This window comes from Passer domesticus, chromosome 5 (assembly GCF_036417665.1).
Source record: "Passer domesticus isolate bPasDom1 chromosome 5, bPasDom1.hap1, whole genome shotgun sequence".
In the NCBI taxonomy this organism is placed as follows: Eukaryota; Metazoa; Chordata; class Aves; order Passeriformes; family Passeridae; genus Passer; species Passer domesticus.
The window spans coordinates 20,385,934-20,629,726 of NC_087478.1; the positions used below are offsets into that span (position 1 = coordinate 20,385,934).

Sequence of the window (243,793 nt, forward strand, 5' to 3'; positions counted from 1 at the left end):
GCCTTCAGGGTTCTCACCTGACAGGGAGGGATCTGGTTCTAAATGTTTTACTTGTAGCTTCAGAAGACTCTTTTGCCCTACCTTTCTCAGGACAAACACCCAGGCAGGGCACCAACTGATGGCTTACGGAACTTGAGCCTTCTTCCTGCCCACCTAGGAGTCAGAAGAGGTACCTATGTCACAGCATCCAGAGTTTCTCATAGATGTGTTCCTCTCATGCCTGGAGGTCACATCTTCAATGTGTTCTTGGTGACTGACAAAAGAAGATCAAACACTTCCCTGCTGTGGCCCTGAGGGCATTGGCGGCCTTTGTGTCCCTCCCTCCAGCCCACATTCCAGGAGCCCCAGTTGGATCCAGCCTGGGGCTGTGGGTCCCCACCCCAGAGATGTTGCAGACATGCCAGCCTCCACCCTGTCTCTGTGTGGATGCCTTGGACCCAAGCTATCAGCTGAACAAATACACATGTCCCAGAGTAGCACCCTTATCCCCCTCAGCCTGGCTTCAGGGAGTCAGGCTGCAGCACAGGAGAGCAACATTCAGTAAAAATTCTACTATATAACAGTCTGGCTGCCTCCAGGAAATCAAAGGTGTAACAAAACTCAAGTCATTCCTACTATTCTGCATATTATTCCAGTCAGGGTCCTGAATTCAGACCAAATACCTTCCCAACTGTATTAGAGCCTTTACTGGTTTCCAAGCCTGAAACTACAGTACTAGGCTGCTGAATAAAATGGAATAGAGTTGGAGTTTATCAGCATCATCTGGTTCCCCCTCAGAGGTTCAGAAGTGTGTTGTAAGGACACTTAGCAAATCGCTCACTGCTGGTCACATAGTTGAGAATCCCAGAGAATGGCACCAAATCATTAATGTGAAATAGGTCTCCAGGTAGCCAGATGGCCAGAGGGTGAAGTGGTGATGAGACATTGCTAGGATGTCCACTGTCTCAGCAAAGGCTGTGTTGAAGGAATGTAACAGTCTAGAGTGCTAGAAAGTACCTGAGCCGAAGATTTTAGGGCTTTGGTAACATCTACAGACTAAGAATCTTGGTTCATTGTGGTTGCTACCATTCTGCCTTTATTAGCAATCACAGCAAAACAAACCATCTTGGTGAATGTTCTCATATGTTAGGACAGAGACATTTCTTTCATAAACATGAATTTATGCAGGCAAAACCCCAGTGCAAGCGGTTTTAAAAAGACTTGGTGATGATCTACTTGTCTATATACAATATATTATAAGTATTGTGTTCTGTGCCAGGTATCTCCCTAGGGTTGGCAGATGTGACACAGGGTGCACAGGAGTTTCATATCCATCTGGGACAGCAGCTGAAGGCCAGGTGAGGTATACCTGAATCCCACCCTTCACTTAGGAATGACCCAGCTCAGACAGTAGCAGGCTTAAACCAAAATAAGGAAATTCATACAGAGGTTTTTTACCTGGTTCTGATGAGGTCTGCTGCTTTCAAGGCTTTGCAGGAGAGAGCTACCAGAACTGTCTGTTCCCAGGCTACCTTACCTTTATACTGGCTGGCAGACATTCAGTTCTTCCAGTCCTTCCCTAAGTGGCACGGAGTGAAGTTTGTGGCACACCACTTATGCCCACATTCACTTGTTACAGCATGTACTCTTTGGCACAGTAAACAAAGCAACCCCAACCTCCTCCCAGCATTTGAGATCAGGAGGGGTGAGGGCCCTTGGAATGCAGACGGAAGCATTTGGTGCTTTGTAAAAACTGAAGTCCCTGATCATAGATATGAAGAGAATGAAAACCAGCCATTGGAAAACCTGCAAGCTCCTGAAACGGCACAAGTCAGAAATGTGACAGACAGGTGGAGGCTTGAAGTGAGCGTGTTTGTGCTTTTGACTGACTCCTCCTGACCTGGTGCTCCTCAGTGGAGCTGGCCATAACCCACTGACAGGCAGTGCTGCACAGCAGGGGCTGTGGGGGCTCGGGCAGCCCCAGCACATTTATGAAACCTCTGCCCATTAGACAGACCCAGGAAGTCTGAAGGGCAGAGCTGCCAAGGAGTTGTACAAATTCTGCTTCTCATGAGGAGGAACAAAACAAGGGGGTGCCCACCTCTGCCAGGGCACGCAGGCTGCATTTCTGATTCCCTCTCCCTGTGTGGCCCAGCTAATCACACAGGGGAGTTTGGTTTGTTGGCCCTGTTGCTGTGCTGCTTCCCCAGCTGCGTGGGCTCCTGTCTGGAGCACCATGGCACAGGAAGGGACGCGGAACTGTTCAGAAAGCAGAGCCTTGGAAGCCAGCGAGGGACACAGAGTTACCAAGGCAAACTGAGTTGCAAAACATCTGCGGTTTTTTGAGTTGTCCTGGAAGAAGATTTGGACTGCACTGTGCAAAAATACTCAATAAAGAATGTTAGAATAAGAAAAGGCAATGTCACTCTTATATTTCAATCAGCAGACAAATTCACCTTATTTTGGAAGCAGTCCATTCCCAGGAAATTTGAGATAATATGGATAAGTCATATTTGTCCATTTATACACCATCAAATCTTCCACTGAGGAATGAGAAGATTAAAAAAATCATCATGTTTTTCCCAACAATGAGTTGATCAGTGCTACAAAGTCTGTTTGAGAAACCAGGTAATCACATTCCTCTAGGTAGATTTCAGTAGATGTGAGACTCTAGTCATAACATTTTTCTGTATTTTTCCAATTAATATTTTAATGAGCAAGTTTTATTCAGCAAGCCTCTTGAGGAAACATCAAATTTTATTTGAAAGGAGAAAAAATTTCTAAACAAATACATATTACATCTTTCTCCATTAACATTTGCCTAGAATACTGATTGAAAGAATTTGGTTGATCTGGTCAGAAAGATTGAGTGCCTCAGAAAGCACAATAAATTTTTGGGTAAGTAACTTATGCCTAAAAATGACAGAACATTAAAAAATTAAAGACTTCAATGTAAAATTCAGGTACTGCATTCTATTCAATAAATAGGTAAACCATGTAAGTAAGGGTAGTCTGCTACAACTAAATCAAATTTTTATTTCATGGGTTTTATGACAACATAAAGAAATACCTTTTCATGCACTGTAGTTCCATTACGCTGAATTATGTATCTGCAATAAGGTTTTAAACAAGGAGACAAGACAGTTCTCACAGTGCTTGTATGTCTATAGGTCGGGGATTACACGGTGACCTAAACAGACCCAACCAGGCACCACCAGCCAGGGAGGTTCCTGTCTCTCCTGCAGCGCTGCGCTCCCGAAGGTGTGTGCCCAGGGAGGCTTTGTTGCTGCTCCAGGGACAGCCTGTGACAGTGCCACAGGGTACCGGAGCTGATCACAGATATCTCAGACACACTTTTCAGTTGATTTGAGTTCCTCCCTGCTTTCTAGGTCTTGAGCCTGAGGGCAATTTTTTGAGGCTTGCGTCAGCAGTCTCAGGAGTTAGTACTTTAGGACTTTTTTATTCAGCAGCTGAAAGTGGGAGCAGGCTGATGGGAGAGCTGGGAATGGTGCTGTGAACTAGACAAACTAGGTGTGAGTTTGAGTGGGACTGAGTATTTTAAAACCCTTTTGTGGCATTTTCATTCAAAAGCAAAGGGCCTTTGCTTGAGTTGCTTTAAGTCATTGTAAGAGTATATGGAGGAAGGGTGTGTCAAACCTACTTTTAACAGCTAGGAAGCATTCAAGAAAGGATATGATGTAGTTTAGTAAAGCAGGTGAGACAGATAAACTGCTTATAGCCTCACTTGGCAAACTGTGGAAACCCCTGCTAATTGCAATTCATGGTTTTAGTTCTTTTTATGCAAGTCTGTGATTCCTTTATTTTGAATGAATGAATGAAGGCACACAGTATAAATGAACCATATGTCATTTCTGGTACCACTGCTCCCATTTAGCTTCTTTTGCTGAGAACAAATGGGATCAGGAGTGCAACGGTGCCATAACTGCTCTTACAAAGTCTCTGCTAGTGTACAGGCACTGAAACAAGTTGGAAGGACCCCAGGGGAAACATTGCAGACATCTGAGGTGAAGAGCATACTTTCCTATTTCAGAGATTGATTGTGTTTCCATTTTATTTTACTTTATTTAATTTTTAAATAAAGCAGTATATTTTTATTAATTTTGGAAGCTAATACTGAAAGGTGAAATTCATCTAAGCTTTCTCAAAGAGAAGACCCAGTGACTCTAGCTTCTTCCAGCAGCAGCTGAAGTCTTTCTGAATAAAGAAAATGAGAGAAAAATGAATGCCTTGTGTTACTGACCATGCCCAGAGGAATTTCATATCCTCATGAAGGACCATGTTTCCTTTGGACCCTCCCTGTGCTCTTCTTGGTGGTGGTTGTCTGCTTTTGCAGAATGTGTGGTTGCAGTGGTTTGTGGTAAGGCGAGACCCTGCTCATCCTTTGGATTTGGGGATAGCCTGTTCATCTGGGGTCTGAGGGGTCTCACCCTGTTCATGGCTCAGCCATCAGCAAAACTGTATCTTTGGACTACAGTTTGACCATATGTAAAATGGATGTTTAGGGATTTGTAAAGCATTTCAAGATTCATGGCTGGACATGCTATAAAAGAGCAGGTATTTACTGGGAACGTTATGTGAGTGACTTAAATCCACCAACTATTACAAACAGTAGGCATTAAAGTATTTTTGATGTTTGGCTTTATGAGTTTTCAGTCCTTTCTTTATACCACATAGGTCACACAGTATGCCTTGATCAGTGGTCCAGCACCTTTGGGAAGTGTTGGAATCTGGGGCAGAAGTTTTAGAGCTGATCTACAGAGAAAATCTACTGTGTCTGAGACACTGGATCTGCAGCATGATGAGAATGTCATGCCATTTTTTGAAAATTTCATATTCAGTGCTCAGATATCACTTATCTGATCTCATCTGTAGCCATGAACATCAAAAGAAATGCCAGACTAAACTTTCAGTCAGAAAAAAATGGGCATGCTTGGAGAAATCCATCTACAAGCTAATCCCAGCCAAATGTGTTCCTTCATAAATGAAAATTATTATTTCTTCTGTACTCTATTTTTAGCCAGACAGCACTGGAAGAAATCCTCCAGGTATTGAAAAGCAATAGTAAGTGTGTAGGAGTTAGCAAAGCTGGTTGCCAATTCAGCAGGCAAGGAGCTTACTGATGGCAACCACAAGTAGCCCAGCAAGTCACATTCCAGTGGTTCTGCAGAGCAGCAGGTCACATCCCCCGGAGGTCACATCTCCCACTCCCTTCCCCACTGCTGCAGGCTCTGCTCGGCGCTCTGCCTGGACGCGGTTCAGGCTCATGACACGGCCAAGCCTTCCCCTGCCCGCAGCTCCCTGGCAGGGAAGGGGCAGGCTGGGTGCAGCAGGGCTGCCAGCACACCCTGCCTGCAGTGCTGCACCCAGGCTGGCTGCACTGAGACCCCACTGCCCTCGCTGCTCTGCCTCCACTTCCACCACCGAGTACAGTCCTGGTGCTACAAAGCTGCCAAGTGAAATTATTTCTCTCCAGCTCTGTTTGCCAAGATTGCACAGGACCAGCCATGCTGATTGTTCATTATAAAGCCCTAATATATGTTTAATGACACCAATTTATTTTTTGCAATGCCAGCTGGTATTTTAATAGCCTTAATAATAGCACGTATTAGTAGCAGCATTACTTGTTTGTGTAACGCTCCACCTTCACTGTGCTATGCCAGCAGTAACTAATGAATGTGTTCTAGGAAATTGATCCACCTGAAGCAGATTTCTCTGAATAGAGCTTTAACTTCAGGGAAATAGGTTGTGAGCTTGGTGCGGGAGTGGATACGAGAGAGATTTAAAGCTCTTTTTGGATTTATAGAATAGCTTCCAATTCCTGCTGATGCAGAAATCAGTTAAAAATAGATAATTCCACCTGGGCCATTTGTGTGCCTGCTGCTCCAGACGCAGCCAAGAGTGGCAGAGCTTCTGTGTAAGCCAAGCTGCCGAGAGGTAGGAATCCAAGATGGGAGGATTGCCAGTGTGGCATCTCTCAAACAGTCTCTTCCATCCATCCTCCATATGACTAAAAAAATAATTAGTAAGTCTAGATGAAATAGACCATATTACTGGACTACAAAATCAGGGGTGTCTGATGAAAGCAGCTTGATCAGCAGCCTCAGACATGCAGACACTGAAAAAAAGAAAATCAAGCCTAAGATTATTTTAGGTCTTCTGCTTGGCCTTGAATATTCTGCTTTACTCAAAATACCTTGCAGCCCTCGATTAATGTATGAAGTTGGCAAGATAAAATACTAGGCATATAGACAGCAGAAGCAAGAAGGAAGCTAAATTTTACAGCTTGCTGCTGAGATCTGGCCCAGCCCTGGGCCATGCTATAGCTGTAAATGATGGCAATGCTATAAATGTATTGAAGCTGCTACCCAAAAGATGGTAGTCAGCACCTCCAGAAGGAGTCAGAACTTGGGTCGTTCAGTGGGAGCCTCAGGGGGAGCAGATGTCAGCCTGACTTGTGCTGAGCTCTTGTTCAGGTTGGGTATTTGACTTTTGCTATTTGTTGTATACTTGGTTCACACCAATGCTTTGACATCCTACATGGATCATCTTTTACTGGCACTGCCCTTCTGCCTATTTAGGAATCTGGTTAGCATCAGAGAGCTGGTGCTAATTTTAGGCACAGTTATGCTAAACAGGTCCTCTTTGGACATCACAAGAGGCCATAGCAGCTACTTTGAGGAGAACCTGTAATTGCTGCCTGGGCAGCCACTGAAAAAATTGAGGCAAATTTCTTTGTCGAAATTCCACCAGAAAAGCCAAGAACTAAACTGGCAGTTCAACACTATTTTTCATATACCAACTGAAAGGTTTTCTATTTTATTAGCAATTAGCCAGTTCTGAAAGATTCAGGATCAGACTCACAACTGGTATAAGTCAGAGAAATCCCACTGAAGTCTCTGATTCTTTTTTGAAATAGTAAAAAATTCAGCAGGAGCTTTAAACTCCATCCAACAGCTGGCTAAATTTCAGAAAGATAGCACATTTTCTGTAATGCTCTTTGACATTAAGTATTCCTTATGGGCCAGATATAATCAATACAAGAGAAAAAGTGAAAATTCAGGGTTTAAAAAAAAAAGGCAGAAACAAAGAAAGCATGGATCTGATAAATGTAAGTTTTAGGAATAAAAGTCAAAATGCAGAATCAAATTTTACATTTTTACAGATGTGTGTTTGTTATCATAATGAACCACAACTAAGTTTTAACAGTTCTTCTGTCTCTTGGATGGAAGTTGGCACTCCTGTCAAAGTGACTGGAAGGATTTTGCTAGCTCTTGGTGGGGGTGAGCTGCATCCCTTGTGAAGCCCAATTCCCTAACAGGTGTGGATATTGCCTGTGTGCACAGCACAGATGTTGTATTTTGTTTCCTTTCTCTTTTCAGTTCTGCTTCTCAAAACATTCAACTCTCGCTGTTCCAGACAAATGTTCTAATGAAACTGAAGGCCCAGGAGCTGAACAGCCTTGGGAGAATTATAGTGGCAGAGGAAGATGGTGAAAGCTCCAGAATCCAGCCTTTTCTCCTGTAACAGACAAAGACTTTGTCTTAGGAGATAAACAAACATTGCCTGAACTTGCTTCATATTTTCTGGGAAGTCTAATAGCAGGTCTGTCTCTAACATCCATATATATTAGAAAACTTTTGTAAACTTGGTAATGCTGAGGGCACTTCTTCCTATATTTTCTTCAGCTGCCTCACAAAACAGAACTGGTTTGGGGCTGCTGCTCTTCAGTTACAGATCTTATTTCTGGACATAAGTTAGGCCATGCTGTTTTCTCTGTCTGCTTCACATTGTTGGGCAAGCATGTCACTGCTAGTGAAGCCTATAGCATATCAAGATAAGACAATTATATATGTGATAGTGAGTGGTGATATTTCATTTTACAGGCCAGAAACTCTAATAATCATTTAGATAAACGCAAGACCAGAATGTAAATTACCTATTTTCTTTAATCCTCTATTTATTTAAATCATAACCAAAACCATTTCTGACTTTAATAGACTCAGATACTTTTTAATATTTACTACACAGTAAAACACAATGCAGAATATAAAGCAATATAAGAAAAAGAGCCTTATTAAAATAAAAACACTATACTCAAGATGTGGAGAAAATAATTTTACCACCAATGGGAACACCCCCTTCTTCCTTCTTAGGAGTTACTTGTAAACCTTTTGTGCTTATGTTGCCATAAGTGAATGATATTAAAATCTATGCTGTGTTCCAATAAAGAGTGATTTTCTTGGTAGCAGAGGCATATATTACTCTTTATTTCAGAAATGCAGTCATTTAAACTAAAGACTTTTTCCCTAAATGCTCAGCTGCCGTCCTTCCTCCCACTTTCTGGGAGAAAATCGCCATTGTCCTATTTATTTAACATAGTTTGTGTAACTCTGACAGACACTAGGAAAGCTAGGAAAGCCTTTGCCTTCAGTACTGAGGCCATTTCAATGACCTGTGCCTGAAGATTTGGAAAAGCGTGGGCTTAACTTAGCAAATTCCATGTGCAGCAGGAAACTGCAGAGCTGCTCCAGCTCTAAACAAATCTACAGGGAATAAATGCTCAAGCCTTCACCAGCCACATCCAGTGAGGGTTAAAAAAAGAGCCACAGTTTTCACACTTCTAAATACTGAGAAAGTCCCATTTAGTTGAGACTTCATTTTTCTGTGGGGAGTTTGTAATTTTGCAGGGAGACTGTGAAAACTGATCTGAGTAAGCAGCCTCATTGGATAAGTTAGAAAATCCTGCATTAAATTTGGAGCCTAGTAGAAAATTCAGGCACCAATTCAGCAGGTTAGGATTCAAGATATATTAAAATTTAGATGTAATTCTGTAATTTTCAGAATGTGGAATTCCTCAGTCTTCTACCAGTAGAGCACAAGGTGGAAGTATGTGTAAAAAGATATGAGACATAATTTGTTCCACTATTCTCAGTACAATGACACTGGTGTTTAAATTGTTCAATGTAAGCATAAAATAATCTGTCATGGTTTAGGGTATGAGGACTCAGATTGGTAGTTACTTTTTAATCCACTCTACATAAAAATGGGAATAATAGAAACACGCTCCTCACTATTAATCTGACTCATTAGGTGTACTAAGGAGCCCTATTCCCATCAATTTCAATGTAGAACCCAATTAAAAATGAATGTGAGATGCAATCTTACAGAGTTTAAAGTGCTGTATTTATTAGTGTTATTGCTGAGTTTAAGCATCATTTCAGAGAGTTAAGCACCTGAATTATGCCAAGGCAAATCTACTTTGCACTTGACTGTCAAACTGATTTGCAGCAAAGCCCCAGCCTGGGATTAAGATCAACATCCAGACATCTGGAACTGGTTGAGTGATAAAGAAAAATCCTGACTGTAATATCAAGCAGCACAAATGGGCAAGAAGGTGCAGCATTACCCTCCAGCTGCCTTGAGGCTAATGGGAGAAAAATAATTTAATACTGAATAAGGCAGGATGGTTGGGGTGAGGGCTGCCTACACTGGATCAGAATTGCTGATTTAATTTGTAACACTGACTGAACCTTGCTGTCACATGGATCTGTGCCTCCTAAGTGGCTGAACAGACAGACATGGGGTTTGCCTGATTAGATCTACGTGAAGAAACAAGGCCATGAATTTTACAGTGACTTCATGGCATAACAGCAACCAGGTGCCAGTGTCAAACATCTGTCCTTTTCTGGGATGAGAGGAAACAGAAAAGAAACAAGAAGATGTCTTTGTTATCAAAAGCTGATGGGATATGTGGTACACAGTGCCAGAGAATTACTAAAAGTGAATGTTCAAAATAACCTGAAATTCAGGTTATTAGTATCAGATTTCCCATTTCAAAGTGGCTCATAGAAAAGCATGGGAGGGTGATCAGCAGGTAATTATGTCAGAGAAGCTTTTCTTCTGTCCTGTTCTTATTCCCATCCACAAAACCATTTCAATAGCCTTGTTTGCCTCTGCTAAAAGATTCAATGTGCTGAGAACTGTACATGGTTTCAATTATTAGTGAGATACTAGCAGATTTGTACCTGCTTGTTAATTTTTTGTTAGGCCAAAAAACATTTAAGGTTATTCTCATACCTTATACCAAAAAGTATTGTTAAAATTCAAATCACATAGGATATTTATTTGTTACCTAAATGCTCAGTAGCTTATCAAAATCTTTACCAACTTGGGTAACAAGCACTTTTAGATATTTCTGTGTTTAGGTGTCTATACATACTTCTTTAAAGCATGTTTTCCTTGCAATGCACGCCTTCTGATTTATTTTAGGAATGTTCTAACATGGAAGAGACACCTATCAAGATCACAAGACCCTTGTGGTGTAACTCCCTGGGAGGCACCCCAGCCTGCTGAAACCAAGGGAGCTTACCACTGGCTTCCCATGGCTTTGGGTCAGACCATCAAAAGCAGTGAGAGGGCCCTGTGCTTATCATCTGCCCCCTGGCTTGTATTTTCATGCATTATTTCCACTTGATATTGCTAAGAAGTGTTAAGTCTCATAAACATGAAAGAAAGAATCACAGTTTATATTGTAATAGGAGAAAGTATGTTTATTATATTTAAAAGCATCCATTCTTGTGGATATACAGAGATTACTTAATTTTATCACTACCACTCAGTAGGTATAATAACTTCCATCAACTGCAGGAAAAAAAGTGTACAGCTAGAATAGTTTTTTTCCACTGTCAATTTTATTACAACACATTGCATTATGTTCCACATCCCACATTGCAACAGTTTTAACCATGCAGCTGCTGAGAGCTCAGATGCAGATTTTCAGGCCTGCCTGAAAATCTACCCGAGGTGTCTACCTCTTACTATAAAATAATGTAAGTCACTGTAATGGTCGTTTTTGGTATGTCTAAATCTTAAGGATATAGGCACCGAGAGAAACTCCTGGTGTGAAGTTTAAGGCACCTGATTCTTCACAGGGTGCTCTATGATGGTTTGATCCCAGGAGAGAAATGTGCAAATGCCAGCACATCAGTTAAAGATAGAAAAATGTAGCCAACAGGAAACACAAAGAGAAGAAAACAGAAGTCCAAAATGTTATAAAATTAGAAATCAGAAGTGCTCTTCACAGAAGAACAGGAGAGAGAGGATTTGATCTCAGAAGTGCAGCTGATACAAATGTATGCAAACATATCTCCCATAGCCACATCCAGCCTCAAAGAGAGAGGGATGCTAGCAGAGGAGTCAGAAGGAGCACCTGGGTCACCTTTCCCCATGAGAACAGACCATGTCCCTGGGGTTTGGGAAGCATCTCTTCACTGTGACACCCTGCTCATCTTCTCACACTGCAGATCCCAGCTTCCTGACCCTCACAAAATCATCTGCCCTGCCAAGACTGTTGAAATATAAACCAGCTAAAGCCCGCTGGAGGTGCCCTCCCAGCTAAAAGGTGCACTTCCAGTTTAGCTGCCCCATTCCAGTGGATATATTCAGATACTGGGAAAAATCTGGGCCTGCATACCTGGATACCTGGATAGACATTTATACAGGATGCACTAAGGTATTAGAGACAGTTGCAAATTTACCATACTTACAGAAGATTTTATAAAATACTGTTTCACTCCCCTATTGTTCAGTATCTGTGAGTGGGACTATCTTTCTGTAAGATGTGACCTTAATGGAGACAGCAAGAAAGTCAAACTAACATCTAATTCAATGCCACTCAGAAAATGTTGAAATATTTTTTTTCCTACTAACATGTACTTCAGCCCTGCAGCACAAGCAAAATGTCAAATGAGTCATTTTTACACCGTTACTTTGAAAAATCCACCACAATCATATTCTGATTTTTAAATAATGTATTTCTGTGAGAAAGCCATTCCACAAATTTTTTTTTTTAATTCTCTAGTTTTCTTCACTATAAAGATATTCTTCAGAAAAATTTTGGTAGATATCCTTCATTTACTTTTTGAAAATAAATAGCCTGAATTAAGGGGTTTTTTTTTTCTTTTAAAGAAGGATCATTGTAAAGTTGATTAATTTCTTATTGATTGGCTGTGGTTTAATCACAGTCTCTCCTAACCTAAGTGGAATCTTAAATATTTCTCTCTACAATGGAATCCTGTTAAAAAAATAATGAAAGTTCTTCTCACTTGCCTTCAAGAGCTCTATTAACATAATGTTTGTTCAATGCACAATTGCTTTTCTAGCATAGTTATTACAGCAATAACTCACAGAGGATATATGAGGGTAATAACCTATGTTTAAAGAAGGAGAAGCTGCTAGGAGGTGCAAATTCACAAAGGCCAAAGCCTGATGGGATCTTTAAGGTTCTGAAACAAAAAGAAATCATAGGAGCAGGTGGGAGTTGGATTTTATGTTGCAAATGTTTGCCTGGATCAAATAGAAGAAAAAGCAGGGAGCTCAGCGCAGGTCTTACTGATCCCTGTTTTTCCTGTATCTGTTTGTGTATTTTTTATCCAGCTACACATATGCTAATATAAAGTTGTATATAATACTCCTGCCTCTAGCACTACTTATTAATTTTATTTTAAATAGTCATAGCTTTAAAAAAAACACAGTGAGACAATTTGTTTTGGACTAGAATATATGCATTCTTCTCTCAGTATATGTACTAACATACTAATACTTTTTCTTTCTCAGCTCCTGACTGTTTCATTCCTTTTCATCTTGAGGAGGGCTCAAAGCAAGAACACCTTTATCACACTGAAAAAGGAAAACATGAACTTGAATTGACTCAAATGGAAAAGAAACTAGGAATCTCCCTTCATCATTCATTTTCTGGGAGGATGGTATATCCAGTATGACCTCCAGTATGGCATGGGTAAACTCTTCCTTTCTTTACCAAGGAGAAAAGTGACCTCGTGCTGTTTTATTCAGAAGCAGCAGTTTTCTGCTGTCCTGGTGGTGGCTGTCAGCTGAGCAGAGCCAGGCCTCAAGACTGCTGAACAGCCCAATCTCAGACCATGGGGGCGAGGGCCACACAGGCTCCTGAGGTCTGTGCATCTGTGACTCAGCCTGCCAGGGGCTCCACTCTCTCCCTGTGCTTTATGGGCATTAAACCCAGGGCACAGCTGCAGGGTTTGGATTTTCTTTGGGACAACAACATGTTCAGCCCCCAGCTGCAGAGTATGTGAAACGATTCCTTGGATCCACTCTACCTTTCCTCTTGACTGACTGAAGCCAGCCCTTCGACTGAGCAGTACTTAGAGAAGGTAACTGCAAATCTGGGGAAGGCAGAGTCTACAGAGCTCCCTGGATGGTCCTCAACAACTTTAACTTCAGCACAGTCAGCTCCTTCATAGCCCTGACACAGCAGCAGACAATGTCTCTGCAATTATTTCCAGATCTTCACTTGATCTTTCTCCTCTCACAATAAATCCTGGATTCTCCAAAGCCCAGGAGAATATTTAAAAAATATTAGGCCCAAAAATTTAAATGTAGATATGTTGAGGCTCTTAAAATTCCAAGATCTGGAAGGTCTTAAAATTTAAGTGTAGATACGCTGAGGCTCTCCAGGTTCTTTGCACATATGATATATTGTCCTGACAAAGATGCCTCCTTCACACCTCAGCTGCTGCTGTGATGTTGATAACATAGGGCTCAAATTCAGAATCAACACATTTTTGCACTTCTCTGCAGTTGTTCTGATAATGGTACAAATTTTGGCTAATATGAGACTACCCACTTTATTTTTTCCTTTTGCATTCTAAAAAATATGCAATATTTAAGGAGCCTAAATTAATTAATTCATCCGGGTTAACATAAATTTCACTAATTTAAAGGATTGTTATGAATTTTTATACTGAAAATACAATCCTGTTGAGGAGCAAATAACTTCAGCAACTTGCATTCCCCAGGAAACACCAGTGTGTAGATCTTTGAAGCCATGATATATGCTAGAAAAGCAGGTGATAGCATGGCTGTGTGGCAAGACTGTGGGTGTCTGGAGCTGATGGAGAAGCTCCAGAAGCTTGCTTTTGTCACTTGACTGGGGTAGAAGGAAATTAATATTGATTCTGACAGAGACCACATCCAAATGTTTAAAAAACTGGCTGAAGTAATTGAATTTTCTGGGGACAACTGAACACTTATTTTCAGCCATTCATTCTCATGCTGGCTGGGTTTTCTATACTATCTGTCAGGAGAAAAAAAAGCCCAGAACACCCATTTCACACAACTTTAAGGCAAAAGTCTTTTTCTGTGACAAAGTTTGATGTGTAGCTTCCTGAAAACTCTGGGACATGGCAAAGTCTCAAAAATCAATGTTTGATTTTAACGTGGCTAGGTCTGATATGTATTGCAAAAGCTCTCCATCTGATCTTAACAGCCTGCTTTATTTTTCTTGCCCACACACAAGGACAATTCTTATAACCTGGCAAATTGCTGAGCACCACCACTAGACCTTGTCTGGTGTGCTAATCGTGCTCTAGATAATTTCCTAGTGTTTTACCCAGCTGGAAGGGAATTTGACCAGGATGATAACTACTGAGGGACAGTCTTCCAAACTGCCTGGTATTCGCCATTGGCTTCCTACTGCTGGCTGCCTCACAAGAGGCTTGTTTGGCCAGGAAGAACTGACCACATTCCATGTTGTCCTGGCTGGAGGACAGCAAAGACTGGTTAAGAACTCAGCTCTACTGGTGCCAAGTACTCAGGACTAGTGCAGTCAGATACTCTTTATTAACAGGGTAAAATGGGGATCTTGCACAAGGCATTTGAGCCAGGCTAAGGTTTACCTCTAAAGAAGTTAAACTCATATCCCACCAAATAACAACACCTGCAGTTCCCAGGGTATTCTCTCCAATAGTGTTAAAAAGATCTTGCTACAGTGAAAAGAGTAAAGATATCACTGTCAGGTTAATTCAGCATCTCACAGCCTTTCTAAAGTAATCCAGCAGTATGTTATGAGGCTGTCTCCCAGACTAGGGCTTCATTCTGGTCCCTATGAACTATATTTTATTATGGCTAAAGGTTTGCTTACCTTTGCTAAAGGTCTAGATTACAGTGAGTATTAAACTGAAGTTGCAAACTTAGGTACTCCTGAGATGTTGGTAATAAGGAAGTGAATAAATTACTTAGGGAGGAAAAAATACATTTAATCCACTTTGATGCAAAAAATTAATCACAGTTATTTGATAACTCATAAATTACTAGAAGCAATCTAAATCCTTTCATTAAAGTGGGATTTTTCACACAAGAATTTCCCAAAACATTTCCTCAGTTTTCTTTTTGTTGATAAGGGGAAGGAGAGAGCCATTTTGCTATGTCAATCAGTTGTTTTCCAGTCCCTCTCCAGTTTGAAAGCTGTGATTCCAAAGGCATGCATTGTTCTTGCTCCCTAGGAGCTCACTCAGATTCTTATAAAAACCTAGAAAAAGCAACTGTAAATAGGCCCACACTACAGAAGGGAAATACCAGCATTGTGCAACCTTAAATGAAAAACAAAGTGCAACAATTGGCAAATTTTAAGAATTTCAGTTACAATATTCTTTCAAATTTACATCCTGTCTCATTTTGTTCCAAGGAGATGTCTTTCATTGTCCTGCTCATAGAGCAGGCTCTAAGGAGAATGGACTTATCTCAAAAATACTGTCACGTGTGTGTTTGTATGTGCTCAGCTGATGTGAGCAGTACTCCTCTGTTCTGGGGCCTGGACCAACATAGGTATTACGGAACTAAATTATACGTTTTTTAGGTGGAGGCATGCAGAAAGACTGTTGGTTCCAAATTTCCATTCTTATGTCAGAACAAGTTGTTAACATTTCTGCCTCAGTTTCCCTTCTAAAAAAAGGGCAGGTGTCTGGGGATTAGTGATTGCATACCTGAATAGAAGAAAGTACATGAGGGAGGAATAATGTATTAACAGCCTCCTATGTACTACATCAAATTTCTGAACTCCTTTTAATCTATTCAAATGCTTGCTTGAGTACAGCCTAGTTAGGAATTAAAGCAAACAAAAGAGGAAAAAAAGTATATTCAATGCTGTGTTTTTTCTTCAGAACATTGCGCTCTTTAAAGCATGTGGATAATTAGCATGAACCATCAGAGCTGGCCCAAGTAGGAGGTTTTCCATCCTGATGCACCATCTGCAAGAATGGTTAAAGGATAAATGCAGCCTACATTGTTCCAGCAAAATCTTCCAGTAGAGAGAAATAATAAAGACTCCTCTCTATGGCCTAGTCAGATATACATAAATACAGAACAAGCATAATATTGGGATGCCATGGAGGAAATCCCTATGGATTCATTCAACCTAAACTGAGAAAAGTACAAAATGTTTTTGGCTGTTTCCAAGGGGTTTCTAAATGTCAATGGAAAGATACAGAGCTGAAAAGCTATCTCAGAGACAGGAAAATTCATTGTTCCTCAAAACTTCACTCTTTGGGCAGGAGCCAGTGTAGTTCTGATCATGGAAACTGTAATTTTGACAGTCAGGGTATAAGTAGCATTCCCACAGGCCCTTTGGTTTGCTTTCCATTCCTAAAGCAATTGTTTCCTTCATAAAAGTTGTTGCACTTTCTTCAAAGGAAATTGATAACATTCAACATCATTTGTTGAAATATCCCTTTTCAGTTATGAATTTCCTGGACTTTCCTCTCTAGACATCCTTTACACCACACTCATTTGCAGGCCCACTGAGGTCTCCAGTGTGTGCAATCTGTGACAGCTACCCCAGTGAACACCTCAGCTGGGATCTAATAGTTAATGCCATGTCTTTTTTCTCTGGATGGGTTTGAACACTGAAGTTTTAGGGTATGGCACCATTAACATGGATTACCTGCGATGTGCCTGCCCTCTTGCCTTAGCTAGGGGCCTTCAAACCATATAGAAGATTTTCGGGTTCAGTACATCGTCCCTCAGGACAAACAGTTCTGTCAGGCATTCCAGGAGCCTTGAAAGGCTTTCTCTCCCTAACTAGTGGTCAGGCTGATTTCAAAGTGAGAGAAGTCCAGATGAATGTTTTGTGCAGCCATGCCAGGGGCTGAAACGTGAACAATGGAACTGTGTCCTATTTCCAGGAAGTACTTTTGCAACTTAAGGGATGACATTGGGCAGATCTCCCAGTCTGTCTGTAAAATATAACAGAAGAGCTATTAGTATTTATTCCATATATAGATATATGAATTGATATTGGTCAATTCTAAGGCATCTATTGTGCTAACACTGAAGAAACAAGGTGAGCACAATCTAACCCAAACAAAGGGGGAAATTCCCAGCCAAAGTAAATTGGTGTAAGTCTGTAACCAGCATACCACAGTTACTTTTCTCATCAATTCACCGAGGGTGTTCCATCACTTCAGTGGGCCCCAGGATATCTTAGTGGCTGTGGCTGTAGCAACGTCAAGTCTCATGAAGACATGGTTTCCTTATCATTCAAGCTTTCTCAATAACAACCACAGTGACTCTGAAAACAAACCTTGGCTTTTATCACCACCTTCACAATTTCATGAGCATCCCTGGCCTGTCTATGCAATGCCAGCCAGAGATACTCCAAATAGCTCTAAACAAGCACATATATTTCATTGTCACTGTGCAGTACCATAAAGGGATCCAAGTTCAAACCCTTGATAGCAATAAAGCAGATACATGAACACTTGTCCTGAGCTATTTATTAGCCTGCCTCCACTATAATGTGCAGCTAGTATCTTTCAGACAATGTCTGATATCTCTGCACAGCACTGCAGATGCAATGTGGACTTTGTAGCTAAGGCCTGTGCCACTACCATGGGCAGCATCATTAATCACAAGGTCCCTACAGCAAAACCTATATATGTATGTGGAAGAGAGAGAGAGTTGTATAATTTTCCAGCTCCAAGATCTCCCCTGCATTCAAAACCCTGGGAAAATCCCACACACCTATACAATCAACCATCACAGATTTGTATTTGAGCTCTATTGTTGTACTTCTTTCTCAGTCCTAGCTTACTTTTTTATCTCTCCTGGGATTGTGACCTACTAGAGATGAGGATCACGGGTGGGATATGGGCAGCCAGGCAGTTACATATGTACTGCTGGGAATAGTGTAGCTATGCTACCCTTTCTGTCTCTCAAAACAGAAATATTGAGGGATATCTATGCACCTGAGGTGCATTTATGGGCCTCCCCAGTCCCCTGTTTTTCTGCTATTTTAGGGTAAGCCTAGCATAACTTAATTTCATCGAAACCATCAACATCCAAGGTAACCAACCTAGGTATTTTTAATAAGCCTTTGATGCTCTCAGGGTATAATCTTCTGACAGTCTGAGGCACAGATTTTTTTACAGCATACAAGGTGTGCCTGTTCCTCCTGCTGACCAGGCAGCCCTGGAGCAGGAGCAGTGCAGGATGGGGCAGACGCTGCAGAACTCAATGTTTTGTCAGAGACTCTCACCCCATGAGACTCACAGCACATAGCAAACCTGGGTTTTCAAACTCAAAAAAATTCATCCCACATAGCCACAGCAGCATTACTGAGCCTTTTAGAAAATGCTGTTAAAGAAAATTAGCCTGATTATCTCTCAGAAAGCATATACTAGAACTCAAACTTGGCAAAGACACTCAGGGCTTGTCAGCATTAGAGGGAGGCCAAACTGAATTTCTCACCAAAAAGCTGCACAGCCAAAACTGGAAGATGATTATCAGTTTGCTCTTTTGAGGAGACAATCAACAAAAGCACTACCTTCAAAGAGTCAGGCTGCCCCATAGCTGCAGAGAGATGGAGAAGAGGGACAGGGACCTCCTGCCAGCCCAGCAGCCCTGCTCCTTGCACCATGCCTGGGATCAACATGTCCTTCTGGCTTTCCAGGAGGGTTCCATGGAGGCTGCAGCACTGCTGGTCAGCAGCTTTGGCAAAAAAACAGATGGAAAATGCAGACCTTGCTGTGCTGGGCACTATTGCTGAGCATTGCACTTGTAGTTCACACAAAAACTGAGCTGTAAAAAAATCCTGCCAGAGGGCAGCAAATCCCTACAATTGCTTGTTTTTCACATTGTGATTCTAAACTGCAGCGAGTTTCCCTGTGCTACCACCCTGTGCTTCCTCGTTTGTAGCAGACTGGCCCAGGGAGGTGTCTCCATCTGTGCTGAGCACATCCTCAGGTGAGTTCCATGATTCCAGGGAGCACTTCCCACGCAGGACCTCTGTCACTTGGTGTGACAGAGTGGTGTGCCCTGGCAGGCAGCCATGCCCTAGGCCACCAAAACCCAGTGGGCTCACCAGAGGCTGCCCTTCCTGGGATCTGCCTACCAGTGGGAAGCAGGGAGGCTCAGCTCTCCCACTCTGTGGGTTCACACATCTCCCCTCAGGCAGGACTGGGGTGCAATTAGCCCTAGGCTTTACTTCATGCTGAATATACAGATTTGCTGCTCCAAAGCCCTCTGAGCTGGCATATGGCAAAGTATCAGCAAGCTGAAGAAAATAATAACAATAAAATAGCAGCAGCAACAACAATATAACAACCACAATATCATTATGGGTTACTGAAGACTGCAAAGTGGCAGACCACCTTGACCCCTGAGAGAAACCTTTCTGGGTAACTCAGCACAGAAGGATATTTGCAGGAGCTCTATTGTTAAGGAGGAAATGGCTGCACTTTTTTATTCAGTGTCATGGTAAATCATTGACTTCTGACTTCTAATATATTCCATTTGATACATTTAGCCACAACGCACACACATACTCCATCTGAGAACAGTCTCTTGTTTGCAACATGCAGAAAGGATGTGCCTAAGCTCTGCTCAATATCCTTCCCTTTCCCCAGACTTTTCAAAGTTGTTTCCAGTTGTGCAGGATTGCTAAAAAATTATCCTCTTCTTTTTGCTTGGTATTTCTTTCACTTGTATCTATCATGAACATACCCTTTCTGCTAACTAGATTTTCCTTTGCCAAGGGGAGGCAGCCCATCTTGGCATCCAGCTGACAGAGAAAATGAAGCACGAACAGCAATTTCCAAAGCAGAGAAAGTAGAAACTGTGTTACTTTACTAGGCAGCAAACAGCTCTAGCTAAGACTAAGCAAAGTCAGCTTTAAAAAGGCAGTTCTGAAGTGAAGACACATAGAGAGAAATACTTGAACCAAAACAAAAGATACTGCTGAAAAAAATAGCTGACAAAATGATAAGAAAATGACTAAGCATTCATCAGTTTATATAAACCCTGTATCTCTCTCCCCAGATTAATCTAGAACACAGGAATTAATATTCAACCTTTGTCATCTGTCTTGTAACAGAAAACCTACTCCAGTGATGTTACACTATTCATATCAAGAGATTACAAAAATTAATAATAAAGACAATGATATTTTCTCCTTTCTACAACAATATGGCATTGAAAAAGCACAGCCTTGATGGGCTTCAACGAGGCTGTCTCAACAGGCAAGCCAGTTGCCAAATACTCTTATCAAAGACAGGAATGTTTTTTAAAAGAAGAATTTTCACACCCACAGAGATCCAATAAAATCCCTGGATTTTAACAAAATAATCCTTTTGTTGACTTTTTATCAGCAAAGCTAAGGTTGATACACTCAGAAGTCTGATGATGGAATGAGCTTTTTTCCAGTGGAAGTCATGCTGTCAGCAGTGAATTTTGCTGTCTGTGCTGGACCCAGATTTGGTGGCAATGTGCTTGGGGGGTGTTGGCAAAGGAAATGAGCCCCAGGGCCTGCAGCAGCCTCAGGCAGGGGAGCATGGCAGGATGCATTCCTGCTGCCTCTGCCTTTCCTCACATGGGTGGGGGCTTACTGCATCAAGGCAACCTTGAGAGATTTGCCTCACTGATATTCTGCAGAGTATCTCTCTCATTTTAGTAAATGAAGGGGATGGAATATGCAAGAAAATGGATAATAAAAATGGAGAACACAATAATAATAATAAAAATTAATAAATTATAATAAAATAGATCTCATTGCACAATTATCTGCCTGACCCAGTGACACTGATGGCTGATTATAGCCACGATTCATTCTCTTTTAGTACAGTCCTTCACTGATCCCGATGAAGGTGCTAGAAAACCTGAGCAGCATTAACTGAGGGACATTTCAAAACTGGGGCAGGGCCTCCTCAAAATGCTACAAAGTAAAGTATGAATCAGATACAATAGAGCTATTTCCCTAGCACTGTAAGGAATGAGTTGAAAAATTAATTAAAAGTTAAAATGCTGAATTACTGGAAGGTAATTTTGTAGAGAGATCACATTTAGCAGACAAATTACAACTGTGTGTTGGGCTCATCGGGACAATCATTTGGCCTCTGTCATCTCAGCTCCTTTTGTTACTGTAGCAATTTTTTCTTATTTACATGAGAATACATGAATTCTGGTGGCCTACTAGATAGCTGGACTTATGAACCCAAAAATGTCCCCCACTTCCTGCTGCATAAATGTCTCTTGTCTGCAGACAATTAGACCTGACAGCAGTCCAGCCTGGGAGATTAGACTCATGCTTAGTCCTAGCAAAAGGCAGGTGGTTTGATGGATTGATTTAACGGCCCACAGAAACACCCATAGCAGCAGTCCTTGTGCTTAGCTTGTGCTTTCCTCCTGCTCTTGGCACCAGTGACTGCATACACTGAAATAATCACAAAGCCTCTTTGGCCCATGTCCAGCCTTACAAGATCCTCAGTGGTCAATAGCACAGTTATACACCTGTTTTGAGCCCAGAGGTTTTCCAGAACTGCCTTTTCCAAAGATGGCAGCCTTTACACTGGGGGCTATGTTTTGCATGCTTACACTATAGAGTCAGCACAGTGGCCTGAGTTCTAGAACAGCTGAGTGGGCTGCATTGCTACTCAGTTGTCTTCAGGAGGTATAGCATATTAAAAAATTTATGGATTACAGCATGTACACAGCAAGAGTTTTGCATTCTTTGAGGGTATTTCTCTAGTACTGTAAGGAATGAGTTGTAAGGAATCAGCCTTACGACACAAAAACTGAGTTCAGGAGTGGGCTTCAGCTGGCTGCCAGGACACCCAGGTTTCCTGCCACACTGCTCATTTACCTGTCATCCAAAATACCCAACTGCAAAGAGTGGGAGATGGGGCATGTGCCCAGACCACAATCCAGCATAGCCAGCCTCCTGCCTTCAGGCTGTGTTAGGAAAAATGTCCATTTAAAAGTATCAGAACTGCTTGGGCTCTCCCTCTGCCTCTCTTCACCTCATAGCATTTTAAATTGTGCTGAATTGGTTCTTTTGAGGGGCAGCTTTCCTCTCTGCCCTCTTTCCTGATGCAATTGTAAGGCAAATCCTAAATGAAAACTGAACCAGTGATGCTTAATGTTCCAAGCATGTTCTTCTCATGGAAATGAAACAGAAGGTTAGCCCTGTGTAACAGAAAGGAGCTGACTCTCCTCCCACCACCCTTCCTGGGGTTCAGCAGAGTTATTGTGTATTTGAAGTAGGGTAAGATCAGCCCCCAAAGTGAGCAGAACAAGCACCCACACGCACAGTGGAGTGATTACAGCTTGCACCCAGCGCCAGCAGATATGGGTGACATTCCTCTCTTCCTACTCATACAGAATAGCTGTAACACAACAACAATAATGACAAAAAGGTTGATTTTTTTAATCCCCACCAGCTGAGCATTCGATTAGAGCTAAATGTTAGTGTTGCAGAAAATGCAACAATTGAGTGTTGTCAGTCTAAGGGATTATTGCAATTATTCTAAGCCAAGGGGTCATGTAAACCTGGGTAAGCCTCATGTATGGATGGAGACTTTGAACAAACCTAATGAGCCTCTCTCAGTGGCCATGCCCCTGTAGTGCCTTTTCATCTAGCTCTCAGCTGTCACAGGACCTGCTGGCTCGCTGCAAGGAGCACAGAGGGGATATTTCGAGGAACTGCTACTTACAGTCCTTACAGCAGCTGGTGGGTGCTGGGAACTAAAGGACTAACACCCGTCTAAAAGGAAAATTCCAAGGATGAACAAAGCAAACATGAATATTTTATGCCCTGCTTTTCAGCTACTCCAAGTCTATGATGATAAACTGTCTTACAGCAGATAAGGTTATGCCCCTTTAGGAGTGGAGAATGCAAAACCAAATTAAAATAGGAGATTTTTTTTTTTTCTGGTGAGGTTCATGTGAAAAGTGAAGTATCTCTACCACTCAAATTAGCATCTTCAGTGAGATCAGCTTGGCTTATTATTGGTTTTTAATCCAGGTATGCTCTGACCTGTGAATGGCTGCTGAGATATGAATACAGCAGTGGTGCTTACACATCATTGCCCTTTCTAAATCAAAGTGTATTGGTACCTGAATTCCTGTAGAGGCCCAGGAAGAATTTGTCTCATTCCTCCCTACTTCTAGCTTTAGAAAAAATGCCCACACCATGAAGTTTGATGCTGACACTTAAGAAAACAATACTTGTCCAAGGAGCAGTCCAAAGCTTCCAAAGGACTTCAGTTCATGCTTGTTACTTTATCCCATGCAAAGAGCATCACTGTCCATTGTAGGTACTCGAGGTCTCTGTGGGATCTTTGAGCCTGACTCAGTTTTACAAAGCTTGAGGCAGCACCTTTGATAGAGCAGTGAGTGGCCTGCACTGGCCCTGCCTCTGTCCTGTCCCTACCAAAGCCAGCTTGCATCTTGCCTGGGAGAAGTGTTCCCCCATCCCTGGGTCACACTGGAGGAAGATCAGAATCATCACCAGGGCCTTTGGTCTCCCATTAGGGAAATCCTGTGTCAAACTGCCCTGCCAGTGCTTTGGGTATTCCCTGTACCCACAGAGCTAAGACAGCCCAGCAAGGGAGAGGCAATAGCTGGCATTTTAACACTCCCACTGGGAGCCACGTGCAGAAATGGAGAGGCAGAATCCCTGGGCATTAAAATGCTCACTTCTCCTCAGGGTGGGGACAGCCAAGCACAGCCACACATGGAGGGAAAGGGTAGCAGCACAAGGTGAGTGCAAGTGTCAGCTGAAAACCCAGCTGTCCTCTGTGTGCACGAGCCACTGGCCATATTGCTGTCCAGGAGGGAGGCGTGAGCCCTGCAGGGTTTCCACAGCTGTGGGACACAAAGCCAAGGCAAGGAGCACCTTCAGCAGAGGGAAAAACTAAATGCTTTTAGTTCTACCATGCAAACTCAGCTTGGAAGGAGCAATACAATAAATGCTCTTAATAATCTGCTGTCTAATTGACTGAGAAGGTTATTACTACCATGAAAACAAACATAATTTTTCCAAAAACTGCCCACAAATATGAGACTTTTTAACTGTCTGAGGAAAACAAAAACAGGACTGATGATATAGGCTGCTTTGTTTTCATAGACATTAGAGAGCACCTTAAATAAAAGCTAGGAAAGTTTTTGCTGTAATGGGAAAATGACAAAGGAGCTCTGACTTAGTCTCTGAGAAAACAGACTGCCAGTGTGTTAAAATATCACCCTGGTCAAAAAATCAATAAAACTTTTGAAGAGGCCAGATTTAATGTTGAAACAGAAGCAGCCACATAAGTGAAGTTTAAAATACTGTTGTTTGAAATTATAGAAGTCTGCTTATTTTTAGCTGGTTAGATGCTGTTATCTTCCTGTATCAAAGGGGTTACATAATAGACATAATCCAAGCAGCAGCACAGGCCATGCATGCCAGGCTATAAGGTTATGCAACTGCTCCAAGCCTGCTCCTGCCAGGCAGAAAACAAAGCCTCACACCCCTCAGAACTGTTGTACTGCTTCTGAGTCAAACTCACAGACACATCCAGTACAGAATGAACATGCCTAGTCTCATTTACATGTGCGTGTAGATATCTATGGATATCAAAACATATTCACATATCCGCTTGTTTTCTTGTTACAGCTTAAACAAGGTATTCCTTGAATCAGAATAATGCTGCCGTGGAATTACTCTGTTGACATTCAACAAGGGATAATCTGATATGTTGTGAGTGTTAAAAGCAGCAAAGTTAACTCTCAAAGTTAAATCAAACGTAATTTGGGAAGCCACGGAAGGAATTCTCCCCTTTTTCCTAATGGGACCTCTAGCTGCTCCTTACTGCCTCATGCTATGGTATTTGGAAGGCACACGGTGCCATTGCTGAGTGAGAACATCTCAGGGGCTTTAAATTCATTAAGCAATATGCCACAGCATTGTTTTTCCTTAGGCTTTTAGAAGAATAGAACTTTTGTATCTGAGAAGCTGCACTGTTCCCAGCCAGTACAGTTCTTCAAAGTGTACAGAACTATCATTTCCTACTTGTTTTAACCTGTGTTTGCAAACACTCCCACCCTCTGAGTCCAGCACAGATTGACAGGAAATTAGTTTTCCTGAAAGGTAAAGAAAAGAGAAGTTGTGTCTGCCACGGCATCTTAAGCATCAAATTTTCTTTGGCAAAAAACTTTCATATGTACCCTTATTGTGCATGATTTAATTAATTATCTACAACAAACGGTTTCAGTGCAAAACCGATATAATTTTTAATTCAAGCAACATTTTTTTAATCTTAGCAAGGAGTTTTAAGAGAAGATTTGTATACAAAAATGTGTTTATGTGCAGCACTACAAGTCCCAACTGGTTTCAGATTTCCTTCTGTTAGTTTCATTGGTGAGAGCTGTTAGCTCCTTTCTAAACTTTTCTATCATTCCCATTTTCACAAAGCCACTACCCTAGCTGAGAGCACTGCATTTGGAAGAAGCTGATGAAACACAAAAAAGCTATGTGAACACAGCCAGGAAGCCTTTCTCATCTTTTTTCAACCTTAAAACTCAGTGGCAAAAGGGTACTTCAGAAAACGCATTAAATATCCATGTTCCTGAGTTGGGCCATGCCAGGAGAGTTTTACTTATGCTGACTTTGGCATCTTGTGAGGCACAAAGGTCTGGGCTGATCACTGCAAGGAGCCCTCAGTCCTGGGGGATCCAGCAGGTGCCCTGACACGGCAGTGTCCCCATCCATGGAGGCAGTGTCCCCATCCAAGGAGGAAGGGCAGAGGTGCCAGGCACTGCCCTTCCCCTGCCACACACACCCTGGGCTGAGCTGGGTGAGCCATGGCAGATGCTGCCAACTGCATACCAAGGCTGCTTACTCACAGTTTATTGTCTTGGGTGACAATACTCAGCTTATGGCTTTGTTACCACTTCATTGTGGGTTTTGTCTGCTTCCCTAGCCCTGGCTCAACATTATGGGCAGAGCCATGCGAGTCAGATGGAGGAATTCGTGCAAGTTTCAGAAAAAAAAAAGCATTGTGGGAAAGCACCTGTATTTTAACAAGGGAACATTTGACCTGGTGGGTTTCCCAATCCAGATCAGGTCAAGGGTCCCTGAGCAGCTGTGGGAGTGGGAGGAAAGTTTGGGACTGGAAAGAAGATGCCAGTGGCACCTAAAGCTGGTCAAGTTGGAACCACAATCCCACACAAGTCAGACTGACGTGGAACAAAATGAGTCCCAGACTTTCTATATTTTATGAGTCGCTCAAAATATGAATTTTATTAAGTTCAACACCCAGCAGTGGTGAGAGGGAAATAGGAAACTACCATAATGCTTCCCCAAATTTCAAAGTTTTTGAGTGCTAAATCAGAAAACGTGATAAAAGCTGAAAGCCTGTCAGTGTGTTGGTATTGCTTATCCTCAGCTAATTAGAGGAGTCTACAGCTCAGCATTTGGGAAGAACTGGGGTCTGGGTCCACGATCATCTTGAAGCAGAAGTGGTCCAGATAAAATAAATCAAACTCCTATTTCTGTTGTCTCTGGAAATCAATATCTATTTCCCAGGATCAACTATGGTTTAAGAACTGGTTCCAGCTAAGAACATAATGGTAAGTGTTCTCTGCTGCTTCAAACTCTCCCTTCTCCGACAGTTGTACTGCAGATACAAGCTGGATCATGTCTCTCCAAAGACTGAACTGTACAACCTGTATTAAGAAAACCTATTCGTTCATCGTTTAATTGTAAGAGTAGTATTAACTTAAGAGTAACTGAAGGAAAAAAAAAATTGCTTGTTATCAAGGTTTTCAGTGTATTTTGTGTTTCTCCATGTGGTGCATGCTCTGTGGTCCTGTCTAGCATCAGTTTCCAACCAACCTGGCATGATCCCACCCTGGATTCTCCCTGGTAAAGGGCACTAATGCAGCACCACAGAGTGGCCCTGTCCCAGAAGGTGGCCCATTTGTGGAGCTAAGGAATCAAATACATCCTTACTTTGGTACTGGTTGGTGTAGTTGGTGGTCCACATGGGAGCACTCAAGACATGAGATAGCTGACATTCAAATGTGCAACTTCTACCTGTCCTCAGTCAGCAGCAGAGCTACCTCCAACTCCACCTTTTCCAGGGATATTGTTGTGTGGTAAATGTTGTTTTCTTCACAAAAGAAAGGGCTCTAACTTGGTGAAATAGAAAATAAGTTGTAAAAGTACATTCACTTAGATACTTGATTCCTTTAATAGTTATTAAGAAGCGTAGGACAAATTCTGGTTTTGATCTTCTACCTAAGACAACCTTGTGATGCAGATGCAGAACTGGGCTCCCAGCTCTTCACAGTAATATATGACCTAAATTCAAAAGCCTTTGTATCCAGATAGCTGCACTACCACAGACACTCTCCTGTATGAAATTGTACCCTAGGCTACAGAAGAACCACTGGACAAATTCAGACCTGACATAAAGTGACAGAGCCTTATGTACTTGTACAGGTCTCTACCAGCATTTCCTCATACAGGATATCACCACAGACTGAATCATGAACATGGACATTTCGCCCACAGCATTTGCTTAGTTTGTATAAATTTCCCACAAATTATCATAACTTTAGCTGATGAAGACCTTATGTCATTTTAATTGAATTTTTACTACCCAAATAAATCTTCTATTTAAATCTCAACATCATTTATTCTAATAAGCACACAGAAATAATGAAAACACATTATGAAGTGACAGAGAACATTTTATAACGATATTTCACTGGCATAGTGCATAAGCATTACATTTTCACTTCAGCTGTATGAGGCAGCATTACACAAACCTGGAGCATCCAGTATAAATACAGACTGACATTGGTGACAGCTATTTAGCAAAACTGGCTAACAGTTTCTATGCTTTCAAGATACTAAAGTAGGTGCAAATTCCCTAGAAGCTTAACAAAATCTGAACTGAATAAAGGAGCTAAAGTAGAATATAGATAGAAATATTTTATAAGGTAAACACAATTACTTCCATTTAAAGGCTTAGCTCTTAATAACTGTTAGTTTTTCTAGACTTCAGTTTTAATCTTTCCTCTCCCCCACCAAAACAAGGACGTTTTTTACCTTTACTTTTGCTGCCATCCATTGCTGTTACACATTACAAAGCCAAAGGTCAGTGGCAAAGCTCTCCTGGAGCTTCTCAGCACATGACATTACAATGTCTCAAGTGAAGCCTGTTCAGTTTCAGTGTCTAGGTTTAAAGGCAGGTTTAGCATCCACTGCAGGTCTGTAATGAGCTGGAACTTTGGTTCAAGTGAATCTGAGCATCACCTTTCACACCAGCTGTGAATCAGTCTGGGCAAAGCAAAGACAGTTTTTGCTGTGTGGGGTTACCATGAAGAAATGTTCAGAGATAAGGAGATTACAGAGAATAAAGCAGATTATAATTCATAGAGACACGATTCAGACCTCCTTACACAGCTGAGTATCTTCTCATAGCCCTGCTGATCTTAATCAAACTGATACAGGAATGGGCGCCGTGTAATGTGAGCAATGTACTCAGACCACAGATGATCAATACAGACACTTGTAAGGGCAAAAAAGAAGTCTTAGACCCACATGTGGGTTTCTTATTAATGTTTGTGTCCATGATCTTGAACAATATTCTGTCCAATGCATCATACAAAAATCTCAAATAAAATTATTTTATTGAGTCAGAGTGGTGTAGGAAATTTCTTGGGCTTGTCTTCAATTCAGTGAAGGCATCCATTGTTTGTTACATTGAAAGGCTATGTGGAAGACAGACAGGTCTTTGATGGCATGAACGTGAATCAATGAATAACTGCAAATGGACATGGCACAGCCCGACAGAACAGCGTGTTATGGACGCTAAATTAACCAGTAATCAGTAGTTCATTAAGCTATACTACCTTCAGAGAGGTCCCCATCTGAAGCCAAAGGCTGCAAGCCAAACTATTTCAATGAATAGAGTTCTTCATTTTCTCCTGACCTGCTGAGGGAAATGCACACTGACAGTAGGATCTGTCAGCCTGTTCTCATTTCCCACTCACTGACCAGCCAGCAGAAACAAAGACCTGCAGCTGCTCCAAAGGCAGCAAGGATGCCTCCTTCCCAAGGGGTTGGGGTGAGCAAAGAAGTGCTTCCCTACTCCCTGCCCAGGCAGAAGCGCTGCTGGGTGCCAGCTGCCAGCGCTGCTCTCAGAGCCCAGAACCCCTCACCTAAAAGCAATTCCAGAGATGTTCAGTCAGACAGAGTCTTTTAAACTGATGGCAGAACACTAGCACTGGAAATACCGATACCTCTGGAAGTAACACAAATCAAATTAGGCCTCAGAATACTGAAATATAAATTTTTAAAAGTGTGTGCTGATGTCTAACTCTATGCTCTTCACATTGCTTATTCAGAAGCAGTAGAATCAATGGATGTGGCTCTGGGCACAGTGCAGCTGCTCACACAATGTACCACTTGAATTCAGCAAGAGTGCAGAGAACAGTTCCCAATCCCTCGTCCACAACACTCTCCTCATCACCATGTTAAATCACCCACCCTCAAACAAAGAGGTTCTGTGTTCTTCTTTTAATCTTCTACATGGCTGAATCATTGTACAAGTTCATTCAACTTTTTTGCTCAGGTAAAATTTCCACTGCAACAACAGAATTTTTATCTGTCAAACACATGAGTGAAACACAAGGTAGGTGTAAAGGAGCATGTAAAAAAATGCTTTCAAAAATTTTAATGTCTAAAAAAGTTCCAGGAGTAGAAAATTACTAAAACAGAATAAAATCATTTAATCAAGAATGCCTTTTCCCTTTACAATATTTTTTTTAAGAAACAGGACTCTTAGAGGCGCCATTTTTATTCCCTTGCACTGCCTTAGAAGACCTTAATGTGCAGAACAAAGCAGAAGAAGCTGCATGGCTCCTAAGAGGAAGATAAAAAGACTTTGTTTTCTCGATCTGCTAAACACCACACGAACCCAGTGTTCCAATAGCCTTTGGTCAGGCAATTCACAAAATATTCCTGTCCAGCCCTGGTAACACTGACAAATAAACCTCTGCTTCATAGCTTCAATACTCTCCAGGCTGGGTTTACCAGTCACCTGGAACCTGGGGCCCCTCTCTGAGTGACGGTCGTGGATCTTAAAATCAGTGGGAGACAAATGGAGGTAGGCAGAGGAGTCGCTGTTCTTGCGGATGCATCTGCCGTTCTTCTTGCACAGGACTTTGCTGCAGAGCTTGGCTGCTGAGGTCACATTAATGACGTAATGTCCCAAAGGTCCATCAATGTACCGCTTCACCGTTAAGCAGCTCTCCTGTGAAAAATAAACAACCACAACACACTTCTAGTATCTAGCACTATGTCCATGTTTATGATGTCTAGAAAGATGCTATTACTAAATTGTTCCTATCTAAAGTAATCCATTGAGATAAATCTTGTTGGACTTACATACTCCAGAGATCTATTTGGTTTAAATGAGTTTATTTCCATGTGTGAGATTAGAAAAGTATTGACCTCTACTATAGTTTCTATTTGAGTGCCTGGTAGGAACATATAGTGTGAGACTAGGGAGGAGTTGCAGGAAGCAGGAAGAGAGGTCATATGGTTCACATCTGAGACTAACTGGTTGCTTAAGTAGAGATTTCTGGTAACTGCTGACTAGGAGAAGTGCATGTTTTAACAGGTTTTAAAGCACAAATTAAGTCATCACTCTGGCCCTGATCGCTCGAATACCTTCAGTTTACCAAGAGCCGCATAATATTGATAAACCAGCACAGAAGTTGCTGCAATTGCAATTAGAAAGTTCCAGTTCAGATTTCCTGGTTCCTCTGACCAAGTTAGTGGTACTTTGCCAGAGACTTCAGGAGTAGGACAGTAGACTGTATGACTACCTGGGCACCAAAGGCCAGGTTTAGGAATGCGGGCTATTCTGCCATGCCTCTGGGGAAACTCCAGTCCTGCCTCCCATCTCTTCAAGAAGATTTATTTATGCAAGTCTGAAGAACCTGGGAGAAGTAACTAGGGCTTGTCTTCTGACATTATTTTCCATGTAACGTTTCAACATTAGCAACTGGAGAAAATACCTCACCTCCAGGCTCAGTTCCTTCACAGTCAATCTGGACAACTGCTGTAGTTACAAAGTAGAACACTGTAAAAAACAAGCTGTGCTTATATTTATATGGCATTGCTTTGAAACATGTCTATCTCGTCACCTGGACTCACTATTCCACTGAGCTACAAATGACCTGCCCGAAGCAGTGTGCTCTGGAGCAACAGGACTTGTCAGCCAACAGAATTAATGAGACCTGAAATTATTACTGAGCCATCATCCTCAGCTGTTGGCTGATGGCACTGATAAAGATAGATATGGAGGGTGTGGTTCCAGACAGGAGGTACTGAGGTGATTCCTAAGAATTGGCAAACTGATCTGACCGACCTTTGAGCTGGCGTACTGCATACTGCCCCAGAGAACAACTCCAGCTGCTCCCAAAGCCGCGCTTTCCCCGATGGTACTGACCAGATCCCTCTGAAAAAGAAAGTCAAATCCACACATGAGAATAACAAATATAAAATGTTAAAGTAAAAAAGCACTGGGATATGGGCATCGGTTCTTTTTTTTTTCCCCAGAGGGAACATTGGTCCTGTGGCATATTCTTCTCAATAAAATCACTGTTTAGTTTAGAAAGCTCTTCTGTATCTCTGCAAAGGTTGGCATAGGTGGCATTCATCAGTGTGCCTCTTAAATAATGAAATCTTTGTCATTTATTTGCAAGGGTTCCTCCAACCAAGCCAGTGGAGTAAGAATTTAGTGATCTGTTTTATGTACTAGTCCTTGAGTGATTACCAAACCTACTTAGGTAACATTTTTGGCAGGTGATGGTCAGTCTGATCACACATCAGTGGATCACCCTTACAGTGTCTAGCTGCAGCTGATGGCTTTAGGCAGGGTCTAACTCGTGCTGGTTTAGCCATGTTACAGACAGGGCTGATGTTTCTACCAGCATGAGTGCCATTAGTCCAAGAAAGATATCTTTGAAAAATGAACCTTTCTCCCTGCTAAAAGTGCCAAGTAGGGGGAAAAAAACCAAATGCACACACCTGCATATTTAACCATGTCCACTTTTAGAACTGAACCAATAAGCAGCTGAGTTATAGCAATAGTAATAATACAACTCTACCAGAGCAATCTGAGTGTGCAACAGGAGTCACCAGTGCTTTGCCAACCACATGACAATGTATCTTGCAAGTGTCTTAAAGCCATTCTCTGAGATTATGAATATTGTGTCTAGAAAAATGCAATTAAATTTTCAAAAATATGTAGGAAGGAAATTCTTCCCCCACATTTCAAGGCATACTCATTTACATCAAAAACCATTTCTGTCTTCAATAATTGATTAAAAAGTAATTCCTGATCAGTATTTGTAATGACAGACATTACAATATTTCTCAATTTGACAAAGAGAAAATTCCTTTTAAAATATACTTATGGTCTTTTATACAGTCTTTGCAACTCTTTAACTAGAGAATAATCAAAATACCAGCCAAATTATCTCAGTACAGTGCTGGCAAATTTAGAAAAGCAAAATTACAGAATGGAAGAACTGTGTTATTATTAATTACTACTAAATAACATATTCCTCTATGGGGGAAGTGTAAGTGGGCCTGCATTGATTTATCAATGCATAGTTACGGAATTTCCATTCCTGAAACATTTGTGGCCTGAGAGATACAAAAAAAAGCACAAATAAATATCATGGGAAAGGAAGAAGCCACTGAAGGGTTGAAGACAATTAGAGGGAATTCAGAGTGAGGAGTGGCTTTGACCCTCAACTAAAGGTTGGACAAAAAAGTGCAGAAGAACCTGAAAAAGCCTGGAAGAGTAGAGCTTGCCTGCTGGTTCTCAGTGCAGAGTTCAGAGTGATTTAAGGTGTAAGTGGTCTTGCCTGAAAGCTCCTGTTGCTGCTGATCACCCAAAGAGTCTTTTAGAGACTCTTAAAAGCACACAGACCAGTAGTACTTTTTAAAGGATAGTGGTGTGGACTGCAGGTGTTGTTTTCAGTGGGGTTAAGGAGGACAGGTATTTCCTATGGGAATTAAATAATTAATCAGTTTTTTAAAAACAAATGTATATGTTAATTAAAGATCAAAATACCAAGCGTTAAAAGAATGTGAAATTCAGACTGTTTTGTTGGTAATGAGGGTTCCCAGGCCTTCATCATCTGCAAAACATTGTATGAAGTTTACCCAGATGCAAAGACTGGACTGTGATTCTACATTACTCGCATGACAGTTGAGTGATTTTGCACTAACACATTTCATACCTCATTGAAAAATGAATTAAAACTTATCAGACCTCCAGAACAAATAATAAATAAATATTTAGGATTGCTGGATGAACTAGGACCCGAGAAAACCCTGAAATAAATTTTTTTGTAAATTATTGCTCTGGGAATTAGAGTGCTTGACCGAAGTCAGTAAATCTAGTTTTTATAACTCCATATTCCATATCTTTCTTTTGTTAGTTTTATCAGATCCACAAAAATATTACAGCACTTCATGTCCAGTTCATATGGATATAAAATTGACAAAACTAATCCTTAAAGTTCATCCGGGCCTCTAGATGTGTGAAGTTCAATGGTACTGATAATTTCACACCTAAGTCCCTGAGGCACCTGCTCTTCCACTTCCCTGCAATCTAGAATTGCCACCTTGACAACACTGAGAAATTCAGCACTTATCTCTGGCTAAGGCCAAAATTTGGCATTTTATTGGAAGGTATGTTTTCCTAGGGATTCTTAAAGGACTCTTACAGCACTTGCTTGGGTGCTAGATGTTGGTGAAAACAGCAGTTCACCACAAAAATATTGTATAGTGGGACTTCATTTAAATTCTTTCCTTACACCTTACATTTTTTGTATTCTTTGGAACAAAGATCAGGTGCTAAGAGTCCTTCCCAGAAAGAGAAATAGAAATAGCTGGTCTGATACATAATCTCCAGATAACCCTGTGGAGAGGGTTACATTCATCATGAGGTTTCAGATGACATCTCTGTCTGATACCATTTCACTTTGCACCAACTCAATGAATGCTCAAAGGAGAGAAAGATAAATAAGTGGGAACCCAACGACAGCTTATGATAAATTTGTGTCAATAATGAAGAACTGAGTGAGGCACATGAACTCCCTCAGCAGCCTCAGACACAGCAGTCCTGGCTTTGGGACTGAACCATGTGCCCCTTCTCACACAGCACAGCTTGGCATTGGTGGGGGCTCACTGGAATGGCTCTTCTTTGAGAGTATAATAAAAGCCTCATATGGAAGAAAACATGCAATTTAAAAAAATAGATATTTTAAATATTAATGTCTTATCATTTGTCTAGCTGGGGAATCCTAATTTGTTTCTTGTATCAGACTTTGGCAACTGGTATTTGTCCAAGTGATTAACAAGTCAACAAGCTTCTTCCCTTGTGATGCTCATTTTTGTTCAAGCTTTTGGGAGCAGTGTGTAACTCCTTAAGACTAGGCTGGGCTGCCCCCAAATGGACACCTCATTCATCAGGGAGGAGGAAGCTCTATTGTCTGTCAATGTTTCTTTGTATTTAGATCACCCAAGTCACTGCAATGGACCTTAAAAGACTAGGAAGTGAACTAAACCATTAGTTTTGGAGCTCAAGATTAATGTGAAACAAGACAGTCAATTTTAGTTACATGTTGAGGAAAGAAAAATATGTGCAATCTTGAAGAGCCTTAGTTACAGATGAGAGTTTTCTGTATCAGCAATAGTAGTTCAAGCCTGGCATGGTTGCAGGGGTTGGTCTCTATACACATGCACACCTGGTCATCAAAGACTATCTGTAGGGGAACAACAGGATTGCTATCCATTATTAATAATTCGCCAGTTGTCATCTTGCTTTATTAATGATTTCAGCCATCTAGTCAGGAAGCACAGATGCTACTGCGCAACTTCCCTCCCCCACATGCTTAGTAGTGAATTGTCTCAGCAGAAAGTTTCTAAATACCCTACAGATGGCAAACTGCTTATACACATTTACAGCAAATACAAAAACCTTTCATAATGATTTGGATCCCAATTCAGAATTTATAAATGGTTTCCAAGACAAAAAGCAGGATTAATTTCTCAGACACCTTATGCACAACTCACCAGATTTCCAGATGCAGTCAGGCTGAAAGGTACAGCACACACAGCTACAGCATCTGTCTGGGACCTGGGCCTTTCTTTCTGAAGGTTTGATAGACCTGTGTCTCCCCCTCAGTGACTCTGACTCACAACCACTTTTTCTGACTCCACTGTGCAATTTCACATAAACCCTTTGTACAGAAGGGCTTTCACACAAGTCTTGAATGTCAGTAGTGTTTCTGTTGGAATAGAAAGCACAGCTCTTGCACAGCTCGATGGTTCAAGGCTGTGGTTGTCCTGACCCAGTCCCTGCCAGAGGTCAGGTAACTATCCCATCTGCCCACTGTCCTGATTTTTATGTAGTCATTTAGCCTGGATGTCATTGTCCTGGTACCTCTCCTTGTCACCTTCATGCACATTGTTTCACTGGAGCTCAGAGGTTTCATGGCTTGTTTGCAACTGTGAGCATCACTTAGGAGCTTGGCATGGGTCAAATGAGAAGCTCCAACCTAGTCTAAAACCTAAACATACAAAACCACATTTAAGTCATCCTGGTGGCTCTAGGGCTATGAAAGAGTACAAGAACATTTTTTTTTTATTATTTCTATGTTTTTAAATACAAGCCTGAATGTTCCTGTCAGACCCCAAGCTGTTCTCACAGATTATGTGTGAAGTCTGGCCACATTAAGCCCTGTCCCATGAGTACCCTGCTCATGCTGTCCTTATTAGAAAATATGTAGTGGAGCATAACCCAAATATGTTTCTCTGGCTGTGTAAAGGTATTTTTAAAATTGTAAAGCAATCTTTCAAGTATCCAAAAGTTAGTGGCTACATGCAACTGGAAAGCAGGCTGGGGAGTTAAAGAATGTAACCTGAGAGAAGCATCACTCCAAAGTATTACTGCACTGTTCAGAAAACATCTTAAGGTAAAAGAGTAACTATGTACCACCACAGATTTTGAACTCACATATAACAGCATGCTAGTCTTCATAGCTTCCAGCAACATTCATGGTGTTTTTATATTGATCAAGGGACTAATTAATTTTATAAAAATGTATTATTACAGACTGCATTTGAAGAATTCTTATGTATTTCCTAGCCTGAGCTCTTCAGTGTAGGTGTTCTGGGTGACATCCTGCCTGTGCTGACCCCAGTGACTCCTTGCCTTCAGGACTAGGCTGGCCTATCTGCCCATAATTTCTGAGTCAGCTAACACCTGTGATTTCCACAGAGAAAACAGCTCCAGAGAGTTCCTGGTTGCTGAAAATGAATGAGACCAAAATCCTAATTACTTCTATGTGCTATTTGCTTCTCAGGGGTAGCCTGAAAGTATAATTTTCTTCCTGGGGTCAGCTTGAAACATTTCTCAGGCGCTCAGGGATCTGCTGCACCTCCTCAGCTCCAGCCCCAGGCTGAAGCCCTCCATAGCCTGTGGCTCACTGGACTGAACTTTGCCTTTTTCCTTGCCAATTCTCTCCCTTTTTCTGTTCTAGTTTGAGTCAGGAACTTGTCTCTGGCACCATTAGAAGGAATGTCTCACACAGGTCTCCATAAAATAAAGGGAGGGAGAACCCCCAGATGCCCTTTGTCATCAAGGGGTTATTTCCATGAGTTCCCAGTCCCAGATCTTCTCCTTTCTCATGGAATTGATAGAAACCAAAGAAAAGCTTTTGGCACTTGAAGCAACTATTAGAGAAATGAATAAGTGTCTGTGCATCTCTATTATGTGGATAAACAAAATTGGAGCAATAATCATCATTACATATCCAGAAAGTCTGAAATTTTCACATATATAATTTACCATCAGTGTTGTGGCCACTACATATTTATTGCACTTGAACACTGGTTAATGGAACATTGCATGACTCAAAAACTGGGTTTCTTTGATAAAAGGACTCCACAGTTTAGCATTAAAAGTTAGACGTGAACATGTTGTACTTCTGAAAAGCGAAATAGATGGCCAATGCTCATCATGCAGGAGTTAGGAACTCCAGGACAGATTGCTTTACTTGAACTAGTTTATTTCTATATTGAATGAATTTACATTTGCATAAAGAAACAAAAAAACCCTGAGGATCCTTTCTCATGAAACTTTATCTTTCCATTGCACTAATTAATTTTAAATGTCACAATATCTGTCAAGCTCATTTCACAAGCTGCCCTGAAAAATAAAAATATCAGAATGAATTACTTCCTTAAGGAATATGTTTCTTTGTACTTTATCTCTAAATTACCTTCATTAAAAATATACAATGTTATCTCACAGAGGTAGACCAAACCACTGCAAGATTAACTCTTGAAAGGCATAGAGTTTTGTACTGTGAGTACAGTACTTCCTCTCAGGAGCTGCCTTAAATGTGAAAAACAAATGTGTAAGTGCTTTTAGAACATATCTTTTGTAAGAGGCTATTTCTAATTCCTACATTTTGAAAGAAGTCTGTCTGCTTACCTCTGTTAAAACATGAAAAGTATAGGCATAAAATGGTCTGGAGTAAACAAATACAGGCAAAACATAGTCATTTCTAGCAATTGAGGCAATACGTATTGCCTCTTTAACCCGATAGTGAACAAATTTTAGTGCATTTGGACTTGACTTCAGAATATAATCCAGGTATATAGAAGGGTAGAGAGCAGTGCTTTCCTTCCACAGCCAAAGCAGGAGGTCGTTGCGGAAAGACTCGATGGGTGGGCATTTCCCTGTGTATGTTTGGGGGTGTTCTTTGTAATCGTAATTGTAGCAGTCTGGGTAAAGATAGTAACCCCACAAACCGTCTGGTCTCATATGCTCAGCCAGAAGGATGGTGTTATTCATAAAACTCCTGCCAGCGTTTTCAAATTCCTCTTTAGCCACTTTCCTAATTTTGTCCTCTGACCACCGAGGATGCCGTCTCCTAACAATCTCCAGAGATTTATTTCTATAAATGCTTTTATTGCCCCAGTTCCTATCCCACTGGGGCCTCCAGTTTTCCCAATCAATGACTGCAAGTCCCTGAAATTTCTTCATGGGTATGCAATAGTCAATGTCAGACTTTGCTTTGCTAAGGTGTTTGATAAGACTTTCGTTCTGGGGCACCCCTCCATTAACGGGATCTCCATTATCTGAGTAGTAGGGGTAGTGTCCCAAATGGGTGTGATAGAAGATTGTCACATTGGATCCACTCAGAGTCTCATTGATGTTGGATGCAATGTCAAAAACACCGAGATCCAGGTCCACCCTGTAGCGCAGCCGGCACTGCTCGGTGGGCGCGTTCCAAACAACCACGAAGGGCTTGTGCAGAACCGGAGGGGCCCGTGCCGGCTTCGGCAGCGCGGCGTCGGCCAGAGCGAGCAGTGCCACCGCTGCCAACGCTGTCACCCGAGCATCCATGGCTTGGGCTTTCCTGGGAAATTGCTAGGATGTGCCCTTGAAAACAAAAACCAAGATGAGGTGTTAGAAGGGCGGCATGGAGGCAAATTTGATGGTAAGGGTATGTCATTTGGTTTGATGTGCTTTTGATAACATTGAACTCAGCCCAAAGAGAGAAAAGTGCAAAACTGATCTTGTAAAATTAACACTAATTTCAAATGCTTTGAAAAACATTTTGATGGACTACACTGTCTGAAAACTGCACTTCCTTTTCACCCAGACTCCTCACACAGTTGTTTTAGACCTTTCCATGACATTTATTTGCTCCCTCATGTCTACAAAACTAGATAATAAAGCAATAACCTAAAATGACAATATAAAAAAAGAATGTGCACTCATTCAAAATTTCAGCTTCCAAACAAGCTCTGCTATGGTCAGCCTGACTTGCCAAGAAATTATCACAGCAAGGCTACAGCCTTTACTATCTGTATATTCAAATGGTCACAATAGGAAAAGTAACTTAGACAAAAGGCAGACACTTTACCTCATATGGATTAAAGAAGACAACTCAGAAACTCTGCAATTTTCAGGATATGAAAATACTGTTATCTACCTCTAAATTTCATTTTCATTTTCTAAATGAATAGAGGCAAGAGTGATAATCAATCTCCAGTCTAGGAGAGGGATACTATTAATGACTTAGTGGTCTAAGCTACTTATTCCAAAGACAAATTAAATATCTGTATGTTAAAGATAAATTCCATTAAACAGATCTGAACTAGCTGAAAGAACGTGCTGTATCTTTGAAATATATATGTTTTTAGAAATGAGGGGTATTCATATTAATTTTTCCTTTCAAGGTCTGATGTTTTCCCTGATGGTCGCATGGCTTGGGGCTGCAGTACTCTGGGAGCTGCCAGAGCTGCAAGGCTGGGACCCCCGACACACCCCTGCTTTGTACCCCATGTCCACAACTGGCTGCTCCAGAATTTGCCTCTGCTCCAGAATCTGTCTCTGCTCCAGTCTCATCACCAAGAAGCACAATTCAGCTCTGTCCTGGGTTTGTTATTCAGATTTCTTTGCTGATCTTTTTATGCTACAGAGATGATTAAAAAGGTTTCTCTACTAATATGCATAGTTTATCATCTCAGTTGTTATTTTCTATTATTCACCATTTTAGGCACATGTTAAATTACTGCAATCGTGTGCATTGCAGGTTCGATTCATGCACCAGATATGTGAATTTTAAATGTCGTGAAACTGGATGTTTCCCTATTTTTACATCCATTTGAGTGATTTCTTTCCTTGCCTGTAAAGTCTAGCTTTACTTGTCCCTGGTATTTCCTCAGTTAACATCAGTTAATCAATGATTAGAAGAGCTTTCCCCTGTTTGAAAATATGTTTGCTCTAATAAGTTATATAATCCAGGATTTCTTCCTCTTTCATTTGTCCTTCCATGCCACTCTTCCATCCTCTGGGTTTGGTGGATCTTTTCCCATCTGACACTGTTCTCCTACTTTTCTGCCTTTCCCTTAAACTCTACTTTATGTCCTTATGTCTCCTACAGAACAGTCCTCTGTCCTCAGTTTTGTAGTTTTCTATCCTCAGTCCCAGAAAAGCACTGAGTTCCCTCACCTGTGGTCTGATTTGAGAGCAGCTTCCCAAGATGAGAAGGAAACAATTTGCAGGAACTGTGGCTGGGGTGGGGAGTGAAAGATGGGACAGCAAGAAGCCAAGATGCAGGATTTCCCAGGAGCAAGCCCTCACTACCAAGCTGGAGAGTTATGCTCTGTGGTTTCCTCACCCACTATCTGAATGCTTGTTCTGTAGACCTAAATACAGATTTAGCACCCAAGTTTTAAAATGTTGTTCATAGTCCTCTAGATCCTATTAAGGACAACATCCTTGAGTGAAATGGGCCATTGCCACCAAGCCAACACTATTTAAAAGCCTGCCTGCTCAAAAAGGACAGAAGGTTATTTTCACTGCACTGTTGGAAGTAAGTCTTATGCTTGAAACTGGTATATTTTTCTCCATTTTCCTGCAGTTTTGCATAATTATCTAAGTAAAGCCATGGCCTAAGAAAAACAAACAAACAAAAAAGCCACAAAACCTGCCTTTCCCTTCCCATTTTCAACAAACTGAGGAACACACCACAGTACTCTGCATTTCTTGTTTGATGTAGCAAATGATCTTTCTACATCGATAAGTGTTTTTGCATGATTTGGACTGGATTGCTTTGCAGTACACATGAACAAATCTATAAGATAAACACCAATTTTCTCAAAAAATGGTAGCTCAGATGGAATGGGAAGAGCATCAGGAAAAAGGAAAAGACCTTTAGTGAATTTCTGTGTAAGAAAAGATCTGGGAAAAGATCCCAGCTTCCTGTTCCCACAATCCAAATGCTGGATTGTTCAGCCTTGTGTTATTATGTGCATATAATTTGATCAGCTTTTCAGATATCAGTGACTAACACAGTACAGTTCTTGTCTGGATCTGAGACCCCATGACATTAGAATATTGCAGATAATAAATCATAACAGAGCTAGGTCATGAGATAATATTGCAGGGTAATTTTAAGTTATGTATTTTTCATTCTTGGGCAATTCTTGTTGCCTGACAAGATTTTAAAGCCCCTGACAAGACTTTAAATAACGGAGCAGTTGAAGCTGGAAGGGACATCTGGAGGTCACGTGGCTCACCCTCAGAGTTGTTCATTCAGGATAAAACATCACAAGTGACAAAATGAAAACATTTATCTCAGGAAATGTCGAATAGTTCTCAAGATTTGAATTGACCAAATCCTTGAAATTGTGAAGAAGGCTCGACATGTTGCTCATCTCTAGAATGCAGATTTCTGCACCTACAAGATGAATCCCAAAAAAAAAAAAAAAAAGGGTGGAAATCTGTCTAACCCTGCTCAAGCTGTTTAGAAGCTAGGATGTGATCAAGGGCAGTCATTCAGGATCCTCTAGTGAATACTTGATACCTCCAAAAGGTGCTGTAAATTCCTTATTTAAAGATACATATCAGCTATCCAGTGATCTCTATTAATCTAAATAAGATGATAAGTGCATAGATAACATGCCTAGCTTTCAAATGGCTAAAGCATCTCACTGAAATTAAAGCACTGCATTTCATTGCAAAGCATCTCACTTTGCATGATACTTTTCATTCCACACAGGAGACATTACCATATACACAGATCCTTAAAGGGGAGATAATTAGAAGAAAAAGATCATAATTTGAAAAAGTTCCAATATAGTTTCATTAATCTGCAATTAATTCTAATGTTATTTGCAGATGGGAATTTAATTACAGACACTTTTTCTCTAAAAAGTCTTCTGAAGGCAAGGGAAACAAATTTTCAAAGAAGCAGACAAGCCTATAGTTCTGAATGACAAGAAAATAAATTATCTGTTTTTCCACAATGCATGAAGGAACCTCTAAACAAGAACAAAACATCTTTTATTACAATTTCCATTGCTCTGTCTCTGGACTTCGTCCTTTTTACTCTCATCCATGGCCACTAATTGGAGTGCTTTAATCCCTGTTTTTAATGAGCACAGACACTAACGATTCTTTCCTAAAGCTCATTATCAACTTTGGTTCAAATTCTCCTTTTTTTTTTTGATTCAAAGACACATTATCATGGTCAGTTTAACTTCTCAAACATGCAGATAGCTTTCTGTGGCACTACAGTGTTTTCAGAGCAGAATATGCTCTCAGAGTTTCTGCTCTATATTTTAAAAACAAAAATGAGTTCTTCATAAGTGAATGAAATGGGGTCTGATCACAAATCTTGCGAAGCTGATGAGGGTTTTTTATTGTATTCAGGAAATTCTCAATCATGTTTTTACTGCACAAAATAACATGTAGTTTTCTATTTGCCTCAGTTTCTGGACTTCAATATATGCTTTAGTAAGTTTGAATTTTGCCATTTCTTGAATTTCTTGAAAGATCAGTTCATTTCTGCATATTCCTCTCATGATTTTTGTAAAAATTGAAAACATTTACTTTTCCCAAGCAACTGCTTAGTCCAGCCTGTACCCAACTGTGTTTATTAGTCAGAATTCCACTCTATTTTGATTTTCAAATAGTCAAAACCAACTGAACTAAACATCTTAATTGCACACTTTGACTACAAAATATACCACTTAAAATTCATAAAAATATAGTTTCTCATGCTAAAGAAACCTATTTGCACAGCATGTGTTCCAATACAGATCAATGGTATTCTGTAGATGGACAATTCTTCTCTAATGGTTTTATTGATTATCCCAGCATTTTTTGCACTGCGACACATGACATTACAGCTGCTGCTCATTACAATTTTTATGTTTGTCATATAAGCAGACAACACAACTCCATAACAGCCAGCAAAGTTATCCTTTCATTTTACACTCATTTATGTGCTGACTTGAAGTATGGTCCATACAATTATCTATAACACAATTGATTTAATCTGTGAAGTATGCATTATACTGCACAATTGTCATTGGACTCAATAATTACTTCAAAATTCAGAAACAAACTTAAACAAAAAATCTGTAGTTCCTATGGTAACAACCACTTACAATTCCTTCATAAGCAATATCTGATTAACATAATTTAAAATCCAGAATAGGAAAGAGTACAGTTAACTCACAGAAGAAAGGCTATTTTTTTCCAACAAAAGAGTAATGTTTTGTGATCTAAACCAGATTTACAACCTTTCTCCAAATTTGTTTTCAGCCTCTCATATGTGCAATTGACTTCTGTCTTGCAACTGCTGAGCATACTTCACACTTTGTTTCATGGCAAACGTATTCATTTTAGCTAGTATTTCTCATATTCATAGGAAGTTATTTTTCTAGATAATGAAATAACTGCCAGCTAGAAGTGTCCTTTTTTGAATGTAGGCTGACCTCATTTGGTGTAGAAGTTAAGTTATTATTATGGCTAAGAAATACATACATTTCTACTGTATTTAAGAGTTTTGGGGGGTTTTGCCACACAATCACAAAGTTGCTTGCACATAATTTTAAAAAATCTTGTGCATGGATACATTATTCCCTATGAGGTATAGTTTATATGCATATCATATGTATTTACAATGTGTTTATCTACGTGTTTGTATATTTCTCTGTCTTAGGAAATACAGGCATGACAAAATCTGTCCATTTTGTCTCTGTCTTGGTCTGACCCTGTTGTTATTTTTCTGTTTGAAAACTATGCAAAAATTCTTGTTTTTTTCTGTTTTTATTGAATAATGGTTTTAATGAGTAAGCTGGAAAAATTGATAGAGAACACTGTCTTAACAGCAGTATTCTGTCTTGCAACCTTCTGTGGACAAAAATGTAAAACTGCATTAGAGACAAATTAAGCATCCACTGTATCCTCACAACTCCCAGTTTTCAGTATCTTGACTCACATATCTTTTTCACTCTCCAGTTATATTTCTCAGATTAGATCCCAAGTTAAAAAGCGGACAGAAGGACAAGAACGTCCTGAGGAGAAGGACTTGGTGTGTTGGATGATGAGAAGCTCATGACCCTGTGTTTGCAGGCCAGCAAGCCAACCACACCCAGGCTGCATGAAGGGAATCATGACCTGCAGTCCAGGGGAGCTGATTCTGCCCCTCTACTCTGCCCCCCTGACAGCCCACCTGGAATGCTGTATCCAGCTCCAGGACCCCCAATGTAAGAAGGACGTGGATTTGTTCCAGTGTGTCCAGAAGGGGGTGGTGAAGATGCTCAGATGCTCAGAGCACCTCTCCTATAAAGACAAGCTGAGAGAGTTGGGGTTGCTAAGCCCGGAGAACAGAAGGCTCTGGGGAGACCCGAGAGCAGCCTTCTGGTACCCCGTGGGGGCCTAAAGGAGAGATGGAGAAGGACTTTTTACAGGGGCATGTAGTGAAAGGACAAGGGGGAATGGTTTCAAACAGAAAGACAGGAAGTTTAGATTAGATGCAGGGAACAAATTCTTCGCTATGAGGGTGGTGAGGCTCTGGCACAGGTTAGCCAGAGAAGCTGTGGCTGCCCCATCCCTGGAAATGTTCAAGGCCAGGTTGGATGTGGCTTTGAGCAACCTGATCTAGTGGGTGGCATCCCTGCCCATGACAGGGGGCTTGGGACTGAATGATATTTAAAGTCTTTTCCAACCCAAACCATTCTACAATTCTGATTTTATGTTTGTAATCTCTCTTAAAGATCAAAGATCAGAAATGAACATATGATTGACATATTACAGTTCACTTCCATTAGGTGGGCATAAATACTGGCTGCAAAGCATGGAGTAGCATCTCTTTATTTTTGTAAAAAAAATATGTGAAAAGAAATTCAAAGACCAATGAAATGGAGACCCAGGCACATGCTATCATTATGTTTTTGTGAACTGTGGATTATTCATGTAAAAGCAAATGGAAAATGCCAGAGGACATTCTTTGGTGTGTATGAAAGATTTACAGTAAATTTTTGGGGCAGAATTTTGCTCAGGCAATTCCTGTTTAGTTTTATTCTTTCTGTTATGTGCAGCTTGTGTCATGCCTCAAACTGAGAGAAAAGACTGCAAGGAAGCATGGAAATGAAAGGGAAAAAAACCTGGTATTGACAAGATATTTTTCCCATGGAGCCTGAAATGATTCTATTAAAAATAACCATTGTAGTACTTCCTATGTCCTGGCCTATCCTCCTCTACCTGTAATGCATCTGTCTCTAGTTATTAGAGGCCAGACTGATACATGTTCACACATGTTGTTTCTTATGCCAAGTCCTTTCACGAGCACCAGCAGGATTGAGGGCTACTCAGCACAATGACAGAGGGAAAATAAAGATACAGATCAGGAGTCCCAGCTTTATACTAGTTAAAAGATTGTGCTGTCATTTTAAATCACTGCAGATTATTGATGACACTTTGAATACCAGGGGAAGATAAAGTAATATGGTTTAAATCTGTCTGTGCAGTAGAGGGAGATTGAGTACATAGGTGCCACAAACAATTTTTCAATTACTGAAGGATTGAGTAAAAGAAGTATTTTGTGTGTGGAGAAAACATCTGGAGTATTATACCATTTTTTATATCAAATACATGAATTTAACTTGCATCTAATACATTAATCACTGATCTAATTTTTTTATGTAGAAGCCTGATGCATTGTTATTTTCAATTCCAGTCCATCTGCTTCTATTGCATTATAAACTGAAGACAAAGGTATTCTAGGAAAAGATATTCAAATATTTAAAGTTGCAAAATTTATGTCAAAAGTTCAGATTTTATATGCAATTTAATATCTATTTCTTCTCCATATGTGAAGAATAAAGGAGAAAAATAAATTGGTGGGTTATACCTTTTAAAGGAGCCATATTGATTATCTTAGCTGTTAAAGCCTTAATTCCCTGAATAATTAAGACTAATATCCTCAGCATTGTTCAGTAGCCTCTTCTGGCTCTGACCTTCAATGGGTAAAAATTAAAGTGCCAGCCACCAGCATTCTGTAAAGTTCTCACTTTTTAATAGATTTTCCTTCTAATTTTACCACTAAATATACTTAACTGAAGACCATGAACATTAATTGACACTAATAGAATACATCCTACCTTCTGGCATGGAATTTTAATAGCTTATAAGAATGCATGAATTGGTAATACTGTACAATAAATAATACATGAGTTTACATTGTTGCAAAGCATTTAAAATGGTTTAGCTTCTTTCACACCATCTGCTAAATTCACACATTCATTTTCTGAAAGGTTTATTGTTATTAGAGGCACTTGTAAGAGAGAAAATTAAGTCAAATTGATAACAGAGAGAATGGCTACAATCAGGCCTTGGCTTATTCTTGAGAAAATGCTCTAAGCTAAATTAACTTTAGCTCACACAAAGATAAATTATGCTTTCAGATAGTGTAATTCAAGAAAATTCAATTGAAATTAATTGAGGGGTATAAATCTGGAAATATTCCAGTTGAATTCATGGAGGTATTAAGCATTTATAATCTTGTGAGAGGAAAAATGTATCCTTTAGTCAGCTAAAAAATCCTAATATGTTGGCAAACTCTTAAAACATTGGTGCATTTCCACTGTAAATCTCTGCTTGCAGTACATAATTACTCTTCTTTGGATAGAACAAAAGGGAATATTACACTTTGGTGACAGAAACTCAAAACAAATTGGAAAATACGTGTAAAGCATTTGAGGTGAAATTAGCTTTTCACTTTATTTGTATTCCAATACACAGCTTAGATTGTTGTCTACATTGTTTCAATTAAATGAATTTTATTCATTTATTTTGTAGAGCTAATACCTTTAGCTCTACAAAAACCAAGCACAATACATTGACACCAATCATTAATGAATAGAACTCATTTTCAAACAGCGAACTGCATCTTCTTTTGGACTCCTCTTGAGATTACTTTAAAATGCACTGTTCATAGGTGTGACTGCCTTTTGGAAAAAAAATCCCCTGATTGTTTTGCTTCTAATGAAAGAAGTATATTTTTATTATTCATATGGGAATAAATACCCAAACTGCATGCAATTAGCTGCCCTCTGGGTGAGCAGTGCTGTTTAAATACTAAATTGATAAATCAAATTCTGAAATATCCTTTAAGTCAAAATATTACTCTTTTTTAAAAAATGTGAATCTTATTCCTGAACAGCATCCGTATCAGTTTTCTAAATTAAATTTCTGTTACACATTGGAGTATTAAGCACCAAATAGCTATTTGACAGATAAAAATACAGACCAAGAAATAAAATATAGTCCAGAATTGACATGATACAGAAAACAACAGAGAAATCCTTCCTAACTGGTAGACTACAAGCAGAAGTGAAAACTTTGTCTTTAATGATTGTTAACTGAGTAAATAACATGGCACTTACCTCTATAAAACCAATGAATAGCAGAAAACTTTGCTGACAATTTACAACAGCTGATGTGTTTGTCCCAGGAATGTGCTCCTCCTAATGAGTGGGCTTTTAACTAATGAGAAACTGAGGGCATTTGAAGATGAGAGCAGAATTTTACCTCAACACTCATCATGTAATTGTAAAATAAGTAAATAAATTCATTTAAAAGGTAGATGTTCTACTTGTAAGCATCTGAGCTCTTTCTGTAATAATTTTGTATCGCCTGCTTTTATGACCTGATATGGGATGGACCAGACTGGTGTTTGAGGGGAATTGTGTTTTGAGAGTTGCACTCACTGGACTCAGCAGCGACAGGCATTAGCAGAAGGGACATCTAGGTCATTGCAGCACGGGGAGAAGCACGGATGCTGGCAGAACCAGCCAGAGTAGTTCAGGAAGAGTTATTTCAAAAACTGGCTGGGTGGCTGAGATTTGGTGGTGAATGGACTCAAATCCAGTTGGCAGCTAGTGACTATTGGTGCTCCCCAGGGATGATCTTTTCCAGATTCATTCCATGATTCTATCCTTTGTTCATAAGCCTCCCTAAAACTAAATATGAAGTGCTCAGTCTTTGTTATTCCTTGAACCCGATGCAAGTGGACCCCAGGGACCACTGTTCCCTGATCCAGTGTCTGCATGCCATGGGATGGTGCAAGTGACCAAAGAAGGGCAGAAGGGACCAGCAATATCACAGTTCCCTAAGGAGGCTTTTAAAGTGGGTCAGCATGACAACAGCTTCAACAGCTACATGCCACCTCCATGACCAGTCAATCCCCCATCAGATGTACAGGGATGGATAGAAAGAGTCCCTACGTACTGATGGTCATGGGCATTTGTGTATCCTAACAGTGCAGACTAACAGGTCAAAAACATCCATATCCTCATGCAGGAATTGTGAAGCGTAAAAAAAGGAAACCTTGGGTTTCCTCATCTTGTCAAGCATGACTGTTGCTTGCCATTTAAGTATTAAATTTGAAACAAATACAGGAAACAAGTACATAAAATTATTGGAACAACTACAGACACTTTTGTTATTATTCTTGCCACGTTTGTCTCCGATTCTTCAAAGCTATTTGGATTAAATAGGAAACAGGTAGCTCCCTGAGCCTTGGAAATAATAAAGGCAAGTTTCCTATGGGCCTGTGTCTCATCCTTGACTGAGCTCCAAATTAAGGTTTCCCAAGGCTGAGGCATGTACAGAATATCTCTGGAACTGGTTCTCCAGCTTGCATCATGATTCCCTTTTTTCTTGCTTTTTACTCAGCAGGTTGTTTCCACCAGTGAGTTGGTTTCTGAGATGGTATCTGATACCTGAACCACTCTGAGTCTGGCTAATATTTGCTGCCAGGGAGGGGCATGCTTGCATGGACAAACAAACAGGGTTTTGCTTGTATCTGTATGGTCTGCGAGGGCCTGAAGATCACTCAGCACTGACTGCTCTTCCTGAGCACCTGCCTGATCTCAGCACACCTCATTCAAAACTAATGGCCATCTCTTTGCCTAAAATTGATTATAGGACAAAGGGTAAAATTAAACTGACAGCTTTTCATGTTCGGCCTTACATCCATCTCTTTTTTAAGCCAAATTATCTCATGCTGTAGGCTTGGGAGTGGAGGCCAATCTGACACAGGTTTGAGATGCCTCTTTCTCCATGTGTTTCTAGATGAATTTCTCCTTTGGAGGGTGGCTGCTGTTGCAGGTACTGCCCACCTCCTCCTTAATACTTACCCTTTTTGCAAGGGTTGACATCCCCTTGGACCCTCAGCTCTGTGCAGCTCAGCCTTGACAGATCTGTACTTATATACCCTCTCTTTTACTCTCACTATTCTTCTAGGTCTCATTCCCCTTCACTTAAACATTTCTTTTTTTCTTATCTGCACTCAGAATATGAAGCAGAGGCATAATTTGTGTGGAATTTTTTCCCATTAATCTCTTTGTTCTCTCTGTTCAAAAATGCCATGCAAAGAATAACTTCCCAATTAAATATTAATAAAATATCAGTATGCACAACTAAAGTATGTACATGCTGTTCACATGTATTTGGGTTATATACATTTGTAGGTAAAATCTCTGCTATAGTCAAAAAAATAGAGTTCAACACATTTAAAATAGAGTGGAAGAATGGAAGAAACAACTTAGATAAACCAGTAGAAAATACTCCATTTCCCCAACTAAAGTGGTAAAGAACAACAAATTTGAAATATTGCTTGTTTTAATTGATATTGTAGTTCATCTTGATATTTGGGAAATGGAGATCATGGGAGAGATGCAACAGTTGCCATGAGTCAGCAGCTATTGATTCCCACCATCTGACAAAGGATGCCTCTGTGTGTATATATAATTCTGATGGAGAGAATGACACCAGGATTTGCAGTCTAGCTCCTGCCAATCTCCTCCTGTGCCATACGAAACTTCTGCTAAAAATAAAAGCCCCGAGCAGCCTTGCTCTGTCACCTTGAACTCAGGGGGTGGGCATCTACATCAAGAGCCTTCCCAGGTCCTACTTCTTCTTGGCAGCCATGCAGAAATGTTCTGGGGGACAGAAGGAATGATGGGCTGAATCAGACGAGGGGGAACTATAAGGAGACACATTTGGATAAATAATTCAGAGAGACACTTATGCTTTGGTTTTATTTGAATTAGAAATGAAACCACTTTCTTTGTAGTGGAAAGAATTTGAGAGTACTATATTTTATGTAAAGCAGCATATATTTAGAGGTTGGGAGAAAGCTCAGCTGTCTCCAGCTTCTTATTATGTATCTAAGAAAAATATATTTATTTTCAATTTTATTCCTGATAAATGTAATTCAGCATCCAATACATCAAGAAAGAAATGCCTCAGGAAATTCCAATACCTGTGTAGGTTGTCACTTGAATAAAATGTAATATGTTCTCAAATATAGAACTGATCTGATTTGTTTGTTTTTTTTTTTCAAACAATTGACAAAATAATTAGAATACATGTTTTCCAATTACTTATCAAGTAGTTATTAACATTAGCATTTAAAGACTTTAAGAAAAAGACCAAGCCCTTATATATATTAAAACCCAGGTTTTGTGCCATGTCACCAATGCATTTGGAAGAATAAAGGCTTCTAAAAAACTCACATGCAATTTAACAACTGGAGTAGCATAACAATTTTACCCAGAATATGCATTTAATAACAAATTATTTTTAATAGTTTTAGGAAAAAAAATCAACACTGCCTATAGTATAACTTCTTTTGCTTCATAGCTAGGGAAAAAGGGTGAGAAGAGCATGGGAAAAATTTAGTATTAGTCTGACTTTTAATAACCATTTTTTAAATAAGTGTCAGGTTTATTACACCTGTGGACTGTGGGTTTCATTTCAAGATTATACATGTATCTAGAACTGATTTTTGCTCCTGAATCCACTTTATTTAAAGTTCATGTGAAGTAAGAGGGCTTATCAGATTTCCAAGTCACATAATTGCCTAAAAATGCAAACAGGCACTTGTTGATGCTGTTAAAAGCAGTTGAACTGATTGGACCTCATAGGACTAAGGGTACATATCTGCAAAAATATTCCAATATTTAATTTTTATTTATTGCCAATTTCAGTGCAGGGAGACATCTAGTTATCATTGGGCATAAGACTGATGGCACTGAACCAGGTTTGCTACTTTGGAAAGTATTAGATGGTAACTGCACTTTAAGCCCTTATGTACTTTTATAAATCTATCCCTTCAAGGGTAAAGGATTAGGTCCCTCTCTTGCTTTTCTGAACATGGTTAATCACAAATAATAGACGTTTGATTTTATGGTTAGATAAACTACAACTAAAACACACCCTGAACCTATCTAGCTAACCATGAGACAGAATAAGCTGCCTCTCCCAGTTTTCTGTTTGGACAGGGACAAGTTTGGGGTGCCGGTACCAATTGTTAGCCACCTTTTTGTCAACACTTAGCACCAACACCTTTTTGAGAACCTGTTGTGACAGGCTTTTGGTGAAGTGTGGCTGAAGCTACAGATGCTCAGGACACCTCTGCCAGAAAAGTGCTTGGTCCTTGTTGCCAGTACCCAGCCTCCAACCCAGAGTCAACCTGCAGGACCAAATCCAACAGCTGACAACAAAATCCTCAGATGCCAAAGCACACATACATACAAATATATATATATACACACAAACTCTTTCACGTAGGAGTGTCTCTGAAAAACATATGTACAAGCTACGTGTCAGTGGCACTTCTGCCACACAGGAAAGGAGAGTGGGCATGCATAGCTTTAGGGTGAAAAAAAGGTCAGACCTGTGTATACCAGGGCAGTTACAAATCAGTCAACACCAATGTCAAGTTTGGGTTAGCAGTCTGACTTGATCAGGCATCTAACAGTGTTACATGGAAATTTTGCTGTATGGTTAGACGTCCTGCCCAAGGAACATTTGATGCTTACTCTTAGTCTAATACTAATAATGAGAAATTCAAGACAACCCATGTTCACTTTCCTTATGTTTTCTAAAGAACAAAAAAATTCAATGGCTCTGCATTTCCACAAATGTTTAATTTCATAGGTAAATGGAAAAGCCTGTCCTTCAGTAACATTCTCTGGATCTACACAGTGGTTTGGCAATCTTAGTTTTCAGGTATTCTTGCAAGGAGCTCCTGAGAACACATTTGGCATGATGGGCCTTTGCACTCAGGAATCTTATGCTGCCAATGGTCCTTTACAATAAAAAGATAGATGTGTTTAAACTTCAAAACCTGCAAACATTTATAAGCTTATCACTCTCAGAACACAGTTTTGGAGAAATTAATGCATTATTAAAAACTCTCACAAAATCAGATCTATGGGAAACGTGGGGTCTGAAGATACAAGTTACCAGGCCTGAGACATTGATGTCTGAAGAACTTTTCCTAATTTTTTTTTTCTGTGATATTGCCATTATTTTGGCACTGGTTTAGAAAAAGATGTGTGTATTCACTTTTTTATGAGCACAGAATAATTTTCCTTGTCACACCAAAGGGAGTTGGTAACCCAATCGCACAGGAAGAGAATAAATAACAGACCTTGCAGAACAGAGGAACGAAGCTATATTTAAAGTGCAAGGAGGAAGAAATGGAATTTATTGTTCAGCTTCATGCAGAGAAGTGGCTGACTCACAGGCCTGTGCGACTGACGGTACTTTCAAGCAACAGCAGGAGATAAATTAATAAGGAGGAAAAAAAAAGTTATATTGACTAAAGAGGAAGCTAAAGAACAGCCATGACTACCCACATACTTCTGCATGAAAACTTCCTTCTGTTTCTACTGTATAGCCAGAACGCAGAAGCTGAGGCCTGTGGCTAAGTCACATCTCATAAATTTTCATGTATTTTCTCACATGATGAGGAAGCAAGCAGGATCATTAAAAAACCTCACAAGATCAAGTTATTTCTTCATATTGAAACAGAAGATTTTTATCTGCAACAACAAGTACTTTTGAATGCTAATAGAAAATAAGACAGCAGTGGAGAAAAAACTTTTTTGTATAGAATAAGTTTGCTTTTCTGTTCATACAGGAGTGACAGTCAGAAACACACTGTGCACAAAACACACCTCACACTTCAGACTCATTTTCTAAAGTCTGTGCTGTTAACTAAAACACGGGTAATTAGGGAGGGTAACAATAAGCTACTGATAAAATCAAGAAATTTTTTAAAATTATTTCATTCTTTTCTTTGTTGAACATTCACGTTCATGAAATCTTGTAAAAAACTTGTTTTCTAGCTAGTAGAAATATCATAAATATAGATATTTGCAGAAGTGTTCACTTCGGTCCTGCCCCCTGACCTTTCAAAAATTCTCTGGGTAGGAGAACTGAAAGACGAAGGATTGTAGAAAGTGCTGAAGATGAAACAGGGATGGAGGAACAGAGAACCAGCAGCCAGGCCCACTGGCACTGCACACCTTTGTTGGAGCACCCTGGAACAGAGAGCACACAGGTGATGTTCCTGGCAGCCTGGGGGTGCTGGCTGTGCGCAGTGCAGGGCTCTGCTCCAAAGAGGCAGCAGCAATCAGTGGTGGGGGAAATGCCACTTCAAGCCTCTGACACAAGCCTTTCTAACAACCATCCTTCTAATGTATGAGTTTCCAGCTTATTTTCCTTCTTTGTAGTACTTTTTTTCCAATCCTTTCTCCTTTTTGTCTGACTGTGATTCTAGCTTCACCAGGCAGATCATCTTAACCCTGCTACATTTAGCTTAGTAGAGCAAGATAAAAACTTCTCCCAAACAATTGAGATTACGAAAGAAAAAAAAGTTTTCCATGAACCGTAGAGAGGAAAATAAAAGTAAAAATGCAAATGTGTTTCCTGGTTTGAAGTTTGGATCATGTGCTCTTAAAGCTATCCAGATACAGAAACTATATTTTCCTATATATAGGAAAGGCTATGCCTTCCTCATTTCCCTTCCTAACAGAGGGCTTTATTTTGATTTACAAGAAAGTATTATTCAATTTTAACTGTGAAATACAAAAGAAAATGTCTCAAACTAATACACTTTTTTTTCACAGGAGAAGCATTAATTATGACTGTAAAGAATACTGAGAGAGGTTATTTCCTCTAAAATATGGTATCATATAAAAATATGATATAATATAAAAATATGATATAAAAATATGGTATTATAATATGGAACTATTTAGAAATATTGTGTACTGAGGTTTTTAATAAGCTTTAACTCAAATTAAACTCAATTAAACATTCCTTTAAAAATCTTTATTTCAAAGCTTTTTCTGTTTTCTTTCTCCCTTCCCTCTATTTACCTTCCCTTTGTTGCCATTTTAGTAAAAAACTAAATGCCATTTTACTTCTTACATAACTAGTAAAATCCAAGGGTCTTGCAACATAAGATCAGCTCCAGATTTCAAGGAAGTAGTACAGTCATTTCCATGAAATGTCATGTCTCCTCCTTAACATAATTTTGGGTTTTTAAGCATAGGCAGCATATGCATGTGGGGAACTCCCATAAGGAACAGGAGAAACAACCTGCATGACATAGGCTGGGACACATCCTTGGGTTTGCAGCTTGCCTAAACAAATGAGGTACGGAGTCATCAGGCTGCTGTGAGTCACTCAGAATCCCACACTTATGCAATCTGAATTGCAGGATCTCTCCTGACACCCACTGGGATGCTCACATGCCCCGGGTGGTGAATAACTCGTGAGTAGGTGACACTGCATCACCTGGCCAGGGTGCGAGTGCAGAACCACCTTGGGACAATGACTCGCTTCCTGGCTCCGAGCTGCACTCATGCTTTGTCACCGGGCTGCCTATGTCAGGGTTTCTACATTTCAGGAGAGTTTGTTGGGCAATAAAAATGCTGAAAGCATTTCAGTTATTCACACTGCTGTTCCTATCCGTGTGAAGGGAAGCAGGTTTGGGTTACACTCTCAAATAAGTCTCACCAGTCTGCCTGAGGGATGTAGGAGGCTATGTGTTTTGACTTTCAGTAGGAATCACTCACGCAATTCAGTTGAATGAAAGGTTGATTTTTCCACCTTAATTACAGACTAGGATTTCCATGATAAAACACATTACACCTCTATTCTTAGTAAAGTAAACCATAGTCTCATCACGTGTTGTACTAGTAATGATGCACGTGGTCAAGTTTGTCCAACATTTTTGTATCATTACACCCTACTTTTGGGGCACTTGAAGCCCAAGTGAAAGCAGGGAGACGCTCCATGCTCTTCCGCTCCCCTGTACTGACTTGGGATGACCACAGAGGAAGCAGCTACTAAATGGGTGTGAGGGGAAGGAGACAGGGCAAACAACCAGGGAAGCAGGCAGAAGATTCCTGGGGAAGGTCAGGGCAAAGCCGGGCCTCCAGAGGGACCAGTGGGGATGAGCAAAGTGGAGCCAAGCATGGGGACAGAGGGCTGCCAAGGGAGTGCTTCTTTTGCCATTTCCTCCTCTTTCAGCCTCTAAGATTATTTTATAGACAAAGTGCTGCACAAACCATAGGTTTTTTTGTTTTTTTTCTTTCTCTTTCGGGTTTTCACTTACATAAGGTGAAAAGAATAAAAAACCACGAATAGTGTCCCAAAAGGTCTTCCTCTGAAATGGCTCTGAAAACAAAATTGTGAATGGGTCAGATGGGTTCTCAGCCACACACTGGCAGCCACACTCTTCTTAAATTTCAGTTGTGTCTGCGCAGGTCACCAGTCTTCAGTACACTTCCTCACACATAAAGCTTTGAAATTTTCTAAATAATTGGTTTTGTGGTACACAGAAAGAAACAGAAACCCACTCAGACGGAGCACCATGACTTGCTGAAGAGCTGGCAGTGACCATATGCAGTAAAAGGCTACTTCTGTCACACAAATTAGCAAATATGTCCTTGAATTCAGGCAGGATGTATCCTATTCTTTTGAAGAGGGCCAACACAAGAACCATATGTCATTTAAATGCCATTTAAATGGTATTTTAAAGGCACTAGTAGGACTCCTCTGCTCCTTCACTCTTTCCATTGGGATTAATTTGGTAAATGTCATTTTTCTACCGTTTTCAAAGGCAAATTGTACTTTAAATTGAGGAAGTGGCACCATCTTGTGGCTGAAAATGAAAGCGTCTTTTCTTTAGCAAACGATGTTGTTTTTCACTTTTCTTTCATTTCCCCCTTTTTTTTTTTTTTTTGTTTAAGGTTCTCATAATTCTACAGAGCAGCCCTTTGAGTCTAAAAACTAACCATTGTTTCAGAAGACTTCTGCACAAAGCTGAGATCTATTATGCAAAAAATGCACAATATTATGAATACCTACCTTGCCACACAGATTTCTGACACATTGGCTAATGTCATAGAAAGATTTTTGAAAAATTCTTTTAAGGTCAGCTTCATAAAATTAGAAAAAAGGTTACTAAAACGTTCATCAAGAAAAGAATGCCTATTTGCAGTGGCAATGTCCTACTCCAAGAAGTGAGTGAAAATTCTTCAAATCTACATGCAGAAGATTTGTTTATATATTTAAGCCTATAATTTAAGCCTTAGTTAAACTATCCAAACTAGATTTAAGCATAATGTGTGGGTTTGTCTTTACTCATGAGTTTTCAGGACCATTAGTAAAGTTCCTGCAAATTTAAAGCTAATAATATAGCTATGTAGCAATTTTTTTAAAAACTGATACCCCTGCCTTCACTCTTAGAACTTACAAATTGCAGATTTTTTTTTTAATAACTAAATTTCTTCTTTTAAAGGACTAGTCAGACTTGTCAGCAATCTAGAGGATATTGTGGAAGCTGAGTATTACCAGATTGCTTCAGATGCAAACAGCTGTACAGCTAAGAGTAAATGTGTAGAGCTCAAGCTTGTTTAAAGGCTGGCTCATAATTACTGGCAGTCAACTCGGCAAGACTCACCTCTCTTTAGCTATCACCAGTGCCATTGTCTATACCTGAACTGGTCACCAAAGCTCGTTTTGAAGTCTCTAGGGAGTAAGAGCTGCTTTTAAGGTGCAGTTCATCTAATCCTGTACCAGATATCAGAAGTTGATAAGCTGACTCATTTCTCTTCTTTGGTTATAAAAAGAAAATTATGTGATTAGCATAGGTGTAGAAAACTCCTGCAGTGATCTGTGCACAGTCAAACAAATCCTACTGTTTGTGCCTCACAGAAATAACATTATCAAGATCTTTTGAGCCCTGTAGATGATATTCAATTCAGAACTCCAAATGACTTTAAAAAGAGAATCTTAAATACATATTTCAAGAACAGCCTCTAAAAATAAAAAATAAGAGCTATTAAAATAGCTTAATATGGACTACACATGCTGGGTCAGGAGGTTGGCATTATCCTTTGTGGTGAACCTACGAGGGGAACTGTATATTATAGCAGCAGTTGCTTTTTATGTAGAGGTACTTTCTGTTCATTTTGCCATTGCTAAGTATATGTAGAAAGTGGCATTAACAAAAATTAATGTGAGAAGTAACAATAAATGCTGTTTTTAATCACCGAAATACAATGGCACCACTTAAAAATGAGGTAGGAAAGGAATATAAAGATATATACATATAGATATACAGATATACATATATATATGTATAAAGTTGTAAAGGCAAATCACAAGAAAATGCTTCCACAAAAACTTATTTAACAAGACCATAATTACCTAGAACGTAGGCAGCACAGATTAAAAGTGTTTATTGCAAACCAGCTCAATTATTCAACCGATGAGAAAAGATACCAGAACTGCGCAATAAACGTAATTTAGGATGCTAAACTGTGGGATTACATATCCAGTGTTTAAGGAAATGACAATTCCTAGCCCAGTACAAAGCCCTCTAAGACTTAAGGAGTTTGCCTAGGCTCCCTGACTCCATGTTTGTATGGAAGCAATTGCACAGACCAAAAGTATTATGGAAATACTGCCTTAGGCAAGGCACGGATCTGGTTGACCCTTTAGCCAATTATTGAACTGAAACTCTTTTGATGTTGGAAGCAGTCTGGCTCATCTAAATGCCAGCCACTCCACCCACCTTTTTATCTCCTGCTGTGCTCCTTCGGTAGAAAATGTCACCAAGATTAGAAACTGTTCCTGCACTATCCAGGGCCTGACAGCAAGTGTGATGCATTTCCCCACATCTCTGCACCTGCCATTTGCATCCCATCCTCACGGAATTAAGACAAGGGCATAAGTTCAGTGGAAAATCCTCTGAACATTAAACTTTGCCTCATCAGTTTGAACAGAATTTTGAGAGAGCCTGAGAGAACCCAGAGCCAGGTTTGTAACTGCAGAAAGCATTGCCACCATCAGTTGGTACACTGATTGCCATGCTAATTGTCATGTTCTCTGCACTTCCTTGATGTGCCTGTGTTAGAATGAACAACACTTATTATAGTTTCCCTTTTTCAGTGTTTTTGGTGGGGCAAAGTGAGAGATCACTAGAAACACTGGAAACAAACATAACATTATTAAACAAAAGCTGTAAGAAAAATTATCAAGATTTATTTTTATCAATATTTATCAATCAATAAAGATTTTGTTAACATTCTGACAAAGATATGGCACAAAGCAGAATAACTGGAAATTTCTTCATTTAATAATCATACATTTAACAAATCTTAATACTGATGATCCAGTCTCTGTACCTTTACTGTTTGTAACTAAACTCAAGAGAGGCATAAGCCTTCTTGCTAACAAACCAAAAAGAGATTTCATAGAATAATTTAGAATTTTAAGTCAGCAGTAGCTGGAAGGAGACTACAAAAGAGTTGCATACTGAGCTATGGCTGTTTTCAGGTCTGGAAAAATTCCCACACCTTTTCTTAGTAAAAACATAATCTACCTCACTTCAGGTAAGACTACACACTGGAGAACCAGTCATGTTTGCAGTGCATTTGAAGTCTCATACATCTGTTGAACTCAATGTGCATCCACTACAGATCTCTTTGATTCATTGTAAATGTTTACCACAGAAAGAGATTTGCATTTATAGGGAAACTGCTTAATAACTTGTAAATGTATCAGGACTTTGAGAATGGGAGGTTTTCCACATGACTTTGGCTTCAAATTATCCTGCATGACCAGCATTGATTTAAAAAATCCACGTGAAGAAACAGAGCTATTCAAAGCTTTCCAACAAAATGCATCTTGGAAATCCTGCCTGTCCTGAGGCCCTGTGCTATAAAACCTCATTCAGACAAGAAAGCCACATTAAAAGTCCAGTTACAGCCTCAGAAGTTGCAGTATAAAAGGCATTGGAAAGGCCAAAGACAAATGATGCTCTACAAGATTGTTGAAAGTAAATGGTTCTTCTCTCATCACAGTTTACCTTTACTCAAGTGGACAGGATGCATCCCTGTTGGAATAGAAGTGCAGGACACAAAAACCAGTGATTATAATATATTTACAATACATCCATATACACATAAACTACATGCACATATATACACATGCACGAATGCTCCCATCTCTGCAATACAAGGCAATTTTAATGAAACCAACTGTAAATAGCTGTGCTGCTCTCTGGATTGTGGGCGGGCATGAGCCATGGAGTGATACAGACTTGTAAAGTGCCTGTTTTGCTGGAGGGAGAGAGGTTAGGGCTGGTGGGAAATTACTGCAAATCTTAGGGAGTATATTATGGCTGATTAATTTTATGGAGTACATTGGTTAATGGATTGTTTTGTTTCCAAATACTTTAAATCTCTGATTGCTGGCTCAGAAGAATGTGTAGAAACAAACTCACTTGTGTAGATTCTTTACTGGGCTCTGTTCATTTGCTTGTTCAAACATTTGGCATAACTTTAGCTATTCAGTTTTACCAAGAGAAAAACACATGTACAGCAAAGCACAAACTTTGATCCTTTATTACTAGCTGGTTTTGAGTGAGAAGAGAAAGTTAGAGCAGCTGATCACTAGTGGTAAACAATTTACTTTAAGAAACAAGAAATAACATGTAGAAGTGGATGTTGACAAAAATTATTGCTACAAGACAGAAAATGTTAATAGTAACACCCTTGAACAGAGGCAGGGCCTCATTGCGTTTCTCTTTTGGCACCCCTGCATTCTGAGAAGCACAGTGCGGATCTGCACGGGGCTTGTGTCCACACACGTAGCTTGCAATCACCTTGCAATGCCCTTCCCCAGGAAGTTACTACCAGTGCAGATCTTAAGCAATCTAGAGGTGGTGATAGCAAATAACTTGCACAGCACCATGTGTCTGACCTGATGTCAAAAGGGATTATATTAGGAGTGGTGGTTTTTAAGCTCATGTAGCTGTGTAGACTTTGAGAACTGCTTCGAGAATTGCCACCACCAAGAAGTATCCATGTCCAAAAACTTCACCCTGAGCCCAGCCCAGCAACCAGGGTCAGCATCACAGAATTGTGGCCACACACTGGCATTTATGAGTGCCCAGATTCAATCACAACAGGGATGTTACACATTCCCAAAACAGCTGCTTTGTTGTTCCAGAAAGCTGTCCAGCATCTTCACATGTCCTCTTCTCAGCATTCTTCCTGTGCATCATTACAATATCATCTGTGATCTCTCCAGTTTTCTCCTTCATGTGTATGCTCAGCATCCCAAGTGAGTTGACTGGCATTATGTTTGCCAATTGTTTTAAATATGGGAAACTATCATTTCCCCTATGCATTATTTTGTGTGTGTGTGTGACAGGAGTCGTGTTGGAAATTTTTAATAATTTTGCACACATTTAGATTTTTCACTTATAGGCAACCCAGAGTTCAGAGGGGAAAACTCAAAATTAAGCCAAACTGATAGTTATGGGAGACAAAGTTGATGAAAATATAAAATAAGCTTAGAGGACTTTTTTTTTCTAAATTTTGTACATTCAAAATACAAGCCAGGAAGTATTGTGATAGCTATTTTCATTTTACTGAAAAACTTGTTTGAAGTGATGTTTGCAAGAGCAATACCCAGCTCTGATGTGATATTGAAAGAAATCCAACCATTTTTTATTTATGTGGCTGTTGCTTTATTCCTGTGGGCAAAGACTATTTAGATAATTGCTGCTGGCTGATGGGCTCTGTACCATTAGATATCCTGTCCTCCTGATGGGTGTTCCAGCCAGGCAGATCCCACTCTTCTGGCTTCTCACAGCTACATAAACTCTCCGCAGGTCATTCTCTCAGATACAGCACCTTAGTGCCCCCGCACCCAGTGAAAGGAATTTATCCCTCAGCTTTTATAGAAGTGTATTGTTTAATAAGGTTGCATTTAAATTTCTATAAAGGTTGTCAATCCGATGCTTATGACTCACAATGGAAAATTCCTGCCAGAGACTTTATTTAACCACTGACTACTAGATTCAGAGAATGAGCAGTATACTGCAAAGAGAGATAATAAACTTTCCTTTCTTTTAAATTAACCAACAATCAGTTCTGGCTTCAGAAGTTGTATTACTTTTTATTAAATGCAGTGGAGATTGTCTGTTATTGGAAAATGCGAAACAGAATGAAAAAGCTTTTTGACAAGACCCATTACCCATGTTTTATCATGTATTTTCTATTCAAAGCGATTTCAGTGCTGTAGACTAAACAGAGACTTAAATTAATATTTGACAGATTTGTTTGGAAACTACTGTTCTTCAAAAGACCCCCAAATCATTATTAGTTTTAGACAACTTCAGACAGAAGGATTTTAAATTCCTTCCATAGCAGTGATTTGGTTTATTATTACTTTTTAGATGGCAAGATACATAAAAGACAAAGATGAACAGAAAAACTAAAGGGATTTTCTGAATTGAGTCCTGTTCTTTGGTGTTAAAAGCAACACTGTATAGAATCACTTTGTCTTGAGCTCCAGCTTTAAAGCAGTAAAATCTTTTTGTCCCCACTTAATTCTGCTGGAGACACATTACAGACTGTCTTCAGAATTAGGAATCTGTACATTTCTCTAGAAATGTATCTGGAACTAACATCATCTTTTACTTAAAAAAATATATTTCCTCCCTATTGCTCACGAAGTCCCTCACCACCTGAAAAATGACTCTGTTGATTGTTAAGAAATTACATGTAGGAACAGAAATTATATCAAGTCAACAGAAAATATACCTATTAATTGATCAGGAAGTATATATTTTTTTTTCTTCTGTCATTTTGTTTTGCCATGATGCCTCATCTCCTCTTTCCTATTTTCCCAGACATGCTATCTGTCCTCTGAACCTGTTCCAATCTAAATTCACTTCTAGAAAATGGACAGAGAGAATCATATACATTATCCCTGATAAGGTGCTTTAGGGCCTTGCACAGTAGCACTAATGCCTCCCTGGCTTTAGTGGGAATCTCTTACCAGAAGCACCAGGGACCTGCATTCATCTTTCTAAGTCCACATTGCCAGGGCAACTCCCAACCACTCCTGGATCTCCCCTTCAGTCATTCTCAATCCAGATACTTAAGCAGTGCTGTTTCTACTACTCAGTTTCATCTCATTTCTGCAACTCATCCTCAAAACCACATACTATTTCTGTGTAATATTCTGATCCTCTTCATATTTAAGCACAATAAATAATGGATAAAACATCTCATACTGTAAAATTAAGCAGAACGCAGTTATGGGTTGCATCATATTTGAAATAAACCACACATGGTCATAGAATCTGGCAAATATCCTGTATATTCAAGAATATTAAGAATTGAGTTATTATTTCATTTCTTAAAAACCCAACAGTGCAAATATGAACTGATTTTTGTCTTATCTTTTGAATGTTTAGAGTTTGTGCATTTATTTTAGTCCATCTGCTTTATACCATTTCTTAGGCAAACACTGGGTTACTTCAGTGTGAAGGAAGTCTCTGCATGACACAGGCCTGGGTAATATTCTCTTTTCAGCCTTGACCTTGCACATGAAGAGGGCCAGAGAAAGGGGAAGTATAGATTCAGAGCAGCAGTTGAATACACCTAAACCTGCTTTAGAGATTGGAACTATGATTGAGTTATACCTGAGCAGAGATTCTGGGTTACAGAACACCATAAAATTTAGAAGACCATTCATATTCCCACAGACTTACGTAACAACAGACAGAACCAGAGGACACAGTCTTAAGCTGCACCAAGGGAAATATAGGTTGGATAATAGGAAAAAGATTTTTACAGAAAGGGTGATAAAGTTGGAATGGTTTGCCTGGGGAGGTGGTGGAGTCACCATCTCTGGATGTGTTTAAAAAAGACTGGATGTGGCACTTGGTGCTATGGTTTAGTTGAGGTGTTAGGGCATGGGCTGGACTCAATGATCTTGAAGGTCTCTTCCAACCTAGCGATTCTGCAATTCTGTGATTTATAATAAGCGACCTAGAAATGCAAGGTCATTTATTTCCTGTTACATGTTGGCAATCTAGATGACATTCAGAAGAAGGAGAACATAATAACTAAAGGCTGCCTCTTCTGCCTCTAAATGTTTCTCATGTTTTCTTGTTCTGATCACTCTAACTAGTAGAAATAAAATCACCTATCAAAAATAACTGTCATAATGTGTCTTCATGGGAATAACCTTATATTGCCTATACAATAAGTACACCTCAACCTACTGCAATGTGTAGGCAGAGTTAAAATAGCACAAAAATCTTATGGAGCCTTATTCCACTTGAATTGAACAAATTGCTTTCCACCACAGTTAAAAATGGCTTAGCTTTTAGGAAGTTTAGTGAAAAATTAAACCCCCCACCTTAGGCAAACACTGCAGGCTATGCTTATGGAAAATTATCCTCTTGTTAATCAGCTGTACATGCTGACAAACTTGTTCTTTTCAGGTTGCCTAGCTGTCTACCAACCTCCTCTGGCTCCCCGCCATGACCTCTGTGAAAGAGCTGCTATAGCAGCAGCAAGTATGTTCTCAGAAAGCCTTATTAGCTGCGCTGTAGGTTTCTAGTTATTGAACAGCAACTCGTTGTACTTTAATTGTTGTGACAGTACATTAAATAAAAATGCTGGGTTTCATCTTTTAAACAGACACGAGAAAATTCAAGGTCAAGAAAGCTAACCCAACAAAACAGGTCAGTGTTAAATGTTATGCTGTTGCAGCAAACACTACAAAACCAAATCTACATTTCAAAATGGTAGGTCTAAAGCTGTCATTTGTATACACACACACACACACATATATATATATATATACACACATACACAAATATATATATCTATGAATAAAAAAGTTACACATCTTCCAAAATTTATTTGTCACAAAGTATAGAAACTGAACTAAATTTCACTACTTCAGTCTGTAGCACACAGAATCAGTATTTATTAATGGCTGGTTAGTTTTATGAGGGGGACTGCTGTGGATGTTCTCCCAGTTTAACAGTTTCTCCCCAGATCAGCCACTGGGTTCCTAGATGTGCTTAAAAGGCAGCTGGGCACCAAAACTATCCAGGGCTTCAGGTAATGCTATGCTACACATATACCAGCATTTTAGTTATAAAAATTCAGGTAGGTATGTTCTTATTGGACAACTACTCCTTCAGGTAGAGTTGGTGAGCATGAGCAAAGTAGATATCCACATAAAGCAGTGACATAATTTGTATATGCCATTCTAACATACCATAGGATGAGTCCTTAATTGAAAGTAATGATAGAGTAGCCAGGAATGTACCAATTAAAATAACTTGTCTGTCAGTGCTAAATTCCAGATATTCCTAAGGTCTCAAGGAAATTTAACTGCCTTTACTTATTAGAATGCAATCAAAAACAAATAATTACTTTTAGACTTAATTCTCTCAGAGATGAAGCAACTACAGATTTTCTTACTGATGGTTCATATGCACTAAGCAACATAATTGTTTTGAAAAAAAAATTAAATTTATACTTTTCATCCATCTTCTCAAGCCAGTTTGAAGCATGATCAATTTTGGTTTGTTTATATATATTAAAACTCCTACAGCATACATTAAGCTTTTAGATTTTTAAAGCATATTCTCTTTTGCCTAAAAAAAATATAATTCACTGTACCAGTTGCTCTAGTTGGCCTGCAGCTTACGTAAGTGACCTCACCAAACACAAAAATCAGGCTGATCAAGATATGCATGATCTCAATCTTGCTTTATGAGGTGGAGCCATACACCTGCAAGAACAATGATGCATAAAGACTGCTCTGTGTTTTCCCCCTCCCTCCCAAATATTTGCATCAACTGGCAAAACCTACACAGAAGCAAAACAATTAAAGAAGTACCAAAGACAGTACAATGCAACAGAGAAGCCCCAGGTCTGGACCCAAATCTGCCCTTTGACAGGGTCTCAGCCTGGAGAGCAGCAGCAGCAGAGCAGGACTGCCAGGTCATGGCCAGCCCTGACGCACCAGAGGCATACAGTAAGGATCTGCTCAGCACAACCTCAGTGAAGAACAAAGGTGTAGTTCATGCCAAACCATTAAGGTTATTATGTGTCAGATAGAGAATGAAAGAAAAAGAAAATTAAAATAAAAAGGAAAAAAATAAAAAGTATGTAAAAGCTATTAAGTCATCCATCAAAAGGATCAAAAAAGTAATTGTTGCTGAGTTGCATTACATATTTCCCAGTTGCTCACTGACCTGTTGGGAGTAAACTATTGACCTCAAGGCAGATTTTAGAGGGCAAGTGTGTACTTTGTTTTTAGCACTAACAGTAAAAAGGGTGCATTTTGAATGCACTTGCCTGTGCTTCCCTCCTCTCAGTAATGATGAGGCTTCCTGGTCAGAACCATGCTGATCGGGGTGGGAGGTCAGTCACGCTGCAAATAAGAACTGACGTTTCAAAGCCAGAGCAAGATTTTTGTTGTTAAGGAAATGTGCTCTAACAACAGATTTGCAGATCACAGTAAGGAACAAACATGTTTCTCTTTTGCTTTTTTTAACTGGTGAAGTTCTTGAGCTCCATGGTGGCTGACTAATGGCTGAAGGGGGATGTTATTACATTGAATTAAAAAATTGTCAGGAAACTTACAGGAAGGAATAAATATTTCCTGTAACACCTGCAAATAAAACATGATTAACTTATTTACTCCACTCATGGTTATTGTTGAGTGTAAAATTCAAGAAGTCATATCTTTGCTGAGCTATAAACCAAGCAAAGAGAATAAAAAGAGTGTTTCAAAAAACCCTGTGCCATACAATTTTGAAGATGAGCTCTAATGCAAGACTAGATGCTACCTGGGCTGGGGAAAGAAAAATGTTTTCCTCTAATTTGCAGAGCACCTACAGAACTGTTGCACAGATGCTGCAGGCAATGATTAATAAACAAGAGGAGAGAGAGGACACCTCAAATTCCAGTATGTTTTTGGTCCATCTTCCCCACAGTATTGAAAAGGAGAGCAATACAGTCTGATGCTTCAGCCCACAAAGGAATTGCTGAGGAGCTCTTGAAAAGAGCTAGATATCCCCATAACTGGAAAGTACAATTCTATATCCAAAGCAAAATCAATCTTATTCCTAGTTGAGTAAACTGGAAGAGCACAAATTTCTTTTCTTCAAGTAAGTAGTCTGATGTCAAAAATGAGGGCTAGAAAAGATACAAACAAATGATATATACAATGGGCACTACAGGAAGAGAAAAGTTCTAGCTGGCATCTAAGACAGGATTCGTGCAAGAAATGAAAGAACTTATTGTACCACAGCACTGGTTCTCAGGCTGCAGCCTGCTCACTCTTGCGGCAAGGACACTCTGCTGCACAGCCTGCCCACCCAGGGGGAGGCTGCTTCCTACTGACACACTTCCACATCCACATGGAATCAGCAGAGGCTTTACTGACCAATTAAATTAAAACCTAACCGTCATCTCTGGCAACTTTTGTTGCTAAAACATGTCGTTCTGTTATTGAAACCTACAGCATACAAATTCAATATAGAGCAAATAAAACACCATAGGTTTGATCCTATGACTATTCCTCACCTGAAACAGATAATGCAAAATTTCTGAGAAAGGAAATACAGTGACTGAATCCAAAATGAACCCTAACTTAATAGATGACTCAGTTACCTCTGAGGGGTACCTCTCAGGGCTGCAACTCCTCAACTTCAAAGGCTCAGAACACAGAGAGCAGAAGGGAATGAGGCTATTATCAGTAAAATAACCAACATGTTATTTGACATCAATTCAGTAACAGCACAAACCCAATCCTCTTCAACGGGGTGTCTGTTGAGAAAAACATGACTTACTCAAAAAAGAGAACTTGTGTCTTCACAGCTGCAAACCCACTTCCAATCACAAAGACAGTTCCTCATTTCCAGTTACCACAAGTGGTTTTGCAGTGAGCAGACTGGTGTTTTCTACAGGCCCAGCCAAAAAGGGCATTGAGGGAAAGGCAGCTTGCTTCACTTCTGTTCATTCCCAGGCTGCCCTGTTGATATACCCTCCTGCATGGTCACAGGAATCATATGTTCTCACTCCTGATCCCCCCAGCCCTGCTCCTGCGGTCGCTGCAGTGAGGTTTGCACTTGTCCCAGACCACTCCACTTGTCACTGCAAATGACATGAAATGGAAGAGATGGTAGCGTTTTTTTTCCCCATGGAAAAGTATATTCCCTGTTACCCTTGCTTGTTCTTTGATGTAATCAGCTCTCTCTTCATTTTATGGAAAACCAGGAAACCAAACCATGACAAGATCAAGACTTGGGAAATGCAGTGATGCTACCAACAAAATAATAAATCCTTGGATAACTTCTTTTTTTACTTATATACTTCGATCATTAATAAAATCTTTAAGTTATTATTCATAGCACCAGAAAAATTAAGTTTAGGTAGCAAGTTTTCCTCACATGCTTACTCCATCTTTAATTGCAGAATGTTACTTCTGAAATTGTGAATACTCAAACTGTAAAACTCAAAGTATGAACTATTACTGTAGAGGTTCACTTTTAAAGACAAAATTCAATTTTCTGTCAAAGGTAACTCTGATAAGGATAATAAAATCTATTTATTAAATAAGTATTTATAATATACATATTTAATCTATATTATAAATATAGATTTATATTTAATCAAGATGCTTATTTATAAGGATACACATCATGCAATTTCCAATGTATTTCAGTACCTTGGTGCTATGAGTTGGTATCCTGAAATGAAAAATATGGAAAAAGAGCAGCTTCCTAAGAAGCTCATAGGCATCAGCAATGGGTAACACAATTTGAACCCTAAGGAGTGCAATGAGAAATTCAGAGGACAGCCTCCAATAAACAGCAATTGCCCTAAATCAGCAAAAGCACTCCTACATCTTCAAAACACACAGAGGTAACTCTACTTGGTGGCTTTCCTTGAGAGAACTTTTGGCAAATTGTATGCTTTATGCAGAAACAGCAGGTTTTTGCTGAAATTACTGCAAACATATATATCAAAGGCAAAAATCTATTTTTCAGTGGATCCCATGGATGTATTGACAGACATTGGTATTTTCCCTTCCCTTCAGGACTTGCTGCTTAACCATGATATGAAAACAGAAATAGCTTTTGAATAATTAATGAAACACAGGGACTGAAAATAGACCTCTTTCCTTCCCTTTCCTGCCTCCCCTTATTAAAAAAGCAAACAAAATCCTAACAATAGAGCCTGAAGGTTAAAAGGCCCTTAAGAATATCTACCAGCCAGCTGGTCTGAAAAGAACAGTGTGAAGCAAAATTCATCACCTGTAACACCCAGGCAGTATGGCAAGATCTACACAGGAGCAAACATCAAAAGTTTTTAGATAGAAAAAAAAATACCAAAGAATACAGGTGATAGAAGATTAGGACAATAACAGCATATACCCAATGAAGGTGTACTGTATTTGTAATTTATACCACCAGCAAGGGAGGCACGTAAATTTCCCCAAAATGGCTTCACCTAGACAATAACTGTTTTGTTTATGAAATAAAAAACCCCAAAGAAACAAACCTTAAAAAAAATAAAACCCATAAAAAATCCCACAAAATACTATCTTGTAAAGTGCTTCCAAGTGTTTTATCTTTTTACATACATTTGCAATGAAAGAAATGCTGCCAATACTTTATAGCTTAAGCATTTCCCACTAAAATACACACATACTTACACAGCGTGTACTTTACACAAAGTATGTAAAACTGAAGAACCTAGGATTGCTGAGTACTTTAGAAGCACTTGGTTCCTACTGGTTTTCCTTTACAGTAAGATTCAAGTCACTTCCAAAAGACCTGCATATTGAGGAGTCCTGTATATGCATGCATTTCAAACTATTTTTATGGTGTAAAATCAGGATTTTCTTCCATATTCTCCCTTCTTTTGGGCATAATTACAAGCTCTTAAGTACAGGAAAAAGGGCCTGTAAGTGGAGCAGGAGGGGCTGCCACCGTGTCCCCACCTGATCTTTTGGAACGTACAAAGTCAGTACAGCATCATGTAAAGACTTGTGTTCCCAGGCTTTTCTCCTGTCTTTCCTGGTTTGTTTCCTCTTGTACTTCTTCAGCTCTTCTCTAAAATGTAATTACAATGGGGGACCTTCCCCTTTCACCTAGCACCTTCCACACAGACAATCAGAAGATGAGACACACTCTTCACCCAAAACCACAGAAAACTAGCAAGTTGCTCACTTTGACATCTGTTTTTCACCTTTGCACGTGAGAAACGTGAGCATTTCTTTTGTGCAGCTGAAAGCTGAGTATAAGCAGCAGTGCTTTGGGTCTTTGGGTTTTGAAATGTCTTCAGCCTTCATCGCAGCTGGTTACGGCTGTCACATGGAGAGAAGCAGGAGGAAATCTGGCTGACAAAGGCTGCTGAGTGTGTACGTGATTTCTCCTCAGCAGCTGGCCCCTGGAGAGCGCGGAACACCTACTATTCACCCCAGACTGCGGCAGGCAGCGTTTGCCCGGGGCTGGCTGACACCCCCGCCCGGCCTCCCCGCCGGCTGGGCTTCCTTTCTGCCACAAAACGGGACAAGACTTTTGGGTTACAAACTGCACCGGGTTCCAGGGACAGCCGAAGGGCTCCCAGCACCCGCTGGTTCCCGCAGCCCCGCGGGCGGCCCGGATACCCCTCGCTCAGGGGACGCCGTCGGGGCCCTTCGCGCTCCGGGCGATTCCCCCGCGGGCCCCGGCACTGCCCCTCACGGCGCCCCGGCGGTTCCCACGGCTCCGGGACGGCGGCCGCGTGCCTACGGCGGCGACCGCTCCTCCTCCATCATCTTCTTGTCTTTCTTTCTTCTTCTTCTTCTTCTTCTTCTTCTTGGTGCTCTGACGCCCCTCTCCTCCCGCTCTCGCCCCCGCCGGCCGCCCAAGCCCGGCCCCGCCCGGCCCGGCAGGTACCGAGGGGGCGGGCGCGGAAGGCGACGCCCTCCCCTCCCCCCGCACGGCGCATGGTCGCGGCGGCCGCGCGCTCGCCGGGCTCCCCCTTGGCTGCCGCGCGCCGTGGTCTCGCCCGCCCCCGCTGCCATGTTGGATCGCGCGGCCGCCGGGGCCGGGCCGGAGTTGGAAGTTTAGGGGCGGGAGCGATCGGGATCGGCCCCGGCGCGGAGCGGCTCCGGCGCGGCGGCACCGCTGCCCGGCACCCCCTTGCCCGACCGCCCCCCTCCCCGGCACCCTCCCCGCCGCCCCTCTACTCCTCCCTCCTTCCCCGGCCCCGCGAAGAGGCTCCGCGATGCGGCTGCTGTGAGGCCCCGGCGGCGGCGGCGGAGGAAGGGGAGGAAGGGGCCGCGGGCGCCATCGGTCGCAGGGCGGCGAGAGCAGCGCCGGGCCGGCCCCGGCCATGAGCGGCGCCCCGCAGCAGCAGCCCCCGCGGCGGGTCACTAACGTGGGCTCGCTGCTGCTCACCCCGCAGGAGAACGAGAGCCTTTTCGGCTTCCTCGGCAAGAAATGCGTGGTAAGTGCCGACCGAGGGGGCGAGGGCGCTGGGGCACCCCCAGCCGCCCCACCAGGGCGCGGCGGGTCGGGCCCCGGGGCGGGCGGGGGCGTGTGAGGACAGCCCGGCCGGGCGCTGGGAAGTTGAGGCTGCGGAAGTTTCATCCCGCTCCGCTGCCCCGTCCCGGGCCGGGAGGGGGGCGGCCCTCGCAGGCCTCGCTGCCCGCCCGGCTCGCCCGCAGCGGCAGCGGCCCCTCGGCCGGCCCGCTCCGGCGGGGCTGCCGGCCCTGAGCGCCGGGCCCGGCCTCGCTCCCTTCGAGAGCGCCTGGGCACCGCTGTGGGCGCCGTCCTTCCGCGCCCGCTGGCCATCCAGCTCCATATGGAGCTCCCGGGGCCGGGAGCCTCCGCTGCCCTGCAGCCCACCCGTGCGCTGCCGGGGAAGCCGGCCGCAAAGGAGCAGCCCCGGGGCTCCGGGGGCGTGAAAGTTCCATTGCTCGACCGGGCTGGGACGGACCCCAGGTGCACCAGCGGCACAACAAAGCAGTGTTGGACGAAGTTGTAGGAAGGCTCGTATCAGTGCTAGGCCTGCCTTGGGTTTAGTCTGTACTTTTCTTAGTGTAAACAACAAGTTCGTGTACTTAAATACTGCATATTTTTCTATTTCTATATCAGTAAGTTCGGTTTCAGAATACCTTCTTGCATGTAATGTAAAACTGTACTAAAACTACTTATCTGTATTAAAGAACTATTTGAAAGCTTCAAAAAAGAACTGCTTTCACTGGAAAAGAAGCTGCTTTTAAAAAAACATATTTTCCAAAACATTGTGCGTTGTGTTCCGTACCTAAAATACAGCTAGACACTTGCTGTAAAGCTATGGAGGGTGTTTGATGAACTTAAAACTGTGACTTAAAGCAGGATATCCGTGTAGTGATATTGATTCCACATAACTTTCTGGACTTTGAAATGGTATTGTTGATCAATCTGAGTGCTGCAAGGAAAACATAAGATGCAGCAACGGAACAGGAAGTAGAGAATATTTACATTGGGGTGGGTTAGAAAAGATGCTGTCACACTAGCTAAGCTGTGTGTCAAAAAGTATGACCCTACAGTGTATGTTTTACATGTAGTATAGAATTGTAGAAATGCCTCAGTTAATTTCAGGCAACGTTTCATATCTTCAGCTTCTTTGCCAAGAAAGAAAAAAACCAGTATCAACTTTTCCCTAAATATGAAAAAATAGTGCATGAATGTGTGTGTAAATTGATTTTTAGTTTGTTTTTCTATAACAGCTTTTTTCTTGTCAGGTAAATGCACTTTTAATTTCTGTTATACTCAGCTGTAAGACTCACCTAGTTAAACTCCCAAATTTTCTGCATAAGTAATACGTTGAAAGCAGATAGAGGTAAATATCTTCACAGGATCTGGGTGTGATGGGATTGACGGCTTGCTTGAAGTTACACATTCTTCTGATTTACACAGAATATTGGATGACTTTCCAGTTGAGGTTCTTAAAATTGTGGTCTGTTGTTTCCTCTTTTCCCCAGCCCTTTGTGCTCTAGAAGTTAATCGTAGGCTTATTTTAGTACATTTGAGGTTCTCTGCACAATCCTGAGGGCTTGAGCATTGAAGATCTAGAGGTATTTAACCAGGCTTTTTTGGCTTACTGTGTGGCATGAGCCAGAAATTCAGAAACAAGTGAACAGATTGAATATTCTGCCCCTTGGAGGGCACTGTCTTAAGCAGAGAAGTGGAATGGGTGCCTGGAGATGGTAACAGCCTCAGCTGTCCAACTTGAAACCACAGTATCTGTTGGAGCCCCATAGGACTCTTGGTACTCTTGACCTTCTAGGTTGACTCAACGTGCTGTGCTGATAAGTGCCTTTTTGCTATAATGTTCATGGGATTTGGTCTCATAATATCCATGTTGGAATTATTCATTAGAGAAATTTCGGACTGTAAGTGCTGCTTTTTAAGAAAGGAAAATTTTATGAATTCTGTAGGATGCTAAATGCTTGCTCTTGCAATCACCTGAAAAATCTGGGCTGTCTTGCTGCTGCAGGTGATGTTTCTGTCACTCTAGGACATGTCACTCTGGCTATTGGATGTGATATATATCAGCCACATTGACATAATTTTAGGTTTTCTTTGACTAGACCTCATGTTTAGATCACTACTGCAATGTACACCAAAGTTGAGACATTAAACTATGCTCCTAAGATACTCTTTGTAGTAATAATTTATAGAGTTCTTAATGGATGCCACAGTGCTGCTATCAGTCCTGAAGGGCTTAGTTAATAAAGCACGTTGTGCTCTGAATCTGATTTATTTCAGTCTTTCCTTTGTTTCTGACTGGTAGCAAGGCAGCTATTTTGAAATAACATTGAGGATTCAACTATCTGACTTTTGTTCTATGGAAAAGCAAAGGAATATGTCAAGTAGTATAACTTTGTTTGAGTACTCACAGTCTGTGAACTTGGAAATGGACATAGTTCCAATGGCATCTTAAGTAATGATCCCTGATAGAAAAATTTCCTGTGAGTGGGAGAAATGGTGAAGAGTTGTCACTTTCTGTGTTGCTGAGGTTGATACCATTCTGCAGACTTGATACTTTGAGAAAATCACTAGGAGGCAAGTGTACATACAGAGGGTAATTGATTTTTTTTCTCTACTCTTTTTTTTTTTTCCCCTCCACTTGCTGAGCTGTAAAATGTTTATCTGAATCTACAAGCAATTAAAATACCTTTGCCCATGACAGATCAGGCTTTCAAAACCAAGCCACTGGCTAATAGTTAAAGCTGTATCTCTAGTTAATTTGGCTGAAATATGAATCCAGATGTAGAACTATTTACAGAATATATCCAGCATAAAGCCCTTTAGGACTTCCATTGTTTAGGCATGTAACTAATTTTCATTCAGGTTTGTGACCTTTGTTATCTAGGTCAGGTGTAAAATTTGCTATGTGTAAAAAGTTTTCAATACCTTTCTAATAATAATGTGGAAATAAAATTTTATGTACACTTATACTAGGTGGAGCCATGAGATTAGTTTTGTGCATATTAATGATTTTTGTGGTTATGCCCAGCTTAAAAGTTTTTTTACATAAGTTCTGGTTAGTTATTAATCATTACTTTAAATTTGCATGATTAATATTGGTCAGAGATGTCAGTAATGAAAAACTAGTTTATTCTGTAGAAATAATTTTTGTGAAAGGAACCATGAGAAGTATGTACTTGGTAGCATTAGAAGTAGGTAGAATTGAGAATGGATATTTTATGCTGCTTAGAAGTGCAGCTCAACACTTGAATAAGGTGTAATGAATGAGGCTGGGAATTTGTTGTTCTGTGTAAGACCTTGCCATGGTTGATATGGTAAACAGGAACTGGTGGAGGATGCAGAAAGAGGAGTGACACAGCAGTAAGCTAAGAAAACTGTTTTGGCTGCTTTTAAAAGTGCATGTGACCAGAATAAGTTTGTATATCAGAGCCAAAGAACAAATTGCAGTAATAGTTGAGATAACACAAAATAAAAACTTGAATGGCAGTTATAGCTCTTAATTGATAAGAATTAAATGTTTTATCAGGAAGGGACTTGTAAGATTACTTGTGCTTACGAAAACAGTATGAACTAGGACTTGAAGGTAGACTCCAGGTCTCAGTAGTGGACAACTTCACATGTCTGATAAGTGTTGGGACTCCTCAGTTTGAATTTAGGCTGTAGTCTGTACATCCAAGAAAGGTTGACATTGCAGTTTAAAAAAGACTTATCCCCTGTACAAGTAGGGAGAACTGAGTCATTAATTCAGTGGTGATTCTCATCTTTGCATTTGTTTTTAAATGAGATGTGGAGGGAAAAGATAAAGTGTAAAGGATGGGGTCTTGTGGAACAGGAGAGTATTGAGAATTACACCTGGATTTCTTTGAGATTTGCCCTGTTCCACAAAAGACATGTGGCATCTTTAGACACCTCACTAGTATCCACTAGAGTGAGTTCTCTGAACAACTAATCAGTGGTAATCCTCCATTGTAGAGAGAGTGACAGTGGGGTTTTGATAGTTCTTTTGAACCAAACCTGTGCCTACAAAACTGATTTTCACAGTAATGGATCATATCAGACTCTGTAGAGCAAGTGATACAACCACTGTCCTTAGCACAGTGTGTTTCTCGTGCTCACAGCTTGCTATTAATGTCTTTACAGCATAGTTCACTGCCTTAACTTACTTACCCATGGATGACAAACATTTTGAGACTGCTTGGGAACAGTCTAGAAGGCACTGCATCTCATAGCTGTATGTATTTGAGACAAAGCATCAATTCACAAAGTGTGGGATATGGCTAAGGGGAAAAAGGCAGAAATTTAGGTGTTAAAATCTCATAATTGTCAATAAACCTCACTGTCAGTTATCTAAATCTCTTATTCAACTGACTTTAAGATAGAAACTCAGCCAACAGAAGTTTTTCTCTTCAGTGACTGTAGTGGTTATATCTCCTGGCTGTTCTTGTACCTCATGTGGTAGACAAATTGTGTCTTGATATGGGGACTGAGTCCTGCTACAAGTTTCAGTCACTGTGTGTCTGTTGTGAAGCAGTGTGTATTGCTGAATGAAGGGTGATCTACTGGGACAGACCTGCAACCTGTACCTCACTCTGTTAAGGCTTCAGCATTAAGCTCTTCTGAGCATCTTTGTAGATACATTTTATCTGTTTTGGAGGCAGTTAAGTGCTGAAAGTGTCTCAGCATCTCTGTGGTTAATCAGATGGTCAAGTGTGCCACTCATGCTCCTGATAAGTGCTCTGGAATCCTATGGTATACATACACAACAGGATGAAAACAATTTGTAGTCACAAGCTGTTGTGTTGTAACTTACTGTTTTTTCACAGCCAAGAATCATATTAAAGAATTTAGAAGAGGGCAGAGTTTTAATTTAGGATTCAGATGAACAGTCAATTTTTGACTGCAAATTTTTCACCAAGATGTTCAGGTAGCCCTTGCTTAGGAGAACACCCAAGGAAGAGGTAGGTTCTTGTTAGAAGATAAGGACTGAGTTTGCTATTTCATGCAAATTTTTAAATGTAAAGACTACTTCGTTCTTCCTTTAATGGAAAATTGATGTGATTTCTTGGCATTATCTGCTTGTAAATATTGTTTTGAAATTTTTGTCACTAGAATGTTTTTCTCTCTGCTTATTTCTTTTGGGGTTTTGAAAGATGTAGTGCTAACCAAATTTTTTGCAAGTGAAGAGTGTAAGATCTATCTTATAAGAACCATGCAGTTTCAGGCTAAAAACATGAAAATGGGGAATGCTCTAATTTTAGATCCTGAATATCTTTTTTTGAAAGAGTTCTGGTACTGCTGCCTGAAAAAAACTCACCTGTCTTTTCTTTAGAACTTCCTATGACCCTTACTACTCTACTTTGTGCCAGCATTAAGAACTTGTCTACTGCTTTCATTGATAGTGGCTGCAGGTACCAGCAGTGGCAGCAATTGCCACTGGCAGCTTCTAGCTTAGTGCTGGAATGGATGGAGTGAAGCATTGAAGATATTTGTATGTGATAAGTGAGTACCTCCTAGGAACTTTGTACTAGTTCATTAACCAGCGTGAAAAAAAGCCCTTTCCTGTCACTGATTTTTTATAGGCAGAACTGTCTGTACCTGAGGTTTGTGAAGCTCTACATGCTCAGTTTGCTGAGAAAGTTTGCTGTTGACTTGGAGCTGTGTGGTAAGATTTATAGTGTCCTCTCCTCCAGTGAGTGTGTTTCATAGGCTTGTCTCTTGAGGAATCTTTGTAGTACAGAAATAAAACTTAGTATACAGGAGACTTCTGGTTTCATTACCTAATACCTGGATAATAAAATACAGGAAGTAATGAAAATGTGTCACAGGCACTTAGACAGAGTTGCTTATTGGTAGGTTAGGGTACAGTTTCTTGAAGAAAGGCTGACATTGTGTTACTTAGCACAGAGGGATTTTTTTATTGGCTAGTTTGTTTTCCTTGTAACAGTAAATCTTGCAGAGTGGATTTAGTAGAACTAGAAGTGTGTCTTCAGGGGTGGTTTTAAATGGTCCACTCTACTGGGACGTGGCTCAGGTGCTATACAAGATAGTTTAGTTTCTCAGGGTATTTGCTTGGGTACACTGCCACAGTGTCTTTTGTGGCTTCCAGACATGTTGTTGGTACCTGGATATCCTATAAAATGGGAACAGTAGGTTTGACCTTCAGGTCAATTGTAGTTAAATTTGAAGATCCTGAAGTCTACTGTGATCGTCACATGACAGGAGCAGTGTTCTCAAAGGTCCAAATAGAAGAAGAAAAGATGCAGTTCAAACAATCATAGGGACACTTTCTTAGAAAGCTGCTCACTTGCTTAATCCTTAAAATTTAGTAGTGTTTTCTCAGACACTTCTAAGTTAAAGGTAGACAGTTTTGCTGACACCTCTTTGTGCAGTAAGTGACACTTTAGGTATCTCAAATTAGAATGTCTGTGTTAAGAATATATGATTCTGGAATAAGTTCATTAAATGAATTACTCAATTCCTGTAGACATAATGTTCTGTGGAGATGATCATTGCTGGCAAGGAAACTGTTGCTGGCTGCAGAGCTCCACAACACATTTGCAGATTGCTTCTCACTTCAGGCACTTGCTTTCATACATGCATCTTCACCTTGGTGGGGCTGTTTTCCCTCTGCTGTTTATTTAGCTGTCCTTAAAATCCTCACTCTTAAGGCAGCATTTTCTTTTTAGGTTTTCTGAGACACAGTGTTAATACATTTTTCAGTTCTCCAGTGTGTCTAGTTTAAAGCTGAAAGATTACGCTAAGGTTGTGTTTCCGTTTCTGTAAGGCAGTTTCACACATCATTTTCCCCTGCAAAACATCTTGTAATTCAGAATTTCCCTGCATTCATCTCCTTTACCTTCAATGCAAATTTGTTATTTTGCCTTTTTCTCCACTTGTTCATTAGCCACTGTGCAGCATCAGGGTGGTTTATTTAGTGAGCACAGATATGCTCCCATATAAGCACATTTTGTATGTGAAGGTATTGTGCCTGCAATTTGAGAAACACCAACCTAGCTAAAGATAGTGTGATTTTTGCCTTTTTGAACAGCTTAGAAAACTGTTTTTCATTATTTGAACTCTTGATTATGCAAATGTACCTCTTTCTTCTGGGATTGCAAATACTTTTAAAAAACACGTTTACTTCAGGTATTATTGATGATAATGGCTTTCCCAAAAGTTAGCCAGCACTTGCTGAGATTAAGTAACAAGCCCTAGTACTTGCTGTCTAGGCTGAAGAACAAGAATATTTGGAAGTGGGAATTTGGCAGTAAATTTTAAATGTTTTCTCCCCTCTCAAGGTCACAGCCAACTTACCTGTGTGTGGTTTGTGGATAAGAAATTAGTATTAATTTGTTGTATTAATATTTTTCTGTGTTGGGGATAAAGAAAAGTGACAAATTTTTTTACAACCTTCCTAGTACATTTTGTAACAGAAGCAGTAATTTATTGACTTGAAAAGAATTTTCTATTTTAGGAATCAATTTAACCACTATTTCTTTTGTAAGCCCCATCCTGCTGATGCACCTTGAAGTCCTGCATGATGACCTCTGCCCTCCAAATCTTGTGTCTCTGCTTTCATCATGTTCTCCTTGCACTCCTAATACATGCTTTTTTATGTTTTCAGTAAGTTTTTCTGTCCTGTCCCAGTAACAGGGTTTTCTCCTTTTCTGTTTTTCTCTTGAACCTCAAGTGCTTCCAGAATTTTCCTTTCTCCCTTCAGCTCCTGCATCCATAATCTGTGCAAAGATCTGCAGGTAGGATTGCCTCTCTTCCTCACCGTGTTCTCCCCTCCACTCCCTTATTGCCCTCCTCAGTTCCTCAGCTCCTTTGTTCTTAAGGATGAACAAGGAAGGATCTGATTTGTGTCTGGTCAGGTGTGTAGTCCTACCCATACGCAGTGCTGGGATAGACATGGCAGGTATTGTAGCTCAGGAGAGCACTGGACAAGGAAAGTCATGAGGAGAGGAGGCAATGTCCATGCCAGGCAGCTTTTGCTGCTGCAAACGTGGAGTGCACTGGAGCCTGAGACCTGGCCATTACATATTTCTCACCTGTATTTGTCTTCACTGGCCAAAGTCTTTGTTAATGTTGTTATAGGGAAGAGAACTTTCAGTGGATATGAGAAGGGTACACAGAAACAGGTATGATATTCCTCAGGCTTCTTGTACTGTTCCACCCTTCACTGCTGCTTTTCCAGGCAGGACTGGACTCTCCAGTTTGTAAGCTGCTATAGTAAGAAACTGTATACTGGAAGATACAGCTTCAGCAACTCTACAGGCTCAGATTTTAAACCACAGAATTGCTTAGTCTTGCTTTGACTGAACTGTAAGTTATTTCCTGCTCCTCTAACCATGTGACAGCTCTCTCTGAGCACAGCTAAGATGTGGTCATTCTTTCTAAGTAGACATTTTTTCCCTTTACTCCCCCTCAGTTAGCCAAAGTAAACAGAAACATCACTTGGCTTATGACACTAAATATACACAAAGGCATCCAAATAAGCTCCTCTCTCTAAAACTGCTCTTGATTTTTGTGGTTAACTGAAAAGAGGAAGAAAACTATGAACATCCTGTAGTGGTGTGTGTTCTGTGCGATACCACAGGCAAAAGCTTCCCCTTGCATTTGCAGAGAAGGAAGCAGTAGTTTCTAACAAATTAAATGCAGGGCTATTTTTTCCTTTATTTGCTTTAGGTTTTAGTTTAGAGTGTCTCAGGTGTGAAATTAATTTTATAACTGGATATGCATTTATTAGCATTTATATTTTTATCAACCTGATAATTAAGTTTTTAAAAATTCAAGGTTTGGGCTTAATTTTGTTTGCTATTATGTGAGCCAATATCTTTTAGCCATACAACAGTGTTGTAATTTTGACCTTTCTTAAATAATGTTGGCCTCTTTGTGTTACGCTGTACAGTTAGCACTGTGGTCAGTTTGTGCAGCTGGAACTTTAAAACCTTTTATAGCTTTAAATTTCAAGTGTGATTGTGACAGAAAGTGCTGGTTGCATGTGGTGTCTAGAACTCAGTGATTCAATACACCATTTCTTTATTTTAAAAAACAGTTTTGTCTTTGAAAGATTTGTCCATATATTCAGGTGCCAGTATTTCTATACCTGAGAGACTTATAATACAGCTGTTGCCTCTGCTCGGGTCATGACCTTCCTTGCCTTAATTCAAGCATCTAGATGCAAAATACCTATAGTTGTGTTAAAAGTTACAAAACTGTTATAGTTTTTTTTTGATAGGATGCATGGAGATGGATTTGGTGCTAAATGTTTTGCTGGGATATGTAGATCTCACTCCATGTCATGGTTTTTAACTTCATCTTTTTATGTAATTTAGAAGGTCTTGCTTTGAATGCTTCAGTTCATCATTGAGGCTTTTCCTTAACAGCCTCTTTGAACACCTCTGGTCTTCTCTGCCTGTAAATGACAGAAAAATATCCTGTTTCTCTGTCCTCTTTTCATATTGCTTATGGAAATTTGTTTATCAAAAAAGTTTCATACTGCTGCTCCTGTGTTAACTGTGTTAACAAGGAGTCCATCTTTCACACTGACCATACCTTTATGTTGCTGATAACATTTAAGCTTGGTGGCAGAAGGATGCATCTTGTCTTTTTTCTCACTTGTGGTCTGTCAGCCAGCTGTGCTAACAAACCTGAGTGGGGCAGTAGCATGAACTCGGGCACTGTTCCGTGACCGTCCATGCTGTTGAGTTTGTTGGCACACTTCCTGGCACAGTTTTGAGTGCCACCCTAGTAGTTGCTCAGATTAGTATGAGTGTGGTTTTGAGATTAGAATGGTGTAAACAGTTCCTGGTACATCATATGGGGTAGGGCCATCCTTACCCGGTTTGTGTTGTGTTGGGAAGACAGTTTGTTCCTCTATTCATTCTTCACCATTTCCCATCATATCCAGAAAGTGGTCCAGTAACTCATATCTGTACAACCAGGGAAATCTGCAAGGAGACAAAAGCAGTTCTGGGCATGGGGAGATGTGAACTGTGTTCTAGCATTGTCAGTAGCATGTAGGTCACAGAATAAGTGTCAGCTCTGCTGCTGTGCACATTACTGTCTGCTTTGACATTAAGTTCAAGTCAAACCTGTTTTTCCTGCCAGCAGCAAAATTCAATATTTTCTTTCTGCTCCTAGAAATTGCTTTTGGAAACCAGAGAAAATGTAGGTGCTTAGAAATTTACAGCAGATGAAAGTGTGCCTGTGCACGTAATCACCTGCTGCAGTGGACAAATTATCAAGTCTATTTGATACTGATACTGTGAACATAGGCTCATAAGGTTTCTGATCTCTGATTCCAGCAGGGAAAAAAAGATTTTGCCTACTGGTAAGGAGATGCAGCTGACTTGTAGCTGTGCTTCTACAGAGTGCATGAGGTACAGCAAGGATGACCTTAAAGGATGCTGCATTTCTTTTGTTTCACTTCTTGTTTGTAGAGCAATGGCCTAAGAAAATTTATCCCTTCTGAGGGTTTCTTTTCTGATGAGTAGTTTGTAAGTAATTTTAGAAAAGTTCTGTGCATTTTCAGAGCCTCCAAAGTTATGCTTCGTTCTCTTAGAATCTTAACTGCGTTTTGGAGTGTTGTAGCAGTTTCCCATCAGCTCAGATGCAGTAATTTGTTTCCTGATTGACTTCCAGAGACCATTCTAGGGTGTCAAATAGTGTAATTAGTGATAGTTTAATCATCACATACTCTGTCTGTGCTGGTATCTCACCTTAGTCGTTGGTTCTGTCTGGGGTATAAAGGTATGAGCTCAGGAAACTTTTCAGTTTGTTCTGTCTTCCATGTCCACAAAATCTGCTAGATAGTGTTTGCATGCCTCAGTTCTGTAAATTCTCCTCTCAAGGTTCTATTTTATCATTTTTTCCTCTTGGTTAGTCCCTCTCTCCCTTCAGGCCGTATTTTTTCCCAATGTCACTTTTATAATCAGCACTGGCAGGAACTGGTCCCCTGGTGAGGCTTGGTGCTGTGCAAGCAGTTTTGTCCTATAACAGGTAGCATTTGGTTCAGAGCAGATGAGTGTTTTTAGGCTTTATTTCAGGATGGTGACTTGCATGTCAATTCTGGCTGCAGTAATTATTTTAGCAATGAGATGATGCAGTACCAATATCCATTTGACTGGAAATAAGGACATTTGACTTCTCCAAGGACACCACATACAAAAAAATATCACTATGATGCAAGTCTGAACTAGCAACACGTGTTACATAGTTGGCTTAGTCCAGATAAACAAATCAGCCTTGAATACGGATGTCTGCCATGCATCATCAAGGCTTTTTTTCAATTCGGGTGCTCTGGGCACTTTAAGCACAGTGTGGTGCCTGCTTTGTGAGTAACCTAGTCCTGGAATGGGCTGACTGACATGTTACTTCTTGGAGTCTGGAATTCTGCAGAGGACTGTTGCATGTGTTGCAGAACCGAAGCTTCTGTGTAGGGATTGGCAGATTTAGAGGTGTTAGTTCCACATAATCTAGTAAAAAAACTCTCAAGCTGCGTATAATATTGCACCTAGTGGATGGCAATGGCATTCTGAAGGATGCACTTTTGAGTAACAGATGTTCAATGGGATACTTCCATTGCTGAAGCTGACTAGCTTTCAATGTGTTCTGTAAATCTGCTCTGTGTGCCCAGGAATGGATACTAGACTATCAGGAAATCAAGATTTTTTTTGTTTACCCCAAACCCCTCATCCCCCTGCAAGGCTTTCTCAAGATCCTGCTTGTTACTGGCACTCTCCATTACCATCTTCCTATAGGAAGTGTTTGTACCACAGTCTTAAAGCTTCTGGCCATTTATCTCCTAGGTCTTTTGAGGACCCAGTTATACAGACTTAAATCTGATACATATCAACCATACAATCAACCACACCGAACTTCTAGCAATGTGTTGCTATTATGTAGGTCTCACACCTGTAATAATTTCTTTCAGGAGACTGGGAGAGGTATCCTATTTCTATACTCATGTAAAGTCTCCTGAGGAGGGTGTAATTTTCCTTGAATTCTGTCTTAGTGAGGTAACCAGCTTGTTTTTTGTCTAAACTGTATACTCATGGGAGTAGTATTATCTTTCATACACTCAACATCAAGAGTTTTCTGTTTCTGTATTAACAGATTGAGGCTGTTCAGGTGCTCAGAGCAACTGAAGTAGTTAGTTGATCACAAAGGAAGGGAATATCCACACAGAAACTGGAAATCCAAAGTCTGCTTTGACAAGGGGTGCCTTCTTTCAGTCATTGGGATTTAAGGTGCATCATTGCCCTTACAGAGGAATATCTTCTTTCCAAAATTGTTACACATCTGAAAAAAATAATCATTATGTTACAAATAACTTTTATCTGTTCAATGATTGTAACTAGCATAACATTTATTATGTAGATTTTTATGTTAGTATAGTGCAGCAATTTACCTGCTGGTTTTATACTGTCATAAAAGCACTGTAATTTATTGCATGAGTGGAGGTTTTCAGAATAGTGACAAACACTTGACCTGACAAGAAAGCAGTTGCCAGTTCTCCCAAGCAGCAGGAACCAGTAATGTTGAGCACATTAGCCTCTTTCAGCTCCACGACAGTCTTGGAGACTTGCAGAAAAGTAGTTCAGAAACAGGCATGCAATGCTTCAAATCTGATGCTTGATTAGGGTAATAATACTGATTAATTGGACTTCAGTGCAATACAGATTGGTAGTTGTCAGTGTTACTGTGATCACAGGCAAAGCTATCTTAAGATCTTTTTAAGTTAATATTTTGCCTCAACTTGCTGTATTTTATTAATTCAGACAATACTCACTAAAAAGCTCAAAGGTCAGTTTCAGACCAGATGTTTCTTTTAGCTGTTCTTTAAAACAAATGTTTTCTGTCCTAAGAGTTGTTAAAATATCTTTACTCTGTCCATGTTAATTATATTGGTGTGACTTTGTGGATTCTCAAATCTTATATTGGTCTAATAAATATTGATTTACTGTATTGTAAGCTTTGTTTCTCACATGTGTCTAGTACTACTAGTACTGTTGTAAATAGAGTAAAATAATTTTTATATTACTTGTAAATTCAGGTGGGTACACGTAACTTCTCGTGTAGCATATGTGTTACTGCTGTTGAACAATGTTCACAAGTTACAAACAGGAGCACAGCAGTTACGGGGAGCTAACCATCTTCAAATGAAGATGAGGATGATTTTGTTCTGATCATCCAGACATTAATATTTAAGAATTAAGATTGAGAACAGTATCACGGTATCTTTTCCTCCCTTTTGCTATGTGAACTTGTACTACCAGCTCTGCACTGAAAGAGAAAATAAATATTGCATGATGTTTTAATTTTTTTCTTAAACTGGAAACTGATGACTGGATATGGACACTGAAGTGTTAAGTGCAGTGGAAAAATAACATCCTGCTGCCCTCTTTCTACAACATTTTACTTTTATAAATACACACTTTTTCATTAACTTTAAATAGTAGAATCTTTACAGTTTTCACTCTTCTAGGTATGTTCAGTAAAGCAGGCATCTTCATTATGAGAAATATTCTGGCAACATAAGGAGTTACAGAAGAATTTTGGCTTCGGGGAAGGAGTTTTCCTATTCAGCATCCATCTGCATTTATTTTCAGATAGTGGGTAGTAAGTTCGGAAAGGAAATCGTCAACTCCAATTTTAATATCTGAATTTCAAAATAATTCTTAATCTGAACTTTTTATTAAGTCCTAGCTTGGCAGAGCTCAGTTGTATTTCTTTTTTTCACCCTGTAAATTGGATATTGCAAACTCAGCAATTCCTTCCCCAAGGCTGGGTGTTTTTCCCCTTCGATAAAACACACTAGATTACCTTTGTACTACACATTTAGACAGTCAAGGGGGAGAGTGTAACAAAAACACAAATTATTTTTTGGTGCGGGCTTTTCTTTTGTAGTAGAAATTGAAGGTTTATAATAGCTGACCTGAGAGTTTAAACACAAATCTTGAGCTGCAGAGGCTGTGCTACAGTGGTGTTTTCAGCTCCTTGGGGAGTTTAGGGGACCAAGTACCAATGCCAAAAGCTAAAGTAAGCTCTCCCTAGCATTTTTCAGTGTAGCCTGAATCCTTTGTAAATGAACCTAGATATATGGGGATGATGAGATTGCCCTTATTGAAGGGCTGTGTTAGAACATAGTCTAGAGTGCCTTGTTTTCAAAACTGCTTTTTTTTGGGTGCATTGTCTTACATTTTTTTCAATGCCTCCATACTGAGACCTCATGGATTATTATTGCTCAGGGTTTTTCATGGAATAGAACACTGAGATGTTCCAGGTACCTGGGAAGTTTGAGTCATATGCATTGTACTCTTTAATCTTCCATCATAAGAATCACAAGTTAAGTATACTGTGTAAAAAAGTGTGATGATGACTTACAGAAGCATTAGTAATTTTGTTGCAAAGAATTTGCAGCCATGGTTGGTCTAGAATAGAAATAGGTGATTTAAATTGTAAGCCTGAGATCTGTGTACGTTCGGCCATCTAAGACCACCATTCTGTGACACTGCTTCCAAATGAAAGTTTCTTTACAGACTAGTGAATTTAAGTGGCTTTTGGCCTCCACAGCACGTTGGTAAATGTAGTGCTGGTACCTGCAAAGAAGGAGCTCCTTTGGGCCGTGATAATTGAAGCTGTTAGCTGTAAACTATCACTAGACTAAGGGGCATCCCCTGCCCCGGTGAAAGAATATCTCCATTTCCTTACCTGAAACAGCTGTGGAAATTAACCTGTCTTAACTTTTGCTATTAGCAGAGACAATCATGTTGACACATATCCTACACCCTCCAAAAATAATTTCTGTCTGTGACAGCATAATATTTCTTCATCAGTAGTTCTCAAAGCACTTTACAGTGATAGAGGTCAGTGTCTCCCTTACGTGGTACAGATGAGGAAGCTGAGGCACAGGGCACAAACAAACACTAGCATTCAACTTATTACCAGAATGAAATGAAAACCAGGAGTCTCCTGGGTATTCAGCTGGGCTCTAATGTTTTATCCTGCAGTAAACTTGGAATATAGCAAGGGATTATAGAACTAACCCATCTTCATGCCTTTCTTTTCACTTTTTAAGACTTGTCACCAGGACTAACTATTCATAGCAAATTCATTTGCTGGTATATATATATATATTTTTAAAGTCTTACATGCAGTAATGTTTTCTTGTATGTGACTTGAATTGCTGTAACTATTCTGTTTAAGTGTGAACTTCTCAAGGAGGAATTAATACATGTTGAATTAATACATGTTGAATTGTGGCACAGGGAAAGTGTGAGGGGGGGTTGCATCTCTAAGTACCTTTATGTAAGTGGATTGAGTCTGCTTTACAGGACAGGGCACAAGTTGTATACACAATTGCGAGACCAGTTGCTGGCTATTATTATAAAAGAGGTTTTACTTTTAATAGCCTTTTCTCATATTTCTTAATATTTTGAAGGGAGTTCTTTGTTTTATGTTGGCATGTAATTAATGCACTCTTTTATAAAAGAGTTCTTTTAAAACTATTGAAGCTGCTTTATTTCAATCTTCCCTAAGAATCTAAAGTCAAAATTCCATGTTCTTTTCTGTCTTCAGGTGTAAAGATCATAAGTGAAGTTCACCTAAATATCATGTCTGCAAAGCAAATAGTTGGTTTTTTTTAATCTGTTTTTTAAATCTGGGCCTGGGAGTACCAAGTGGATGCTGAATATTATTTTCAACGGCTCATTAATGAGTGTTCCAGAGCTGAGATAATTAATGAATTCCTGAGGTTTATGCTTTGCATCCTTTCCTTACTCAATTTACTGTTGTTCTGCAGATTTTTACTTCCAAACTTCATGATACCTATATCGCTGAGTGGATTATAAGGAACTGCATGGATCTAACTTTAAAAAAATGGGCCTGAATTCTGATATTTTTTCTCAAAGCACTCTCATATCTTCAAAGTGGTTATGAGGATTTCCTTATAAGCATCTGCATTTAATATGCAACTATTATGTAGCATCTACAAAAGAGTTTCTGTGCAGAGAATGGAATGGTTGAAGGCTGAAAGAAGAGGACCTTAGTGCATGAAGGCAGTGAGTTGCTGTGGAAGAGAAGGGGATGTTGAGGGTAAGAGGCTGGGTTTTCTTATAGCTGCATAGGCAGTGAAATAGGACAAAACAGAGGAGAGCTCAAATTTTATCCTGTGTGTTGCATGAAACTTGTGATTCTTGACTTGAATCTGCAATTTCTGTGTATGACCATGAAACATAGTTTTGTGAACTGGTTAATCTATGTGTCTGTACAATCTCTTACATGGTTCATCCTAGTCTTGGGAGTCTTGATAAATTTAAAATGGATCAAAATTGAAAGGTAGACTTCAGCATTTCATCTGAAAATTCCCTGAGCTTTGGCAAGAACAGTCTTACATTCTTTGAATCTGAGTGTTTCTTAGGAGGCTGGAGAGGGAGTGGAACTGCAAGACAAAATGTCATCTTTAGTGAGAATTTCTGTTCCATGGCAGTAGACAGTGAGAAATTTATGGAAAGCCTGTATGCAGCACATTATCTATTTCTGAAAGTAACTATATAAACAGCTTCAACTCCAGAGCACAGGTAACTGTTTTGCTGTGTGCTGTTTTGTGGCCAGCCAGGGTTTCAGCAGCATTAAGCAGAGAGGTGCAGCTCAGTGAGTGATGCTGTGCAGGTAAACAGGAAGTGACGCTGTTCAGTTTGCTCATCAGTGGAAACCACAGCTTGTGTATGTCAGCTGGTAAATGATCTGCTAGACTCAGATAGCTGGGAGTATTATAATCTGCAGCATGCTTGTGGTTATGGTTATGTCATATCTCAGGAAGGCTGAAATCTTCCATGTGCTGTCCTGAATGGAGGGTGTAGGATTTAAAAATATCTTCATGCTGTATCTGGTAAAAGAATGTCTCTCTTGATCATGTGCTGTTTGATTAGGTTTTATATGCTGTGCTGTTTGCCCACACCTTAATTGTTGGTTTTCTGTGATCCACCGTTGAGCAATGTTTTGAAAAGGAGTTGGCCAGCTCTAACTGAACTGGGGGGTTGTGGGAGGTACTGGAAAGGCAAATGAAGACACTGATTAAAATGTGAGCTGTCTGTAACTGGCTGACTGAGGATTTGGATTGAAGGATCTCTTTACTGGACAACAGCAGAGTTAAATTCAGACAAGCACTTTTATGGCTTACATTTGTCAAACAGCAGTTCCTTGTTTCATCCCTGTTTTGTTCTAACATCACTTAGTGATCACTGGTACCTTCTTCACATCAATAAAATATCTTCAGTGACAATATTGCAGCTGACTTGTCTGATTGTCAGGGCACAGGCAAGACAGGGAATCTGTTATTACATGTTAAATTTTTGGTCTCTTAATTCCGTAAATGTTTCCACATAACATTATGCGTTATGTGGAGTTGTCTTCTCATGTTTCAGAAGTGATAGGAAATACCTGGTTTTGTTATTTCTGAAAAAATTTCTTTCTTCCTTCTGCCTTCAAATAAGAAAAAGCATCTCTTAACATGGTAGCTTTATTTCAAATAGTCTAACTTTTTGTATAGTTGGAAAAAAATTACTATTTTCTTGGCGTCTGTATATGTGGCATTTTTTAATCAGTGGGTAATCATGGGAAATTAATTAAATGAAAAGCGAGCTTTAAGCTGAAAATTAAACACTTGGTAATTGTAGCAAATGATTTCACAAGCTGTAGAACTGGTGAGGCCTCAGTGTTTTCAGCTGAGTAATTTCTCGATTTGCACAAAATAAAGTTTTACTCATGTGGCTGGATATTTACAAAAGGCTTTCTTTTGTCAGTTCTGTCAAATAATGCTAAGTCTTGTTTTAGTGTTCCTGTCTTTGGAGCAATCATTTGGTCTTTGGAAAACAATGTCCTGTAAAGGGCATAAAAATTACAAGATTGTTTCTAGCTGCTTAACTTAATAAAAGTTGCCAGCAAACTTCTGAAGTTCTGTATGTGTTCTTTCTATGGGAAACTAGTTTAAAATCATGTCGGTAACATCTGAAGCTAGCTTTTTTGCAATACACAATTATCTTTAAAGAAGAGATTCTTAAGAATTTGCTAAATATATCTTCAGATACTGTAATAGCTTTAAAAATTGAAGTAATCGCAGTTTGTCCAAATTAAAAATAAAGTAGTAGTCAAATCCCCACTGGCTGAATGCTGTCGCATTTAGACTTAGTTGTGAAGATTCTGGAGGCAACCTGGTGCGAAAACAAATTATAAACCAGTCTGTGAGTTGCAAAATCTGACTGACGAAAATCTATTTTTGTAGTAAAAATATTGTGGAGTCCTTGAAGAGTATTTTAAGCACGTGTGTGTGTGTCCATGCTATCAAGACAGCATCATCACACTTCCTATACAAGATGCAGTAACCATCATAGCCTGATACACTGTTTTTATAGGGGGAAAGCCTAAAAAGACAGTTAGATGGGTCTGTTGTGCTTATTCTGTCATCTGGGGCCCTAATCCTTGCAGTCCTTCAGATAAAGGTGTCACCAGTAAGCAAGAGTAGTCTGCCTTCAGCACCATCAGTCCGTTCTCTCTCCAATTTCTTCCCATCTCAGTCCTTTCCCATCTGTAACTGAAAAGTAATTAAAAGTTGACACTTGTGAATACTTCCCGATACTTTTAAAATTTGGTTGTGATGTTAATTTGTGTTCATATTTCTCACTGTTAGGCCTGAATTGCACCTATACCATCATACTAGACACCCATGCTTAAGGAAATTGGCTTACCTACTCTTCAGGGCCTATAAATATTGCAGGATTCTGAACCTAATTAAACTCTTCTAGGTTTCTGTGAAAGTGCTAGGAAGTCTTTTTGTCTACTCTAGCAAATGCCTCTGCTACTTGAAATGTTGTAGTTGTTAGGGAAGCATACTTGCATGTTTTTTATGTGGCTTAATTACTTAGGGGTCATTTCAATAGTGGCAGGCTTAGTTTATCTGTTTAAAATTACTATTCGTAGAGGTTGCAGTGCATGCCTTCTGTAGGAGTGCATGGTGGAGAGAATGTTCCCCCTGGAAGTGGGTTATCAGCTCTTCCTAGCAGGAAAGGAACATACTGTTCCCACATGACAGGAGACTCCTCAATGCCAAGAAAAAAAGCTACATTTTTTTTCTTGAAACAGGTCCACTGTGCAGAAGGAAAATTAAACTGCCAGAAAGAGCAAATAGAGCTTGCTTGTGTAGGGCACCAAAATATTCCCTTGAGAAAGGGATGGAAGTTCTGGTGCCTTGTCCCTACAGCAGGTTTTATGTTTCTGTATTGAATGATGAGATAAAATGCATAGCTGTATTGAGCACTACAAAAATATTTTTGGAAGTTCTGTGTATTTATGACACCGAAGATAAGGCAATTGCAAAACAACATTATCACCATTTAATTACAATTGCATTTGCATTGAATTACATGAAGTAATTTAAGTACCAACATTTAAAAGTGTAATTGCTAAAACCTAAGCTTTTTTTAGAAGAACACCTAAGATTTTAAATACTGTCTCTGCTTGATTAGTCAGTGCTATATTTTGGTTGTTTTTTTCCTTCAGAATATTTGTCATCTGCAGAAAAAAATGTCAGCCACTGAATTCTGTCTAATTGCAGATTTTTCTGTGAATGAAGGTCAATTTTGTTTAGAGCCTGCCTCACTTCTGCTTCTTGTTTGTCTCATTCACAAGTCTTAATGATATTGTTTCTGTATGTTCTTTCCTGACTCAGCTAATGCTAGGCTATTAGAGATTGCTTTGGTACTGAAGCTTCCTGCTGTTCTTGTGGTCAAGATTAAAGTTAGGCCTTACTAAGCATTTCTAACGTGAAATGGTACTTGATAGCATGCCTGTGTTCCTGAACCCTGCTCTCTGAGGAAAACTATTACAGCTGTCGTAGTGTCAGAGAAAGCAACAGCTCTTCATTCTTGAACAGTCACCCTAGAAGCAAACTGCAGGTTGTCTTGCTGGTCTTGTATCAAAGAAGAAATGTGTTACCCAGGAGCACCCAGCATCATCTGTCAGGCTGCAACATGTTGGCTTAGCTATAATGAAGAGTTCCATCATGCATGTCTTGAAAATACCTGCCCTAGATATCTTCTCACCTAGTATTCTTCTCAGCTAGTAATACTAGCTGAGAAGTGGTATTGATTAGGATGTTTCCAGATGCATGCTTTATGGAAAAGAAAAGAGAAATACTGATTTATATTCTTAGAGGGTTTGGATTGCACACAACTATTCACGGTAGCTTGCTTTTTTCCCACAGAAATGTAAAAGTAGCTAATTGAGCTGAAAGTCCTCAGACTGACTTGGTGAAGAAGCTACAGCCATTGTATAGGCATGTGTTTTTTCAAGAGGTTACTCTGCTTGAAAGCAACTGCTACTACTTGCATTCTTGCATTACAGGACAAATTACTCTCTTTTTATTACATGTTTTTTCCTGGTTTTGTTTGTAAGAGGCTTTCAGGGTGTGGGAAGGATAACTTGAGAAAAGCCAGTCTGTCATGTAATTAAGTTCTGTGTGTATGCATGGTTCTGCCCCTTTATGGGAAAAAATCCATCACTCTTAAAATTAGGAAAAGGTTGAATGTTAGTGCTGGTATGTTTTCAGCAGTACTGTCATATGTAACACATAACAATACTGAACCACTAGAGAAATACGTTAAACCTAGATGCATTTGTACCAGCACCAAAATGGGAGTTAAGTACAGAGGTGATTTTGTAGCCCTTAAACTTAACTGGACAGAACTGAGCAAATAAACACTAGGCTTTTAACGCTAGGCTTCTGCTCACAAAAAAGGTATTTTGTGAGCAGAAGCTTGGCCTGGAAGACTTTGAGAGGTCACATCCAACCAAAATCATTTTATGAGCCTTTGATCTTTGCACCACAACCTGTTGTCAGCTGTATGTAAACACTGGGAAAAAACATTCAAATGGGTCTTGCTTTCTGTTCTACTGTATACTGAGGTGGCTGAATGTCTTGCAGCTTTAATCTTGCTGCCATTCTTTGTTGTGACTTTTGGCCCACTATATTTTAATGTCTGTCAGCCATAAGCCATGCATTGTCATGATTCTTTTTTGCAGTGAGATGTACCACTGTCTGGGTTGGCTTGCTTTGCTGTTTTTTGAGAAACACTTGAGTTACAGCAAGTCAAACTTGACAGGCTGCTGCAGCAAATGTTCACACCAGAAGCCGATCAAAGTACGCATCTTTCTGCTGCCCGGTCGGAAACTGTCAGTGGCTGTTGTGATCGCGTTCTGCAGATGTGTGATGATGACTGGTTGTGGCTGTGTCTTGCAGGCAGAAGGCGTTTTCGTGAGGCTTTTGTTGATACCACATATCCTGCAGTATGGGTGCAAGGGTAGGACCAGCTCTTCCAGTGAGACAGCCAGTGTACAGCTCACCACACAGGCTTGCTGCCTCGTAGCTCATCAGCTTGAGGGGTGTGACAGGTTCCTGGAATCAATGGTATGTCCTCCCGCTGGAGGTTGACTGTGGAAAAAATAGAGGGAGCTGAGCAGAGTTGGTTTTCACTTCCACGGCCCATCAGTTTTTTGGTGGACTATCTTATTTCCCCTAGGCACCTTTTCTAGAAATACAGCTATATAGAAAGGACACAGTCCTCACCAAAGCTCTTAAAAAAAGCAGTAGTGACAACTTCAAAATCCTTTCTGAAAATGAAGTAGCTACATGTCAGAAAGAAATACAATCATTATTTTGAATCAGTGGTCTGACCTACTCTGAAGAAATCTTTACATATAAAAGAACCCATACTTTTAAAAGCTGGATTCTCTTCAAGAATGCTGTGAGAAATTGAAACAATTAACTACATGAATAGGCTTCAGAATAGACAGTAAATACTCCGTAAATGCAGTAGAAATATTCAAATATGATATTTGTGTAAATGTTCTCAGATGCTGCAATTATGCAATTAAATTTGAACTTTTTAAATTTAATGGCTAGGATTCATATTGAATAGCAGTAGATGAAGTTTTATTTTCTCAAGTTTTAAATTTTGCCATAAGTCTGTGCAAATTTCAGAATGGTATGGATCATTACTTTTACCATCTTTGTTCCAGAAGCTGAATAGCAGAAAGCTTGGCACCACTGCTCTACATAATGAAAATGAACAGGGGATGAAGTAAAAGGAGTTGGATTTGATTGTCCTCCTCCCCCTGCCCCCCAAAATATACTTTGTATTTTTTTTCCTTTATTGCCCTTTTAATAAAAAAAACCTGAGTGGTATGAGAGCAAAATTTGTAACTTTATATTCTAATATGCAAAAGCCTCATTGCAGCTTGTCAACACTAGGAATTTGTACTATGCTAATGCATAAGTTAAAATGCAATTGAACTCTAAACTTGGTAGACCTCAAAACAAACCCTACTTTAGATTCAGTGAAATTGTTTTCTATCTTCTAAATCAAGCTCTACTCACAGAGTAACCAAGTATATACTAAATATGATTATGCACAATGCAGACACACTCTGTGTAATATTCTTCTTTGTACTCATGAGGTAGGCGTTGGTTCAAGGTTTTATAAGCAGTTGTCAAGTTACAGCAGTTACTGGTTTACCCAGATACTCCAGTTGGAGCTTTTGCTGTTAGATATGATAATAAGCAATATATGAGGAGCCATGTCTTGACAGAAGTCACTGTCTCCTGTGCCTTGAATTTAAGTTGTGTAATTCCTACCAAGACCACCCATTTCTGTGAGAAGTCGTGTTGGGTTAGTGAAACTGGACTTGTCTTGGAGTATTGAGCAGGTTTCTTGCAGGGGTGGAGAGATAGTTGCTCTGCTTAAATGTGAACTGTAGAATGGCCCATTTTGCTCCAGTGTGTTGTCTTGTGTCTGTCACAAGGTTATCAATTTAGCAAGTAGACAATATTGGAGAAATGAGTAGGAGAGGCTGTTAGAGAAGCAAAGATTTTGAACAAAATCTGCCTGGCTGTGTCCAAAATTAGGTCATTGCCTGTTTACAGCGTAGAGGGGAAAATGGCATCTCTTAGATGACATGAAGTTGCAGATGTAACTGTTTTGTTGTGGTGGTATGGGTAATTCTTAGGTCCCTTTCTACTTATCTGACAAGTGCAGTTATGGTTAAATTACATGTATTACTCTGCAGATTATAGGGACAGAAGTTTTACTCCACACTTCATTGTAGAGCATTTGAAGAAGCAGCTCCAAAGCACTCTTTTCATCAATCATGCTTTAACTTCTTCTGTAGGTTACCAGTAAGATTAGTAGTCAGTCTGATAACTTCTGATGAGGTGACTGCAAAAAGAATCAGAAATACATCTTGGCTTGTGAAAGTTAGCATCACAGTGCTTGGGCAAGGGTTATATAGCTTCCCTAAGGTGTAGCCATCAAGTCTGACTATATTATGTTGACTCTCTTTTAACAAAATTGAAGGGTTTTTTAATTAAAAAAAATCCAGTGAAACTTAGGTTATTCTTTTGGGGTTTTAAGCCATTTGAAAAGTATGACCATGGTGACACCAACATTTAGTAGATAATTTTATAATGCAAGAAGGCATGCCTGCATTCTAGGTATCTGCTGTTTTGGCAAGTAATCAGTGTCAATGAAGGCAAAGTAATCCTTGTGGAGCAGGTGGGGAAAGCCTAATACAGAGCCCATTATTCAGATAAGGTATAAGTCATCCAGAAAGGTCTTGAAACTGTAACAGATCTAAAACATCTGCTTAATATTTCAGATGGTATTAGTGATAAAGGAAATGGAGCTTTTTGACTGATAGTGAAATAAGTAGAGAACAAAGCAGAAAACTATTATTGTGACCCTATGTTCAAAGGGCTAACAAACTGGATTCATACAGCATAAGTCTCATCCCTATGCTAAGAAGGGCTGAGTAGGACTAGTTAATATCCATGTAAAAGTGACAAGGGTAACATTTAGTATGATTTATTTTTTTCTTGGTACAAGAGTGACATAAAACTAGTGCTGCTTCCTAAACTTCCTAAAGAGAACATAGAGGCCAAAGAAATGTGGCAAATATCTATAAAAGGATGTGCAGCATAAAGGGGCAACTGTGAAGCCATCAACACCATCTCTTAGTGTGAGAGTGAGGAGGGACAATCAACTGAAACTAGCAGGTGGCAAATGTCTAGATAAAAGGAGCTAATTATTCACACAGTTCATAAGAAAACTGTGAAACACAATCCTCTGCAGTGTTGTCATGCTCAGAATTTCACATGGGTCTGAGTGAACAGACAAATTCACAAAGGAACAATGCAGTATGTGCTGCTGACCTGGGGAGCTTTGAGCTCCAACCTACCAGTTCCTGGGGATATGCTTCCATAGTATTCTATGTATTCTTATTGCTTCTTGTATTCTTACCTTCTTCTGGCATCTGGTGCTGCTGGAGCATAGGTCCTAGGCTAGATAACCTCTGGTTTGGCCTATGACAGATCATTTAAGCTTTGTGTCCTTACGACTTGGATGTTAAATATTCTTTGAGGGCTTCCATTTTCCTTCCCTTATGGGACTCTTAAGACACATATATAATAGAAAATATGCTCAAGAATATTCTAGTGACTGAAGAAATCTGGTTTGGAATAATCTTCATCCCTTATTAAAATCTCTCCATTTGAAAACAGGACAATTTCTGGTTGCCAGCTGGGAATGAGCCTAGCTCATGTGAATTCTCAAACTGTGCCCAGGAATTTTTGGAGTTTGCTAGTTGGCATAGGTTAAAATTGTGCCAGAGACCACTTAAACAATTAAGCAATGTCTTCCAGTTGCATTCCAGTACCCAGGAGTGTGTCCAGGAACTGTGCAATTTACAGTTTCATCTTGAGTATTGTGTTTGTAGTCAGTTTGAAGTACTAAACAGACATTTCATTGAGCAGTAGGGCTACTCTGTGTGACCACCATAGTTACTGATCTGCTTCTTACTTGAAAAAATTTCTTTGCTGTTTTTCATGAAAAAGAATGATAAGTTCATTTGGGTTCTTAAGATGTCTCAATCTTGCATAGAAGTGAAAATCTAAAGCACAGGAGTGATTTGGAGTCATTTGAACCTTATGGTGTTAACTTCCTGGGAAATCAGCAAAGTTGCTGCCTAGAAGAAGGAACAAAACTAAGAGATGCTTTGGGAAAGGATCAATTATAGAATTTATGATTTTTTTCCATAAAAGTAATGGCTACCTTTTCTTTTTAGACGATGTCTTCAGCAGTTGTTCAGATATACGCAGCAGATCGCAATGCCATGTGGTCAAAGAAGTGCTGTGGTGTAGCTTGCCTTGTAAAGGACAATCCACAGAGGTCATATTTTATCAGAATATTTGACATTAAGGTAAGCATCTTTTTTTTTTTTTCCAGAGCCTTTGAGTTTGGTTGTGTTCATTCTCCACTTTGAATTCAATGAGTATAGGTTGCAGCTATGTATTCATAGAAATTCTCAAGTGGTTGTGCTTTAAGCTGTGCAATTGCAGTTGTTATCAATAGGTAATAATTACAACTTTTTCAGGTACTCTAAATTTAAACAATTTCATATATGTCATCTTTAATGGATGAAATAAATATCAATTATTCTTGCAATTCTTAGAAGCTGTCCTCTACAGATCTGATGATTCACATTAGTGGAAATTAGTATAGTGTCACTGATATGGGTAGCTGTCAAAATTCTAGCAGGTGTCACTACTTTGGATGGGTTAAAGAAATAGATCCTGTCTTACGTATGAGTGGAAACAATCCTTTTGGTCAGTGTAGTGCGTGTGAAAACTGCAGGATAAACAAGTTGTGTGTTTTGACTTTCTTGGGGGGGTGTGGTGTGGGTGGCTTTTTCTTTCATTCCCCCTCCACAAAAAATAGAGTCATACTGAAGATCTTTGTCCTATTACAATATGCCAATCAAGAGAGTGGGAACTGAGAGACAAAGTGTCCAAGATGTGTTTTCCTAACAAAAATGATGCTGCGAAACCTAAGTCCTACTGACTGTGCTGAGACTTTGGAAAGCTTCCCATTATCTCTGCAGCCAGGAAACAGCTCCTTATCTGTCAGCATTCAGTGCTTGAAGTTTCTCAGATTTGTTCAGGATTGCCAGTTAGCACTTGCATTTGACTTTGTGATTTGGTCACTTGATTGTTAAGACTCTGTCAGAAACTTCTTCCTTGGGTGCTGAACTGTAATATCATTTAAATACATGAGACTTTTTAAAAATATGAGATTTTCGTTCTCTTTAGTCAACTGTTTTCAAGTCAAGCCTGAGATAAGAGTAGGAGACTGGAAGTCTCCTTTATTGCAGTTGCTGTTTTGTCACTGTATTCTTGTGACTGGTCACTATTACTGCTCTCAGTATCACTGTTGGCAGGGTTATAGAACTTGAAAGGAGGTTTTGGAAATATCCAGGAATTTTAACAGAACCCATTGGATAGGCTTTCACAGCTCTTCCACAAGCTCTGGTGTACTTTGATTTTGATTGAGCTTGTCTATTGGCTTAATATAAGCAAGGCAGATGTTTAGCGCTATGCTGTGTCCAATTCTTAATAGGTTCTATTGTAAAAGAAGTTAAACTCTGCAATTTCATCTGAAGTTTTATAGTCTTTTCCTTTATTTGCTTTCTTCTTTTCAGGATGGAAAATTATTGTGGGAGCAGGAGCTGTACAATAACTTTGTATATAATAGTCCTAGAGGATATTTTCATACCTTTGCTGGAGATGTGAGTCTTAATGTCTTTGAATACATATTTTAAAATGCCTTTGGTTTTGAAGAGTACTTCTTTTAATATAGCTGTGGTTATTAATTCTATGAATTATTTGTAAAAGCTTATTTATTAAAGGAATTTTCATGGTATCTCAACTAGAAAATTTAATATATAGTGCGGATGCATAAAATGTGGTTTTTTATTTTCAACTTTCTTTAACGAAATTACATTTTGACTTGCAGATGATATTTATGACATATCATGTATTCTTAAAGCACAAATTTTCCTTTCCCCTCCCCTCTGATTTGAAGCTACAGGATTTTGCTCATATCTGTTAGCCGTGATCTTTAGAAACTTGTTTAGTAGACAGATGTTCCTAAGATAAAATGTTTCACTAAGACTTGGTTCCTAATTTGCAGTGATTTTTTTAGTTATACCTTTAGAAAGGTGTAAGACAATATTTAAGAAAGTCTTTAAAACATTTTCTTAGTCATGGGGGGGAAATATTAATGTTTTTCAGACATGTCAAGTTGGTCTTAATTTTGCTAATGAAGAAGAAGCTAAACTATTCCGCAAAACAGTAACAGATTTACTTGGACGACGGCAGAGAAAATCTGGTAAATATTCAAATTAATCTTAAATTCAGGCTTGTTTATGTTATTTTGGGGGGGAGGCAGGAAGCTACTGCTATGTCTGAAAGCCACTGGAGGCACTACTGCCATATTTATTTTGAAGTAATTATGCTATTAAACCGTGCTGCTTTCTCTAGTATGCAAAAGCTAGTACTTTCCTGAAACAACTCACCTTGGTGTTCTTTTCTGTAAGTGTAAGCTGAGACTCCAAGGTTGTGATTTGAAAATACAGATTGGGGGAAACAAAAATTGTAAGCTGTCATTGGGAAAACTAGAAATCTTTCTCTTAAGTTGTTTTCATATTTGAATAAACCCTCTTTTAGCCCTGGGCTGTTTATAACTGATTTGTTAAATTCAGCCCAAGTGGATTGTAACAAAAATGTTACCATCTGGTATGTCCAGTAGTTCATGAATTTTTGGCATTGATCCAGCAGTTAATAGAGAAATATCTTTTATTCAGAACTAGTGATCTTGGCTCAGGCCAAGAACAGAAGACATAATGTGCCTATACTATCCCTAGGAGCACAGGACAGCCAGTGAAGCACAGCATGCTTTTTGCCAGCTGCAAGATGCCTTGGGAATGTGCTTAGTGCTTTAAAGGCAGCTCAAGCTTCCTACAGATCTTGTCTTGGTCATTTTCCAGGGAGCCCATAAACAACTTTCCTGTCTTGACAGCCATATGTCCATGAAGGACAAAGTGATACAAAATACAGGCTTGGAACCAATAGATGTGTTCAGGCTTGCTGTAAGAGGTAGGGTGGGGTTGTGTGCGAGCTACAAGATGCGTTTTTGTAATCCATTCTGGAATTGCACTAGCAGTGCAGGGTAGGCTCCTGTAGAAGGAGGAGGCCTTCATCCTGGAGAGCTGCCCTTGCAAGTGCTCTTGCAAATGTGCATTGTCTGTATGTATTCACTTGGATTTCACCAAGGCATGGTGACTCAGGAGCAGAGCACTTGTTCCAGGAGCTTAAATGGCTTCTATAAGATTACCTCAGCTCAGAATAAGTTTGTAAAGTTTCATGAGAAGAAGGGGGAACATTAAGAAGTGGCAATTATAGTTTCTCATGCTCACATTGCAAAAGTAATTTTGCATCTACTGTTGAAGTTTTAATCTATTACGTGTGAAACGCAATGCTATAATGCACAGACATGATGTGGGAAGAAGTATATTTGCATTATTTGCCATAGCAAACTTTGTTTGAAAATAGTGGTTCAGTCAAACGTCTGTTCAGTTTTCTTCCATGTAGTGATTTTTTTCTCAGAACCAGATTAAGTTTTTCTTGTTTACTCTCTGAGCTAATACCTTTGTTTGTATGCTAAAGCTCATGTTACTTTGTGTATTGTTTTAACAAACAACTCCACCTCCCCAGACACCTGCAACTTCAAGACAGCTTTTGTTTAAAAAAGAAAATGAAATGAAAACAAAACAATAACCTTCAAAACAAAACACTTCAGGTTTTTCCTTCCTAAGAGTTGCAAACCAAGATTTTAAAACAGTTACGAGATTCCTTAGTCAAGCCACCAGATGGAGTTCTGTATTTGGCCTTGTTACTGTTTAATTGTGCTTCTAAAATAACAGGCTTTGCACTGTTCAAATCAAAGCTGATTTTCTGTTGGTGTTTATGTTTTTATTTATTTATAAATGCTTATATGAAACATATATTAATTTACATATAGATTTATATATTTATATACAAATTATACCAGAGTTGTAGATCTATAATATTAATACATCGTAATTTCTTAATCACAGAGATAATAGTCTGATAATTTTGTTGCTTTTCTGCTTTAACGGGATTTTTACTTTCATGCCTTTAAAACTACGTTTAATTTCATAGCAGTGCCACTTGAGATGCTTTAAACTCAACTAAGTACTCAATGTGATCATTTAGCTGTCTGTTGTGCCATTCAGGGCTTGCTAGACTTCTCCAGGAATCTTATGGAAAACTTATGTTGTTGAAAGGTAGCAGTAATAGCAGTTCTGGCTCACAATGCTATGGCTTGGTGCTGAGGTTAGTACACAAAATACGGTCTGACAGCTAAGAGAAGACACAACAGGGCTCTGCTCTTCCTCACTCAGCATGAAATGCACTCCAGTATACAGACAACCCCTGAGTAAGTGCATCTGGAGTTCCAGAGAGGTGAAAGTTTGGCTCCAAACAGAGAATGTACAAAAGCTTGCAAATGTACAAAATATCAAGTAGAGTGAAGGACAAAGAATATCAAGAATGAGGGACAAACTTAGAGAAGGAATTCTTGATCTGTTATCTAAATCTTTATAATAGTGCAGGGTTTCATCTAACTAAACTCTGCTTTGGGTTAGCCTTTTCATTTTGAGGGTTTTGGGTTTTTGGTTTGGGTCGTTTTGGTTTTTTTTAGTCAATTAAATTCTTAACCTTAGATTAGAAAAAAAATGCTATAATTCATTAATTTGTCTGTAGATTTACTTAAATAATCTCTTAATTTACTTCTTAAACCAACCCCAAATAGTTCCCCCAGTAAACAGGGTGAACACAGTTGTGTCTCTTCTCAGTGCTTGTCGCTGTATTACACTCTCACTTTGGGTATTGCACATAGATACCATTACTTCTTATTTCTATTATCTCGCCTCAGAAATGGTAATGTGTGTACATACACAAGTGCCTTCTCCACATGCTGAGCACTCATCCCTAAAAGGGAAACAGACACTTGTTCTTAACTGCAAGTAGTTCTTTCTGAAATAGGAGACTTCTTGACTCATTTTTATGTACTGCTTGTAGCTCATGGGTGGGATCTCTATTGACCTTCCATGAAAGTGCTTTTTTCCTTCACAAGCTTTTAGCTCCTGAGTACCTTCCTAATGGACTTCATAAGTTTCAAGGTAGATATTTCATATGGTGAGGGATTTTTTTTATTTGCTTTGGGTTTTTTTCTTTCATCTTTGGTCACAACTTTTGTTTTTGCTGCCTGGACAACAAGGACATCTCTAACCTGCTCAGCTTGCATTGAATTCAAGACTTGGCAGAGATTATTCTCATTTCCAGGAATGCTCATTGAAGGGAGCTGTGTTTTTTGTATATAGGCAGCTGCTGATACTCATCTGTTTTAGATCAGTAGGCATGTTCATCTTCAAAAACCGGAAAATCTGCCACTCTCGTCAGTTCATGTGCGCTTCAGGGACAAAAGTTCGTGCTTTCTTGTCAGCAGTGGTAACCACAGAAAAACAGAGCTAGTCTCTTTGGGCCACAAATTAATCGAGCCAGTAAAAATTACAGGAAGTGTATATAATATTTTGGGTTGTTTCCCACTATTTTTTCTCTTAAACTATTTATTATAATGAAAACTGTAAAGGATTACCATGATTTGACTCAAGGACACCTAACACTTCTATGAGTGCTTCCTGCTTTTGCCATCTTCCCATCCTCTGACAGGTGATTTGAAACCAGTCCTGCACTCTCCTTTGCTGTCTCTGAGTTGCTGACTAGAACTCTGATTATGGTCCAAAGGTTGAGTTGGGGGTTGATTTTTTTTTTTAATTTCTTTCTAGGGGACAGTACAAGGTACGGTTTTTTAAACTGAATCTTGTGGGAAGAGGGAGCATGGTACTTAGTCAAAGAGCCTCTTTTCTTTTTCTCACCTCAGACCTGATACCTTATGCTGAGGCACCCTTGCAGAGGTTTTCCACCTCTATGCCTGAAACTAACCTGCTGTGTCCTAACAATCAACAGTCTTTGGAAGGCTTGTTCATCAAAAGTTGACTCTCAATGGGTTTTGGTCACCTTCCCATGAAGGTTTGATCTTGACAGATTCCTTTATTCCTACCTGGAGATCAGCAGACTGACATGAGGCTGACTTGCCTTGCATACTTAGGATTGTATATTTTTGGGGTTTTAAGTATTCCTAGGACAAGGTCAGCACTATCTGTGGAGACACTCTCTCCCATCTTATGTTTGTGAGTCTGGAAAAATATAACAAGTTAACATATTTTCTGGGCCTTGCTGGAAAGTGAAGTGCCTGTGTACAAATTCTTATTCCACAACTCTTGGGAGCCCCTGTTAGAATATAGATACTCCAGATCCTTAGAGAGCTGTGGCTTTTGCTGTAGTGAGATGATAAACTGCTTGGCTTTATGGGTGGTGCTAAATCCAAATTTCTTAAGAGTGTGTCTATAGATGTACTGTGTATAAATATATGTACTGGGGGTGGATAGGAATTAATAGTAAGTGAGGGGAATCTCCTTTAAAGGGGAACTTACTATTATAGGCTGAGAATATTGTGGTGTAAAAATTTTACATTTTAAATCATCAAGCCAGATTCTTTATAGTCTGTGAAACACTGTGGTGCTGTGAACAGAATATCATCTTAATATCAAAGAGATTTTAGTTCTTTCCATATAGTTATCTGTTCTCACCTGTGTTATCTGTTGGATAACACAGGTGAAGTGTCTTACCCCTGTGTGTCCTATTTTTTAGGCATAAAGCAAAAATTATTTAAATTTTAGATTCTATGAGGGAACAATACTCTATAAAAGTGCTAATTACATTTCAGATAAAAATGAAAGAACAGTTTCATTCAGTGGGCATCAGAAAGCATAATGCTTCAGAAATCTTACTTTGACAGGTTGTATTTAAAACAGATTATTTTTGAATATTTCACTCTACTTCATAGTTGAAATGCCTGAAACCAAGTCAGTAGCTATTGCCTTATATGCTCCTGCTCAGTTTGTACACTTGAAATCAGTGCTTGTTATCTAAGATTGGGGGTTTTTTTGTTCTGTAATACTTTTTTTCAACTGCACAAGTAGACTTTAAGGAATTTTAATAGATTCCTAAGTTTGAGGTCAAGGTCATTGAAAGCTTCACTAGACACTAAACTTTAGAATTAATTTTTCCTGTGATACCTGTGATTAAATGGCTCTTTTTCTTTTTCAACAGAAAAAAGACGAGACCCACCAAATGGTAAGCTTTTTGCATGAATCACTGCATTTTATTTTTTCCTTCTGCTGTCATTTACTGTTTATGTATATCTTTGTTTCAGATTTGTTCAGGATAGTCATGTAGTGACAAAAAGCAGTAAACTGGAAGTTACAGTATTCTTTTTGTTTCTGTTCTTTGGCATTTGTTGTGGCTTAGCTGGCATTTCTAAAGAATGTTTCTGGAGAAGCATGTTTTGTTGCAAGTAGGAGAGAGGGCTCTTCAGCTTAAACTGAGAAAACTTTGTGGCATACATGTGCTGCTTGATCTTCAGAATATGCATGTATAGGATCACAGAACAAAGTTAGTCCATTTGCCTTAATGGCAGGTATAATAATGGATTTAATAGCATGTAATATTTCAATTTCAGTATATCTAGCTAACCATGTAACATAGTCTTGCAGGTTTATGTCATATGTTCATCAATATTAAACTCCTTTTGAATGAAGAATTATTTGAATCTCCTTGCCTCTCAAGAACTTACTAGAATGAAGATACAGGTGCCTCAGGAGATTCTCTTATTAAATTGATGGAAGAAATCAAACTATGTATTGATTTGGTACAGAACTTTTTTATCATCCATTCTGAAATCATTAAAAAGGCACATCAATGAATATCAAGTCTGGTACTCTGATTTCTGAATTCACACTGAAGTTAAAAAGGGATTTCTTTTGTTGTATTTCTTCTGTCAATGATTCAGATCATATAAGTCACAGCATATATCTGTGAGTTTGCTGTTTGAGCAATGGTAGAGTTAACTGATCTTCTGAAATCTGCTTGTGGTTTGAGGTGGTAGCCTTAAAATTTGTTCTAACCAAGTCATCCAAGCATTTCTCTGTAGGTCACCAAAACAGGTAATTCATAACTAAGCTGAATTATGGGAACTAATGATTCCTTTCATATACCCAGATAAAACCTCCCTCATATGGATTACTTCTCAAAAAATTGCTTTTTCTTTTTTTAAACATTGCATTTTGAGGAAATTCAGGCAATCATCAGTTTAGGTCAGGCATTTTTAGTGTAGATAAAACTTTGGGCTGTTAAATTTTGAAACACTCACAGTAATACCATGCATGATAGTCTTGCCAGCTTTTCTGAGCTTTCAAAAGGTTTTAACTGCTCTGCTTACCTAAAGAGCACATCCCTGATAGCAATGTCTGCAGAGCAGATGGGAATTAGAGCAGCAGTGGTGATCATGTAGTAACACCTCCCACAAAAAAAATGTAGCCTTTATCTCTCTTATAACACAAACAATTTATTGGTCTAGTTTGCTGTCCTTTAATAGAACAAGATTTAAGAAAACTAAGCCTGCAAAAGATTTTGTGCTTAAAATACTCTCCATAACTTATGCTGTAAGACTTTGGGAGCAATATTTTTCTGAGAAAAATTCTCTCATACTAAACTTGCAGTCATTATCCCTGTGCTGAATTTATCCTGTGTTCTGTGGAAGACATAGTTTTATGCTCAGTGTTTCAGATTTATAATCACTTAACATTACATACAGGTATAAGCATCTGTTTTTTAATAAACTGTTTCCTTGGGACATCCACATACTCTTTCAAAACCTATTAAAACCTTTTCTTTTTCTGATTTTATCAAATTCCATAATGCCTGGCTTCTCTGCTGGTGAGAAGTTGTGTGGCCATGTCCTCAGCAGTCACAGATTAAGATGTGGTCAGGGCATGGATTATAGCCTCAGGTTGTTACACTCTGCGCAGATTTTTCACTTCAGTATTTGGAATTAAGACTAGAGCAGATACATACTATCAGCATGTAACTGGACAAAACACCCCATACCTATTGTAGTAACAGCTGCTTTCTATTTTGCTGTCTATATGCAGTTGTTTCTCCGAAATTCTGATGGGAGGGAAAGACGCAACACCTGCTTTTTTTTGTGCTGGGTATTAATGCATTATTAGCTCTAAAACTGAAAAATGAAAACAGTCACATTTCTGTATTCATATGACCCATGGTTGAAATACTGTGAGAATTTTGTTTTACTGGGCTTGTTAGTCTGGATTTTCTGCATACATTGAAGGTTCATGGAAAAAAGCACTTGGTCTTTTGTATGACGTTTTCAATGATAGGGATTTAAGGTTTTTTTGTTTTTGTAGAATTGCAGGATTAAACTCAAATTGGCATTAACAGTTATGTAAAATGTATTAGTCTGTAATTTCCTGGGATTTGTGTTCTACTCATTTGTAATTGCTAGGTCCCTTTATGCAAATAAAGAAGAGTTAGTGTGGTTGAACTGACCTCGTAGTGGAGTACTGGATGAAAGGAGGATTTGTCAGAGTATTAGGTTTTGAGGGAATCTTGAGGAATCATGTGGCGGAATTTTGTTTCAGCTGTTAACTAGAACAGTTTGCATTTCTTGTAGAGCTGTCTGTAGTCTGGGAGAGATATCTAGAGAGGCTTTAAATAAAATACAGACTGGAATTAACATTTCAAAATGTTCTGTACAACGTTTTCTGGAGCCCCTTCTGAAGATATCACAGATATTGATAACAGTGGATGCTTAAGGCCACTGTACTGTCAGGTACTTCCTAATGATGAGCTCTATATGCCTCTCTCATCTTCGTTTATTGAGCTGTCTACACCTGCTGGGGAAGGTGCATGTGTAATGATGGGAAAAATTTTACTGGATATAAATATGGCAGTTCTAGAAGAGTACAATTCTTTCCAAGGTTCTTTTATCCCTCGTGGACATCTAAGGTCTAAACCAGATGGTAAGAAAAATTTTCATCTTTAATTTTACTGTGACCTCTTGTATGACTATTATTGTCAAGGAATCAGGCTATCAGTCCTTGTTTTTAGCTCAGCTGAATTAAACTTCCCATTTGCAAATTGCCGTTGCTTTACAGGCAACTGACCATGTTTGGTTAGTTCAGGATTTGATATACAGAAAGATGCACTTCAAAGACTGCTAAAAATTGAGAGAAGAATATCACCAGTTTACTAGTGTTATAGAGATACTTTTTTCTTTTTTAAATGTCAGTACAGCAATTGAAACTGTAAATACCAATATAGTGGGCAAAAATGGGCAGAATATAACAAAAAATGCAATAGGTGATTCAAGTGAAGATTAACTCCTAGTGTTTTATACCAAGGAGACTAAGACTGTGATTTTTAATTCATTCTGATTTTACTGAACTTCTTGTTAAGTTTAGAGTGGATAATATTAGATGATTAGTGAATTCAGTGCTAATTTTAAGTGAAACTCTTAACAATGCAAATTGTTTTGTGTAATCTTACGTGGTCAATTTATGTTTTGGTATTCTCAAAGGACATTTGTCTAGATCAAAACATTTCTAGATAAAGCATTTCTGCTTAGCAGAAAACATTTTAGAATTTCTTTCATGCAGTTTCAATGCAGTTTTTAATCCTGTCTTTTAAGACTCCTACAGAAGTGTTGTCATATGTTTTAGATTAGTTTTGTGTAGCCCAGTGTCATGTTTCTGGTTTTGTTTTTTGTCCTGGCCAGCACTAGGTGCCTCCCACTAAGGTGTTTAAATGCAGGTGTCAGCTATGTTACCTGTTGTGTTGTCTACTGGTCCTTTCTGATTTTTATATTGCACTGTGAACATAAGGCTTTTTGGTTCTTTCTGAATGCAGTTGTGAAAAAATAGTGTCAAAACAAGGTTCAAATTTATCAAAGTCTAACTATACTTTTTTTATCATCTGCCCAGTAAGACTGTGTCTTTAGTTCATTTGTTAACTACTGGCTCCTAACTCCCAGGGAGGTAGGGAATGTTTTCAAACTCTTTCTGGCAAAACTGGTTTTAAATGACTGCTTAATCTCATTCTTCCAAAATTGAAATTACTTACCCTTTTTGTAGTTTTCTTTAAAAATACTCCTGTGTATATATGTATATAATAAATGCATAAATTGCCTCTTAGTATTTGTGTACTGCTGTCACTTGCTTATGTCAGGAATTATCTTCTGTCAAAGCTAAAAAACCTGAATGGAACATATGCTAGTATGTTAGTTTGCTAGTATTACGCAAGTAATATAATACTAAGGTGCTTAAATTAGCAGGAGTATAATTCAGATGCATCTTAAATAACTGGAATAATAATTCAGAATTATTTATAATTAAGATCAAAGTTTGAGAATGTACACAAAACACAAAAACTAAAAATTGCATTTCTAGTGCTCTTTTTACTGTTTCTGCAAGCTGTTTCTTATCTGGAACTTCACTGTTTTGAAAACCTGTCAAAGAATAAGACATAAGAAATCCTGAATAGTTCCACAGATATATATTTGAAGACAGTAGTGTGTCCAGAGCAGCTTTCTGAAGCCATTGAAATGTCCAGGTTGTGTGTGTGTGATGGCAGAAAGCATTTCCACTTGCGGTTTCTTAGAGGAAAGTTCTGTCTCCTGGAAGATCAGTTTAGTGTGCTGCCCAGGTAATCAATTGCCTGCTGGCTTTCTGGGTCTAACTGTTTATGAGTCACATCTTTGATCTTATCTAGGATTGTAGCTATGTTGTATCTTAATGTGACTCATCATTCCATGTGTTCTGTGCCTGTTGCAAAAAAAAAGTTGTAGTTCAGAAAATACTCCTGTTGCTCTGCTCTAGCAATGTTTTTTTTTTTTTTAAATCAAATATCTTTCTTAGTTTGTGCATCTCCCAAAGTTTGTGGATTGAACATGGCATTGGTCAAACACAGTAGTAAAAATCCTGTACTTTACTTTCACAGGCCCAAATCTACCAATGGCAACTGTTGATATCAAAAACCCAGAAATTACAACTAACAGATTTTATACTCCGCAAGTCAACAATATTTCATATACCAAAGAAAAGAAGAAAGGAAAAACTAAAAAGAGAAGATTGACAAAGGCAGATATTGGAACTCCATCTAATTTCCAGTAAGTATGTTCTTAAGTTTGAGTTTGGTTTTGGATGGGTGGGAGTTTTGTTGCTTGCGGTGGTGGGGAGGTGATTGGCATTTTGCTTTTCAGATTTTTTTTTTTCTTTTTTTTTTTTTTTTGTGTCAGTTACGCTTGAAAATGGCCAGCTCTTGAACCTGTGTAACCTGAACTGAGTGAATGTTAGCTGGAATGCTGTGGGGTTTAAAAGGAGGTTAGCTTGTACACAGATGAGAATGTTCCTGTGGCTGTAAACAAAAAAGTAGCTTGCTATCGAAAATCAGCTTAGAAAAGACTTGAGCTGCATAGAGGTGCCTTATTAAAGTTGTCAGCTCAGTGAAGACTCATACTCAGGCTCAGTGGTCAACTCTTTAGCACTGTGCTTCCTACACCTGCACATACTTAGCTGTGCATTGTCATGTGAAATACACATTTGGGTCCTTGGGACTTGTCATAACTGCAAAAATTACTTGCCATGATTTCATCTTTGGCTTTCTGTTCACAAACTTTCTGTGCAGTAGGCTAGGACTGTATCTTGTGGTGAAAGTACAGCATACATCCTTCAGAAATTTTTCCTATTGTCATTTCTTACCTATCTTTAATTTTTTGGAGTAGTTACGATGTACCACTTTGAGCTTCACTTTCATGAAACTTAGTTGTGGTCACTTTACTCAATTAACTGTTGCTTTCCTGAACATTAATTGTTGTAATAATCTACCTTTTAAAATAAATACTTCATTTGCTGAAGCAATTTACGAACTTACAGCTTGAGTTAGTTACAGGAGAGATCAGTTTCTGTAAAGAATGAGAAAATCAGTGTGACATTTTCATGCCAAGTGAATGTCTTATTCTTTTGAAGTGGTATCTTGCGTCATTACACTGATGTGTTTTCCCAGAATATAATTCCATTAAAGTAATGTTGGCATTACTAGTTACAGTAACATTACTGCACAGTGTTTTGGGACAGTGCTCTGTAGAATGGGATAGTGGATGGAACATAAAAGAGGTGGGCTAAAACACTTCCCTGAACAGACTCTGCTTAGAAAATTCAGGCATCAACCTTGTTCTTACTGATATGAGTATCAGTGAAGTGCTGCATCTGTTAGTGTCATTTGAATGGAAAAATACAGAAAAGAAGGAGGAGGGAAACAAAAATGAAGAGTCACTGTTGTGACTGTACTGATGCAGACTTGAGCATATGTGGACAAAATTTGCATTACTCTGTCAGACCTCTGTTAGGAATTTGTGGAAGGGGTTGTGCAGCAGCATAGATATAAAATTACTTTGAAAGTTTGTTTATGATATATATCAGATTGTGACTTAGAGAAGCTGCGAGTAAGGTGATAAAATATTTAATGACATTCAAACAAAAGATACATTCCAGTATCATATAATGTAACATTAAATTGTAAATGGTGAACCTTTACAAAAGAAGTCTCTTGAAAGTCCTTTTGGCTTCAGGTCTGTTTAAGTTTCCTGTAGAGTGCAACAGCTATTTGTCATCTCACTATTTAAGATACTTTAACTGCTAATTTTGCACAAACATAAGGAGTCAGTGTGTACAAGTAATTTATCTTATTTTGAAGGGTGAAAAATAAACAAAAAATAATGCTAAAACTATGGCATATAAAACTTCAGAGTCAATTAAGTGCACTAAATTGAGTTGTATGCTCACAACCTCTTAAAAGAGCATCCCAAGTCACACAGAAGTGCACAAATATGTGGGTAAGATTGACATTAGTTTACCACAAATATAATTTACATATGCCAGGTTAATACATTGTGATCAGCCGCGAGACCCTGTTAGGAAATGCATGTCTAATTTATGTGAAGGAAGCTATATCTTAGCATTTAGAATTCTGTAAACAATTCTGGTAGTTAGTTAAAGGCATTTAAATAATTAGGCAAAACAGATTTTCCTTTTTTATGGCGTAATTTTACTTTAAACCAAACCTTTTACTTTTCTTGCTTCTTGAAATAAATAACTAGTCATAGTTATACCAAAACCAAAACTGATCAGTATTTTAATGAAGGAAACTTGTGCTGTTGATAAAAACAGACCCAAGTAAGAATACAAGGTCTGTTGTGCAAGGCACTGTTTAACAGCAGCCAAACAGTCCTGGTAATTTATCAAGTTCAGCCTAGACTGCATTGGCTACTAACAGCTGACCTGGTATTTTTTATAACTCTGAGTTGAACTTCCTGGAAACTGTATCTTCCTTCTAGAAGTCACTGTATGTGAAAAGAATGACAAAACACGGAGTCCTGGTAACATTATGGTTCTCTTTTCCATATCCAATATCAGTATTGTGAAGTAGCTTGGAGGGGCACAAAACTCATCTGTTTCTAACTGGTCATAGCATCATGTAAAATAATACTTCCACATGAAATGACTGCTTAGGAAGGTGGCAGCTGAAAACAGTCCTGACTTATCTTTGAAAGATGTGAATGGGAGAGGGGTGATACACACAGTGGCAACAGAAAGGATGAGCCTTTCCAGCTGCATGGCACTGAAAAATTTGGCAATAGCTCAAGGTCCACTTGCTATGTAAAAGCTTAACTTTCCTTAATCTCTGAATAATTCTTCCATCATTGTCCATATGCACCACAGGGTGGCATGAAACCTTCATGTTTTGCCACAGATTATAACCTAAGGAGAGAAATTCTCCATTTGGTCTTCTGGGCATAAGACAAAAAATGAAAATAAAGACATTTTACTATTCCATTCTCAAGTGGGGCACTGAGCAATAAGAATTGCTTAGAAGCTGGTATCTCTGGTGATCTTGGTGTCCTCTTATTTTAGTTAACAAGATCTTTTTTATGCTGATTAAATGGACTTTTCTGCTTTTTTAGACACATTGGACATGTTGGTTGGGATCCAAACACAGGTTTTGATGTAAGTAATTTAATAAGTTGCTGAAGACAATGATTTAAACTTTAGAGACTTTTTACATTAAAGATTTGCATTAAAGAACAAGTTAACCGTAAATTAAATAGTTATAAATTGGGATTTTATGATGTAATGTAAATAGAGAGATGTTGGAATAGAAGGGAATAGGCAAGGGGGACTGAGGTGGGAGAAAAGATTCAAAACCTTCCTGCAGGGTGCCTTTCCTGCAGGGTACTTAGTTCTCCTACAGTAGTACTTTCTGACTTGAAAAGTCAACTCAGAGACATGTACGTCACCTTGCTGTTCCTTTTAACTATATGGTTTGTGGGTGTTTTTTCCCCGTAATATGATATTTTAAAAGTATGTCCAAATTCCAAGCTACTAATGTAAAACTAATGTGTCTCACTTGCAGGTGAACAACTTAGACCCAGAACTGAAAAATCTGTTTGATCTGTGTGGAATTTCAGAGGCTCAGCTAAAAGACAAAGAAACTTCAAAGGTCATATATGATTTCATTGAAAAAACAGGAGGTGTGGAAGCTGTTAAAAATGAACTGCGCAGACAAGGTGGGATTCCTTTTACTTCCATGTAAAAATTAACAGGGTACATTTTGCCTTAAGGATTAGAGTAGAAACTGTTGATGGTGAGCAATTTTTTATTCTCTTCTCCGGGCTTCATGTCACTGCAGTTGGACTGGCTCATGTTTCCATACACTGTACATATGTAAAAACATTCAGGCATGACTTGTCACTGAGGAATAAGGATGTTTATGCCAATTAAGTAATTTCCAGTAGCACTTAGTCTGAATGCAGATCTACACAGTATATTTGATACAGCTGTTTCAGACTGTGTACGTTAAATATTTATTTATAATCTCAATCTTATAAATAAATGAAAGTGTTGGAAGACATAATGCTGTTGTCAGCTGTAGTGGTAGTAGATGGCTGGCAGGCATGTATGCTGCCCATTTATCCTGGCAGAACTCTGTAAAGAGCCTTGAAACAACTACAGACCTGCAATTTTTATATTTTTTTAAAGTTAGGTTTTTTCCGAATTTGAAATTAAAAAATACTAGTTTTGAGCATGCTTCTGCTGGAAAAAAATTCTCAAATAAGCTGCTGCCTGGCTAAACTTTAAATGTGACCTCAGCTGATGCATTATCTAGTGGAAGATAGGAAGTCAGTTTAAAATTACACTGCCAGTGTCAAACTTTCAAAAATTTGCTTAGAGCCCTTCTCAAGAGAAAAATTATCTAAGGTGAAATTATAGTGGTTTGAAAGCAGTGAGTAAGCTGTTCAGTGACTGAAGAGATACGGAATCAGGGTACAATGACTTGTTACATTTATTTCTCAGGTCCCCCTCGGTGGAGCGGTATGTACTTGTACTAAGCATATGCTTCGAAGTATTCATGCTGTTGTGTGATTTCTTTCCTAGATGACACCTTAGTCTGCACCTGTTTGTAATATTGAAAATGATGTTTGAATTTCTTAGTTAAATTGCAAACAAAACTCCCAATTATGAATTTTATTCTCAGTAAGAAATCTGTCAGTTTCTCTATAGAATCTTAACTCCTTTTAAATACTTACAAGGTTGTTGATGCCATATTGCTAACTTTAAAACTAGATTCAGGAGACTTGCCTTAGAATCTTATGACTAGCTTAAAATATTTTTTAAATGCCTATTTTTCTATTTTGTTTGTGTTAACTTCACATTATGGCCATTTGCATGCATGCAATTAAAAAAAACAACTGCCTCATCTATAATATGCATGATGATAATCTATCTCTGTGCTTTTTTATAGAGGTAGATAAAATATTCCAGTATTTCAGTGGGTTTATCCACAACTGCATTATTTGGTGTATGGGCTTGACTGCTGTTTGAAGTGTTCTTTCTGAACTGAAAAACATATTTCTGTGTTTATTGCAAGAATTTCTGTGCTTACATATTCACCCTGCTAGCATGGTGACTGGAGAGCTGCAGAAAAGCCATTCTACTGAGATGGAAATTGTTTTCCCTGCCCTCTCCCTAGTTTTGGTACTGGTGATTATTTTTTTGGTGACAGTACCATCTATAGGTGATTATACAAATTCTTTTGTTAATATCAGTGTACAGGTTAGTGCGCATTTATTAAAAAAACGAAAATTATTTTCTTGCTTTGCTTGTACCATCTGTTTGAGGGGGAAGGGAGAGAGGATAAGTTAATAGTGCTCTCTCCTTGCTGGTCCTCCCTCAGTTCATTACAGCTGAGTACAGACAGGCAGAATGCTGTTCACACAGATTGGATGTGGCATATCTCTCTAGCTGCAATGTGAATAAACCATTTTCCCACAGGAAAACCTAAGCCTTGTGTTAGAAATCTAGGGAGAGCGCAGACCGTGGAGCCACGACCGCGCCGATTATCTCCGTGTTGCAAAAACCCGTCACGCTTGGCAATACCGCCCTGCAGTGGCCGTAAGGGAACTACAGCCACATCGGCCAGAAATGGCAGTTCTTAAAATCGAGAATGTTTGCAGTGTGTCTCCTGGAAAATACATGGCATTTCAGATGCAGTTCTCTCTGTGTTGCCTTTGTGAAGGGGTAGGAAAAAACCCCAGCATCTCGTGGAATTTAAGAACATATCTTTTTCTAAAGATGAGCAGGGAAGGAGGCATTGAGATACTAGTGACTCCTGCTTCCCCAAAATCCCTTTTTTATGGATGTTCCCTTCTCTGTGCCAGTGCAGCCAGCCTGCTTTCTTTGCCCGTAGAAGAGGTAAAGAAGTATCTTCTTAAGTGTAATACGCTTTTTGTTATAAAGGCATGTGAAATCAAACATGAATTTTCTTAGTTATATAATGACACCTGGATTATTAAGTAGTTATGTGTAGCAACCACACAACCTAAAGTACCATGAGCCATTAGATGCTTAGTGGAAGAGGAAATGAAACAGTGCTACTTAAAATGCCATTAGCAGAGCAAGTACATTTCAAGGCCACTTCACAGATAAATGAACTCTAGGGCTACACACAGGATGTTTCCTTTTGACAGCCCCTGCCATAAAGATACTCTTGGAAGTAATTTTCAGTAAAAGAGACTAAGGGTCAGTTTATGCTGCATTATAATGCATTAGTGGGGAGGGGAGTTGTTACTAGAAGATACTGCTTTAAAAAATGCTTGATTTTGTATTTACTTAATAAAATAATGGATACATTAGATAGTGGAAATTCTGTATTTCACTGTAAGTGTATTTTCTCAAAAGTTTTTCTCTTTTGTTCTGTGCTAGCTCAACAAAATTTTACAGGATTCTTCTGAACTTTAATCACTCGTTCTAAGTCTTGCACCTGCTTCCTGTAGTGGTTGACTCTTAAAAAAGACACAACTGACATAGGCTATGTTTCACTTGGTTTGCCCTATAGGCATAGCTTATATTCAGCTGTATCTGTGTTAATCCAGAATTGGTAAAATTTGTACAGGCACAGAGATCCTTGCAAAAGGCAAGGCACAGCCTTCTTTTCCTGCTGGTCTCTGAAAGACTTACAGGTATTGAGTAGCAGGCAATTCAGAGTTGTTTCGTTTCATTTCAGCTCCACCTCCGCCACCACCGTGCAGAGGAGGACCCCCTCCACCTCCACCTCCCCCTCCCCATAGCTCGGGCCCTCCTCCTCCCCCTGCTAGGGGCCGAGGGGCACCACCTCCACCTCCTTCAAGGGCTCCCACAGCAGCACCTCCACCCCCACCTCCATCTAGACCTGGTGCAGCAGTGCCCCCGCCTCCGCCCAACCGGATGTACCCTCCACCACCGCCAGTGCATTCCTCGTCTGCACCGTCCGGCCCTCCTCCGCCCCCACCGCCCCCAGCCAGCGGGTCATCTGTTCCTCCGCCCCCTCCGCCTCCTCCACCCCCTCCTGGTCCTCCTCCACCGCCAGGCCTTCCTTCTGAGGTTGATCACCAGCTTCCAGTTCCTGCGGGAAACAAAGCAGCGCTCTTGGATCAAATCAGAGAAGGAGCTCAGTTAAAGAAGGTAGAACAGAACAGTCGACCAGTGTCCTGCTCAGGAAGAGATGCACTGCTGGACCAGATACGACAGGGTATACAGTTGAAATCTGTGAGTAAAAGCTGCTTCTCATCCAGATGCGCTTGGGACTTGCAAATGCAGTGTCAACAGTGAAATGTGGCTCTGCTTTGGGGGCTGAATTGTAAGTTTTAGTAAAGTTTCTGAAGCAATGACTAAACAGTAGCACTAAGAAAATGCAAAGAACACACGTTTGCTACCAATGAGTTTTGGTGCATGAAATTACCCTTTCAAACTCAATTCTTCTGAGTAAAATCTGTACATCCTACAATGATCATGGCTGTACAGAACTTTTGCAAGGATTATGAAAGGTTGCTGCTTTCCTGACTATTCAGTTAAATAATCTAAACTGCAGGGGATGAGTTTAGTAACGGTAGTGGAAGGCAAACACTAGATTTATTAATTTGTTTTTATTTTCATCTTCTGCAAATATTGAGGCTTGTAAGGAGGTCTCTGCCTGTGTTTTGACAAGTGCTGCCCATAAGAGATGTCGCAGCTGTCCCTGCTGCAGAACAGGCTATTACTGTTTCTTACTGTAGCCACTGATTATCTTAAAAATAATTTCTTAAAAACTATTTTGCCTGTTGATACTTTTTTTTTTGCTACTCCTCTGCACTCGAGGCTTTGCTGTAAAAAGTGTAGGGGTGTGTTCATATTTATTTCCCATTAGAGGTAGGCATTATCAAAGTTAATTACTTCAGAAAGGATTATCAGCCCAAAGCAGACTCATTTTACAAACCCAAACAAAAATATTTTGTGGTATATTCCAAAGATAAAATAAATAATGGTTATGCAGCCACACAAGTCATGCATGTACAACCATATTAGGAAGCTTTCTTTTAGATGAATGCTAACTTCATCAGAGCTCAAGTATTTAAACTTGGGTATTGCTAACTACAGTTCTGTTATATGGTAAAAAGTTGACTTTTTTTACTAAAGATTTAACAGTTTGAGCTAAAGGAACAAGCTGTTCCACAATTTCTTCTGGTGGAATATAAACTCATTAATCGTACAAGGAAGTTTGTCTTAAAATAGAGAGGTTCTGTTTTGCTAATTGCATATTTCTATTGTAACCCTTTTTCCAAGGTATCTGATGGTCAGGAGAGTGCACCACCTACACCTGCACCCACCTCAGGGATTGTGGGTGCGTTAATGGAAGTTATGCAGAAAAGGAGCAAAGCCATTCATTCTTCAGGTACGTCTGATAGAATTTTTCTGACCTCACAGTGTCAAGTTTTCAAGACTTAACACTTCTATGTATCATAAAATGCCGCTGGAGAAAAGAGTGGATTCCAGCAAATAGTGCAGGGCAGACTGCTCTTGGCAGTGCCCTGGTGATGGGCTGAATAGTGCCTTCATGCTGCTTAGAATTACTGGGGTTTAGCAATTCTCAGTAATCCTCAACTAAGTTACTAAGCAAGGTTAATATCCTTAGAAAAAAATTTTTGTTGTGGTTGCAACTGACTTGCTTTTGTTTACTAGCTGTTTGATCAAATAAGTGACCACTTAAATATTTTGGGAGAAAGTTTTTGATGCTTTCTGTTTGTTGATGCTAAATCTTTTGCCATTATTCAGCTCCTGTGCTGTCAGTTCTGGTGGGCTTTGGCTGCCACCTCCTGGCTAAGAAGCAGCGTTACTTGACCAGGCTTCTACCACGACTGAATCAATTTCCCATGCTTAAGTGCTGGGAAAAATTAGGGCTGCAAGAGGGATTTGCATTTCTCAAATACCAGCTTGTAATAAATGTAGTTCAGTAGCTGCAATGCAGCTGTTTGGGTACATATGTTCTGCATAGGCTTTGTTACGTTTCTGAAGTTTGCCTTGATACCAGAACTGGACATGCAGTCTGCAGAGCATCTGACCAAGTGCAGTATGGTTTGTTGATATGCTGCCCTATGTGGTAATTGCCAGTTTTGGTACTTAACATAAATTAAATACCAGAAGGGAGCTAAATGCTCCCTTACAGTTTTTTCCTATGGGAAGGAAATGCTCTTGTCCAACAAATAAATAGTTTAATTTTATCAGGGTACATTTTTAAAGTATGATGCATATTAAAAATGTGGAAGGCTGAATAAAGTCAACAAGCATTGACTTTGAAGTTGATGTTCATTACACATCTTTGAATATTCCAGTATCCACAATGGTCTTTAGTTCACCAGACCTTTTTTGCTTGTAAAGTAAACAAATACCATTAGGTAACAAACCTGGGGAAGCAGTTCTTACATTCCAGAAATTAATCTGTTCCTGAAATTTAACACCCAGTCTTCAGCAAGCTGGCAACTTGCACATTCTTTAAGAAACAGTAGTAAATAGTAACTGGTAAACGAGAACTTCTGATTCTTTTTCTCTAGAACAAAACAAGTTTTTCCTTTGTGAAGAGTGAGTAAAGCAACAAATTAGATTTAACTTCCAGCTAGTAACTATCTGAACTGGATGTCATGTCTAGCAATCTTAAAATAGAGTATTACTAAATGTATTGTCATGATGACTTTGAACTGATTGTTCTCTTTTCAGAAAATTGTGATAGAAATCAGTAATACTTTTGTCATGTTAAATCTGTGCATGCAAGTGACTTGCTTTTCCTATCTTACAGATGAAGATGAGGATGAAGATGATGAAGAAGACTTTGAGGATGATGATGAATGGGATGATTGATCATATATTATTATATATATATTTTTTAAGGTGAATGATATACTAAACACTGCTTTCTGTCTATGGATTCTGTAAAATTATCATGTAAATGTTCTACCAATTTGCTGTATATTTTTGTTGCCTTTTGCTTTTTTATTAATCTGTGCAATACCTCATTTAATCTGTAAAGGTTTGTCATAATCCTCTACAAAGCTACTCCCTGTTAATGTGTGCAAGTTTACACCTGGATGATAATGTACATGTGAATACTTTCCATTCCATCAATAAGGGAGTTTAAATGTAATATGTGAGACTGACAAAAACCTTAATGTAATTTAGTTATAATGCAAGAAGGAAAACACTATTTTCATACCCTACTTTTTCTGTATCTAAATTTTCTTATTAAAGCCTAGTATAGCACTATGTTCTTTAAGTGATGCAGCTCTTAGTTTATTTAGCCCCTTGATTTCAAATTAAATGCTATATGAATGTTGAGGCTGGTTTATCCTATTGCATGGTTTCAAATACATCAAAACATTGCAGTTCAGATCTTAGCAGTATGCTTTACATAACACAAAGGCACTGCAGAAATGCACAGCTAGTTGTGAAAATCACCTTGCCCTAACTATAGTACTGACTGCTATTGAAGGGCAGTAGTAATTAAATTCTTCAATGGGGACCTCTGAAGTTAAACAGGGTGGTTCTGTATTGTCATAGTGGTAAATGCAACTTTAATGCAAACAAGTTCAACTTATGGTTGGTTTGTTTTGGTTTGGGGTTTTAGGGAGGGTTTCTTGGGGGGTTTTTGGGGGTTGGGTTTTGTTGGTTGGTTGGTTGGTTTTTTGTTTTTTTGTTTTTTTTTTCTTCCCTGCTCTTGCTTTCAGAATGAAGATGTCTAAATTACTAGGGGCTGTACTGGAGGCTGGCAATCGCTACAGCTTGGTCTATTTTTAAAATCAATTTTTTGTGGTTTTTAGGCTGAAGGGCTGCATTTAAGGCTTGCTTCAATAGCATTTAATTACCTTTTTAAAATTTGTAGGACATTGGTGTACTAATAAACACAAGTGGTATTACTTTGCAGTCTTTGCTTTATGGTACACAGCAGATGCTGAAACACCAATCCTACATCCTGTAGGTTGGAAAGTCATTAACTCAGAATAATACACTATGGATAAGTACTGAACTTTATGGCAGTATTTTGTCTTCATATGTTGGCTTTAAGACCAAGGGTTGTGATGAAGATCAAGAACCTGATTCACAAGAACAGTATTGGAATAAGTGGACAGAAAATGGGATTTTCATTTCACAGCTTGCACATTTATATACATTGTACTTTGTAGTGCAGTAAACATTGGAACATCTGCCTATTATGAAATACTAATCTATGCTAAGTGGGTATGTAATATCTGCAGCATTAATTACTGTACTTACTGTAATTTTCAGGTAGAAAATCTTTTTGAAAACCACATTATTGGACACAGAATGTTTATTAAAGTCAGTTACATTTGGAGTGTAGTTAATACATAGTGTCCTGGGTCTTTGACTGTAGTCAGGGTATCAAACGAAATTTAAGTTATCGGAGAAGTATTGACTGAAACCCAGTGTTGACCTGATCTTGACAGGCTGGACCTGCATGATATGGCTTGGATTTCTAACCCAGTTATAACCTAGTCTTTAGCAAATTAATTTAGTTGTAGGAGGAGAAAAGAAAGTTGCTGAAAAGTAGTGGGAGAGGTAAGGTTGTAGTTAAATTATTCAGAGGACGCTAACTTCCTTCCAAGAGTAATTTAAGCACATAACTTGAGAAAAAAAAATTGCCAAGTGGTCTCACTTTCTTGCAGTAACTTTCTCATTGGCCTCTGCTGCTGGAAACACTTCCTGCTAGCTTTGCTGCTGTAATGGCTTGAGCTTTGGATCAAGTGCAAGTGCAGCCTGGTGTAGCTAAATGGCAGTGGAGTTAGCAACTTGTGTATAAGGAAAATATTTGTATGGCTTTCATATAACTTCTGGCACTGCACTCTTATTTTTATTGCATATAGGGCATTTTAAAATTAAGCAGATGAGGCCTAGAGGTTTTCCTAACATGCTACTTACTAGATATGTTTAGCTGTTATGTTCCCAGAATTGGAATTTCTGTAATATAGTTAATAATTAAGCATCACAGTTCATTAATCAAATTTCTGTTCTGGATTTGGGGAGCTCTGAAGTTGCAATATTGAATAAAATTTTGATTTGTAGATACTGGCCAAAGAAAGGTTTTGGGTTTTCTATTTCTTCATATAAAAAGTACACGCACACCTGTGGTGTCCGGGTTAATATTTACTTTCAAGTAGTGTTTGTTCATGATAAATTTCAGACATACAGGCTGTGATGTCAGTTAAGTTAGTCATAGCTGCATGCTTCAGCACTCTGCCACTTTGGCTCCGAGCAGAAGACAGCATTTCATGATACTGGTGCATTGTTGCTAAACATTGTAATGAAGGCCTCTTATATATTCTGGTTAATTGACTGTCCAGATAGCCTTAGCAATTAACAAACTAGCATGAGGCTTTTGTATCTCAACACTCTATGTGCATAGACAATATCAGCTAGCCACTTGTACGTATGAAATTCGTAAGAACTTCTCAATCATTCAGTTTTCCATTTATCAAACTGAAATTTTTAGTATGTGAATTTTTGAAATGTACAGTGAATAGGATGTTGCACTGGTGGCAATTCATCATGAAGCATAATAAAATTAATTTGACTCAACTAGTGTAAAACTGTGTGGTTTTTAAGTGCTGATTGCGGCACAGGTTTTAAAATAGATCTGTAGGTTGATTACACACTTTAAAAGTGACTTTGGCCACCTGGCCAAGTTCACAAAGCAGTAAATAGCCACTGTCAAATCGCAGTAGTTTCATGTCTGTGGAAAGTTGGATTGTGCTGTTGAGTAAACACAATGAGTAAGAATGTGACACCCCGTCCTCCTGGCACATCTCACTGCTGCTAAGCAGCCTCCTTGGAAACAGCTACTGCTGCAGGCAAGTGCAATAAACCAGCAACATTTCAAGGTCAAACAAACATGGGATCATTAATAAACATTCTAGAAGAAGTTCTAAATAATTAACTCTTGTCAGTGGATGCTCTAACTTAACCTGGGTTATACAGATGTAAATCTTTGTCCTGCATGTTATAGAGTTTGAGTTCAGGATACTTCAGAAGTTTGCTTCTCTCTCCTAAAGCATCTGAAGAGTGCAGCATTTCAAACTGTTACCTGGTGTACACTTTGTTTTGGGGTTTAGTGCTTAGCTGATTTCTCAGCATTAAGCGCGGGGCAGAGTTGAAATTTTTAATTGCAGGATGAGCTGAGGTATATAATCATTTCCACTTCATAAGCAGAATGTTAAAATATGTTTTTGAAATAAGCCTTTTTTTTTATTTGACAGTGGTTACTTTCCCAAGTAAGATTCTTGTAAGGAGGAAAAGGGAGGAAAAAACCTATTGCTTTTAAGACTGTTAGCAGTCCACTGCAACAGCCTTTATCTAATCATTAGAGGAATTCTTGGTCTAATTAAAGTTCCTGAAGCTTAAGTACAGTGATAAGCAGCTTTATTTATAGAAAAGTGAAAATGGTTTAGGGAAGCTTAGACAATACTCAGCCTTTGTCTCTCAAAAGACCAGTGTTATCCTCTAGCACTGCAGTAAGGACTCCTGTTGCTATGTATTTGTTTCCTGCCTGGAATTTTCTTGAGTGAGAAGATGGAAAGGATGGGGTAGTAAAAACTAGAATGTGATCTGGGGAGGTTTAATACTGTTTTAACTCCCTTGTCAGTGACTCTAGCCTGACAAGTCTAAGACAGTCTTTGAAAGTTTGAGGATGTTTATCCCGTTGTGAAGGAGCCTTTGGTTTTGTTTTTTTGTTTTTTGTTTTTTTTTTAATTGCCAAATTACTATGGCTTGTCTGCTATATTGTGCTTGGAAAAAAATAAAACATTGGTTGTTTGAAATCGCAGGTTTGGAAACTATTCAGATACATGTTGAGGAATAGAATCATTGCCCAAATATAATTAGTGGCAAGTTTTTCTCACAATTTGTGTTTTATGCTGAATTTTACAGTATTTGCTGGTGTAACCTGCTAAAAGGAATTAGGCTAGTAATTTATCAGTTACTCAAATTCTTCTCTGACATACTTTGAAGTAATAACTGCAGGACTTACCCATTTATATAAACAGTGCCTGAAATTAAGAAGTTTTATATGTTACATTTATTGTGGGGTTGGGTTTTTTCCTTAAATCTGTTATCAACAAATATACTTTAAGGCCTTTTTCCTTGTGCTCTGAAGGGTTTTTGGAGTTTCTCTGGAGCGAAATTCTTGAGCCATTACTTCATGTGTGTGCTTTTTCCTCCCTGAAGCTTAATCATCTTGAGTTTGGTTACTTGTGCGGTATGAATTCGAAATTTATTACATAAGGACTAGATGAGGAAGTGCAAGTTTTGCTTGAAAAATAGCCATTGCCAGCTGTTGGGTTTTTTTTTTTTTCTTCTTAAAAAACAGCCATTACCAGCTATTATATTTTTGTATGTACCACTTTGGGAACACAATGAAATCTGATGTTTAAAGCTTAAGAAATAGGATAATGGTTGTATCATATATCAGACACAAAGTATTTGCTTAAATTACATTGGCAGGAACACAGAATTGGGAATTGGCTCTTCTGGATGTTGATGCCAAAAACCAGGGAACTGCTGGAGCATCTGAGCTGGATTTAGAGTACTTTATTGGTAGATAGGTCATTCCCAGATGCTTGGGATTCAAGGAGCATGGACTGACAAACTGTTGAGAAGCTTGCACATTTTCTGTTCTCTTTCTTTTCTGGATCATCCTACAAAGTAGTAGTCCTTTGGACCAAAGCAGTGCTTATTTAATAATCAGGAGCAGAAATAATCCTCAGAATATAGTCACTCAGAATTACTCTCCAACTGCCAGCAGAGAATCTGGCTTTATTTTTAAGTTCAAAATGAAATGGAAAAAGCAGACGACACCCAATTAACATAAAATGTGTTTTTCTATGGTTCAACTCCTGTGTATGAATATGAAAGGCCATGGTTAAAGCAGAAATCTGCTAGTTATTAGTAGTCTTTTTCACCAGTAGTAGCTACTGGTGTCTAATCCCTAGAGAATATGTTACTGAAGCTCACCTGCTGTGTTAGGCAAGAAGTGTAGGAGTTTTTGGAAAGCAAACCTCTCTGCTCTCATTTGTGTTCACAGTGCTCAGGCCTGCAGTTTTTAGAAGAAAAGCAGTATGAAATCATTTTGTAATGTTAAAGGATCTCTTGTACTGTAGTATCTTCTATGCTTGCCTTACAGGAGCTGGGATACTCTTCTGACTCTTCCTGCATTAATGTCCTGGATAACTCAGATGTTATCACATCTCGGCCCTTACTACTGGACCGTTCTTGTCTTCACTAACAACGCCCCTAAACCTCCTGGTAGAAATACAGTTAGCACACATACCTTCAGCAGCTTACAGCACACAGCTGTTGTTCAGCACATTTCAAGAAACGGAAGTTGTCCTGATGTGGATTCCTCTTTGGGAAAATAATGTCTTGCCTATGTATCAAGGTGAAGAACAACAGAGATCCTAAATGACCAGCTGGGAAAACACCATGCTGGTTGCTCTCAAGAGCACTGTGAGAGGTGGGTGGCTGATTGAAGGATAGATGTAATCCAAGGATCGTTCTTCCAGGAACCAACCCAACATAGATCACAGCTGGCATAGAAAACAAAAAAAATACTACAGTCTTTCTTTGGTAGTGGACACATTGCCTGGTTCACTGTGTGTGCTCACTCTCCTGGCTGTGAACCTCAGGAAACCATGCACACCTTGGGCAGCAATCCATCAGGCTAATGATCATCATTCCAACATTTTATATGTAGGATCCTTAGACAAGCTGCCTGACCAGTCTAGAGATGATACCTGGATAGGGAATGAGCTCAGAGCAGATTCCTTGTACTTTGTGCCCTGGATGACAGGTTTTACCTGAGTTAACTTCAGCTATGCTGCAGTGGGGAGGATTTGGTGAGACCTGTGTATTCTGCCAAGCAGAAGTGAATTGTCACAGTGTTACTTGTAGACACGAGGCATCTTTGTTTTCTGAAAGGCTGTAATTTCAACCTCCTGACAGAAGTCAAATGCTGTGGTAGATCAAGTTGTTAGTTCCATCCCTTGTGTGGTCAGTCAGGACAGCCTTTCTGTTGATCCTAAAATCCTCCAGAAGAGTGATGCAATATGTAATCATTATGGTATGAAATTATTACAGATCTTTGTAGTTCCTGACTTTCCACCAAAACTAGGTTATATGCATCCTTCTGTCCTTCCCCAAGCCATTTTGAGCACTAAGCCTCTTAGCCTTTGGCCCATTCTTCAAATACTCCTTCTCTACCAAGATAGAACTCTGCCTTCTGAAAGACAGAGAAAAGTCAAGCTGTCTGTACATTTGCTGTCTTGTCCATTCTTTGCCATAAAACAAATTCAGGTTGTTAGCAGGAGGACAGAGCCCTGAATGGAGCTGCTGCTGTGTGTGATAGAAGTATCTTGTCTAACCTCAAGCAGGCTCTCTGTTGGTGCTCTTCTGAAGGTGACTTCAAAGAGTCCCCAGGCCATCAGGGCAGATTGTGTGCACAGGGTATGTCAGTGGTGTGTGCAGAAAGTAGAACAGCGTGGGGTCATGTCCCTGCACCAGGCCCACAGCCCAGCCTGCAGGAGGGGTAGCTGTGCTCTCTCAGAAGTATGTGATGTGTAACTGAGCAATCAGGGATGCAGCACAAAGTGGAATCCTGCATTTGTCCAACTCAGTCACTCTTCTGACCCTTGCTCATCTCCACCTCCTGTAACCAGCGTGTAGACACTGAGCAGGTGCCATCTTGCACTTCAGGCTCTTAGATGCAGGTGTTTTCACTGAAATCAAATCTGTTTTGCCCTGTGCCTCAGTTGCTCATTTGTCTAATGGTGCTAATAGCACAATGCATATAAATACATCTAGTCCAGACATGTACTGCAGTCCAGACATGTGACACTTAAAATATTTTTAAATGCGGTTTTCCTTGTTCAAATTTAGTTATCTCAGTTCTCAGAACATTAAGTAAGACTTCTTCATTTCTGTAAGGTCTAGTTTTCAGAATCAGTAGCCATTTTTAAGCTCTCAAAATGAAAACCAAAACAACATGAATCATGTCTGTAGAGCAGTTAATCTGAGCAGTTTGATTACTTGTGTGTGCAAATATTGGGTCATTCTCTAATGTTACATCAAACTGATTTTTCATTTAATATTTTGGAAGTCCAGCCACAACATGCAGTTCCCCATGGATTTAGTTTTAATAAACTAAAAATGTTTTAATACACCATGTGAAAGACATGAGGTTTGGGACCTACAGACTAGTTGCTAATCCCCTGGTTTACAAGCCAGGTTTGCAGCACAGCTCCCATCAGGAGCACTTCCCTGTGAGTGACGGTGTCAGAAGCTTAACTGATCCCGGACAGGGAGTCCTGCAGCAGCGTGTGGCAGCCCTATCGAATGGCTGCGCCCGGGGCTGCACCAGGCTGCCTCCCCTGCCCACCCACAGCTGCACAGCCCTCCCCAAACGTGTGAAAAGAAACAGTTTCATGGGTGTGAGTCCTTTTAAAATACCAGAATCGCTGCTTCTCTGACTGCCCAGAGGTCTGCAAGGTCAAAGGTGCAGCGGTGCTGCTGCCTTGCTTTCACAAAGTGCAGGGTCCTTGGAGGATTTGAAGTGCAGGAGGCATTCTGTTTATGGCTTAGATTTACTGCAGCTCTGCGTGTGCTGGCTTCTGCTGGTTTCGTCTTACTGCCTCGTCTGTCATCTCACTTTGAAAGGGGCCATCCTGTTTTCATCAGGGTGCACGTTAGAGCTCTGACTTTGTTAGAGGAAAGGCAGCCAGTAGCTTTGAAGTGTGTGATAATATTTTTGCTGCTGGATGGTAGTCACACTATATTCCCCAGCCTCTTGGATCATCATGGAACATTAGGAGAAATTGTGACAGGATGTGGCTGAAGTCAGATTGATTTACTTTTCTCTACTAATTTTTTTTACAATTTGCACTTGATAACTACTACAGCCATAAGGTAAAACTGTGTCAGCTATTGCTTCTGAAAAACATGATCCATGCTTACTTAAAAAAAACGTTTGGACTTGCCATACGTTTTTAGATTCCAGCTAAGATTTTATTAATCTTTCTGCATAATTTTCAGTAAACAGCTGCACTGTCAACATGGAGACAGAAGGCTTCTAAGAAACACAAGGGCAAGCGCAGCTCTTAAAATCTGACCTCCTGTTTTACTACAATGAAGACGGGTGCTATATTGTTGCATTAAAGAAGGAAAAAAGAAACAAAACCTTTGTCCTTTGTGTTGCTAATTTGGGTGAAACTGGCAAAATATTTCTGCCCTGCTCAATTTCTTAGGGTCTTGCTGAGCAGAAGCTCATAGAGGTACTTACACCAAATTTTTTCACTTGGTTTAAATATTGGTTGTCCTGTGCATGCATGTGCTGTTGGGATGTCATGGAAACAGCCAGGATGGGAGCTCTGCAGCAGCAAGTGCACAGGTACAGTTGTATTTCCCTAGCAACAGTCTCAGTCCCAGAGAAGAACATGTGTTTAATTGGTGTGGTACTTGAAACACAGGGATAGAATTATTAGTCTGCAGAGAGAGAGTCCCTGTAGGATTAGTTTCATAATGACCACTGAGCAGCTCTTCTGTGCCATAGCTACCTGCTGGGGACTCATGCCATGAAGTTGTCTGTGCATTTCATCACTGTTTCTCCTCTGAAGTGTATGCTAGCTCAGAGAAGCACATAGCTGATCCACAAGAGACAAGCTAACACTGCAGATGGGAGCACCTGAAGCAATCTGCACAGTATGTAAAAAGCCCTCTTCTCTCTGCTGTGGCACACGAGGCTATGGCAGAATGCACAGGGCAAAACAAAGACTGGAGTTACAGAGTTCAGAAGGGATTTGCTAGGCTATCTGAAGCAGTGCCCCATCACACAGAAGGATATCAGTGTGTATGAGGTTATACCAAGAGTTCCACAAGTTCCTGCTACAGTTTTGCTGGTTTTTGCAATCTGGCAAAACATTTTGTCCTCCAAGATACAATTATATATTTATATGTGGTGCAGGTGATTGTGTAAATGCTTTCTAGAATACAGAACATAAGCAAATCTATTTTAAAAATGCTTTGTGATTTTTTTTTTTTTTGCTTTTGAGAAATTAATGCTGAAGAACATTTATTTAGATTCACAGTGGAAGTTTCAGATTTATATTTATATACCAAGGAAGTCTCTCATTTATGTTTATCATATTTACAGCTGTTGACACAAACACAGGCTTGTTGTCGGGTGCACAGCATCAATTCACAGTGAGATGAGGTATTTCTATTTTTTATTCTAGTTTGTGCAAAGTAGGGAGCTGGGATATAACTCATAAAAGGCTGGCTCTTCAATCATCAAAACATTGTGCTATTTATATATTTTAACAAAGGCATCAGCATTCATTGGTTACAGATTACATAACTTTTTCATTAATTAGTACTGAAACTCCTATTTCCAAGTTTTACCTCTCATTCTCATGCTAATTAATCTGCATGCACAGTTCTTCCCTCCATTTGAGTTGGGTTCATTTTGAGTAGGTGGTCAATGGGTTGGTGGTCAGGATCTCCCACTGCTGGAATTACCTTTCCCCCAGTTACTGCTCAGTTCTGCTGACTTCACTCCTGGTGGCTCTTGTCCAAACAGCCCATTCAGCTTGGGACTGTCTTCCCTTTCCCTTGAAAGATTGATTAGTCAAGCACACAATGTTCACAATGCAATTGCTTAATCATAACTGTCCAGCTCTAGCTACTGATTAAGAACAAAAAACAAAAAAAAAATTTTTATTCAAATTTTGGGGAGCTCAGATCTTGAGGGGCTTGATATTGCAACCACAAGGCTATGACCCTTCACCTGAAACATGGTGAGGATGTCAATTGAGGGATTGTGTGATATCTACCAGGAGAGAATATTCTTCATCACTAGTGAGACATAAGCTGAAAAGATGTCTTATTCTTTGTTTTGGTTCAGAGCCAGTGGGAAGGAAAAAGCAGCTTGATGAAGATTTGATTCAGACTGTCTTCATGGGTTAGGCTTGGCTTTTCCTTATCTCAGGTACTTTCATCTCCCATTACCTGAGCAATGCCAGATGAGGATTAAAGAGGGGGGAAAAAAATTGCAGGGTGTCTTTTGACATAAAAATGTGGACTTCAGCAGAGACACGTGTGAGGAAAGGATTGACACTGATGAGAGCCCCTGAGCCCAAGCTGATAACATTTGAATCACCCTGATTTTGTCTCTGAGAGAGTTATTAAACCGGCCCAAAGCAAATGTGGGAAAAGTCAAGCCACTTCTATGAAAAACACTGCAATGAAGGGAAGGGTCAGCAGAAGAAAATGGAAGGGATGGTGCATATTCTTCCATATTTTGAAAGTGTTAATTGGAGGAATTGCAAGAGATATGGAAAGAAAAAAGAAAAACTGACCATAGTCAAGCTTTTTTTGGTGCTATGCAGCATGGAGGCCAAGCTGGTGAGAAAGCTCTTTAAGTGAGAATTTAAGATCACTGGCAGGATGGTGCTCACCTCTGCCCCATTGCAAGGTGATCCTTCACACACTACCTGGGAGAAAGGCAAATAAAACCATGGAGTCATAGAGCCTGAGGTGGAAGGGACCTTAAAGATCCTTTAGTTCCAGCCCCCTGGCATGGACAGGGACACCTTGCACTGGACCCGGTTTCTCAGAGCTCCATCCAACCTGGCATTAAAGATTTCTAGGATGGGGCATCCACAAATTCTCTGAGCAACCTGGTCAGTGTTTCACCACCCTCACAGTAAATAATCTATTCCTAATATCTAATCTAAACCTGCTGTCTTTCAGTTTGAAGCCATTTCCCTTGTTCTGTCGCTACCTCATCTACAAAAGTCCCCTCCAACTTTCTTGTAGGCGCCCTTCAGGTACTGGAAGGGTGCAATTAGGTCACCCGAAGCCACTTTTTTCCAGGCTGTACAATCCCATTTCTCTTGGCCTTCTTACATAGGAAAGGTGCTCCATCCCTCAAAACAACCTGATGGCATCATCTGGACTCACTTCAAGGTAGATATCCTTACTGTGCTAGGGTGTAGCTTCTTTTCTTCCTCATATATTTGAATGCAGCCTTCCCCTCTGCAGCACAGTGTGGGCCCCACTCAAAAGAGCTGTACAGATACTGTGAAGGAAATTCTGCCAGCACTGGTTTGCTCAGTGTTTGCATTTTGAAGGATTATAATATAACTGGTGTAAGAGGCAAGAGATCAGAATACAGAGAGAGCTTCAACAGAATTTCCAGACTAAATCCCTAATTTCACTTAGAGGCTAAGTGTAATTATGCAACTCCTGATTTGCCTTCAGGTCATCCCCAGCTGGTTTCAACTAAACCAGATGTTTTGCTTTAAAGTATGGTATTTTGTGTCAGAAATAACTACTCAAGCCCACTGCTTGCTTTTAAATGCCAGAAAGGGCCCTGGAAACCTCCCATGACCTCAGGACAGCAGGCTGCATCTTTTGCTGGCAAATACTGGAACAAGTTGAACACATTTGAATCTTCACGGATCATTGCAGCTCCCCCAGACCCAGCAGGAGGACTGGATGGCCCTGCAGTTTTCCACCTCATGGCTTGTTGAAGAACTGAGCAGTTTTATTATTTGCCCCAGAAGTAATGAACTCTCCAGGCTTCTTAATTTAAAATCAAGTGAGAGACCCTGAGTGTGCCCAAGAGGTGCATTAACCTTGAATTTCAAAGAAGAAAATATCCTATAAACACAGCTATAGCCAAATTAAAAATCTTTTGAGACCTCTGCTCCATTTGGAGGAGGGGTTAAATATTTGTCATCTTGGAAAGAAGCTGATTTGGAAAGCAGGTGTTTAAACATTCATTGAAATATGACAGTGAAGTTCAGGTCTTTGCTTTGGCCCATCTCAGGCATGTCAGTCTCACCACAACAGCAGCACTGGACACCCAGAAATGCCGCCCTGGAAGTGATGAATTGACCCATCTCTGATGAAAGAACTTCTGCATCTATCACCCCCTTGCCACTTTATCCCAGGTGGCACTGCTAATGTCAATACAATGATGAGACAGTATCAGACAATCAACAGGCAGAGCAGGTGATGGGAGAGCAGTCCTGGGTAATGCAGATCCCCACATTCCCAGCACCACATCTCTGGTGAGGAATAAAGCTGAGGAGAAAGGTGCTGCAGGGAGGAAAGCTGACTGCTTCAGGACCAGTCTGGTTGCTTCAGGGTCAATCTGACTGCTTCAGGATCAGTCTGTGGTGGGATCACAGCTGGCTGACAGGGCAGGGAGCTGCAGGCCCTGAGGGTGGCTGTCTGAGGACCTCTGCATTGAACAGGTCTGCTCACCCTGCATTTAATTAGGCATTAGAATGAGACACAGCAAGCTGTAGTATTGATGTGCTGTTCAGTCACTCACAGATAAGGCCATTCATTGCCACTCTGAGGTAGTTAAATAACAGCTATCCAGGGTGAATGGTCCTCCACATCCAGCATGGCTGATATTAATGACCTTACTTTTCACCTAAGACGATGACAAAGTACTAAATAAAACTTCCCAATGGACATTGTTTAGGGAGCCCCATCTACTATGTATTTTTAAGAGCCAGTCTAATTATGTTTGATGTTTTCTTGGAGCAAAGGCCAGTCTGGAGGAGTTGTTATGCTCTACAGACAGGAAGCTGACAAAACGTGCTCAGTGCCCTTGAGGTAACACCATGTCTTGTAACAGGGAGCTGTCAGAGCAGGATTAGGGCTCAGGATTGTCTGACACCCAGCTGTGAGCTCAGTTCTCCATGTGACTGTGGGGTTCTTTGCAGTGGGAATTCGAGAGTGGGAGCCAGTGGCATGGTGGGGTTATTCAGGCTGCTCAGCTGTGCTGGCCTATCAACTACCAACATCTGTGGCTCTGTAGTCACCAAGAGCCTAGGGACTGATCCAGAAAAATTAAATCCAAGCTGCCCAATAGTGTCCTCCCTCTGTTCCTAGCTAGAGGTTCCCAGCATCTCCTTTGCACAAGCAATACAGCTCTGAAACTGCAGTGAGAGGTCTAGGGAAGCAAACTGGAACAGTCTTCCTTTTTGCTGGTTGATTTTTTTTTTTTTTCCTACAGTGCACATCTAGAGCTGCAAAATTGTCCTGGGGCTGCACCAGCTGGTGTTGCACCTAAAATTCAACTACTGGGATGTTTGGAGTGATTTGATCTCAAACTGATTTTAGTCACTTTAAACTGTAGCAGAGAATGAAAAGTTTAGCTCATGCGTGGCTAGACAGAAGATAATCCTGGCATGGGATGACATAAATCTTCTAACAAGGGCTTGTAACACACCCAAACCCATGCTAAACTGGGATGAAAGGCAGGAGTATTTGTCTGGGTGCTGCCTGTGCAGCCACAAACCTTCTGGGCTGGTGCTGGTGCCTGTCTCACCACTCACAAAGGGGCAGAGTTTGCTTGTGCCTACCCAGCCTCCGCAGCTGAGACTGACCTGCCACAGTCCGGGCACACTTGGTGAAGAGGAAAACAAAGGGCTGGAATTTGGCAGAAGTGATTAAGAGCACATGAAACCCGAGCACTGTTGCCTTCCAACTTGTTTGTGAAACACAGCAACACATGCATGGGTTGCAGATTTAGAGAGCAGTAAGCTGAGACCAAGCAACAGGGATGACCCCACACTGTGTACACATAAACACTTCCTTCAGGTGCCTGCAAAATTCACTGCTTTAACTGGAGCTCACTGGCAGCCCTCGAGAGCATTGGTGAGTGTGATAATTAAAAAATACAGCTACACATACACACAAGAAAAATAGCCTTCATACGTGGACTCTATACTTGGTTAGTCTGGTGAAATGTCTTCTAGGCCACTCCTGGGAATCATCCCAAACTGATCCTTCTCAGAGCACATAAGCATTTCTGACTATCAGTTCCTTAAATACTTGTTTCTTAAGTGAGGAAATGGCAGAAATGGCGTGTCTTCCTTTTCACAGGCATTCTTTCACAGCCAGGTCAGCTCTGAGGCTCCTGTCCTCATGGCTTGCCTCATCTGCATTTACAAAATTTCCTGCATTGGATCATGGGCTGTGCTTCTCTCACCATTTAGAAATATTCACTTATATTCCACCAGTTAAAGTTAGCAAAAATTCAAATAAAATAAATATAGTAATAATGAATCCAACAGCACTTGATGCCTGAGGATCTTGGAGCACACTTCAGTCTGTGTGAACATAACCTTGCAGTGCTGTGAGAGGGATCAGTACTGATGTCTTCGAGGCAAAATAGAGGTATAACAAATTAAAAAATATACCCCAGAGTACACAAACAGCCCAGGACATAACCTTCAGTCTTGGCTTTGAGATACATGTCTGGTCTCTTACCACACACTCAGTAAGAATTTTTACTGTGACTGTATTTTAATAAAAGAAAAACAACTTTCCCTGTGTTATAGAAAATAACTCTTTTTTTTTTTACAATTAAAAAGGCTTTATAAAACTCATATTCATTTGAAGGTGAAAGTAGTCAAAGGTTACAGATAGAAATAAATACATTTGGCAGATAGACTGCTTCCTTGCTTTCCACAATGACAGAATTTTTTCATATCTCCATTTTTCTTTTGGACTGATCCATCCTTTTGACACAGAACAGTTATGTCTGGATCTGATATTGCCCCAGCTGCCCTGCAGCCCATGAATGACAGCTGCCCCATTTTTCCATTATCTCCACAGAAAGAAAGCCCTCAAATGTTGTGCTCTCTCCTTTGCCTTCCAGTTTTACACAAGGCTGCATCCCCCGGGCAGACCTTCAGCCCAAGCTGCCCTTGCAGGACAGCCTGGCAGGGCAGGGAGCAGCGTGGAGCTGGGGCAGGGTCAGCCCATGCTGGGAGCTACCCCATCCTTACCAACCCCACTTGCTCTGCCCAGATTGACACCTGCACTTTGCCTAAGCTGGGACAGCACCCCTGTCCCTAATCCTCCTCCTTTCTGGCTCCAGGTCCTGGCAGCTCAGGGTGAGGCTGTGGGTGAAGCTCAAGTCCCAACCAAGAGGTTGGATATTGAGATGTTTTTCCTTAATAATGGTGTTTTCTGAGTAACAGCGCTTAAACGTGAATCCTCTGTGCTTCCCAGAGCAAGAGCACTGTCAGATAAAACAACACCACTAAAATACTTCAAAAATCACAGTCCTGAACAGAAAATTCATTTAGTGCCTAGCTTGAAACACTGTGAGTGGACAGATATTTCAGATGTGTGAAAAGAACAACATCTCATGGTACTTATATAAAAGGGGCCACCACAAATCACCAGGTGATTCTAAAGAGCATCTTCTCAGTGACACAGGCATGCAATCATTTTTCTAAGCAAGGCTTTTTTTTCCTGAATTCAGTATTTCTCTTTATGTGTATAGCACAATTGTCACTATCCTATCTAAAGAATTAAAATTCAAAATTCAGTAAATGATCTGGCAAGTCAGAGTAAACTTGTTTTTTAACTTTTGAGGAATGAATCTAAAAATTAATTCTGTCATAAGTGCAACATTGGACAAATGGATCTGTCATAACCAGGGAGTGTACATGCACTGCTGTGTGCACATCTCAATATGTGAACAAAATTCTAGTCTCTCTAGTAAATTATTAGTTTCTTGTTGGAATCAAGTGTGGATGGTATTAAGCCAGAATCTAGCAGAAGACTTTGGTTTCTATGTGATAGTCTTTGTCTAAAGAAACATCTTACTTGCATGGATTTTAAAATAGAGCATCTTACTACAAATTGTAGGAGATTTTTACAAATTCCAGGTTGCAGATCCTGTGGAGTTATCACATCTAAGAGCATTAATTTAATAATGTCAGAGCTTCTGTGTTTCCAGTTTCAGGCTTCTGCTTCTGAAAACACCAAACCATACTACTATTTTCATAAGCTTCTTGCATTATTTTAACAGTAAGAGTTTGCCCATTCTTTTTTAATTGGAAGGCTGTTCCAAACACCTCCTTGTTCTAAGAGTTTGGATATGTCTTCTAATTTCTGATCCAAATGCAGTCGTGCACAGTTTCTGGGTTTTTTATTCTACTGCTAACTATGTCCCACAGCTCTTTCCACGTTGCAGTATTCATAGACATGAGCTGAAATCCCTTTGAGCCTTTGTTTGGCTAGATTGATCCCACCACCTGTTCTCATCTCTCTCACAGGACAGCCTCTTCAGTTCCCCAATTATCCCAGCCATCTTCTGTCTCGCTTCCAATTCAAAACAATTTTTCCTGGCTGTTAGTTACTGAAATTGTACACACCCTTCCAGATGCTGTTTCACTTGGGCCTGCACCTGTGAAAATAGTGTTTGCAGCTACCTCTCCCCTTACATCCAGGCATTGCAAGTGCCCCCTTCCTGGCTAACTCATGGTGGTCATTTGTGTCCCTCTCCAAACAGCCTGCAGACAAGTCCTCTCTGTTTTGGGTGTGGAGCTGCTCTGCCTTAATCATAACTTCCCCTGAACTGATGGACTTCTGAGAAAGATGTACGAGTGGTGGCATGGAGGTCTGCAATACTCACAGCTTCTGCTGTGTTCTGCAAGAGTCATAACTGCGTTGTTCTGCCACGTGGGCAAGGGAGAGGCCGTGGCTGCAGCTTCCCACTCCTCTGCTTCACAGCCCCTCAGGACATCCATCCTCCCACCACGCCATGCAGGGACTGTCCCACACCAGCTCTTCTGGCTCCCCACTCGTGTGCAGCACAGACTTGGCCTCCAGAAATGGATGTGGCTTCACCTGGCAGGAGCCCCCACGGCCACCTGCCCTGTTTGGTGGGAAGGAATCACCTCTGCAGGGCAAGAATCCCCTCTGCTCATCCAAGCCCTAGCAAAGTGGGGCACTGTCCAGAACACCAACAGGGGACTCAGAAGGAGGCAGCAAAGCTTCCAGAAGGTGTGAAAATATAATTTCTTGCTCTTTTATGAGCTCCTTTTCTTTCTATAATTTCAGCCATTTCCCTAGGTGGTGAGGCATGACCTAAAGGGCCACATACTGGATTTCCAGGTAGCAGTCAGGCTCTGGTATTCCTGGTTCTTTCAGCTCTTTTATAGAAGCATTAAGGTTGGAAAAAACCTCTAAGATCATTGAGTCTAACTCTTAATCCAGCACTGCCAGATTCACGTCTAAACCGTGACTCTAAGCACCACACCTACACATTTTGTGAACTCTTCCAGGGACATTTCCACCACTTCGCTGGGCAGCCTAATCTATTACTTGATCACCATTTTGCTGAAGAATTTTTTTAATAACTCATCTAAACTTCCCCTGGTGAAATTTGAGGGTATTTTCTCTTGTTCTGTCACTTTTTGTCTGGGAGAGGAGCCTGAACCCGGTTACAGCCTTCTGTCAGGTAGTTACAGAGAGCAACAAGGTCTCCCTTGTCTCCAGGCTGAGCACACCCAGCTCCCTCAGACACTCCTAATGTGACTCACTCTCCAGACTCTTCACCAGCTCTGTTGTCCTCCTCTGGACATGCTCCAGCCCTCAAAGTCCTTCTGCAGTGAGGTGTGCAGGGGTCGAGGTGCAGCCCCACAGTGCTGAACTGTGCTGTGTTACACATGGAACACACAGATGATGGATTTTGATGTGTTTGTTTCTCTGACCGGTCTTTCAGAGGAAATGTATTCCCATCCACTGCAGGAGCCTCATGAGTCCAAAAGAGGAGCATACCTGCACCCTGGGGCTCCTGTGTCCAACTCTGATGGGAGCATAGCACAGGATGTGCAGGAGCTGACTCCAGGACACCTTTCCTGCAGGTCAAACAAGAGGCAGTCCCTCCAGCAGAGATCAATTGTCTCCTTGTGAGCAAAAAGAAGTGAACTGAGCTTATAGGCAGGACCTGGCCCCAGGGATGCCTGTTCCCAAGACAGAAACACATCTTGGCACCCCTTGGCTCCTGCTAAACCATATGACTGTCCAGGAAGGCAGCACAGTAGCTCCCAGACGAGTTGGGGTGCTTTGTTGTAGGGTGCTGTTTGAATGGAGAAGAGATTGCTTGTTGGACACATCTGTGAGGGAGCTCAGCACCACTGGCACAGAGCTGACACCCTGGAGGGAAGGGGAGTGGCTTTCCTTTCAGTGGGGCATCAAAACCTTAACCAGGTGTTTGGGGGTGCCATGTGGCTCTGCAAATAGGCGCCATGCCTTGAAGTGCCTCCAAGGGAAACTGCTGTGAAATGTATGCAGGCAGAAGGTAATTGCCCAGGTTAGACTTTGGCTAAGGCACAGGGCTTGACACCTGGGGAGGGAGTGTGCCACAGAGCTTCAATAACTGCAGGTGGCCACAGCTTCTGGGGCTGCACAGCTCACTCCTGACAGGGCTCATGGCCACTTGACAGCCACCACTGGCAGTAGCTCTGGACAAGGCTTTATAGGAGCTGTGCCCATCATCCTCTCCTTCTGCAAAAGGGTAATTCCAGCAGCTCTTACCAGCCTGAAAAATGAATTCTACCCTCTTCCTTTTTTTCTAGGCTTTTTCTCGTTTCACATTTTTCTGTTCTCTCATCTGACACTTTTCAGTACTCATTTTCTTTATCATCTCCTTTTTCTGTATAATTTTTCACATCTCATACAGTTTTCTCACTTGTCACTCTACTTATTTTCTCAAAAGTATGGTATTGTTTTTTAAAAATGTTTACTTGTCTTGTCCAAATCCTCTCCATCATGCTCTTCCTGAGTTCCCTCATTGCCTTTTATTTTCCCTTGCAGCTGCTTGGCTGCTTTTGTCATCCAGAATGTTTCTCATCCTTCTCAAGCTTCTGTGTACAAGATCTGGGGCCACAGGTCTACTCCTGAATGTGATCTGCATTCAAGTATTTCTTCCAGCCTCAGAAGATCCCAAGCCCCAGCTTCCATTTGGTCACAGGAGATTGACCATAGGTCAATTTTTATGCCATGGGAGCCTATGCAATTATAAAGGCAGCTAAAGACCAGTCATACTGTAATACTGGATCTAGAAATACTCATGAGTTGTTGTGATCCTGAGCAAGAAGAAAATTGTGTTTCAGTTAGTTATAAATTGCTTTTGGTACGTTTTGGTCAATAAATACAAAAGAAAAAGGTGTCTTCACCATTTTCTTGCCATGGCAGTAACATTTCTGACAATTCATTCGAAGACGCCCCTCTCCATTAGGCTTAATTTCCCTCCAGTAATTTGTTCCTATTTCTGGGAAAATCTATCTCATTAATATTTGTAGGTACAAGCTTACCCATATTTTTTCAATACCAATGCTGGGTAACCCTAAGTAATTCTCTTTGATGTGGCTTTATAGAAAAGAAATAGTAATTCTACTATTTATAGTTGCAATGAGTAAACTAATTAACACTTAGTAGTGCTTCTGGACATATCTCTCTTCTTGCCTTTCAACATTTTGGCCACTACTCAGTTTTCTTCATGTTATCACTGCCTTCACACTAGCTGAAGCACCCAGAACCATAACTAATTTGACAGAGGGAGATGTCTAGTGCTACATGAAGAAGGGCTATTCATGCCATTGCCTGTGATGTGATATCTCCAGTTGTGCATCTCCAAGTGACGTTGGCTCTGCTTCCACTGTATCATATTGACACTTCACACCCTGCTTGTTGTTCAACTGATACCATAGGAAAGCCTTTTTCCACCTGGCTGGTAGGCTGCTTTTCAAGTTTCTCTGTCTGACTGGATGGCTGCACTGGGGTTAGTTCTGATTACAGACAGGACTTGTACTGAAGGAATCTCACTTCAATAACTCTGCTGCATCCTTAAAATATTGACATTGACTATCGACCTGTAAGTCAAGGTGAACTACAGCTCTGTTCATCTTCCAGTTCTTTAGGCCAAGGTTCAGCACCTGGTGTGCCATACTGGTGATGTGACACAACCCATAGCTTAGTTTTAATGGCTCATAAACCATTTTTTCCAATACAAATATGAAACTGCACTAACATATGGGCTCAGGCACTGTCCTCCACATATCCTCAGGTGCAGCTGAGAAAGATCTCAGGTTCTTTTCCAGCAAACTTCCTGAATGCTCATGAACTTGATGCAAGCATCTGGAGGATCTTCACTCACAGAAATCCAGGACTATGTGTCTGCTTGAAAGCTTCAAACCACATTTATTGTAAATTCATGGAAAAAAAAAAGAAGAAACCACAGGCTGGTAAACTATTACATCTCAGTGTAAAGAACTTGTCCAGTTATGTGCAATCAGATATTGACAAGAATATCTAAATAAGCAACAACTTTTCAATATAAATCTCATTAAATAAAAAAGAAAATTATTTCCATATTTACAGATTACAATGCAAATGGATCCTAAAGCATTATTTTGTATTTAGCAGGTTTATTTCTTTGAAATAAAAGAGAAATGGCTTGAATCTAAGAGTGTACTTTGGAAGCAGCTTTCTAGACAGTCTATGTTACCACCAGTGAAAGGACAAGCAGCCTCCCCTCAGCCACTGCTCTGCTTCTTCTGCCACCCAGGCTTTCACCGAAGGGCTTCTGGTACCTCCACCTATGAAACAGGGAAGGGAAGGGCATTTATTACATTTGCTGTACACTCTAGATGGAAAAATACCTGAAATTTCTACCAGACATACACCGCCAAGAGCTCTGTGCTACACATCATCTTCCACAACAAGACTGAGCCTGGGAAAGTACCCCACTTTCTGTCAAAATCACAGGCAGACAGAAATCACTGTGCTGAGAAAAGCCTAATCAGAGGGAAGCCTCCTCCCAAGTGCTTCATTATGCTCACATTTCTGAGATTTTTTTTTAACTAAATGTGTGTACTAAAATTATCTGAGCTTGTGCTATATTTGGACCACAATCAGTTACTGAACTAGGATCTCCTACTTACCCGCCTTAATTGCTTTATGCTGCTTGCCCGAATTGCTTCCATAAGGTTGTCATGGAGAGACCTTTGTGGGGTGGATGGCCGGGTGGAGGGCCGTGAACCTTCCTCTGATTTTCTGTCTGAGACTGATTTTAAAGAATCTTTAATTTCTTTCAATATGCTGTTCTCATGTTTTCTGCTTTTTTTGCCTTTTTTCTTTTTCTGTCCATTATGTAAGGCTTTTTTTGCGCTTTCTTGCTGTTTGATGACTTCAGCTATATTCCTTGTAGGCGCCTTCTTCTCTGGAATAAGCGGAGGAGGGGGAGGAGGAGGGGGAGGTGGCGGCGAGGGGGGAAGGGGAGGTGGGGGTGCAGGTGCTGAAGGCTGACATTTCACTGGCTTCTTAGGGAGCTTTGGGGAAGACCATGGTGAGCTTTTAGGCGACACATAAGGTGAGGAGCGAGGTGTCCCCTTCTGCAAAACTTTGGTCTTTGGATTGATAGCTCCCTCACAACCTGACTCTTGTTGCCGCTGCTCCTGCATACGCTTTTGCCTTTGTTTATCCATATTTCTTGTCAGGATACTTGTCATGCTCATTCTTGGGCCAGCAAGGTCAAAGTGGTACCCCAGCTTTACCAGAGTGGTGTTCTCTTTCAACAGTTTGACTATGTCCATTTCCACCTGGCTGCCCATGATGTGCCTTTGATTGTGGAAGCGCAGTTCTGTTAGAACCTTGTTATGCTGCAAAGCTCTCATGATGGCCAGCACGCCTTTGCCTGTGATAAAATTTGACTCAATATTCAGACTAGTTATATGCTGATTAACCTTTAACATACCAGCAATAGCAATTGCTACGTTGTCATCAGCATGGGTGTTAGCCAAGCTGAATGACTTAACCACTGTGTTGTCCCTCAGGGCTTGAGAAAATTGTATAAGCATCTGTGAAGTGATGTTTTCAATGTTATTCAGATTGACCTCTGTGGTGTCAGGGTCGTTGCTCCTAACTTTTTCCAAAGCATCTTCAATAACTGTTGGATTTCCACAAGGGTGGATGGCACTGCTTTTTGAGCTCCGATTATCACTGTCTTTTCCATCATGGCCATTGAGGAAGCTTTCATTGTCCTTTGCACCATTACACTTTTTGTGTCTGATGTGGTCAGAACGCCTGCCAGCTGCAGCATTTTGCTCTTCCTCATTCTCATCATCACTCTCATCTTCATCTTCCTCTTCATCTTCTTCTTCTTCATCATCCTCTTCTGTATATGCCTCCTCAGACACTTCACTATTGCTTTCTGTGAAACATTCTTCTTGAAGTTCTTCTGAATTGTCCTCTTCTTGCTCAGAATCCTGAACAGGAACGTAGGTGTGGGCATTAAACATGATTGAAGTAATGTAACTGCTGCCTTTTAGCACAGGAACAATTATACTGACACTATATAAATTAACATTGAAAACTAAAAACAAACAGATACAGTTAGGAGAACAGAAAATGATTCATCTAACACCTAGGTAATATTATTTCTTTTACATTCTTTAGAAAGTGCTAAGCATAAATTTCAAACACTTTACCAATGTTAGTGATTTCTGCCAAGAGAAAACTTGATACAAGATATTATGACATGGACATACTTCAGGTTTTCTATGTGTTGGCATGTCTACAAGGGGATATAATTTGGATCCTTGACAGCAGAAACATAAGACAACAATTTCAGAATGAAAGGAGCAACAAGCTTCTTCATTTCATGAGGACATCTCAGACATCTCAGACTCCCTTGCATATGTTAGTATGTCTAAAAATTAAAGGTTGCCATGGTTTAAAATACAAACAGTGTCTGCATGTGTAGTCTTGTATACCAGCATGCAAAACAGTACAGAATTACAGAAGTCATGTCAAAAATACTTTGGATGTACTGCATGGGCTGCACATAATAATAAATTATTTGTGAAGAAAGGATTGAGATGCATTCCCACAGGTAAGATGCAACCACATGTCAATAACACCTGAATTTCTTTGTGTTTGTCAGGAGCTAAGCTGGGGCTCACCGCCAGCTGTCACGGGTCAGCCACCACACTGTAAATTGTTATAACTCATTCCTACAGAGCAAATGCATTGTTTTCCTGAAACACAAGGTTATTTTGGTGTGTTTGGTGGGTACCAGGAAGGCAAATTTGGAACCATGCCCCAAAGCTCTGCTTGCTGCCTTTAGCAACTATGGTGGCTAAAGAGAACTCTATGCAGAGGAGCAGGAAGGTCTTCACCCCAGGAAAGACTCACTCTCCCCATGGAGGACTCCAGTAGAATGATGGGGATCTATAGGGTGTGGCAGAACCCAGAGTCTACAACCAGCCTTAAAACTCGTGTTCAAAAGGTCTTCCATATCATGTTTTGCCTACTGGAAAAACTATAAGTACACATTTTTCTTTATAATTGTAAATGTTCATAAAACTTTGAATGAATTATAATTGTTCTGTCTGCACTACTTTAGCAATACTTGTGTTTTAATCTCTGTAAAATACTAGATTGTATTGTCCAAAGTGAGTACACTCTGCAGAGACACAGTGACTCTGTTTCTGGAAAACAGAAGTGTTACTAACAGGAGAGCCTATTTTTAGACAACCTGTGCAGTTTTAGGTTTGCTTAGTTATCTGGCTCTGAAAATAGAGAACTGTTAAAATGCAGAGCACTGTTTCACAATTTTCAGTAGAATTCTGTGCTGGGACATATGCAAAAAAGATGCTAATTGTAATGTTTGCAGAACTGTGACTCTTAATGAAACAGGACATTGAATTTTTTCTGCCTGGTGTTTGTGAGCATTCAGAACCTGGGGTCTGGCAGGGTCTCATTGCACTGGGGTGCACACAGAGATCTTGTAGGACCCAGCCCTGTTGCTTGCCATGTAGAACATGTGCAGCAAGGCCCTTATGCTGAGAGATAGTGTGCTACCCATAGGCTTGTTATGGATTAAGATTTATATCTGTATCTTCTATATCTGTGTAGGGCTTTAATGCCTGAAAACACCAGGTATCCAAAGCCCTGTCTTCATGGCTTTGGTTTTATATATTGAGGAATATATACTATACATGAGCAAAAGGAGGTGCCTTTAAATTCACTATTGATATGTTTAGTGATGTTAAATTAATAAAAATCTACTTGATTTTTTTTTTGGAGTAGCATTTCTGAGGTCAAAGGCAGAATTTATTTGCCTGTCATGTACATTGTCTGGTGTCATAATAATCTGCATGATAATTTTGAAATTGAACATGGAGACATATTCCTACTGTAGCAGCACTGTACAGGACTGCTGCAGGCAACTGGTAGGGCTTCACCTTACATTGTGGGAGTAATATGATGAAAAGTTAGGACTAAGAGAGTCAGTGCTGAGGTAAATCTCTTGGGAGGACAAGTTATTCACCCTAAAAGGCTATCTACAAGTTGTTTGCCTTTTGGACCAGCTGATCTGTCACCACTAACTATAGAAGGAGCATGAATAACCATCTTAGATAAAGGTGCATAATTTCCAAACAGTTGAAAGCAAGAAGAAAATTGTTTTCAAGGACCTTTCTCACTGCCATCAGTGGAGAGAGTATTTGTGACCTCTGTATCAGCATATCAACATTTTCTAATTTAAGGATGCATTCTGGAAGTTTTTTCTCAGATCAAAAAGTATAGAATCTTTTGCCAGGCCTTGGAAGTTTAGCCAGTACCCATCATTAATGCTGTATATACATGGAAAAAGGAAAAAGAAGAAAAAAAAAAAAAGAAGAAAGATCCTGCCATTGTATAAGATACTGAACTAGACCTGTTCAGCAGGATTTTTAGAAGTGCCAGGGTTTCAAGTTCCAGGCTAAGCTGGAAATAAACATTAATCTTGCCATTTACTCTCTAGGACTGACAAACAGGGAGTGAAGTCAATGTCTGCAAGCTGATACTAATGGTCTGATGACAGCTACTGGTCTGTGCTCTTGCCTGCATAGACCTTATACCACCATTCACAAACAAGAGAAAATACTTACATGTAAAAACACCCTGGATATTGCAATTTAATCTATCTGACTTTCCTCTAGGATGATATTTTATCTAATGTATAAACTGCAATTATTTCCTTGCACATTAAATGAGCTCCTGCATCAAGGCTGTTAGAGCTTCTGAGTTCAGTTTTGCTGTCTTTGTCTTTATTCTATTACTTTCTGCTTAAACATGGGAAAATGTGTCCCTATAAACACAGTAAAGCTTAGTATGAAGCAGTGCTTCAAAATCCCCAAGTCCCCACTTTGTTTTGAAATTACATGGAACCATCATGAAAATAGAAGTTGCTTTTTGGTTGGGCTCAGGCTCACATACACTTTTAGCAAGGATCAGGAGTGCCAACGTGGACATCAGCTGAGAGACTGCTCACTGCTTGCCAAGACTGAGCCCTTCACTCCTGGCCAGCTGTACTCTTCATTTGCAGTTCAGGAAATGGCTTTTATTACTAACATTTTTATTTTGGGGAACGAGTTGCTTAACAAACACTATTGGTTGTTTTTTTGGGAATGCAGTTAAATGGCTTGACTGATGACTCTATCCAGGCCACTTTTTAAATAATGTACAGCTGCCCTCTGACTACAGTTGCCAGAAGACTCCTGAACCATGCCAAGGATCTTCAGCAGGAACAAAGCAACACAAGCTGCTGACTGCAACACAAGCCGCTTTCTTCCAGCGAGCACAAAGCCTGGCATCCGCTTGCTCAGCTTCTGACATAACATGTATTCAAAATTATCTTCCTTCCATGTTTCTCAGCAGTCAATACTGGTTGTTTTTTTAAGGAAAGGAAAAGGCATTTTGCATAGCTTTCTTAAAAAATCAAGTGCTATCCAAAAGCCCACATCTCTACCTATTAATAATTTCTAACATGCCCATTAATTTTTGTTCCTATTTTAATCACTGATGATAGTTTTTATGGCACTTTCTTCTGCTCTGATCTGAGCACTTAAGGTACCTCCAGAGAGAGAAAACACTCTCTCTAATACTCAGCGCTTTAGCAGGCACAGAGGTATGGCTAACAGTGTTCTTAAAAATGCTACAAGAGACTGAAAAGAAATTAAATCAGTCAGTGAGATCATGCCAATGCAGAATAAAACCAAATATCTATAGGAAACAGCAAATGCCTCAGCACCTTACCTTCTCGCACGCACCCAGCCTCTCTTTTTCTAGGAGTTTCTTGGTCTCCCTCTCCCAGTAGGCCATCAGTGCTTCCCTGCTGAAAGTCCCTGTTGGTGTTTTCTCCGTCAGGCTCTTCTGCCGTTGTCCCACTGGAAGGTTACGGTCGGGCTCTATGTCCTCTAGCTCCCGCTCCAGCTCCTTCAGCTCCTCTTCCGTGAGAGAAGCGAGGAGCTCATCTTCATCAATGTCCTCATATTTACTGAGCTCTCTTCTGTACCCAAAGGTAGACATGGTCCTGCTTGGTCAGGCTGGTACAAAGCTACGGTGACCAGGCATTCAAGAAGGCTGAAGCAAGCAAGCAGTGTCTGGTGTGGTCAGCAACTGTTTCCCTGCATAGCCAGAGGCACCCTTTTAAGAGTAATCATCGGGGCCTTACGACAATGCATGAAGGGATGAAAGCATGCTCCGTTTTAAGCATCAGACGTCAGCTAGACATCTGAACAGCAAGAATGTCCCAACACTAATGTTTGCAAGTCCCTTAAAGAGGGGGATTATTGACACACTGGCCATGGCCATATTTAGAGCAGGCAGCTAGTGGGAGAATACCAGCCTCGCAGACGGGGGGGCGGCACCAAATAAAACCCCGGGCGCACTTACACTGGCATCGTGTCCAAATTGCAGTGGGGAAAGAACAATGAAAATCCATTTAATCCTGAGCTGTCACAGGGGCTGGAAATAAAACACCCTTGCTGTTGTTCAGTGGACTTCCTCTCACAGTTTTCTAGTGGAATGCTGTTATTCCAAGGTGTTTGCAGGCGGTTGGGGTCGGTGGAAAGGCAGCCAAGGGAGGAGGTTGGCAGCTGTGGGGAGCACTGCTCCCGCAGTGTCACGCGTTGTCTGTAACAAATCACACAACTGAATTTTTTACTCATTCCCTGTTTTTTTCCTAGGACTATCAGAGTGAGAATCAGCTGTTCATGTCCTTTTGGTGCACCTGTGAGATTTTTGTTTGCGTGGAGAATTGTGCTGTGCTGGGGAGAATGGACAGAGTCACCCAGAGATTTAAGGGTAACAAGCCCTGGGTGGGCAGGGGGGCTGTGCCTTCATCACTTCTGACAGGCTGAGCAACTGAAGGCCTCTAGTGGCTATTCTTTTAATGGCTGTTGCTCGCTGTCACTGACTGATGTGCAGCTGGAGACAGCCCTTCAATTCTTTATTCTAAATGTTTAACTACATAATAGTTTCTGCTAATAGATTTTATATTATTCTGATATTATTTTTATTGACAGGAATCTTTCAGTAAGAAGAATTGCAAAAAGAATGATTAAACTTTGTACTGTTTATTGTTTGTTTTTCTTAGCAGTGAATGATGGTGAGCTAGCAACATCTTCTGAAACATGCTGACCACCAATATCTGCCAACCTGTGTTCTGAGAGAGGGGGAGAGAGAGCAAGAGAGAAGGTTTTATACATGGAAGTAGGAATACATCTATAACAACATATATCAAACTTCTTAAATGATAATACACAGAGTGTTTTAGATGGTCAAGCCAATATTTAATGGAAATGTAAGTGAACATAATTTGAAGTATTGTTCTTTTCTGACATCATCTCTTTGGTCACTATGGATTGGCCACCTGCACTGAGGTATGTTGTTTAGCCAAATTGCTCATTTAGTTTCATTATTATGCATACAACTTTACTGACAGGGGAGAGAGGAGATTATCAGATCTTTATGAAAACCTTGCTCAAAGAAATTATATTTTTCCTTTGATAATTTGTCTATGTGAATTTCATGCAGTTATTTAATCAAGAAATGGTATGAAAGCTTATAACCTTAATCTTTCCTAACTTACAAATTACATTAATAAAGCAGACGTAAGACTATCATGTAGCTTAATATAAAATAAATATTTGCAGGTCATTTACATTGAGAGAATCTTTGGATAAAATAAAAAGGAGGCAGATGCTTGGCTTATGGAGCTAAGAGTGTTACTTTCACCCTTACACCTTCATGGTGTAAGGTCCCATGGTGGGCCAAGTGCACACAGACAGGTCAGTGGGTCCACAGGAGTTCTGTTCACTCTTTCAGCTGCACCTCCAGAATGAAGCCTGGGTCAAATTCTGAAAAATGTGAAATACTAGGAAAATATAATAAGTTCCTTTTTCTTTTAATTTGGCATTATCAATGCTTTTTGGAAGAGCTGACCTAGGCACTAATTATCTGTATATAGCAGCATTCCATGCAATTTTATTTCTTTAATATGTCTAGACAATGGTTCACATCATTATCATTGGAGTTAGCCAGAAAAGCAGCACAATAAAGTTATATTTCTTGACTGCATTTTTGCTGACAACATTTTCTTACAAACATTTTGATGGAGTTAAGAAATATGAACTAGACATATTTTCTGTTGGAAAATCCTGATTAAAACTGAAATGCTTTTAGAAATATGCTATATTTTATTAGTACAATGTTGATATGTACAACACTGATATGTACAATATTAAAAGCAAAAATATGCTGTTAAAAATGAAATCTATTCAAATATACTACTTCCAGAAAAAAAAAATCTCAGCTTTCTGCTCTTCCTTTTTTGTCAGGTACGACAAAATTTGTAAGTCTTTCCATTTTCCTGAGCTGAGAGTCTATTATGTCCACAAAGTACAAACATACAGATATGTTTGAATTGTCTATTCAAAGTTTTCTATCTATAAACAAAATTTTCCAAAATTAAAGAAACTTTTAAAAAGCAGCATGTATTATTCACTTCTAAAATAATATTCCAAAGGAATATTAAATAGCATGAATATTACTTTCAGTGCTGTTCCTTGCTAAGACATGACACAACACTGGGTCAGTGGTGATGTTTTTTCTACATAAAATGCCAATTATGTCCATTCTAGCCATGAGATAATTTAAAGACATTACTGAAGAAGGACAAGGTACTTTCTTGTACATTTCTCCCCTCAAGCAGGGGGAAAACTGGCAGTCAGGTGAGGTTATGAGAGGTTTGTATCCCTTCTTGATCCTAGCTGGCACTCGTGGGATTTTATGACCTATTCTTTACAAGGAAATGGCCAAAGGTGAAGAGTCATGAACACTTTATAGGAAAATTTTAATAAAAAAGAATAAGGCTGTAGCACATGGAAAATTAAAAATAATATGCTAAAACTGTAAAGACAAGTGCTCACAGGTCAGAAAATGTGGGAATAATATTTGTTGTTGCCTACTGATGGAGCACTGAAACACATTCCTTAATTCCATAGTTCTCTAATCTATACCTTGATCCTAGACACCTGAGTGTCAGAACCTTTACTCAGAACCTTTACTCTTTTTCATTGCATGGGAAGGATCACACACATTTAATAGCCTTTCAACATTTTATTTTGCCCCTGTTCTTCAGCATAGTAAAGCTATCAATGATTTTAATTGTCCAGTGGCCTTTTCAGAGGACATGAAGGTGTTACCACTTGTTTAAGGAAGAAGAAGAAAGGTACAGAAACCTTAAGACTTAAAGTACCCACTAATTTGGAATTTTGGATTCCATTTCTGGCAGTATTTGGCATTATGCAAGCATTTCAGCTGATCAGGGTTCAGTTCCTCTGGGCATCAGCCATGGCTGAAGCTTCCCACCCTTACAACATTTCAGATCACAGGTTCCAACTTCCAAGAGGAACTCAGAACAAAGACAGGAGTAATTGTGTTTTCCTGTTATTAGCATTCTTACCTGAAAAATTTTCTTCCTGTTTCATAGTCTCCTTTCTTAGGCATTATACATGTTCTTATTTCTAAAAAAAACCAAGCAAAAGACCCAGAGGTCTGAGCAAACAGTTCTGTGTTCTCAATCACACCGTTATAAACAGTTTAGGAAGAGTCCATTGTGTGCTAGTGAGGTGGCACAGGGAACTTCCTTCCATCACAGGAGGCAGTGAGTAGAGCATGAACCATATGTAGTAGAGGAAGGCAGATTATAGTGGCTACACTGGCTGCTGTTTAGGATGAATCCTACAATTAGACATTAGGAAAAAACTCTTCATGGAATGGGTTGTCAAGTATTGGAACAGGTGTCCATAGCTGAGTAACCATCCCTGCCTGTATTGAAAATACATGTAGATGTGGCACTTAGGAACACAGTTTAGTTGTGGTCTTAGCAGTGTTAGGCTAACATTTGAACTTGATGACCTAAAAGATCTTTGTGATGATTTGATGAAGTGCTTTGCCAACTCCTAAAAGAAAACCCAAACTCACCTCCCTAATGCCCTGCTGAAATCCTGTATGCAGGGAATTAACCATTTCACCAATAGGTCATGAAAACTCATTTCTCATTTGACAGAATTATTAAAAAGTTTGCTCACTTCAGAACCTGAGCTGTGAGAAATGGAGATTCCTCCTCCTTTTATAGGAGGAGGATTCACTCTATCACTGTAGACCTTGGCACACAGTGTTCCTGGCTTTCAGCAGCTAGATTTCAGACAAGACTTTCCATCTTTCCTAATCTGGAGGAAAGATTATTTCTTGTCTTGGTTTTACAAAAGGAAACCCTTTGAAGTGTACATTTTGCCTTTTCAAGCAATTAATTATTTCAATCAGCAGCCAAGGGAACTCTGTTCCCCTTCTCACATTTCTACACTTGGGGCATATTGGCTCAATTGCTTAAAGGACACAAGCGACATGTGGCAGACGGTGCTCCCCCTTCAGCAGGACAAAGCCCAGAGTTGAATGTATATTTCCACTCAGATGAGTGCAGAGAAAACTACAGGCAGGCAAAGAGAGGGCTGTACAACCTTGTCCTCAGGCGCAGGACAGTGGCTATTTCAGTCCCAGCTCCCGAGGACAGCCTGTCAGACAGATGCGTTGGCTCATACTGAGCTCAGTCCCACACTGCAGGAACAGCTCCAATTGCCATAGAGCACATTAAAAACAATGCATCACAGCATGCTGGGCTTTCCCCACGTCTCCTGCTGCCCATCTGCAGTGCTGTTTGCTCCTGCCTCCCACCACCACTTTTGCAACCCTCAGTCTTCAACCAACTCCTTCCCCCGTCACTCAAGGCTGTCCACTCAAGGCACCAGCCCCTGAGCTCTCTCTTCATGCCTTATTGCTGCTGTGCTGCCTTCTCCATCCCTGGTCCTGCTTTCCCTGCAAGCCCCTCACTGTTTTCAGCCACCTTCACAGCCTGTTTGCTGACCTCTCCTTCCTACTCCTCCTTGCATGTCTCTGTCCTGCCCTCGTGTTCCTCACTGCCTGCTCTCCCCCTCCCACTATAGCAATATATATATATTTATTTCTATATATGTCTCAGTTTTTGTATGCTGCATGTACAGGCCCAGGTTGAACGCAGAATTCAAACCATCCTGGAGAGACACAGGGTCAAGCAGCCTGGCAAGTACACAAGACCACGAGGCAGACTGATGGGACAAGCTGCAGCTCTTTCCCTTGGGAGACTCGCATAACTTGTGAAAATCGTGCACACGGTACTGTGCCTGAAAAGGATGTGTCATCACCTACATTTAACAGTGGTATCAGAAGAGCAAATGGGATGAAGCATGCACTGGAGGCATTTGAAGAAACAAATTTTCAGCTGCTTTTCTCAATGCCAGATGATTCTGTTGTTCACTCAATCTCTCCGGGTGATGCTGTAAACACAGAGTCACACAGAAGAAAAAGATGTTTTCTGTCATACACGCTGGGGGAACACAAAGTGGGGTAAGTGCAAAAATGACCCTGATTCAAAACCAGTCTTTGCTTGGGAATCAGATTCAGCATGCTAGCTCAAAGACAGGTTTTTCCCACAGATTCCCTGCAACACACCCCAGGCTACCAGGAGGGCAGATTCCAGGTCCAGGCTGTAGTTTAACAACTCGGACCATCACAAACAGTAATCAGCCTTCACTCAAAAACACCTGCATGCGGGCTGCCTTATTGCTCAGATCAGTTTTGAAAACAGCTTTCTCAACAGTTGTTGGGGACATAATTATGCAACCACTAATCTAATGTATTTCAGTGGTGGGGGTGTTTGCATTGCCTTACTTATCAACACAGAAGAGTAAGAGGGAGTGAAGAAGTGAATGGGCTCTGATAATGCTGCTGATGGAAGATAGTATGGATGCATCCTGGAAGGGAAGTCAGGGGGACTCAGGTAAACCAGACTTCAGGGAAGGACTGGGGGCAAAAATACATCTGAGTGCAAATAAGAACATTTCTGAATTAATTTTCTGAACAAACATTTCTGAACAAATTTTTCAACCTCTAATGAAAGGAAAGAAATCTCACTGCTCACATTGCACAGGCACCTTTGTGCATGGATCCTGGAGGTCTATTTTATTATACAGAGAGGATGCCACTGGGTGCCGAAGGTGCAGCAGACTTGGGATTTATTGCTCCTTTTTCCTACCTGAATCATGCTAAAAGAAGGAAGACATTGGGGGAAAATAAATCTTATTGAATAAATGTCATTTCCATTCCCAGTTTTCTTTTCTTCCTACACAGCCAATACTTTTTAATCATCTCACGTCAGTACAATGTCATGTTCTGTATTAACAGTGTGAGATGAACCTGCTTATCTCTGACAGCACAAACTATTCCTGCCAGGGTTTTGCCCAAAGCAAGTGCTTCTTCACGTCTCTGCAGACTGGCCATTTCCTCATTTCTGCCAAACCAAAGAGATAAACTGCTTAGTACACAAGGACAGTCTTAATGCTCTTGCTTTCACAGAGCTGCTCTTATTCCTCAGGAACAGTCTCGGTCTGCTTTACAAACATTGCCAACAGATTTGCAAACTATATATAGAAATCGTTTCACTTGCTACTGATGTACAGACAGAGGGTGACCACAGCAGCTGTTTGGAATTACACCGCAATATTGCTCAACAGGTTTGGAAAGGAAGTAGAGGCCACTGTATTGCAAAGAAAGTAACAGAGGAACTGCTGTATGCACAAAAAATGTGGGGTTTGGAAGGATAATTTCAGTGGGATGCAGTTAGCCTACTACTTTTTAAAAAATGAAGCATAATAAAATAGGTAAAATTTACCAATGTAAGAACTGTATTATTTATGGTGGTATTTGCAAATACACTGTAATATGTGTGTCCATATCAGGTAGTTATTAAATTATAAGTGATTATGAAAACTGCATGGACTTCATCCTTTGTTAATACCCAAGTCCCAGACAATTCTGCCATGTAACTTAGCCAAACCTACGGTTTGTCATTCAGTTAAAAAAATTACTCTATTTCTTTATACACAGAGAGAAAAACATTTAGTTACTATATTTAGCATTTCCTTTGTCACATTTTTTAACAATGCGTGTTCATGAAGATTTTTTAAAAAGGAGATACCAGCAATATGAACACATTATATACTTCATAGGAAATTAAATACAAGCAGCAGTACTAACCAGGTAAATTCTCTACTGTCTTTAATTATGCCAGGGGGTTGTTTTGTATTTCTTTTTTGTTAGTCCATATTAATGATAACAGAAGTTCTGGGAATATATACTATGCACAGCAAATGTGGACAAATGGCAATGAGTTTGCCCAATTAGATGAAAAGATTTCTACTGAAAATTTGAATTTTGAAAATTAAATAAAAAATACATTGAACACATCACCAGCTACAATGTTATATCATTCTTATGGCTACTAACCATTCACTAATATATTTTTGTAGCTTTTTAGGAGAACCCCAGCTCCCTCAGCCATTCCTCATAAGACTTATGTTCCAGACCCTGGAAGCGATGGAAAAACAAAAGAGATAAAACCTCTCCTACAGAAATAAGTCAAAACAAATTTATGCCCATGCAAGCCTTAGCCAAACTACAGATATTTTAGTAGGGCTTTTTTCCTGCCCCAAGTAAGGGTCACAAAAAAATCCCTTTACCTTACCCCAAGGTAGACACAAAAGAGCCTGTGACTTCATGACTGTGTTTTTCCATGTGTGACTCGTGTACTGATGGCAATAGTCTGAGAAAGGGCAGCTCAGGCACTTGGAGCCCATGCCAGAACACAGACTGCTGCAGTAAAATTGCTGCTCACCTCCCACCTCAGCCTCACCTTAGCCTTGACACCCAGAACAAGCTCTGCCATGCTAGCTCCCAAAATTAGATGGTAGTCAGTGCATGGAATTTTACAGATGACCCACACACAACATTATGGCTTCTACAGGGAATAGCTCATCATATACAGGACTCATGGCTATGGTTTTCTCCCTCCTGCACTGAGCTCTGAAAACACAGCTACAAAGTCCATCCCACGGGTGCTGAAAAGGCTAAAGGCTGATGTAACCACTGTTGAATGTCTGGCTCCTTGGAGAGCTCACAGCCCGGTGCAGCTGCTTGTGTCAGATTTTATGAGAAACAGAAACCAAATTATACCTCTGATTTCAAATATTGCCCCCAAATCGATAGGAGTCCCTATCCCACAGCATGCCTGATTCAGTGCCAGGGCATTTAATTACTTGTAGACAACATCGCTCGGGGGTGGGCATGCCATGGAATTGGGTTGCGGTGGAACAGCCTGTGAGACACACCCAAATAGTCGAGAAAATTAAATGCTAGTGTTGCAAGGGTTCAATCACAGTCCAACTCAGGAAAATAAAAGGTTTTTTCCTACCAATTTATTCCTCCAGCTAGGGATGAAGCCTTTGCGTCTTTTCACACAATCACCAGCTCTGGCCCAGTTACATTTCCTGCTTCTACCACCATGTAGTCAAGCCCTTAGAAGTAGGCATCAAATGGTCTGGCTGCAAAATATAGGAGTTGAAAGAGTTGTGCTCAATTCCTAGCTGCGCCGTAAACCTGACCTGGGGAAAACAGCTCCCTCTCCGTGACTATACCACCTCATATTTCACTTAAAATAAAGTTTTGCTTCTCTCTCCATTCAGTTCACAGATGCCTTAAAAATATGAAAGACACTTTCTCATAATGCTGTACTTGCTTTAGTGTTGAGGAGGGTGGAGGCATTGGGAGGGAAGAGGCGGGAAGGGAAGCAAGGGTGGGCAGAAACCTTCAATAAATAAACAACTTCAACAGTGAAGGACAGAAAAGCTTTAAACCAGTATCCACCTCATATAACAGGCAACCAAACAAAAAAAGGGCCTGGCTGTACTGATTAAAAGATAAACACAACCAGTACCATGTCTTTTTAGCTTACCTAGTGAATTCAAAGGACTAGCTCAATTTTAAACACTTGGGGCAATGCTCAGTGCTACATCTGAACACTTTGATGCTGCAGGCAATGTAACTAGTGCTGATGCTTGTATGAAGTCCTAAATATAAACCTTTGCCTGTGAACTAAAATTACTAATGGAATTTGGCTCTAGCCACAGAAAGGGTTTAAAATCTCCTGTCTAAAGCCTTATTTGATCATGTTTCCTTTGCTGGTTGCAGTATACTGTATCAGATATGTGATTACCTAGATTCTTGCATTGTAGTCACTGTATTAATTAAAATTACCACAATTTAAGATTTATTATGATTAGGCTCATATTTCTGATTAAGAATTCCCACAAAGAAATACCAGTGTATAGGTTAGGAAGCATACATGTATTTATCCTGTTATGTCCAGGAGGTATTGGCCAGTGGAGCCTTGACTTGCAGTGTTGGGTTCACTGGGCACTCTGTGCTCAGGCCATGCCTGCAGTCACCTGTCACCTGGGGCATCCTTCTGTCAGGGGCCTGGCTCACATGCCAGATGCCTAGAAATTTTTAAAAAGTGACTAAATTATTATTTTTCATCCTGGTCAAAATTTCTGGCAAAAACCCCAGAAGTTATGCCTCAGAAAGCTACATGAACAGTGGCCCTACTGAGAGCACAAGGAGGAATTAAGCCTTCTGTTAAACCTTCTTTGTGTCCCAGAACAGTAATTTTCACTTTTCCCATTTGCTCCACTGAATCTGTCATGATGAAGGACACACAAAGGACCAATATAGCTGCCTTGGGAAGTGGAATTTATGTTTCTGACTCAGAAGTTAGGTCTTATATGACAATGACATTCAGCAAATAAGGAGAAATTCTAAAGAACATGGAGAATGAGTTTAGGGGGCAGGGCAGAAGCATACTGGAGCTGAGTTTTGGTTTGTGTGAATATGTGTTTGTGTGATAACCAGCATATCTCTCAAATACCAGCATGCCCAGAGTTGTGGCTGCCCCATCCCTGGAAGTGTTCAAGTTTGAGAAACTTGCTCTAATGGAAAGTGCCCCCACCCATGGTAGGGGGTTGGAACTAAATTATCTTTAAGGTGCCTTCAAACACAATCATTTGACAACTGTGGGTTTAGCTAAAAGGATTATGCCCTATGTAATCCTGATATCCACCAACTGAAATACCTTCTTAGTTGGGAAGGTCTGCATTTTTCTTTCCTCAAGATGGAAGGGGGATAGAAAAACAAAGGGAGTAATTGCAAATAATTTTAATTAATATCTTAAAATTTATTCTGTCAGATTTTTTCTCTAAATGTGCAGAAACATACTGTGCAGTGCATGACAGCATGACTAAGGGTGAGTCTGTTCAAGAACTGATCTGCCAAAACTCTGAAGAAACCAAAATTAAAGTTACAATATTTCTTAACCAAGGAGATATGCTGCTTGATTTCCTGGTTTGCCCATCAAATCTACTATTTGTTTAAAAGAGCCTGTCTAAAGGCCCTTAAATTTTGCCAAGCCTTGAAACATGCAAACACAGAAACTGTACCGGGGACCAAACACTTTGCAAAAATACCTAAAAATAATAATTTAGATGTTTGAAGAATTTTACATAGGATGATGATCTTTAATATACAAAATATGCTACAACACTTTGGATGAATGTGACCTGACATAAGCAATTAAAATGGTTATTTTTTTAGTGTTTTCAAAAAATTATTTTGACAGTATGTTAATCTAAATTCAACACTATAACCAGAGTGTTTCAGTCTGGCTAATGAAAAGAACAAAATGAAGAGAAGCAAAGAAGGTATGTATTTATTAGTTTATTATTTATTGAAGAAGTAGTCCAACTGGGAATAAGTTCAAGCTCTGAAGGTGGTCACACAAAAGAATTTCCAAAGATACCCTGACACATAAAGTCCAAACACATCTCCACATTATATCCATGCCTGAGCAACAGCCTCAGCATCATGTCACCATTCAAAGAATACCAAATGCACTGGGGAAATGTGTATCATTAAGCAACAAAATTAGCAGTTGACATCTGCTCCATAAGATAGGAGTAGCTTTAGAATTCCATGCCTGTCAGCTCTCAATGCTATGAGAACACAGTTTAAAGGATCCTTGTTTGGATCTGCTCCTGCTTTGAGCAATATTTTGGTACAAAGAATTCCATTATTACAAACAGCACAACAAAGTGCAGGCTGTCTTTTGTCATCATAAGTATTTGAAGTTATGTGTTTAGACAAGAGAGTGTTGACATCCAAACCATTTTCAATGACAAGCTCTAGACACTGGTTCTGGCTGTCCACAGCAGAATGAACAGTGCTTGACCCACTTTCCTGGATTAAAATTTGGGATGTGGCTATAATGAGATACTTCCTGCCCCTAAAAAACAGTCAACAAAACTAGGCAGGTGTAACTTCCTTACAGGAAGAAAATAACCCATCTATGTTCTTAGTTACCACCTAGACATCTTACAAAAGATCAAAAGACAGAAACACCAGTTTTGAGCCCCGTCAAATAAGATGTGTTTAATTTGTTTCCGTGGTTTTCACTTAATTCTAAGAAGCATGTTTTGCATTTTGCTTTGTTTATGCTAAAAATAAAAGATAATTAAATCTAATATAACACAGGTACTTCTGAAATAGAAATGTACATAAATATACGTTTGCAAGTTTACTACAGACATCTTTGATGTAACCTTGAACCACATTGCTTCTTTGAGAAAATGTAAAGTCCAAGCTCACACTCACAACTGATGCCCCTCATAAGCCTCTTTGTGTATGGGAAGCAGTCCTGACTCACCAGCACATTGCCACTTCCTCCATATTCCAAAAGCAGAGCTATGCAGCCTAGACAGTGTCCTCCAGCTGCTTGAAACAATACTGGTACAGGATCATCTGCTAAGGCCTTGACATATCCAACCCAAAGGAGGATACGGAACTTCTATTTATATCCAAAGTTACTTACAGATCATCATAAAAACAAACCCACAGAACTTTCCTCCTTATTTTCAGATATATTTAAGTTAAAACTTTACTAAAGCACGGAATATTTTTTGTGGCAAATGTAAAACTCAAAATCAAAATAAGACGTGTACAGACACAAGTTCAAGTGCTCACCTGAGCGGACTCTGCTTTGACTGTAAGCATTACAACTGAGGACTTTCAAACCAACATATTTCTAATATACTTCATTAATTAATACCAATATAGTTCCATATGTGGAAGGAAAGGTAGGAGTGAGGCAGGGATGGAGTGGAGTAAAGAGAAACATAAAAGGGCAAGAAGAGCACATATAGCAATCTCTCCTTGACTGAAATGGATTGCTTTCAACTCTGCCACTCCTCTCACATGCATTACAGAAATATGTAAGCATCACTCCAATCCAGCAGAAAGACTCACATATGCTTCCTTTCCTTCTAGCTAATTTCCTCTTTTTTTCCTGAAAGATCTCAGCCCTCAGGCAAGATGTATGCCAGTGGAGAGGTGAATTTCTCTTTTTGCGACTACATATCATTATGATTAAGATGCTCCAGCACATCACAGAGACCACATTCAGACATAACCCCCAGTGGTGTTACTCAATATTTGTCCTTAATGTTAACATTTCTATCATTCTTCAGACAATGCCTTTGCATCTCTGTTTTGCAGCTTCTCACATGGTTGACCAATAAGTTTCTCCTTGTAACTTATGGTTTTGGGATAAACACCCTTTTCAGGATCATTTGCACATTTTCCACAAAGCCAGTTTTTGCTGCCAGAGTTAGTGCTGTTTTCCATTGCATGTTTTTTATTGCCACATTGATTCATAAGATGCTAGAGGTAAGAAAAACAAGAAAATAAAATAAATCACAAGGCTGTTAACACATACACATACATCAGAAATCCTTAAATGCTAAGTTTTTATTAAAAGCATTTGTAATTATGTTAACCTAACAGTACTGCCAAACACACTTGAATACTGAATGGTAATTTTTGCTTTGTCTGTAAGCTTCTGAAAAAAATGTTAAATATGGTCCAATTTATTTGCTGGTGTAAACTGATGCAATTTTTCCAAAACCAGAAAATTAGCTGGAACATTTAAACAACATAAGGAAGATGCTCCATGGAGGACTTGATCATACCTCTTTTAGTTAACAGTTCTAGCCTGTTGGTGTCTTCATTATTCTATGTTTTTCATTGCTCCCCTTATCTTATGGGATATTTTAATCTTTCCTGCCATCTAAAGTGACTTCAAATACTTGTGGAATTGGCCGAACTGCAGCCTCGTGCAGCAGAAACCACTCTCTTTGATCAGTTTCCTTCAAAGCATATGTCAGGTTCTTGAAGCCCAGATACTTGACCTTACAAACTTGAACAGATAAATGTGATGCAGTTGAAAAAATAGTATGCCAAAAGCTCAGATTTGCAAATGGACTATTTTATTTAATTTTAGGGTGTGGTTTTTGTTTTGTTTTGGTTTTTGTTTGTTTTGTTCTGCTTTCATCTCAGGACACCTTGCTCCATGGATGTTACAATTTTCCTATTGTTCTCACTAGGTGATACAATAAAATGTCTCATCTCATGTCATTATCTCTTTTAATGGTCATTAATATGTTAAAACCACCCAAAACAAACCCCAAACACTCACAAATATTGTTTTATCTTTATACTGCCAGAGCACAGTCTGGCAGTATAAAGATAAAAAAGGTCTTTTTTAAGGTCCAGTATAAAGAAGAAAAAGGTCTTAGGACTCCCTGCACTATTTCTGCAGTTGTGAAGTTTAATGGACATTCACATGAGTTTGGTACACAAGGTCAGGCAATGGTCAAGCCATGCCAGCTATTATTTTCAAGGTGTGAGAGTCATTGAAATGCTCAGTGGCTTAGTAACAGAGTATGTCAAACCTTTTAACTGTAGTCATCAACTTAATTCAGTCTGTTCATATCACCAACTGTAACTGTGGCTTATGTTCACTATGCTTTTTCCTCATGATATCACATCAACCAACCATCTTACTAGTAAATTCTCATTTTAACTGGAAGGTCAGGAATTTTGCTCTTTACAACATATTCTAGGTTTTTGAACTGTAAAATGCAGTCTTTATATGTTGTAAAACACACAGAAAGAAAAACGCTTTAAGTTAATACATCTTGTACCTACCTAGGTTTTTCCAAATGAGCTTTGGGTTTTGATAGTTTCTCTGTTTGATTCAATCTTAGTGACTTAACACATTTGTCCTGTTGAATCTTTTTTTTTTAATTTTTAAACCACTACTTCCACAATTTGTGCAGTCATGTGCTCTTTCTATCACACTGAACACTTATCATCCTCAAAATGTTGCACAAATATTACACAAAGTCCCTGTTGTATGTTTGTAACAGATCATGGTTCTAGTCATCCTGCAAACAGAAAAGGAACATTGGAAATGGTATTTGGAAGAAATCTTCTAGAACTTATTTTCAACGGGAAGTGTTAACCAACTTTCTCTTCAGACTAGTTTCTGCATTGCTCTTGTAAGCACTAAGTCACTCGAAGAACCATAGCCAATATTATAATCCCATCCACAAATACCTTACTAGTTAGTATATTATGGTAAAGCTTGCAAACCAAAATTAAATCAGTAAGGGCTTACATTTAGATTGACTCAGAAATTAACTGACTAAAGTTCTCTTGGATTCAGACTCCCACATAATATGGTTTCTCACCTCTTTCAATGTGTACTGGAATCATGGTCTGGGTTTTCAACTGCAAGGAAACAAATTTGAAGGAAGATGTTAAAAATCTCTATGTCAATCCCATTTTCTCTGATGGAGAAAATATACAACATGGGTTTTGAGTGCCATCTCTGAACACGAAAAAAAGGAGTCCAAGAATAATTAAAGAATATTCACTAGTACATTTTCATTTGGGGCTTAGAAAAACAGAGTTTCGTGTTGTTCATAAAGGACAAGATTTTCTGAAGGTTCTCTTCTCTGTCCCTTCCTATTGTGTCCACAATCAAGGCTTCAGCGTAACAGGCCAAAAGAAGATTTAACACGGAAGTTAGACTGCTGAACTGCTCATCACAATGTGGACACATGCACCACTCTCCCTCATCTCTTGTGGGCAATACACTCCACTGACAGGCAGAAGAATTTTGAGGCAACATTCCTTAATGCATTTTTCCTCTCATTTTCATTAACACCCCTCAAATTCTGATGGCAGCTTAAAGCTTCCATCATTTAACTCACAAATACACTCTTGTTATGAACACCCACAAACCTTTTATAGAGCAAAGATAAAATCTCTCCTGGACTAGCAGTTTCAGAGGTATACATCAATGAAAATAACTGCAACCTCAACCTGCCATCAGCTAAAAGGAAAATACATTCTAGAGCACATTAATATCTTGTTGGCAGCTAAGAGGTGCTCCTAAAGAAACAGTTAATTTACGTGAGCTAATTTATTAAGGAAAAATATGTAACATTCATAATCTTATTTCCTCCACAACTGCTTTAAGACAACTTCCCCTTTTTCACACCTTTCATTTTGAAAACCCTCTATCTGAAGATTTGAAGCCATTGATAAAACTTTTTTTTAATGAATCAAGATCACCCTATTGGATCCATATGGAGGGACCTTCATGCTCTGCCAGCCTTACTGAAGTTGTTGTCCTTTGGAAAGTTGAGAATTATTATATTCCAGCCCATCATATATTTGCCCCAGAGCCTGAATTAAAATGGCTCCTGAAGATTTACACATGCCTTAGATCAGACCCTCACACTGCAAACTCTCTGAAAAAAAAGTCAGTTTAGTGTATTAAAAAGACTTTTTAGCAATGTTCACATATGGTCTACTCATGGGTGATGATCAACATGCTCCCAACATCAGTGTTTCCAGGAAGAGTTAGGAACACTAAGCAAGATAGTTTTTTAGTAATAAAATCCTTTTATTTTCATTGGAATGTATTTCCTTTCTATGGCTTCTTTCTCTCCAAAAGATCAGAGGAATAAACCAGTTTAGAGGCCACTACAGAAAATTTTCTCTGGTTATGCAGTTTCCATACCCAAAACTTCCTCCTCCTTTGCTGTACTCCCCTGAGTGATTTCATCACAAGTACCAAAAACTCTTGAACACAAACTTAACCAGAAGGGTCTCAGATGTGCAGTGTTTCAAAATTGCTGTGAGTACTATTTTCAAATGAACTTATCCCACAAAAGTTCATATATTGTAAAATGGCAAAGTTGGTTAGAAGCAAGTAACTGTGGCAGGGTAGAGTCAGCGCAAGGCAAAGAGCTCCCCACAGCTCTGGACACGCTGCCAGGGGTCTACAGGCGCTCCGAGAGCCTGATCTGCTCTATCACTGCTGCTGATACACCGTGCTGAGCTGACAAGGGCTGACCAAAGCATGGATGTTCCACAGGGATCACAGGGCAACAAAACAGCACGGCTGATACACTGAGCAGCAACAGAAACATCGCTGCTCCATTACGTGATGTGGCAATGAAAAGCCTAAAAAGCTCAGCAGGAAAATCTTCTTCCATTCACCCTTGGCAGTTTCTCAACTGCCAGACCCACACACTAGATCACTGGAAACAATTGCAAACCCTTACTCTAAATGAGTTTTAGTTTTTTATATTCCAAAGAATATTTTCCTTAAAAAACCATTTTGAGTAGCCTGATATTTTTCTGATACTTTTTATATTCATACCTGAAAAACTAGATATTACTTCTTGATGTTTTACTTAGAAAAAATGTTTTTCTCTGTAAATTGCTGTGTTCTCATTAGAAAAAATATTAACTACTTGCTAATCATGGAAGTTTGTATCTTTCCTTGGAAAGAACTGTATCAAGCATTTATTTCTTTTAAACACATAAAGTTATGTGAGAGTTAGTGTTATTCTAATTTCTTATCCTCAAAATAAACTAGACAATCTTAGCTTTACTCTTAAAATAGAAGGCACTTGGGCAGGCACAGAGGTTATTCATAGCAATAAAATAACTACTAGCAATCTAAATTTGGACTCAGTCTCTCAAGTATTAAGTTTTTTAAACTATTTCTCTGCTAGTTTAATTGGCGAGCATAGCACAGTCTCACCATTTCAACCCATTATCTTGCCAGTGCTACTCTGAGGCCTGAATTTTGAACAGCCAGGAACAGTGCCCTGCAAGCTGAGGTGTCCTGTGATACTTCTAAAATTAAATACGCAGTTGCTAGATAAATTAAGGTCTGACCTTGTACAACTGTAACATAAGCAGACTCGACCCTCAGGAAAGTATTACACATGACTTCTCTAAAATCTCATCAAATGTAACATGAGGTCTGGGGATATAAGATTATCTGTGTCCCCATTGGTTAAACAACTCCCATTAAGAAAATTAATTATTTGCCAATTATTCTCAAGCACTACATTAACAACACATGGGAGCATATTTACATAAATCACAACAAATTTGAGAAGGTCTAGCCTTCAGCTAGCTGCAGATCCCACCATATTTCATCACCAAACACTCACCTCTCTCTCTGAGGCTGACATGATGCAAAGCTTTATAGATTCAATGACTGACAATTACAGTACTTATTTAACTAGTTTAATAACTTGAAGCTGGACAAAGAAGAGGAAGCATGGCAACACAGACAGCAGTGATGAAAATACAGAATAATCCAGAGTAAGATCAAGAACAGCACTACCCAGCATGCTAAACCCAGCATGCCAAACCCAGGCATAGGATGAGGAAGAAGCTGGAAACATCACTCTTTCAAAACCTGTGTTGTTCTGGTTTTAACCAATTAGTTATCATTCTTACCATAATGAACAGACAATAAGGGCATACAACAAATTTAAAAAAACCCAAACTTCCATCTTGTCTTTAATTGTTCTAATGAAATTAAATTTTACTGTGACCTCCTCCATGACTTTTGACTCACTTGCATTTATAGAGCCATAAAAGTGTAAGCTTAACTAAGGCATTGCATGATTTCAATCTTTGAATGTAAGATCAACAAAAACATTTAATGATGATGAATAATATTCACTGCAACTTCTTTGGCCAGTGGGACCTAACTAAAGGTGGCATGCCCCTAAAAAACCCCAGTATAACAGAAGCAGACAGAAACAATGCTCAGATCCTGTCCTGCTGCTGGCTATGAGATATACTATTATCTAATTAAAAAATTAAAAATATGTATTTATAATATAGATCAAGAACACAAATGCTGTAATTATTTACTTTCAGTTCTCTCATTTCCTTTACATAACCAGGACACCATCAGAATTAGTGCATATCCACATTACAAACATGGTATTGTTTTGATTTTCAGATATTTTAATAACATTATGCATTGTGCATGAAGTGTCATCATACATAATTACTAGATATAAATCCATCTATTATGTTTCATGCAGAATAAATAAGTTGTTGTTGTACATATACCACATCACGTGGCAATTTGAGATATAATACCATGAGATAAACTCATTGGTGAGACAAATACAGGATGAAGAGCTGTAGCAAGGCCTTCCTAGGCTACCAACATACTGAATATTAACACATAGGATACTAGTCCTAACAGAATCACCAGTGTAAAATAAATAAACTGTGAAATGCTGTGTGGGTGGTTTGGGGTTTTTTTGTTTATTTGTTTTCAAAGTCAGTGTTGATTGCACACTGATAATACTTTGTAGGTTTCAGCTTTGTTATATTTTAAAACAAATTATGTATTGAAATGGGATTTAGCCAGTTTGGAGAATTTCCCACAGTACCACTTGGATCTTCAAATGAACATCATGTTCACCTCTACCAATAATTTAAACTGTCTTTTCACTGCTGTTTTATCCCCCTGTCGCTATGTCAAGGTCCTTAATAAGTTCCCTATTTTCTGCCTGGCTCTGTTTCAGGGCGGTTTTGCTCTCTGAGCGCTCCCGGGTCCCGACTCCGCCGCAGCCGCGCCCACAGCGGCCCCGCGCACGCGCACTGCTGCCGCCCGCCGGCCGGGGCGCTGCGGCGCATGCGCAGCCCGGCGCCCTCCGCTGCGTCCTCTGAGGGCGCCGCGAGCGCGGCCATGGCGGGGGCGCTGAGGAAGGTGAGGCGCCGCCGGGGCCTTGAGCCGCGTCCTGCTCCTGCGCGGGGCCGGCGTCTCTGGGCGAGGGCAAGGAGTGCCGCAGCCGTGGGGTGAGAGCGAGCGGCCACCCTGCCATGCGAGGGAAAGGCCGCGGGCAGCGCAGGGCCTGGGTCACCTCCCCGGCAGCCGGGGGCGGCTGGAGCCGGGGGCGCCGGCGCTGCCCCAGCAGCTGCTTGGTGCGCATCACACAGAGCATCGCCAGCCGTCGAACGAAGGGATTGTCCGGCTCTGCTCTGCCCTGGGGCGGCCTCACCTTGAGTGTTTTGATCCCTGCGGTCTGAGAAGGATACTAAGCTGTTAGAGAGCATCCAAAGGAGGGCAACGGAGCTGTTAAAGGGCTTGTGGGGGAAGCCCTGTGAGGAGCGCCTGAGGTCATTGTTCTGCTCGCCTGGAGAAGAGAAGCCTGGGGGGAGATACTGCAGTTACAGCTTTCTCATGAGAGGAAGAGGAGGGGCAGACACTGATGTCTGTGGTGACCAGTGATAGAACCCGAGGGAATGGCCTGAAGCTCTGTCAGGGAGGTTTAGGTTGGATGTTAGAAAAAGGTTCTTCACCCAGAGGGTGTTTGGGCACTGAACAGGCTCCCCAGAGAAGTGGTCACAGCACCAGCCTGACAGAATTCAGGAAGTGTTTGGACAATGCTCTTGGGCTCATGGTGTGACCCTTGGGAACCATGCTGTGCAGGGCAGGAGCTGGACTGGATGATCCTTGCGGGTCCCTTCCAACTCAGGATATTTTATGATTCTGATTCTGGTAAGGTGAGCTGCTCCCTCGTGGAGTACTGGAACTCTGGGTAGTGGGCATATGGCAGGAGGTAGGGCTGGTGTCATGGAGTGGTCCCTGTCAGGTGAATATTGAGTCAAAGCAAAATAATTAGTGTGGAAATGGATGCTTAGGTGTGTTACGTATGTTTATGCTCTCTCTGCAGACCACTGGACTTGTAGGATTGGCTGTAGCTGAGAACCCTCATGAGGTATGTAGCATGTCTTGTTCTGTAGTAATGGAAACTCTCTGTGAGCTCTAAGGTTTTTTGATGTGTTTGCATGTGTAGGTATGCAGTGCCAGTTTAATGAAATAATGAAAATTGTCCACTATGATAAAGATTTAATGCATGTCACTATAAGTTATTTTACACATGTACATTTTGTGTCATGCACTCATTTCAAAAACCTCTCTAGTATAAGTACCTTTATGAACCAATATTTGACTTTTTCATCAGTAATGCCAAAAGTTGCATTCAGTTCTTCATAATTATAATTCCTGTTTCACAGACAAAAAGATTTTTGCTGCTTTGCTGGGTAAGGAAGAATTGAAACACTTTATACTAAAGGGATAGCCTGGTCTTAGATGATAGAGAGTAGCCTTGTGCAAAGCCACACCAAGGCCGTGGGATGGAGTACTGCAGTGGTACTCAGAAGCTGCATTAGGTGGTTCTCATAGCAATATGTGGCTTTCTTTTTACCTCCTCAGGCTCAGTAGTGTAAGTATGTTTGGCACATCAGGCTTATTCAGGGGCCATTAGCTTTGAAACAACTTCAGTGATTTTTTTTAAGTTCTCCACTTTGAAATTTCTTATTATAAGCAATTCTACTTCAAAAAGGCTTTTGACTCCAATACTTAAGAATGCTGTAAAAAAGAACCCTTGAAAAAAATCACTGCTGTTTGGTAGAAATTATTCTAGCTCGGTGTACAGCCTTGTCAGACACCTTCTGGGTGAACTTAGTACATTTTAGGTTTTTTTCAGCAACTTAAAGCTAAGAGTAAAGTACTGGACAATGGTTTAGTTGAAGTTCAGATTGTTTGCCAATCTTCTTTTTGTTTCTTGTTTTTTCTTCCTTGTACTTATTTTAGTGATCTGCTTCTATTTCTTCTTTTTCCTATGGGACATCCATTCTTTGTCAGGTAGATACAATTACCCAGTACAAAAGTGTGAATTTATTCACCACAATATGTCCTTTATGCCTGCATTTCAACCCAGCAATAAAAGTTTCAGGTTTAATTCAAATCTATGTGTTACTCAGAACTTTACACAAGGAAAAGTGACAAAAAAACCTCCAGGTAAATTTTCAGTATCTGATGGGTTAGACATGAATTTGCCTTTTTTTTTTTTTAAGAGCACTTCATGGCCTTTATTGTTTTTTTCATCTTGCATCGTGTGTTCAGATTGCAGCTGTCTTTGTTTTTTCATGGTTTTTTTTTCTTTTGAGGAATGTGACAGCAGTAATTTTTTTCAGTCCTAATAAATCCCTGCTTTACCCAAGATGGAATTCAGTGGCTCAGACTTAATTATTAGTTGATTGTCCACTTCTGGATTGAATACTACATTTTGTGTATAGATAGTAGCTTAGTAGGTTTAGCAGGACAAGAAATAGGACAAGAAGCTCAATAATTGCAGTTGTGTATTTTAACCATGTCTTGTGATCACTTCAGCGCCTGCGAATACTGTACACAAAAATCCTTGGTGTCCTGGAAAACATTCCCAAGGATGCAGCCTACAGGAAATACACCGAGCAGATTGTAAATGAGAGATTTGATTTGGTGAAAAAGGTAAGTACAGTGCTAATTCATTAATGCTGCACATAAATAAATTTGTAGAATGAGAAAAGTGATTTTTGGAGTGCCTGGCTGTTTCTCAGGTGCACATGTAACTTCCAGATACCAATTCAGAAACAATTGAAGTATCAAGGTTTATTTTTGTTATTAACTGGAATGTTTTGATGGCATATGAAAAGGAATTGTTAATTTCCTGCTGATGTTTTGTGAAAATTAGAAGCAAACATAGTTTTTTTTTGAAAGATTCATAGAAAAGTGGTAATGTTCACACACTTGCACAAAAAAAGTATGTGATCTTGCCAATGTAGTATCTTTGCATAATCCTTGCCTTCAGTATTCATGACCACTTTTTATTACATTAAACTCTGCAATGCTGTTATTGTGTATGTAAGGTGAAAATTGAAAGCTTGCATATAATTCTGTAAAAATCTAAGAACAAGACTTTTTTCCATGATAAAAACTAAAGCTTTTAGCTGCTAAAGTATTAGCTGCTAATACTTCTTTGGAGCCAGTAAATAGCATTCATTCTTTGTATTTATTATTGAGTGTTTGATGTTTGCTTCTCAGTAACAAATGAGTGTGAGATTTCTTTGATAATGTGAAATTATATAAGCCAGCTGATGTGATAGTAGTTCTGAGAAGGACTGGAGTGTGATCTGGTTAAAGTGTTGTTTTCATGCTTTTCATGGGCTTTCTACTCTCACTAAAACATTTTATTGTATGTATTTGAACACACAGGAGTCTGATGTGCAAAAGCTACAGGACAAACTGAACAGTGGTCAGATAGAAGAAGTCATTGTACAGGTAAAGAGGGGAAATCAGAGATGAAGTACAAATGTGGCAGTGTTTTTTAATGCTCCTTGGGCTGAGCTTTTGTTCAGAAAATTGGAAGTTTTGTGTATCTTCCTTTGCTGCAAAACAGTCAAACAGAAGAAAAACCCCTGAAAACAAATTGTCATGTAGTGATGGGTTGGCCTTGCTAAAACCTAACAAATTAACAACTGTTTCTTGTATTATGCTTACACATATGCATGTATACCTACATTGCTTCTTACAGAGTCTAAATCAGTGAAAAGGGCAGAAGAGGATTGAATAATATTGGGGAAAATCCAAACCAAGTGGAAAATACCATGTCATTGGGAATGTCTCACTGAACAGAATGGCTGTTTGGGTATTTAGGGGTGATAGGATTTTTTTTAAAAAACAACCCGCAAAAGCATACAGTTCCTTTGATAGTTATAGGTGAAATTTGTGGTAATCTGTGATCATGATAGATAGTGACATCACTGAGGTAATTAGCTGACATAGAGGTAATTTAATATTTTGGCAATTGTCTAATATTTAAAACTTTGTGTATGGTGTTTATTAACAGGCTGAAAATGAGCTGTCCCTGGCAAGAAAAATGATACAGTGGAAACCATGGGAGCCTCTAGTTGAAGAACCTCCTTCTGATCAGTGGAGATGGCCAATATAATTTTCAAAATGGTGTGACCTCTTGAAAGTAAAAAGAAGAAATTAATTATTAACCTATCGTTACTGACAGTTGTCTTTAAATTAAAGATAATTAAAATAATAATTAAAATATATTTTGTCCACTTACATTTAGCAATCTAAAGGCTGCTGCCAATTTCTTGGAAAAATGGTTTTAAGAAAATTCTGGCATTCCTGCAACCTTTTGTTTATTTAATTTTTTGCATTCTTATTAACAGGGTACTTCTGCCTTATGCTGAGTTGTTTTTATAATCTGTATTTGTATGTTAAAAATACAGATATTACTGGCACTTGAAATCAAAATCCAAGTTGTAGAAAAGTATGTTGATTTTGTCCCATCTTTGGCTGTGTATTTTTGCTACCCCCTGACAGGGTCTTAGTGGCCATGCAGATACTGCAGTGAGGGGTCTAATGCTTCCCAAAAAGAACAGGAGTTTAAGTTTCAGCTGAATCCCTGTCCTGAACTGGCTGACCGTACTGCCCACATAACTAAACACTATTTCTGGCTTGTGGGAAGTACCGGGAAGATGGGAGAGGTGAGGGGGAGAAAGAAAACTGCTACTGACATGGATGGCACAACAGGTTTCTTGTTAACAGGTAGGTTACCATACTTGGCATAACACCTGCAGCACAAACCTTGGGACTGGGATCTTAAGGACTCATTGTGTAGACTTGTATTGGTCTATTGTTGATTCACATCTTGAGTGTTACATGTTGCAGTAAATGGGGTGACATGGCTGGCTGCCAGTCACCAGCTGGGTCCCACAGGGCTCCATCTTAGGCCCACTGCTCTTCAGTATGTTCATTAATGACTTAGATATAGGACAAGAAGGGATACTCCGTAAATTTGCTGATGACACTAATTTGGGAGGAGCAGAGAAGCCTTGCAGAGAGACCTCAACAGATGACAGAGATGGGCCATCAGCATAGGAAGTTAAAGAGACAAGTGCTGGATTCTGCACCTGGGATGGGGCAACCCTGGATGCAGCAACAGACCGAGGAATGAGATACTGGGAAGTAGTGCTGCAGGAAGAGACCTGGGGTTTGGTAAATGGCACATTGAATCTGAGTGAGCAGTGCCCTGGCATCCCTGTCCTGGGTACATCAGGCATTGCCAGCCGGGCAAGGGACGGGATTGTCCTGCTCTGCTCTGAGCTGGGATGGCCTCACCTCCAGTGCTGGGGCAGTTTTGGGCACCACAAGAAAGAAAGAGCTTTTCGAGAGTGTCCAAATGAGGGCCAGGAAGCTGGTGAAGGGCCTTGAGGGGTGGCCATATGAGGAGTGGCTGAGGTCAGTGGACAGACTGTGGCCTGTTCAGTCTGGAGCAGAGGAGATTGAGGGGAGACCTCGTTGTGGTCTTCAACATTGTCACGTGGGAAAGTGGAAGAGCAGGGACTCGTCTCTGGTGACCAGTGACAGGACCCAAGGGGACAGCATGAAGCTGCATCACAAGGGGTCTGGGTTTGCTGTTAGGAAATGTTTTTCAGCCACAGGGTGGTTGAGCACTGAGATTAGCTCAGCTGTTAAAACATGGGGCAAATCACACCAGGGTGTGTGTTCAGTCCCTGCATGAGCTGTTCATTTAGGAGTTGGACTTGATGGTTCCTTGCAGGTCCCTTCCAACTCAGAATATTCTGTGATCTTGGAACTCAGGATATTCTATGATTATTTTGTAATCTTTTGTTTAGAGATTTAATCTTTTAAATCCCAATTAAAATATCCAAGCTAGATCTAAGGGCACTGTGCAGGTTTTCCTTTACTGATGTTTTTTTCAAGACCATCAGCAACATTCCTGCAAGTTTAAAGACAGGAACACAGCTGTATCACAAAAATCTGCAGTTTAATAAGCATTTGTATATGCACTACTTACACAACATACTTGGTCATAGCTGTTTTTTCATCATTTTTAGGCTTATAATTTTACTTGTGACATCATTATTATAAATGATTAATTACAATTTATATCATATTTTATGCAATGGTATTGGGGGGTAGGTCAATAGGAGAGAAAAACAGTATTCCCAATGTATTCACTCCAGAAGCTATTTTCACTGCGTTCTTTAGCACTGGATTCCCCATTATTACTATAATTACAGAAATTTTTAGATTTTGAAAATTAAAAAAGTGAAAAATACTTAGTTTCATTGTTTGGAGGATTTTTCAGTCTTGATGAAGGTAGAAGCTGGTCTTTTCCTAAGTAAAACCACTAGATGGCATTCCAAAAGAGGATTTTGTTAAAAGTTAACAAACACAATTTTCACATGAGAAATATTAAGGGATTACAGACTTGAATGAGGGCCAATGCTATCACATGAGTAATGAAAATTAATGGATTTTGGTAATAAGCATTGAGTTCACCTGAGAGGAATCAAAATAATATAAACTAAAAAATTGAAAAACCCAAAATAAACAAAGTCTAGTATAAATGAGAGCAGCATGAAGTACTGGAGGTGGGGGGGAAGGAAGGTTGCCAGAATATGGTAGCAACTATTGGAATTCTTTCTATTATTCCGTACCCGAGACATCTGCTGAACTCTCTTCTTGTTCAGTTATTTTCTCTACTTCTAAAGATGTATTTGTCACATTTAAAACAGCTGTCCTATAAGCTCCTAATTGTGCTCCAAGGAGGTTTTTTTTCATGTCCCACTGCTGCTGAAATTTGATACATGGCCTTTTAAAACTGAGTTTCACAAAAAAAAGCATACTCTTATCTTCTTTTCACAAATATACATCTGTGTCCTCCATACAGGTCCTAATTTTTTCCAAGAGGAATATGCTAGCAAGGTATAATTTGAAGGCTAACTAATGATTTTGCTTGATTTTTCTCCTTTAATAGTTGAAAATACATGATGATGCAAATAATTTAATAATCTGTTGTAATATGGTAAGGTAAATCGCTGCAAACTGTACAGTTAACAAACTTTAGATCTTTAAAACACTTTGAGATCATCTGATTGAAGTAATGTGAATAAAAATGTAGTTTATCTGCAAGGATGGGACCTAGCAGAGACAGAGCCTGTTACACCAGAAAAACAACTTTCCCATGATGAGAGCAGAGCAAATATGAGGTTTTTGTAATTCCTAACCTGCCATCTGTGCTGCTTAACCTATCCCAAGTGGCCGTACCAAAATCAATAGGAGATGAGTGAAAGCTGCTTTTTATTATTATTTTAATATTCAAAGCTTATATGCTATTTCATTAGCATATGTTTCGTATTTCTTATTTCAAGTTGCAATGAAAAATCATTGCAACTTGAAAATGAGCTTGAATGTTTGATCAACTACATAACAGTGACAAAGTGACACAAATAACAGTATCTTTCGATAGGATTAATGGTGATCCTATTCTGGGAGTTCAAACAAGGTTTTAGAAAAAACAGCATTAGTAGTAGTAATGGGAAATTTCTGTCCTTCAGATGCGCACTCGTTTTCTTATAGCATGCTGAAAACATTGCAGGAGTTGTGTCAGAAATGGCACCTCAAACACCAGGAAATCCAGTTTCGTATGGTTTTCATTCTGATTTGCAAGTGAATAATTTCCAGTTAACAGCCTCAGTCCTCACACCACGGACCCTCCAGGGAGAACAGCACAACCTAACATGTCACGGGTGGGCACTGCCACACGGCTCGGAAATGACCGCGTGTGGCACGAAGGCTGCCAACACTCACACACAACACCCTTTCTCGATATCCAACACTTCTGGGGGTTTAGTACAACTTCTGCTATGGATATAAGGGAAAACGGTGTTTTCATACATTAGTGCCGCTGTGGGCTGGTACGAGCTCACAAGGCTCTGCTCAGGCCCACAGCGTGGGCACGGCCCCTGCGGGTGTGCCAGCACTGCGGCCGCTCCAGGCCGCCAGCTCGGGCTCCTGCAGGTGCTGTGGGCTGCAGGGAGCCAGGGCACTTGCTCGTCCTTTCGCACCGCCTCCCTTTCCTCTCTTCCCGACCCTTCCGATCCGCGGTGCGATTTCGGTCCGCCCGGCCCCGCTCCCCAGTGCGCACGCTCCTGCTCCGCGGGCCCCGGCCCGGTTGCCGTGGCTACCGCGCGGCCGCCGGGGCGAGCAGCGCCCGTCCGGAGCGCCGCCGGGCCGGGAGGTGCCGGGGACAGGGACAGGGGCAGGGAAAGGGAAAGGGACAGGGGCGGGAGGGTGCGGGGGTTCCGGCTGAGCGGCGGCCGCACCCCCGGCCCCGGTGCGCGCTGTGCCAGGGGCCCGCCCGCCCCAGCGGTTCGGCATCCCCGGGCTCCGCCGGGAGCTGCGCCCCGGATCCTGCGGGTTTGGTTGTGGTTCTTTGTTGGGTGTGGTTCTCTTCCTGCCCGTATCATTTCGGTGGCAACTTGGAAGACCGTAAAGGTGTGCTGGGTAATGACCCCTTGGACCATCTTGTTCCGTAGGCAGAGAACGAGAGGTACAAAGAGCTGTGCCGGCTGCCTGCCTTGGAGTGTTACTTTTGGTAAACACCAGCCACAAGTGCGCTCTGTTTGGTGGAAGCAAAGATCTCATCCTGTTCTCAATAGGCCTTTTGGGAACAGATGCAGGAAAAGCTTTTCAGGACAGCAAGTTACCCATAGTTCTGGTAGTAGAAATGTGCCAGTATGCAATTTATAATAGATCCTGTGATTATTCTTGCAGAAAGGTTAGAAGCATGCAATTGATGCTTTAGGAAATGGAAGATGCATCAGATGGCTTTGAAGCTGTTACATCAGAAGGATCAGGTGCAGAGCAATCACCTGCATCCTCACAAGGAAAAGCAGTTGGAGAGGCTGGGGACCCAGCAGAGAAGCCTCTGCTTCTGGAACCTGCAGGCACTGCCCCATCAGAGGAGGGCTGGGACCAGCAGTCTCCTTCTCAAAATTCAGTACTACCAGAGAGTACAGCAAATGGGACAGAGACGGGTAAAGAAGTTGTTAAAATGTTGGGTATTGATGGTTTAAAGAGATATTTTTTTCTTCAGCTTGGTTATAGTTTCTTGTACCCCTACACACCCTCATTCTGTTTATGCTTGCTGAGATTTGGTCCTGCAGTAACCTTTTAAATTCTCAAATGAGACATACTCCAAAGGTAAGGAATGTATTTATCTCAAACTGTAGTAGTCATTTCTAGATGGCGTTTTATAGAATGATCCTTATTTCCAGAAATGTGTATGCATAGGTATACATATTTTGTATGTGCATTTAAATTAGCAGTTTAGCCAGCATTATAGAAATCACCTTACTATTTTACCTTTCTTAGATTCCCGTGTAACTTGCCTGCCACCCTTCTTTATCCTTGTCTTTCTCCTGCAGTTCCATCATTTTCCTACACCTGTTCTTCATTGTTCTGGGTGTCTTCAGTCACTTCCTCTTCCCAACACAGGACCCCATTTTCTTGGTTCTTCAGAGCAGAACAGAGCACAGTGAATAACAATTCCTAGTATGGACTTCCTGACTACTTTCCTCCTGGCTGGGTTGCATTCATCTGCTCACATTCTGAGTAGCTGGCTAGAAATATCTTTATGTGGTGACAGTATTACATTAGATACCACCTTTAGAATTGTATGATAGTACTATTTCAGCTTTCAAATGGTGTCTGTCTTTTATCTGAAAAAACTGTGATTATGCTGTCTTGCAGTGTTACAATAAAATCATCCTGGGGTAAAGTTGAAAGAGATATTTGTTTGTTTTGAGAAGCTTCTCAGGAATGAATTTTGGTTTTATTTTTAGCAAGCATGATTAAGGATAATGAAACACCTAGGAGGACTGGGCCTGATTTTGATGAAATTGTCCAGTCTGAAAATCAGGAGTGTCTCTCTGGCGAAGTCATTCCACAGGATTACCACATGCCTGATGTCATAACTGTCAGAGTACAAACAGGTAAATACTGCTTTTGCACATTTGTTGATACATATGTAATTATGATCTAATCTAGATGTGTTACTGGAAGAAGCAATACCTATATTTTGGAACTTCCATTTTAACAGGTTCGAATTCATTTCAAGAAGTAGTTGTAAAAGTTGAAAGACCTACCTATAATAAACCTTTTCTGGGTGGATTTAGGAACATCTCAACAGGAGTGGAATTTCATAATGCAGGATCACAAACAAAACCCAAAAAACGACCTGACAAAGGAATTCAGTTATTTTGTAGGGAAACACAGGTAAAGGCTTTGTAATGTCCTTTTAGAATGTTGTTTTTGCTAAATGGAATAGAATGCTGACACTATTTCTGAGGGGAAAGAGGAAGTAAATCTGAGATAAATGTGCAAATGAAAGTATTTAGTAGATAAATATCATTATTCTTGTAATTTTTATTGCAAATAGCTAATTTTGCCAGTTACTGTAATGAGAAAAAAAAAATTCAGTGTATTTTCTTCTAATCTGACATGTATTTTTTACCCCAGACGGCTGTGGAAAAAAATACACGACAACAAACAAGAAATACAACATCGACACAGATGACTAAAATTGGCCTTTATGTATCGAACACGACTGACAAACTAATAACTCCTGGAAAGTATTTTACAGCAGAGGAATACCATAAACGTAGACTTGAAGCAGTAAGTCCTTATCTGTAAAATAATGAATTGTGAAGGTTATCTGAATATTTAATGAGTGTTCAGAGTGTTCAAAGACTGAATTTAAAAGTGAACTGTAAAATGTCTTCTTATGCTCATCTTTTGTAATCTTTCAGATACAGGGGAAGTGCATGTTGCTCTGGGGTTTTAGTGACATTTGATACCTTGCAATCTCTTAAATATTAAGAATTCTGAAATTACTGTTTTCTGTCTCAAAGTGACAGTTAAGTTTCCATGTAGAACATTAAGGATTAAAACAGGCTTGTCCTTACAATATTCTCATGATCTCTTTGGAAGAACCTAAGCTGCATGCTTAATGTATGGCATGAAATAAATGGAGTATTGGGTTAGGATTTAGGAGATCTGCATTCAAGCTTTTGAGTTTTGGGAACAATCTATTTGGGAACAATCTATTTGAGAACAATCTGTTGTTCTTTGTCTGTTTGGTTGGAGTTTTTTTATCAGTCTTACCTTGGGCAAACTGATCCATTTTGGATTCTGTTCAAGCTCCCTGCTTTGACACAGAAGTAGAAATGGGCTGTTCAAACACAGGCAGTGGGTCTGTGGGGTTTTCTGGTGCACTGAGTTGCCTCATGGAGACAATTCAGATTACAGATTCTGCATATTCATTGTGCAGAGGATGCCATTTAGGCCTTCCACTCTGCTTTTTGGAAACCATGTGTTCTGTGACTGCACATCTAACTCGTCTGCCCTAAATTGTGTTAGATGAGGCACTTCTTTGTAAATGCTCCAGTTATTCATTTGATTGCTATATTGTCTGAATCCAACTCAATGGAGAAACAGTTGATTCCCCAAGTGTCTAAGCAGAATAATTGTATTGGTTATTGTATTGACATGGTTGGCAAGATCTTTGAAGTTTTCTGGGCAGAAGTTTTCTTGTAAGAACTTCTTAAGTCAGTCAGCTTTAGCTGATGGCAATGAGCATCTTTTAGAAGTGGAACCCAAGTAGGGAGTAATTTCCACAGGACTACTATTATGTTTTACTGTGGTCTGTAGTGACACTTCTGGAAATCTGTAATGTATCTATAGGTAATTGATAATGCACAGTAGAGAGATGTCATCTTGGTGTTGGTTCACATTGATGGATTTGCCCAGTGCAGTATAGGTCCATACTGAAATACTGTTTGAAGGCATATTCAGGAGAAGTTTTAGATTAAGATATTACCAGAGACAGCGTGACTGTATTAGTATGATTTTGTGCTTGATAGCTTTTGATGCTGAACAGTGCTTGGTACCTCATGGGATTGATCTGACTGAACTGTTTGTAGTGCAGGTGCTAACTCAGCCAGCAGAAGGTGAGGCTCGTGCAGTGTCCTCCCTTAACATGTCGTAGGTATTTCCCCAGTCCTCAATAGCCACAGCTTGGGAATGTAGATGATTTAATTTTCTTTTTTCATTTCTGTGATTATTAACAGCATTAGTAATGTCACTTTTATTATTTGTTCACAAATAAAATGCATTTGATTTAGTGTCTATGTGTTGATTTTTGTAACTAGAAATTTAAAAGAAATCTTGCAAATGTGTCTACATTTCCACTCTGTAAATTTGCAGTAAGGTAAGGAAAAGAATAAAAACACTACATGGCGTAATGCATTTTTTAAGGGAAGATTTGAAAAAGAAAAATGTATATTTAAATGTAGTTTATATTTTGATTTGATTATTTGAACTTATTTTATCCACTGTACTTACTGGTTAAATTCCTGCAGTTACCTAATAGAGTAATCATACTAGTGCTTAAACTAATAGTACTGATTTTTTAACATTTAAATTAGTTTCAGTACAAGACAAAACTTAGAAAATGTAGTTAGGGAGCTGGAGAAAAGAACAGTTAAGAAATAATACTACACTTCAAAATACTATGTTGTTTTGTTTTAAATTCATGATTCTTTGGTATTGTATCACATATAGGTAATAGTATTACAGAAATATTTCCGTCGTTGGCATGCTGTACATTTATTACAAAATCTGAAGGAACAAAAGAGGTTAAGGCTGGCACGGGAGGCACAAGAAGAATTACAGAAAAAATGGGAGAAAGAAGAAAAATTGAGGAGGGAGTATGAGAAAAAACTGAACCCTAAAACAAAAGAAGACTTTGAGCTACTGTATCATGACTTGGAATGTAAGTTTTCTTAAAGGGTTCCTTAAAGCAACAAAATAATACAGTTTGTTTAAAACAAACTTAGGGTTTTACATGTATTTATAGATACTTCCACGATTTTTTTTTTCTGCTTTACAGTGGATTTTTTTTTAATTAAAAAAAAATATTTTAATTGCATGTATTACTAGAAACAGAAAGAAGGCCTTGATGCTCTGGAAGCACTGCTCGGCAAGAACTAAACATCCCTGTGTTATCAACTTCCAGTGCCTTACAAGCTGCTATGACTAAAATTTAACTCAATTGCAGCCAAAACCAGTACACCTTTTTTAGAAATAACTGGCTCAGAGAATAGTGGTCTTTGGCAGTTTTATTAACATTTTTTATTTATGTCTGAAGTTAAGGTCAGCTAGGAGAACAAAAGGGTGTTATTTTAGACCAGAGTTGCTTTTATCTTTCACTCTACATTTAAGATGCTGAAGAATTTTTGTACAGAATTTTACAACATATGACAGAAGTTATTCCTTTTGTCTTAGTTGTCCTCTACCGATGCCTTTTCTCCTTTCTAGTTTATTCCATGTTTCACAAAAGTGTGTTGTCAAAATTTAAAAAATCTCTTAGGAGTTCTGCAGGACATTCTGAAAGTCATACGTTTCCTGTTCTTGGAGTAGGTGCTGTTTAATACAGGCAAGCACCTCTAAACTTCTCCAGAAAAATAATGTCAATACTGCAGATAATTAACATAAAACCTTACAAGAATCTAATGGTGCAAATAGAGCAAAAAACTTAGAGTATGTCCTTTGGAAAAATAAAAACAGTCAAAAGCTGTGTACTTGTACCAGCATATAAACAGCAAGAAAATTTTGGTTTTTTACAATGTCTCTTTTAAAGCAGAGGTTTGCCCTGTGACTTGTAACAATTCTTATGTTATCTCAACTACAGTGCTTTATGGTCTAGCTCTTTGCCAGTTTGGGTATTCTTGTCCCTGTAGCAGAGCTGACCTAATAGATAACTTAATTCATTGCAAAGCCACCTGCCCTACCTTAAACCATCTCAGCTCTTTCTTCAGTGGTTAACTGAGCATAAATTTGGTGGCATGTGTTATTCATAGAGTTCAGGATCACGATTCAAAAATTCCCAAGTTATACACTAATCTTTTAATGCTGTCATACTTTGTGTGGCATTGAACAAATGGCTTTGTCTGAATTAATAAATGATTTATAAATATCACTGTTCGTGACAAATGTAAAAATTATTGCTTGTCTTGAGCTTTGCAGTTATTGGACTGGTATCTTCATGAGATTTGTGGTTTTCTTGAGGTTGTCTACCCCCCTCTTTTTCTTTGTAGATAGTTTGCTTTTCACTTCCCAAGAGTCAAGCCCTTTTCAAGTTGTATCTGACTAAGTAATCAAAAGCCAAGGTACTCAAATAATACCTTTTTCCTTGCCACTTATGACAAGTCTTACTATTTTGCATCTGATTTTCTGCAATATTTTATTCGGGAAGTTGCTTCCAGACCAGTGTGCTATCAGATGTATGATCCACTTTCTTTTTTTTTTCTTTCTTTTTTTAAAGTGTGAAAAGTCTTACTTGCAGTAGAAACAACCAAGTTCAGTTGAAGTTATGGAAGAATGCTGATCTTCATTATATTTTTAGATTTGAAACTTATCGTTATGCAAGTGTCTCTTGCTTAATTGAATGACTTTGGATTCACAAATAATAAAAGTTTCAGCCAAGCATGTTCAGGAATTTCATATCTAGTCAACCTGAAAAAAAAAATTACCACTTCAGAACAGAACAAATTCCAGTATTTGAAATTCTTTTTTTACTATTTTGTTAAAATAATGGTCTGGTATCAATCTCACTGTTTAGTTTTTGTTAACTGGTGTTGACTGGTTGCTTCTCTGCATGGAGATTTGCAGTCATGCTTTTCATTTTAATAGAGCTTAACGATTCTAGGAACTTGGGGTTTTTTTCCTACCTGCATCTGAAACAATTTTTCATTATTATAGTGCCAACAATTTGCACAAGCTAAATCATTGTGACAGTAATAGAATGAGACTATTGTCCTCCAGGGATCTGTGAAGGTTATAGCTGCAATCACAACAGGGTTACTATAACAGGGTCAGCCAGTACAAGCAATTCCTGGTGGTACAAAAACTTGCCTGTTGACTATATAGTGCAAATGAGGTCTATCTATATATTCAGCATGTCTGCATAGGCATTTATTATTTATTTGAAAAGTATGACCTATATAAATACTGGAATAAAATTGTAATGAGTAAAATCTTTGCAGTCAGATCATCTGCAGAACAGATAATCTAAACTTGGTGGCAGGTAAATGGGGAATCAAGAGGTGAGTATCAATAGTGACAGCTTCTTCATTTCTGAAAGTATAGAATTGTTTACTGTACTTATTAGCTCCACCTTAGAAGTTGCTGCCCCCTTCAGGAATAATAAAGCTTCATGTAAATAATTCTATATAATGCTGTTTGCTGAATTTGCTTTATTTAAAATATATATCTTTGGGTTCTCAGAACTTGTCAGACAGCTGTCATATTACAGCTTGAAGAGCCTTAAGGAAATGAATTGAAATATTTAAAAACGGAAAACATAAGGTATTGTAGATAAGAAGCCACAGGCAGAAAATCAGCCTTCCTCCTTTCCCTCCTCCTGCCTCTAATCTTACCTGAACCAGGATGTTACAGGCTTTTTCAGTGCATCACATATTGAATGGTTTTCTTTTACACTGGGTTTTGCTTTTCCATAACTGTTCTGGGATGATAACAACACTTTGCAGGAATGTTGAAGTTTTGCATCTTATACAAAACTCTAGAGATATTTGAACTGGATCAGACTCTTCAGAGAAGCCAGGAATTGTTATGGGATGTGCAAAGGCAGTAAACACAGTTTGATTTTACAGGCAGGTTTCTCTAAAGCCATGCAGTCTCTATGTCAGCAGCAAGAGTGTCAGGGGGTCAGATTCTTATACAGCACGGACTGATCCATGTGCTTCTGTCATGACCATCCTGTGCCTTCTTCTGTGGCCACTTTCACCCACTTGGAGGGTTATAGAAGGTTGTGGAAAAGGAAAAGGAGAATAAAGCAATGACTGCTGAGTTATTAATGTGCTCTCATCTTCCTGGGATGGCAAAAGGTGATACCACTGCAATATCCAGTATAAAACCTGAAGTGCTAAATGTCAAGTTTTATCTTGGTTTTGGAGGACTTCAAGTTTCTTTAGATTTTACTCATTTATGCAGGGAGAAGCAGTAATATTCTCAGCACTGAGTACTAGTGGTACCACAGTAAGATGCAGCCATTTCATCATACATTTCCACAGGAGCTAAATTCTTTTTCTCACATACAGATTCTTTTTCTCCTACTCATCCTTGAGTTTAGAGTACAAATTGGCAGTCTGGAGTTGATGTACACACATACTCTCACAGAACATCTGTATAATTTACATTCATTTCTAGACCATCTTGCATATATTGAAAATAGCTATAACCATCAATTCCCTAAAATGGAAACTGGGTTTTAGTGAATATTGAAAGAAAAGTCAGTTATGTTGTTTCTTAAATATGAAAGCAGGAGTCTTGCTGGAAAGCATCTTGTAAAAACACCCCAAATATTTGTATCTGCAGTATGGATGCAGGAGGAGACTGAGCGAATTAACAGAACTCTTACTGGAGCTAAAAGAAAGGCAGCACTTTGTGCACTGCTGGAAGAGGAGACAGAGCTCATTGCTTGCATTGGGATGCACAAACTAAATGCCAATATGGAGAATCAGCGAAAAGCAGTACTGCACTTTCTGGGTAAGGTCAGTAATTACGCTGATCATAAAGAATATAAAAGTACGGGAACAGAAAATACTCCTGCAGAGTACAAAAAGTACCTTTTGTAGTTTTTAACAGTTAATCATGTGAATGCTAATGTTCCAAATATACAAATTTTGTGATTGTTCATGTCAATACAATTCAGTAAATTTCTTTTTTCCAAGCTGAGAATTTCATAGCTGTCAGACCAGTTGAAGGTTGAACAGTGCATCATTAAGGCTGCTAACTATAAAAAATATAAACAATACATGTGATTAATTATAATAATATAAATATGTTATTCTTCAGGAAGTAAATTTGTCATTAATTTCCCAAATGAGTATAGGCCTCTGTGCATCATATGTCTGGCTTTAAAGAAAGCATTTATTCTGTTTCCCTGTATAAAGAAGAGTTTGAATCTGATGTTGAATTCAGTTATTAAATCACTGACTTTAGTTCCATTAGAATTTTAACTTGAGATTTCATTCTTGTGTAATCTCAGGGATGATATTTAAGGTAAGTTCTTCAGTCTTTATATAAAAATATGAGAATTCCTTCATTCACAAAGATGATTTAAAATGGCTTTAAATTCGGTGGTATCTTAATGTAAAATACAAAAAAAACCTTGTCTTTTGAGGTAGATATCCAGCCACTGGAAAAAAGTAATAGTATATTTTCAAAGTATGTGACATGATTATGAAAAGAAATACTGCAACAAAAATGGTTTTTAGCAATCTAATTTTTTTATTATTATTATTTTAAAATTTTGATTATTAAGTGCTCAAAAGTAAAAATGGTGGTTTTGTCCAAAAGAGACTTTTTTTCATTATTTTTATTTTTGATGCAGGGAAACTGTACTCTAAATGTGATTACATAAAATGTATTACATTTCTCATTATGAACAAGTTACTTATCTGAAATGTTGGTGGAACTGTTACCACATTTATTGCTGTGCTATGACTGTTTTCTCTCTTACTGCTTTCAAGAATGAAAAAATCTAACAGAAAACCAAATAATTAGGAATATTTTCAGAGCCTCGAATAATTTGTATGTTTAGTGTTTGCTTCTACTGCTTACAATCTGTTCTTTTACCTTCTAAGAAAAAGAAGCCTGAAACAGTCAAAGCAAATATATTTCTCTTTTAACTGACTGTCGTTACTTTTCCCACAAGGACTGATTTCCAGTGTCCTACCTGTACAGATTGCTTCCAGCACATATTCTGACAAGCTGTACAGTTTTCTTACATCTAGAATCAGAAGCAAAACGTTCTTCAGCACAAGAACTCTCAGTGACAGTTGATGTTTGGAGAATCAGGAGACACATCAAAGACAACTGATATTTTGTCTTTCCAAACAGTGGAAAGACAAGTGGAAAGACTGCTTTTCCTGAAGCAGTTACTGATAATTTATTTATTCCTACTTTAAATGTATAAATCATGTTTTTCATTAAAGGGACTGTAATCTTTTTAGTTTTAAAATTTATTAAGCTTCTGAACTAGTGCAACATTTCATGTTTTTTATCATGTCAGCTGTAGGATTTTAAGTGTTGTTCTAAACTGGACACTTGCCAGTTAAAGCTGCAATAATATCTTTCACATCAGAAGACTGCAAGCTGCAATAGCCAATGTGGCATGAAAGTTGCTTCTCCATGGAAACCTTTGTTCCCTTCTTTGCTACTTTAAGCATGTACCTCCACAGGCATGTGTGCTCTTGAGAAGGTTGCTACTGGTTGTGTGTGCCCTATGTTCCAGGGGGTTCTTTATGCTGAACTTGTTCTTCTTCAGCATTTGTACTTTGGAGAGGAAGTATTTGATTAAGTTTTTATAGAGCAGTCATATTGACTTAAATAAATTTGTGTAACTATTAAATATTAGCTGTTACTCAGCTCATACCTTTCATGCTTTGTACTATTTCTGCACACATCTTATGGATTTTTAAAAAATTATATTTACCTTTTTCTCTCTGTCTGTCGTGGTGTGTTTCTCTCCTCAGGCACTTTTTCTGCTTTCATGCATTGGCAGCAGAGTGTAGTTGTAGTAATACAGATAACAGGATTATTGTAAATTCCACAGCACTGCCAGCAGACTAAAAGACAAGAGAAAGCTGGCAGAAGATCTCAAAGTTTTAATTTTTTTCTCCTCTCAGTCTGGAGTACAGAAAAATAGTCCTGAAATCAGGGAAATCCTTTTTAAAATTATTTTTTCTTTCTTTTCCTTACCTAACTACTTATTTAAAAGTGAGGAAAAGTTTTGATAGTGGTGATAACTAATCATCTCTGCTAGCTATCTAATATTCTTGATATTTTTATTACTTATCACCATATCAAGTCCATTTCATCAAAATAATGATTGTGTCAATGCTGGGGTTATGTCCAGAAAACTGCTAGGCATGTGAATACTGCATTAAGTGTTCCTGTTGTTAGGTCATGCTGAGACTGCAAGGTGAAGTTTGTGAGTGCTAGTGAACACTTAACTTCCAAATATAGTGAAAGAGAATAATTGATACATAGAAAGAGATTTCATGTACCTCTCCCCATTAAGAAAAGGAAATGGAGTTAAGTAATGATGAGAGAGGCTTTTGAAAGCTTTTTTTTCTATTGGAATTGGATGCCTGTCTCCTTATGTAACAGTGTGATTTGTAATCAAAACCAATCTTCTGGAAAGAAGAAAATGGTTGAACTTTCCAGACCTTGTGGGGCAGGTGACATCATGGAACTTCTTACTATCTATAAAAGTTAAAGATGTGCAAAGAGATAATTGAAGCATAAGGCATACAGCATGTGGTTAAGGTAGCAAAGAAGAAGCTAGGTGAAGTGTCTGCTAAACTGTAAACACATACCTTACCCTAGCTCTAACAAACTGTATTCCTTCTGTCCTTCTCTGCAACTACTATAAACAGAACAGTTCCCTGGAGATATTTTTTACTGCAGTAGGCTGTAAGGTCTTAAATTTTCAATCTTTACACAGTCAACAGACCTATTGATTTTACTGATAGTTTGATGGGATTTATGACTGCAAAGTGAAATACAGAGCAAATGTATTCTAACACTACTGTCAGTAAATTCACTTTAAAGAAGTAGAGCATATTCCTGTAGGAGAATATTATTTGCTTTTAATATCCTGTAAGTCGAAATTGTCATGACCTGCAGCTTTAAATAAAGTGTGCAACTGAATGCTTGCTTTGGTGGAAGAGGTGCTGTATCAATATCAGCAATAGAATTAGCCTTTTGCATTAGTCAGGCATTAACATTAAGTCCCTATTTGCTCTGATAAAACTTCATGTAACATAATGCAATTGTGCAGCTGGTGGTCAGATTTCAATAGTTCACAGTTCTACAAATTGTTTCTGAAGTGTGCACAACCTAGGAGGTGGAAAGCATTTGATGGAAAAATCACTGAAATGGATACACAGAACTCGCTCCGTGGTAAAGAACTACTTGAAATCTACCGCAGCATTAACACAAGGGACATCCCAAAAGATGAGAGGACATCTGTGCTGTTAACACTCAAATGGACAGTGAAGGTAAGGCTTAGTTTTCTATGTATATTTAGCTTGAAGCTGTGCTTTCCAAAGGTGCTGTCACTTAATTATGTTGACACATTAGCAGTGCTGCTGCTGGCAGACAAGTGGCATGATGGTGACCTAGAGACCTGGTGTGTGAGTGTAATTTACATCCCAGATACACTCTAAATTCATATTTCACTTTATCTTGTGCATATTTGTCTTCAATTTGTGTTAGAATTTTACCCCCATGGTTTTTTAGACTTCTTTGTACATTAATACATAATACAATTTTAGTACAAAGTTTTGTTTCCTACTTAATATCAACCTTATGAGAACTGTGGCAGGGATATATGTGGCAACTACCATTTATTTTTTTTTTCAGTTCTTTGAAATCCATTTAGAACTTTATCTATCTATTGGTTTGGATGACCAGTTTTATGGGTAGCAAATACTGATTTTTTCATCTCTGCCTCACTCTCTGCTGCCACTGTTGCTGCTAGTGTTTTCAATGAATTAGAAGCTGGTTGCATTTTTTTTAGTCTTTCATATTGGTTTTATTTATTTATTCATGTACAGAAAGAATGAGTTTGAAGGTCCTTTCAGGATGATACTGTTGACATCAGTCTAGAATAGAATGCTGCTTCCTGGTCTTATTAAAACAAACAAGCATCTTGCTGATTGTTTTAGTAGAGCCAGTATTTGATTTAAAGTCACTATGGCATTGAGAGCACTTCTGGTTTATAAGCTCTTGCCCATCTTAACACATACTGCTGTAGTGAACAAGTGAATTTCTGTAAATTAGCACTCTCTTTTACCTGAGAAATTCACCTCTTATGTATGTCTCTCTCTCTGGAGAATCTCCTGCCAAGCATTGGAAATATTGAAGTGACTAATTTCCAGGCATACTGTCAAAGTCCCCCATGCCTCTTGTGTGGTGGATATTTTGGGTTTTCTTGTGGCATTTTTTTAAGCCCATCCATATTACACCTCCAATCTCATAGCCAAAGGAAGCTTCTTAGGGAAATATTTCTTTAGGCTTTTGAAAACTTAAAATTTTGCAGTTGTTGAGTACCTCTGCCAAGCATCTTTTACTGCTTCCAAGCTTACAGTTCCTCAGAGCTTTGGTATGCAGGCCCTTTAAAACAGAGTCTGTAAGCATTCTCACTTTTGTAGTTCTACAGTTCTTTCATGAGAGATTTTTTTCCCTGAGAGACTAACAAGTTCTTCTGTGAACATGTTTTTTTATGAACATACAAAGGTATGAATGGTAATATCCATAGATTCCATAGGTTGCTTTCATGTCTTGTTGAATGATTTTGTTTGCTTACTTCTTTATTGTTGTGCAGTTTATTTTCCTTTTTCTCTCTCTCTCTTTTTTTTTTTTCCCCCAAGGAACATGAATGTAAATTAACACAGGAAATAGTGGCATTAATTGACAGGGAAATTGATCTTTTGTCAAGAGATGTGAAGGAAAGCAACTTGGAAGGACTGAGGAAAAGAATTTGTACATTATTTCTCCAGTATATCAAAACTCCAGAGTTTAACCCTCAAGTTGCTGGGTTACTTAAGGTATTATTTTTATTTTGCAGCCTGACATAGTGGTCACTGAACTAAAGAGAAGGGGGATGGAAAATATTGAAAGCTTTTTTATTTTACATTTTGCTGTAGAATTTGTGGAGGAGTTTCTCAGGAAGTAAAATGTAGCAAGTACATAGGTTTCACACAAATAAATTTATATAGTCCTGTTAGGAGGCATGGAGCACAGACATGGTCATAAGCACCTGACAGGTGGCTGGCAGCACTGAGAGAGCCTGGGAACTCTTGTGTCTGAAATAAAAAAATCTCAAAGTTATAAATGGTAGATCTCATGGGATGGTATCAGTAAAATGTAATAGCAAAGCAGTACCAATATACTGAGAGAGGAAGTTGTGTTTTTTCTACTGGTCAAGAGGCAGCATGCTGTGCCTCCAGAAAGGAAGAGTGTAGCCCATGTCAATGTCCAGCAAAATCTGTTCCAGGCTTCTGCTGCAGAATCAGTTGCTACTGTGTGTGAAGAAGATGTAGTTAGTTTTGTGTGAGTGCTTTTCTTTTCTGACTACATATTACAAATAAACATATGATTCATTATCATATGTTGCTGCTCTAAGTAGCAATGTCTGGTTTGTGTCTACCAGAAGAGCATTCCTCATACAGTGGTCAGTGTTATCTCAGGAGTAGAGAATCTGTCAGATTTAGATGCAGATGTTTGATTTAGAGCCAACTAACAGCTAATGTTACACTAGGTTTATTAGCAGATGTCCCATAGCAGAGCCTGAAGATGATCAGACTACTCAAACTGTCCAGTTACAGACTCGGTCTGTCTGCACAGACTCCATTACATTCTTTTCAGAGCCCATGAAGGAATATGGGGATGGGGAGGTCACTATCAAGTTTAATCTATTTTCTTCCCCTGTGTTCTGGACATGTGGGCCTGATAATTTTGTATTATTATGCCAAAACATTATTATGCCCATATCTCAGGGTTTTATCTTTGCCATAAAGGGCAGATCCTACATGAATAATCAAATGTGGAGAATTTAGTTTCTGTTTTCTCTGTGTTGTCATCTTTCCAGAATAAATGACAATCTGCATATATAAAGCACCATGAAGAGCATGGGAACATAATTTTTAGGATCTTCATATAGCTTAAAAATGAATAAACTGATTTATGTAACTGATTTTAGCAAATGCAGTAAGAAAATACAGTTACTTTTGATATCCTATCCAAGAACAATCACAACACTTTATTGGGTATTTTAAAATAAATAATTCTAGCTTTTGCATATTAAAATACTTGCATGAATATATGGAAGACTTATGCTGACAGTGTTTGAGTAACATACAAGTAATACAAAGATACCCTGTAGTAAATAAACTTTTTTTTTTTTAATTTTTAGGTTCCACAAGATCCCTTAAAGCTTTATAAAAACGTTTACTTCTGTCATAGCTGCGAAAAGTACTTACCACCTACTGAGTTTCCCATTCCTGCAAGTTCCCACACCATTGGCAGATGTCGCTCGTGTTACCAGCTTGATAATGAGGCTCGGAAACGAGAAGCATATTTCAAGTACAGACTTATACTAGAAAATCTCAGGAAGTCTGAAGTTGATTATCAGGATGATAGTAAAATTGTTTTCTTAGTTCAGGTACTGTTGGAAAGAGCATTGCTACTCATAGTAAGCTATGTGACTTTGACTATATGTCCTCTATTTTGTGTATGTTGTGGACAGGTTGAGAAATGGGCTAAAAGCTACAGTTTCTTCCTGTAATATGCAATGTACCACACCATAAAGAAATAGCCCTTAAGCTCTTGAAGCAGAGGTGTACTTTAAAAGGTGATTTACAAGCTGTACACTAAAAGAAGTCTAGCTGACAGGTCAAAGAATCAGATGTTCCAACAGCTGTGCAAAAAGTGTATATGGGTATCAAGATGCTCTTTAACAAGTGATCATATGACATGTGCATAGAATTTTTTTTAAACCCATACCTTTATTTGAATTTTTACATGGGTGCAGGACTTGTAGGATGAAACATGCTTATTTCCTTTTTAAACCTGTTTTCTATTTCAGCTTCCAGATATGCAGTACCTGATTGAGCACATCTGGAACTGCCAGTCAGCTCTCAGTGCCTGCAGCAACCTGTATGATTTGGTTATGGTCAGGTGGGATAAGCAACATGAGTGGTCCCCATGGAACACTATTCTCCTCACTAAAGAAGAGGCAGATGCACATCTTAAGCTGTCTAACCTTCAGAAGGTAAATTTCAATGGGATTTATTTTTTACAGTATTTATGTTATGTTTTAATAGAATCTTGTGATTAATTATGTTGGGTCAAATTTAGTTGTTACACTTGTTTGTGTTTAAATTGGCTCATTGTGATTATTTAAATGATTGCATCTGTACTATTAAACAGAATGGACAGTAATCCAGAAGGCATCTGGCATGTACAGCTCATTCCATGTACCTGAACTCTCTTGCCCCAGTTCTCCCTCCTGAAATGCAAGAAGCGTTGTGGCCTCATCCATGCTGCCTGCTGAGAACACTGCCATGCATGCTCTCTTCCTTCAGATCAGACAAGAGCTAGGCTGGATGAAAAGCATACTAAAGACTAGCCATAAATACTGTGGCCATTGTGTGCCTGTGCTCTTTCACATTGCACATTGCTCTTGCACATTGTTCTGGCCTTATTAGTTTTTGGTCTTCTAAATTTCTCATCAAATAGAAGAATGCTTCCTTGTCTATTTGTTATAAAATTTGCCACTACTTTCTTACATAAATATCAGCAAAGTGTCCCTTACAATGTAACCTTACAGTTTGCATTTAAGCAATAGAAACATAATTTCTGTTCTGAGTTAAAACCACTTAGGACTGTGTTAAACTGATAATCAAATCACACAAATCCCCCCCTCAAATTCCATATCTAAACATGGTAGGCTATGAAATACCTCTCCATTGAACATAATATATTAAGAGTATTTAGTTTTGTAAGGCATAGGAGAATCCTGTGAGTTGTCTTTGTCCTGCACTTAATAATGGCTTATTAATCCTTTCAGTTTGAGGTTATTGATTTATATAAATAGTGATCTGCAGTCATTGCTGCCTAGTGTTCTTTTGTTTTGGGTGTTCTTAATTCAATTTTTAACACAACATATGTACATCAGAAATGGAGCTTCCACTGTTACATATTGCTCTTCTTTCTGGAATTCCTAAGAGCAAACTAAACAGAGGAAATTAATTGCTCTCTTTAAAGTCTTGCTTTATGGATTAAATATATCAGGGAATTCTAAAGGCAAAAGAAATTCTGCAATCCATTATATTTTGTGTGTGAGTCCCCAGTGTGTGTCTTCAAGCAGAAACATTTATGAGAGCTTTAGCTTTAGCAGGTAAAATAATTTTCAAGCTGGGAATCCCTTTATTGGCTACTCTCACTCACTGTGAGTCAAGAAGTCTATTCAGACAATCTGAATCTAGTGATGCTCCTCAGCACCCATAAATTTCTGTTACCAGCATTGTGGCAGGCAAAGATCCTGATTGAGCACTTCTCTGGCTTGATGCCATGAGTCCGGATGTCATAGACATCCAGAGTCTATGGCATAGACAAATGACATGACTATGACATAGAGTCATAGTCAAAGAAATGCCATTAACTTGATTAGGTCCAGGGCTTCAGTAGATGGGGGAGTTAAGCTACACAAGCCTACATAAAAACCATGAGGTATTTTCATTAGCTCTTGCAACAAATATGGATGTGAATCAGTTGTAGTGAGGACTCAACTTTCTTCTTCAAAAAAATAAAGAGTGTGAAATAAAGAAAATGAGGTGAAGATAGAATGTTGTAAGTTGAATCATTGTTTTTCATTCACCAAAACAAAGAAATCCTCTTAAGTAATTTGTTTAGTAGCAGTTATTCATAGTGACTTTATTTAATAGCAGTTATTCAAAGTGATTACTACAGCAATAGCAAAAGGTTTTTTCAAGTAAATATTCTGGTTATTTGTTCCATCATCCAAACTACTAATAATAACTAAGAATTTGGGAAAATGTCACCACTGCATGCAAGTGCTGACTGAAATGCTGCAAAATACTTGCTGTCATGATTAGTTGAAAATAACAACTCTGATTCTTACCAAGAAATGCCCCTACAGTCTTCACCCTGCAAATGTTGCTAAGTGTCACCTTACTTAATTTTCAAATGTGAGTACAAATGTTCTCACCTGAAATAAATAAATAAATAAATAAATAAATACGTTTTATCTTTAATGGATAAAAAAGTTACTCCGGTTTTAAAACATGACTAATATTTCACAAGGAGACATTTTCACTACTGGCCCATAAGATAGTACTATAGAACTACAAAATATTCCATTATCTATATATACAAATAAGTTATCTGCCTTAGTTTATTAAAAGGTCAATATTTATAATGTGTAAAATATGTAGAAGTGTTTATAATATCTAAATATGAAGCAACACATATATCTTTAGACATTTTAATTGTATTTATGGTATTTAATTTTTTTTTTTTCAGACTTACGAAGCTCCATTTATTTACAGAATAGAACAAAAGCATATCCGGGCAAAAAACTACTTTGCTCGGATTCCTGCGATGTCATCATTTTTGCATAGAAATAACAAAGAGTCTAATGCAAATTCCGACAAAAAACATAGTTCTGTGAAGTTAAAGAAGTGAACTAAATTCTTAGATTTTAAAGAAATATACTTTTTCATCAATACCCTAATTGTATTACATGGATCAAAATAAACTTCTGAGGATAAAATAATTTGATCTCAATCAGTTAATTTAACTGCATTAAAGTTTTGTAACCTCATTCAAAAAAAATAAAATGTTGTTAAAGAGCTTTGTAAATTCTCAGTTTTTAGAGCAATGATTATTTTTTTGTGTATTCCTGCATTGCTTGTAACATTCTGTCTGTAGTGTAATATTCCTGTTGGGCAAATCCTATTAATTCTTTGTCACCCTTTAATTAGAAAATTAATACTATAGCACTGTATTAAATTTATTTTTCTTGTCTTAAGCACATAAGGCAGAAACCCCCTCAAACCCTGGATTCTTACAGATGAACAGAATATATTATATATAGCTTTCCAGATATAGCCATCTTGCCCTGCAAACATTTGTGCAAAAGCGCAACTTTACATTTTGTAGCTCATCTAGATGGTCATAGTAGAACTGCCAGTATGTAATTATTGTATCCAAAATGTTGAAATTATTGTAATTATTATAATTTGAGTATTGTAATTTAAATATCATAATTTAAAAGACACATTTCAGACTGTTTGAAATATGTTTACTTTTGAGTTTGTATTATTTGAAGGAGTTTGTATTATTTGAAGAAGTAAATTCTCCCCATAATTAAAAAAGTTTATGTTTGATCATAGTTACAGAGAGAAACATATGGTGTAAATTCAAAAATCCAACAGAAAGTTGCAAGGTTCTTCTTGAAACCTCTATTATAAGATGTGGTTTTGACCCAGCCTTTTGCTCTAACAGATGAAACTACCTAGGAAAAAGCAGTAGCACTTAAAAAGAGAAATAAGCACATATTTGGCAGCAAACAGCTGAAAACTGAATTTACTCCCTCAACAGAACATGAACTGTAGAATCAGTTTCTGGCTGATAAGTGCATTTTAACATCATTGGAACCTTTCCACTGATTTTACCATTAAATTCAGAATTTTAGTTTAATTAAGTTCTGGATTGTAGTTCAGTACTGAACTAATTGTAGAATTGCAGCACATGAGCATTCCAGCTGGCTCATGTGCTTTCTGACATCTGAGCCTTAAGATAGGAATGGCTGCTAAGTCTGAATTTCCCCCAGAGTGATAAAAGGAGTTTTGAAGTAAATTATGGGTTGAATGGCAATGAGTCACATAGATAGGAATCTGCCTCGTTATAATTTTTTTCCTTCCTTCTTAAGCATATTTTAAAAAAGATAATTTACAGCTCCAGAAGGATGATTTAAAAAAAAGTAAGGAAATAGTTCAAACAAATGTGAAAAGCCAGTAGTCCATTGATTTCAATGCACTGTGGTGTTGGAGGTTTCTGGTATCCCAGAATCATTGAGGTTGCAAGAACCTTTAAGATCGAGTCCAGCCATTTACCTGACACTGCCAACTCCACCATTAAACCATGTCTCCAAGTTCTGTGTCTGCATGGCTTTTACATCCCTCCAGGTGTGGTGACTCCACCACTCCCCTGGGCAGCTTCTTGCAAAGCTTGACTACCCTTTCAGTGAAGAATTTTTTCCTATTATCCAACCCTCATCCAGGTCATGGGTAAGGACATGAATCAGGACTAGCCCCAGTACTGAGCCCTGGGGAGCACCACTGGTGGCTGTGTGCCAGATCGATGTGAACTCCATTCACCACCACCATTACCTCTTTCCTGGCAGTGCCATTTAGTCACACCGTGAAAACTTTTGTATCAATGATTAAAAATTTGTGCTGGAAGTACAGTGAGTTGGATGCTTGACTAATATTTGGAACATACTTTTCCACAAAATAAGTATCTTCTAACTAATGTCATCCTTCAAATCAGTGTCCAAAACCCACTATTTTTAGGAGTGAAGAAAAAAGGAGAAAATATATGCAGATATATTTGTGAGCTAAATTTACTTAGTGAAGCAAATTAAAATCCCACTCAATAGGCTCTCCTCGTTCCTTTTTTTCAAAGCTTTTTTCACTTCAGTTGTTCCCAAACTGTGGTTTGCGGAGATATATTAAAAAGGAAAAGTCAGTTTGTTTTCAGTTAAAAGTTTGTTCATAAGTGATATGGTAATCTGAGATAAAACAATCTGGTTATGTTTCAAGAAGTTTTAAGACTGTTTCTGTAAGGCAGAATACAGAGTATACCCACCAACTGTGCGTGTCACTGTGTGTGTTGGAAGCACCCAGCAGTGAAGAGAAGGCAAAGCTCAGGATGTGACGGCGATCGGAGCACTGCGGAACCCGGGCAGAGTCCCGTGGTTTGATTGCCGCAGCCGTGGGGAGGAACAGGAAGTGAGCGTAGAAACCATGTGGCTGTGTCCCACTTGTTGCCCAGAAATGTTTTGTACAAACCAAGTCCACCTCCTGCCAGCAAATATTCCACACAATGCAGCTACACAGAGTGGAAGGTTTGATCACAGTCCCACCAACAGCACTTTGCACAATAGTGATTAATAAGGTATAAAATGTACCTCAATTTCGTACCTCAGTGGGGGATGAGAATTTGACACAAAATTTTAAGGAACAGATTGACAGGCTTGTCTTTCTCATCCTCCACAAAAAGGATGCCTTTTGGTGAGTCTTGGGTCATCAGTTATGGTTAGTATTGACACAGGAAATTAAACAATATTGTTGCAGCCATATTGTTAATGTCATATCCTGCAGCAGCTGCTTTTGTCACCAGCAATCCCAAAGAAGCTACATTCAATAAACCATGGATTTGTGAATGAACCCAGCTGGGTCTTCTGATGTGATCAGACCTGCAGACTATTTGTGCATCTGATGTAGGGCCTAGGGTGATGTTTTTGTAAGAGTGTGTGAATTTGTTAGTGTGTCAAATATTGTCCTTCTGCAAAATTGAATTTTATTGGAAATTCTGCAATTCCTGTATTCTCTCCAGGTGCTTCTGTTTCTACCTCTGTCTTTGAGGTCTGGTTTGCTGTCTTACCTGTACACACCCTTAAACAGACAAACACACACACTGCCTTGTTAAAGGGAACAGATAGGATTTCTAATATATCTCTGAGGTTAAGAGGAAAAAGTACATCTAAATTCTGTGTTATATAAAGGTAACATGGAGAAGAAAAGAACATGACAATGTTTTATTGCTACCCTTAAAATTATTTTTTTTCTGAGAAATCAGATTTCAGATTGAGTTGATGAACAAATTGCCTTATATTAGGCAAGCACACTATAACAATATACTGTGATTCAGGGAAAATGGATTTAACAGATCTGGCTACATGTGCTCAGATTTAGACATGCATGTCTTCTGACCTCTCTTTGTGTAATCTTGTACAGTTTTCATTGTGCTTCCTTATTTTCCCCTTTACACAGCTCATTTTAACATAGCTCATAACTTCTTTTGTGCATGATCTCTAACATCCTGTTCTGATGGTGAGGAGGCATTTGTGCCCAGAGCCAAACATGTGCCGAGGCTGCTGCTGCCTAATGTAGTCACAAGGTGTAGAAACTGCTCAGCGTTTGGCAGGCACAAAAAGCGTCCCATAGCAATTTGCTTCCGGGCATGAAGGAATTCTCTAAGACTATTTTGTTCTTGCATGAGTCTTGTGAAATACTGAAGTTGTTCGCATTCTGCAGTGACTATAATTTGCCCCTGACTTAAGATATTTTTGATTTCCGGGGCAGCATTGCTCCATGCAAAAGACAGCTTAACAATTCTGTGTTTCAGTGGCTCTGAACGTGCCATTTTCTCTCTCTCTTCCTTCTTGCTGAAATCTGCAGTTTGTTGCAGATTTCAAATCTGTCAACACCCGAATGTGTGACGCCAGATCTCAATCATGTGAAAAAACTAAGCCGAGGAACGTGATAATATGTAGCAGGGGAGAAAGATAGAAGTTCTGCAGAATATATTTTGTGCAGCACGGAAAACTTTTCTGTAAACTCCATTTTGAAGTTATATAACTGTAATCAGCCTGCACAGGACAGGAGTTTGGACTTCATGACTCTCATGCACTTGAAGGTTAGAGGAAACTGACAATGCTTTCACTGCAGAGTCTTTTACGAGCTGTTGAAACCACAAACCTGAAAGCATTAAAGACACGAGTAACTCCCAAGCTCAAGCGAAGGAAGTTCGCGTTCTGAAATTCCCCCTGGTGTTGCAGAGCGGCGTCAGCCGCGGCCGGGCGGGGTCCGGGCAGCGGCGGGGCGGGATCCGGGCAGCAGCAGGGGCCGGGCGGGGTCCGGGCAGCGGCGGGGCGGGATCCGGGCAGCAGCAGGGGCCGGGCGGGATCGGGGCAGCGGCCGGGCGGGGTCCGGGCAGCAGCGGGGCGGGAAGCGCCGCCGTGCACACGCTCGGCTCTCCGTCACTGCCCTCCCGCAGCCATGGCTCGGCCGTGCCCTGCTGCCGCCGCCCCGCTGCTCTGCGCCCTCGCCCTGCTGCTCCGCACCTCCCTGTCCGCGCACCATGTGCCGATGCTGCTCTGGTCAACTCAGAGGTAAGGAAGGGATCGAATGGAAGCGTGTCCCTGCTCATGCTCCCGCTCTGTGTGTGTCTGCACAGAATGTGTAGTGCCGTCGGATATGGTAAGTCAGCTGTGGGCAATACAATTATCCAATAAATGAATTTGCACCTCGGCCGTCAAACCAGCCAACAGATGATTTTACCCGTTTTTATTTATAATTTTAGTGCTCTAAGCTGAGCAAGAAGTAAATAAATTCTGTAAACTAATCTGAAGTAGCTGTGCTTTATTCACCCTAAAACATCTTTGACCTCTGCTGTTACAGATGTTATGGCTCAAAGCCACAACATAAGGCAGTGACACAAAAAAGAGCTGACCAAAAACTCTTGTAGTTTTCTAAACCTTGGATTTCCTAAATTCCGAACCCTGACTTTTCACTTTAATGTTAATTTAAATACAGGTTCTTAAGTACATTGCTGTATATATATATATGCATCAGATGTTAGAAACAACTGTAGTCTTGACAGATCCAGAGACACTTGAAATTCAGGGCTTTGCATATACTTATAAATAGGACTTTGAAACTGCTTTGGAAGAACCAGGTATAGACCTCTTTCTAACCAACCAGGAATTTTATTCATGATCACTTTAAGGATTTGTACCATTACTTGGGATTTCCAGAAATATGGCAGGTTGGGCAATGCAGTAGCTTCAGGTGGATACTGAATATTTTAAGTTGTCAGAAAAATATAGGCCACTTATTAACCACCTTTGCCATATGTTTATTCATCTTTTATGGATTTCCAAAGCCTGAAATTTTGCATATGGAAATCTGCGTGTTTTGAAAAAGTTTGATTTTATAGCTTTTCGCTTTGTTTTCTTTCTTTTCTCCCCCTAAAAGAAAAAAAGAACTTTTCAACATCAAGGCAATTTTATATTCAAAATACTTAGTAATTCACCATTATATAAGACAGGCACTTATATGAGTGTATTAACCCTGTGTAATACCCCTGTATTTAAAAGCAAAGTAAATGTTGGAAAGCACTGTTCTTAGGTTAAAAGTGATTCTAAGCATTTAAGAAAAGATCAGTGCTTCCTTTGTCCTACTTCCTGGTTTATAGTAAAAACATACCTGCTGTATATATAAACAAGATCTTATCACTTAATCCCATGTGGACATAAAAGCAAACTTTCCATCAAGATGTAATTAGCAGCTTGTTCTACTGCAGATTTTTCTGGTTTATACAAATCTAGAGCAGAAAACCAGGATACTGGACTGGGTAGACAGTTTCATGTCTCCAGGAATACAACCTTTTGTGGAAGTGTTCCTCCAACCATGGTATTTGCATTTTGAAAGGTAAAGTTCTTGTAGGGCCAAAATTAGTTCTGGTCAAGGTCTGTGAAGCAGCTGAAAAGAAGTTTTTCGTTATTTTATAAAACAATGTAACACTAACAGCAACTTCCTGTTGCTAACCCCTGACTGTGCTTTACATTTGGTGCTTCGCAGTGATGCAAGGTTTGCAGTGTGTCATCCACAGGCCTACAAAATTTGGAAATTACAATTAAGAGTCTTAGCAAAGTTAACTACAGAATTGCAGTAATTATCTATAATATCTATATCTATAATCTAGAAATTATCTATATTATCTATTATCTATAATATCTATGGATAGCTATTCACTCTGTGAATAGGAATATGTCCCACCAGTATAAAAGTTTAGCGATTCATTAGTCCACAGAAGTTCTGATTCACTGATCTATTCCATCACCCTTCCCCAGGTTATCTGTTAGGATTTGGTATTGAATAATTGAAGGATACTAATTTAGAACTAGCCAGTGTTTGCCAAGCCATGTCTCAGGACAGCTGTATTAGAGAATGTAACAGTCTCTTTTATGCATTATTACTATACTGTATTCATGCTGTTAAAGGTAATGTTAGAGGCCAGATAGAGGTGAAACCTACAGCTGACAAACACATGCAGTGCACAAAGCAACGGGGGGTATCAGTTCTCACAGAGACATTAGGAAATCAAATACCTCTTTCCTCTAGGAAGTAAAATGCAGATCCCTACTCGGAGAAAAGTGGGGTTTTTTTAAAAAAAAAAATTCTTTGTCAATTCAACTAGGGAATAACTCAGTATGTCACACTGTCTTGTTTTTCACAAAAAAATATATCACTGGATGTTCTTCAGATAACTTTGGTGTGGAAAATTTGACCTTTATTTTAAATCAGCCTTTAAACTAATATTCCCTGGTTGGGTTTTTGAAGTAGGGAAGGTTGAGAGGCTCTTCTTGCATATGATACACAGAACAAATTTGATTTAGCCATTTTGGACTAATATTCAGAAGAATTTCTTTCCCTCCACAGATAAAGAGTTTGATAAATAAATTCGTTAAAATTTATAAATTCGTTAAAATTAGCTTTTGTGATTGCCCCCTCATGTGTTTGTTTTAGGAACGATTTTTGCCTACAGGCTTTTAAAATATATTACTTCCTTTTTTTATGCTACACTTATATGGGGAAAATAATCCTATTCTGGTAAACCCAGGTTATAAGTGACTTTGAGAAAGTGTTAATGCCAGTTAGTAGAATTGCACTGTTTCCTAAACTACAGGGTCTTTAGTGATAAATCTACTGAAAGAAAGTGTAACTAGAAAGGAAATTTTTTTTTGCTATAATTTTATTGGATGCCTATGGAGACATTGAGTGCTAGCATGAAAGCTATTTTACTTCTCCTGGGCAGGGGAAAACATGATTTCTTACATAGTAATCACAAGGTGACTGATAGAGACAACTGACAAGAATAACTTGTGGAAAAGAGTTCTGAAGCCAGCTACAAAGCAAAAATGTAATCATGAGTTAGACTGCTAGAAGCCTTGTTGTCTTCCCATCAGCCCTTCGCCTGGGTCCAGGTACAGGAAATCTTGAAATCTTTGCTTCCATCAACCTAATTGCTCAAATTCCAGAAAGAATACTGTTCTGGAAAGAACATCATGTTGTCATGTCAGAGCAGTGAGGTATAAGAAAGAAGCAAAATATCAAGCTGAGCTTGCTTTCCTCACTTTTCTTTAGGGCATTGTTTGACTGTTGGAGGAAAGAAGAGCAGTTGAGTTTTAAGTTTCCTCGAACTTAAAGCTTCCTTAGGATTCCTTAGAGCTGTGTGCTCCTTCCTGCACACATACATCAGCAGAGATGCTTGTTTGAGCCCCGCTGGTGCAGTGGCAGGGAGTCCCCTGTGCTTGGCATGGGATGGCTGTAGGAGGCTGTGTGTCTCTGGACACAACACTTTGTGTGAGCAGTCAGTAAGAGCATCACTGTGTGTGTTGGCCTGTGCCGGTTCCACACCGTTCATCTGTCACTGAGGTGAGAGTGCAGTGGGATGAGATGCTTGGTTCAGGGAAGCTCATCCTCGGTGTATCCACGAGCCCCTGGCACTCACAGATCTCCATTTCACCCTGCAGATCCCAGTAAAGCATCCAGTCATCCAGTAAAACGTCCTGACCAGGCAAGGAGGCTGGTGGGGGCTGGAGCACAGGTCTTGTGAAGAGTGGCTGAAGGACCTGGGGATGTTTAGCCTGGAGAAAAGGGGGCTGAGGAGAGACCTTCTTGCTCTCTACAACTCTCCTAAAGGAGGCTGTAGCCAGGTGGGGTTTGGTCTCTTCTCCCAACTAGCAAGTGATTGGATAAAAGGAAGCAGCCTCAAGTTGCACCAGGGGAAGTTTGGGTTGGATATTAGGAAAAATTTATTCACTGCAAGTGTGGTCAGGCATTGGAACAGGGAAGTGGTTGAGTCAGCTGGAAATGTTCTAAAAACACGTGGATGTTGCACTTAGGCACATGGTTCAGTGGTGGACATGGCAGTGCTGGATTGACAGTAGGACTTGATGATTTTAGAGGTCTTTTCCAGCCTAAATGTTTCTGTGGTTCTATTTCCTGTATAAACCACACTGGGAATATTGTTGCACCAAGCAGACAACAACAGCTCCCTCAGTGAAGGGTGTAGCCTTCCTTACTGCCATGCATAGTGCTCAGCAAACTGTTAAAAAAGCAGCAAAATAAATGCATGCAAAATATTGTGAATATAAGTATTAGGCAAATGCTGCATTTTAATAGAATTATTAATCAACTGATGTAGATTTTCTTTATGATGATGAAGTTACTAAAGTTGACTGCTTAAAAGTTAAAAGAGTGTCACAAAAGGTGTTTTCAAGGTTAGATAACTAACAAGAACTGCTTCAAGGAACAGGGAATTTCTTAGAAGCAAGTATGCTTTAAAAGAGGATCATTAAACTTCTGAGGTTTTGAGTTCACATCAAAAGCCGTTATCATTGTGCTGCTTCAAATAATTTCATTTTGTTTGATGTGCTTTTGTTACCTTTTTGTCTTAATTGCAAGTCCCCAAAGCTTTCAAAAGTTTCATTTCTTTTTTCTACGTTTAGGTATGAAATGATTTATTTAGTTTTGGTTTTTTTTTTAAATAAATATACCAAGATATTCAGTGCCATTTTCTTTTACACAAGCCATTTTTTATCATCTCATAATTTGTTCTATCTGCTTTTTCTTTAATATCATTAGTATTTTGATGTGGCCATGAAAGGCACAAAGTCAGTATGAAAGTCAGTTCCTGAAGAGTCATTCAGACTTTTGGACTTTCTGTGTTTTCAAATATATTCATTTAAAAGATTATACTTAATTTTTCTGAATTGCGAGGTTTGTCTTCTCTGAAAAGTTGAGGCATGCCTGTTGAAATTGCTCAGTTGTTTATGTTCATAAATATAAGTTAATATGGATTTCCACACACAAATTAACAAAGTGAAGATGCTGAGTAAAACTAAGAAAATATCAGATAATTGCAACCAATAAAAAAACATTTCCTTCATCTCAGCAAGATTTAATTCTAAAGCTTGTAAAGTGACAGGCAAAGATTCTACTAGAATTTAATTTTCACATCTCCAGCACATTGTCCTGAAGGAGTCTTCCATGTCCAGATTTTGCTCTAATGCTTTCCCAAAGCCCAGAGTCCAAAGTGAGATGGGGATCTCCTGGTGCTGCAGGACTGTGCTGGTTTGCTCTGCCATGGGTGCAATTTCACGCTTTCAATTCAATTTCAGCAATCTTCATTGGAATTACAGGGAAGACTTGGAGTGCAATTTAGATTTTCTTTATCCAAAAAACAACGTTGAACTCCACATATGTGTTCATTAACCCTGTTCTGTCCCATCTTAAAGGACTGCAAAGGTTGTTCTCATTCATAAAAGCTTGCTGTGCAATGGTCATTTGCAAATTGCTTTGGGTTAGAAAATTTAACTTTTATCTCAACTTGATCAAATTGCAATCAATAATAAATGATGTTAGAGCACACAATAATTGCCTATATTTTACTCATTGTAATTAGAACCAGAGTGTCAACCTGTTTTCTTAGGTTTTAGCTATGGATGTGTAGCTGGGCAGAGATGGAAGATTAAGCATCAAGTTCAATTTGTTTTTCCAAAGACAATTTTCATTGGTCAAAACACCTAGGATGAAAATGCTCATAAAATGTTTCATCCCTACAGACCCATGTTACATACTGTTAAAATCCCAATGAGGCGTTGAAAGAAAAATGCCACCTCTTGTTTTGCCCGTTTCCTGTAGAAGCAGAACTAAATAGATGAATTATTTCTCGGTCCAGTCCTCATAGTGACAGGCTAGCAAAAGAGTTGTAAGCTGGGTGCTTTGAGTCATTCCGTTCAGAAGAGCTCCTGCTGCTGGAAAGGTGGCTTTTCTGAGCGGCGTCGGTAGAATGATTCCTTCATCATGTAAACCTTAGGAGAGAACCTGTGTACAATGGCACTGTAAGACACTTCTACTAACAAAAGTTCTATAAAAAAATACTAGTTAAAGACAACTTGTGATCTAGTCTGAGTTCTACTCCTCCTGGCCTCCATCTGTCAGCACTGCAAAGTGTTTTGGGAGTCGGGATGCCATCTGGGAATTCTCTCTGAATGTTTTCAATGTATTCTCCTTCATTGCACTTAGAAAGTAACTTTTTATGACAAGATGCAACTCTGCTGTTGTACACAAACAAGAAAATAGAGAGAGACATTACCCCTCTGTAATACAGCCAATTTGATACAGGCATAAACAAGCAAATTCTTTTTCTCTTGAGTAGAATGAAAGTAAACTGAACTGCAAAGTTGATCTTAAGCGAAAGATGATGATTTCATTAGCTGCTGCTGCATATTTAAAAAAAGGTGTCATTATTGGCAGAAAATTCTACAGAAAAGGAATTATTCTTTTGTAGATCGCAGTGGAATCCAGCAACTGCAGTGCATGGAGGACAAGTTGTCTCAGCAGAGGAGCTGACAGCACTCTTGCAACCTCTTTTTACCCAGAACTCCAGAAACCTCATCTTGTTCCTGCAAGACAGGGTATGTAAACCATTTTTTTTCCTCACCAATACTGAGCACAAGTCTGTACCTAAATAAGATGCCATGGCTCCTTCTCACCAACCTGCTCTCTTTGTTTTTCAGCTTAGCATAGATGACTTCACGTACTTCAGTGAATCCTATGGCAACAAGAATCCATTTCAAAATGTTCAGGCAAGCATTTATCTCATTTATTTATTTATGTGCAGTATTTAAAAAGAAAAAGAAAGATGTAAGAAAGATGCATAGAGAAAATAACTTGGAAGAGGGCACTGAGTTGCAGAAGTTTTCCTGTTTAAATTATTGAGATTATTCCAGTTTAAGCAGATGTTTTAAAGGAAATAAAGTGAGTTTGCAGATACATGCTTTGTAGCTATTTTATTTTTAAAGACTGAGTTTTCACAATTCATCATAACTGACAAAATTGTTCTTAAATATGCTGTAATTTTCTATTATAAAATACAATATAAACTTCCAGACCAACACCCTAGAATTCTGTTTTGAAGCCATGGGAAGAAAAGAACTTCTAAGAACCAATAATTTTTTTCTTATTTTCAGAATTTAATACCTATTTTGTTTTTACAGAAATTGAAGCTCATTCTGGGAGTTAACTGTTTTGTATTTTTATTAAGTTAATATATCATTAGATGCCATATTGCCTTAATCTTCACGAAAAAAATAATGATAGTTGAATAACTTGAAGTAAACTCTAGGCACAGAATTTAAGATGGAATCATCCTGACTCAGTCAACAGCTTCAAGTTTTGTCCTCTCTGAGAAGGTTTATAGATTTTGTGCAGAGCATCTATGGTTGTACTTACATGACAGTTTATTGAAATGTGATTAGACAAAATGTTCACTTGTGGAAGTCATGAAGACATTCCTGGAGGCAGTGCAGGATGAACAGAGCTATTAGGAATGTAAATGGTATTAGAGCACACAAGGAAGTGTAAATTCCCAAGCACCACACAGCAAGCACTATATGTAATTAAATACATAAATATTCACATAATACCTGTCTCTACATCTAAGAACCTCACATTTTCCTTGTATAAGTGGAACTGAAGTTATTAATCTCTTTGTCATATAACAGCATTTTAATGCTGATGCTGGAAGAGAAACAATTATTCAGAGTATCTACATGAGTTTTCTGAGGAGTGAACGGGAGTCATAATCTTCTGTACTGTAAGGATCAGTGGCTGTGTCTGCAGGCAGATGCACTGGTTCTTCTCTCCTATGTCTTACCTTCTCAGGGTTCAACATGTCTGCAAGGCTGTGTCCAGAGCAAATTTTTGTTGCTGCCTGACTACAAAACTGGTTAAATTTCAGCTGTTTGACACGTATTGCAGTGCATGACATTGCAAGTTCCTAATAATGTGGTGGGTCTTATTTAAGCAGGCCCTCCACGTTTAAGAGGCATATCAAAGTACTTAAAACATTCTTCTTTGCCTTGTAATCAGGACTCCATCAGTACTGTAGATAGAGATTAAAGGCTTTAAAGTCTAGAGATAAGGCCAGAGACTGATGGGTTTAGAAATCAGGTGTCATACAAGGGGATTGTGGACCTAGTGAGGACTGGGAAGGAGGTCCTCAGCTAAACAAAAGGTCATATTTAAGTAAATCTTTGTCTGTATCTGGGAGGTCAAACACTTACACCCAAGTATTTAACAATCTGAATAAATGTCACCAACTGGTCTTTTTCTGACTTTGCCTCTGTTCCCTCTCTGTCTTGGATCTGAAAAGTTTTTTCCATATTATGGCTTCTTTAAAACTGGAAAGTTTATTTTTACAAATTGCTCACCTTAAGTTCAGCACCTCCTACATTTATTCTGTTGGATTTGACAATCTTAATGCTTTTCCAGTGTAGTTTGATGGAGGTGAGGTGAGTGAGTTTATACATCTCATTTTCTTTCACGTGAGTGAAAGAAAATGAGATGTATAAACTGCATACTACCTTTTCAGCTGGGTGCCTATAGAGAGAGTTTTGTCAATATCTACTGCATAGGGTTTAGTTCTCAGGACCAGAAAAGGAATTTTATAGTCATCCATATTGGCATAATAGAGTCTACAAAAATTTGCTGGGTTGTTATTGTATTACTTGAACTCCATTTGAGATACTTTGGGTAAGAAATCAATTCTTAATCATGCTATGAAAGATTGCAACAATACTCACACAACACAGGACAAAGTGAAAGTCGGGTCTGAATTTTCTCACTGGGGAAATTAGAATCCTTGATGCTGCATAATCTGAAGGTTTTTACCTACACAGTCTATATTATACAAGTGATGAGTGAAGCTAAAATAAATGTTCCATTGCTCTCAAGCATCCTCCTTTATGAACCTCAGAAATGCAAACTTATTCACAAACCTAAGTTGGAGATTTCATTTGGAATGTATAAGAGCATGTAACAGCATGTGTTCTACAAGAAGAAAGTGTTATTCGAAAAAGAGTTATAGACTTGTAAACCCCAGAAACATTTGCAGATATTTGATTTGTTCAGCTGCATTAGCAGCTGTTCTGAGATTTTGGTATCAATGGGTTTGCATGCAATAAAAGAATCTTATTCCAGAAAATACAAAGGGAATCTTATAGATACATCATTTATCTTGAACTTTCAAACAACTTCTAAATTAAATAATAAAATACAGAGATTAGCATTTGGGGAACTTGTTTCTCAAGAAGTCACCTACCCTACAGACTATTTTTCTTTAATATTAGCTTTGGCTTTCCCTAGACAATGCTCAGCTCCTTAGAACTGCAGTGTATATTAACACACTCCAAATAGTGACCAGCTGTGCATCTGCATAATTATGACTGTAAGTCATTGGCACTTGTAGTCTGATAACTCCATCCTGTCTTCACTCAGAGGTCATAGACTGAGCAGTACTATTTAGTCACGTGTGATACACAAGTTCTAATAAAATTTTCACTGTCTTTATTTTCTTTCTTTTAGTTTTATTATATTATTTTTTGACAATGGAATCTGCACAGAACTGCATAATAATCAAGCTAAAAGTTCATCATAGATTTATTCAGTGACATGATGATGTTTTGTTCTCTATCCTTTTCTAAAATACTATTAATATTTGATTTTTTTCAATCCTGGTCACTATCAGCCTCTGAATTACCATTTTCAAAGAGCTGCTGTAATTCTCAAGGTTTCATTACTGAAGGGTAATACTCTGAGTCTAATACCTAATGTTGTGTATGTAAAATTAGGTTTGTTTTTCTGTCACCTTGTACTGTGCTAAAATCAATTTACGTTGAATCTTATCAGTTACTCAGTTGACCAAGAGGCTGTGCCAGAAGCTGCTTCTGTAGTTCATCAGTCAGCCACTGCCTTTACTGACCTGAAAAAAATCAGCATAATGAGCAAGTCCCATTAGCTCAATATTTATTTTTTTATCAGATAGTTTAGGAGCGTGTGGAACAGAACAGACCCTAGTGCAATAACAGATTCTTTTTTTATACCCCTTGCTTGCTCAATCTTTATCCATTCTTTAGCTACCTTCATGTGAAGACTACTTCTCTCTCCAAAGCAGCTCAGTTTCTTTAGTAGTGCTTGCTTCAAGACTCTGGCAAATGCCTTGTGTGGGTCCAAGGAGACTGTACCATCTAGAGCTTCCTAGAGTACATGGCTATTGACTCCTTCAGATATCTTCAGCAGAACTGCTAGGCAAAACTTTCTTGTGAAGGCCACATCAATCTTTTCCCCATCCTTTGTTATAGTTATAATCTGTATTTTATTCTTTGGAATGCTTCCTCCCATTCTTGGACTTCCGGTTTTCTTCTTGACAGTCCCTTGGATCTGTCTGTAACCCTCATGAAAAAAAATTGGTGTCATGTTTCCCACTAAGGAGTACAGCGTGGGGTTTTTTTCAACACTTCCTGTAGTTGCAACACACTTTATCACATAAAGTACATCAGATCAATTTTCATTAAAATTATAACTTACAGGTTTATGCATACATTTGAAGGACATGGCTACAGTGTAAAAGTTTGTGGGATAGATAATAATTGGAAAGTTAAAATTAAACCTTCCCCTTCTCCTTCTTTTCCCCCTCCTCTCTCTCCTTGTCTCTCTCCTGTTCCTGTGTGGTTTCCTTTAGCAGAATGCAAAATCAGGTACTTCTCAACATCTTCTTCATTCTCCACCCCCTTTTGGAGTTTTCATGGTTTCAACAAGCAAGGTAGCTGAAATCCTAAAGTGTGTAAAGCAACATATGGGTATTGTAAAGAAAAGTGCACAATTGCCAAATGGCAAGAAGGACAAAGAGGCTTGGGATCTTGGGATCAGATTGTCTGCCTGAGGCTGTTGAGTTGGTATCCAGCTGTGTCTACCCTTCAGATGAAAAGCAGCTGAATACCAGTGGCTGGAAGCTGAGGCAGATGGCAGTGCAGCACTGGTTAGGAGCAGAGGAACAATTAAGATATTACCAAGTAATAATACATTTTATATCTTCTTCTACATTAAATTAGTAATCTTCTTAATATCCTTGGATGAAATGGCTGTTGCCATTCTGGCTCCTGCTATGGGATGAGGGATTAAAATATTGAAAATAAAACAAAATCATTGAATTGATCAGAATTTGAGGTCTAAATTCAAATCTGTAAACAAATCAAAATTAAGTGTTTCATCTTTTTTTGCAAGGAGGTGCTAAAAACACTACTCAAAGACCCATACACAAGATCAGTGCTTTCTGCTCTATTTTAATTTCTGCAGTTACTTTTCTCTTAGTTTGGTAAATCAGATAATGTCATTTTTCTACCTTGTGAGCATCTATAGAAATATGAAAGCCTTTGCCTAGGAAGGAAGATGTGAGCAATTAGAAAGAATTAGAGACCAGGTCAGAAAAGCAGTCACAGAACAGACAAAAAGGAAAAAATTAATAATAGGAGAAAAGTGTTAGGAACACCATAACACTTGCATGGGAGGGAGGGAGAGAGTCTGTAACAGCTTGAAGATCTCAATGTTGAATCAAGTGACAGACTTAATCTGGATTTAAATATAGAAAATACAAAAGCAAAGTTAACAAGCTGTAAACTAGGACTCAATGAAAAAATATCTTCTAGTATTTATATTTGTATTGGGTTTCTGTGGCAAGACTTTGGTAGTGGGTGGGCTACAGGGGTGGCTTTTTTGAGAAGCTGCCAGAATCTTCCCCCATGTCCAAAAGTGTCAGTGCTGCAAGAGGGACCCGCCACTGGCCAGGGCCGAGCCCGTCAGAGACAGTGGCAGCATATTTAAAAAGGTGAAGAAGTTACTGCACAGAAGCAATTGTGTTTCAAGAAGAGAGGAGTGAGAACTTACCAGAAACCAGCACCAAGGTCAGCACAGGAGGAGGGGGAGGAGGTGCTGCAGGCAGCAGAGCAGGCGGAGATTCCCCTGCAGCCCGTGGTGCAGCCCATGGTGTGACAGCTGTGCCTCTGTAGCCCTGGAGGTACACGGGGGAGCAGAGATCACCTGCACCCCAGGGAGACCCAGTGCCAGGAGAGGTGGGTGCCTGAAGGAAGCTGTGACCTGCTGGGAAGGCTCCTGGCAGGACCCCAGGCTGGAGCAGTCTGTTCCTGATGGACTGCACCCCATGGGAGAGACCCATGCTGGAACAGTTCATGAAGAACTGCAGCCTGTGGGAAGGACTCTCCTTGGAGAAGTCCATGGAGGACTGCAGGGGCAGGGGAAGAGTATGAGGAGTCCTCCTCCCAAGTAGGAAGAGGCAGTAGAGACAATGTGTGATGAACTCACCACAGACCCCATTCTCTGTCCCCTTCTCCACTGCAGGACAGGAGGCAGAGAGTCATGGGTAATGTTGTGCCTGGAAGAGAGGGGTGGGTAGAAGGTATTTTTGTGTTTTATTTCTATTGTCATGCTCTGATTTGATTGTTAATAAGTTCAATTAATTTTCCCAAGTCAAGATTGTTTTTCTTGTGTAATTGGTTAGTGAACTCTCCCTGGCCCACGAACCTTTTATTTTCTCTCCTTTGTATAGCTGAAGAGGGAAATGATAGAGCAGCTTTGGTTGATATCTGGCATCAGGCCAGGGTCAACCCACGATAACATTAAATACAGGCTACATTAATTTTGATAATTTTCAAATTTTCATCTTGGATTTTGTTTCCCCAAATATTTCAGGTTAATTTTATTATCAAGGAAAAAGCTTGGAAAGATGTTTTTTGACTATGCAAGTTTCAAATTTAAAGAATGAGAATGTGTTTCAATTAATTTCATTCAAGTATCTGTATCAGGAACTCAGCTGTTAGATTTGTAAATAAAGTGGATGATACTCTGATGCTTTATCTGAACCAATTCAGCCTGAGATTTATAATTAGTACTTTGAGCAAAAAGGTGGCAAGTATGACATGAATTTTGCTTGTGTGTGTTTGGAGGCTCTGCAGAGCCTGAAATCTGCAGCCTTTTAAAATTGATAATTAAAAATTAGACATTTTTCTATACCATGTGCTGTACCACCAGGATGCACACAAATGCAGGATGTTTTTTATTCAAAGTATGACTTAACTGAATGGAGCTGCTGGAACTGGAGGTGCCTGGCACTGATCTTTCTCACATCCAAGGGCATTTAGTTAGAGTCATCTGAGCTTTGCTTCTGGCAGTGTTCATAACAACTACACTCTTAGCTTGAGAACTTCTACATCATCTAGCTCTCCTCTTCCACCATACATGTGGAAGACAGTAAAAATTTGGTGTTACTGAGTGCTTTAAGCTTGCTGCAAGAAAGTTCAGGAGCAGCCTGCAAGCCATCATCAATCAAACTGGCGAGAATTCACATGCTGTTTACAGTGGAGGTCCCTCACCTTGAATGTTAAATTAAGGATACATTATAAAAAATGTTGTGTTAATAATTAAGCAACTGAATATTAAGCAAGTAAAAAAACATCTTGTAAATTTTTACAGGAAATTCTTCAGTCTTCTCCTTCATCTTTAGTTTTGCCAGCTGTTGACTGCAAGGCTACCAGGTCTCTTCTGAAGGTTCTTCAAGAATCAGGAGATTGGAAGTTAACAAATGTAACTAATCTCAATGTCTCTCAGCTGGAAGTGAATGCATCTCACCCAAATTTACTGGTTGTTCAGCTACAACCACTTACCAGGTAGGGGCTTATCATGAACAGAGCTGACCCACATGTGCGCATGACTTTTAGAGCTTTTGAAAATGTCAGTTGTATTCAGGAAATTTAAAAAAAAAAAAAAACCAAAACAACAAAACAAAACAAAAACAGAGTGGAAGCTTGTAGGGCTGTTAAAATTGTTTCTCTTACAAGGATAAATTCAGTGTTTCTCAAAGTCCCCTGATAAGCTTACCAGGTATACTAGATGAATTATGTTGAGAAAGGCAGTCAGGCATTCCTATTTTGTCTGCCTCATTATATGAACAAAGGGGCAGCTAATAAAACTAAATGGCAACACACTTTTTAGCAGAAAGGCTCAATTATTTTACTTGACACATGATTTACCTGCAGAATTAATTGCTAGAAGGCATTCCAGGGGTCAAAAATACTGACAGGATAAACAAGCAAGCAAATAAACATACAGACAAACCTGAAGCAAAAAAACAGCCTGATTTTCCATTGCTATGGAAGGAAGAGGAGGACTATAATTCTTCATGTTTCCATCTCTATGAGGGCTGTGATCTAACAGAGAAAGGGAGGGGCTGTTCCTTCAGGTGAATGTATATTTAGAAAATATAAGGCATGGTTGCTGAGCTCCTTCTGCTTACTCTTCTTCCCAGCTGGTTACTTGGGCATTTGTAGCTGTTGGTGTAAGGTGCAGATATCAATGTGTCCTAAACAAATGCAATTCTAGCTGTCACATCACTACACAAAAGAGGCAGTTTTAAAGAGCTCCTGTACAAATGTTAAACAAGGCGCCAACACCAAATGCAAAAAATGCTTCTCAGAGGCTGACCAAAATACTGTCAGTAGTATGCCTTCTCTGCTGCCTAGGAAATTTGAGGGGTTTAAGAATCAGCTGAAGATGCGGTCCTTACATTTTTAATGGCTTTGAAGAAGAAAAGGGTCATTAGGAGGAGATGAAAGAATAACTAGGGACTGATAGTAATCCTTTTATCATTCAGTATCTTCGTACATTTCTGATTCACATCATTCTTGCCTAGGAAAGATTTTTAATTATTTTTTCTCCCTCTTTTTCTCTAGTGATTTAAAAGAGATTTCCACCCTGGAAGCAATTGCTGAAAATGGTAAGTAATAGTACCTAGACATAACTAACATTTCATCATTTGTGGTTTCACTTGAGCAGGTAGCATTCTCTAGTTCCCAGGCTTTGCTTTGCTACTACCATTTAAAGGCTTTTACCCCTCTCCTCTTCTACAGTATTTATAAGCTCTGGTTTTCTTAGTTTTAATCAGACACTAAGTGTCTGTGACATGAAATGTAAGCTTGATAAATTCATGTCTGCTTCAGGCATGGGCCTTTATTCATTCTCTGAGCACAAACCCTGCATGTCTGCAACTTGAGCTGCCTCCTCCCATCTCACCATGCACACTGGCAGCTGGAGGTGCCAGGCTCATCAGGCAATTCCAAGGCCTTTGTCTCAACAAAGGGTGTCTGCATGAATAGGAAATGTTTTTCTAATTTCTATAAAACAGTACTGATGGCCTTCTGTGCCTTTGATATCAGTCTTTTATTGGTTTTGCAGTGTATTAAACATTACTTGTTAAAGTTGAATCTCTCAATATAATACTATAAATAAAAGCTTCTTGCCTAGCATCTGTTTGAAAAAGAGGTGCCATACATGAAAATGGCACTGAGAGGCATCTCATTGCAGAGCTTTCACTTACTACTCTAAATTAGAAATCAAATTATAAAGTGTGCAAATCACTGAAGTGGTAGTTTTGGAGGTTTACAGTGTAGTGGGCTGATAATTAAACAGTGTTCTTGGTGGCTATGACTGTTTCTGCTCAGAAATAGGGTTGTAAAATCAGCAGCAGATTTGAAAATCAGGGGAAAATACCTTAGTTGTGTATCCTTTTCTGTTTGTTTTTGTTCTAGTCCAGAATGAGTGGGTTTTATACTAAAACAAGCAGTTGGGTTTTCATCTCTGAATTGCAGAGGAGTTATTTTGCTCTATTTTCTTGTCCCCAGAGCATACTGGGTAGCTGAGCCTTGGCTTAATGTTGGTCTTGGCCAAATAGCGGCTTTGTCTTTATGGGACATTTCTTTCATCAGCTGCATGGAGTCAAGAATAAACTTCTCAAGCCCTAGAATCATAGTATCATAGAATGTACTGAGTTGGAAGGCTGAGTTCATCTAGCCCTGCACAGGACACCCCAAGAATCACATCATGTGCCTGACTGTGTTCTCCAAATGCTTCTTGAACCATGTCAGGTTTGGTCCTCTGCCGCTTCTCTAGGGTGCACTATTGCAGTGCTCTGGTTAGAAAACCTTTTCCTGATATCCAGCCTAAACCTCCACTGACTCAGGTTCATGCCATTTCCTTGAGTCCTGTCACTGGTCACGAGTGGTGAGATCAGCAGTGCCTGCCCCTCCTCTTCCCCTCATGAGGAAGTTGTAACTGCAGTGAGGTTTCCCCTCAGTCTCCTTTCCTCCAGGCTGAACAGACCAAGTGACCTCAGCCACTCCTCATAAGGCTTCTTCCCCCTTTTGACCCTTTACCATCCTCATTGCCCTCCTTTGGACACTCTCCCATAGCTTTGTATCCTTACATGGAGGCACCCAGAACTGCCCCAGCACCGGAGGTGAGGCTGTCCCAGCTCAGAGCAGAGCAGGACAATCCCCTCCCTTGCCCTGCTGGCCATGCTGTGCCTGATGCCCCCAGGACAGGGTTAACCCTCCTGGCTGCCAGGGCACACTCTGCACTCAAGCAACTGCTGTCCACTTTGTTTTGGGAAAGCAAAGTTAAGAGGGAGGATGGAAGAAAAAGCTATGCCAACTTTTTGGCTAGTATCAACTAGATTTTCATAGGGAAGAAGGTGTGTGGATTAGGGGAAATATGCTGCTTTGCTTGGCCAAATATAGAATCAGCACTATTGTTCCCTGGTAGGCATCTAATTTAGGTGCTTTAAAACATGGTGGAGAGTCTGAGCTTTTTTCTTTGGAGAATTTGAAAAGACGTCATAAGAGAGGTACAGTTATGATCACAGGCAAACAAGAGATCTGTATCAACCCAATTGTCATAAGGATGCTCACAGAAGCTTCTTTGGATGAAGGAGTTACTTCTAGAATCTTCCCGAAAGCAGGAGTTACAGATGTTACTGGTAACTATAGTTACATGTATCTTCCTTCTGAAGGGAAATGCAAATAACATGTTATTTCAGAAAGCTATTAGTTGCTTTAATGAAAGAAAACCCAAAGTCAATCTCTGCATTTTTATACATATTGTTTTTTGTTTTGCAATTTTTTGCTAAGGCTGAAGAGAATTTCCAAAATCTATGAATCCAGATTATAAAATCAATGTTATATAATGCCTTGGATCTCCACAGCCAGTGTAATTATGACAGTAGTTTTAGGCAGTTGTTTTTCTGAGTAAGTACATTTCTCACAGTAGATTCTCTTAGCAATAATTTTGAGAAGGAAAATTCACATAGCTATGATTCTTGACTGATATGAGGAAATCAGTTCAGCTGAAACCCTACAGAAAAAAGCAATACTTGAATTCTTACAAAAGCCAAATATTTTACTCAGCCAAGACACCATAATTACAGTAAATAGAAGTGGTTAAAGAGGATAATAATATAAACTGTTAATTTCAGCAAATGCAAATAAAACACAATTTCTGTAAAGTATAACCTCAAAATCTGAGAAGTTTGTATGTCAAGGTTAGAAAATCTCCATCCACCAGACTGGTACAAGAAGGAGGAGTAGGAAGGCACTGAAACAGTAAATATGAGTCTGCTTGCTTGCTTCTCAAGCAGTCCCAATAACAACACTAATAATGGCTCATGATTCACCACTATTGTGCTCCTTATAAGCAGATCTTCATGTTTCTGCACAAATATTGAAAACATTTATCAGTTGTAAGCATTTATTGCAACTGCCTGTGGTTTCAGAACTAGAAGAGGATCTTTTGTAGAGGCATATTTGGACTTCTTTGAAAGTCCCTGTCTTCCTTTTTTTGACTTCTTCTTCCTTGTTCAGAGATACTTCACCATATTTCTCCTTTGGCCTGAAAATGAAAATTTTCTGTGTCCTCTTGGGGGTGCACAAACAGGCTTTAAATCCACAGAAGGCAAAAGAAATATTGCTACCAGTATTATTACATGTATTTTGTAATTCACAGAACAACACTGCTTAAATTTCATTATTTATTTATTAACTGATCACTTGACTAACAGTATATACTCTCTTAAAGAAAGAAAAGAAACCTCTGAAGTGCTTTCTCTTGCTTCTGCTTTTAATTGTCCAAAGTTCAAACTTCTGTGTATATTTTCTGTGGTTTTACTTTTCAGTTTCAAAATTAACACTTTTTCTGAACTGTTATATTTTTTTTAAATCATCTCACTGAAATTGTGCATTTTTCAAGACTCTGAGAGTGTCTTATCCCATTTGTACCTGGATAGAATGAGCACTTAAGTTGCTTAAACAAACTGAATTAGATTAAACATCTAGCTCATTACTTCTCCAATTACTGTAGGATTTTAACTTTCTCACCTTACTGAGTTTGTTGAATTATATGTTTCTATTTACAGACAAAATAATTGGAAGAGTGACCATGGATCTGCAGGAACGAGGGATTAATTTTTCAGTAATTTATACTGCAGTGAAACCTTCAAGGGTGAGTAATTATCAGTGCCTAGAACTGTCAGATTTTTATCATCCAATAGCTTAACATTTACAGGAGAAGTCTGTAGATGATTTTCAAGATTATACAGACAAGCAATCTATATTATATGAAGTTTTGACCAGAAATGATTGTATGAATTTTCATATATGATAGCTATATCACATAACTATTGAAATTTTACTGTTCTAGGAGACTATAAATTTGCCTTCGCCCATAGAATTTATTACTGTTTTTAAGAACTGTAAGTAATTTTTTTTTTTCAGTTTAACTCTAGTGGTTTTGTAGTGAGTTCTGTGTGGAACAATATCAAACTTCCTAGTGTGGTTGGTTAATATAGGTGGAGTGCTATTAATTAACTGAAAGCTGATAAAGAGTAAGAGGCCACTTTAATGGACTTCCTAAATATTCTTTAAGCCAGTAGTGGATGAGACCCTCAAAGGTGTTCTGTGTTCATTTGAAATTAATATGTGACTTTGCATGGAGGTAAGACCTTGAACCTCTGACTAGTCCAGCAAGGTGATCACAATACTCCCTTCAGGCTCTGGGGCAAAGGCAAATTCTACTGAATAAAGATGAGAAATTTCTTCAAAAATTCATCCTGTGAAATTAACTTCCAGAGACTGGATTTTGGAGCTCAAACTTAGAAAAAAACACAGTACCATGAGGAGGCAAGCCCACATTGATATTCTGTGTGTACACAGAAGGAGGGACTATGAACTTGTGATCTGCCTTTTCTTCTATTTCTTTGTTAACAAAGATCCAAAATAAAAATAAAATTTACTTTGTTATTGTGGCTCTGTACTGTTTGAAATAAAAGACACATGGGCATTCTTAGCTGAAAATTGCATTTAGAACACTTGGAATGAAAAATATTTTTAATTAATGAAAAATTGGAATTAAGAGAAGGAATTTTTTTACCAATTTTAAAAAGATTTTAAACCTATGCATATTTCAACAGGCTTTCCAAATTAAAGTAACTAAGTTTGAGCAGCTGAAGCACTTTTAAATAATTAAAGCAATGTATTTTAAGATGGTCTACATTTTTAAAATAAAAGTGATTTAAACTTATCTCAGTTGTATAAATTTAATACTTTATAAAACCATTTGAAGCATTTTTTGGCCCCTCACAATAACTTTAAGTTATTTCAGTTCATTCAAGGTTATCAGCTTCTGTTCAGAGCTAGAAAAGCCAAAGCAGAATGTACTTTTGAGGGTTCATCACTCTGTGTATTTGCATATAACCTCTCCATAGTGTGTATTGCATATCTTTGCCTGTGCTTGAACTGCAGAAGGTATGAACTGTTTGATAACTGTAAATGAAAATACTAACTCCCTTTGCTTAGACTATAAAGACTATATTGCATGATCTAGAAGTTACAGGATCACTCCCCAGTGACAGCCAAGATCAATATATATGAGAAGTAAAAGGCTTTAATCACATTGAGAGTGATTTTCAAATGCATTATGTAAAATATATAGCTATCATTCATTATGGAAGATTTTGCATTCACTAGTGGCCTTATTCTCAGTGATGCAGGAAACTAGCTTTAGGTATTACACTTTAAAAAAAAAGGTAATCTCCTTCTAGTTAGGTAAATTCATTTTATATTATAAAGCTCCCAAAAAATGATGTTTTTGTGATGCTTATTTTCTGAAAGGTCTACCTCCTTGCTCTTGGGCTGTTTATGGCTTAATAACATCACTATGTCATATTTGTTTGTTCTTCCATTGCATCAAGCAGAAAAGAATAGATGTGAGAAATGCATATATTAGAAAAGGTTCCAGACTGGTATTGGCTTCACAGAAAGTGAATGAATGAGCAAAACTCTGCTATGATTGAGCATCTTTTCTGATTTGATGAGCAAGGCCTATTTATTTTAGTCAGTGCAGACACAGATGCCTTTAGGCTATTATAATTATCAGTTCATTACCCCAGTGCAGGGTGGAGATTTGCTCAGACTGGTTCTATTCCAGTTTCAGTATGATTTCCTCAGACTGGTTCTTGTTCTATTCCACTTTCGGCATGATTGGAGGGCTAGAGCACCTCTTCTATGAGGAAAGGCTAAGTGAATCAGGATTGTTCAGCCTGGGTAAGAGAAAGCTTCAAGGTGACCTAATTGCTGGCCTTCAGGTACCTGAATGGAGCCTACAGGAAAGCTGGAGAGAGGCTTTCTTACAAGAGCGTGTAGCTAAAGGAAAAAGGAGAATGGTTTTAAACTGAAAGACAGTAGGTTTAGATTTGATATTAGGAAGAAATTCTTTGCTGTTAGGATGATGAGGCCCTGAAACAGGCCAATTCCCCATCCCTGGAAGTGTTCAAGGCCAGGCTGGATGAGTCCCTTAGCAGCCTCCTCTAGGGAAGGTGTCCCTGCAAGGGGCTTGGAACTAGAAGACACTTAATGTGCCTTTTAATTCAAGGCATTCTATGATTCTATGATTTGAAGCTCGAAGACAGAATTAAGAGACACCACTTGGTGACCTATTTGAAATGGTTTCACTAACGAGTTGATGATTCCTCTCACCATCTCGTAAAGGAGCTCCAACAAGGCAACTGCTGAGTTTTGTGACTCATGTTTTGAAATGCTTTGCCTTGTAGGCTTGGCTGAGTTGGGATGAGTTGGGATCTCTCTGTCTGAGTGATTTGTATCACCTAATTCTGGGCAAGTGAGGTCTATATGTCTATATCTGAAGTCATCAACCAGGGTTCTTTTTACAATCAAGTGTTTTTAGGTTATGATCCTTCTGACTGTTTTGTAGGAGATGGCTACAGGATGAGATGAAACTCACCCTTAAAGGCAGTCATCATGCTTAGGTCAAATCTTGACATGTACATATAGTCAGACAACTCGCACTCAATATTTCTCATATTTTTTTCCATTAAAAACCAGAAACTTATCTAAAGATATGAGGAGTGTCTGGCCAAGACTTTCCTTCCCTTTGAAAATCATTTGATAGCTTGCTTTTCTTAATGAGAACCAAACCCCTCCGCAGTACTTGTTCTACTCTTTCATCAGTTCTCATGCATAAATGAATTTCTGTGTTCTTGAGGAGTTTGATCATGGTCACCTCTCTATTTTGCTTTCTTCGGTTAGCTTTTTGGCTTATGGTTGTAATACATAATCTTACCTTGCTGTTGTAATTGGAGAGGTTAAAAAGGATGCAATGATTTAAAGAGAGATATGCTTCAAATCATAAATCTTATCAAGTTCCCCATGCTTCTGATACTCATAGCTGTCCCTGTAACATTTTACTAGTTTTCTTCTGAAACTGCAAGACAGTTTTATAGTTGGTATCTTTTCTCGGTGAGATTGAATGCTGAGGGACCACACACTACTAAAAGATTTATGGCTACATTCCAGCTGATACTAATTTTGTTGACTCCACTTTTTACAGATGCCTTGTGAAATGCTGTTTAAATTTTCTGCACTGCCTCCACCTTTTCAGAGAGCTCCAGTTAGCATCAGCTTTGGACTCCCTTCTACAAGCTGTCTGCTCTAGTTGGTGTTTCTGTGTGTTGAGTCTTTGATACCACTCAGAGCCAAGCAAGAGTTACAGAAACTTTTTTACAGTCAGAAGTAACATTGGAATCTGCCACACAAGTGATTACTTTTGACACTTAAAAAGTGTCTCTTGCAGATATCTTCCTGTGCCATTGCTGTGCACCACAGCTGAAATGAGTATGAAAAGTTTTCATCTGCTTTGACAAGTGCTTGTGGTTATGTTTTCTTTGTTTCTGCCTTCCATCTAACACGTTTTAAAATGCATCATATTTTGCTCTGCTGTATCTTCCACTTACATCCAGCTCTCCCTGTTTTCTTGACTATTCAGTTTACCACTCCGAGGAGACTAAATGCTACAACAGCCACCCCACTGACTTCACAGCTTCTGGCTAATGGAATGCTTTTGACCATTTAATATGCTCAAACATTACATAACATGAGCTCTCCCATGAATAAACATTAGAAAAATGCTTATAATGCCATTTCAGGAGCTGGGATGTAGATTAAATATCCTCACATATCTTTGAATACAAGAATTGCCTTACTCATTTAGTCTTCTATTTTTACATTTGAAGGAGCAACTGTAGTTTGGCACAGTATAACAAAGTATTGGTGTTTCCAGCCTAAACGAAGAAAAAAGGAATTCCTTATTCTCTCCTCTCCCCACTTAATGAATGCCATTATAATAAAACATAACTTGTAGATGAAGAATGTACATTTGATTATTTTCTAGCAAACTCAGTTTTGAGAATTTTTTTTCTGACAGCGGTAGAGTATTTTTAAATACCTACGGAAGAACTGCTTGAGGCAGGTTGAAGCCAGTTAGTTGTCACTCTAGATGAACAAACATTTAGCCAAATTAGTTTCAAAATTGAGTGATGAAAATGTGAGAGATTCTTGTTAGCAATTCTGTATGATTCATTTGATGTGTTAGTGGGGAATTCAGAGAAATAACTAGTGTTTTACCTTTAACTCTAGACTTTGCACCAGAGTGAGTTGATTCACTTACTTTAAACATTTTTACAACTTCAGCTTACATTTTATATTCTATTTATACATATATATATATGTTTATGCACTTTACTGCTAAATGAAGGACAACATGGAACTAAACTATTATTTTTATCTGATCAGAACAGTTTTGTTATTTTCAGATGCTAAGTTTTTAAGGCATAGATGAAACCTGTAGCGATGTTCCATCAGATGATCAAATCAGGAAGTTGAATTTATTTTGCTTTTAAAACTAAGGACCAAGAAAACTGGTGTGGAGGATGTCTGGTGGAGAAGGACACAGGTAGGATAAATTGTGTCTTAGGACTAAAATTTACTGTAAATTGGTAAAATGCAGGCATAAAAATTGCAATGAGTATTCTGAAAGGTACAGGCATATATAAGCAGAAGTCATAAACATAATAATGCAGAATGAAATTAAGGTATAAGGGTAAAATAGGATAGATGAAATGGAATGTGTGACTGTAAACAAGCATATTTATATGACATGTTGGTAGGCATACTAAACACTTTTTGGAAGGAGAATGCCTAGGTAAAAAAAGTATTGGAGTGACAGAATAGAGCTGTAAATGACTGATGTTTTGTCTTAAAGTAATTTTGGATTTCAGGAGACAAAGACAAATATTCTGAGAGTCCTGGAGACCTATTCTAGGAACAGTCTTTGAAGACTGAGGCTGAATGCAATATCCAAGATATGTCTTTAACATAAGGATTAAAATAGCCTCTCTATCAGTGATTTGATAAATTGCCCAGTAATCTCCACTAATTATGTTGATTGACACTGCTTATGTTGGAATACAAACTGCTTCAACACAACATATAAAAAGTTCAAATTATATGTCAAAAAAGAATTTTTCCCCTCACCCTCCTCCCTACATGGAAACATCCCAAACTGTCATAATTAACAGAGTGAAAGAGGTGAGGCTATTAAAAGTAAGTCACACTTCAAAAAGCATAGTCTTGTATGATACAGAAAATTAAAAGAAATAGAAATTCTTGCAAATTTAGTGCAGCATCATATGGCAGACCTAAATAGATTCAGAGGAATAATATACACAAGACCCAAAAACTATTAATAAAAACACATTAGAAATTGTTTCAGAGAGTACTGGATTTAATAAAACAGAGGAGTGCAGAAAAATGAGTAACAATGCAAAGCCAAATGGCCTTTGTGTTGATCATTGCTGTTTGAAGTTCTCACTTCAAACACTTTTTCAATAATCATTGAGCCTCAAAACATTTTGCTGCTACTCCATTAGCAATAGAAGAGATTTCAGAATAAATAAATAAAATTGTGTCATATCATCAAGGTCATATATTATTCACCTAAGTTTAAACTAAAATAAGAAACTGCCAAAATGTCACCATGATTTCTAATTTACAATTTTTGAATTACAATTTTTATAAAGTATATGAAAACTAAAAAATCGTTTAGCCTTCATCGCAAGTGCGACATGGTGCTTGAAAAGAGGCTCCATATGTCTGGAATAATACTTCCAGGCAACCTACCTTTCATACTGACAAAATGGTTGAAACTGTAGTCATAAATATGTGGATCCATGAAGAAAATATAATGTGGTTTCAGTGTTCTCTAAGAGGCATAGGATGTGCAAGTAAAAGTGACTGTGTTGCTAAAGTAAAAAGGGTAAAAAAGTAAAATCCTTAGAGATTAGAGAAGTAAAATCTTTTAAGGTAGGAAACAAAGGATAAAAGTAAAGGATTCATGTTCTCAGTGGGGAGTATTTGCCAATGGAACTCTGTGGGGATTGATGTTGATGCCTGTGCTGTTCAGCAGAGTGATCGGTATGGAAAGGGGGCTGAAATCCAAAGGTGCCAAAGTTTGCTGATATACTGACAGGTTGGAGAAACCACTCAAAGCACTGCATTACTGAGTGATGAAAAGACAGATACAATCCAGTCTGAAGAAAAGTAACATGTAGGAAAACCTTAAATATGCATATTACACTGTAGTGAGTGACTTCTCAGGAGAGGAATTGCAGTACAAACGTGGGTAGATCTCTTGGAACATCCCAGCAGTCAGCAGTAGGATGAATAGCAAGCAGAGTGTTGGAAAGGAGGAGGGCAGAGCAGCATCAGTTCACTAAGCCTTTACTGAGTACAAGTCTGCCAGTGGAATAGTGCATGTGGTTCTGGCCACCCCATCTCCAAAGGATACAGTAAAACTGCAAGATTAAAGTTATGGAAAGTGAGGGCAATTTAAGAGGGAAATAATAAATAAAACCGCCAATTATGTGGACAGGCTGAACAGGAAATATCACTCGTCTCTGGAAAATATTAAGGACAATCACCACTCAGATCGTAATGTGGAATTCAGGGACATCAAAGACCTTTAAAGAAAAAAGTGAACGATTTTTGGATGACAAAAGCACACAGATTTCAGCGATTACATAAACTAATGGAAGAAAGATAGGAAGGATGGGTGGAAAGAAGGTCCTATTTACATGTGTTCATTTGAATGCAATCTTCAGCCCTGAAGGTTTCTAACCTAAAGATTACAGAACTCAGAGAGGGCATCCTAGGACAAGTATTGTTTGTATTTACCCTTTCCTTATTTCAGCTGCCAGTTACTATCAGGAGCTCTGGCTGTGAGTTAGGTGGACCTTTGCCCTCACACAGTTTAGCTGGTCTCATGTCTTGGCAGTGGAAGCTTGGGATATTGACATAGCATTTCTCTGGAACCAGGAGTGTGAAAAGTAATATGTAACTTATTTAACTAAAGGCCAAGAGCCAGAAGAGGCAGCCAACAGAATAAGCAAAGCTCCACTATAAGAAGCTCACGGACTTTCCTCCTCATGCTCGCCTATTAGATTGTTGTAGAACTGCTACTTCTGAAAATGACAATTGCCACATCATAAAGCCTACTGCATGTAAATCATTGTTCTGCTGGCAACCAGGAAATCCATAAGGAGAAGTGACTGTGTCAGCTGAAAATTGGGTAGGTGGCAGCTCAGGCTTGGTGCAGTCTTCCTACTTTCAGTACAGTGAAATGGGCTGGATTCTCAAGATCCTTATGATTAAGCATCTGCAAATTGCTTCTGGGAGCTCTGAATCCTTTCCCCATTTATTGCAACTGATGAGCACAGAGACTTGTGTCTTCAATGCCTTCTTCTGACACCAAAGCCTGTTGGCATGAACTTTTTCACCAGGAGATAAACGTATTTTAGGGAAGCATAGGGTTAAAAGTGGGAAACAATTACATCTACCCAGGGAATGACCATTTATGTGAATCCCCACTGTGAGATACGTGGGGCTGAAAAGCCAGGAGCTGAGAGATGTGTGGCTGTATGGTTGGGTGGTCTCTGCATGTGATCAGAGCAAGCCTTACCCTAAATATTTACGTGCAGTATTTCTTGTCTTCCTTCCCTCCATAGGAAATTAAACTAAAGCTTGTAAAAGAAAAACCTGGTGCAATCATAGGGATGCCCTGTGCACTGAAAAAAACATTTGTATCCTGTGTCATTTGTTTTGTACTGCAGCCTCTGTTGTCCGTGCTAGGGAAATAGCTGTTAGAGGAAATAAGACGCACTTTACTAACACAGGACATAAAAATTTGCTCTTAATCAGTACAATGCAGATCACATATTCTGGGAAATGTGAGATCTGATGGCAGAATAACAAAGCCCTAAGTTTTAATGCATCCAGTCTTAATACAGTTAGGACTAGTTAAAAGAAACAGGGATTATTTAATTTTAGCTTCAAGGGAAATTTCATATTCTGTCTTTCTTTTCACTTTATAAAAATTGCTGAAAAAAATCTATATGTAATGCCACAGAAAGTTTTGATTTTGGAAGTTAGTGTTTTGTGCTAGGAAGACATTTTGTTGTGAAGTTCTAGATCTGCTATATTTGTGCATATAGCAGCTGTGTTTTTCTCTAATTTTGAACTCTTACCCTGAATGTGATTCCCTGAAGTATTAGACTGTTCGAAGCCATCAACTAATGATTTCCTGCCATTTGGAAAAATAAAGAGGGGACATCATTATTCATACATAGTCACTGTGTGACTGTATTATTCATACATAGTCACTATACAAAACCATAGAATCATTAAGGTTGGAAAAGACCTCTAAGATCACTGAGTCCAACTGTCAAACTCTGCAGCCATTGAAACTCCTCAGTGCAGCATGCATGCCCCTGAAGTTAGGATAAAGAGTGATAATTTCTTAACATAATTTTCAAACATATTTATGATTTTAGAAGAGGAATATATCTTTCCTTTAGGGATGGGTATTGAAATGTTCTCTCTAAAAGTTACTTTTAATAAATCCTAAAGGCTTTTCCATAAAAATCTCGAACCTGGAGTTGCATGCAAGTCTCTTTTCAAAGTCTGTACATTAGAGCGCTAAGCATACACAGCTAAGAAATAGCCAGGGTGTCAATAAAAGGTTAACAGAATGTTAATGCAGTGTTTTGGTATTGAAACGCAGAGCTTATTTCTTCCTGAGGACTGCATTACCCATTCCTGCTAGATGACAACTTTAAATTGAAACCAATTTCAGTCTACTAAAAGATTATATCTTTCTTTTTAGAAAGCTGTCTAACTAGAAAATAGAGTGATTAAAGAAAGCTATGGTGCAAATATCCTTTTAGGAAATAGTCCTGTATGGTCAGACCCCTGTACAGTCACTGGTGCTAGCAGCATTAAAAGTACAGCAGAGCTAGAGGCAGTGTTGGGAGAGCTCTGGGACTTGCCAGTGTCCCCCTGGACTGCTTACTGGGGATGCTGGAAGAGAAGAGGCAAATTTGCCCTGCATGGGGTTGACATGTCATTGTTTCTTCTGGGATCCCATCAGTATCACAGCACAGTTCTGACCATGCATGCCTGCAACTCCCTCCAGCCTTGCACAGGAGTCTCTGGTATTGAGTTGCTGCATTACATATGTCCTTAGTGTCACTGGTAGACCAGAAAAAAGGCAGGAAACTAGTCCCTTTCCTGACAAAATGTCACAGACATATTTTTAAATTTGTTGATGGAAGAATTACTTTGAAAGCTGTACATAAAGTGATGCCTGACATCAAATTTGATATTACACGGCATATTTTGTTCTTGTTCTGTCTTTTCTGTTTTATGAAAACCTCAATGTTTGCAATTTTATTGAAACACTGCAACTATTATTCTGTGATTTGATTTTTTTATTTAGACTAAATGTTTGAGTGATTTCCTAGATTGGTATTTATTGAATCAGAAAAAGCACATTCTACTTTTTAGTGCACTACAGTATGAAAATTAAACATCAGTTATTTTAACAGCTAGATTTCTCTTCTTCTGGGACTTTCAGCCAAATCACTTGGAATCAGCCAAATCATTTGGAAAATTCTGCAACAGAACAGAGTGTTTCTTGCCTTATGTTGAGCAGAACTATTGGAAGGTCAATGTTGGATTCTGCTGTGCTTTATTGCTGTTAAAAACTCCTTCCTTCTCCCCAATACATTATTTCCTTATGAACCTAAAAATATTCCTTGCTCCTGATCCTTAGTTCTCAGGATCTGAACTTCCAGCAGGAATAATTTACTGTGGTTGAACCAAATCCTGAGGCAGGCTTGCCATTTCCTGGCATTGGATCCTGGATGTGGTGTAAGAACAGCAATAGGCATCAAGCTGCTAAAGCAATCCCACAAGAGTGGCGGAAGAAAGTTGGTGTTTGTTTTCTAATAAGCCTCACCTTTAAATTTATATTTTCCAAACTTTCATATCAAAGAATCCTGACAAGGATCCATAACTAGCAGACACAGAGGTGGTAGCTCCATCTAATTGCTGGAAAACATTGCATGCTTTGTTCTCATTTTGGTTTATTTGATGGGCTAGAGACTGGGAGATAAAGGAAATTATGGAATTAAGGTCGATGACATTGGCTGAGGTGTGTTAACTGGAAGATTTAACTAGGTTTTGGTGGAAACATGTCTGTTTTGAGAAAAAGTTGGAAGAGGAAGGATCTTCCTCTTGGAAGAAGCTTTGAAAAAACCATGGATATTATTTCTGAGATTAGCTTTGTCTAGACTTTCTGATGTGGATTTCACATATATATATATATATATATATACACCTTCTAGCTTCCATATCCTACTGTCAGAAAAATTATATGCATATTAAGTGCAAGAAAGCAGAGTAGAAATTAAAAAACTTTTAATAGATATTCTGTGAAAAAATGCTTAACTTCCCTGTAAAAAGATCCAATTTGGTAGGTTTATTGGCCAGTTTTGCAAATTAGTCCTCCAAAGTCCTGCAGGATCTAAATATTAAGTAGAGAAAGGGAAAATTTTAAGGGTCTTCAGATTTTTAATTTCCCCGTGACTAGCCTACATCTGGGACAAACAGTGCTGGCAAGTCTCCCAGCACTTTGGCTCCTGTCTGCATTTTTCAATTAAGTAACCCATCAGACCCCTGTGTAACCTCTGTCCAACTCTCACTGCATATCTGCTCCATTTTATTGCAGCAGACACTCCTCCATCCTTTTTCACATCTCCCATAGCAACTTGAATTTTACATATGGACATAAGAAAGGGGAGAAAGCAACCAGGTGGAAGTGGGTATTCCCCTAGCAGGGGAATGCAAAATCTGTAGCTTCTTTTATCTCTATGGCAGAATTGCCTGAAACAGGGCCCAAAATCTAATACTTAGCCTGGGGACATTGGCATCAGCAAATAGTTCTTGAATGATACATCTGGTAAGTTCCTTTCAGGATTAATTTTGGTTCACAAGTCAATTTCTTAATATATTTTTTCTCTCTTTTGTATATTGCTTGCAAAATCTGATTTACTAAAATGGGTAAGTAAATTCTAACACTTTTGAAGATGACCAATACATTGTTTTCGTTGAAGTAATTGTGTTTGGGTTATTTGTCCTAACTGAAATTTAAGGTGGCAAATTAAGTATAGTAGCTTCTTCCAGTTGCTAGTCCAGCTTATATATGTTCTGTTTCACTTTCTAAAATCAGGATTTTTTTTTGTAGAAAATTACTCCTCTTTCTTAAGGTAGATGAAAAAGTTTGGTATAAAAATCCATTGAAAATTGTATCAAGAAAATAACAGAAAATATACATTTCTTCAGAAAATGGGGACTGCATTTAAAGATGTTTTTGTATGTACCATACATTGTCTGATTTTAAAGCCTTTCAAGTGGAATTGAATTGAAGTTTTCACAAGTGCTACATCACAGCACCTTGCTCTGCTCTGTTGCTCACATGGTTCTGGCTAACTCTTGTCTCTGCACAGTGTCAGTGGCACAGAGTAGCTCCATTCTCTGTAAATGACAGTCAAGAGATCTTTTATCCATCGCAGTGCTGCTACAGGACAGGCCTGTGAAGAAGCAGATCTAGCCATGAATATGTGAGCTGATGCTGCAGATCATGTTTATGCATGAATGGATTTGGCCACTGAACTGAGAAGTGTAGTAAATACCACGGTTTTGTTGTTTCTTCTAACAGAAGGTCTTGAAGTGCTTCAAGACTTGGGTAACCTCCACAAGTCACAGCAGTTCTATCAATTATAAAAGAGAACATTATGTTTTACAGTGAGATCATTATCTCTCACTGCAACACATGCATTTTGACTTTAACATTCGTGTCCCAGCCTTGTTTTTGTGAAAACCTCTGAGTGATGCAGAACACCAGGTACAAGCTGAGTGCCACAGTTGCCAGGCCATTTGTCTTGCTGCTAGAAGTGTGCATGGTTCAAGAGGGAAGCCATAGTTCAAGAGGGAAGTCTCACTAATGTGAGACAGTAAGGTTGGTCAAATATGCAAGGCACTACAATGATCGTAATCACTGTTAATAAATGAATGCACATCTCTGTGCATTCTTTTTTACCTGCTTCATCAGTGTAATAATAGAGATGGGAAATAGAGGTCAAGGACTCTTCCGGGAAAAATATCAGTATGCTACTGAAATTTATTCTGATGTCTTGCTTAGGCTTACAGTTGTAGTACAAATACGTAAAATAGGGTTGGAAGGGATCCTAAAGATCATCCAGCTCCAATCCCCATGCCATGACCAGAGATGCCTTCAAGCAGACCAGGTTGCTCTAAGCCCCATCCAACCTGGCCTTAAACAGTTCCAGTCTGAGGCACACACAAGTCAGCCTAGAGGGGAATTAAACAACAAAATGCAAAATGTTAGAAATCATAAAAATGTAAACAGTTAAAACTTTTAGAAATAGAGATAATTGGTAACTCTGCTTAATGTTCTAGATTTTGACAGCTTAAAACACTGTTATGCTGCAGTCTTCCATTGACAGGTGAAAGAATGAAGTCCAATCAAATACGTTTCTGTTTGCTGCATGTATGATTTTGCAAACTTGACACCATAAAGAACATTTTTACAGTTATACCAAATTCTAGTGCTTGCCTTTGAAATTGTTGACCTTTAGCAGTGAGATTGCCTGCATCACAGATTCGTGATACACTATCCTTCAGGAAAATTCTATTAGCAGAAGTGGTGGTGATGCTATCCATAGTGAGACCATGAGGCCTTATCAAATAGAAAGCATGGAGGAAAACTGATCTGTTTGTGTGGGAAGGAATATTGAAATGATAATTTCAGAAAAGCATTTGAAATGTGCTGATACTTGGCTGGGATGTGAATGCTGAGCGGCTTCTGATATGCCACAGCCAAACCCCAGAAAGAAGCATGACCTGCCATTTTGCAGTGCCCCTCCACTGAGCACATGGCAGCCTCCTAGTGTCATTTATTTAAAGGACATCTTGCAAGAAAAAGATTTTGATGGTCCCTGTTAAAGCAAATTGAGAAAATGCAAGCATACAGTTATTTCGGTATCCTGTGAAAAGAACTAGGGTTGGTACATGATATGTAGTTGCAGTTCCACCAAACCCCAAATCCCTTTCAGATAAAAGGTATTTGTCTTTGAGGTGTTATTGTAACAGTTGCAGCACCTGCCCTCCCTTCCATGGATCTTTCACTTCATTATTTAGGGCATCATATGTGATCCAAAAAGATTCTTTGTCCTCATTTTTACAATGTATTTTGAACTTGTTTCTGCATGCATTCCCTAAATATTTTCAGGTTTTTTTCTTCAATATCTGGCTCTAATACTGCACTTTTTTCTTTTTTTTTTTAACTAGAAGCTAGGATCATTATGTAGTTTTGCAATACTAACAACTGGCTTAATCAGGTTATGACTTAAATTGGAAAAATTGCCATTTGCCGTCTAAGTCAGGTATATACAGAGAATACACTGTAGTGCACAAAGTAGTAGGATGTATGGACTAAACTAAGATACAGCCTAAAAAGAGAAAGGGAATGGACCCTTCTGACTACTCACCTCCCTCCTACAGGTACAGAAATACCTTTTCAATAAGAGCAGCAATCCCACAGAGAGGATGTGGTCATAAATCTATGTTGTTAGAAATTAAAAGAAGCAGGATGGTTTTCTTATTCTTGATGTGCACACTTTAACACAGCAATAAGAAGTCAAAAATAAATTATTGAAACAGAAGACACAATCTTCTCTTGAAGGTTGAACTGATATTCAAAAATCCCATGTTGTAACTAGTGTAAAATGTAATCTGTTTCTGTTGTTCATTGCCATTCATCATTTCAGCAAATGAAAGTTTCATTTTCACAGTATTTTGTAAGGTTTTCATATGTGTTTACAACTGTTTGATTTATATTTGTTTTCAACTATAATTTCAAATGTAAAAAATGGCCCCAAATCTTTCTTCCTGTCTCTAGCCACTCTGTTGGAAGAGCCAACAAAATTGTGGCAACAACAACAAAACAAGTAATTTTGGATGTAAGGTCTGTTTGCTTTGAAAAAGATTTCTATGTTGGTGTATCAAAATGTTCCCAGATCTGCTTCCTTTCTTGTTTTCAAGAGAAATGATTCTGAATCAGGAGACTTGAAAATCAGATCAAAGGGAAGAAGGTTGTTCAGACTACCTTTATTGCAGGTTCAGTTACTAATTACAACATTCCATTGTGGTCTAGGAAAATGTAAGTTCTTTGTTTTCTGTACATTATTTAATCAGGTCTTGCTGTTGTTCACTGCATGACTGAGATCAAAAATGCCACTGATAAATTCAGAGAATAAGACAGTGATTCACACATCCCTCAGTTCAGATTAGCTGAAGGAGAAGAGCACACTGAACGACAGAATTAAATATGGTATAATGACTGGCAACACTTCCACGATGTATTGTTCCTAAATAATCTAATTTGATTTACAGTAATTCAGTGTAAATATAATCCATTTGTCAAGGAAGTGTCTTGTAATTTATAGTTTAGCATGAAATATATGACATCAGAGAACGATTTTGATTCGGTAAGCTCATGCTTGTGCAGCAACAAAAGAAAAATAAAATGTTCCTTAAACAGAGAAACAGGCACACAGTGTGGAAACTCTCAGCTTCCCACTGGAGTTACCTGGAAGGAGCAACTGCTGTCCTCAGGTCTCCAGCGGGTCCCAGGCTGGGCTGTTTCAGAGATCCTTCTTCCATCCTGAAGACTAAATTTTTAAATATCTCTCTCTGATTTCAAGCATGCTTAATTCACAGAATCACAGCATATCTGAGTTGGAAGAAGATTGAGGGATCCTGTTAATGCTCATTTCCCCAGGTTTTGGCACACCATCTCATTGCTCATCACTGGACAGCCTGGTTTTATTCCTTTCCCCCTTCCAAGCTCATTTAAAGCTTTGTCATCAAGCCCCAGTGGCTCCTGGGCTAGAGCTCTTCTTCCCCTCTGAGACTGGTGCATTCTGTCAGGTGTCACTGGACCACATTGAGTAGATTATCGTGTGGTAAACAAACACAAAATTTTTCCACTGACACCAGCCTTGGTGCCGTGCATTGACCTGATGAATCTGCCTATTCCTATCAAACTAGTGGATTTCTTTGTCTCTGAAAGCCCTTCTTTCCAGGTTTACACTCTTTTGGTTCATGTGCTTTCTGAGAGAGACAGGGAATCTGTATGTAAGAGCCTCATGGCAAAGTACTGCTCAGAGAACAATAGAAATAAAGCTGTAGTCTTATGATTATATTTTAATAATTTTAAGGTACTTCGACCTCATCCCCAAAGTTATCCCAGTCACAGTATCCAATGCAGCATTGTTTTCAGCTCTTAGCAGATGGTTTTTAAAGCCCTCTTTAGATGATACATGGGCCCCACATAGTAAAGTCAATAGTTAGACAGGATATAATTTAGACTTCAGCCTGTCCTCTTAGTTTGAGATAAAATGATTACATTTCAGGAAAATCTAAGGAAATATTTAAAGTTTTATATCAAAAGTTGAATATTTTGTTTTGTTGTACCCTCTTCTTTTAAAGAACATGTTATTCATTTAAAATAATGCTTATTCTGATGTATTTGAAAAGGCACAACTCTGAATTAAAAAGAAATTCATAAAGTATGCATGTATGGGAGGGGAAGACTGCATTCTTCACTGGAGCATTTAGTCAAAGGGTTTTAATGCAGTCCATTCTGCTTTATTGATAGAATGAGGTACCTGCAAAGACAAGCTGTAAATAACAGATGGCCAATAGTGTTTACAGAGCAGCCCTTCAGGTGACAAAATCTTCTGGGGCTCCTCTCCACAGACAGGTGACAAAGTGATATTATAGTCTCTGTTTTTAGAGTCTCGGTCAAGGAAAATGATCCTTGACTGTCTTTAAACCCATGAAAAGTAGTTCCAGGCAGTAGCTCCACATAATTACAGTTCTGGTAATCCTTGTAACCTTTGTGATGCCTTTCATTTCTTGTACCCTGAAGTTATACAAGGGTAGAGGCCACTTGTAGCATACCAAGTGGTAAAGCTGACATGGGACTCAAAAGTAGGTGAAATATTCCAGATACAAATAGAGTAAGAATTGAGGAGTAAGATAAAAACAGAATAAATTTGTTGTGTGGTAAGGTAAGGTTGCTTTAACTGTTGACATCTGTGGGACTGCTTTACCAAAGATGCTGTGGGCATATTTTTAAAAAGCATTGCCTACTAAGTGGAATTCCTGGAAATATCCAAAATATTAATGCAAATATCCTAAATTATTGGAAATATCCAAAAAGCAGAAGTGTCTCTTCTAGGCTGATGTTCACTACATCAGCCAAATGAGTGAAGGTCTTCTTTTTCCAGAAGCCATCAGAGGAGTCTAAAAATAAGCTTGCTGTAGCTAAGTAGACTGCTCTCAAGCTTGTTAAAATGAAGACTGCAAAGACTATTACTGTTACTTAAGGGTCAGAACTTTCTTCTGGGAAAAAAAATTCTTCTACCTGTTAGCACAAATGAATACTGGTATCTTAAGGCAACAGTACCAACATTGTTTTACATTCATTTGCCAAGTATCAGTGGTGCTTATTTTCACATGTGGACACCTTGCCTTGGGAACCTCATTAGCCTCCACACCACCAGTTAAATAGACAGACAGTAACAACTGTGGAGGTTGATTGAGGATTTGAGAAGAGCAGGTGCTCATGGTACAGAATGGTGAAGGTCTGTTTTCAACTGAAATGATTCTTACAATGGGATGAACTGTTAATGTGTTGTTATTCCAGATTTCCAGAAAAACTGATGTGGTGGCAGAAGTGAGACGACAATTAATGGCTGCTGAGGAGGAAGAAAGTTCATCATATCCTCCTCTGAATGTAACCATTGGAAATGATACATGCATCCTTTTTTATGCTAGTAATTTCAGCCTCAAAGCCAACAGTTCTGTTTTAATAGATTTGACAAATGCAACATTTTTAATGCAGAATGTGGATATTTCTGCCTCTGAGTGCTCAGACAGCAACACAACGTGAGTAGCATAAGAAATTTCATATCATAATACATGTAATTCTGAAAAATTTCAGAAATATTATGTAAAATCAGTGCTATTTCAATTGTCTTCTTCTAAAGCATCCAAAACTTTAAAAAAATGTATTCTTAGAAGAAAGAAGTTAAGACCACACGAAAACTGTTCATATGAGGCCTGTTATTTTAACAATTTTTTTCTTCTTATGTTCCCCTGTCATAGATATATTTTCTGAAAAATCCTTTTGCCAGAATCTTTTCTCTTGAGAAACTGGGAAGCTTCAGCTTCTCCATGTTTTGCTGCTTTGGAATGTGATTTGGAGAATTGTTTACCCAGCGTGTGAAATTGTTTTTACTTGATGACCAATGACAGCCACCTGTGTTGAGGCTGTGAGCAGTCACAAGACTTTATTATCATTCCATTCCTTTCTGTTCCTTTCCAGCCTTCTGATGGATCCTTTCTATTCTTTTTAGCATAGTTTTAGTATAGCATTTTAATATCATATCAATCATATCATATCATATCATATCATATCATCATATCATATCATACATCATATCATATCATATCATATCATACTATAATAAATCAGCCTTCTGAAACATGGAGTCAAGATTCTCATCTCATCTCATCTCTCATCCTGGGACCCTTGAACACAACCTTCTTTGTTTGTTTGTATTTGGTCCAAACTGGTTTGCCTGTGCCTGATCTCACAATCACAAAAATCTCCACTGGCATTAATGAGACCATAATTTCATTCCCTTGAAGGGGAGTATTGCCAGTTACGAGGTAGTAACTCAGCTAGAAGTACATTAATGAAACATGATCTCTGTTTTCCTTTACTTTGAAGGCACCTGCTCTTGGACAAATAAAACCCTAGAAATATTTAGTCATATTTTTTTATGTACTGAACCTTTGCTATATTACTTTTGTAATTGCCTACTGATTTACAATATATCCCTCAAATTGAAATGTCACAATGATCTAATTAAAGCTGACTACTCTAACATTAAAAATCTGTTTTTTATTCTTAGACTGTCATTAAAATATACAGAACCAGTGAATGGAGTCAGCAGCCTAGAGATAAGGTAACTTATGATTTATTTTAAATTGATCTATTGTGGTTTACAATGCCTGTTAATTAACTAGGAAGAAAAATAAGGGAGAAGTCAAATGAAAATATTTTTTAATTTATTATTTGCTTTCTCTTCTGAGGAGTCATGAAGCAGGAAAACAACAATACAGTCTTTATACGGTAAATATATTATTATTCTCAGGTAAAGTTCTGAAAAAATACTGTAGGCAAATATCCATACCATACTGGTATATGCAGCTTCCTGTTTTACTAATAGGATCGTTCCACAGTCCTCTCAGGTAAATCTAACTAAACATTAAGTGATTTGTAAAAACTTTGAGAGGTTGAAGTCTACCTGCATGGCCAGGGCTGTATTGAGTCCTAATGTGGATTGTCAGTGCACTCTGCTAGTGCTAGCTTGTGGTTAATGAGGGGTGCAAAACGTTTTTACCATTACTGCTCCATGGGTGGTGAAAGACCATATTTCTCCTACCATGGAAACAGGGATGAAAAGCTAGGGAATTGGAAGACCTGGGAAGAAAAATCAAAAGAAAAATATCTCTGTGATCATTGAATGCAGTCTTTAACCCAGAGCTGCCAAGTCCACCACTAAACCATGTCCTAAGTACATCTTCTTCTAAATATCTTCAAGGATGGAGACTCAGCCACTTCCTTGGGAAACCTCTTCCAAGGCCTGACAACCCTTTAACTAAACAAATTTCTCCTAATATCCAACCTAAACCTCCCCAGTGCAATTTGAGTCCATTTCCTCTTGTTCTGTCTTCTTACTTGGAAGAGGAAACTAAATCCACCTCACTAAAACCTCCTGGCACGTTGTTGTAGAGAGGGACAAGGTCCCCCCTGAGCTTCCTCACCTCCAGCTCCCTCAGCCACTCCTTGTGCCACGGGACTTGTGCTCCAGCCCCTTCAACAGCTTTGCTGCCCTTCCCTGGACATGCTCTGGTACCTCAGTGTCCTTGTGTTGGTGAGGGGCCCAGAACTGAGCACCAGGTTCAAGGCGTGACCTCAGCAGTGCTGAGTGCAGGGGGACAATCCCTGCCCTGCTCCTGCTGGCCACACCATGGCTGACACTGCCCAGGATGGCATCAGCCTTCCTGGCCACCTGGGCACAGGCAGGGTCATGTTCAGCTGCTGTTGGTCAGCACCCCCAGGTCCTTTTCCACCAGGCATCTTTGCAGCCATTCTGTGGTGCTGCCTGGGGTTGTTATGACCCAAGTGCAGGACTTGGCATTGGTGAACCTCATACCACTGGCCCTGGCACATCAATCCAGCCTGTCCAGATGCTCAAATGAATAAATACCATTGTTTGCACTGAGACAGAAAGACATTCTGTGTTAAGGTAAAAGGATCCCAGAAGAACTTGTCTTGAGGAGAGTCAGTGATGTGTTTGGAGTGGTATCCAGAGTGCATAGAGACACTTGTAGTCAGTATCAGAGATCATGACAAGTGGCAAAAAACCAGACATACATCTCCCTCAATCAGCTAGAGCTTTGTAAGAGAACATACTGTACAGATAAGATTGCTGTTAGTACAGTATTTTTACTTTCTTGGCTATTTGAGTTAGCTGTTTATAGGATCCTTGGGACTTGTCCTTGGTGATGCCTTGGCCTCAGTAATGTAAATTATCAAAGAGACACCTATTTCCCTAAACACCATGGGAAATTAAGGAAATATTTTCCTTGGATCCCATTTAAAAGATACTGATCTCAAACCAAGACTCTACCCAAGCTGTATTTTTCCTTTTACTACAAGTCCCAAATTATCACTTTCTCTGGTGCTGCCCTGATGCTTTTCTGACTGCTCTTTCCTCCTGTCCCACTCTGATAGAGACAGACCCTCCAAAACACTGCTCTGATTCTCATTTTTCATCTTTTCGTCCTAGCACAAGTCTTAGCTGGTCTGCTGTAATCTCTTTCTATGTGAATGAATGTGGTTGTTTCCTACATTTGTCCTGAATATGTCTATCCTCAGCATAATATCATCTTTTTCAGTAAAATTACAGTTCCAAAAAAATAGTACAAATCACAAAGCATCCTAAGGAGCATGACACTGTGCTTCAAAACTTGTTCACAGCTAGATCTTAAAGGTGTTGTTTCCTTTAGTAATCAACAGGCTTCACTTAACTGTATAATGGCAAATGGCAAACCTTGAGACAGTACTGTAGAAACAAAATCCTTTTTCAGTTGAAACATTTATCTTAGATTTTGTTTTCTGCAGCTGGCAGAAGATCAAATGTGATGTTAATGCACAAATGGATTTAGTGAAGATTATTTAGAATTATTTTTAGTAATCTGTTTGTTAGAAACTTGTAATTTTGATTAATTATTGGATGAAAAATTTAATGTGGTCATGAATCTGAGTTGCATCTGGAGAGAAAAAAATTGCAGCAACTCTGCAGACAAACTGTGATTTAAACGAAAATGCCAGTACAAAAGGTGAATGGTTCATGTTTTCTTTCTTTTTCAGGAAAAAAATTTATATCCTTTGAGCCTGTTGTAGTAGAGGCAGAAATATTCACAAAGTCTTTCTTGATCTGTGCCTCTGCTTGAACACATTATAGCTAAATACCAAAATGCATAAACAGCCCTTGAAGCTGGAATAAGAAACTCAGGCTCCACAATAGGTGAGGACTTGAAAAGAGAGCTCAGGTAAGGTCCTGGATGTTTTCATGCCAAGCAAATAAGAGTAGCATAGGCTGGCTGTGTTTTGCAGGAAAATTTGATTTGTTCTACTGGGCCATGTGTGATCCAGGTTTTTAATAGACCTTTAGGGCAAATAAACACAAATATGTCTAAATTGATCAATTTTTATTTATGACACAGGTGCTTAGAAATATAAAATGGAATAGAGGAAGAATGTAGGGAGCAGCTTCCAGGGTAACCATTTCTTGGACCTTCACTATGCCTTGGCCTGTGTGTGGGAGATAGAGACTGACTGCCTCTGTATGGCTTTTTTCCCCTCTCCCTTTAACTTATTAATCTGTCTTCATCTTGACCCACAAGTTTCCTCATTTTTGCTCTTTCTAGCCTCCCTCCTGTCCTGTTGAACATAGGGAGTGAGCAAACAGCTAAATGTGTGCTTGGCTGCTGGCTGGTATCAACACATAACACCTCAGAGCCTTTATAAATTAACAATAGTTCTAAAGACTGACTTGATTATTTTAGTTTCTGTTGGATAGTCACTTGATGGGACAATGGTGTTATTTTAGGCCTCTGTTAGCCACCATAATACAGCAGTGCATACTATATAATGCAAATAATAAGATACATGGAACAGAACCAGAGCAAACCATTGACTTTTTTCATGATTTGCTAACACTTTATTCACCTTGTGTATCTCAGCATGTCTCTTGTCAGAGCTTCTAAAATCCATAGAGATATGTTGCAACCTCTGTTTTCCCCTCTGGTTCATCTTGATTTGATTTCTTTTTCAAGATTACAGCTTGCTAAGATAATGGTCTGCCTTAACAAACAGGACTAAAGCCGAGCAGAGAGGTGGAAGGAACAGAGTTGAGAGCCATGACTGCACTTATTGCCTCTGTAAAGGCCTTTTACTTAAGTGTAGGATAGCATATCTTGAAAGTGACTCCAGAGAACACCAAGTAGCTCAGTTTATTCTTCAATAAAATAGGTTCTAACTTCAGCAGCATGAGCGGAGCAGGATCCAGAGGCTGCCCCCTTATCAACAGCAGTCCATGCCCACGTACAGAGCAGCTGGTCACATCCCACCTCCCACTGACAGCTGCAACTGCTGCTTCATCCTGTGCACGCACAGCTGGCACCGCCCTCTCGCTCTCTCCAGCAACAGCTACAGCCTCACTCATCCTCCTGCACTTGCTCTGGGAGCTGAGCTGTAGGGAGTGGTTGTAGAGTGTTGTGATAGTGTTAGGAAAGTAAGCGACTGCTGCAGCAGGAGAGGGAGCAGTGGGCAGTAGTCCTTTGCTGGAAGAAGCACCATCTCAGTTCTCTCATAAACCAATCCAACTGTTCCAGCACTTGTCATTTTCTCTGGGAAAAAGTGTCAAAGTGAATGGGAGTGAACAACATTAGTATTCCGAACTTACATTGATACATACCTGACTGCTGTTGCTGCTCAATGCATAGAACAGAGCAGAGCTGACCCAAAAAATGTGTTTTAAAGTCTTTTACTTAACAGTTGTGTTTCTCTTTGGATATTTGAAACAGTAATTCTAGCTATCTTCCGCTTCAGAAATACCTCTGCTTGTAATGATTAGCCACATGAGACACAATCAGTGGTGGTGGCACTCAGAGTTCATACAGTTTTCTGGCACAAAGGGAGCCTGGCCCATGACCAGGAATTTTTTGTGCCACCATACATAAAGTACATAATGTCTCCAATGTACATAATTGTCTCTAATGTTTAACATGAACATAACATTTCCTTAAGAAGGTACTTTCAGTTCCACAGATAAAACCTTTGTTCTCTCTCTGCTCTATATGATTAATTTGCTGTAATGTGCTCTATTTGCTATCTACTCATTTGAGAAAATGTTGAACTAAATTAAGTAATTCAATAGATTTTTGTTGTTTGAATGCCTTTTTTTCTTGTAGTGTAATGAGCTATATTTACATCTGTTATCAGTTAAGTGTGTGCTTGCTGGAGGCTATTCACTGTTAGTTGTTTGGAAACATGCTAAGAATAACAGCCTTCATTACTAAGTTAACTGTGATCAACTAGTTAACCAATTAGAATGGTAATTCTCATAAGTCTGCAGGTAACACAATATTTTGGTCTTTGGTGTAATATGAAGAGCCAGCATTTCCTTCAAAGTCATTTTAGTCTGTATTCAGATACATGGCCTTACAACTTTTTGTTCATATGGTCAGTTTAAAAGGAATTTCCTTCTTTACTGCTTTTCTCATCTTATCAGCAAAAGTACAGACCACACCCAGCCTCTGTGGTTGTCATAAACATTTGAGTAATCATCTCAGTGTTTATAACTGGCTTTCAGCTAGTGCTGATAGCATTGCTACTGGGGCACCATGGAAATTCCATTCAGATTGTACTGTACATCAGGAAAAGGTTCCTTTCTTCTAGCAATAATATCAAGGTTTTAGTTTTGTAACTGTATAAGAAAAGAATATTTTCTATATATATTTGTAAATGTAGACTGGATGGAATTCTTTTCTTTATTTTTTTTCACTGATGCTTGCAGCTCAATGGTTTTTGAGTAGAGCTGTTCAGGCTTAAAACATAAAGAATGCCATAAGAACAAACATCCTTTTTTCACTTCAGTGGCACTGTAGTCTGAAATTCCTTCTGAGCATTTTGAAACTCTTGAGGTTTCTGAACTTATCTGAATCAAAAGCCACTGATTATTAAGGAATATTTTTTTAAAAAGCATTATTTGTGATTAGATTCTATGCTGTGTGGATGACACAATATTGAAGGTAACTAATTTGAAGAAACAAGCAATATTCTTCAGAGAGACTATTTTCTCTATGTACATATACCCTAGGGAAGATAAAATAGTTTATATTTAAGCCTCATTTAAGATGACTATACTTTTTTTCTAACCAATCATAATTGCATCTAAGTTATTACTACAAATTTTAAGGTGAACATACAGTGTCACCCATCGTGAATAGACACATTAGAATATTTCATTTTGTATCAAGTATTATTTATTGATAAATATATTTCTCTTCTAAATCTTTTGTGGTTACCAGTAATGAAAAAAATCACCAGCAAACTATGTAGAGATACACATGCATAGCTCAAGTATGGTTAAAGCATCAAACAATGTACACTAAAGGTAAAGGCTTATAATTTCCTTATGAAATAGCTTGAATGCCTGAAAGTAACTGTATAAAAACTGGTAAAGAGTAATACATAGTCCTGATCTGTAAATAATCAGAATGTTCTTCTGGATGTCTGGGTGTTCTCAGTTATGTCTGTTGGGAGCTGTTCAGACTGCATTGGTAGTAACATAAATTCCATGATTATACTACATATACACAGATGCTTTCAAAATTATGAAATAATTTTTTGTGCCTAGCCTACTTCAAATTGTGAAACTATAGCTGACAATTCCCCCTGACCCACCAGTGAGAGAAAGCTCTGTCTTCTATGCCAAATTCAGACCTTTGCAAAGAAAATTGCCATTTAGGCATTTGAGCCAAGAAAGAATTGCAGTGATAAATTAGAATGGCTATCATACCTATACCTATCAGAAAAGCAATTTTCCAAAAATCCCATAAAATGTTTATTCAGAGCCACTGCAGTCTTACTGACAATTTCTCAGCTTCACTTCCATTTATTATAAACTGTTGATAACTGATGAAATACAGCACTGGCAGAAGCCCTTGAAGAATGAAACTGCATTTGCTTCCTGTCTGCCACCATTATAGAAAGCTGTTTTTGTGAGGTGAAACTCTAAGTAGTAAACATATTCACAGAACCTCTTCACTTGAAAAAATCTTAATGACATGGGAGCCCATGTCATCATCAGCCATGATGTTTGCAGCCAGCAATGGTGAGCTTTTGTCTGTTACTTTATCAAATATCAAATATCAATTTTTTCCTTCTAATGTATTGACTTTTTCTTTTCGTCCTCTGTTGTGTTCCTAGGTTTTTAATGACCAACAAATTCTATGAAGTCTCGGCTAGAAGATGGTCCACTTTAGATTTAGTTGAGATTGTACAAGATGGAGAAAAGTTAGCTAACTTTACTGTTTCTGGCATCTCTGCCCCTGCAGAGTATTCATTTCATTGTCAGCTGGTGGGAACAAGCAATCGCTATCCTGCAAGGCTGGTTCCATCCAACGATGAGGCAAAAAATTGGGATATTTTCATTTCCGAGTTGCAAGTGAGTATGTGCTGCCATTTCAGATAACTCCGAGAACTATTACTTGCTATTGTAGGTGGTGAATGACACACATTCATAATGCCCTAACTTTCATTCCAACCTGAGGGAAAACATAAAAGAAAAGCTGTTCCCCTAGGTGAGCTATTCAGTAGAGGGGTAAAAAAGAGGCCAGTTGTTGAACAAGGAAAACATGAAAGCACAGCTTTGAAAAACAAAACTGTGAAGTTGTCTACAGAAAGAAAACTCAATTAAACCAAATGCGCTTAATCAGGCAAAGAATGGCTAAGTCCTCATGCCTGTTTAATGAATTGGGCTGCTCTTGGAAACAGAGGCCTCTTAGGTGGGTGGCTTTATGCTGCTTACTTTGTTTTCATTTGATTTCTTGGTGCTTTGTTTACCTAGGAAAGTACAGCTTAGTGTGGTTGCTGTTTTCAGTGACATGGACTGTCTGTACTCCTGCAGATAGAAACAAAGCCCAGTGCAACTAGATTTAATGGGAGGTTTGCCATGGACTTCCATCAGGAATGGTACAAGTTCCTGCATGACCCAGAAGGAAAGCAGATGGCTTTTTTTGAATGACACATAGCTTTTCTGCTTATTTACTAGTAGTTAAGACTACGTAAGTGAGGTGTAGATGATTACACCTTTACTCCTTTGAGCTTTGCTCTTGACTTAAGAGAAGTATAACATTTATGTCTTAAAATAATATTTCACTGAGGGATCTCTTTGATGGAAGAGATAATGAAAATAATAGGAATAATTCCAAACTGTGCTCTATTTGTCAAACATGAGCTAACCCCATGATAACTGGATACAAATGCTGATATAATTGTATTTATAATTTTGATAACAAACCAAATCTCAGTAATCTGACTCCAGACTTGACACTTCAGCTCAAGCAATGGAAATCTCACAAAAAGAGCATTGGTGCTTAGATTTATTTTCCACAAATTCCAGTATCATGTCTCACCATTTTTTGAGAAGCAATGTTGCAATACATACCAATGTTGTGAAGGTTCTTTATGATGTTATTTTTTTGTAAAGGCCTGAAAATACCATAGCTCATGCAGCTGTACTTTGCCTAGTAAACTCTTTAGAGTTAGGGTTTCACATCACTAAGATATGAGAGGACATGACCTAAGAAATTACAAAGTGTATGCTTACCACCTCTCTTTTCTGTCAGGTTCTATATGCACTGATATTACTGCCTTCTTAAAGCTTAAAAAGGCCTTGTTCCACCCTTTCATTGTGTTCTTAACCAAGAGTAGAAGTAGTGGTTTCCCACCTTCCTTATTGATTTGGAACAGCAGCTGCTTCCACTGTTCAGGCAACAGAATCTCCCGTTCCTCTTGAGAAAGGGCCTTTTCTCTGATCAAATCCTAAACATAGAACACAATCTGAAAACTCCCAGTCTGATATTCTTCCATGTTGTGAGAAAACAGCAGGTCACCATTCTGGGCTCATTTCCAAGTTCTATCTGACCTAGATCATATGTTTCCAGGTATCTTCCACTGATACATACTGGAAGGTGATCTCAGAATCAGTCTTTGTGATTGCATAAGGTTTAGAAACCCCCAAACTCTACTGCATGGTGAAAAAGCATGTGGGATGTGCTCAGTAGTTGCAGCCAGCACAAAATCTTGTTCCTGAAACTGAGAAACATGATTTTTATGTCAATGTTACACAGTGAGTTAGAAACCAGGATCCAATGCCAATCAAACTGGCACAATTGCACTTTGCAAGCTGAATCACAGCAACAGAGGAGCAATGGCAGCTGCACTGGGAAGCTTTGCACAGCTTCTTCCTAGGCAAGGTTGAACAGGTGTAGCCTTTAACTTCAGTTCTGGAGCTGCCTCACTCCAAAAGAAGCTCTGTGGGATGCTGGCTAGGCATGGTCACAGCCTGGGATGTCCCCAGACCTCTGCAGAGCACCAAAACTGCTCTGGGTTTGGTTGGTTGTTGTTGCTACAGGAATGGCTGTTCTACCATGGTACCTTTTGTGCTTTTCAGGAACTCATACTTGTCATTGAAGTTAAAGAGGAGACTCCCAGCAAAAACACTGCTTTACTTTAGTATGTGTGGTTCAGAAGTACTTTGAAGGCCATGAAAAAATGCCAAAAACTTCAAAATCAATATTTTGATTCTTTGTAGTGAAAATATCTCAAAGTTCAAAAATTAGAAGTTTGGTGTGCACTTAAGAGCCATAAACACAGCATATTTTACTTGAAGTTTTTGTCAAATGCCATATGATGAGAAATCTACATTCAAAAACATTAAAAAATTTACAATAAATACAGACTTGTACAATCAAGACAAATGACTGGTCTAAACACCAAAATCAAAATTTCCACTGGACAAAGGCCTGTATACAAAAGAATTTTGCTTTCATAAATATTAGAGAAGTACATGTAAGTATTTTTAACTTTTCTATATATGCTGCTAAGATTCTCATTTTTGCCTGGTATTTAACACCTCCACAGAAATTATATAGCTTCAGAAAAAACAATAAAATAACCCAGCATATTCTTGATCTCCTTCCTAAAAAGTAGACATAGCATTTTAGGAATGTACAATTGAATCTTTCATCTAGATGGTTCAATAAGCATAATGCTATTTTAAAAGTATATAAGAACACTAGAATTGAAATAATAAATTTCAGTATTTCTGACTCTAAATCAGGAGTGGCAAAGCCCTTCTAAACTGAATATAGGTGTTAAGTACTTCAGAGAGTCCTTGTAAATGTGGTAGGAAATCTGTATTGTTTTCCAGAATTTCAATCCATTTTTTTGAACACAAATGACATAAATAATCACCTTCTGTCTGTTTTTATTGTCAATAAGTCTTTCAGGTTACATTTTAAGACTCCTATTCACATTCTCGCTTGTGGTCAAAGCAGTGGCTTAACAAGCAAAGGCTTTTGCAGTCATGTATTCTCTAAAGCTGTGCAAATAGCTGTCCAGCCCTGCAGCTTATGTTCACTAATCCTGCTTTAATCAGAAGTCTGAGTCTTTGGTGAAAGCAGACAGTCTTTGTGAGCTAGCTACCATGATTTGACTTGGAAAGATTCTTCTAAAAGGTTGAATTGCTAAAATTGTCTCCATATCCACATTATCTAAAGAGCCTTTAGTTCCTCACATCAGTTTTATTAATCACCATTCTGGAAGGTCATTGTTCATAACACACATATTACATGAACATTAATTTTAGGGACCTGAGCCATGCCTCAGTACAAACCCAGAGTGTTTCCTGGTGTGTTTGTTGCATAATAGATTTTTTCAGTTTGTACCAACACCTTTCCTAAGAAGTACAAACTCTTTTGTTACCACAAATATACTCAAGTTTTCCATTTATTTTATTGTAAATCATAGAATAATCATGGTTTGGGAAGACATAAAAGTAGAAATCCATGATCTTCTGCTTTCTTGCTTATTGCCGAGTGAGAGAAGTGTTTTAAATAAAATAATCCTTTTGAAATTTGATTTGATAATACTTTATGGAAAATAGTAATTTTTAACATGCTGTTTCCAGTGGGTTTATGATATTTGGTGCTTTCCTTACACAGCCATTTCAAAGATTCTGTAAATGCATAAGAATCCCAGACTTAATTTTTCTTTATAGAATTATTTAAGAATGAATCAAATGAATCAGAATAATCCTTTTCTTCCTCTTCTTCCACCAGTTTTGTTCCCTTCCTTCTAAAGGAATCAGTGCCTCTGCCATTATGTGCATGGTTGTAGAGGCGGGATTGTCTTTCCTTTCTTCATAGTTTTCTAATCCTTTGATTGGTTTAAACAAAATTTCTAGGAAGTCAGCGGTCCCAAAGGCATTCATTTTGTTGGTATTTTTGTACAATTGGGATCCAGACAGGGAATATATCTCCACATTGGTTGATTTTTCTGAGGAAAATAATATGGTCGGAGGACAGTCAGTGCCTTTGTGAAGTCAGGACATTGTGAATTCAAATCAGAGATATTACAAACTTTTCTAACTGCTGGAAAAGTTTATATAGGTTTTATAAGTTAATAGACAGCACATGCCCCATACCTCAATAAAGCAAGCCTTTCCTTTGGTTTTGAGTCTTTGAATTCCAAGGAGGGAGAAAGAGAGATTTCACAACATTTTTCTCCTTGAACCCTCACTAAAACTCAGCCAAAAAAGGTCATCTTTATTAGATGTGTTTTAAAGTAGGTTCTAGGAATTTTGTCTGTCAAGGAACTATTAGCTAAACTGTTAGACTATTTCAACAAATCTCGTGATCTAAGGAGTCTTAACTCTCATGCCTTTGAGTGCTTTGAGTTTCCTCGTTCTGAAGTGGTCATAGAACTGATGATCAGTGAATCCAGATAATACTGATAATGTGAATACAGAATAGTGATCATAATGCAGTGAATGCAGAATACTGACCATACGTCCCGTCTGGGACTTTACTTCTGTAAATAATACAAATTTCTGAAATGGGGAACCTAATGCTTACCAAAGAAATGGATTCTACATCTTTAATTTCCTGGGTGAAAAGGAGATCTGGAAAATTGTTTTGCAGAAATTTTTTTTCTCACTCTTTTTTTAATGGGCAGAGAGTATGATTGATAGTTAGAAGCTGTGGGTTTTCATAATTACTACATATATCCTGAAAGTAAGGACTATGCTTAATTGCACTCTTCTATCTACTTTTCTTCATTTTCAGATTCAAGGCTTCAACGTTACAAACAACCAGTTTTCCTATGCAAGTGACTGTACAGGTTTCTTCACTCCTGGAATTTGGATGGGCTTGGTGACATCTATAATTTTACTGTGGATCCTGACCTATGGAATCCATATGATCATGCAGCTCACAACAAACAGCAGATTTGATGATCCCAAAGGTCCAGCTCTATCAGTTCCTCAGACAGAATAGCCATGGATTGACTTCATGCCACTGTGGCTTTTCCCATTCTGGTGTTTATGATTTTTATAACCTTTTTACTTCAAAATATATTTAACTTAAAAAGATATCATAGGAAAACCAGATAATGAAACTACATATAAAAATGATCCTTGTGCTTAGCAACAATAATAATTATATCTATTATTATGATAATTTGTTAACAGCTTTTTGTGTTAAGGTTCTGAAGTGAGACTGTAGATGACTCTCTCTGGCTATTAGACCATTAAAAACTTCCTTCAGATTAACTTCTGTTGGCAAAGAAAACATACCAAGGCACAGATAATTGGGAATGATAAAATATTTGATGAGAAATTATATATTAAAAATGCTGGTCTCTCTAAAGGCTCTTTAGTGTCATGATGATGCTATGTCTCAAGAAATTTTAACTCTGTTTTGAAATTTTTCTCTTGAGTAAAACATTCAGAAATGTACAGAACTAATAAAGTATAAGTCACTAAATCAATGGTCCTGAGGAGTTTTTTCAAAATATATCACTTTGTTCAGATGTGGTATCACAAAGGAGAGTGGGTAGATTAAGGTTTAGCTTCCATCTGCTGTTATCTTGCACTTGTGAGAATTATGTTGAGTAACTCTGACTTGTGTTTGCTTTAGCAATGGACAGCTGATGGGAGGTCAGTCAGTGGCAGATAGGTCCTTCTCCAAACTGATCACAAAATCAGATTTGGTGTCATGGCAATGAATGCAAATTTTCAAGTTGAGAACTTATTATGATTCAGTGGGCTGGTTCAGACAGCATCTTAACAGAGATAAGGTAGTTTTCTTAGCCTCCTCCATTTTCCAGGCATCTTTGGAAAAGTTATGAAGTTCACACACACACAAAAAGGATAAATAATATTATATAAAATCATTAGAAGCACTGTGTCAATGTACTGTTTAAATCTGAGCATTTTATGGTCATTTCAGTGCTTCTAGAAGCCTTGAAACATTCACAGTGTTCTGTGTTCTTCTGCAGTTAATAGAAACACTACATCTTCTAACTGGGTAATCTGACTGTGGAGTGAATGACTGAATTTTATGTAGAACTAGGAAATAGTAAAAGAGCAATGGTAAAGTGGTAAAAAATGTCAAAAATAAGACTTTTATTCTTTCCTCTGGAATGTTTTTATGACTGTGCCTGTTCAATTAGTAGTTAAAGCCCCCAAAAATATAATTTTGACAAAATTACATTCATGAAATGAGAAAAATTTCTAACTTTTCTGATCTTGATCCATGTCATAGTACAATGATACAGAGGAAAGACAGTTAGAATCAGCTATTTAACTAGACAGACAGTAGTTTCTGTCCATAATTTCTGGGTGTCACACTTTTATTATGCAGTCCAAAAAGTAGATTTAATGTTGTCTGAAGCTATTCCTTCTGAATCATTCAATCCCGACCTGTAAAACAAAAGGAAAGTGTCATATAACTAGCAGAGGTGTCTCCTGTGCTGTAATATTTTTCCCAAATGCTTTTCAGAACCCCAGAAAATGTATTTGATCTACACAGAACCTCTGTGTTAGAAAGGCATATTTTCTTTGCACAAATTAGTTGCCAGGAGACAACTGGACTTGTTCTATTAATTCTCCCTTCAAAGCAAGTTGTATAAATGTGACACAAAATTGACATAATAGTCATGTAACTATTGCTAGAAGAGGAAAAGGCTATGCAAAGGACTTGATTCATAGAAAACAGATTTCCTAGGACTTTTATCTAGCTTCAGTAAAATTTGGAAAAGATTTTGTTCAACAGTGGCCACAAAAAGAACTGAAGAGCTTTACCAGGCCACATAGCTTAGGAGTGTGTCTCCAGCAGTGGCACGAGTATGGAGAGCATCTCTTGGTGCTCCCTGCAGGTGCTCTCCATTCTCCACCATTTAGCTCAGGCACTTCCACAACCAGAAGTGTTGCCTTTGTCTTTAATAACTCTGGGTATAGCTATAGCCCATAAATTTGTCCAGCCTGCTCTTGAGCTTGTGGGCTCTCATGCAGCTCACCTTGTCCTGATGATAGTATGGC

General features: G+C 39.2%; 7 protein-coding genes and 1 pseudogene across 16 annotated transcripts; 4 read left to right on the forward strand and 4 right to left on the reverse strand.

Moving 5' to 3' along the window:
- Positions 1-16,017: 16,017 nt before the first annotated feature.
- Positions 16,018-16,949, reverse strand: LOC135301190 (hyaluronidase-4-like; annotated as a pseudogene).
- A 12,238-nt stretch (positions 16,950-29,187) lies between these two features.
- Positions 29,188-38,579, reverse strand: LOC135301198 (hyaluronidase-1-like). The gene is made up of 3 exons (XM_064421536.1): positions 37,662-38,579; positions 31,512-31,601; positions 29,188-30,389 (listed from the first exon to the last, which is right to left on the reverse strand). The coding sequence occupies exons 1-3, from the start codon at positions 38,577-38,579 to the stop codon at positions 29,961-29,963; spliced, it is 1,437 nt and encodes a 478-aa protein (XP_064277606.1). The 3' UTR covers positions 29,188-29,960.
- Positions 38,580-70,211: 31,632 nt separating this feature from the next.
- WASL (WASP like actin nucleation promoting factor) lies at positions 70,212-125,808 on the forward strand. Of its 4 annotated transcripts, XR_010363540.1 has the most exons (13): positions 70,212-70,684; positions 95,896-96,030; positions 97,309-97,395; positions 97,901-97,997; positions 102,926-102,949; positions 107,669-107,837; positions 110,691-110,733; positions 111,140-111,293; positions 114,290-114,810; positions 115,864-115,972; positions 117,371-117,462; positions 122,762-123,091; positions 125,665-125,808. XR_010363540.1 is itself a non-coding variant. In XM_064422238.1 (12 exons), the coding sequence occupies exons 1-11, from the start codon at positions 70,571-70,573 to the stop codon at positions 117,430-117,432; spliced, it is 1,515 nt and encodes a 504-aa protein (XP_064278308.1). In that variant the 5' UTR covers positions 70,212-70,570; the 3' UTR covers positions 117,433-117,462; positions 122,762-125,808. The 4 variants fall into 4 exon arrangements, 3 of the variants coding, with proteins under 3 accessions (XP_064278308.1, XP_064278307.1, XP_064278310.1); XM_064422238.1 differs by having other exon boundaries at positions 122,762-125,808; XM_064422237.1 differs by lacking the exons at positions 122,762-123,091; positions 125,665-125,808 and having other exon boundaries at positions 117,371-120,162.
- An 11,822-nt stretch (positions 125,809-137,630) lies between these two features.
- LMOD2 (leiomodin 2) lies at positions 137,631-144,356 on the reverse strand. Its single transcript, XM_064422241.1, has 3 exons — positions 143,536-144,356; positions 138,399-139,721; positions 137,631-138,053 (listed from the first exon to the last, which is right to left on the reverse strand). Exons 1-3 carry the CDS (start codon positions 143,806-143,808, stop codon positions 138,027-138,029), a joined length of 1,623 nt encoding a protein of 540 aa, XP_064278311.1. The 5' UTR covers positions 143,809-144,356; the 3' UTR covers positions 137,631-138,026.
- Positions 144,357-154,433: 10,077 nt separating this feature from the next.
- ASB15 (ankyrin repeat and SOCS box containing 15) lies at positions 154,434-162,586 on the reverse strand. The gene is given in 10 exon segments (XM_064421537.1): positions 154,434-154,654; positions 154,657-154,695; positions 154,698-155,050; positions 155,419-155,473; positions 155,476-155,591; positions 156,184-156,442; positions 156,445-156,483; positions 156,887-157,018; positions 158,355-158,394; positions 161,860-162,586. Coding segments are annotated over 10 exon segments (1,269 nt in total). The 5' UTR covers positions 161,875-162,586.
- An 11-nt stretch (positions 162,587-162,597) lies between these two features.
- Positions 162,598-166,890, forward strand: NDUFA5 (NADH:ubiquinone oxidoreductase subunit A5). Its single transcript, XM_064422250.1, has 5 exons — positions 162,598-162,712; positions 163,680-163,724; positions 165,182-165,298; positions 166,043-166,108; positions 166,677-166,890. Exons 1-5 carry the CDS (start codon positions 162,638-162,640, stop codon positions 166,776-166,778), a joined length of 405 nt encoding a protein of 134 aa, XP_064278320.1. The 5' UTR covers positions 162,598-162,637; the 3' UTR covers positions 166,779-166,890.
- Positions 166,891-170,778: 3,888 nt separating this feature from the next.
- Positions 170,779-189,193, forward strand: IQUB (IQ motif and ubiquitin domain containing). Of its 7 annotated transcripts, none has more exons than XM_064422242.1 (12): positions 170,779-170,894; positions 171,431-171,693; positions 172,501-172,650; positions 172,758-172,933; positions 173,177-173,332; positions 175,280-175,490; positions 179,114-179,289; positions 182,635-182,805; positions 184,180-184,356; positions 185,724-185,972; positions 186,396-186,581; positions 188,855-189,193. In XM_064422242.1, exons 2-12 carry the CDS (start codon positions 171,465-171,467, stop codon positions 189,014-189,016), a joined length of 2,043 nt encoding a protein of 680 aa, XP_064278312.1. In that variant the 5' UTR covers positions 170,779-170,894; positions 171,431-171,464; the 3' UTR covers positions 189,017-189,193. The 7 variants fall into 7 exon arrangements, with proteins under 7 accessions (XP_064278312.1, XP_064278316.1, XP_064278313.1 ...); XM_064422246.1 differs by having other exon boundaries at positions 170,843-170,894; positions 171,435-171,693; XM_064422243.1 differs by lacking the exon at positions 170,779-170,894 and adding an exon at positions 170,954-171,251.
- A 4,128-nt stretch (positions 189,194-193,321) lies between these two features.
- On the forward strand, positions 193,322-242,241 carry ATP6AP1 (ATPase H+ transporting accessory protein 1). The gene is made up of 10 exons (XM_064422251.1): positions 193,322-193,511; positions 199,760-199,886; positions 199,989-200,057; positions 206,797-206,990; positions 208,053-208,096; positions 211,565-211,650; positions 228,691-228,932; positions 229,964-230,017; positions 236,617-236,854; positions 241,539-242,241. The coding sequence occupies exons 1-10, from the start codon at positions 193,399-193,401 to the stop codon at positions 241,746-241,748; spliced, it is 1,377 nt and encodes a 458-aa protein (XP_064278321.1). The 5' UTR covers positions 193,322-193,398; the 3' UTR covers positions 241,749-242,241.
- The last annotated feature ends 1,552 nt before the right edge of the window (positions 242,242-243,793 follow it).

Bases quoted from the DNA above. Each gene is read 5' to 3' on its own strand.
- NDUFA5 (XM_064422250.1), top strand. From the start codon at position 162,638: ATGCGCAGCCCGGCGCCCTCCGCTGCGTCCTCTGAGGGCGCCGCGAGC. The intron at 163,725-165,181 runs GTATGTAGCATG...TGATCACTTCAG, and splicing joins TAGCTGAGAACCCTCATGAG to CGCCTGCGAATACTGTACAC. The intron at 165,299-166,042 runs GTAAGTACAGTG...TTGAACACACAG, and splicing joins GATTTGATTTGGTGAAAAAG to GAGTCTGATGTGCAAAAGCT.
- LOC135301198 (XM_064421536.1), bottom strand. From the start codon at position 38,579: ATGGATGCTCGGGTGACAGCGTTGGCAGCGGTGGCACTGCTCGCTCTG. The intron at 31,602-37,661 runs GTAAGCAGACAG...TTTCTTTTTCAG, and splicing joins CTTTTCATGTTTTAACAGAG to AGGGATCTGGTCAGTACCAT. The intron at 30,390-31,511 runs GTCGGTCAGATC...TATTTTTCACAG, and splicing joins TGCAGTACGCCAGCTCAAAG to GAGAGCTGCTTAACGGTGAA.
- IQUB (XM_064422242.1), top strand. From the start codon at position 171,465: ATGGAAGATGCATCAGATGGCTTTGAAGCTGTTACATCAGAAGGATCA. The intron at 172,934-173,176 runs GTAAAGGCTTTG...TTTTTACCCCAG, and splicing joins TATTTTGTAGGGAAACACAG to ACGGCTGTGGAAAAAAATAC. The intron at 186,582-188,854 runs GTAAATTTCAAT...TTTTTTTTTCAG, and splicing joins AGCTGTCTAACCTTCAGAAG to ACTTACGAAGCTCCATTTAT.
- LMOD2 (XM_064422241.1), bottom strand. From the start codon at position 143,808: ATGTCTACCTTTGGGTACAGAAGAGAGCTCAGTAAATATGAGGACATT. The intron at 139,722-143,535 runs GTAAGGTGCTGA...GTTCCTGTTCAG, and splicing joins GGCTGGGTGCGTGCGAGAAG to GATTCTGAGCAAGAAGAGGA. The intron at 138,054-138,398 runs GTAAGTAGGAGA...CCTGTTTCATAG, and splicing joins GCATAAAGCAATTAAGGCGG to GTGGAGGTACCAGAAGCCCT.
- ATP6AP1 (XM_064422251.1), top strand. From the start codon at position 193,399: ATGGCTCGGCCGTGCCCTGCTGCCGCCGCCCCGCTGCTCTGCGCCCTC. The intron at 206,991-208,052 runs GTAGGGGCTTAT...CTTTTTCTCTAG, and splicing joins CAGCTACAACCACTTACCAG to TGATTTAAAAGAGATTTCCA. The intron at 236,855-241,538 runs GTGAGTATGTGC...CTTCATTTTCAG, and splicing joins TTTTCATTTCCGAGTTGCAA to ATTCAAGGCTTCAACGTTAC.
- WASL (XM_064422238.1), top strand. From the start codon at position 70,571: ATGAGCGGCGCCCCGCAGCAGCAGCCCCCGCGGCGGGTCACTAACGTG. The intron at 97,998-102,925 runs GTAAATATTCAA...CTTTTTCAACAG, and splicing joins ACGACGGCAGAGAAAATCTG to AAAAAAGACGAGACCCACCA. The intron at 107,838-110,690 runs GTAAGTATGTTC...CTGCTTTTTTAG, and splicing joins GGAACTCCATCTAATTTCCA to ACACATTGGACATGTTGGTT.